The sequence below is a fragment of the Gymnoscopelus braueri genome (genome assembly GCF_963280865.1).
Source record: "Gymnoscopelus braueri genome assembly, chromosome: 21".
Lineage (NCBI taxonomy): Eukaryota > Metazoa > Chordata > Actinopteri > Myctophiformes > Myctophidae > Gymnoscopelus > Gymnoscopelus braueri.
The window spans coordinates 6,843,395-7,098,394 of record NC_137623.1 but is presented as its reverse complement, the minus strand read 5'-3'; the positions used below and the strand labels follow the sequence as shown (position 1 = coordinate 7,098,394).

The 255,000-nt window shown below is 41.4% G+C and overlaps 6 protein-coding genes and 1 long non-coding RNA gene across 9 annotated transcripts; 5 read left to right on the top strand and 2 right to left on the bottom strand.

The window, feature by feature from the left end:
* Positions 1-6,568: 6,568 nt before the first annotated feature.
* On the top strand, positions 6,569-59,324 carry myo3a (myosin IIIA; the record flags this gene model as incomplete). The annotated part of the gene is made up of 29 exons (XM_080418341.1): positions 6,569-6,603; positions 7,910-7,975; positions 8,865-9,020; positions 15,421-15,517; positions 17,153-17,269; positions 17,838-17,942; positions 18,999-19,082; positions 20,036-20,238; positions 22,802-22,900; positions 23,618-23,735; positions 26,653-26,779; positions 28,295-28,505; positions 29,353-29,509; positions 32,030-32,183; positions 32,576-32,664; positions 32,811-32,940; positions 33,920-33,999; positions 37,007-37,084; positions 37,662-37,867; positions 38,350-38,461; positions 39,093-39,255; positions 39,677-39,763; positions 40,944-41,067; positions 41,646-43,278; positions 43,414-43,567; positions 49,202-49,293; positions 51,329-51,369; positions 55,610-55,843; positions 56,964-59,324. The coding sequence occupies 29 exons, from the start codon at positions 6,569-6,571 to the stop codon at positions 57,070-57,072; spliced, it is 5,061 nt and encodes a 1,686-aa protein (XP_080274467.1). The 3' UTR covers positions 57,073-59,324.
* A 2,556-nt stretch (positions 59,325-61,880) lies between these two features.
* Positions 61,881-84,593, top strand: gad2 (glutamate decarboxylase 2; the record flags this gene model as incomplete). The annotated part of the gene is given in 17 exon segments (XM_080418105.1): positions 61,881-61,968; positions 62,486-62,548; positions 63,107-63,268; positions 64,689-64,922; positions 66,532-66,622; positions 69,366-69,478; positions 70,403-70,518; positions 71,942-72,021; positions 72,146-72,200; positions 73,058-73,174; positions 76,386-76,450; positions 77,167-77,245; positions 78,316-78,465; positions 78,779-78,886; positions 81,078-81,167; positions 84,421-84,529; positions 84,532-84,593. Coding segments are annotated over 17 exon segments (1,782 nt in total).
* A 25,835-nt stretch (positions 84,594-110,428) lies between these two features.
* On the bottom strand, positions 110,429-124,174 carry nell3 (NELL (neural EGFL like) family member 3). Of its 2 annotated transcripts, none has more exons than XM_080418090.1 (8): positions 124,045-124,174; positions 123,156-123,646; positions 120,529-120,865; positions 117,318-117,529; positions 115,838-116,203; positions 114,805-114,871; positions 113,720-114,153; positions 110,429-112,795 (listed from the first exon to the last, which is right to left on the bottom strand). In XM_080418090.1, the coding sequence occupies exons 1-8, from the start codon at positions 124,124-124,126 to the stop codon at positions 111,629-111,631; spliced, it is 3,156 nt and encodes a 1,051-aa protein (XP_080274216.1). In that variant the 5' UTR covers positions 124,127-124,174; the 3' UTR covers positions 110,429-111,628. The 2 variants fall into 2 exon arrangements, with proteins under 2 accessions (XP_080274216.1, XP_080274217.1); XM_080418091.1 differs by having other exon boundaries at positions 120,529-120,859.
* An 8,627-nt stretch (positions 124,175-132,801) lies between these two features.
* On the top strand, positions 132,802-186,398 carry apbb1ip (amyloid beta (A4) precursor protein-binding, family B, member 1 interacting protein). The gene is made up of 14 exons (XM_080418093.1): positions 132,802-132,995; positions 153,790-153,849; positions 157,389-157,512; positions 160,769-161,106; positions 163,619-163,696; positions 168,142-168,301; positions 172,679-172,800; positions 174,349-174,423; positions 175,233-175,376; positions 177,718-177,828; positions 181,554-181,652; positions 182,379-182,493; positions 183,744-183,808; positions 184,630-186,398. Exons 2-14 carry the CDS (start codon positions 153,790-153,792, stop codon positions 185,557-185,559), a joined length of 2,421 nt encoding a protein of 806 aa, XP_080274219.1. The 5' UTR covers positions 132,802-132,995; the 3' UTR covers positions 185,560-186,398.
* Positions 186,399-188,686: 2,288 nt separating this feature from the next.
* Positions 188,687-201,145, bottom strand: LOC308077418 (protein adenylyltransferase SelO-like). 2 transcript variants are annotated; one of them, XM_080418100.1, is made up of 19 exons: positions 200,827-201,145; positions 199,636-199,754; positions 198,879-199,007; positions 198,187-198,259; positions 198,032-198,080; positions 197,370-197,468; positions 196,177-196,244; positions 195,227-195,314; positions 195,022-195,091; positions 194,649-194,721; positions 193,971-194,054; positions 193,261-193,390; positions 193,119-193,163; positions 192,670-192,751; positions 192,098-192,190; positions 191,035-191,117; positions 190,876-190,919; positions 190,302-190,381; positions 188,687-189,014 (listed from the first exon to the last, which is right to left on the bottom strand). In XM_080418100.1, exons 1-19 carry the CDS (start codon positions 201,038-201,040, stop codon positions 188,892-188,894), a joined length of 1,746 nt encoding a protein of 581 aa, XP_080274226.1. In that variant the 5' UTR covers positions 201,041-201,145; the 3' UTR covers positions 188,687-188,891. The 2 variants fall into 2 exon arrangements, with proteins under 2 accessions (XP_080274226.1, XP_080274227.1); XM_080418101.1 differs by having other exon boundaries at positions 191,035-191,114.
* A 2,293-nt stretch (positions 201,146-203,438) lies between these two features.
* On the top strand, positions 203,439-207,969 carry LOC308077594 (uncharacterized protein; the record flags this gene model as incomplete). Its single annotated transcript, XM_080418340.1, has 4 exons — positions 203,439-203,574; positions 206,607-206,792; positions 207,427-207,525; positions 207,830-207,969. Exons 2-4 carry the CDS (start codon positions 206,633-206,635, stop codon positions 207,967-207,969), a joined length of 399 nt encoding a protein of 132 aa, XP_080274466.1. The 5' UTR covers positions 203,439-203,574; positions 206,607-206,632.
* A 1,081-nt stretch (positions 207,970-209,050) lies between these two features.
* On the top strand, positions 209,051-211,284 carry LOC308077446. The gene is made up of 4 exons (XR_013932405.1): positions 209,051-209,126; positions 209,464-209,615; positions 210,180-210,283; positions 210,789-211,284. It is a non-coding gene; the product is annotated as an uncharacterized lncRNA (long non-coding RNA).
* The last annotated feature ends 43,716 nt before the right edge of the window (positions 211,285-255,000 follow it).

Sequence of the window (255,000 nt, the reverse complement as noted above, 5' to 3'; positions counted from 1 at the left end):
ACGATATGCAAGTTAGCGGTTATTCGGTACGGTCTGGAGCAGTCGGAACTCCCACACAACATCAGGCTGGGACTTGAAGCCATGACACACGGCGGCCATGTTGGAATTTTACATTGAAAGTGCCACCCGTTACCGTGGCAACGGGGGTGGCATTTCATTAACTTAATAGCAATATGGCCGCCGTGTGAATATGGTCTATTACTAAAAATAAATTAAATAAAAATACGGTTGATAGAAAACAGTCCACTAAAAACACAAAACAAAAACAATGACTCGCTGGCACAGATTCATAAACCACAGATCATCTGATCACAGCTGGGGAGGCAGTGTGACTATAATGTAACGATTCACTCAACTCACGATACGATTCAAATCACCATATTAGGTTCACTATAAGAATTTTTACAAAAATTTGCAAACGTATGTTGCAATATCAGTGGTGCTCAAACTTTTTCATGTCAAGGAACCCGCAAACTTATTTGTATTTGGCCGCGGACCCCCATCTCAAAATATGTTGTTCCAGGGACCCCCATGAAGCAAAGATTTGAGTTAAAAATGTTCGCTTTAAAATAATATATATTCAAAGATTTGCACACATTTTCACGATTTTTCAGAAGTAGCAGATCTACAAGTTCGTAGCGCGGCACTCGGTGCCGCGGTACGAGCTTGTAGATCTGCTATTTTTGAATAGCCAAAGTTTTTTTTTACAATACTGTGTTTTCTCTTATCCTCTTTTCAATGCAGTAGCAAATGACTGAAAACTCTTTTGTAATCAATTCTCTTACAAAGATCCTGTATTTTCACCAGATTGTCACCAGTTTGAATCGATTCTAATCGATTTGCGATACATCGTTACATGGCTAGCAATCTGGGATCCCATCGCCAAATAAAAAGGGAAAACAGCGCCCTCTGCTGTTTTTGTCTCCGCCAGGCTGAAGGCATGGTGGAGAGCATGTTTTACCCTCTGTCCGTCCGTGTGTGTGTGTGTGTGTGTGTGTGTGTGTGTGTGTGTCCGTCTCAGCCAAGCTAACATTGGTCAAGCTTCACGTGACATCACAACATGTAATATAAATAGGTAAGACAGGATTAATCAGGAACAGTACTCGCCTGGCGGAGACCTGTGCTCCGAGGAGCACATTTTCTAGTTTACTTATTCATTTGGCTCTGGGCGGAGCTGAACGGACGACCCGTGCTCAGGGAAACCGGGGTTTTTGGTCTGCCTTCAGCCTTTCACTTCCGGTGGTGCGACTATGTTTTCATTCCCACTAACAATATTTCTCCACGGAACACTGACACCATTTCTCCCAAAGAACATGGATCGTTTTGGTTATAAGCCCACTTGTTTCTATGATGAAAGAGCAATTTAAAATGTTACTAACTTTCCGTGGGTTTTGTCGGCTTCGAGGACGCTATTGTTAAATGAGTTTCGGTTTGTTTCCAGTGGGGAACGAACGGCACACGCGTAAATCCCGCCCACTACATTTGATTGGGTAAAGCGCGGCCTGCTTCCTGATCTGAAGGCACGCCCACTTGTAGCCAATGTGCACGGGTTGTCAACGCGGCTACAGACAGATTCAAGCGCAGAGCAGAATCTGTTCTTGAGAGATTACATGGCTAGTGAAGACCCGTGGCGCTTGCATCGTCGGTGGATCTGTTTTGACAAAATGGCCGTGCGTCCGGCGAGGCAAAGCACAAGCAGCATGGAACAGATGTATAAGTCTCTCACAGCAAACCTCTCAAAGCATTTCATGTCAATAGAGGTGAGGACGACGGGTCAACAGTTGTTGCTCAGACATGTTTACCATGGAGTGCGTGGGCACGGCGGCACAACGGTGGAACATCTTGAGGCCTGAGGCCATCCATCACAGCCTGGGAAGAAGGAGAGGTTGAAAAGGACCGCAAACACACTCCAGTGCCAGCTGGTCCGCACATGCTTTAACCCATTAAGACCATACTGTCATTTTAGATTTTTAGCTATATAACCATTATTTTATACTTTTGGCTATTCAAAAATAGCAGATTTACAAGCTAGAGCAGATCTGCTATTTTTGAAAATTCGTGTTTTTTTGTGTGCAAATCTTGGAATATATATATATTTTAAAGCAAACATTTTTAACTCAAATCTTTGCTTCTGGGGATTCTACAAATGTCTTCTAAATCCTAACAGGTTTATTTTTATTTTTTTACTTATGTTGCTATAATATCAGCAGTTATCTAACCTTTTTCATGTCAAGGACCCCCAAAATTATATGTATTTGGCCGCGGACCCCCCCCCCCATCTCAAAATGTTTTGTTCCAGGGACCCCCAGAAGCAAAGGTTTGAGGTAAAAATGTATGTATATCATATTCACAGATTTGCACGCATTTTCACGATTTTTATTCAAAAATAGCAGATATACAAGCTCATAGCGTGGCACCGATAAGCTTGTATATCTGCTATTTTTTTAATAGCCAAATAAATCTTAAAATGACACAGATGCGCTCCCAGCCTCAATGCGTTAAGGACGGCGCTTTGGAGCTGCTGCCAGCATAGGGCCTGCAGCCTTCATGCGGCTTACACGTGGTATCTGAAACACTCCCAACAGGGTCATATAGCCGTACTGTACTGTACTGTACAGTAATGTTCTCACATACTGTAACCTCCCTGAGGAGAAGCTAACAGACATTTCAGTGTCATGCTGCTATTTAAATATAGTGACAGCGTTTGAAGCAGAAAAACCCTGTGTTTGCCCTTGGAACTGAGCAGGATTACTACAGTGGTCAGTGGTATATTAGGAAGCTGTCATGGAAGTGAATCACTTTGCGTTTCCCTCAGGGGGAAATAAATACATAGTCGCTGTCGTAGTGGAAACCTTGTATGTCTAAAACCGTGACTTTTCAGGAAACGGGGGGGAAAAAAAGAACCACGTGTTCTAATTGATCCAATCTAGTTATTATTTAGTCACCATGTATTTCATTGGTTAAATATAAAACCCACAGACAGACCTATACCCAATTTCAACCGTGTCTCCCTATTTTGGTAGTCTTGTTTAGCCAGACACTATTCCACAATCTCCGAATATATAGCAGTGGTTTTCAACCGGTGGTCCAGGGACCACCAGTGGTCCTTGAGGGAGTACCAGGGGGTCCCCAGCAAAATTGGTTAACATAGCGTCACAATAATTTTTAACCACTTAGCTTTGGCTATTTAAAAATAGCAGAGCTACAAGCTCATAGTGCGGCACTCAGCTTGTAGCTCTGCAATTTTTAAAGCAAAAATTAAATGATCTCTTTGCTTCTGGGGGTCCCTGGCACAAAACATTTTCAGATGGGGGTCCGCGGCCAAATGTATATCAATTTAGGGGTCCTTGGCATGAAAAAGGTTGAAAACTACTGATATATAGAGTCTGGAACTACACCTCCCGAAATCCGGGAGGAAACTGGCACTTCGTTGAGGAAAATATATTTTAAGATATCTTTACATTACATTTTTTAGTTTCCATTTCTGCTAAGCAGCAAGCTAGATATACTTAGATGATTTTGATTTATATTTGGGCGACTGTAAAGACTAAACTGAAGTGGGGAGGAGCTAACTCTATGGGGAGGAGGCTTCACATCTGCTTTATATTCTAATCATGATCAGAGCTTCCGAGTCCCAGACTTTATGACCGGAAACATTTGAAAATTGTGGGAGGCAACAGTCTGCCTACGCGAGACTACTATTTTGGTAATGTAATTATATAGGCATAAATCTACAAGCTCATCTAAATGTTGCATTGTACGTGGCACGTTGTGAGCTTGTAGATCGGCTATTTCCCACTCCTTTTGTGTGCCACTGTCACACGACAAGGTATAAAATAAGGAGATATGGAGATACAAGGTTTCTGCCTGACGGCAACAAAGTGACTGTTCACAAACACGTTTTTGAAAAATATTGTTCCCGTATCATGGAATGAACAAATCTCTTTCATCTGAGTACTGCTCCCCTGACCTCTAGCTACGGTTTTCCTTCGTTGCTTTCTTGGCTGGTGTGTGTGTGTGTGTGTGTGTGTGTGTGTGTGTGTGTGTGTGTGTGTGTGTGTGTGTGTGTGTGTGTGTGTGTGTGTGTGTGTGTGTGTGTGTGTGTGTGTGTGTGTGTGTGTGTGTGTGTGTGTGTGTGTGTGTGTGTGAGAGAGAGAATGAGCAGCCCAGTGGAAAAACCCCACAGAGGGCACAATGAGCCTGAAGCTCTCTGGTGGCAGCACAGTAGTGGTTGAAAAAGTACTAAAACATTTTTACTTACCGGTAAGTAAAAGTAACAATACCACAATATAAGAATACTCTGTTACAAGTAAAAAGGCCTGTGTTCAAAATGTTACTTGAGTAAAGGCCTTTGCAGACAGGGTGCGATTGGTCAATCAGTTTTTACCGCATGCGAAAAGACGCACAAATAGAAATGGGTTCGATTGGAAAAAAAAGCATCGCCGCAGCCACTTGCCGCACGGCAAATTGGGAGCCGGTGTGCATGAGGTCATAGAGAACCATGTGTTCTTTTAAAAAATGATATTGTCCGTTTTTTCCGTGCGAAAAATCGCACCGTCTGCAAAGGCCTTAAGAGTACAAAGGTATTGGCATCAAGATATACTTAAAGTACCAAAAGGAAAAGTACTAAATAATGTTTGAAAATAGCAGATCTAGCTTGTAGATCGGCTATTTTCAAATAGCCTATGTATAAAATAGGGCTAAAGTGGTTAATGTATGTTTTATAATATAATAATTTATATCTGCAAAGTAACTAGTAACTAACGTTTTTAAATAATTATAGTGGAGCAAAAGTACTATATTTTTTCTCTGAGATGTAGTGGAGTGGAGACACTCCAGTAAAGTCAAAATACCTCAAAATTGTACTTAAGTACAGCACTTGAGTGAATGTACTTAGTTACTTTACACCACTGCAGCACAGCGAGCCTGAAGCGCTGGTCACAACCATTGTGAGAACGTGTGTGTGATGTGACGTCCGCACCAGGGGCCAGTTGCACCACCTCACACTAAGTTCAAACTTAGCCTAGTTATAGCTTAAACACATTCAATCCGGGAAAGTATCTCCGTCATTTTAGATTTATTTGGCTATTCAAAAATAGCAGATATACAAGCTCATAGCGCGGCACCGAGTGCCGCGCTATGAGCTTGTATATCTGCTATTTTTGAAAAATCGTGAAAATTAGTGCAAATCTTTGAATATATATATATTTAAAGATATGCACAAATGTTCACATAAAAAACTGAAAATAGCAGATATACAAGCTCATAGCGCGGCACTCGGTGCCGCGCTATGAGCTTGTATATCTGCTATATTTGAATAGCCGAAGAAATCAAAAAATGACACAGATACTTTCCCGGCTAAATGGGTTAAATGGCTTTTTTAAAAGCCATTTAAGCTAAACTAGGCTTTGAAGTTTTTCACTTAGTGTGAGGTGGTGCAACTGGCCCCAGAGCACCAAACCCCTGAGCTAAAACAAACACACATACAGTAGGACCACCACCTCAGCAGTATGGTGGTATACCTTCATAGAGTACATGTACTGTATGTACTAGTGATGTGATGTGCGTGCATGTGAGGGTTTGATTTCGTAATTGTACATACATATTCAAAATAAATCGCAGTCGGCCCGGACCTTTTTTACCCTGTAAACCTGTGATGTGACAATAAAACTGATTCTGATTCTGATTCTGATTCTGACCTCTGGCGTAGCGATCCGGGCACCTATAGGCTCCAAAGTAGCCTGACAGCGTGTCGCGGGACGGCCATTTGCTGCATCTCACTTCCCATCTCTTTCCCCATGTCCTGTCAACCTACTATACTATCAATAAAGGCGCAAAAAAGCCACCCCAAAACATCTAAAAAAAAAAAAAAAAAAATCATAGTCAACTGTGAATTTGTCTACTGTAAATGTAATGTAAAAATCAAATATAATGCGAAAATGTGCATATATATATATCAGGCATAAATTGTTCAGCAATATGACGTACACGTGTGTGTGTGTGTGTGTGTGTGTGTGTGTGTGTGTGTGTGTGTGTGTGTGTGTGTGTGTGTGTGTGTGTGTGTGTGTGTGTGTGTGTGTGTGTGTGTGTGTGTGTGTGTGTGTGTGTGTGTGTGTGTGGAGAGGAGGGGTACGGGGTGTCACAGGAGCAGTAGACAGACAGAGTGCCATGACAGTGATGATAAGTGTCTATGCAGCTCTCAAACCCGTGATCAGGAGGACGATAAAAAAATAACTTTTTCACCTTCAGCCCAGAACATAGAGAAGAGAAAAGAGCTGCCTGTACAGCGAACACCCTCCTCCACACACACACGCTCACACGCATGCACGGACGCACGCAGGCACACGGACACAATACAAAGAAAGGGATAAGAGCGAGGGGGGCGTGGGTGTTATGACATTCAAAAGAAAGGACTGAAAAGCCATTTGGAATGGAGTGCTTTGTCTGTGTGGCAGACAGACACACACACACACACACACACACACACACACACACACACACATAAGCTTTAAACAGACTTTCATTCCTCACAACCACAGCAATCCACTCTACCAAATAGAACAGGGTGATGTCTGAACACAGGCTTGAGCAGCTTGAGCTTTGGTAAGACATTCAATAAAGAGCAGAGTTGCTGTATTGTCATGTTGGGTTATGACGTTTGTAAGTCAAGATTACTGAACTGAACAATATGGCTCCCCCCCTACCTATTCCATCTCCTCAAACGTCATGTCCCCTCCCACTCCCTCAGGTCTGGTGACGCAAAACCTCCTTGAGGTCCCCAAGACCAAGTACCGTACCTGTAGTGGCGACAGAGCTTTTGCTTTTGCTGCCCCAACCCTGTGGAATGCACTCCCCAAAACTCTCAGAGATGTATGGCGTCCGCATGTAAAGCGTCTCTGGGTACTATATATATATATATATATATATATATATATGCAAGGGATAATGTATGGGGAGGTTTTACATTTCAAATTTCCCGCTTATTACACAGCTACTTAATAAATACATTAATAAATTGACCCAGAAGTAACAACAAAAGAAAGTATTTCCTTGCTTACGGCAAAGAAAGTATTCCATAAGCATTGGGCTGGGCGGACAAGTTCGCCTCGGAAAACAAATGACAGTAGTCCATAAGGTAACCGGAAGACTCACCCCAAAACACACTCGCCCCCATTCTTTACCACCGGATTTGCGTATAATACCGCCGGATTTGCCCCGGCGCGACTGTGTTTTGGTATTGCGTTGTTGCGCCACGATAAACAAGGAAGTGTAGAGGATCAAATAGAATCACTTTTTGGTCATTGCATTGTCTATTTCTCACTTCAAATGTTTTCAAGAACATTCTTGAGAGCAACGTTTAGTTGTAAATGACATTGTTTGTTTGTTTACATGGCTGTCATGTTGGATACAGCATAAAACCAAGCAGCGCAGGTTGACATGAGCAGGTGTTCTGATTCTCTGATTAGACAGCGGTCCGTTATAGAGCTCATCGGTCATTATCAAGAAATAATGACTGACCAATAAGAATCGAGCATTCAACCAAGCCTTGTAATAAATATATATATAAAGCGCTATGTAAATTTGAGATATTATTATTATAAGCTTGCGCTTTTGTTTTTATAGAACAAGATGTTTACTGTCCTACACTGCAATGCAATACACAAACACAATATATAGCTCAAACCTTTTCGCTTCACACCACGTTTCGAGCTTCTAGATCTGCTATTTTGAGATGCCTTTGTGTGACGCTGTAGTATGATCAAGTAGGGCGTTAATTTGCGGGGAAAAAAAGGTTTCTGCCCGACAGAGACAGTATACTATGACCATCAACAATGAAATCCATAGTACACAGTGAACACTAACAGCATGAGAGCGTCTCCCTCTAATGTTCCATGTGTTTATTCAACAGGAATCCTCCTCCTACTCTCCACCAGCCAGAGCTGTGGTCTGACAACTTCAACGACTTCATCTGCAAGTGAGTGGGAAGGATGCTGTGTGTAGCGTGCGTGCGTGCGCATATATTACTGTATATTAAAAACTAACTTGTGGGTATGTTGGTCACAAACGTAACATCTAGATTTGATTGGCCAAATCCGGTCACAAACGTGTCACAAACATAACATCCGGATTTGATTGGCTAGATCCAGTCACGAACCGTGTTACAAATGAGATAGTGCTCTGATCAGCGCTACTGCAGTAGGTTTTTCAGGCCATGAAGCCTATAGTACTTGCATCACCCCAGTGATTTAATTGATGCTGTATACAAGCCTGCTCTTGCTTATTACTTTGATTCAGTGGTTGAAGAATTACAAGTAAAAGTAGCCATACCACAATGTAGAAATACTACTGTTACAAGTAAAAGTCTGGTATTCAAAATGCATTTGACCAAAACTACAAAAGTATTGCCATCAAAATATGCTTATGTACTAAAAGTAAAAGTAATCGTTATGCACAATGTCCCATTTCACAAGTTTCCAAATGTATTAAATCCTTTGAAAATAGAAGATCTACAAGCTTGACCCGTTGTGAGCTTGTAGATCGGCTTGTAGATTGAAGTGGTTAATGTATGTTTTACAAAGGAACTAGTAACTAAAGTAAATCTCCCGTCTCTGTCTCTGTCTCTGTCTGTGTGTCTGTCTGTCTGTCTGTCTGTCTGTCTGTCTGTCTGTCTGTCTGTCTGTCTGTCTGTCTGTCTGTCTGTCTGTCTGTCTTGCTCTCTTGCTCTCTTGCTCTCTTGCTCTCTTGCTCTCTTGCTCTCTGTCTCTCTGTCTCTCTGTCTCTGTCTCTGTCTGTCTCTGTCTGTCTCTGTTTCTCTCTGTCTATGTGTCTCTCTCTCACCCCCCCCCCCCCCCCCCCCCCTCCAGATGCCTGATTAAGGACTTTGAGCTGAGGCCCAGTGTTCTAGACTTGCTCCAGCATGGCTTCATCAAGCAGATCCTCGGGAGGGAGAAGGTCCTTCAGAAGCAGCTGATGGAGCTCATCGATCTCAGCCAGCAAATAGGGAACATCGAGAAGATAAGGTATGGCTGATAATGCTGTGGCCTTAGAGTACACTCCATGACATCTGAAGTGATTAGACCAATATATGCCTTGAATAAAGAAGGCACTGGAGCAACTCGGATGATTGAGAGGCTTTTTCTTTAATAGATCAGGGTGTGAGGCAGGAAGGACAACGCTTCTATGTCTATTACATATTCATCAGGACCTCATTAATAGACACATCAGGTCATCTGACTTGACAAAGATGTAATACAGTGGTCCTCGACCTTTTCAGGCTGCGACCCAAAATAATCATATTTGAACTGGGGACCCCCCACCCTGATAAGCACTTGGAATTGCAGGAGTTGAGGCATTACATTTAGTTTGACTCGGTTCCACAGATCAATATTGTGAAAATAGACAAGCTCACAACGCCTCGCGTTGTGAGCTTGTAGATCTGCTACATTCACTAATGTTGCCTCTTTCCTATATTATTTGACAATTTGGCCAATGTTTGACCAGTTTTTATTGTATAGTTTGTTTGCAGTAATTATTTTTTAAGTATTAAAAAGGTCTTAAAAGTCCTTAAATTGTCACCCCCAAAATCATGTGGGGGTCCCAACCCACAGGTTGAGAACCACTGATGTAATAGACATCGAGGCGTTGTGCTGTTCTATTACAGAAAAAGGCTCCAATCATCCGAGTTGCTCCAGTGCTTTCTTTATTCAGCTATATACAGTACAGTATGTGTGTCTGCTCCTGAGATGCACCGGACCAGATTGATTTAGGCTCAAGGCAGGGTGGAACCTCCCTTTAATCCAAAATATATGCCTTATTTTATACTTCATCATACAAGTACGACACATTTGTGAGCTTGTAGATCTGCTCTTTTGGCCATTTTTTTAAATGCTTTGAAAATAATGTTCGCCTATACCCACAATTGGGAAAGCGTGGTTGAAAGTAGTTCAGGTCTTTATAGGCACATTTCCAAAGCTGGAGTAAAATCACACCATTCTCAATGTGTGACACTTGTTTAGTTTAGTCACAAACTGGGTCTGAGCTGTTTTAATAGTTTTTTTCCTTGTCTAGATAGTTCTGGTCAAAATCAAACATGTCTCATACAGTATCTTAGTCTTTAGTCTTGGCTCAACGGTCCCTAGAGAGAGAGAGAGGGGGATTTTAAAAGGTTGTGAACGAGGGTCTAGCCACAACGATTAGAGTAAAGAGAGGCTAAACATTTTAAAAATCTATGAAGAGTTATATCTAATTTATTTCAGGTGGTGATAGAAATATTGAACACACTGCTGGGTGCAACAGCAAGTACAACGGTATGAAAATCAATCTGCATGTAAACAAAATGGTCAATATAGGAAATTCAATTGAACAGTGAATGACTTTGATAATGATCACCCAGAAATGCAAGCACTAGAGCAAAATACACTGGTACTGTATGGTATTTTTTCTGAATGAAAGAGGGCAAAGTGAAGGAAAAAAAAGTAAAACGTGTTCAAGGACGACTTCGCCCATTTTCAACCTCTCTTCATATAATAGGTCCTCATTATAATATGACACCATTTTGTTTTACTCAGTCTGTGTCTCAGAGGAGGGCTGTGGACAGTTCAGAATCCCTTCTACCAGTGACATCATCGAGGGGGAATCCAAGCTATTAGAAACTGCAGGCTTTGTATTGTATTCCTGGAAAGTTGCAATGCAATAATAAAAGCCATTGTTCTCACGTTAATGACAATCTAAAAAAAACATTTGAAATCTTGTTGGAAAAAAAAATCCTGCCTAACGATGATGTCACTGGTAGACAGGTTTCTGGACTGTCCACGCAGTCCTCCTCTGAGACACAGACCGAGTAGAAAGAAATGGTACCATTTTATCATGAGCATTAGTGAGGACCTATTTTATGAAGATAGGTTGAAAATGGGTGAAGTCGTCCTTTAAGTCTTACAACGTGTTGAATGCCTAGAATCAGACCTGGAATTTCCTAATTTTAGGGCAAGGCCACTTGGACTTTGGTGTCATCCATTTTGTGAGGGCACAAAGGCCAAATACCAATGGCAGCAAGGTCGTCAAATAAGACAATGATATTAAGTCTGCAGAAATAATCATTTTAACTGAAAGGGATATTTCACTTTCAAAAAATAAATGGGTCATTTTATCATCTACTCAGGCCGTTGTGAACCCCCCAGACAGTTTATAAGTTGCTTGATTCAGTATTTAGATATTTGATATTCATTTAATCAGACACGCCCCCTTCCTATACAAACCCATTGTAACTTCAAACTCCATTTTAACCATGTTAGATTCATAAAAAACACCCGTCCTTGGTTCTGGTGACTCACCCTGCCCCCCTAATACGCGAGGGGGCCGTGTTTTTTCAATTACTTTTTTCATTTATTTTTAATATTCTTTTTGGAAAATGAAAAAAATAAAATACAATAAAAAAATAAAATAAAATAAATGAAAAAAATTATCGGAAAAACACGGCCCCCTCACGCATTAGGAGGGCAGGGTGAGTCACCAGAACCAAGGACGGGTGTTTTTGATGAATCTAACATGGTTAAAATGAAGTTTGAAGTTACAATGGGTTTGTATAGGAAGGGGGCGTGTCTGTTAAAATGAATATCAAATATCTAAATACTGAATCAAGCAACTTAAAAACTGTCTGGGGGGTTCACAAAGGCCTGAGTAGATGATAAAATGACCAAATGTTTTTTTGAAAGTGAAATATCCCTTTAAGGCTTAGGGTCTTGTCAACAGAAGACACTGGTGTCTGAAAACTGAATTGACAATAAAGAGGCAGAGAAGAAAACAGCTGGGGCAGTGCAGACAGGGCATTAAGGCCACTGTGGCCTCAGGGCAGATTGTTTTTTGGAAGTGCATAAATGCCAAACTGAGGGGTAATGGCGGCCACGGCCTTCATGGCCTCCGTGAAATTCCTGCCCTGCCTCTAGAATGCCTCTAGTCTCCAGTACAAACCCCACTGGGAGGACGTTTTGAGCTGAAAGACTGCCAGCTATGTGGGTTTTAATACAGTAGTCAGCAGCTTGACTTTCTGTGTGTGGATTCAGACAGTAATCCAAATAAGTCTCCCTTTGCTGTGGTTTATTATTAGGCTGTATACCAGCGGCGTTAGGAGGAGGAGGAGGGTGTGCACACAGCACACACACAATGTGTCAAAATGCGATGAAATTATGTCCAAGATACACTTTAACCTGAGCATATGCATAGCAGGTACATTTTGTACTGACAGACCTGCTTTTATGAAATGCTGCTGTTTCTGTTCAGATATTTCCCCAGTCTTCATCTTCTGACCCAGTTGTTCCCAAACGTGTTAGCTCAAGACCCAAAAGAGACATTAGATGTTTGCCCGGGACACAAACTAGTGAAAATAGCAGATCAACAAGCTCTACATTGCGTCGCTTTGCGAGCTTGTGGATCTGCTATTTTTACTACCTCTTAAACGTTTTTAATTTATTTATGGAAATTATTCGATTTTTTAATTTTATTTAAGCAATCATTTTGAAAAAATGTGGAATAGTTTTTAGTTGATGAAAAGTTGTTACTTTTAAATAATTTGAAATAATAATGATATATATTTTTATTGTAGGAAATGAAAAAGGGGATATTTACTCGCGACCCATAAAAATGTGTCCGCGACCCAAACACGGGTCCCGACCCACTGTTTGACAATCTGACAAACAAACCCCAATGACGACAGCATACGTCGAATTGCCAACAGCTTATCTGAAGATCTCACATTTCTATTAAATTATACTCTATTTCTAATGTCATTTCTGTCATTTAAGCCCTCATGGAAACAGCACAGACAGTAACAACAGGTAATGGACACGCCCCCCCCCCCAACCCCAAGCCCCGCCCCCCCCAAGCCCAAGCCCCGCCCCCTCCTTTAGGAGTAGTTGACAAACACTGATTCCTCTTATAGTCCAGGCTAATTGCTCGTTGTAGTTGTGATCATACATGTATTGGCAATCAACCACGACTGTATGATAAAAATCCTAATAATGAATGTAAAACAATCACCTGTCACTTTGATTTAGCTCAATTGATTTTCTTAGAACATTATAGAGCTTCCAAATAATGGCTGCTTACAGTAGATAGCATTAACAACCATGCAGTGTTAAAGGGATACTTCACTTTCACATAAAATAAACATTAAAAAAATATATTAAAAAAAAATGAAAGAAGTTATGGCAAAATAAAGGCCCCCTCACACATTAGTAGGACACTCTAATGCGTGAGGGGGCCATGAATTTTCCATTACTTTTTTCATTTATTTTTAATATATTTTTTAAATCTTTCCCCGTCCCTAAAGTGAAGTATCCCTTTAAGCATTAACAACCTCTCAGCCACAGCTTAAAGATGTATCAGTTTTTGGCTGATGATTTTCTATTCCAACTGTGACCAAATCCTGTGTCAATAGCATACAACAAACTGAAGCTAATTATGTGGAAGTTACCAATGAGCCACTTGACCACTTAACCACCGAATAAATTCTAAATTATTTCAAAAATAGCGGAACTACAAGCTCACAACGCGTCATACCACGTTGTAGATCAGCTATTTTTGAAAGATGTTTTGAAATTGTTTGATTTTCTATTCTCACACGCAGTGGTTAAATGAGAGTCAAAAAATTAATAAATATTTAATTATATAATATTCTATATTTAATAAATACCCTTTTTTGCGGTTTTCAAATATGTTTTGACACAGAATCAAATGCTTTATGGTCATGATTCAACAGGAACCTGGATGGCTTGGTTCCAGGCTTAAAATAATTAACATAAATATTTTTGGAAATCTCTATGGGGAAATGAATGGGCTTTCTATCTGTGGAACCACAAAATGGCCGCCACTGCTATACCCTATTGTATGTCTTTGTTAGTCTGTTTCCTTCCCAGGTGTCTCATGTTGTAATCTGCCCAGGTGTCTGATGTTTGTTTGGTCCCACGTGTATGTACTGTATGTTTGCTCCTTCTATTCAGCAAGGAACTTATTTAAGAAGGAAAGGACATCTACAGTACGTCATTTTCTCTGTCCAGCAATTCTCAGCTGGCAGATTTGTTGCACTGTGAGCCAAACTGGATGGAATGCATTGAAGTCAATGACAGCCAGGTGGTCTCGGTACAAGTATTTTTTTAGTCACAAGTTTACAGTATTGTTAGGCACTTGTCAACACAGCTGTCCTGAGTTTCTGCTTCGTTCCTGCATCTGATCAATATCCCATTATACTGTAAATACCCTCTTTGGGTTTCGCATCATCATCAGTGTCTTAACTCGTTCATTTGAATGTGGGTCCTGTACCTCCACACTGTGACAAAAGCAACGTTCCCTTGCTAGTTTAAACAAAATAACTACGTAGACAACTAAATCAGTTATGCTCACTGTGCAGTACATTCATTAGAATTACATCCTTCCAGACTGCTGCCTCCTCGTATCACCTGGTGGAGCAGGAATACATTGAGAGAGAAAACAGAGGTTCTGTTCCTCGGTTGAATGGAATGAGTCATGTAGTTTTAAGGATGATTAAACTCAAATCAAACTTGACTGTGGTCAGTGTCAGCCTTTTCTACCACTTCAGCCCTACAGGGCATGGAGAACTGTATACTGATGGAGCCAAATACACAGCAATGTGTTTTAGTCCAGGGGTCTTCAACGTTTTCAGGCCAAGGACCCCCTAGCTGAGAAAGAGATGAAGCAGGGACCCCCTCTATATTGTATAAAATTGTGTTTCAGATTACAGATTTTACTTAGTCTGCTCTTTTTCCCCTCTACACCTATAGCCTCTTTGCCAAAAATAGCCGATCTACAAGCTCTCAACGCCTCGCAGCGCGAGGCGTTGAGAGCTTGTAGATGTGCTATTTTCGGCTAATGTTCCCCTCAGAAAAGGAATTATAGGGTTCAAGTGGTTAATGTAAAAAAAACAAAATCGTATCACAAAGATTTGGCGGACCCCCTGTAGTAGCTCGGAGGACCCCCTAGGGGTCCCGGACCAACTGTTGAAGACCCCTGTTTTAGCGTATTGGAAAAACTACAGAGTGAAAAGTCTCCAGCTACAGGCTAGATCTTTATTTGGGTAATTTATGTTATATTAGAATAAGTATGGTGATATACTGTACGTGTTACCAAGGGTACACAGCACACCGGTCCTAAGTTGTGAGCCTTCTTCACCCTGAAGAAGGCAGCCTATAGTCTGTCCTAAACGTTGGTGTTTTCTGTCTCTGTGTGTGTTCATGATAAAAAATATTGGCATTGGCAGCTCCCAGTCTGTGGCTATATATACTCCTTTATTCTTCGATTTACTTTACGTAACACTCGGCCACATCACCCCGGATGAACCTGTCCTGTTGTGCCTCATGTTGTTTACCTCATTGCATACTGCTCATATGGTGTGTGTCCTGTGGTTTGCAGGCATGAGCGCATCCACACCAAGAAAGGCAGCCACATGAAGACAGAGAGCGCCTTTGATGAGGTGGACGACCTCGCCACCTTGGAATTTCTAGATGAGGTAAACGATAAAACATCGGCCTCTTATGGCTCTACAACAACTAACGTAGTCCACAGGTTCTGGATTTGTCTGGTGCACCACGGCTTGGTTTCTAATTTGGGCCCATATCTCAGGAGGTATAGTACCTTCCTTGAGTTCTGGGAACCCAGAACTCAGAACTCATACTGAAAATTGCAGATCTTACAAGCTGACAGCGCATCACAATGCGATCCGTAGTGAGCTTGTAGATCAGCTATTTTACCTTTTTTTTGTTATGAGATTCTTTTTCTGACGCGCCTCCCCCTTCAGGGATGGTTCTGGTTACTATGGAAACAATAAAACACCACAGAACTAAACGGGTTCTGGAAAAGCTTAAGGTTCTGGACGGTTCTGGGTTGCCCTCCGTAGTGGGAATGAGCCAGTGTTTAGATTCGAGCTATATCAACATACATTTTTCAGAAAACTATTAGGATTTAGAACAGTGGTATAGCAGATATACAAGCTCACAGCGCGTCACTTCGTGCCGCGCTGTGAGCTTGTACATCTGCTATTTTTGAACGTTCTTGAAAATGTTTGAATAATTTAGTTTTTTTTTTTTTTACACAAATCTTCTCTTCTGGGGGTCCCTGGAAACAAATCATATTCAGATGAGGGTCCGCTGCCAAATACATATCATTTTGGGGGTCCTCAAAACGAAAAAGTTTGAGAACTATATTTGTAGAATCGGCCTCAGGTCTAAATGATGTTAACGGAGCCCAGAGACCGGTCACAGAAATGTATTGGTTGGTTATCGCCAGTCTGGTCTAAACATACTTTACATGACACTGTGTCATTGTTGTGGTTTAATATGTATAACATCTCTCTGCAGCTCTAAATCCCTGATCAGAAACCAGCAAAATATATTTTGTGTTGTTTCCTTGATCCCTATGCTCAGAGGGATATAATGTGTGTAACTCAGAACAGATGTTATGGTGCTGTTTTTTAGTAACAACAACACATCACTCCCCACTGCCTTCTTCTCAAGGCCCTTGAGTTGGTTGGTCGGCCGTTCTTTCTTCTGCTGAATGAAATGAGTGACAAACGCACTGTGTTCTCGGTTTGTCCAAATCACACGTACTGTGGGGCGATTCATCAACGCTAAGCGTTCCTCTGACGTATTGACTGATACAACCAGGCTCACTTGCCAGCGGATATTTCCAGCCATCCTTCAAGATAGGAGGGAGCCAGTATACTGTCCTGTTGTTGATGCACCTGTCTGGGGACATTAATCACTTAAAGCCTATAGGCCTATACTTTATTCACCTCTAGGGCTGTGCTTCTCAAACTTTTTTCAAGTCATGGATCCCCAAATGTATATGTATTTGGCCATGGATCCCCCATTTGAAAAAAGTCTTGTGCCAGGGATCCCCAGAAGAGAATTTCAACATTATTAAAAATGTTAAAAACATTTTCGATATTTAAAGAAAAATAGCATACAGTACAGTATACGTACAAGCTCGTAGCACTGCACGAAGTGACGGGTTGTGAGCTTGTAAAAGCTATTTTTGAGTAGCCAACATAAATGGATGAAGTGGTTAAAATGATTGTTTTTAAATACTTTTGTAGTTAATATTAATGCTTGTTGTGCTTTTGGTGTTTTTATCTTTTCTTTCTCAGAATGTAGTGACAGAACAGCTTCAGAGTCGCTACAGAAGGGACCAGGTCTACACCTATGTTGGAGACATCCTCATTGCAGTTAACCCTTTCCACAAGATGGACATATATACACCTGAGGTCAGTGTATGTTTGTGTATTTCATGAAGGTGTGTTTGTGCACGCGCAAAATAAACGCATTATAAAAGGACAAGAAGTCCAAACTACAATGAAAATGCAATGCCGCATTTCGCCTCCTATACGGTGTGCTGTCTGCTTCAAATAACTTTATTGACATTGTCAACCAGTTTGTTAGACCCTCCAGAAAAAGCGATTATGTGCATAATATGAGAATCTGCGCATAACTACTCTATGCAGGGGTCACTTTTTTTCAAAAAAGGCGCAGCGCACAATTTGCGCTTATTTCCGCATATATCACATATTTAGCATATTTTGCATATATAGTTATTTAGCATATTATATTTAGCATATTTGTTATAGTTATGCGCAGATTCTGTGCATAACTATGCAGGGGTCACTTTTTTTCAAAAAGGGCGCAGCGCACAATTTGCGCTTATTTCCGCATATTTCCAATAACTAAGATTTGTAGGTACAATATATAGTAATAGTGCCTCAGTGCTCCATTTCTTAAACCGTTTATATGAAAAGTACAGCAACATGTCATGTTTCTCTCTAACTCCCATTGCAGTACTCCAAGACCTACATAGGAGCTAAACGCACATCCAATCCACCACACATCTTTGCTGTGGCTGATCTGGCCTACCAGTCTATGGTGTCATACAATGCTGATCAGGTGACGGGGTGTTCAGAATATATTGATCCATATGGTGGATGAGAGAGAAAACTAATTGCAAGTTCCTTTTTTTATTTTCTGATTTTGGCACTTCACAAGCCATAGAGTACCAAAGTCCTGACCTAACTCCCACTACCCCTGGGCCACGGAGTTAGTTTTTGTATTGGAATTCTTGTGTTATAATAGAAACGGTTAACAAATTAATTAATTTGAAATTGTTTTAGTAAAAGAAAAAAGATAATGGATTGTTTCAACATCACCACGATGAAATGTAATTACATTTTTACCAAAACATAGTTTTCATACCGCTGTGCTTTGGACAGAATAATTTGACAGTGTGGTCTATGGCCTAAGTCAATTAGGGTCTGTGACGTGAAAATGTTGCCTGGTTTAGATTAGTTTGTCTCTGTCGGTTGGAAACCTCATATCTCCAAAACTGTTACTTTTCACGATTCAAATTCAAAAACGGCAAAAGTAGCAGATCTACAAGCTCGAAACGCGTCGCTTCGTGCCGCGTTTTGAGCTTGTAGATCTGCTACTTTTGATGTTTATTTGTGACGCTGTAGTATGATCAAGTAGGGCGTCAATTTTCGAAAAAACACAAAAAGTTAGAACACAGAGATAACAGCTTTCTGCCCGACAGCAAAGAGTTATTATTACCGGTGGTCACAGTGAATCAGCAGCTGGACCCAGTCCAGTCTCTCTGCTTCATTTTGAGGGTTTAATTGTTTTTTTATATTGAATCTTTAATTGGTATTTACTTATTTAATTTCATACTACCTTTTTGTTATCTCGTCATCTATGTAAACAAGGTCTCATTCCCTCAGAGTATTGTCTGAGACATGAATACAAGGTTGACTGAATGAATGTTAGTCTTTGCAGTGTAAGGTGATAAGTGTTGAATGAATTAATAGATGGATTAATGTCTTTCCATGTACAGTGCATGGTGATTAGTGTTGAGTGAATGAATAATGAATGAATTAATGTGTTTCTATGTACAGTGTACTGTATGGTGAACAGTTTTTAATGAATGAATTCATTCATTTCCATGTACAGTGCATAGTGATCAGTGGAGAGAGTGGAGCAGGGAAGACAGAGAGCGCTCATCTGTTGGTACAGCAGCTCACCGTGCTTGGAAAGGTCAGTCTTCTATTAGAATCAGAGTTACTTTATTTGTAGGTATGTACTGTATGTACTGTACAATATGTACAGTAGAAGATTCACTGTTTGGACTTAGTCCAAAATGGGTTTGCAGTCAAATAAACTCTAATAACAATGCCTGAATGTTCAGAGAGTGCTTCTCTAGGTGCTGGTCACGAGTCACTGCTCTCTGATTATCAGAGTTAGAATAGAATTTGAAAAGAGGTTAATACAACCAAAGCACTATCGCTTGGAGTTTAAAGAACCTGTTGTTCACCTCCATGAACAGCGACTGTAACTATTGATTTAATCTTCAAAAGACAAGTAAATGGTAAAGGTCAGAATTGTACATTTTCAGGAACCACCACATTTTCATCCAATCAGAAACCCAATTATCAGCTTCAATTGTATAGTGTTCCAGTTTCCATGTTGTCTGCTCATTATGTTGTGTTTCATCACATCCAATTTACCTTGTTTATCCTCTGGATGAGTTCTCTCTCCTTGATTGGATGGAATTGGTCAAATAAATTGGTCCCGACCTGAAAACTGTGCTGTATATGTACCCTGGAAACCAGACCAATATGCCAGAGATTTTTTAAAAAAGAAGAAGAAATGGCTCATAATGGCACAGTAGCCATGCCAGGCTTCTGTATATGCTCATTATTTTAAGCAGATTAAAAAAAAAACATTTGTTTGATCCCTCTCCGGTTACTTACTGTATCTTATTAGTTTATTAACTCTATATATTCTATGTGCAGGTATATATGAATGCACAGTATGTACTGTATGTGGCTTGTTCAAAATCGGGCTGTATTATGAGTTGCTGGCTGGGTAATATACACTGGAATGTTTTCATTTTATTTTTTATTGACGTGTCTGATAATCCCATGTGGGATGGGTCAATAAATGTACTTACTTATCACAGATTGACTGTTGTGAATGGTTTTATTCAGGCCAATAACCGGACGCTCCAGGAGAAGATCCTGCTGGTGAACGGCCTGGTGGAGGCGTTTGGGAACGCCTGCACGGTGATCAACGACAACTCCAGCCGCTTCGGCAAATACCTGGAGATGAAGTTCACCAGCGGGGGCACTGTGGTGGGAGCTCAGATCTCTGAGTACCTCCTGGAGAAGTCCAGAGTCATCCACCAGGCTGGGTAAGTAGCACACACACAGAAAAATAATGGTTCTTAAATAATTATAAAAGGCTATATCGTTCCACAAAGAATCATCAACTACTAAAGAACCATTTGATCTAGTGAATAGTTCTTCTTGTTCCTCATCTAGTTCTAGATAACTTTTTTTTGTCAAAGTTCTTTGAGGAACATTTGAACTCTTAAACCATGTCTTAATAGGCAGATGTTCATAGTAAATAGGTGCTACGCTTCGTGAGCTTGAGATCTGCTATTTTCGACAAACACTACAAAAACAGTTCTACAATGGCAGTTTTAGAACTGCTATTTCCAACCAACCAAAAAGCTGTCCGGGCCGTGCATCTGCTATTTTTGAACATTTTTAAAAAATCTTGAAAGTGCTTGAAAAATGTTGAATCATTTTTAATTAATTAATTTCAAAACCTTTATAGATGGGGGGGGGGGGGGGGGGATACGTGGCTGTATACATATCAAATTGGGGGGTCAAAAAGTTTGACCCCCCATGTACTGATTTAGGAGGCATTTATAGAATCGGCCATATACTGTAGTATCCATGAATGACGTCGGAACAAGGCCTATTTTCTTAGCCTGTTGGCAAGGGATCAGTTCGTTATGGACTCTCTCTTTCTCTCTCTCTCTTTCTCTCTCTCTTCAACTGCATCAGCTTTCATTAATTTGCCTTCCTCCTGTAGTTCAGTGAATCTATCTTTTATTTTTTCATCGTCTCGAGGAGTACAGAGGTTCAAGTGGAAAGGGCCAAGTTCCTGTTTGATCAAAGATTGTTGCTCTGCAAAGTGTCTTGGATCTTCAAAGGGCAATTAAGGGCAGGCTGGAGTATTTCATTAGAAGGCAGAGAGAGACACAAAGGACTGAAAGGCTTGTATTGAACATCGAACACACCGTACAATGTTCTTGTTTCTGTAATGAATTTCCATTCCGGTCGGATATTCTGTCATCTGTAGAAGCACGTATTACGAACGACATGATGAACAAAGAGGGCCAGCCGCTTGATATTTTGTGATTTTCCTCCTCCAGACAGGAACCTATAATCTTGTACTAAAGGACTAAAATAGCAGCCTCTGGGTGTTCCTAAATAATACCTTTTTGGAGTATCTGACAAGAACAATTATGAATAATTTTGAACGCAACAAATGATTTTGAACTTTTGTTTTGTTGTTTATTTTTTTAAACTGGTATCGGATTGGTACTCGGTATCGACCGATATATGCACTCGGATTCGGTATCAGGAAGGAAAAGAATGGTATTGGTACATCTCTAGTTAATATTTTATCAGCACTAAACGGGTCACATGGCGAGTATGTTGAAAAATGTGTGAGCAATGAGGCCTAACATGGGTCAAAGTCGGGTCTTTGAGACGATAAAACCAAAATCTGCTCAACAGATTTAGGTCAGGGCTATAATATTGGGAGAGAATGCATTGACCGCCCCCTAAAATGATATTATTATTATTATAGTCGATTTCCATTGAGATCAAAAGAGAAACCGCCTGCACTGAATGTGAGATATTGTAGCGATCCATCACTGTATCTCTCCAATGTCACAAAGCAAATTACTTGGCAAATAATGGGATTCCAATAGTTTTCAGTCAGTTTGCGTGGACTGAATGTCCAATAATATAATAAAACGTAATAAAGGGCCCTTGATGATGTCATATGCCCATGTGTGGTCTAGCCCTATGGAATGTATGGATTGCATGTGCTAACTAAAAAACAACTTAATACTTCCTAAGGTTAATATGAGCATCAAATCAATATTTTAAATATGTTTTATTAGCACATGCATTCATTCCATTCTAGGGCTGGACCACACATGGACAAATGACATCATCAACTTGTGACAGGAGCAGTCCCTGTTGAGTGAAAGATTTACTGTTTCTAAAATAAATACAATATTAAAGGTAGGGTAAGTGATTTTCTTTGGTTAAAATAAGTGTTAAGTAGCTCTATATTCTGATAGTACTCATTGCTATAGAGTGTTTGTTCAGTAAAAGGAGTCTCCTTGTCTCTCCAGCTCTTTATAAAACAGAAAATGCATTTTCGTTTCAGTTTCATTTCCAATTTTATCCAATAAGGATAGAGAACTCAATCAGGATACAGATTAAACAAGTGAAATTGGAAGTGATGACACTAAGAAATGAGCAGACAAAATTGGAACCGGAACACTATAAAAATGAAGCTTAAAAATGGGTACTCTCTCCTGATTGGCTGAGCTTCTGACACCTACCGGAAAATGTATTTTCTGTTTATTAAAGAGCTGGAGAGACAGGGAGACTCCTGTTACTGAACAAACACTCTATAGCAATGATTACTATCACAATATAGTGCTTTAACCTTTTAACAAAAAATATCACTTACCCTACCTTTTAAAGGTGTTTTTTATTTCTAATTTTAGTTACATAGGGCAATTATTATGTATTAATTAAGGCATATAAGGCTTATTAGCCAGGGATCCTTTTAACAACAAATGCAGCACTGTTCTGCTCTGTGCAGCACTTAGTTTTGAAAAGCGCTATACAAATAAAAATTCATTATCCTTATCTTTACAGCGGCGAGAAGAACTTCCACATCTTCTACTACATCTACGCCGGCCTGGCGGACAGGAAGACGCTGGCCCACTACAAGCTCTCTGACAGCAAAACTCCTAAGTAGGTTTGACATTCATTTAACCCATTAAGACCGGGAACGCGTCTGTGTGTCCATTTTTTGATTTCTTTGGGCTATTCAAAAATAGCAGATATACAAGCTCATAGCGCGGCACCGAGTGCCGCGCTATGAGCTTGTAGATCTGCAATTTTGTGCAAATCTTTGAATGTATATATTGTTTAAAGCAAAAAAAATCTAAAATCTTTGCTTCCGGGAGTCCTTGGAACAAAATATTCTGAGATGGGGGTCCGCGACCAAATACATATCATTTTGGAGGTCCTTGACATGAAAAAAGTTGAGAACCACTGATATTATAGCAACATAAGTTTGAAAAAAAAAAAAATTAGGATTTAGAAGACATTTGTAGAATCCCCAGAAGCAAAGATTTGAGTTACAAATATTTGCTTTAAAAAAAATATATATATATATATATATTCAAAGATTTGCACAAATTTTCATGATTTTTCAAAAATAGCAGATCTACAAGCTCGTAGCGCGGCACTCGGTGCCGCGCTATGAGCTTGCAGATCTGCTATTTTTGAATAGCCAAAGAAATCTTAAAAATGACACAGATTCTTTCCCGGTCTTAAAGGGTTAACCTTCTTCTCAAACAGCGTTATTTCCTCCTCATGTATCAAACTCACTCCCCTATATACTCCCCGAGACCCCCACCTACACAACTTGACCTTGTTCCGTGTTTCCCTCATTCTGTCCTGCAGGTATCTGTGCAACAACGAGCACATTAAATTAGGGCCTGACATTGTAAGCAACGCCTTCTACAAGGAGCAGTTTGATGCAGTGGAACAGTGTTTCAAAGTCATCGGATTTACCCTGGAGGTACGTACCCAAGCCCTACACGGACATTTAATTACTGGTTGTAGAAGCTAAAAGAGGTTCTCTCTGCAGATATATAGGGCACCAAGCAGTATGTGCACACTCTAGTGTATGCACCTATAGTACCTGGATAAGTGCAAGTGCAAGTATTTAACCTGAACCTCTTAATCCATATAGAACGGGAACATTGTCATTGAACATGTCATTTTGAGATTTCTTTGGCTATTCAAAAATAGCAGATATACATGCTCAAATACACGCTCAAATATGAGCTTGTAGATCTGCTATTTTTGAAAAATCGTGAAAATTTGTGCAAATCTTTGAATATATGTATATTTTTAAAGCAAACATGTGTAACTCAAATCTTTGCTTCTGGGGGGTCCTGGAACAAAACATTTTGAGATGGGGGTCCGCAGCCAAATGCATATCTAAAAATGTTTTCTAAATCCTAACAGAATGTTGCTACATCAGTGGTCCTGATTTTTTTCGGGGGTCCTTGAACTTTTTCAAGGACCCCCAAAAATATGTATTTGGTCGCGGACCCCCATCTCAAAATATTTTATTCCAGGGACCCCCAGAAGAGTTATTTTCTTTTTTAAATATATTGAAAGATTTGCACACATTTTCACGTAATTTTTTTTTGTGCTGATCTACAAGCTCGGCACCTTGTGCCGCGCTATGAGCTTGTTTATCTGCTATTTTTGAATAGCCAAAGAAATCTAAAATGACACAGATGATTTCCTGGTCTTAATGGATTAAAGTAAAGAAATCAAGTTTTAAAAACTACTATGAATGCATGGCGGCTTGCTGCTACGATATGCTATACGGGAACATGTGGCCTGTTCACCACATCTCGGAGGCTAGTGGAGCCCAGAGAACTGATTGCCTTTGGGACCCACACGTCAATAGCACTTATCCTGTAATGAATCACTTGGCAGTGCTGTGCTGCTGGAGCTGACTCCTAATATTACACTTCTGGACTGGAAGTTATTCAAATTGCAAAGCACATCTTAAAGTGTACAACTGGTGGTGATTTAATTGATTTGGAAGCAGCATGCTATAAAGCTTTTGAGACAGAAGTTACCCATTATGTTAGCATAGAGGTTGCCAGCGTTCAGTCCCCGGCATTGACATTCTCTGTACAATATAATACAAAATAAGACATGACATTACATGTATCAGGATGATAAGACCAGTCGAACAGACAGATTTGCCACTTGAATATCTCTGCTGTCAGAAACCAACTAAACTCCCCACAAAAAGTTCAGAAACTTAACATCGGTCGATTATATCTCCCCTTTAATGATACCAATCGATATTGTGTTTTATATCATTTTTATCGTTGATTAGTCACCTTTACAACGAGGTACAGCGTGTAAAGATCGGGCATTTGTGGAATGAACAACCCAGCTAAACGTGTGGGTAGCGCCTCCAAAAAAAATAGCCAAAATATCCCAATATGCTTCTGTTGGTAATCACTCTTGTAACACCAGCTTCACTTGCCCTATTGCATGGCATCTTTCCATGGGAGCAGTGTTACTGCTTGGAGCATACACAAACTCAACAAAGTTGCAAAACCCATGCTCAGGTGCCAGTCACACACCTGTGACTGGTTTTGAGCGACCTGCCAGGAAGTTAAGTTTCCAAACTTTTTGTGGTCAGTTATGTCCAAAATATTAACTTGTCAGGAAATGGAAAGAAAAGTGTTTTTAAAACAACACAACACTGCCTCATCAGACTTTATACATTGTCAGATACTTGAATGTGTTCTTATTATCATCACTTTACCCAAATACAACTCAAGTGGAGTTGGGAGGTTTTTGACCATTAATTAATGTGGAAATAGTTGTTTTGTCCATCATTGATTATTAGAATGACGAAATCAGACGGAGAAATAAACTGAGTTTGAGTTGGATGGTTTGACCGACAGTTTGAGGATCCAATGGAGTTAGGAGGTTTAGTCAGAAGCGCTTTTTAATACTTTTCTTTGGTTCAATATTTGTAAAGCCCACACACAGACATAAAGGGTGTTCAATAGCACTGATTTATTGAAGAAGAAGTTGAAAAACTGAGATAGCTGGTGTGCCCGATAGCGACAATATGCTACTGGTGACAAGATACTGTATAGTATTTATGTCCCTATAAATCAATACTACAGTACTGTAGCTGCTGGGGTACCCAGCGTTGCCCAGGTTATTGCGTTGGGGTGAAATAAGGTGAAACAGGGTGATGTATTGTCCCCACACATTGTCAGAGACTCGGAGGCCAGTCTATGATGTACAGTGGTACAGACAGACAGACAAACAGACAGACAGACAGACAGACAACTTCAATATTATTATTATTATTATTATTATTATTATTATTATTATTATTATTATTATATGTCAAAGAAGATACAAACTATTGTTTTAGTCATCAAGCCTAGGCATCACACTACAGTATCTGGTGTCACCTGTAGTGATTTAATACAGTAGCTCTCTACACTGCAGAGAGCTACTGTACAGCGGTCTTCAACAGGGGGTCCTCAGTTACAGTGGGAGGGGGGGGGGGGCTCCAAATCTTTGTGATAGGATTTTTTTTTAACATTATGCCACTTGAACCCTACCATCCCTGTTCTAATCTGAGGGGAATATTGGCTGAAAATAGCTGATCTACAAGCTCACAACGCAGACGCTTGTAGATCGGCTATTTTCGGCAAAGAGGTTTGATGTAGAGGGAAAAAGTGGCAAAAAACATGAACTTACACACAACACTGATAGTCAATGAAGTTATCTATGTATGAAAAAGTTTGCAACACAATTATACAATATGTAGTGGGGGTCCTTGCTTCATCTCTCTCTCAGCTAAGGGGTCCTTGGCCTGAAAAACGTTGAAGACCCCTGGATCTACAGTAAATTATGTCCTTCTGTCCCCACAGGAGCTGGGCAGTGTGTACGGCACCCTGGCAGCCATCCTCAACATAGGAGATGTAGAATTCACTCCGGTCGCCACGGACCACCAGACCGACAAGAGCGATATCTCCAACAGCTCTGTGCTGGAGAACGGTGAGACCCACATGGTTTACTTTGAGTAAATATACTTAGTTACTTACTTACTTACTTTACACCACTGGTTACATTACATTTTCCCCTTAACCCATTAAGACCGGGAACGCACATGCTCATAGCGCATAGAGCTTGTAGATCTGCTATTTTTTTTTTTAATATTGAAAATTTTTGCAAATCTTTATATACAGTATATGTTTTTTAAGCGAACATTTGTAACTCAAATCTTTGCTTCTGGGGGTCCCTGGGACAAAACATTTTGAGATGGGGGTCCTTGGGACAAAACATTTTGAGATGGGGGTCCGCGGCCAAATACATATCTAAAAATGTTTTCTAAATCCTAACAGTATGTTTCTATATCAGTGGTGCTCCAACGTTTTCATGTCAAGTACATCCAAAATGATATGTATTTGGCCGCGGACCCCCATCTCAAAATATGTTGTTCCAGGGACCCCCAGAAGCATAGAGTTACAAATGTTCGCATTGAAACATATACATATATATATTCAAAGATTTGCACACATTTTCATGATTTCTTTTTAAGAAAATAGCAGATCTACAAGCTGCTATTTTTGAATAGCCAAATAAATCTTAAAATGACACAGATGCGTTCCCGGTCTTAATAGATTAACATGGAAGTCTTGTCAGCGAGGCAGTTTTTCCAGAGTCTGTCTAGACAGGGGGGTTATCTGCTGGATGTGATGGATGAGGAAGAGGAATACAGTACAGTGCCTGCTGGACCCAGACGCTGCAGCTAGGCCTCTCTCTACTAGATATCATGCTTTTTTCACTGACCGCCAAACTAGCCTGTGTGTTATCTCTCTCTTTCCATGAATAATGGAGTAATTTCTGTCTGTTTGTCAAAAGACTGGCTGTATACATATTTGTGTGTTTTATGTTCGTATGTAATACACTGAACGCACAATGAGTAATGGCTGCACATTCATCATCGGTGACATGAATACGTATTTTTTTTGTGCCCAGTGGTGTAAAGTAACTAAGTACAAGTACTCAAGTACTGTACTTAAGCACAATTTTTAGGTATTTTTTACTTTACTGGAGTCCAATTTTCAGTACTTTTACTTCTACTCAACTACATCTCAGATCCAAATATTGTACTTTTACTCCACTACATTTATTTGAAAACTCTAGTTACTTTGTAGATTTTGATTATTATAACAAAACATACATTAACCATTTCAGCCCTATATACCTTTCGTCCATTCGAAAATAGCAGATCTACAAGCTCACAATGCGTCGCGATGTGACGCATTGTGAGCTTGTAGATCTGCTATTTTCAAAAGATTTTTATACATTTGAAAACTTGGGAAATGGGACATTCCGTATAATGAGTACTTTTACTTTTGATACCAATATGTTTGTACTTTGTTATGTTTGTACTCAAGTAAATTTTAATTTTGTACTTGTAACGAGTACTTCTACATTGCAGTATTGATACTTTTACTTAAGTGAAAAATGTGAGTACTTTTTCCACCACTGCTTATTGCCCTCTAGCGGCGTCCCTGCTGTGCATCCGCTCCGAGGAGCTCCAGGAGGCCTTGACCTCCCACTGCGTGGTGGCGCGGGGCGAGACCATCGTGCGGCCCAACACGGTGGAGAAGGCGGCGGAGGTGAGGGACGCCATGAGCAAGGCCCTGTACGGACGCCTGTTCAACTGGATCGTCAACCGCATCAACTCCCTGCTGCGGCCCGACAGCCAGCCGGGGTGAGATGATAAAAACTGTAAACTTGTCGCCTCACAGCTAGAAGGTTCTGGGTTCGATTCCCCCCGGGGACGCTGTGGGCGCTGGGGGCGTGTCCTCTCCTCTGCGTCATCAGTGCCCATACCCTAGGTGGGGTTGGCGAAAGGGCCATTCTGTCTGGAGTTTGCATGTTCTCCCCGTGTCTCCTAGGGTAGCTACCCTCACAAAAAACATGCGGTAATCCTGGTCTCTATACTGCCTCCCTCTGGTCAGCCAGGGCACCTGATGGAGGGGAAAGGAACTGGTTGGAATAACGTGTTCCTTCCATGCGCTACATCCTACCGGGGAAACTCCCCCCTGTCGGGTGATAAGAAGCGGCCTGCTCACTCCTCATGCATTGAAGGAGGCGTGAGCTCAGTTCTGGGCTCTCCCCAGGCTGGCAGAGGGAGAGTAGTGTCCAGGATTACATAGGCAATTGACACTGGGTGAAAAATGGGTTACAAAATCGTGGGATAAAAAATATAGAAAAAAATTAGAAAAGATAAAAAAATGTCACAGGCTGACTAAATAAGCGATTTAAATGGTTGTTTCAACCCGTAGCTTACATTTTACTTTCCGACTATTTTGCAAACAACTGCCAGCGTCTCAGAAGCGTGCCCTTTTAGCAAGGCACCGAAACCCGACCTGCTCACTTATTTCAAGGCACTCTGGACAGCCATAACACACCTATACTCATTCATGTGACTTATGTAGGTCTCAAAGGTCTTTGATGACATTTAACCTTGTCGAGTCATTTTTAGGAGGATCAATATCTATATATCTTCCGTTACTTTAACATTTGTACTCCTTCTCCTCTCTCTCCTCTACCAGAGAGGACGACAAGGAAGACGAGGAGCTGAACATCGGCATCCTGGACATCTTTGGGTTTGAGAACTTCAAGAAGAACTCCTTTGAGCAGCTCTGCATCAACATAGCCAACGAGCAGATCCAGTTCTACTTCAATCAACACATCTTTGCATGGGAGCAGGTACAGTACAACATACTGGTCACACCCTCAGCCAGTGGTGGAAAGTAACTAAGTACATGTACTCAAGTATTTTTTTTTGGTAATTTTACTTTAGTGGAGTATTTCCAATGTTAAATACTTTTACTTCTACTCCACTACATCTCAGAGAAAAATATTGTACTTTTTACTCCACTACAATTATTTGAAAACTTTAGTTACTAGTTACTTTGTAGATTTAGATTATTGTTACAAAACATACATTAACCACTATTTAAACTTTGGTTATTTGAAAATAGCCGATCTACAAGCTCACAACGTGTTGCATCGCGATGCGTTGTGAGCTTGTAGATCTGCTATTTTCAAACGCTTTTAATACATTTTATACATTATGATACCTTGTGGACATTCTGCATAATGTGTACTTTTCCTTTTGGTACTTTAATCATATTTTGATGCCATTACTTTTGTACTTTAGTGTTTCTGCATTGTTTCTGCATTGCAGTATTGATACTTTTACTTGTATCTTTTAAGTAAAACAAATGGAGTACTTTTTCCACCACTGATTGTCTGTCACCTCATGGTTCAGGAGGTTGAATAATGTCGGCGTCTTTATTTGTGGCAGATTGGGCTGTACACATGCCACGGCACGCAATTCCCCCTCTTATAGGCTCTCGTGGGGGTGTTTTTGCCCCCCTAAGGGCTCAGAACAGTTTGCTCATGTTAAATGATTTGGTCTCCCCCGTGGAGAGGCGCCATAAATCATCCCCAACGAGGGTCAATTAGGAATCGGAGACGGTTAGTACAGGAGCTAATCTCACTCTGGGGCGCTGTTGGCGCTAGGCCCAGAAATATAGTTTGTCCTGACGCTCTGCAATGTATGCAGTCAGTGCCTTGAGGGGCTTGTGATGTGCAAAGTGTTTTCATATCCATCAAATGACCCCCAAGTAATAATCCAAGTCAACCGTGTGAAATGGAAATATAATATACTACAGCTTGGCTCTGCAGACCTAACTGTCACTGAACAAAAATGTGTTCTGCAAAATCTGCTCATGAATAGAATAATGTGAGTCTGTAATGTCAGTCAATAATGTCAATCTCTTCCCTGTATTGAAATGTTTTTCCTGTATTATTAATGCGATCGCGTGCATGTACTTAACTTAATTTTGCTGACTCATGGTAGGAGCATTCAGAGTCAGTCGACCTCCATGAGATCAGGGTTATTGCTCATCATAAAGAACAGTATGGAGCCCATTGTGCGCCCTCCAGCCAAGATGTATATGAAGGGAGGAGGGGGAGAGAGGGGGGAGGGGTAATGCACTGGCAGCAAGGCAGTTATGAGACAATAACCACATGACAGGGGGGGGGGTTGCTACAGCCTGATGCAGAGTGGAGGGCCGTGTACCACCCTGAATGACATTATTTTTCCACAACTGACTTGCTCACATTGCAAAAAAATCTTCTGTGTTTCTCATTCATTCATTCATTCAATATAGCAGCTGTAACTATCTATATCTCCCAAATGGTAAATGGTGCATTTATATAGAGCTTTTATCCAAAACGCTTTATTCACCCATTCACACACACATTCATACACCGATGGAGGAGGAAAACCATGCAAGGCACCAACCTGCTCATCGGGAGCAATTAGGGGTTCAGCGTCTTGCTCAAGGACACTTCCACAGTAACTCTGGAGGAGCCCGGGATCGAACATCCGGCCACTTTACCAGCCACTTCACCTGTGAGCCACTGCCGCCCTGACCCAGCTGTCGATAATTACAAACCAAAATTGTTTTCGTACTTGCATGAATTTGAGGAATTTGTGCACTGATATATTCTCAGATGTGAACACATTCTGCACTCATGTGTTTCATCATGCTCTGGTTAAAAGGGTTCTAGAGACTGAATGTACCCCCTCCTACATCATTATGAGAAACACTTCAGCTTAAAGAGCAAAGCTGTCAGCTGCTTCCTGGTGGTAGTAGCTCTACTCCAAGCAAAGCCCCCTCGTAAAGTAAAAGTATCAATACTGCAATGTAAAAGTACTCTGTTACAAGTGAAAGTCTGGAATTCAAAATTGACTTGAGTAAAAGTACAAAAGTATTAGTATCAAGATTAAATTAAAGTACCAAAATCATTATGCAGAATGTCCCATTTCAAGTTTTCAAATGTATAAAAATCTTTTGAAAATAGCAGATCTACAAGCTCACAATGCGTTGCATCACGACGCATTGTGAGCTTGTAGATCTGCTATTTTCAAATGGCCGAAATGTAGGGCTGAAGTGGTTAATGTATGTTTTGTAATAATAATCAAAATCTACAAAGTAACTAGTAACTAAAGTTCAAATAATTGTAGTGGAGTAAAAGTACAATATTTGCCTCTGAGATGTAGTGGAGTAGAAGTAAATATACTTAGTTACTTTACACCACTGCTTACAACCACTACAGTGCTGCTATACAGTACTAATAAAGTACTGTAGCAGCACTGGTAGTACAAGTACTACTTGTACAAACGGTCACATGTCTTCTCTCTACGCCCTGCAGGAGGAGTACCTCATCGAGGAGGTGGACGCCCGCATGATAGAGTACGAGGACAACCGCCCCCTGCTGGACATGTTCCTCCAGAAGCCCATGGGCATGCTCTCCCTCCTGGACGAGGAGAGTCGCTTCCCACAGGCCACTGACCAGACACTCGTAGGCAAGTGTCATAATATTTGGGATTTATATAGTGCTTTTTTAAGCACTAAATCTACTTAATTATCGACCTTTGATTTGAATCCTGAAAAATAACAGTTCTGGACATGATTATGAGGTTTCCACCCGACAGACAATATTGATTAAATGCAATTTTTTATATGTGAATGCTTATAACTATAATTATACCATGGTATAATGCATTATAGACACAGGCTTCATAGAAAGTGTTACTTATTTCTCCTTTAGGACCAAATTTCACAACTAAAAAGGTGTAGTTTCCATCGTGGCTAATTTGATAGATAAAACACGATGGTCCTCATTCAGCATTTATAATAGCATGTACAAATGTTTTATGTAAGATTGTTCACTCATGAGCTCTTTCTTTTTCCATAGACAAGTTTGAAGACAACCTCAAGACCAAACACTTCTGGAGACCAAAGAGGGTGGATCTTGGTTTCGGCATTCAACACTACGCTGGAAAGGTAAATACAAGGCTATAGGGCATAGCGGTGGCCAAAATTATGAATCGTGGTTTAACATAGTGGTGTGTTAATGCGTTATTAATGCGCTAATTGCCCTAATTGGGAATTTGCTGTATAGAAATATTTGTACTTTTAACTACTCTCAGGTGATTTACAACGCTGCAGGCTTCCTGGCCAAGAATAGAGACACCCTGCCAGCTGACATTGTTCTCCTGCTGAGGTCATCAGAAAACACCCTCATTCAGAAGCTGGTCACCCATCCTCTCACCAAAACAGGTACGGTGGAAGCTACACAGAGCAGGGGTCTTCGAAAGGGGTCCTCGGAGTTACTTCAGGGGGGGCCACAACATCTTCTGTGTGATAGGACCTTTTTTCTTTCTTTTCTTACACTTGAACCACTTGAACCCTATAGCATCCCTATTCTAAAGGGAACATTAGCCGAAAATAGCAGATCTACAAGATCTAGGTTAACTCTTTGACTGCGGACGACGCGATAACGCGTCAAGTGCTACTTTGTCCAGTTGGCCGTCGACGCGTTCGACGCGCTTGACGCGCGTTCATTGTTTAATCTCTGATTGCGCTATGCTGCTTAATATTCAATGTTATTCTCGAGTTCCACTTACTTCACGGACATCTGCATCCGGTTTCATGGCCTGGATTCCGTTTCCGGTTTTTGATTTTTTTCCCCAGTCATTTTCGTCCAAAATAGGTAAATAAACGGGTTTTCACACGGTATAACGGACAAACGGACAGGTTCTCTTCTATAATCTATGGTCTGGGTGATGATCAGTCATCGCCGTCGTGTATCACATCGTAATTTTCGCCGATCAAAACAATCTGGGACGACGTCACGTCCGTTTTCATGTTTTTCCTTGTCTAATCTATCAAGAAGGGTGAGAGAGACCCAACGACATGATCAAGCTGTCATGTGCTGCTCTCTAGTGGCGGATTTGTGCTGGGTCTTTAAATTGTGTCCCCTTAAATTATTTTCATGAGAAAAATTCAAAATATAAAAATAAAAAAACACGAAAATTGCTGGCACTGGGGGAGTACTTTATGAAAATACTCTGGCAGTCAAAGAGTTAATGCATTAGATCATACACTGAAAAGCCATTTTAAGTGTTACTACTACATTTTTTTCCCCAACTACCAGTCTGTCACAGATTTGCTCCCAGCTTTGTGTCTTTTATTTTTTGTATTTTTAGGACTGGTGTATGAGTTCTCATACATGATCCTTTCTGTGTTTCTTTCACAGGCAACCTTGCCAACACCAAGGGCAAAGGTGTAAACACCCTGCGCCACTCGAACCCTACACGCACCATCAACATCACCAAGGTAATGTTAACACTCTTCTACAGGTTTCCCTTTTACAAGTACTACGGATTTCTCTGTCTGGCTCTTTTAAAGGGATATTTCACTTTCAAACATGTTTGGGGTCATTTTATGATTGATTCAGTATTTACATATTTGATATCAATTTAATCAGACACGCCCTCTTCCTATACAAACCCATTGTAATTTCAAACTCCATTTTAACCATGTTAGATTCATTGATAACTTATGTCCTTGGTTCTGGTGACTGATATCGGCTATAATAACTATCTAAATACTGAATCAAGCTACTTAAAAGCTGTCTAGGGTGAAACACAAAAGCCTGAGTAGATGTTAAAATGACCACAAACAAGTTTGACAGTTAAATATCCCTTCAGTCACGCTAAGTTCTCCGTTATTGACCATTTAAGCTCTACATTTTTTAACGTTTCCCCTTTCATCCTCTCTTTCTCTCTCTGATTTCCCCCTGCTCATTAACCCCAAAGTTGGGAGGGCTTCCTTTATACAGTTCTCTGTCACTCACTGAGGTAAAGGAGACAGTATATTGTAATCTGTATCCATTCATTTCCATGTTCTCAGTGCTTTGTGTTGTGAATATATGTGGTATTAGCTATATGCATACCTCTATGGTTTGTGTTTAACCCATTAAGACATGAGGCCCATTCTACAAATGCCTTCTAAATCAGTAGTAAACTTTTTTCGTGCCAAGGACCCCTAGAAAGCTAACTTTCTACTGGCTTGGATTCCCCATCGATGATGTCACTGGTAGGCGGGTTTCTGAAATGTGAAATGGCACAGACCTAGTTGACAAAAATGGTACCGTTTTATCATGAGCATTAGTGAGGACCAAATTATATGAAGATAGGTTGAAAATCAGTAAGTCGTCCTTTAAATCTCCATCATGTTTTGCGATCAACATAAGATGTTAACCCGGACATATGTTTCTCCTAGTTGTCAAGATTAATAATACGTCTCTTTCTTTAAACCTAAGTGTGTGAGACCGCTGTGTTTTAGCTAAATTGTCACACAGCACACAGTCCCACTGGGATGCCACGTTTATGACTTCAGGCAATTTGTTCCCCTAAAAGCAATTGACAATAGACACAAGCTGCTTTTTTATTTTTTGATGAGTTCATGAATCTATTAGCATTAATCTGCATATTTTTGAATGTTGCCTGGGAAATTTAAGCCCATCAAAGGATTTCTTCTTAAGAAGTCACTCTGTTGGATTAAACTGTATGTGTAGCTGTTAGTTGCTTTTAGTGCCGTTCACTATATTTGCTGTGCGCTGTACTATGTACTTTGCAAATGTTTGTTATGCCATATATTTATTTACGTGAATAAATACACTACTTCATCATACAACAGTGTCATACAAAAGTAGTTAAAAAAAAGCACATCTACAAGCTCACAAGCTCACGCGTTATGAGCTTGTAGATCGGCTATTTTCACTATTTTAAAATGTTTTTAAAATAATAATTAAAAAAGCAATGGTTTTGGACATTCAAGGTTTCCACCCAACAGCAACTGTATAGAATGTGTGTATCCAATGTATCCAATGTCAAGATTAATATTAGCTACTGTACGACCAACATTAGCATACATTTGCATAATTAATTTCCCTTATACTACAGTTTGCTCTGCCAGTATTTCATACATGTCACAGATCTTCAGTAATAATGAATTTGTTTGAGGCTACAGTATTTGAAGTGATGTGATCTGAACAAGTTGCAATTATCCTCTCGATTTGGCCCGCTCTTTTCATTTATGCCTTTTTCACAACATCTCTTTCACAGCCTACTCGGAAATTAATGCTCAGAACTGGGAAAAAACCCTTGCCTGTCGTGCCTGTTCATGACACAGCACCAATGATGGTGATTTCACCCCTTCAATCCGGGAAAGCCTCTGTGTCATTTTAGATTTTAGCTACCTATAGCACATTGGTGGTCCGGGGACCCCCAGGGGTCCTTGGGTGTGGGGGTCCCCAGCAAAAGTAGTTTTATGGCATCACAATCATTTTAAGCATGCACTTTAACCATCATGTATGCAACCATAATTGCGTAATAATTATAGCCCAACCCATTCTCATTTCATAATGTTCATAATTAGCGAGCCCAAGACAATTACTGTCATGGGTTTGGATAGTTGTTATTGTGTAATTGCTTGCCTCTGAAAAGCACACATTGTGATGAACAAAACAGAAAGGCATATTGGTTTACTGGCAATGAGAAAGGAGTACATTTGAGTGAGTTTTCCCCCACATAAAAAAAACCCTACATAAGAAACTTTTGGTTGGAAAATTGTTTTTTTGTGTTATTAAGACCTCCTCTCATGCTCTTTTCCCAGATGGCCTATTGGGCATAGTTTAATAATGTTGTATAATAATAATAATTCCTCAGATTGTAGAATTGTATATAGACTTCCATATACATGTACCTGTGTGTGTGTGTGTGTGTGTGTGTGTGTGTGTGTGGGTGTGGGGGTGTGTGTGTGTGTGTGTGTGTGTGTGTGTGTGTGTGTGTGTACACACACACACACACACACACACACACACACACACACACACACTAGAGGTTTTGTCAGGCGGCCCTCACACCTCCGTCACACCGCCGATCCGACCAATATGTCTGAGTCATAGTGTCGGGGGCTTTGTCAGAGTATCTGTTGTAATTGTCTGTCTGTGTCCCTTTTGCCCATATGAAGATTCCTGATGTCATCAGTATATGCCCATATATGGGCATGCCCCCTTTTGTGCCCATATATGGAGCTGACTCATGGTTTGTTTATGTTTATGTTGTCATTGTGACGTGGCTGTGATTTGTTTAGGTTGTCATAGTGACGTGGCCGTGATTTGTTTATGGCTGAGTCAGAATGCCGTCAGAGGTCCCACGCCCACCCACCTTCCCATTAGCAAGTTTTAATGTAGGACATATACTATCCCCATAAGAGTCCAATGTAACTAATGTCTATAATGTTTTATGACCAGTGTAAGTGTTTGTTTGTCCACCAGGGTGATCCTGGAGAGACATCCTCACATCCCAGAGCAACCACCAACATGAGAACACAGACAGTAGCCTCCTACTTCAGAGTAAGTGTATTTCTTCCTACTTCAGAGTAAGTGTCTTTCCTACTTCAGAGTAAGTGTCTGTCTGCCTTTCCTTCCTACTTCAGAACTTTTTATGCTGTTCAAAAATAATTTCTGTTTAATTATATTTGAACCATAGCTCTTTGACTTCAGCTGTCAATCCAACAGCTGACTTCCCTCATGGACTTTGACTTCTACACTACTCTCTGTGTCAGCATATATTCTGTCCTAAGTGATACTATACATGGACGTTCTTAACTTAACTAGTCAGAATTACTATGGTACTGTCACTTAGTTTAGCAAATATCCTTATATGACCATTTAGGATAACATCTCTGAGGTGTTCAAGATGACACCTCAGGAGTTGTTTCTCTGCTCGAATATTCTTCAATAAATTGTCAACACTTCACCCTGACTGGATATTAATATTTTCCATAATATCTTTCCTTGCTAGTTATCGGTTACTTACTCTGATTTTGTGATTATGTAACCAATACGGTTTACAATTACAAATCCAATTATTGCACTTTTAACAATATTACAGTCCCCTGCAGTGTGATTTTCTTTGTCTGTCTGTTAGTACTCTCTGATGGACCTGCTGTCCAAGATGGTGGCAGGACAGCCCCAGTTTGTGCGCTGCATCAAGCCCAACAACGACCGACACGCCAACAAGTTTGACCGAGAGAAGGTCCTGGTGCAGCTGCGCTACACCGGAGTCCTGGAGACGGCCAAGATCAGACGGCAGGGCTTCTCTCACCGCATCCTGTTTCACAACTTCATCAAGAGGTCAGCAGCACTGTATCTCATATAGTCAGGTCACATTCAAAGAAAGAAAGAAAGAAAGAAAGAAAGAAAGAAAGAAAGAAAGAAAGACAGAGAGAAAGAAAGAAATAATAACAATAATAATTGTCTTTATTGTCCACTCAGGGATATTCATCCTCACAGTCTGTTCCAACAGAAAAACACATCGACCATATAACACAGAACAAGATAGCACATAACGATGGTTACGTAGGTAACCACGGTTATGTGAGCGATTGGATCACTCCAATTTGATATATCCCTCTGTGGCAGTGGAGGGATATATCATATTGGAGTGATCCAATATAGCGCAACATAACAACACCAAGACAATACAAGGCAGGCTACACAAAAAACATTCTATCAGCGAGGCAGTTCGTTTAATGGCTGAGGGGACAAAACTCCTACTGAAACAAACCTTTTCCCATTTTAAAGTTCTGTATCTTCGTCCACTTTGTCACATAAAGGTACTACATCTTGGCCTTCCGGGCCCATGAAGAGCCACCTGTGACCCCAGAGACATGTGCTGCTATTCTGGAGAAGGCCAGGCTGGAGAACTGGGCCATGGGGAAAACTAAAGTATGTCCCTTAATGATCCACTCAAATAATATGTGTTCTTCATACATTTTTCCACTCAATTAGTGACTGCAGATCGATTCTGGTCACTAGCTCCGGGGTCTTCAACAGGGGGTCCTCAGAGTTACTACAGGGGGGCCACCAAACGTTAGTGTGATAGGAACATTTCCCACTTGAATCCTAGAATTCCTTTTCTGAGGGGAACATTAACCGAAAATAGCAGATCTGTTGCGAGCTTGTAAATCGGCTATGGACCTGAGTTTATCGGAAAATAGCAGATCTACAAGCTTGTAGATCGGCTATTTTCGGCAAAGTGGTTTGGTGTAGGGGAAAAAAAGTAATGAGGGTTTAAGTGGTTAACTGTCTGAAAATACACATTAACATAAATCCAACACTGGAGATAGCGTCTGTCTAACAAGTCTATGAAGTTATCTATGAAATCTATTAAAAAGTTGAATCTACACAATGTTATACAATATGTAGTGGGGGGTCCCTGCTTCATCTCTCTCTCAGCTAAGCGGTCCTTGGCCTGAAAAACGTTGAAGACCGCTGTCTAAAATACATTACCATAGAGAGAATTTCAAACAACGGCGTTGTTGTGAAATTGTTTCCTCTGTGGCGGTCGGGTCCTCAGGTGTTCCTGAAGTATTACCACGTAGAGCATCTGAATCTGATGGTGAAACGGAACACGGACCGCATCGTCCTGGTCCAGGCCTACGTGCACGGCTGGCTGGGGGTCAAGCGTTACCGCCGGCTGCTGGAGGAGAGAGCGCACAGCGCACGGGTGTTGCAGTCAGGTCGGTAACATTATGCCATCCAAACGGTAACCGGAACGCTCGCCCCCAAAACACACTACTCAACCCCTTTTTTTTTTGCGGACTACTCGCCCCCCCAGCAGTTCTTGTATTCTTGTATTTGTTTTACTGAGATTAAGGTTAGGAATAAGGTTAGGTTTAAGCTTAGTTTTACTGAGATTAAGGTTAGGAATAATGTTAAGTTTAGGCATAGTTTTACTGAGGTTATGTTTAGGAATACCTGGTGGCGACCGTTCTGAGGTCGCCGGATTTGACCCGGGGCGAGCGTGTTTTGGGGCGAGCGTTGTTGTATTCATCCAAACACATGGCGAATGCAGAATGACATCCTATTATGAATGTTGTTTACAAATGCACATTAAGCTTATAATTTATCTAAGCCAACTCCCTGTGTTTCTGCCATCAGCCTACAGAGGACACAAGGTTCGGAAGAAAACTGCTGATGACAAAAGCCAAGCAAAGCTCGATACCATCATCATCCAACTTCAGGCTGGTATGGATGACAAAAAAGGATCAGTAACCAGAGAAGCCCAGATTATTGAGTAATATTATGGGAAAATAATAGTTTGTCCATACAGAAGATAAATGCATATAAATCAACGTTTATTTAGAAGAGTATTAAAGCAAGCCAACAGCATATTTCCCTCACAAGGCTTCATCCTTGCAGGTCCTTTTAGGACCTGCCCCATCTTCCCCAGGTTCCTTCCCCATCTCATCCCACAACCCTCCTTACATGTCTCTTCCAGTCACTTCATATTCCCATTTCTAAGCAGGAATTCACAAAATTCACAAATACCCCCCTGGCCAGGGTCAGGGGGGTATCAGGTGGGGTGTGGCCCACCTGATACCCCCCTGACCCTGGCCCTGGTGAAACGGAACACAGACACAAATTGAGACGCTGTCCGACACTTGTGACTGGCAGGCTCCAGTGTACAGTAATAAATCAATGTGCAGGTGTTTTGATTGATTGAATATTTTATTAGGCAAAAAATGTAAAACAGCACAGTTACATTTAAAATACTTTGTCTAACAGGTCCGTTCATAAAAGTCCTTGCGGACTTGTTTCCAATGAGGGCCTTGGTATTCAATTTATAGGCAAAAGTGGAGTGGCCATTACATTGTTGAGACTGATAGGTGCGCTGATTGTTGCTGTAGCTCTTAACATCAGCACAGTGTAGTCCAGTCTAGTTTGCATGCTGTGTCTAGTGTAGTCTAGACTGGACACAGCACTGTTCAAGCAGCATGTGAATACATTATAGGGACACATTTATTTTGTTGAGAGAGACATGTTTTTAAGAACGTTTTAAAATAACATGAGAAATATCCCCTAGCCTACAGCAGGTTCATAACAAAATGATAAGCAGTATTAGGCCTATGGACGAATATGACATCAAGGCATTGAATAGATACTTAAGTTGCTATAACCCCCCCCCCCCCCCCACATTGTCCCACACAAGCGGTACTTCTGTCCCTCAAATGAACAGTTTGGATCTGGTCACCCTAGGTGTGGCCCCCTATCTCCTTATGAAAGGAGTGACACTTCTGACAACAGTGGCTGTGGAGCAAATGGAATCTCAATATACATACAATCATGAAATGATAGATCAATATTTGACAGTCCAGTATCGCCATGCCAGTAACTTATTGCTTTATTCCCTCCTGTTCCTCTTAAGTCTGTCGAAGCTACCTCGCTAGGCAGCAATACAAGCAGCTGGTGGACGAGAAGAATAAAGCTGCGACCAAGATTCAGGCTCAGTTCAGAGGGCAAAGGGAAAGGAAGAGCTTCAACAGAAAACGGTACGCAAAAACCCTGAATCCATAAAACTGAAATAAAGACAGATTCACTTTATTAATAAACACACTTTATCTAAAGATAGTTGGTGTACTGTAGCTACTGTTGCCATTGCCACAACGGTATTAAAGCAGTGGTTCCCAAACTGGGTCAGGACACAAATGATGTGCAACATTGTTTTCTCACTCAACAGTAACCAACATACAGTATACGTGTATACAGGGTATCTGCACATTTCTAAAATGGCAATTTAAGGACATTTAATACCAAATTGGCCAAATTGTCAAATATTACGTAAGAACTAGGCAAACATTGTGAAAATAGATGAGCTTGTAGTTCGGCTATGTTCCACAATATTTATCTGTGGAACCGAGTCAAACTAAATGTAATGCCTACAATTCCAAGTGCTTGTCAGGGTGGGGGGTGCCCAGTGCCCAGTTCATTGATTATTTTGGGGGGTTGCGGCCTGAAAAGTTTGGGAACCGCTGTATTAGAGGACTCATGTTAGTGTTCCAGTTAGCATGGTGATTCAGACACAAGACAAAGAGTTCGACCCATTAATTGACTAATTCTGACTCTATAGAGAAGCCAAAAAGAGGGAGAAGGAGGAGACGGCTGAAAGCGCCTCTGCCGTGGACACGCCGTCGAGAGAAGCGGAGGAGAAGGGTGGAGCAGAGGAAAGTGCCTCTGCCGTGGTGGACACCGGAGCGAGCAACAAGGATGGCGAAGAAAAGGCTGCTGTGGTCCAGGTGGCCCAGGTAGACGTACCACAGACCGTAGCAGAGGCTGGCGAGGAGAGCGGTCAAGAGCCTACCGGCATGGAGGAGGGGACAGTAGCGGTAGGAGGAGAGGATGCGGCCGGGGAAGAAGAAGAGGAAGATAATACTTTGGAAGAAGAGCCGCAGGGAGACGACAGTGATCACACGCAGGTGGCCGACGATGAGGACAATTCGGAGGAGATCAAGGAGATCGAGGATGAAGAGGCTCCGGTGGGAGAGGTTCCAGTGGGAGAGGCTCCGGTGGGAGAGGTTCCAGTTGGAGAGGTTCCAGTGGGAGAGGTTCCAGTGGAAGAGGCTCCGGTGGGAGAGTCTGGACAAGACGGAAAAGAGGGCGACAACGTGGAGGCAAAGAACGGAGAAGGAGCGGTGGAGGAGGTTAACTTAGAAGATGAAAGCAAGGCGGCCACTGTTCTGCAAAGTAACTTCCGGGGGCACAAGGAGAGAAAGAGGTTGGAGGAAGAGGGCAAGATCCCTGCCAGAAAAACCAAAGAGAAGACTCCTCCCGCCGGAGACGAAGAAGCACCAGAGGTCGAAGTTCCGGCTGAGGAGCTACGCAGCGGGGAGACGGCAGAACAAGAAGCAGCGAAGGATCCTCAAGAAACGGCAGACATTCCTGCAAGCGGGGAGACTTTGGACGATGCAGACGAGGCAAAAGCAGCGACAGTCCTTCAGAGTAACTTCCGCGGCCACAAGGAACGGAAACGCCTCGAGGACGAAGGAAAGATCCCCAAGAGAAATAAGCAGAACAAAGACGCCGCGGTCGAGCCTCCAATAGAGGAGGAGGTTACACAGGAAGAGGAGGAGCCAGCGGCGGCAGAGCCCCAGGCAGAGCAATCTGCCGAGAGCCAGGAGGGGGACGGGGACGAAGAAAAAGCCGCCACTGTCCTTCAAAGCAACTTCAGAGGCCACAAAGAGAGGAAGAAGCTCAAAGCTGACAGAGATGAAAGAAATAAGGAGGGAGGAGCAGTGGACACAGTTCCAAGTGTGGCGGAGGAGGGAAAAATGGATGATCAGAAGCCTCCGGACACTGACAACGGTGTGAAAGCTGAAAGAGAAGTGACAAATACTGAGGAGGAAGCGGTTGACGCAGTTCCAAGTGTTGCGGAGGAGGAAGCAACGGATAACGCGAAGCCCCTGGACACTGACGATGTGAACGCTGAAACGGAAACCAAAAATAACGAGGACGAAGCAGTCGACGCGGTCGCAAGTGTTGTGGAGGAGGAAACAACAGATGACGCGAAGCCCCTGGACCTCGACGACGTGGTGATTGAGCGCAAAGATGAGACGATGGACGCCGAAGCAGAAAGGTTGGAGCAAGAGCAAGCGGCGACGAAGATCCAGAGTAAGTTCAGGGGCAATAAGGACCGGAAGGAGTTGAAGACGAACAAAAGCAGAGCTCAGAGTGAAGCTGAAGAGGTGGACATGTTCTCCAAAGAAGTAATGCCATTCAAAGCACCTCATGTTGAATGATCTAAACATGTTTAACAGTTTTTAAGTACCAATTTAATCCCTGCTATTGCTGTTGTTGTTTGTTGTACTGTTGTTTTTATCTTCTTTTTACATTCCACACAGATTGCAAAGACTTCTCAGGACTTTATAGCCGTTCAACAGAAGCTCAACGATATCATCATGGCTCATCAGTTAAACCCTGAGACCAATGGGATGTTTGTAAAAGGAACTGTAGTCAACGGCCTTGCTCCCGCCAGTCCCGTGTTTAACCAATCAGGTAAGATAAGTGAAATTGGCACTTTGAAATCTATCTCTGGCTTTAAACTAACAGTAACTATATTTCTTCCCAGTTATGGGTTATTGGCCATGTTTTCCCAATTCAGTACTGCGCATGGGGGTTGACTGGCCACAGGCTGACATTTTAAGCGATTTAAACACTTGTTTCAACCCGTCAGTTAGATTTTTCTTTTCCGCTAGAAGTTAAAACACTTTTTTGGATACGATGTGCGGAAAAGGGTAAAAAGCATACATAGTGGAAAATATTCTAAAATGTCCTGCTCAAACGGCACAGAGCTGTGTGGAACCTCATCTCGGAGCTATATAGAGGAGGGAGAGGTTCCGATTGGAGCTAACCGTCACGTAAAATGTCATAATCGTGACAGCCTTACACGCTGCACTTCGCACCAACGAGTCTGTTTTCGCCCTGCGCCCTCAGTTTTAGCCACTCCAATAATTTGAGGTGTGAGGTCTAGCACCTTTTTGGTTAAGCTATGGAGCTGTTTTTTCATCCTCTTATTGCCTGTTATGTGTATGAAATACACTGACTAAAGCACAGATTTTAGGATGTAAAGCCAGAGTAGCAGATGATTAATAGTATTATTCCTGGTCCAGCCGCGGTCTCTTTTCTTTTCTTGTGGCGCTTGATGGTATCAGAAACCCCTGCGGATGTCAAGTGCCAAAACAGAAGGCAATACGATTCGTCATCAAAACATTCCCTCAGCTTTGTAGAATCTATAGTTCATTTGATTTTCACTGGTGATATGTGTAATTGCTTCGGGCGGGTTGTGAGCACTATTGACAGATTTTGTGAGAGAAACAAGCAGCCAGGTCTATGAAAACGAGCCCAAAAGGAGGGACTTATAGGCCAAATGATAAGTTTAAACCTAAATACATTTGGCTATTTGAAAATAGCCGATCTACAATCTATTGTGAGCTTGTAGATTGTCTATTTTCAAAAAGATCTTGAAAAGAAAAAGTGAAATATTTGGTATATATTTAAAAAATAATTCAGATCTACGGTCTACGGAGAAATACCTTAATTTGGGTGTCCTTGACATGCAAATGTTTGAGAACTGGTTAAAGCAATAATGAGAACAAATTGGATGCAAGCCCAAATAACTACACTTTAGAAACAATCCCGAAAAATTGCAACCCGCAATTTTACAGAAAAACAAGCCCAAAGTCGCTTATAATAAGCAGACGTGGCGACACTGGCTGTGAGTGGGAGACAGCAGAGTGGAAGTTTAACATCACGTTCAAGTGCCAAGTGGAGCTGACAGCTGACATTTATATTTCAGTATTAAGTTTAACAGGTGCCTAGACAAATTAATGTAATGACTATGTCAGCCATGATTGCTTTACATTGGCTGTCGTCATGATGACTTTTGAGTTTTATAAAGGCCTAGTGTAGGCTTTATCAATGGTACACCTTTGTGTAATGCTGTTACGCATATTAATTACATTTAAACTTGAGTTTGTTGATAATGAATATCCAACTAAGAACAGAACCCAGTGTTGCCATGTCCGCTTTTTATGCGCGACTTTGGGCCTGTTTTTCTGTAAAGTTGCTTGTAAATATTGGTACTGGAGTTGCGGGTTGCGTTTTTTTGGGCTTGTTTCTAAAGTGTAGTTGCTTATTTGGGCTTCATTCCTAATGTTGTTTAAACCAGTGGTTCTCAAACATTTTCAAATCAAGGACCCCCAAATTAATATGTATTCGTCCACGGAGCTCTCATCTGCAAATATTTTGTGCCAGGGACCCCATACAAGATTTGTGTATTTAAAACGCTTTAAAAAATATTCAAAATCTTTAACTTTTTTCCAAGATTTTCTTTTGAGAAATAGCAGATCTACAAGCTCACAGCGTGTCGCAGCTTGTAGATCAGCTATTTTCAAATACGCGTTGCATATAGGTTTAAAGCGCTCTTGTAGCCTATATAATAGTCGCTTCTTTGGGACTTGTTTTCAAAGACCTGGTTGCTTATTTCTCTCGCAAAGCCTGGCACCACTGCACACAGACAAAAGCACTGGCACAGTCACATGCACAAATGCACACACGGTAGGGTCCCAGTAGAACATAATCTAACATACATATGGCCATGTACAGTAAACTAGAGTATGGCCTTTATCATGTTGCCTGAGGTGGAGGCAGAATTAACTAGCCTTGCTATTTCCACAGGCTCGTCGTGCTGTTAACTGTGTTTTTCTTATAGCCATATTGGATCTGGTTCTCCAGTGATGGAGCACAGCTGTCCTCATAAATTTCAGTGACAACAATACGCATTAACCCAGTAAGACCGGGAAAGAATCTGTGTCTTTTTTAGATTTCTTTGGCTATTCAAAAATAGCAGATCTACAAGCTCATAGCGCGGCACCGAGTGCCGCTCTATGAGCTTGTAGATCTGCTATTTTGTTTTAAATCGTGAAAATTTGAGCAAATCTTTGAATATGTATTATTTTTAAAGGAAACATTTGTAACTCAAATCTTTGCTTCTGGGGGATTCTACAAATGTATTCTAAATCCTAGTTGTTCTTTTCTTATTTGTTTGCTATAATCAGTGGTTCTCAAACTTTTTCATGTCAAGGACCCCCAAAATTATATGAATTTTGGCTGCGGACCCCCATCTCAAAATATTTTGTTCCAGGGACCCCCCAGAAGTTGTAACAGAGTTAAACATGTGCGCTACAGAAAAAAATGTATTCAAAGATTTGCACACATTTTCACGATTTTTCTAAAATAAATAGCCCAAAGAAAATCTTAAAATGACACGGATGCGTTCTCGGTCTGAAAGGGTTAAAAGCTTAATTTGTGACTGGCAAAATGAAAGAGGGGAGAACGTCGTTCACACTGCTCTCTCCATGGGAAAGGTCGTTAAATGTTAATCACGTCTCACATGCAGGTTGTCGTGCAAATTTTAACAGGAATTAATATGGTGGGCGATGAAATTGCCCCTCACTTCCTTGAGCAATACAGAAATGACCTTTAGATAGACATGTTTGATAATATTACAAACTTTCTTTTGCCTCCTTTCACCCGATGGCTTCTGCGTGTGATGGATGCCGTTGCGGTATTTTTATGGCTTGCATGAACAGTGATTAACCCTTTAAGACCGGGAACGCGTCTGTGTGTGATTTTAAGATTTCTTTGGCCATTCAAAAATTGCAGATCTACAAGCTCATAGCGTGGCACCGAGTGCTGCGCTATGAACTTAGAACGTAGATCTGCTATTTTTGAAAAATCTTGAAAGTTTTTGCAAATGTTCGTTGTTTTTTTTTAAGCGAACATTTGTAACTGTTACAACTTCTGGGGGGTCCCTTGAACAACATGTTTTGAGATGGGGGTCCACGGCCAAATACATGTCATTTTTGAGAACCAGTGATATTATAGCAACGCATGTTTTTTCAAAAAAAGGAAATGTTAGGATTTAGAGAACATTTGTAGAATTCGAAGAGGCAAAGATTTGAGTTACAAAAGTTTGCTTTAAAATATATATATATTCAAAGATTTGCGCAAATGTTCTAGGATTTCTCCAAATAAATAGCCCAAAGAAATCTGAAAATGACACATGATGCGTTCCCGGTTTGAATGGGTTAATAAACAGCAAGAACCCAAAGGTCATTGTAATGTATTCATAATTGCAATAACGTTAGACATGGCCCCCCCCCGAGGGGGGAGAAACATGGCATTGGGAGTACATTGCTTGTGACAAACGTGATGGATTGTAACTCATACAGTTATAAGAATCTGTCACGCATGACATACGCCCGCTGATGATTATGTTGTCCAAACGGCCCACTCGCCAGTCGCTTCATGTTCAATAGCATGATGATGCCGGAGAATGGAGGGTTTGAGGTCACACAGAGAGAGAGACGGAACACTTTGTGACCGGGCAGAGAGGTCATTCTGAATAATGTCTTTTGGACAATGCAAACCACCAGAGGGCTAAAGTTTAACTCTTTAAGACCTGAGAACGCATCTGTGTGTCATTTTTAGATTTCGTTGGGCTATTCAAAAATAGCAGATATACAAGCTCATAGCACGGCACCGAGTGCCGCGCTATGAGCTTGTAGATCTGCTATTTTTGAAAAATCGTGAAAAATGTTGTGCAAATCTTTGAATATATATATATATTTAAAGCGAGCATTTCTAGCTAAAATGTTATTGCTTCTGGGGATTCTACAAATGTCTTCTAAATCAGTTTAAAACAGTTTTCTGAAACACTTATGTTGCTATAATATTAATGTCAGTGTCAAGGAGCCCCACAACGATATGTATTTGGCTGCGGACCCCCATCTAAAAAAAAAAAAATTCCAGGGACCCCCAGAAGCAAAGATTTGAGTAAAAAACAATTGCTTTATAGATATATATTCAAAGATTTGCAAAAAAAAAACACGATTTAAAAAAAAATTGCAGATCTACAAGCTCATAGCGCGGCACTCGGTGCCGCGCTATGAGCTTGTATATCTGCTATTTTTGAATAGCCAAAAGTATAAAATATGGATAAAGTGGTTACACAGATGCGTCCCCCGGTCTTAAAGGGTTAAACTACAGTATACAATAGAGGGCAGCTCAATAAGTACATTGGGTCAAAAGGTCGCTACGGTGCGGTACACACTCAATAGGTTTTTCTTATAACTCAACCAGGCATGTTGTGGAATGACCTCACAAACGTTCTAGTAGCCTAGTCCTTTGGGAACTACAGCCATTTAGATTCTAGAACATACTGTACACGGGCAACTGGCGGCCCGGGGGGCCAAATGGCGGCCCCCACCTTCACTTAATGCGGCCCGCAGGTTAATACCGGAATACTGATGTATTATTGATTTCAGCTGTTACAGTTCCTAACATGCAAGCACGACCCGCTTTAATTACTTAAGTCTATATTTAGTAGCTTAATGACTAGTATAAAAAACTATATTGTCTTTTTTTATGTCAAATGTATTTGTATTTAAGTTCATAAAGTTAACTAAATGCATTTGAAATTAAATAGAACATTTACATTAACACCACCACACTACTCCAGTGGCTGTAGAGGGATATGATGGGTAAAAAAAAATATGTATTGTTTTGTTGTGTAAACACAGGGCAAAGTTACATACTCTGCCTTTAAGCAAGATATCATCTTTAGTTGGCTATCTATAGTTAAAGGGATAGTTTACCCCCAAAATAACTTTTTTTCTATCGATTAGTCACCCCATGGAGTACTTGAATTCATAGCCAATAATTTGATGACTGTCAGCGGTTCCGGTAGGAGACACAAAGAGTCTCCTTTGTGTCTCCTACCGGAACTCCTGCCTACCGGTCCGCTGGTCATCAAATTATTGCCTTGGGAATGCGACAAAAAAACAAAAAGATATCCATGAATTAAAGTCTCCATGGGGTGACTAATCGATAGGAAAAAATATATTTTTTGGGGTGAACTATTCCTTTAAGGCACATTTACCATGTCCTATCTGAGACAGACCAGACAACAGACCAGATGGGAAGTAACAGTACATTTACTAGTGTCATACAGGTGTTAGATGAAAGCTATTGTACACCACCACGATGCATATCAGATTTAAAGAGTTTAAATGACAGATCGTTGACTTGTGACAGATGTTTTTTCACGGTCTCTGTCTGATCTCTCAGCAGACGCAAAAGTGTCACGGACCCCGCGCAGAACTCAGCAGCCCAAGACCCTCCACGCGCCAGAGGACTCCACCTATTACAACCTGATTCATGTGAGTCAACCTGAGTCCTATAGCAATTTAACTTATTCACAGGGTGGTCATTTTGCTCCAACATCATTCTTCTTAAGTGTGTGTGTGTGTGTGTGTGTGTGTGTGTGTGTGTGTGTGTGTGTGTGTGTGTGTGTGTGTGTGTGTGTGTGTGTGTGTGTGTGTGTGTGTGTGTGTGTGTGTGTGTGTGTGTGTGTGTCGGGGGGTGGGGGGTACTGTCTGTACCCCCCACTGTGGCCATTTTGCTCTTATGTCATGCTCAAGGGGTGGGAAATCCCATCCACCATGTGCAAAGTAGCCACTGTGTGATTAAGGTCAATGTTGACTGATTTCAGATACTACGGCTAAGCATTACTTACAGCTGAGAGGCAGGAGAGATGTGTTGTGACCATTTTCCTGGCTACTGGCATTTACAATGCATTATTGATTTCCCATGTTCTCAAACGTTTCAGGCCGCGACCCCCCCCCAAAAAAATAATCATATTTGAACTGGGGACCCCCCACCCTGAGAATCACTTGGAATTATAGGCATTACATTTAGTTTGACTCGTGTCCACAGATAAATATTGTGAGGCGTTGTGAGCTTATTATGTAAGAAAGATGTTTGCCTCTTTCTTACGTAATATTTGACAATTTGGCCAATTTGGAATTAAAAAGGTCTTAAAAATCATTAAAGGAGGAGTTCACCCAAAAAATTACTTATTTTCTATCAATTGCACACCCTATGAAGCCTTGAATCCATGGATTATTTTTTGTTTTTGTCGCATTCCAAAGCTAATAATTTGATTCCCGTCTCCTACCGGCTAATGTATCCGGTAGGAGACACAAAGTAGATTATTTGTGTCTCCTACCGGAAATACACACGGTCATCAAATTATTGTCTTAGGAATGCCACAAAAACAAAAATAAATCCATGAAATCAAGGCTTCATGGGGTGTGTAATTGATAGAAAATAAGTGATTTTTTGGGTGAACTCCTCCTTTAAATTGCAACTTTAGAAATGTGCAGACACCCTGTATACACTTATACTGTATGTTGGTTTGTTTACTGTTGAGTGAGAAAACAATGTTGCACATTATTGTGGTCCCCCACAATAATTTGGGGACCCCCGGGGGTCCTAACCCCCAGTTTTGGAACTCCTGAACCAGAGAACACATTTGAAAAAGACAAATTGATTTAGCAAATTGCTGGAGGATTGTGTTTTATCGTGTAATAGACTACTGTATTTGCCAAGATAAATAGGAGTTAAGGGATTCAGTGTTCAGCGCTTAACTATTTGTCCAATTATTTCAGCAACGTAAACTAGCCCTTCTCGCAGCACTCAAGGTTTGTTTGCCGTCCGTCTGACTCTACTATGCGCCGTAATGTAGGTGTAATCGGCCTAATCATACGTATATAGTCAACTAATCAAATCAAATCTAATTCTGTGTGGAGTTTGCGTGTTCTCCCTGTGTCCCCTAGGGTATAGGTACCCTCACAAAAACATGCAGTAATCCTGGTCTCTATACTGCCTCCCCCTGGTCAGCCGGGGCGCCTGATGGAGGGGAAAGGAACTGGTTGGAATAACGTGTTCCTTCCACGTGCTATGTCGAACCGGGGAAACTACCCCCTGTCGGGTGATAACAAGGCTCTGGGCTCTCCCTAGGCTGGCAGAGGGAGTGTAGCGCCCAGGATTACTTAGACAATTAGCACTGGGTGAAAAAAAATGAGGTTTCAAAATTAAAAAATAATAATTTTGAAAGAAGACGTCAACCATTTAGAATGAAGAGACTACCAATGATCAAAACTTCACACAAAATGATTGTAGGTATACGATAAAAGTTATGGTTGAGAAAATAACACTGATGCAGACTTGGCATCAAAGACTAATTAACTTCAGGATAATGTGTTCTTGTTTTCAAATGGATTTTTGGATTGCACTCCAGTTTAATAATTAGGCTGCTATGCCAGCCCAATGATTGTGCTGTCTACTATTAAACGGCACAATTATTGGGTGTCCTTGATCGACACGTAATGTTCCATGTGTCTGTCCTCTCAGCGGTCGGTCCAGGAGGATAAGCGCCGGCCCAGGAAACAGGAGTAAGTATAATGGCTTCTATTTCACCCTTTATTTTAACACATTACACCCATTTTAATCCATTAAACCAGGGGTCTTCAACGTTTTCAGGCCAAGGACCCCTTAGCTGAGAGAGAGATGAAGCAGGGACCCCCACTACATATTGTATAAAATTGTGTTGCAGATAGAATTTCTTCATAGATTTCATAGGTAGCTTCATATACTGTATTTTCCACTGTATATACTGTATTTAACCACTTAAACCGTCAATACTTAGTAAACTTGACCTTTGGCTCTATACTTGGTCTGCTCTTTTCCCCCCTCTACACCAAACCCCTTGGCCGAAAATAGCAGATCTACAAGCTGACAACGCCTCGCAGCGCGAGGCGTTGTCAGCTTGTAGATCTGCTATTTTTGGCGAATGTTCCCCTCAGAATAGGGATTCTAGGGTTGAAGATGTTCATGTAAAAAATGTGTTCATATCACACAAAGATTTGGTGGACCCCCTGTAGTAACTCTGAGGACCCCCTAGGGGTCCAGGACCCCTGTTGAAGACCCCTGCATTAAACCCATTTTAGATTTGAGCTATTCATAGTGTAGTGAATGGGGGTAATTTAATTCCCTCCCCCGAACACGGGCCAATTGTGTTCGTGTAGACGCTCAACTACTCAACTTTTGTATTTCTAATCAAGGAAGTTTATTAACTAAAATGCACACGCCATAGGCAATATGAATGATCCAATACAGCCATACAAGATGTAATTTCTGCTCTGCTCCCTGATTAGAACTTTATGTGCTAAATGTGGTATACTAAAGTTGTGAGCTCCTAGAGAGAAAGAGATAGAGAGAGGGGATGGTAGGTGATGGGGACCCACCCCCCCCCCCCTAAAATCTGGTGGGGATGCCCCTGGGGGTCCTGACCCACAGGTTTAGAACGCTGGTTCTCAAAAGCTTGTACATCTTTTTACATTTTTGGAAAAATCTTGAAAGTGTGTGATTTTTTTTTTTTTAATCTTCTCTTCTGGGTGGGGGGGGGGGGGGGGGGCTCCCTGGCACAAAACATTTTCAGATGGGAGCGTCCATGGCCAAATACAATGTAGGGGTCTCCTTGCCACTGATTTAGAATGGGCCCCAGGTCTTAACAACCCCCCTGGCAGCGTTCTAAAAGGCTGGCACTCAGCCCTCCGTCCAGACAGTAATGGCCGTGGGCAGCGTGCCAGCATGAGGACAGTGTGTGTGGGTCCACACCTAACGACCTGTAACATCACACTGCCACACTGACATTAATTGGCTTAATCTTTCACCTCCTTTCCATGCAATGAATAATAGACAATGAAATCAGTGCTATATATGACTACAGTGCCGCAGTGACAAAGAGAAAATGGTAATGATCTATGGCATCAGTAATAAGACTATAATATTAAAGCCAATATTCATGAATGTTATCTTCTTCTGTGATGGAAGGCATAGAGCAGGGGTATTCAATGTTTTCAGGCCAAGGACCCCCTAGCTGAGAGAGAGATGAAGCAGGGACCCCCTCTGTATTATATAAAATTGTGTTTCAGATAAACGTTTGCTGCTCTTTTTTCCCTCTACACCTATAACTCTGCCAAAAATAGGCGATCTACAAGCTCACAACGCCTCGCAGCGCAAGGCGTTGAGAGCTTGTAGATCTGCTATTTTTGGCTAAAATTCTCCTCAGAAAAGGGATGCTAGGGTTCAAGTGGTTAATGTAAAAAAAAAAACATATCACACACAGATTTTGCGGACCCCATGTAATAGCTCTGAGGACCCCCTAGGGGTCCCGGACCGCCTTTTGAAGACCCCTGGCATAGAGTACCAAAGTCTTCTGACGTCATTCCCACCACGCATTGTATGTATTGCACCCTGTCTGTCCGTCCGTCCGTCCGTCCGTGTGTGTGTGTCCGTCGCCCCCTCCGTCTGTGAACAGCTAATCTCCGGCACTGTTGGCTTGATCGCAGCGAAACTGTGCACACACACTTCCCTGATGCAGGGAGCAGAACCTCTGCCCCAAATCTTTCACTTTTTTTTTACAGTACTCCTACAGATCTTATCTAAACATCAACACAAATCGGTACACAGTATCTCTAGTTACCAAACGGGTCTTTCCGATTTTACATATTCCATCCTGATTGGCTATAAGATTGGCTTCCAAATATATGGGCATGAAAGGGATAAGGAGCGACGTAGCGTACCGCCCCAACCTCTAGTTAATCAAAGGATCAGAAAGAGTGTGTGTGTGTGTGTGTGTGTGTGTGTGTGTGGGGGGGGGGGGGGGGTCACACACCGTCTGGGGAGAGGTGATGATCGGAGCTATGGGAGGGCTTGAACAGATAGACAGATAGGAGGGGCCAGGGTACTTCATCACAGCAGTCTGAACACACACACACATACACACACACACACACACACACACACACACACACACACACACACACACACACACACACACACACACACACACACACACACACACACACACACACACACACACCGTGTGACCAGACTCTAAACATCAAGGGTAATAATTTGTTAGCTGATAAATAAAGGCAGCGATGGACAGGAGCCGTTTACATGCATCATTAAGAAGGAGAAGGTCAGGAGGAAGGATTGCATCTCCAGCTGAGGCTGACAGCAGAGGGGGGGGGGGCGGGGGGGGGGGGGGGCACGCATGGCTGGTAAGAGGAGAGAGAAAGTACAACTGAAGAGGAGAGAGGGACAGAGAGACAGCGGGGGACAACACGCTGTTATAAATGAGAGCGAGAGCAGAGACAAAGACAAATGGACGGCGAAGAGGGACACTGGATGGAGTGCATGGCAGTGAGGAGGCTATAATCAATAGAGTTTCCCTATTCCATCTATTAGATTCTATTGGACAAGCACTTATTGTTTTTTTTATGTTTGGCTGCTCTACCCACCTGCTTTGAACCTATCCAGTGGTTCTAAAAGTGGGGTCCGGGTACCCCCAGGGGTCCTTGGAGGGGTTCCAGTTGGTCCACAGCTAAAGTAGTTAATATAACATCACAATCATTTTAACCACTTTTATCCATTTATATGTTATAGTTGGCTGTTCAAAAACGTTTTTTGTTTTTTTTTTATCTTAAAATTTGATTTTTTTTTACACTAATCTTCTTTTCTGGGGGTCCCTGGCACAAAAACAATCAGATGGGGGGGGTCCTTGGCATGAAAAAGTTTGAGAACCACTGCCCTAGAGAAGCAAGTCTTCAACTAGAACACTGTTAAAGCTGCTGCTGATGTTGCTCCAAACAGTAGTTTAATGTTCATTCAGTTCAATCTGTCTTCCCCCTAATGTGGTGCGCTTGCTTTGTTTGGCAAGCAGTGATGTACTGTATAGCTCGCCTGAATGGATCTCCCAAGATGAAAGTCTAGCTAAAAATTGATTCGATTTTGATTAAATTACGACACATGTATCTTCCCCGATGTTAGAAAACCCATTTTGAAGAATACGCCCACGCCTAAGCACTTCCAACACTACTCCCACTTCACAGATTAAACTAATGCTTTTCTAAGTGAGTGATCCTTGTCCCCTGACAGCTAATATCCTTTCATGCACTTTTTTTTTTGTACAGCTTGGCAACAAGCTGTGAATACACAGATGCTGCAACTAGTCGTCACTTTCTCGTTACTTTCTCACTTTCTCCTCCCTATTGGCTAAAGGCCAGCCAATGAGGTGTCGCCAATGGCTTCCCATACTCTGAACCCAAGCCCCCAGAACCGCGGTAGAACTAGCCTCGTGCCCAGCCTTACTCATCTGCGAAGAGAAAAGCCTGGTCACGACCTGAAGCAGAGAGTGTCTATAGGAGGCGGTTCCGTTGTACGCATTTCCCCCGGAAACTATCTTTTTCGACCAATCACAACACTCGTTTCATCCACGGAGAATGTAAATAGATTTGTAAAGCGTCAACGTCATTTCCTTGTGCGTCACTTCTGCCAAATTCCGGTACTTCTGTTTAGACACTCAACCGGCTGGGTCTTGCCCAGCGTGCGGTAGAACAGTGAAGCTGCCGTCGACTGGTGGTCAAATCTGGGATTGCAGGACTTCCGCATTTAAAACGCTACTGCGCGTGCTGCTATCGTCAACAAACACACACACACACGCACACGCACACGCGCACACACACACACACACACACACACACACAGATGCACTCGTTTTCGTTATATCGGTAGCCAAGCTGTAAATGACATTTCATGTCAGTCTTGTTTTGTCTTGTTCTTCAGTTCAGGGAAGCAGTTGGACGTGGATGACCAGTACTACCAGGGCATGTCCTCCACCTCCTCCACAGCGGGGGAGAGAAGGCAGTCTGTGGATGAAAGGCAGTCTGTAGGCAGGAGACAGTCCATGGAGAGGAGACCGTCGTCTACAGAGCAGCAGATACCTGCTGGCCACCAGAGGCCGTCCAGAGAGAGGGCCACCACTGAACCACCTCCCCCCAGACCTGCCAAAGACAACAGGTGCTTTGACCAGAAATAGAAGTATAAATCTCAGTGTACGGTCAGGTTTGCTATACTGCTATCAACCACATAACCATGGAGCTATGGCAGCTGTAGGCAAGACAAAACAAAAACGAAAGACCTGCCATCTCCGGGTTTACTTCCCGTATCTGCGTGAAGTATAGGCAGTGGTGGAAAAAGTACTCACATTCTTTACCTAAGTTAAAGTACCAATACTGCAATATTGAAATACTCTGTTACAAGTAAAAGTCCAGAATTCAAAATTCACTTGAGTAAAAGTACAAAAGTATTGGCATCAAGATGTACTTAAAGTACCAAAAGTGAAACTACTAAAATGTTTGAAAATAATCGATCTACAAGCTCACGATGCAACGCGTTGTGAGCTTGTAGATCGGCTATTTTCAAATAGCCTATGTATAAAATATAGCTAAAGTGGTTAATGTATGTTTCATAATATCATAATTTGTATCTGAACAGAAACTAGTAACTAAAGTTTTCAAATAATTGTATTGGAGTAAAAGTATAATATTTGTCTCTGAGATGTAGTGGGGTACAAGTAAAAGTACTGATAATTGGAAATACTCCAGTAAAGTAAAAATACTTCAACATTGTACTTAAGTACAGTACTTTAGTAAATGTTCTTAGTTACTTTACACTAGTCTATTATTTCCAATGGAAGAGTGAACGTGAACACAGCTTCTGAACCATTCTTTAGCCCCCTGGTCACTGAACTAAATATTGGACCCAAACGTCAACACAAGCCACACACTCATTCCTGAATTTCTCCTTAGACAAAATCAACAATATAAGATCATCCATATCACCTCCAGTCTCAACTCTCTCAATAATAAAAGAATACACCTCCAACCATGACAGCCATGATTACAAGACATGATAAATGACTGTTAGAGAGAGAGGATAACGCATACACGAGAAACCTTTCTTTACCATTAATCTTGTCATCTTTTACTCTCAACTCCGGTCCTTTAACTTGAATCTCTCAAGGCATCTCACGTTCTCCATTTTATTTGTTTTTTTGTCCCAATAGCTCTTTCTTTCCCCCCCTATGCATATACATCCAGTATGGTCACTTTTATCTCTTATTGCTTTGGGATGACAGGCACTCCGTCCCCAGACTGCCCTCCACAGAGAGCCAGAGCGAGGACAACCCGTACGACTACAGACACTTACTGAGGAAGACCTCCCAGAGACGACGGCTCATCAAATAGTACCGGACGACTTCTTCTTCTTCTTCTGGGCCAACGGTTCCATCACTTCACCAAAAGAAATCAAGAAGCCAAGATGCAGAGAAGAAGAATATATACCCATAAAGTAATATATCGTTGCTGTCGAGTGGAAAACTTGTATTTCAAAAAACGTTTAGTTTTTCATTGTTATTGTCTCCGCCAGGCCGAAAGGCATGGCGAGAGAGTATGTTTTGCACCCTGTCCATCCGTCCGTGTGTCCGTCCGTCCGTCCGTCTGTGTGTCCTGTCCGTCCGTTAGCAGCTAATCTCCGGCACCGTTGGCCTGGTCGTTGCGAAACTGTGCACACAGCCACACACACTCCCTGGATGCCAATTCAGAACCTCTGCCCCAAATTTTTCACATGGGCCTGTTATAGCGCCACCAGGAGGCCGATTTGTGCAAAACCAATTTTTTTATATTACTCCTACAGATTTTATCCAAACGTCATGTAAATCGGTACACAGTATTTCTACAGTCATTTGATCAACACGGATCTGTCCGATTTCCCATATTCCATCCTCATTGTCTAAGGTTGGCTTCCAAAATTTGCAGGATTGATCCGTTTGAACAAAATGCCTCAAATCATGAACGCAGCATGCGATTTCCGTAACATTTCACACGCACATTCCCACTAAGCCGAGGAAGAAATGCCACCCTTTTCACATTGGCCTGTTATAGCGCCACCAGGAGGCCACAATAACGTACCTGACATGGCGGAGACCTGTGCTCCGAGGAGCACTTTTTCTAGTTATATATCTGTTTCTCCCATCGTTATGCCAATTGATTCCTCCCCACACACACTGTCACTGCTGTCGTATCCCACTGACTCACCTGCCAGTGAGGAGCCCCCACCGGGAGGACGTAGAGCCTTCGTCCTACTCCTCCCGCCCAACACTCCCTGCTGACAGGCTCCGCCCCAACCCGTAGGAGTGCATGCAATGACCAATATCATCTTCCCCCGCCCGGCTTCCCTCCCCCGAACACGGGCCAATTTTGTTCGCATAGTATATAGGACATTAATTTATGAAAAAACATGAAAAGTTGAAATATAGAGATACAAGGTTTCTGCCTGACAGCAACGATATCACAGGATTTTTTTTGTTTTGTTTTTGGAACTATTAACCAAGGTGAAATGTTATATGTTAGAGCAGGGGTCTTCAACTGAGGGTCCGGGACCCCTAGTGGGTCCTCAGAGTTACTATGGGGGGCCGTGGGGGGGACTATGAGTCAAAGTCAAGAGGCCAATCCCGGCACTTTTTATAGCCTAATTATTCAGAAAACCCCAGACCACAGAAAATCCACTGAATGTTCAAAGTTCAGGTTTTTAGGTTGTAATTGAGGTCATAAAACCCCCCAAAACAACTACACTACACAATGCTAGTGCTGTCAAACAAGTCTATGAACTCTATGAACAAGTTTAATCTGCAACACCATTTTATACAACATTGTAGTGGGGGTCCCTGCTTCATCTCTCTCTCAGCTAAGGGGTCCTTGGCCTGAAAAACGTTGAAGACCCCTGTGTTAGAGAAACATTGAGTCATTGTTGCACTTAATGTACTGTATATACTGTGTAGATTTACATGACGTCACTACCAGGCAAATTGCCTTAAACTCTGCACATGATAGTCATAAGGGTAAACTGTAAATAATACAATCTTTCCCTCTTCTTTCACTTTTGTAAAGATTGTTTTTAATAGAACTTGTGAATACTTGGATGTAAGAAAAAAAAGGTAATTTGAATGCCATTTGGTACCACTAATGAGGGTTGTTAAGTTAAAGTTTTTTTTTTCCATTTCTTTTTTTTTTTACTTTATTCATTTAATGTATTGAAAAAAAAAATAATAATAATTGATTCACTTTTGAATCCAGTCCATTTCTTTACGGTTGGTCACATCATGATACACTTTAAAGACCAAATATTGTTTTATAATATCCTTAGGTATAAATACTCTAAATGGATTATTCAGAGAAATATCAATCTGGGAACCCATTTGGTTAAAAAAAATATATATATTGTTTTTGCCTCTTGGTGCACCACCTTTTTTATTGTCTAAAACAGGAACTGGGTTTGGCTCCTCCCCTTTCTTAGTCCACTTCCTCCCGGGTGCTTCTGCGTTTATTCCTACTAAAAACAACACTACATGTTTAAGGCAGGGGTGCTGCCTTACACATGAGAGATTAGAGAAATATAAACACCAACATGCAGCCATCAATATGTCAAATTTTACATAATCAGCCTACATGTACACTCTCAAACTCTGAGACTTGAGTTTAAAAAATAAAACATAAAGTAAGATAAGTATTTGATATAAATGTATCTCCATTATTTTGTAAATGTATCAAATTTATCTTGTTGTTTTATCATGTGTGTGTGTGTGGGTGTGTGCGTGCCTGTGTAGGCCACATATAGGCCTATGTGTCTGTTAAGTTTTATTTTATTTTATTAAAAAGTCCACAATTTCCTTCTACTTGAATAAAATACATTTCACCATTTCAACTCAAAATGTCATCAGGTGAAAACGTTTAAAACTATATTATTTTGTTAATTATGTTTTATATAAATTGTCTTATTGCCATAACCTGACTTGCATATTCCCCTCCCTCTTTATTGTGACTTATTTGAGAACCAACAAATAACCTTTGCATGACATTTACAGAAGAATATAAACCCACAAGGCATGGTTGGTGAGTCTCCAGCTAAATGTGCTGCTACATGCACACACTGCCACAACACAGCAAGCCTTCTGACAAAGACCTGCTAGCTATAGCACAATTATCTGGTCAACCAGACTGCCCTGTGTGTGCGCGTGTGTGTGTGTGTATTAATTCAAAATGTGAATGAAAAATAAAAACAGATACACACGCACACACACGCAGACACACACACGCTGGATATAATATGCACAGATCTTTAAATTGAATTTACTGTAGTCAATTCATCTTGCCATAGGGCTATACAGTTAATTTTGGCACAGCAGCCTTTACTTAAATTATAATTTTATCTGCACACAGTCAGTGTAATTGTGGTGCCCACACTCACTGCCTATAGGGATCCGTTTCTCTCTTTCAGACACATGGCTGACAGAAGGACATGATGACAAGGTGCTGCAGTGTGATTCAGTCAGAGAGCTTAGCAAAACATTATGTGGCTTGAATTAATTCGTGCAAGACAGACAGACAGACAGATAGAGGGACCTGCGTGTGCTCATGGCGTCTGCAGACCGCCCAATGTTTCTTCTGAAGCAGACAATTATAGCAGTTGCCCCAGAAATAGGATAGTTGGCTAAACATAAATGCAGGTGGTGGGGGGGAGGGGGGGTTGGTGTGGGCAGGGGTTCAGCAGATTGCACCGGAGGGCACAATCAGTGTTGCCATGTCTGCTTATTATAAGTGACTTTCTTTCTGTAAAGTTGGGGCTTGTTTCTAAAGTGTAGCTGCTTATTTGGGCTTCCTTCCCAGTTGTTCTCCAACATTTTCATGTCATTTTCATTTCACCCCCAAATTAATATGTATTTGGTGTCACTGCCATGGACCCCCATACAAGATTTGTGTTGTTGAAATTTTTCAAAAATATTCCAAAATGTCCCCCTATTTTTCCAAGATTATTATTATTTTTTTAAGTATTCCACATTTTTCTTTTCTTAGCAGATCTACAAGCTCACAACTTGTCACGATTTGACACATTGTGAGATTGTAGATCTGCTATTTTCAAATAGCCAATAGTTCTCATTTGGCCTAATAGTAGTTGCTTCTTTTGGGCTTGTTTTCATAGACCTAGTTGCTTATTTCTCTCGCAAAATCTGGCAACACGCGGGGGCACAAGTTACAACACAGTTGGCGTCAGTCAAGGAGTCAGTCACGACTCTCGACGAAACTCTGCTCGTCATCAAACTTCATGTGAATCACGCAGGAATGTCTTTGGTGACGTGAAATCATCAGGTTATCACATGTCCTACAACACAATGAGTGGGTGATGGAGAGACTCTCATTTTAACTCCTATACCCTCAGCATCATTTCACCTCTATAGTGTCCTTCTATGCTTCATGGTTTTTCATTAAACAATTGGCTTAAAATATTGGCAATATAAAACTGTCGCTGAAAGCAGACACAGGACAGGACAGACATAGGATTTTGTGATTTTTACACTCGATCTGCATTCTGCCTCCCTTCATCTCCTGTGAGATTCCACCCATCATCAGGTCAAAGGAGTGTGTGGCTGGCAGTGGCTGCGCTCTGCGTTGAAGCGCGCAGCAAAGTGACTCCTAAACGCACAAACGCCCCGCTTCATTCATTCATTCATTCATGCCTCCAGCAGGTGCACCTGTGGGCTCAGCCTCCGGCCAACGGACACCGACAGACACCTGATTTTGTCCTTGTGAAGAGAGACGAGACGAATAAAAGCCGCTGCTGCGTTTTTCTTTAATTCTTTCAGAAGGGCGTCCGTCGTCGAGTCGAATGCTGCTGCTCGGCTGCTGGATTCTCAGCATTCGGGGAGCTTCAGTTTCAGCACCACTGTCTGTGAACAGCTCCCACTCAGGGAGGTGCGTTGGATAACAGGGTTCAGCACCACTGTCTCTGAACAGCTCCCATTCAGAGAGGTGGGTTGGATAACAGGTTTCAGCACCACACGTCTGTGAACAGCTCCCGTTCAGGGAAGGTGCGTTGGATAACAGATTCAGCACCACTGTCTGTGAACAGCTCCCATTCCGTCTGGATGGGCACCGATCGTCTCTCGTCTCTCTCACAGCTCCTATAACTAGAGACTACTATAACTACAGGCTATATTACAATGGCAGCGCACGGATTTTGGTCTCTTGGTGGAGATAATAATCCGGGGAACAATACAGCGGTCGCAGGGAACCAAAGCCCCAGCGCGAGTGAGTAGTTTTTTTTTTTAAATTTACATCCCTGATCCTTGAAATTATGTTTATGTGCCACCAGTGGCATTTCACGGTCGTTGTTTTTTTTTTCAGGATCCAGCCTCCTCCTCGCATTCCATTTCATTGTTAAAATACCAGACGAGTCAGACCACCACGGGCCTATTAAGCTATAATGTATTTTTTCGATGTTATTTATTTTATCGCATGGTTTTACGTGCAATAAAACAATAATAACAATAATAATATAGGCTAAGACTACCTGTGTGTTATTCCAAGTTTTGTGCTTGTTGATTGATTGAATACTTTATTTAGCAATTTGCAAAAAAAAACAAAGTACAGTTCTATAACAAAGGTCTGCTAAAAAGGATTAAACCCAAGAAAGCACTATATGGCTTTGTTTCCATTGGGGTCCTAGCTGTGTATTCAATTCATCGAATTGTGTTTCAGATGTAGTGTGATATAAAACGTGAAGCTCCATTATTTATCCCGATGTGATATATATGTCTTTCTCCAGCCAGGGCATGGTGCCAGGCGGCTGCCCAAAAATTTCCCGGGGGCCTAGGATCGAAATTATGTGGTATGTTGGTTCTGGAGGGGAGGGGGGGAGTGTGTCTCCAAGCAATATATTGGCAACTTTTAGTTTTTCCTCCATTGCTATTTGGCTTAATTGTATAGCTTCGATGTCGTTTTATAATTAAATCAAATCAATATTTAGGACTGTCACAATTATTGCATAATCGCCTAATCGCAATTATTTGAGATAATTGCAATTCTTTTTTACATCGTTTCCAATGTTCAAATGTTCAGACATTTTCAAGCATTTTCGAAAAGAAATGCAGAAATAGCTGATCTACAAGCTTACAACACGTCACTTCGTGTTGTAAGCTTGTAGATCAGCTATTCTTTGTATATTTAAGTCATTTATCATATCTGCCCTAGCATTTTGTGATTATGAGGCCTAAAAACCAAACAGACATTACAATTGTATTCATGTGTTAGTGTTCATTGCCAAACAAAATAATTAAATCGTTAATGGCAGTTATTTGCGTGACAAAATCGTCAACTTAAATGTGTAATCGTGACAGCCCTATTTTCAACACCATATATCGTGATATTTTGTGATGTGATCCAAAAGCTCTACTTAATGTCGGGGAAATGGAAAAAACAGCGGCTGGTGAACAACCGACCCCCAAAGAAGAGACAGAAACCAAGTCGTCTGAGCCATGTGGATGCAATAAACCCTGCAATTGTTCCAAAACGGCCGATGCTGTCGCTTTCTCCGATCTCTATTCAACAGGTATACAAGAACTCAGTGTTTTTTTTATCATCTTTTTATATGTCTACGACTAGATCTTAAAGTCTGGGCCTTCTCTTGCCTTTCATTGCAATATTCCAAGGGTCACCTTCAGCCATAAAAGCCATTGTCATGTCAGCCTGATGCTCTTCAGATGAAGCTGCATGCCACTCAATTAACGAGCTCCATTAAAGACAAATAAACGCTTGACTAGTCTGTCTTATGGTTTTATTCGTCATTATTATAGGGTGAGATACATTTTTATTGTTAAATTTAAGAGCATGACCCTATGTTTTAGAGCAGTGGTTCTCAACCAGTGGTCCGGGGACCACCAGTGCGGTCCTTGATAGGGGGTTCCAGGTGGTCCCCAGCTAAATGATGGAGAGTTGGTAACCAAATGGACCCTTATTAGATATTTACGCTCTCAGGAGCTAAATTATTGTTACAAATCTGCATTACTTAATTAAATAATTGTTATTTTGATCAACGTTTGCCTGTTATCTCTCCTATGGAACCAAAATCGATACAGCATGCTGGAATTGTGGACAAAATCGTATTATATATGTCTTGGGTCTGAGAGGCTAAATCTCATCAAACGGTCGTTCTGTGGCTCAAACGCCGAATAAAATAATGGACCTTGATGTGAAAAGGCTTGAGAGACCACTGTTTTAGAGGCCTAGGGAGATGATGTGAATATACGACCTAATGATGCGTGTAAATATCTTTAAAAATCCATTATAGCCTATGTGTGGAAGACATTCTTCACTGAATCACGATCCCTTTTTATCATCAATTAAGTCAACCCACCACATTTAAATCAAAATGCAAATCATTTCCGCACCATTTGTTTCACACTAGAACAGTGGTGTAAAGTAACTAAGTACATTTACTCAAGTACTGTACTTAAGTACAATGTTGAGGTATTTTTTACTTGACTGGAGTATTTCAAATTGTCAGTAGGCCTACTTTTACTTCTACTCCACTACATCTCGGAATCGGATCCAAATATTATGTACTTTTACTTCACTACAATTATTTGAAAACTTTAGTTACTAGTTAGTTTGTAGATTTTGATTATTATTACAAAACATAGTAGCCTACATACATTAACCACTTCAGCCCTATACATAGGTACATTTCGGCCATTTGAAAATAGCCGATCTACAAGCTCACAACGTCAGATGCAACGCATTGTGAGCTTGTAGATCTTCTATTTTCAAAAGATTTGTATACATTTGAAAACTTGTGAAATGCATAATGAGTACTTTTACTATTTTGATACCATTACTTTTGTACTTTACTCAGGTGAATTTAGAATTCCGGACTTTTACTTGTAACGGGAGTATTTCTACATTTTGCTGTATTGATACTTTTACTTAAGTAAAAAAATAAAATAAAAACTTTGTCCACCACTGCACTATAGACCTGCTGCCTGCCCTGAACGGAGACACCAAGACCATGACATTCCTGCAGGAGGTGGTGGACATCCTGCTGGCTTACATCGTGGAGTCCTTCGACAGGGACACCAAGGTCATAGACTTCCACTATCCCAACGAGCTGATGCAGAGGAACAACTGGGAGCTCTCGGACGAGCCAGAGACCCTGGATGATATCTTGATCAGCTGTCGGGCCACCTTGAAATACGCCATCAAAACAGGTATAGCCTAACTAATTCAGGCTCGACGTTATTAAAGGTTTTTCTATTCTTTCCCCTCCCTCCATCCATCGTCGTTAGAGAACGTGACAGTCTCTCCTCTGTGATTTATTAAGAGTATAAAAATGTAATCGATAGGCTATCTCTGGGCAGCGAGAAACCTATTTGTATTAATTTTTTCCCCTGTTTTTTTTCTCTCCACTGGGCCTGAATTCCGATCTTATTCCACGTGTTTCCTTTTTTCCCCAAGATTAAAAATAATAATAATAGCAGATCTACAAGCTCACAGCGTGTTGCATGGCAAGGCGTTGTAGCTTGTAGATCTGCTATTTTCAATTGGTGGGCCTCTCATTTGGCCTGTTTTTTTTTATTATAAATAAACCCAATATTTTTTTTGTTTTGTTATTTTAATAAATAAACCCAGCATGTTTTTTTTAGCCTTTGTCTTATGATCATAGCTTACATGTGGCTTTTCTTGGAGGCACTGAGCAGATCCAGGGCCAAGTCTATTATAGACTATGATACGGTCGATTGAAGCACTTAATGAGGAGACGTTTATTATAACTGGGCCACCTGGCCAAAATGTATAATCATCATTATGTCCGTTAAAGTAAGAATTTAACGATTACTTGAAAATACCACGTTATATGTCACTTCTTAGACTTGATTGATTGATTGATTGATTGAAAACTTTAATATCAGTTTGCCAAAAAAAAAGCACAGAGTTTCATACAAAAGGCTGTTTTAAAGGATTAAACCAAAGGAAGCCTATATGGCTTGTTTCCATTGGGGTCCTTTGTATTCAATTCATCGAAAAACATTTAGAGACAATCTATAAACCAAAGATTCGTCGCCGAGTCGCCGACAATTAGCCTAATAGTCATTATTATACAAAAATGGATCCCCCCCCCTTTTTTTTAATGCATTAACAGTTTTGCGAACAGTAGCCTACAGTGGTACGATTATACAATGATGCTAAAAGGATAACAGACAAAGCCCTGCGGGCTTGTTTCCATTGTGGTCCACTGGTCCTGCTGTGAGTGTGTATTCAATTCATCAAGGCATTTAAAGACACACGATAATAATATACACGACATTATCAACACTATAGTGGTAAACATTTAGGCTGATCGTTTATATCGACAGTCGACAAAAACAGACATTATGCAGGCTAATAATATTACAAATAATAATATTATATGATATAAAAATAATAATAATGAAATGGTCGTGACATTCTAAAATGTGTAAATATGCCCATTTAACCGATTAAAACTGGGAACTCATCTGTGTTATTTTAGATTTTTGCGTTGGCTATTTTTGAACATTTTTGGAGAAAGCTTGTACATCTGCCATTTTTTAAAACAAATTTGGAAAAAAAAATCGAGCTTGTACTATACATCTGCTATTTTTGAAAAAGAAATTGGAAAAAAAATCGAGCTTGTACTATACATCTGCTATTTTTGAACATTAAATTATGGGGGGAAATCAAGCTTGTATCTGCTATTTTTTAACATTTTTGGGGAAGAAATAGAGCTTGTACAGCTGCTATTTTTGAACATTTTGGAGAAAATAAATCGTCCCCCTCTAACACAATGTCCCTGTCGTTCAGCTCACCCTCGGTACTTCAATCAGCTGTCTACAGGACTAGACATGGTCGGCCTGGCCGCGGATTGGCTGACGTCCACCGCCAACACCAACATGTAAGTGTATATGGGGGGGGGGGGGGGGGGGCTGCTTCATCATGATTCCAATGACGATAATAATGATAATAATGACCATGACTTCCCCCTATTATCCTCTGTGTGTCTGTGCAGTGACTGATAGCAGGGCTTTCACTCAGTGGTGTAGCAAATAAACTGTGTGTGTGTGTGTGTGTGTGTGTGTGTGTGTGTGTGTGTGTGTGTGTGTGTGTGTGTGTGTGTGTGTGTGTGTGTGTGTGTGTGTGTGTGTGTGTGTGAGTGAAGGCTAGTGGCTGATAATCTGGCAGACAATTGCAGTAAATTATCACACACACACACACACACACACACACACACACACACACACACACACACACACACACACACACACACACACACACACACACACACACACACACACACACACACACACACACACACACACACATACACACACACACACACACACACACCCTATCCCCATGGGGATTCATCACCCTTGGGGAGAAATGTAAATCACCCTAATCTGAACTGAGGTTGTGTTAGGAGTTGATAAAACAGTGAGAATTGGCAACATTTCAAAACTGCAAATTTCCTCCTGAATTTAAATAAAAGCCATTTAGGTAGGCTTAGGCTGTGTGTGTGTGTGTGTGTGTGTGTGTGTGTGTGTGTGTGTGTGTGTGTGTGTGTGTGTGTGTGTGTGTGTGTGTGTGTGTGTGTGTGTGTGTGTGTGTAAGATAATTTACTGCAATTGTCTGCCAGATTATCAGCCACTAGCTACAAATGCTGTTTTATGAAGAGGACATTTTGAATTGTATAATTTCTGAATAGACAGTATAACCCTCTGAAGTTTATCCTTTACATTTAATAAATAAATAAAATAATCAATCGAACTCCAATCAATCCATCCGATGACTACATGTATAGTTTGGTGCTATTATTATTATTTCTATTATCAGATTTATTTATTTAATTTATTACATTTTTATTTTATTTTTTAGAAATATTTTCCTGACTTAATTATTGTGTCCTCAGTGGGCCTAATGCAAGAAAACAATGTTGTGATACTGTATGGCATTCAATTTGATAAATCTACTCATTCTTTGATACTCAGCCCTTATATAGGTTGACCCTGAACCCTTATAACCCTATACTGTACGTTGCCTTACACAGTGGTGTAAAGTAACTAAGTACATTTACTCAAGTACAGTACTTAACTCTTTAAGACCTGAGAACGCATCTGTGTGTCATTTTTAGATTTCGTTGGGCTATTCAAAAATAGCAGATCTACAAGCTCATAGCGCGGCACCGAGTGCCGCGCTATGAGCTTGTAGATCTGCTATTTTTGAAAAATCGTGAAAAATGTTGTGCAAATCCTTGAATATATATATAATTAAAGCGAGCATTTCTAGCTAAAATGTTATTGCTTCTGGGGATTCTACAAATGTCTTCTAAATCAATTTAAAACAGTTTTCTGAAACACTTATGTTGCTATAATATATCCAAAAAATATCCAGGGACCCCCAGAAGCAAAGATTTGAGTAAAAAACAATTGCTTTATAGATATATATTCAAAGATTTGCAAAAAAAAAACACAATTTAAAAAAAAAATAGCAGATCTACAAGCTCATAGCGCGGCACTCGGTGCCGCGCTATGAGCTTGTATATCTGCTATTTTTTAATAGCCAAAAGTATAAAATATGGATAAAGTGGTTACACAGATGCGTCCCCCGGTCTTAAAGGGTTAAGTACAATCTTGAGGTGTTTTTACTTTACTGGAGTATTTCCAATTTAAAACACCACAGTGCATTTTGTGCATCCATTTGGGATGCTGTCAATGCACTGAATGTCTGTACATGTTTCTGAGTTAAATTGACACTGACGGTTGTTTACTGTCTGGGTCGACCCTGAACCTTCATATTTGATCAGGCTTACAAAAACATAATGTGACATAACAACATAAGCAAAAAAGAAAAAGAAAGGGAAGGGGGGAGAAATGCCATGAAACAATTTTTTGATGATAAATCATGACATTTAGAATGTGTGTGTGTGTGTGTGTGTGTGTGTGTGTGTGTGTGTGTGTGTGTGTGTGTGTGTGTGTGTGTGTGTGTGTGTGTGTGTGTGTGTGTGTGTGTGTGTGAGAGAGAGAGAGAGAGAGAGAGAGAGAGAGAGTGAGAGAGTGTGTGAGTGAGTGAGTGAGTGTGTTTGCAATTCAACAAATGCCTCCTAAATCCTAACAGTTTTCTGAAAAAAGAACGTATGTTGCTATATCAGTGGTGCTCAATCATTTTCATGTCACACCCCCCCCCCCCCCCCCATATCAAAATATTTTTTTGATATTTTTTTGACCCCCCAGAAGCAAAGCCTTGAGTTAAAAAAATATATATTCAAAGATTCGCACACATGCATTTTCGAATTATTTTTGAATAGCCAACCAATGTGCTTTTATATATATATATACAGATAAAATATAAAATGATACAGATGCTTTCTCGGTTTTAATGTCATTAAAGGAGTAGGTCACCAAAGAATTACTTATGTCCTATCAATTACTCACCCCATGAAGCATTGAATTCATGGAGATTTTTTTAGTTTTTGTCACATTCCTAAACCAATAATTTGATGATAACAATAAAGACCCTAATGTATCTGGTAGGAGACACAAAGGAGACTCTTTGTGTAATTGATAGGAAATATGATTTTTTTGGGGTGAACTACTCCTTTAACCCGGCCCCTGTCATGTCCCCTTTGTGCAACAACCCAGGTTCACCTATGAGGTGGCTCCTGTCTTTGTGCTTCTGGAATACGTCACTCTGAAGAAGATGAGGGAGATCATTGGCTGGACGGACGGGGGAGGGGACGGAATCTTCTCCCCTGGTACGTATAAATATAGGTGACGCAAGTCCCCCCGCCCCTTCTCCCCTCTCTCTCACAGGACAATGGAACAGTCTGCATGCATGAGATGTGTCAATTTGCATTTTGATGACATAAACGGAACGGTTCACAGTCGATTATCGGAGGGGATTATTTTTCCGCATCATCCCTGCCAACCTTTAACCACTTAAACCCCTGAATCCCGTATAGGGCATGGCAGTGGCGGCCATTTTGTGGTGCCACAGATAGAAAACCCATTCATTTTTTCCCCATAAAGATTTCCAAAAATATTTATATAAATTATTTTAAGCCTTGAACCAAAGCCATCCAGACTAATGGTAAATCATGACCATAAAACATTTGATTCTGTGTCAAAAAATATTAAATATTAAATTATTTGCAGATTATATATACTATATTTAATATATACCCTTTTATTTTTTGCAGTTTTCAAATATGTTTTGCCACATAATCAAATGTTATATGGTAATGATTCACCAGGAGTCTGGATGGCTTGGTTCCAGGTTTAAAATAATTTATAGACTTTTTTTATTTTCGGAAATATCTATGGGGAAAAAATGAATGTTTTTTCTACCTGTGGCATCACAAAATGGCCGCCACTGCTATGCCCTATTGTGAGGAAGCTTTTGCAGAAAATGGCACATCGAAAAGCTCACATCATGTTGCATTTCAACGTGTAGTGAGCTTGTAGATCGGCTATGTTTTAAGTACATTTTGATGCCAATACCTTTGTACTTTTACTCAAGTAGATTGTGAATACAGAACTTTTACTTGTAAAAGAGTGTGTCTACATTGCAGTATTAATACTTTTACTTAACTAAAAAAATATGAGTAATATGAGTCTCTACCATGTGACAGCAAATCATATCAAGAGAATTGAGCGGTGTGTCCCCATCTGTCCTCTAGGTGGGGCCATTTCTAACATGTACGCCATGCTGCTCGCTCGCTTCAAGATGTTCCCTGAAGTGAAGGAGAAAGGAATGTCCTCAGTACCCAGACTGGTGGCCTTCACATCCGAACATGTAGGATCCTCTCAAATATTCACCTTTTTCATCTTAATGCTCACTATAGGTTCTATTCATGGCTTATTTTGTTTCAAATGGTGAAGGTTTCCCTCGACTGACTGAATTAAGTAATTAATTTGGTGATAAAAAGAAGAGCACATCAGCACTTCCACAACATTCATCAGACAAAATATTACAGAGCAGGGGTGACAATTGGGTATGGCAAGGTATGGCAGGTGCCATTCCTTGGCTCTATGAAAAAAAAGAAAATAATCGTGAATCGCCTATTGCAGGTGTAAGACCATTGTGTTTGCATTGTGTTATAGGTATAATGCACAGTTTGCTATGCATTTCGTTTTTTGGGGGGGGGTTTGACCCTGCAACAGATGTTCGGCTAGGATAGGTGTCCCTTATTTTAATCTCTGGGAGTTAGCAACCTACCCTTGCCATACCTTTTGCTAAACTGACGCCACTGTCACAGAGGATTAAAAAAAAAACACAATAAAGCCCTAAGGCTTATTTCCATTGTGGTCCTCTAGTTTCTTTATTCAATTGAACACAACATGTGCCTATACTGTATGTTAGCTGTGCTTTCCATCTAAAACAAATCACTCAAAGATTTATTTTGGGCCCTAATTCCATCAAAGTTCACGCTGCACAAATACATATTCTGACAGGTTTAAGCTTTCCATGCTACAGCTTAAGTTGTTCAAGATGCTTCTCAGCCAGAGGAACAGCACTGGTTCATGTTAACATCAACATAAACACTGTTCACAATATATTTACGTTAACAGTATTGTAACATTAACATTTTGCTGACAGAACTGACATACAATACTGTGTGTGTTGGTTGGTTGGTGGCTTTTATTTGTCATTTGTACATGCAGGCATATACATAGAAATTTGACACGTTTGTGACAAGTGCAAAGGACATGAGGTGATTCTGTATCCCTTCAAGTTGTATAAAACTTTTTGAAAGATGCATCTAAATACAATACCCAGCAAATTCTAAAACGCTTGTTAGTGTAAGTATGTAGAATGGAACCTTATGGGCTCTACATGAGGTCTCATTTATTGACCTGAACATGAATTAGATAGATTTTCATGCTACAAACTTGAAAGTTTGAGACAAATACTTTGTTTCATTGTATAACTTCTCCTGTGCCAACCTGAAGGTTTCCAGTGTGGAACAACATCAGGCGACATTTGAGTAAAATATAAGTATATTGTTACTATATTATTCAAAAGGTTTAATATGAAACACAATTTTATACAGTATGTTGTGGGGGGTCCCTGCTTCATCTCTCTGTCAGCTAAGGGGTCCTTGGGGTGAAAAAAACGTTGAAGACCCCTGCATTAGCTCCATTAGGTATTCTCCTTCTCCCTCTTTGAATCTCTATTTATACTCTCTTGTTCATCCTCTCGTTCTATTATCTTTCAGAGCCATTTCTCAATCAAAAAAGGCGCGGCGGCCCTGGGCATCGGGACGGAGAGTGTGATCTGCATCAAAGTGGATCAAAGGTATGGCGGGTCTCTGATGAACGCCGTAGGAAAGATGAAACACTTAATATCCATGTATTCATTTTTACAAACGCATTCAAGCAACAAAAGCCTAAACGCCTGCTATTTTCCCCACCGTTTGCAGTGGTAAAATGATCCCGGCTGACCTCGAGAGGAGAATACAGGAGGCCAAGCAGAAGGTAAGGTTTCATACTGTGAAATAAACCAATGTACTAGACAAGTAGAAAGGCTGCATTTATGGTAAACACTCCACCAAAACCACCTTGATCATTGAAGAGACAACATAAACTAAAATAGCAGCATCATTATAACTCAATCAACATGGGCTGTAACATTAAAACGCGCTCCAGTTAGCTCCAGAGAACCACTTGTGTATGGTCGTTATGTTTCTTTATTACACGGCTTGGTTGAATGCTTGATTCTGATTGGTCAATCGCTGAATTCAGCGGTGTGTTATTTCTGGATAATGACCAATGGGCTCAATAACAGACCTCTGTCTGATCAAAGACTCAGAGAACCTGCTTCATATCATTCTGCGCTGCTTGATTTTTATGATGTATCCAACATTACAGCCATGTAAACAAACACACCATATCATTTACAACTAAACGTTGCTCTCAAGAATGTTTTTGAAAACATTTTTGAGAAATAGACGATGCAGCAACCACACATGTATTCTATTTGATCAACACTTCCTTGTTTTCCGAGGTGATCGTGTCCGCCCAGCGTAACACCTATGGAAAACTGTCATTGCCATAAGCAAAGAAATACTTTGTTTTGTTGTTACTTTTGGATCAATTCATTTATTTACTTATTAAGTAGCCGTGTAATAAGCAGGATGATTAGGCACCTCCGCTACGTGTCGGTGCCTAATAACCCTGTCGGGATTTATTTATCAATAATGACCTGCTACCCGTCAATTATCCTTTGTCAATTATCCCAATGATCGACTTTGTGCCGTTCTTGTGTTTGCGTAGAGCTTCGTGCTTTAAGAACCATGTACAATCATTATGTTTCTTCTTGTGTTTGCATATAGGGCTTCGTGCCGTTCTTCGTGAGTGCAACTGCAGGGACAACGGTGTACGGGGCTTTTGATCCACTCATCGCCATCTCCGATGTCTGCAAGAAATACAACGTCTGGATGCATGTGGATGTGAGTAATAGAGTTGTTCCGATACCGATGCCGGTATCGGAAAAGCTACCGATACTGCCTAAAATGCTGGTATTGGTATCAGTGAGTACGCCAGTCTATGCCATTCCCCATCATTTATCACATGATTATGTCATTTACAGTAATCAATAATTGTTTATGCTTCAGTTGATGTTGCACTAGAGTTTTGTATATTTCTTAATTTGTATTTATTCCTAAATCAGTGGTTCTCTAACCTTCTCTAACCTCTAATACGGACGTAACGCACGGATGTCCAGTGACAATCGGGGGGTAAAAGTCCAAGACGGATCATGCAAATGTCGAATGTCAAAATCGATAAAATACATATATGATAGTTTTTAATCCAAGGCATTTGGTTCCATTTGTATACCCCAAGGAACAAATGTATCGGTCCATCTCTTGAGTAATGGTGTCTCTTTGAGTGGAAATTGGAATAGCGAGAATTGCAACTATAGATCTATTCTACACAGGGTCCATCATGAGCTACCCATTGGAGTTGGGCTGTTTTAGGAACATTAAGTCAACTTCACTTATATAACTACTTTTAACAAACAGGATTGTTGTCACAACCACATTGTGCTTTACAGAAAGCAAAGGCACCTGAAAAAAAGAAAATACATACAAAAGAACTAGGACGTTGTGTGCTCCAGAGATGTGTGTGTGAGTGTGTTGAATGACTCATGGCGAACGGTCGGATCTGGTGGTGCGGGGGGGGGGGGGGGGGGGGGCTTGCATGTCTAAATGTGGGTTGTTAGTTACATCACATGGCGTGTATAATTCACTCCTACTCCTCCAAGTACTTCAAGTGGCATTTAGCAGGGACATAATGTAGACACGCAGATGAGCAAGCAGCCCTCTGCTCTGACAAATGGAATATATGTGTCTCTCTCTCTCTTCCGCTGCTAGCGGTCGACCTAGATAGGAGCCATTTCCTCTATCTAGCGCTGCTGGAGGAATGGGAACAGAGGCCATAAATCATCCCCTCCTCCTCCTCCCCTTGACTTCACTATCATGGCCTCTCTCTCTCTCTCTCTCTCTCTCTCTCTCTCTCTCTCTCTCAGTATCTATTAATGAAGGTGATTTAGACTTGACAGAGGGTGGTGGGGGGGGGGGGGAGGGGGGCTCTATTAAGAGACATAAACATCCTCGCCTGTCATTTTTCACCCAGCTCAGAAAGGGAAAATAAATGTATGTGTTCCAAGGGGGTGTCCTTCTACATGTATACCGTGTGTGTGTGTGTGTGTGTGTGTGTGTGTGTGTGTGTGCGTGTGCGTGCGTGCGTGCACGCACGCACGCACGCACGCACGCACGCACGCACGCACGCACGCACGCACGCACGCACGCACGCACGCACGCACGCACGCACGCACGCACGCACGCACGCACGCGCATCACATACACTATGTATTGGGACAGTAGTATAGTTCAAATGCATCATTTACTTATTTGAAACACACAGACAATTCTATCTACCGTATCTATCTGTGATTCTAACATAGGCTAAGCCAGGATAAACATTTTAATCATAATTTTAACCCATATCATGTTTTGGAATTTGGAGGGAAACTCTCCACCTCTTGTGTTTCTGGGTTGTTTGATTGATATATTGAACAGTTTGCCGATTGTACAGAGGTTTACAATGACTGTTAAAAGGATAACACAAAAAGCGTAAAGTGTATTCAAGGTCCAGGCCCATTGCAAGTTGCTTTACTCTGTCCTCTACCCTGTTTTAGTTTTTTTTTATTCGCACAATAAAAACAGTACAAAGGTAGCATTATTAAAAGACACAGAAATAAGTGCAGGTGAGAGAGGAAACCCATATATGGCTTATACAAGGCTCTCACCTAAAATAATAAACCATTAGTAAACCTAGTAATCAAACATAAGACACGACAAACAACAAGTACCTTGTGTGCAGTTGAATGTGTGGGTGCGTGTGTCTTGTGTGTGAGTGTGTGTGCGCGTGTGTGTATGCACATGTGTGTCTGTGTTTGTGTATGGCATGCAGAAGTAGGGCTACATTATATGGTAGAAGCAAGTGGAGAGGCTTGATTCATCAGGCTGGCCCTCAATCTATGTTTAAAGTTACTGAGTGAAGATGAGGAGTTGGCAATAAGAATGTGTGTAGGCCTATTCCAGAGTAAAGAACCTCTGTGTTTAATGGAGAACTGGCTATGAGTGGTACGGCTGAAGGATGGAGATTATTGTATTATCTAGTAATCATGAACTTGCGAGTTGGTCTTAAAATATTCTTTGAAAGGTGTAGGTGTACCCTTAGCCATCCCACCCTAGCATAATGAGCAGGGTATAGCTGCTTTTGTCCTGAGCAGATGTTTGTGTTGATGATTCATACTGGAGGGATTGTGCGTCGCGTTGTAGAGGAGTTGTACAGGTGCACAGGTTGTGAGCTTGTAGATCTGCTGGTGCACAACTACCTGTAAATGAGGCTTCCTGCATAATATAATGGCCAGGCCAGTGAGGCCCACTGTAAAAAATCTATTCCAGTAAAGCTCTTACCACCCTCCATGTTGTCCTGTATTAATTCAACATGGCCCATAGCCTGAAGCCACGTCCTATTTATAACATGTCTGATTCTCAGTGGTGTTAAGTAACTAAGTACATGTACTCAAGTACTGTAGTATTTACCGTAGTAAATTTCTTTTGGTAATTTTTTACTTTACCAGAGTATTTCCAATTTCCAATACTTGTACTTCTACTCCACTACATCTCAGAGACAAATTGTACTTTTTACTCCACTACAAGTATTTGAAAACTTTAGTTACTCCCGGTAGTTACTTGTGAATATTATTACAAAACATACACTAACTACCTCAACCCAAATTTGAGTTAGTGAGTTGCCAATTACTAATTGTTAATGGTTTGTCCCACCTGTTATAAAGAGGAGGCTCCAGCAGGTAAACAGCTTCAGTTGAGCTTGGGCTAGAGACCAAGTAACAACACCAAGGGAGAGCTGCCGGGGCCTTCATGGAAGGCATAGTGTGATTCTGGTTTGTTCTTGGTTTGTTGTTGTAATATAATGGCCAGGCCAGTGAGGCCCACTGTACAAAATCTATTCCAGTAAAGCTCTTACCCCCCCCCTGTTGTCCTGTTATAATTCAACATGGCCCATAGCCTGAAGCCAAGTCCTATTTATACCCTGTGTCTGACTGTCATTTGTCCTGTTCTCCTGCAGGGGGCGTGGGGAGGAAGTCTCCTCATGTCCAGGAGGCACCGGTGGAAGCTGGACGGGGTCGATAGGTCAGTGTCATCAATGTCACGTGTACAGTGAATCGTTGTTGATGTTTTGTATGAGTGATGGGAATACTGTGTATATATAATAGCAGTGGTGTAAAGTAACTAAGTACATTTACTCTAGTACTGTACTTAAGTACACTTTTGAGGAATGTTTTACTTTACTGGAGTATTTCCCATTTCAATATTTTTTACTTCTACTCCACTGCATCTCAGAGGCAAATATTGTACTTTTACTCCACTACTGTACAATTACTTGAAAACTTTAGTTACTAGTTACTTTGTAGATTTTGATTATTATTGTAAAACATACATTAACCACTTCAGCCCTATATACATTTCGGCCATTTGAAAATAGCCGATCTAAAAGCTCACATATGTGTCGCATCGCAACGCATTGTGTGCTTGTAGATCGGCTATTTTCAGCTTGTAGATCTGCTATTTTCAGAAGATTAGTCTACCTTTTATGCATTTGAAAACTTGTGAAACGGGAAATTCTGCATAATGAGTACTTTCTACTTTTGGTACTTTAAGTACATTTTGAAACCAATACTTTTGTACTTTTACTCAAGTAAATTTTGAATTCCGGACTTTTACTTGTAACAGAGTATTTCTACATTGCAGTATTGATACTTTTTACTTACGTAACAAATGTGAGTACTTTTTCCACCACTGATTGATGGGAATACTATATAATAGAATTGTTTCTATTCCATTTCCAGGGCAAACTCAGTAACATGGAACCCACACAAGATGATGTCGGTTCCTCTGCAGTGTTCTGCCCTGCTGGTCAGAGAAGAGGTACTGATTGATTGATTGATTGATTGATTGATTGAATACGTTATCACTCAGAAATGTAAACAGCACATGGTAGCACATGGTGCAGTCAGACTATAAGGCTAAAAGGAATACAAACAAGTCCTGGAGACTTGTTTCCATTGTTGTCCTATGTGTTCAATTCCTATGTGTTCAATTCATCAACATGGCATAACAAAAAATAACACAATAATACATGTCATCAACAAATATAAAACACTATTATGTACAAAGGAGAAAAGGGGAAAACGTTGGCCGAGAATGTCACCTCCTTTCTATGGGAATTTACATTTATCTTCCCTTGTGGTCTCCTGATAGATGTTTTTTTCAAGACAGTTTTGACAGAAACTAGTGTTACACAGCCTTTAATGGATGGTATCAGGGCATTCGATATTATTGGTGGCAGTAGTAAAATGAGTAATGTTCCCATATTTGTTCTATATTTAGGTAGTACCAGTACCAGATCATACTGTAAGGTTCATTTTACATCTAAGCTGCCCACACAACCTAATGTGATGTGATTGTATTTATGAATTGATTTGATATGAGAATTAATAGCATGGTATGCACTGTGAAGCTATGTGGAGTGACATGTTTGAAGCTATATTGCTTTGTGGCGCCACAATAGGGTTAGGATTTAGGCCTGATTACAAATTCAAGCGTCTGTTCATAACATATCGTCGGCCAGAAACCTCTTATCGCCATTTCTTTTTTTTTTTTTTTTTTTTTTTGTAAATTAATGACCTACTTGATCATACTACAACTACAGCATCACACAAAAAGTATGACAAATGGCAGATCTGCAAGCTTGAAACGCAGTGCGAAGCGACGCCTTTTGAGCTTGTAGATCTGCTATCTTTGCTATTTGCGAATTTGAATCCTGAAAAGTAACGTGTTTCCACTCGACAGAGACGATATATTGAACATATCAGTATATTATTAAAAAAAAACATATTCTAGATTGTTGATTCCATTGCCATAAATCTGCATGTTCCATCAACTCCCATCAACTTGTCCCATCATCACATTAATATATAAACATTGTGTCTCCACAGGGTCTGATGCAGAGCTGCAACCAGATGCACGCCTGCTACCTGTTCCAGCAGGACAAGCCCTACGACCTGTCCTATGACACCGGAGACAAGGCCCTGCAGTGTGGACGCCATGTGGACATCTTCAAGCTCTGGCTCATGTGGAGGGCCAAGGTAGGCATGTCATCATTTGAGACACACAGGCACTCTAACTAAACATACACAGATCTAGTCTTCTAGACCAGTGGTTCTCAAACCTTTTAGCTGGAGATCTGCAAGCTCACAACGCAATGTGAAGCGTTGTGAGCTTGTAGATCTGCTATTTGTTTTTCTCCAATCTTTTTTAAACTATTTTTGTAAAGTTATTTTTTAGTGACCCAATGACCTTTCCTTTAGCACCACTCTATGTCCAACATGTCAACTCACAATGTTACATAACATAAAGACAGTACACACAAATAAAACCTTTCTGTACTTCCATTGACAGGGTACCATTGGTTTCGAAGCCCAGATTGACAAGTGTCTGGAGCTGTCAGAGTACCTGTACAACAAGATCAAGGACAGAGAAGGATACGAGATGGTCTTTGATGGGAAGGTACGTTCACATAGATTTAGTAAAAAACAACAACAAAACATTACACTAACCTGACTGGTCACATAGTCACATACAGTAATCAAAGTGTAATGTTCAGTGGTGGAAAGTAACTAAGTGCATGTACTCAAGTACTGTAATTAAGTACAATTTTGAGGTACTTTTTTACTTTACCTGAGTATTTCCAATTGTCAATACTTTTACTTCTACTCCACTACATCTCAGAGGCAAATATTGTACTTTTTACTCCACTGCAATTATTTGAAAACTTCAGTTACTAGTTACTAAAAAAATTAGAGTACTTCATACACCACTGTCCATGTTACTTCAATTGGCTGTTTATTCAGTGTCACTTAATGGTTGACTTGACTGACAAGCAGTGTGCTATTGCTTTGTGTAGGATGAATGGTCTTTTCCCCCCCACTGGCTGTGTCGATAATGTGTTGCTATTATGTTCAATGAATGGCATAATAGCCCCTAATTACTCATATCCATATGAATAGACCGGTTTCTGAAATATCCCCCACCAAGAAAAAGAGCAACCCCCTCTACCCATCCCCCCTTCCCAAAAAAAGACAGGGACACTTAAAAAACAGAGCTGCTTGAATAGCCAGAGTCATTTGAAATGAAAGGTCCTCAATAGTGTTTTAAGCAGTGTTGCCATGTCTGCTTTTTATAAGCGCCATTAGGCCAGTTTTTGTCAAATATTTTCATGTCATGGACCCCCAAATTAATATGTATTTGTCCCTAACCCCCATCTGAAAATGTGTTGTGCCAGGGAGCCCCTGTACCAGATTTCTTCTATTAGAAGGTTTTAAAAATCGCACATTTTATTTCAGGATCTTTTTAGAAAATAGCAGATCTACAAGATATAACGCGTTGTGCGCTTGTAGATCTGCTATTTACAAATAGCCGATGTACACAAAGTGCTCATGTGGCCTATAACAGTCGCTTACTTTTGGGGCTTGTTTTCATAGATAGATGTGGTTGCTTAATTCTCTCGCAAAATCTGGCAACACTGGTTTTAAGGCTCATTATCTTCCCACTTATTGAGACACAATAATAAGGGTTCAAAACACATCAGAGTCCAGAGGAGTGAGGCCCACTCCTCTGGGCTTCGGCCCAGGTGTTCGGTTGGCCCAGAAAATCATTACATCAATTTAATGTATGGCAGAGTCTAGCAGACCAGAACCAGCCCAGCTGTATGAATGGGCCTGGAACGCATGCATGGCCGGTCATCCATTGGTAATGAATGAATATAATCAACCACTAGCACTAGCGGTTCTCAACCAGTGGTCCGGGGACCGTCAGTGGTCCTTGAGGGGGTTCCAGGTGGTCCCCAGCTAAATGATGGAGAGTCGGTAAACCACATGGACCCTTATTAGATCTTTAACTCTTGGGAGCGTAAAATGAAACCTCATTTTACGCTCCCAAGAGTTCAATTATTGTTAAACATCTGAATTACTTAATTTACAAGAAGTCTTAAACAGGTAGAGAATGTAGAAGAATTGTTATTTTGATCAACGTTTGCCTGTTATCTCTCCTAATGGTAGCAACATCAATACAGCATGGACTTGTGGACAAAACCTCATCCAACGAACATATTAAAAGTTTTGGATCTTTAGAGGCTGAATCTCATCAAACGGTGGTTCCGCGGCTCAATGCCCGAATAAATAATAGACCTTGATATGAAAACGGTTGAAAACCACTGGACTAGCATGACGGCCAGTGCTGTCACTATAGTGTCAAAGGGACAATTAATCCACAAATGCAGTCCCTGCCACACAATAGCGTCATGTCCAGGAGGGTGTACAGTACTTTTACATCAAGCTGCCTCACGCTAAGGCAGGGGTCTTCAACAGGGGGTCCGGGACCAGTTACTTCAGGGGGCCGGCAAATCTCTGTGTGATATGATTATTTTTTTACCTCTTGAACCCTAGCATCCCTTTTTCTGAGGAGAACCTAAGCCAAAAATAGCCGATCTAACAAACTCACAACGCCTCGCAGCGCGAGGTGTTGTGAGCTTGTAGATCTGCTATTTTTGGCTTAGGTTCTCCTCTCCTCGGGAATCTCAGATCGCGTTATATAAGAACTGTGTTCCAGAAATAAACAAAAAGTGTGTGTGTGTGTGTGTGTGTGTGTGTGTGTGTGTGTGTGTGTGTGTGTGTGTGTGTGTGTGTGTCCTCATCAACAGCCCCAACACACCAACGTGTGCTTCTGGTACCTGCCACCGGGGGTCCGCTACTTGGAGGACAAAGAGGAGAAGAAGAAGCAGTTGCATAAGGTGAGATATACGAGACGCACGCACTAGGAAGACATTCTGCCATTTGACAATGTCAAGTGGCAGTTCATTCATTTACAAAAAAAAATGGCAACAATTTAGAATATGGAGAAAATAGGTTTTTGCCCGGCATCAACGATATCTAACACAGGACAGGGGTCAGAGGTCAGGGGGGGAAACAGTAGTGTACAAGAAGCTTGTCATTGAGGCAGTCATTCAGAGGTGCCTGCGGCCACAGGGCCCTCAGCAGTCATTCAGAGGTGCCTGAGGGGCCACGGGGCCCTCAGCAGTCATTCAGAGAGGGTGCCCTGCGGCCACGGGGGCCCTCAGCAGTCATTCAGAGGTGCCTGCGGGGCCACAGGGCCCTCAGCAGGTCATTCAGAGGGGGCCCTCAGCAGTCATTCAGAGGTGCCTGCGGGGCCACGGGGCCCTCAGCAGTCATTCAGAGGTGCCTGAGGCCACGGGGCCCTCAGCAGTCATTCAGAGAGGTGCCTGTGGCCACGGGGCCCTCAGCAGTCATTCAGAGGTGCCTGTGGCCACGGGGCCCTCAGCAGTCATTCAGAGAGGTGCCTGTGGCCACGGGGCCCTCAGCAGTCATTCAGAGGTGCCTGCGGGGCCACGGGGCCCTCAGCAGTCATTCAGAGAGGTGCCTGTGGCCACGGGGCCCTCAGCAGTCATTCAGAGGTGCCTGCGGCCACGGGGCCCTCAGCAGTCATTCAGAGAGGTGCCTGTGGCCACGGGGCCCTCAGCAGTGGGAGGCTACTAATCGACAATTAATACAACAGATGGTGCTGTATGCTAGCCATACAAAGAACTCTCTCTCCATGACGCTTCCTCTACCCCGGCCCTCCTTAGCCTTCTCTCTGTCTGTCTGTCTCTCTCTCTCTCTCTCTCTCTCTCTCTCTCTCTCTCTCTCATCTCTCTCTCTCTTCTCTCTCTCTCTCTCTCTCTCTCTCTTCTCTCTCTCTCTCTCTCTCTCTCTCTCTCTCTCTCTCTCTCTCTCTCTCTCTCTCTCTCTCTCCATACTCTTTCACCCCCCCTCTCTCCAAAAAAGCAAACATATAAATCACTGTGATCTCTGTCATTGCGCGATGATCTGATCGAGAGGTTCCTTTCTTGTTTCCCCCAAAATCTGCTTTTAAAAAGCAGCCTGGACACGCTTCACTGGACTGAATGTTTAGCCAGCTTGCTCTTTTACACACACACACACACACACACACACACACACACACACACACACACACACACACACACACACACACACACACACACACACACACACACACACACACAGGGTGACATTGACAGTCTCACACAGTGATGTAATGTTTCCCATTTAGCGCAATTAATAGCCCAGAGAGGAAGGAGGCCCACATGGGACAAACGACACTCCTCCATGTCTATTACTTTTAAAAGCAAACTGGAGGGATGAGGAGGGAGGGATGAGGGGGGAAAACAGAGAACATTGACAGAGGATTTATTTGAGGGGAAATTTGCAGCTGCTGATTTATTGTTATTTTAGCTCAAATTGTATCCTTGCCAACTGCAACAGGACACCTGCAACAGATTTCAGAGGAATGGGTGTAATTATGATGTGATGAGAACTATGTACCAGCTTACAGTGGTGTAAAGTGAAGTGACTAAGTACAGTACATGTACTCTAGTACATGTACTGAGGTACAATTTTGAGGTATTCTTTTACTTTACTGGAGTATTTCCAATTTTCAATACCTTTTCTTCTACTCCGCTACATCTCCAAGGCAAATATTGTAGTTTTTACTCAACTATGATTATTTGAGAACTTTAGTCACTAGTTACTTTGAAGATGTTGAATAGTATTGCAAAACCTGCATTAACCACTTCAACTCTATATTGGCTATTTGAAAATTGCAGATCTACAAGCTCACAACGCGTCACAATGCAAATGCGTTGTGAGCTTGTAGATCTGCAATTTTCAAAGGATTATTTTATACATTTGAAAACGTTGTGCATACAGTAGACATTCTGCATAATGAGTACTTTTTACTTTTGGTACTTTAAGTATCTTTTGAGGCCAATACTTTTGTACTTTTACCCAAGTACTCGTACTCAAGTACAGTGCTTGAGTACATGCACTTGGTTACTTTACACCACTGCACTTCACTAGCTAGTGCAGCAACATCCCTCATCCTGTCATTCATTCCAAATAAAAAAGTCCTCCAGCTAAACGTAGTATAGTACAGTGTATGGCCCCGCACCTTCGCTCAGGCGCACCTCCTCACGAGGCTCAAGGCCACTTCTGTTGAGGCGCCTGCCTTGTTGTCAACGCCAACACTTTTATTGAGTCCAAATGGTCTGCTGGAGGAATCCGCATTCCTTCAGCGTCAATCAACATGGAACATAAAAGGCTGCCCTGGCTGGTGGCTGCCCAGCCAATCACGTTTGCAGGAAAACAGTGACATTATCCAGAATTCACACACACGTGCACGCACACACAGAACGACAGATAGAACGACAGACAGAACGACTGACTGACTGTCTATCTGTCTGTGGGTCTGACTGTCTGTGGGTCTGTCTGACTGACTGACTGACTGACTGACTGACTCATCACTGCAGGTTTTTGAGTGCACAGATGCATTCACATTCTTTTGCTTTTATGTATTAAAAACCAAACAAACTGCTGTTGTCAGTATAGACAAATCCACAGACGCGCTGCCTGTAGCTGCCTGTAGGCGGCCATTGCTGCGGTGTCGCGTCCGCGGAGCGTTGACACCGCAGCAATGGCTGCGCGCAGTGCAGCGCTCCGTGGATTCGTGTATAGGGTTGGGATCCGGAACTGTAGGAATCGGTTTCCGGAGCCGGTTTATCACACTGTCAGAGCTGGTTATGTGGACTTCACGTCTACAATACCGGTGGTTCTCTACTTTTTAATTTCAAGGACCACCATGACTCAGAGAGAGTGTACAAAAGGCTTTCTTCATTTGTAGCGTGCCGTTCCATAGTTATTGGCAGTTGAACGTAGGTTGTTTTCGCCAAAAAGGAACAGAAAGCGCTCAAAGCAGAGAAAATTTTTTTTTTCCAAATCCAGAGTGGAGTGGAGGTGAATTTTTGCGATCACATGATATCCTGCTTCACTGCTTCACTGCTTCACTGGGAGTCAACGGTGACTCCTAGTGAAGCAACCCTAGTTGTCAGCAGTCAAACAACGAATTGCCAATCATCATTCATGAGTAAAAATGCTAATGTATTCATGTTTGTGTCACTGTGTGTCGATCAGGTGGCTCCGGTTATCAAGGCCAGGATGATGGAGTACGGCACCACCATGGTGAGCTACCAGCCCCAAGGGGACAAGGTCAACTTCTTCCGCATGGTCATCTCCAACCCGGCCGCACCTTCGAGGACATCGACTTCCTGATCGAGGAGATCGAGCGGCTCAGCCAGGATCTATAAACTGACTCATCATCATCTCACCAAAACACATCCTGTCCCTGTTTTTTCCACCCCTAGACGGATGAAATGTTTGTCGTGAATGTACTGGTAATATATTTCCATTTTCTTTTGTCTTTCTTTCCTCCAAAGTCCCTTAAACTGAACAGTATATTTGAGAAAAAAAAAACATCTATAAGTAGAACATGATATTACGTATTGTTAGCTTTTGCTGTGTGGGCGGGTGGACTTGGGTCCGAAGCTCTGTAACAGTGCTTCTTGTCTGCCTTTCCTAGTGTAGAAGTATTAGTGTAATCGATGTAACTTTATATGTATTTTTGTGCAATATAAGGTCGATGAGGAAGAGATTATTTTTCAGCCATTCTCATTTGCCAGGTAATGTTGTTAAGTGCCAAATGTGGTTGTGATCCACTGTTAACCCGACGTTCAGAATAACCTCGACAGCTACGTAGACTTTGAGAAAACGGTTCATTTGTGCATCTCTGTTGGCACGAATGATCGACTGACAAGCACATGGTAAAGGAGTAGTTCACCCAAAAAATGACTTATTTTCTATCAATTACACACCCCATGAAGCCTTGAATTCATGGTGATTCTTTAGTTTTTGTCGCATTCCTGAGACAATAATTTGATAACCGGCGGAGTCTTCGGTAGGAGACTCAAAGAGTCTCCAATAAGAGCCTGCCAATATATGGACTCAAAGAGTTTCCTTCTGACCGACGACCCGGTCATCAAATTATTGTCTTAGGAATGTGACGAAAGAAATATATATAAGGGGGTGTGTAATTGATAGAAAGTAAGTCATTTTTTGGGTGAACTACTCACTTTAAGGAACTATCCTAATCTCAAAATCTATTCAAAGTGTTCTGTCCCCCCCCCTCCTCCCCCCTCCCCCAAAAAGGCAATATGGAACAGAAAAAAAGGAAAAGTGCCTAGTCATGGGAGAGAGAGATTATGTTATTTACAGACGACGTCGAATGATGGATTTGACTTCTGAGCTGTTCATGTAACCACTTAAATCCATATTATGGTTGACCGGAGTCCCTCAGGGCTCTATACGAGTATATTTTCTGTTTTCTGTTATTGTAGGGAAAGCTTTCGCTGAAAATAGCCGGTTGACAAGCTAACAACGTGTCACAACACGACGCGTTGTTAGCTTGTCGATGGGTTATTTTCCTGCGAAAGCAAAAAGATTTTGGCAGGCCATTGATCTATAATAGTGCAGTATTGTGTGGTGGTTTGTTATTGCCAATATATGGGATCATGGAAACTCACAGAAATCACTGGATGAACCCTGTTCACTACCTTAGGCCCCTACTGGAATACTGGAAAAGAGACGAGCGTGGGGAGGGTTTTTGTCCGCGGTTTTATTAGTTTACTTTTGAAAGATAAAAGCACTTATAAACGAAAGATCCAGGATCACAAGAAACTGGGGCCATGGGCAACCAATGGTTGTCGTTGTTTCAAGAATAAATCGGCACTTAACCAGTTTAGCAGCTAACCTGACATCACTTGCACTAAATCATTGTCGAAAAGGAGGTGGAAGCATCTGCCATTGTGACTGAGTTTTCTATTGTATTCATTCACAAGCAATATTTGATTATGGGTCCAATCTAATACACCCTGCAAAATATCAATACAAACAGCGATTTCCAATGTACAACGGTTAAAGCGGCACTATGTAGTTTTGGGGTATCAGTGGCCACTTTGGACACAAATAACATGGCAGCCAACGTCTTTGACTTCATTACCCAAGAGCCTCTGCAAGAATGTCCGGCGAGGACGCGCTGTGATTGGCCAGTCTTCGCTTTGACTGGCAGTTCTGCCTCGGTGCCTTGGCAAAATATTATGCCAAGATGAAACTCATTGTGTCCCCTATACATAGTAATACAGTCAAGCCCCTAGCAGGGACCCCCCTGAGTCTATACATTCATGGAAGGATGATTGTTATTGCTTATAATTTTGAGGGACATAATATGCTATATAGTTGTTAAAACGTTACATAGTGCTGCTTTAATGATGATCAAGTTTCTGGAAAGCTTTGTTGTCACACACTTGAAAAAAAAAATGCACATGTAGTTTGTAGAAAGAAGTTTGTCGTTGGAGTAGTTTGGATGGGGAACCCTGTCCTTACCGCGCAGAGGTTCTGTAGCATTTGAACACGAGTTAGAAATAGCACAATTAGCTCAACATGGTTCGTCAGTGTACAATCACTTTTAATCATAGACTGTAAATAGTATTTCAAGATGTCCTAACTCCTAAGTACATATCTTTGTGTATACATAACGTGTATATAAGACATATAACCAGAGACTATTTGTGAGGTAAAAGTTATTCATATTTTCTCTATTCAATATAAATGACCTGTATTTTCTTCCTGTTAGAAAAACAAAACAAAAAAAAGCTTTTTTTCCCCCCCTGTGTGTGTGTATGTATGTGCGTCAAATACTTGACTTGGTTTAGTGGATATAATATAGCTATTTCAAAGAAAACATGTTTCAGGGACTGGCTTTAAACTCATGGTTAAAGGAATTGTGACAAGATTTCACCTTGGAAAACCGACATAGATCCTCAAAGACTCTGGTGTTTGGATTTCCAATGAATACGCTAAGAAGCCATTTTGACTCTGAAGCTCTGTGTGTTTTTTTGTGTACGCAAGTGATACTTGACAGTATGTGCTGATGATGTGTTACCTTAAGTGTTTGTAACTGTGTTGCCTTAGTATCAATTGCCAGTATCGTCTAGTTTTCCCTCCGATGGGGAGTTTGTGCACTTTAGAGTACAATAACACATGACCTAATAATGTGCAATGTCCAATGGTTGTTCATAAGTTGATGTTTAAAAAAACAAACGTCTAATCTAAACTCATTAGTCTGAATGTGTCCCGACTCGAGGGGTCTGTTGGAAGTGAAAGTATTGTTTTTTGTTTTGCAAATCTTCTCTTTTCTTGTTCTGTTGTTGCTTTTGCAGTTTGTAGATAGTATCGTATACCAAGCATCTTGAAATTATCCTTACATCCTACTGAAGGGGAGCCTACAAATTTGAAATAATTAACGCCCTCAGGGGGGGTGTATCTAGTGTGGGCCCTATCCAGCTATTAATCTCCTAATAATTATTATTATAATAATTGGCACCCACACACCGTGACACAAGCATCAAAAGTATTGGCATAAAAATATACTTAAAGTACCAAAAGTGAAAGTCTAATAAGTATAACAGCATAAGTATAAAAATCCCTTGAAAATAGCAGATCTACAAGCTCACAACGCGTCGCGATGCGACGTGTTGTGAGCTTGTAGATCTGCTATTTTCAAATTGCCAAAGTTTAAATAGGGCTGTAGTGGTTAATGTACGTTTTGTAATAACAATCAAAATCTACAAACTAATTAGTAACTAAAGTGTTGTAAAGTACAATATTTGCCTCTGAGATGTAGTGGAGTAGAAGTAAAAAATATTGAAAATGTAAATGCACCAGTAAAGTGAAAATTCCTCCAATTTGTACTTAAGTAGCCTACAGTACTTGAGTAAATGTACTTAGTTACTTTCCACCACTGTCTGCTTTATTACGACATGCAAAAGGAACCTCACTGTGGTAGTCTTGGAAAAGCCAGATAATCTTTCTAATCTTCTTCTCTCTTGCTGCTGCTGCTGCTGCCCGACTTTCCTCCTTTTTGCACGTGCATGCAATGCCTTGCCTCTCCAGCTTGTGTATAACAAACAATCCCAACAAATATATATATAAATATCTAAACCGTGTATGTATAGCTCTTGTAATTAACTTCTAGCGTCCGATGAATATATAGCCTAGCCTGTAGATTAGTGCACTACCGTCGCTGTGTGTGTGTATCTTCGGCCTATTCCTGTAATGTTTCGCACACTGCAAGCATGCTAATCTTGCTATAGTATTATATAATCCTCTCTCCGCGCTATATATCTGTCTCTATTATGTCTATCGCTTCTGTCTTTTCTCTTCTGCTTCAAAACGTCTGTCACTCTGTCCAGTACGTAGAATGCTATATATACAGTACATATATATACGTGTGTAGCCCCCCCATGCATGTCTTCCTGAAAAGCTCGTCTTCTCTCTTGTGCATATATGAACTTTCTCTTTCTATCTCTTTAGCTTTTGCCCTATTAACGCCATATTATATAACACTATATACTACTAATACTTTCCTCTACAACGTTTCTTGGCTACCCACTGTGGTTCCATTTGTATGTCTGAGATAGTATGTTGATTTGTGTCATGGTGCCAAAGTAGCATATTTGTTTTTTTTTGTAAAGTGAATAAAAAAAGAAAGAAATCAGGCCCTTGACAGTGTGATGTACCGGATAAAAAATGCATAAATAAACCCTTAATCGATATGTTTCAGTCGCTCAGAGATTAGTCCAAAGGACACGGTTCGTTCTTTTCCTGTAACAAAAAGTCATGCTGTGTAATGTTGCTTTTGGAGTGTTTTTTGACGACACCTCTGGTTCTGTTAGTAGCTACATGGCCATTACAGCATCTGTTCTTAGTTTGTTTGCTTGCCTGCTGCTGGCTTCAGTAAAACATTTCCAGAACACATGTATGTGAATTGTTGTGAAAAACCTATGCTGTCTCACCCCCAAAAGGCATTTTGTGACTTCTTGGGACAAATATGACAAAAAGTCAAATGGTGACTTCAAGGAAGGTAACCTCCTTCAAGTCACTGATTGATATTTGGTCAAGAAGTCACGATATGCCTTTTGGGGAGTGAGACAGTGTTGGATAAACATGCCAGTGAAAGATATATATATATCACGTGTGTGTATGTGTGTGTTACACTGTATGACTTTAAGAAAACAAACACTGGTTTATTTCAGGTGGGAAACATGTCATATTGTGTAAATCCATCCTTCTCAGAATGCAGTTCTAATAATAATGTCGTACCTTCATTGAATATGGCACAGTTATGGATCACCTCTTCTGCAAAACACTGTGCTATAGCTTCTCTCAGATGTTCAGTTATCCTGAAGTATGGCTTATGTTACTCTCTTGGGGAAATACAAATAAATATTGCCAAAACAAAAAACCCTTTAAGTCTTTTTTATTTTATTCTTCTGCTTATGCCCTCAGATGTTACGACGTCGTGTCTTGTTGCAAAAGACCTAGTTATAACACAAGGGGCAAACCCACTTAGCTGGAATTGAAGCTGCATTTCCGGGTTCTCGTTCAGCCTGCTGTTCCTATTAATGGATAAGTGAAAGTTTGCAGATGTCTGCCTTGTTACATGATAACTAATATAATAGGGGAGGAAGGGGAGGGGCTAGGTGGAGGATGGGGTGGGGTTAGATAGGGGGAGGGAGGAAGGGGAGGGGCTAGGCGGAGAAAGGGGAGGGGTGGGCTAGATAGGGGGAGGGGCTAGGTGGAGGAAGGGGAGGGGGGCTAGGTGGAGAAAGATAAGATAAGGGGAGGGGAAAGATACAGTATAACTACTATAATACAGTATAACTACTATAATACAACTACTACAATACAGTATAACTACTATAATACAACTACTATATTACAACTACTATAATACAACTACTATAAAAAGCAGTGGTGGAAAAAGTACTCTTAACTCTTTGGCATAGAATTGCAACTTTTCTAACTGAAGGCTGGCATTTTCATGGCTAAAATACGAAAAGCATGCGTAAGAGACATGTCCTGTTAGTGCTAGTGGTCTAATGATCAAATGCTCGGCACAGAGGTTTTATGTTCAAATCCCGCTTTGATAATACTGAGAGACATATGAAGTGGATGCCTGAGAGGTAGTATAGTGGTCTAATCTAGATCTGCCAAAAGCCTTTCTTTAATATCCAATTTGATTGACTGATCTGATCATATAACGTTGAGTGATGTTGTCCTGGCGCCCCCTGGTGTTCAATCAGCAACCACACAACATGTCTGACTCCCCAGCCAGACAAGCACTTTGTAGGAATTGTAGGCATTACATTTAGTTTGACTCGGTTCCACAGATAAATGTTGTGAAAATAGCCAAACCACAAGTTCACAACAGATCGGCTATTTGCACACATTGTTTGCCTCTTTCTTACGTAATGTTTGACAATTTGGTATTAAAAAGGTCTTAAAAGTCAGTGATTGATTGAATGAATACTTTATTTAGAAAGATATGGAAACAGTACATGGAAGTACAATTCACAATACAAGGTCCTCTAAACTGGATCGTTCATAAAAGCACAATGGCTTATTTAAAATGAGATCCCCGTGCACTCAAATCATGATGACATTTAAGAAGACATACAAATATACACTACTATGCAGAACGTCATACAATCAGCTTACAGGTTACTGGTATGAAAAACAAGAACTATGTACTGTTACATTACAATATGTAATATGTGTATGTATTGGGACATCCATCAAAGTACAGGGATACGTGAAGAAATATGGGAGAAAAAGAGGATTTCAACATTAACACATGAAAAAGTACTCCAGATCACTGTTTCCCCAACGGTGGGTCAGGACCCATCTTTGGGGTGGCGGACCAATTTTTAGATCAACTTTTTTCCCCCGTTTCTTATATTTAATAATATATTACTTAAAAAGAACAAAAATGTCACAACTTTTCATCAATTAAAAACAATTCCAACATTTTTCAAAAAAATGTCATTAAAAATAAAAACCTATTTTCCATAAATACATTTAAAAAAGTTTAAGAAGTAGTGAAAATAGCAGATCTTCTCGCAGTGTTGCGAGGTTGTAGATCTGCTATTTTAACTATAGTTTGGGGCCGGGGAGGCGGGGCAAACGTCTAATTTCTCCTTTGGGGTCTTGAGCTAAAAAGTTTGGAAACCAGATGGTTCAGCTCCATAAATGTTCTGCTTTGCAGGGAAAAACGTGAATGATTTTTACACAGACAGAAAGGTGAAGCTGTCGCATGGGGAAAAGGCAACGTGGTTCACTGACACACTCTTGGCCTGCACAATAAGACGGAACATTACACTATTTGTTTATTTAAATGACAGAAAAAGCCCCTGATAAGATCCTCTCTCTCAAAGGGAGACTTATGCATCATATACTAAACATTTAGACAGCGCTGTCAGCTGGCTCTGAGGCAATCAGACGAGACGGATTGGGTTTAACCCATTAAAGCCGGGAAAGCACCTACGCCATTTTAGATTTGAGCTACATACGTTTTTCTGAAAAAGATTTAGAAGAGCTGTTTTCAAAGATAGCAGATATACAAGCACACAACGCTTCGTGCCGCGCTGCGAGCTTATACATCTGCTATTTTTGAACGTCTTTGAAAAATATCGAAAATGTTTGAACATTTTTTTTTCCTTCTCTTCTGGGAGTCCCTGGCACAAAACGTTTTCAGATGGGTGTCCGCGGCCAAATATATACATATCAATTTGGGGGTCCTTGACACGAAAAAAGTTTGAGAACCACTGATTTAGAAGGCATTTGTAGAAATCGACCTCAGGTCTTAACCCATTACTGAAGCCGATTCTACAAATGTCTTCTAAATCCCAACAGTATTCTGAAAAAACGTATGTTGCTATATCAGTGGTGCTCAAACTTTTTCATGTCAAGGACAACCAAATTTATATGTATTTTACCGCCGACCCCCATCTCAAAATATTTTGTTCCAGGGACCCCCCAGAAGCAAAGATTTGAGTAAAAAATGTTCGCTTTAAAATAATATATATGTATTCAAAGATTTGCACGCATTTTCACGATTTTTCAAAAATAGCAGATCTACAAGCTCATAGCGCGGCACTCGAATAGCCAAAGTGTAAAATAATGCTTTTTTAGCTCAAATCAAAAAATGGCACAGATGCGTTCCAGGTCTTAATGGGTTAATGGGTTAAACATTCTAAATATCTCATATAATGGTTGACTCATGTTACTTATTTCCTTTTCACTCCAAAGCAGCAGTTTGAGGTCTGACCACGCTCACATAATCAAGTCGGCAGCTATGATGTACCTGAAAACAATGGACCCCTCTGTGCATGCTTATATTAACCCTGACACTTTGAGGAAAGGAGGAACATTCCATATTGCTCGGACATCTTGTGCTTTTTTATGCAGTTTGTTTTTGCACTATAATGTGTCTGTTTAGCTTATTGTAGCAGAGCTGGTCCATTTCATTATTTTGTACCAAAAGGCTAAGTTGCAACTGTTCACGTGACAATAATATCTCTGCTGTTTGGGCAGAAACCAATTATGTCCAAATTATTAACTTTTCAGGAAATGAAAAAAATAAACAAAACATCGTCACCTTGCTAAACTAATGGCCTAAGAAATTTTTTGAGGAAAATGATATTTTTGCCTAAGTCAGCTCCTCATGACACTGGCCACCTCTGGTAAAATGGCCTATCTCCTAATTGAAAAGGATCATGCTGTTCCCTCCCTTTTTAGTATAATGGCTTAACTCCCTAGTGTGACTTAGGCCAGAATAGGCTTTTTTTTTGGCCTAAGTCACATGGTTCTGTCACTTAGGCCAAATCATTTACTGATTTAGGCATATTTTTTTTTGGCCTAAGTCAGATTTAATCCTATTTAAACCTATTTAAATCTCTTATGTTACATAACTGACAGAGAGTGTTACTTTTATTTTAATAGTCATAATTTTTTATAAACATGTTGGGTGAAATGATTAAGAAATATCATATAGTTTTGTTTTGGATCAGTTTTTTATTTTTCCTGAAAAACTTTTAAAAAAATGACATCAGCAATTAGTTTAGCAAGGTGACGACATGTTTTTAAAACAACAACACTGCCTCGTCAAAGTTGTGGTGACTTTATGCATTAACAGATACTTGAATGTGTCCTTATAATATCATCCCTTTATCCAAATACAGCTCAAGTTGGGAGGTTTTTGACCAGTGATGTGGAGATAGTTGTTTTGTCCGTCATCGATTACAACAACACAACTCACAACACAAGCGATGCGTTGTGAGCTTGTAGATCTGATATTTTCAAAGTAGGCTATAGGGATGAAGTGGTTAAAGTAGGTTTTGTAACAATTCAAATCTACAAAGTAACTAGTATAATATTTGCCTCTGAGATGTAGTGAAGTAGAAGTAAAAAAGTAAGTAAAAGTACTGACATTTTGAAATACTCCAGTAAAAATACCTCAAAACTGTACCTAAGTACAGTACTTGAGTAAATGTAGTTACTCAACTTTACACCACTGTACTTACTCTACTTTACACCACTCCTCAAAACAGAATATAAATGTATGCTATGCGTGTATGTGTATGTGTATGTGTATGTGTATGTGTGTGTGTGTGTGTGTGTGTGTGTGCGCGCGTGCGTGCGTGCGTGCGTGCGTGCGTGCGTGCGTGCGTCTCTTGTCATTGTTGAAGGGTGTCTATAAGCCAAAGCAGATGTTAATAGGGTTCAGACTAGGTGGGTTTTCACCTCACAGAGCCTGAACTCTTTCCTCTGAACCCTGATGTCAAACCCAGAAGCTGGTAGCTCATCCCTCAGTCTTTGGTTTCACTTTGACACCGCTCAACCCAACCTATGACAGCTATAGGGTCACCTCTGCAGGGAGAGGTCACATGCAAGGTCGGCAGGAGACGAGTGGCCACAAAATGAAAGGTTCGAAGGCCTTACGATCTTTCTCCATGTTTTCCATATAATGCCAATAGGTCTATAGACAAACAGCAAAACATAAATGATGCCAATCAAGGATAACTATTTGTAGGCCTATGTAAAAGACAGCACATCAGTATATACAGATATCTTTTTAACCAAGCAATAAAATCTATAACATCTGATTATAATCCTCCGTATGAGAGTAGCCTACTCAGACAAAAATGTGTACAACTTTGTCGTTTTTGTTCATAAAGTTGCGCTTCATTTCCTGTCTATCCACTTTTACATTATGCATGAGCTGCCACACAAATTAAAGGGGTAGTTCCCCTAAAGAATTACTTATTTTCCAATTTCACACCCTGTGAAACCTTGAATTCATGGAGATTTTGTTTGTTTTTTTGTCGCATTCCTGGGCGCATTGATGACTGGTACTCAATTGAGTCTCCTCCTCCTGACCAGCCACTTGGTCATCAAATCATGTGGGGACCCGCCTGGGGGTTCCCACCCACGGGTCGAGAACCACTGCACATGACTCAGACTGCAGAGAACATTAAGGTTAATCATTAGATAAATTGGGAGTATTATGATATGTGACAAGAAACAATATTTAACTTAAATCTCTGTCCTTTGATCTCCCTTTCGCAATATGTCAAAGGTTGAGATGAATGAATGTTGCTCTGCTGCAATCTATTCACCCGTTTCCTAGGCTTTCCACTTCCTGTGTGTTTTCCACTTCCTGTCGATTTGATCCAATGAAATCCAATGAAACTGGTCAGATGACTAATGATGTCCAATGAAATCCGACAGGAAGTGGAAAACACACAGCCTAGGAAACAGGTGAATAGCGGGGACTGACGCGAGATCTCAGACAGTGTGGCCTCCTAGGTTGAATCAATTGAGGAATGCAAATACATAGATCTATCTCTGTGTCTGCACGGTCCAATGGTCTTTTTTCATTTCATTTCGTTTTTTAGGTATTAACTCATTCCCTGCCTAGAACGACTAAAACGACTTCTGTCCTTTAAGCCCCCTCTGCCAAGAACGACTAAAACGATTTTTTTTTTTTTAATTATTATTTTTTTTTTTTAACCCAAAGACCAAGGAGATATAATTTTTTGAAGATCTAGACTCCCATCCACTTCCTTGTTAACTTAAAACTTAAACATTTTGTATCTCGGCTCCTGAGTACTTTTTTTTTCAATGAAAAATCTCTGGCAGTGGGCAAACGCAAAAAAAAAAAAAGTTCTGGCAGTGAATGAGTTAAAAAGGTTTGTATTTAAAGTCCTTAAATTGTAACTTCACTGTCATTTGGGGAACCCCCCTGGGGGTCCCGACCCACAGGTTGAGAACCACTGACTTAGAACGCGAACAGAGATCACGTTAGAGATGAAGCCCTGACTCAGTGTGGTGGTTTATGCAGAGTCATTACTGTATGCATGCATGCATTTTGGTAGGACACGTTAGTTAACTTGCAAAAGCACCGCCGGAGAAAGCAATTAACCTCATGGTTATAAGGTGGGATTTGACGTGAGAGAGATTCAATTAACCTGGTGGTTATGGGGTGGGATTTGATGTGAGAGCGTTTCAATGCACCAGAGGGACTGACTCATCCGTCCGTTCATATCAAGAAAACCAGTTATTTGGTCTCTCTCTCTCACACACACACACACACACACACACACACACACACACACACACACACACACACACACACACACACACACACACACACACACACACACACACACACACACACACACACACACACACACACACACACACACACACACACACACACACACACACACACACACACACACACTCTATTCCCTTGCCCAGCTTGACTGATTCCTTATTTAAGATCTAAAAGTTTTGGACTGCCCTTGACGCAGAAAATGATTAAGGTCACATACAGAACAGGAAAATTAAATGCTGCATTCTTGGTGATCGGGGGAATTCAGCAAGATATAGGAGTAAAACTATGCAGGCCGGGCCCCTTGCCAAAGCTGGAAACGGAAGATATTGCGTGTCCAATGTGATTACTTTCAATAGGCCCCGAGACAGGCTGGGTGACCCATAATCCTTGATAGGAAAGATTGCCTATAGCGCTCTTGGAAAGATATTTTTTTTTTGCCATAACAGATCTATTGTTAAAGTACTCTGGTATTCAAAATGTACTTGAGTAAAATAATTGGCATCAAAATTTACTTAAAGTACCAAAAGTAAAAGTACTCATTCATTACGCAGAATGTGCCATTTCACATAAAAAAAAAACATTTGAAAATAGTCGCATCGCGACACACTGTGAGCTTGTAGATCTGCTATTTCAAATAGCCTAAGTATACTCTATAGATGGGTTTCCGCGCGACGTCATCACAGAGCAGAGAGCGCAATCTGCGCATGCTTGGGGTAGAACGAACCGGAAGCGCCCTTCACTCTGTTATTGTATTCGGGATTTAGATAGGCATAATGCTGCTATTATAGGCATAATAGGCATAATGCTGCTATTATATACAAACAGATCCAACTTCCGACAAATCATTTTTATTGAGTAAAGAAGATATTACAAACTGCATAATTTAATCTACTTTCATTAAACCCGGTGAAGACCATTTCTTTTATGAATGTACATTTGACTAGAGCTGCTGCGGGTAATAGCGCCCTCTACAGGCTCAACCCTCCACTGCGCGCGCATCATCCTCTCATGTTTACAAACAGGAAACCCATCTATATAAGGCTAGTAAAAATCTAAAAAGTGACTAGTAACTAAAGTTTTCAAGTAATTGCAGTGGAGTAAAAAGTGCAATATTTGCCTCCGAGATGTAGTGGAGTAGAAGTAAAAGTATTGAAAATTGGAAATACTCCAGTCAAGTAAAAAAAAAGAAAACATAAAATGTGTACTCCAGTACATTACTTGAGTGCATGTACTTAGTTACTTTCCACCACTGATTGGAGGAGAGAGCAGTCGGTGTGTCAGGCTGTGAAACCTTTCACAGAGCGGTAGAAGACACAGTGAATCCCGCCCTGTGTTAGAGGTTTGGTGACAAGCTGGCAGTCGGTTCCATTCATGCATCAGCAACCTCACTAATGAGGATACCGAGAGGCAGGAAGAAGACCTGCACACTGCAACTCTCTCTCTCTCTCTTTATGTCTCTAAATATAATTAACCCATTAAGACCTGGGACTTATCTGTGTCATTTTAAGATTTCTTTGGGCTATTCAAAAATAGCAGATCTACAAGCTCATAGCACGCTACAAGCTTGTAGATCTGCTAGTTTTGAAAAACAGTGAAAAATTGTGCAAATCTTTGAAGATATGTTTTTTAAAGCGAACATTTGTAACTCGTATCTTTGCTTCTGGGGGATTCTACAAAATGTCTTTTAAACAAAAGTTTCTTTTTTTTGTACTTATGTCATGTCAAGGACCGACCCAAAATAATATGTATTTGGTCGCGGACCCCCATCTCAAAATATGTTCTTCCAGGGTCCAGGGACCCCCCAGAAGCAAAGATTCGAGTTACAAAAGTTTGCTTTAAAGAAGATATTACTCATAAGATTTGCACACATTTTAGATTCCAGACTAATATCTATACGCAGTGATATTGGTCTGGCCATGATGCCAGGCTAGGGGACAGATGAGTTCGGGGGATAGAAAAAACATATTATTGCTAAATATCTCAAATAGAGATGTACAGGTACAATTTTTTTCATTCCCGATACCGATTGCGATACCAATAACTTGTGGCGGTCTTTACAGAGTATAGGCTACCGATCCGATACAAGCTCTATTTGAAAATATTTTTAAAAATAGTACAAAAAATGGCAAAGAAGTTTAGGGATAATGGGCATAATGGGTAAGGCACCGACGAAAATATAGCCCATGGAGCACGCACTATTTCAAAGCACGCTGGAAATGTGGTTAAGAAAGAAAGTACCAAAACCAGCTGCTGGTTATCTGTGTATCAGTGATATACAGATAACCTGTTGCCATGCCATTCCCAGTGGTGGAAAGCAACAACTACTCAAGTAAATGTACTCAAGTACAATTGTTGAGGCATTTCTGCCTCACAATTGTATTTCCAATTTTCAATACTTTTACGCCACTACTTCTCAAAAGCAAATATAGTACTTTTTAATCCACTACAATTATTAGAAAACTTTAGTAACCAGTTACTTTGTAGATTTTGATTATTATTACAAAACATACATTAACGACCCTATTTAACTTTGGCTAGATCTACAAGCTCACAACGCATCGCACCGCAACGCGTTGTGAGCTTGTAGATCTGCTATTTTCAAAAGATTTTTATACAGGATTTTGAACACTTGTGAAATGGGACATTCCGCATAATGAGTACTCTTACTATCGGTACTCTAAGTGTATTTTGATGCCAATACTTTTGTATTACTATACTCAAGTAAATTTAGATTTTACTTGTGACAAGAGTATTCCTACATTGTGGTATTGATACTTTTACTCAAGTAAAAATGTGAGTATACATAGACCGCGACTGTAGATAACCTGTGCCATGCCATTCCAAACTGGGCAGAGTAGTGTTCACTGTGACATTTGTCCGTTAGTCCAAACGTCATCCTGACAACAATCACCTACACTGACCCGTGCACTGACAGGAGTGGGAGCTACTCTTAACTCCACAGAGGGTGAATTACCATGGCATATAGAATTACGCCTCCGTTCACTCAACTCCAAAGGGAAATGTCAAAGCTCTTAGATAAACTCAACTGGGACGCCCATGGATTGACTAATGACACTGTTCTACAGTACTTTTGACTTTGACACGCTATCTCCTTCACGTCAAACACAAATGACCCCATTCATTGATACATTGTGAGGTGATGTAGCTCTCTATGAAGGCTAAAGTATATGGATCAAAGCAACTTGTTCTTTTTTTTATTTTCTTTGGGCAAAAGAGGAATATTAATAATTGATATTATGACAGACGATTTCAAGAAAGAGAGTTGTATAGTGTGACCATTGTCCATCTGACCATCTCTGTGTCTTCTGCCCTTCATGTTGCCGAACGGCCCAAAGGAGTAGAGCTCGTTTCCCACGGCAACAGCAGCATGATGACATCTTCTGTATGGTACGTGGTTGAGACTAACGGTCCACTGGAACATTTCACAACACAAGCAGCTACTGCGGATTTAAGAAGATTAATTCAGTCTCGCTCCGTAAAAGAATGATTTGTCTATTGTGTGTGTGACCACTTATATGGGTGCAGTCGGTCACATTATGGGAAAATTGACCAATCAGTGATGCCGACGTCGGTAGTTCTCCCATATATGGTCAATTGATCACCATAGCAACCCCAGCGCAAGACAATCTCTATCAGTGTTACCTGTCGGTACTGTGACATCACAGTTATGATGTCACATTGATGACATCACATTGATGACATCATAGATCTCCATATCTTCATAATGTTCAGAGGAAGTAGCTAAAAGTTACGCCGAACAATGTCTTGTTTGTTTCACAATTCATTTATAAAATACCAGTTGTTAATGTTGACGGCATAGTCATCTGAAATGTTTAACTTTTAGTCTAGTTTTAGTTGACTAAATATAAAGATTTTAGTCGACTAAATCTAGAGATGCCTGAAGGTCTATTGAAGGTCTATTGACCGAAATGTAATGTTATGATATATATTTCTTTTTCACAAACATATTGTATTTATTTCGCTGCCGTCATTGCCATCGTCATTTGCCAAATTGTCAAATAATATAAGAGGCAAACATTTTGAAAATAGCAGATCAACAAGCTCACAACGCCCGCGTTTTACCCAATCAAATGTAGTGGCCGGGCTTTACATCTGTGCGCTCGCTTCCCACTGGAAACAAACCCAAACTCATTTAACAATAGCGTCCTCGGAGCCGACAAAACCACGGAAAGTTTAATTAACATTTTAACTTGAATTTTTAGTGTTTTGGGCATTAAGGGGTTAATAATTAAAAATGCTCAAGGGATTTCACTGGGCACCCTCTTGAATCCTTAAGAGGGGACCCCCAGCAGCAAGAATCAGTTGAGAAAAAAACTTTAACCGACGAAACCACGTTCAGCCAAAAATCACCCTTTGACTCCCGGACTATTGTTCTTTCATCATAGAAACAAGTGGGCTTATAACCACAAAAATAATTCTTTGGGAGAAATGGAGTGTGGGAATGAAAACATAGGCGCACTACCGGAAGTGGAGGGCTGAGGGCAGAACAAAACCCCGGGTTCCAGTCTTCCAGGTCTAGGTAATCACCCCCCCCCCCCAGAGTCAAATGCAAAAGTGAAAAACGCTGGGGGCGCCGTTTTTCCTTTTTATTTGACGATGCGTTCCCAGATTGCTCTCATACCAGATCACGGTAGTTTATTCTGATGGTCAATCAATCGTTTGTGTTGCGGACTTGGATCAATGGAACTAATAACATAATGAGTTCCTATTGATCGGTATCACAATGAAAACGTTTTATTTTTTTAAATAAAAAAAATTGATTTAAATTGTAGTGTTTTGCCAATTATTTAGGGGCCCACTTGCAATTCCCTCACAACCCACCAGAGGGCCCCCGGCCCACTGGTTGTGAATCACTGGCCTATGGAATGTCACTCATGTCTTTTACCCCCAAATGTCTTTATTTTCCGAAATCCCACTAATCTAAGAAATACTAACATAGTGAAAGTCCTGTATTCCAAATTTAAAATAGGGCTTAATAGGTTAAAGGTAGGGTAAGTGATATTTTTTGGGTTAAAACTAAAAGTCTTTCGTTAATATTAAAGCTCTATATTTTGATAGTAATCGCTGATGACGCAGAGGAGAAGACACGCCCCCAGCGCCCACAGCGGGAATCGAACCCAGGATCTTCTAGCTGTAGTCATGGCTCTCAGTTCCCACCTGATGTTGTGTGGTAGTTCTGACTGCTCCAGACCGTACTGAATAACTGCTAGTTTGCATAACGTCTTCAGACCAGGACTTAAGTCTAAGACATTCAGGGCTTTGGATTTACCATCACCTCCAAAGAGGATGCTACGATCTCCCATCATGCAACAGCACATATCAGACATCCATGTCCATCGTGGGCCTTTCCCCTTGGGCTCAACCTTCTTCCAGGAGAAGGTCTCTGGACTGAATTTCCAAAGATCATTGAAGTCCTTTTCCCAGTTCCAGCCACCAAATATGTACAGCTCTCCATTGTAGGCAAAAGCTGAATGACCATAGCGTGTTTCTGGAAGAAGCCGTGCAGAGGGTTTGCTCAGCCAGCAGTTGGTCTCTGTGTCAAACACTCTGATGGTGTTATTGATGGGGTTATTGGCGTTGTCACATTCGCAGCCCCCAAATACAAACATCTTTTTCCTGATGATGGTGGCAGAGTGACCTAGTGAAGCAGGAGGTGGAGTACCTCTGGTGTCAATTAAAGCCCAGACCATTGTGGTGGTGTCCAACTTGTAGATGTCATTAGTTGTTAATCCAGTCATATGGGTGTATCCTCCATGGATAAACATGACCTTCCCCAAGACACAGGCTGAGTGGCCCATCCTACGCTCTGGAACAGTCCCAGAAACCCTGGGTTGGAACCATGTGTGGGCGTCGACATCAAAGGCATAAAGCGTGTTATGCCCCCCCCAGATGTAGACGACATCTCCTATCAGCACAGCTGTGTGGTACCGGTACGCCTCAAGGTGACGTTCTCCTCTTCCAGGGGTCCCTGGGGTCAGATTCCTCCAGAGCAAAGACACTGTGTTGAAGACAAACACACCAATCGGAGGATCCATCTGACCATCTCTGTGTCTTCTGCCCTTCATGTTGCCGTCCGGTCCAAAGAAGTAGAGCTCGTTTCCCACGGCAACAGCAGCATGATGCCATCCTATGTTTGGTACGTGGTTGAGACTAACGGTCCACTGGAACATTTCACAACACAAGCAGCTACTGCGGATTTAAGAGGATTAATTCAGTCTCGCTCCGTAAAAGAATGATTTATCTATTGTGTGTGTGACTACTTATATGGGTGCAGTCGGTCACATTATGGGAAAATTGACCAATCAGTGATGCCGACGTCGGTAGTTCTCCCATATATGGTCAATTGATCACCATAGGAACCCCAGCGCAAGACAATCTCTATCAGTGTTACCTGTCGGTACTGTGACATCACAGTGATGATGTCACATTGATGACATCATATTGATGACATCATAGATCTCCATATCTTCATGACGTTCAGGGGAAGTAGCTAAAAGTTACGCCAAACAATGTTTTGTTTGTTTCACAATTAATTAAAAAAGTACCAGTTGTTAATTTTGACAGCATAGTCTTCTGAAATGTTTAGTTTTAGGTGACTAAATATCATAAAGATTTTAGTCGACTAAATCTAGAGATGCCTGAAGGTCTATTGAAGGTCTATTGACCGAAATGTAGTTTCATAATATATATTTATTTTTAACAACATTTATTTCGCTGCCGTCATTGCCATCGTCATTTGCCAAATTGTCAAATAATATAAGAAAGAGGCAAACATTTTGAAAATATAGCAGATCTACAAGCTCACAACGCCTTGCGTTGTGAGGCGTTGTGAGCTTGTATAGATCTGCTATTTTCACAATTGTTTATCTGTGGAACAGAGTCAAACAAATTAAAGTGAACGACTCAACTCCTGGGGGGGGGGGGGGAGCAGGCCGCGCTTTACCCAATCAAATGTAGTGGCCGGGCTTTACATCTGTGCGCTCTCGCTTCCCACCGGAAACAAACCGAAACTCATTTAAAACAGCGTCCTCGGAGCCGACAAAACCACGGAAAGTTAATTAACATTTTAACTTGTTGTTTCATCATAGAAACAAGTGGGATTATAACCCAAAAAAATAATTCTTTGGGAGAAATGGAGTGTGGGAATGAAAACATAGGCGCACTACCGGAAGTGGAGGGCTGAGGGCAGAACAAAACCCTGGGTTCCAGTCAGCATTAGACTGCCCCAACGCTCCCGATTTCGTGTATAGAGGGGCGGGTGTATAGAGTTCATCACACTTTCCATCCCGGAAGAAGGGGTGATGCACCCACTGCACTCTGGTTGGTTGGGAAGTGAAACACTTCCTCATACCGAGTACACCGACGGGCTGGGCCAGGCTTTTATTTTTTAGCAAAACTAAACAATAAAAGCCTGGAGATCGAGGCTAAGTCAGCATAGGTCTAGGTAATCACCCCAATAAATAAATTGTAGTGTTTTGCCAACTATTTGGGGGCCCACTTGCAATTCCCTCACAGCCCACCAGAGGGCCCCGGCCCACTGGTTGTGAATCACTGGCCTATGGAATGCCACTCATGTCTTTTACCCCCAAATGTCTTTTTTTCCCGAAATCCACTAATCTAAGAAATACAAAAATAGTAAAAGTCCTGTATTCCAAATTTAAAATAGGGCTTAATTGGTTAAAGGTAGGGTAAGTTATATTTTTTGGGTTAAAACTAAAAATATTTCGTTAAAAGATTAAAGCTCTATATTTTGATAGTAATCATTGCTATAGAGTGTATGATCAGTAACAGGAGTCTCTCCAGCTCTTTAGTAAACAGAAAATAAATGTTCAGGTGGGTGACAACATTTCAGCCAATCAGGAGAGAGTACCCAACTACCTATTTATCATCTAGATTTTTTACAGTGTTTCAGGTCCAATTTTATCTGCTCATTTTTTTGTGTCAAAACTTCCGATTTCACTTGTTGAATCTGTATCCTGAATGAATTCTCTATCCTGATTGGATTAAATTGGTATCCTGACCTGAAAATGCATTTTCTGTTTAATAAAAAGCTGGAGAGACATGGATGGAGACTCCTGTTTCTGAACTCTATAGCAATGAGTACTATCAGAATATAGAGCTATTTTAACACTTATTTTAAGGAAAGAATATAAATCACCTATACCCTACCTTTAAACACATCAGGTTGATTGGCCACTGTGAAGGATCCTCACTCCAACCAGTGTTGCCAGGCTTATTATAAGCGACTTTGGGCTTCTTTTTCTGTAAAGTTGCTTGTAATATTGGCAGTTGCGGGTTGCGTTTTTTTTGTCTTGTTTCCAAAGTGTAGTTGCTTATTTGGGCTCGCTTCCAAGTTTTCTAATTATTATTTTTAAATAATAAAATAAAAAATGTCATGACATGGACCACCAAATTAATATGTATTTGTCCCTAACCCCCATCTGAACATGTTTTGTGCCAGGGAGCACCAGTACCAGATTTGTGCTGTTGAAAATAGTTGATACAAGCTCATAACGCTTTGCCTCGCAACGTGTTGTGAGCTTGTAGATCGGCAATTTTCAAATAGCCAATGCATATAGGTTTAAAGTGCTCACGTGGACTATAGTCGCTTCTTTTGGGCTTGAAACTGCTCGTTTATCTCACAAAATCTGGCAACGCCGACTCCAGCTCACTTGTCAACTAATATGATACATGTGTTCTTTCACTGTATTTTACATACATTTATTTTTCACAAACGTAGCATTTGTGTGTTTATTTATGTATTATTATTATTATGTTATTTTTTTTTACCATGGATCAGATGTGACAATCAAAGCAAACTCATAAACAAACATTTCTCCGGAATGTTATGACGTGCAAAGCTGCAAACGCAAAGCAAGGTGCCTTGATGCAACTTGATTCTCTGTATAACTTGAGCCGGTATTTGTACCAGACGCGGGTCAAATGGAGACACATCCTTTAACCACCACCACCGCCGTGCATGTGTTGTGAGTTTATTTACTTTCTCAGAGCTCTCGGCTCTGTGTTTTCTCTTGGCTGTTTTGAAACGGCCAGACGTGAGAGTCACGGTTCACCCCAAACGGCAAATAGCTTGCAGTCAAGTGAGGCTATACTGTGAAGGGCTACATTATTAACCCATTCTTAGCTACAGTAATGTCTTCCAAATCCCAACAGTTTCCTGAAAAAACGTATGTTTCTATATCAGTGGTGCTCAAACTTCTTCATGTCAAGGACCCCCAAAATGACATGTATTTGGCAGCCGACCCCCCATCTCAAAATGTTTTGTTCTAGGGACCCCCCAGAAGCAAAGAATAGTAAAAAAAAATTGCTTAAAAAATATGTATATTCATAGATTTGTATATATTTTCACGATTTTTCAAAAATAGCAGATCTACAAGCTCATAGCGCGGCACTCGGTGCCGCGCTATGAGCTTGTATATCTGCAATTTTTGAATAGCCAAAGTGTAAAATAATGCTTTTTAGCTCAAATCAAAAAGTGACACAGATGCGTTCCAGGTCTTTCCTGTAACTTTCCTCTTCTACCCCGGAATTGAACCCGGTTTATTTCCTGCACAAGTGCTGACAGTTTTTTTTTTTTACCATTGAGCTAATAGAGCCTGCCTGCTTGCTCAGGGGATAAATTGAATCTTGACCTTCAGGTCAAAATTTGTGTCCGATCCTGTGTCTAGGTGAGACATGACCTTTGACACGGTCTAAATGTCTCAATAGAAGAGCAGGGAGACCTAATACAACCACCTCAATTGTATGAGTTATATTGTATTAACATACCATACAGATTGGACTTTTTATTCATTAAAAGAAAGGTTACGTAATGCCGCTTTAAGTTTTGACTTTAAATTTAGTTTAAAAAACAATGCTTGTTAACTCCCCCCTCTCCTCTCTCTCCCTCTTTCCATCTCTCTCGCCCTTTGATATTTCTTCTCATGTGCTGTGTGGGTCTTTTTTCTTCATTTGATCTACGGCATCACACATCTGGAGAGCTGCTCCACTCAAACACCTGTTTTTAATTCAGTCTACGCAGAAACATTTGATTATTCCTCACAACCGGCAGTCTCTGTCTGTGATTCAGGGACTATAATTAAACAACATTTTGGGCCAAGAGAGGTAACCGGAACGCTCGCTACAAAATACGCCATACCATTTTTTTCGCAGTGCACTCGCCCCCAGCGGTTCTTCTATTCTTGTAATTGTTTGACTGAGGATAAGGTTAGGAATAAGTTTAGGGTTAGGGCATAGTTTTACTGAGGTCAAGGTTAGGAATACGTTTCTGTTTAGGCATAGTTTTACTGAGGTTAAGGTTAGGAATAAGTTTAGGTTTAGGTATAGTTTTGCTAAGGTTATGTTTAGGAATACCTGGTGGCGACCACACCGAAGGTCGCCGGGTTTGATGGAGCGACTCCGTCACTGCCAGGAGGGCAGTCTCGGTTCGAGTGACCCACTTTGAACCCAGACCGGTGGGAGTCCAGGAGGTTGTTCTGGTGGAGGTACGAGGACAGTTGATTGAAGACAGCACGTTCAAGAGTTTTGAACCACTACAATTATTTGAAAACGTTAGTTTATTAGTTACTTTGTAGATTTTGATTATTATTACAAAACACACTAACCACATATGAAAATAGCCGGTCTACAAGCTCACAATGAGTCGCGATGCGACGCATTGCGAGCTTGTAGATCTGCTATTTTCAAAAGATGTGTATACATTTGAAAACTTGTGAAATGGGACCTTCTGCATAATGACTACTTTCTAGTTTTGGTACTTTAAGTACCAATACTTTTGTACTTTTACTTGTAACAGAGTTATTTCTGCATTGCCGTATTGATACTTCTACTTAAGTAAAAACTTTGAGTACTTTTTCCTACCACTGAAGGAGGGATTTGATGTGTAGGTTAATGTCTGAATAAATGGTAAACCTCCTCCACCTTGAGCATGAGACATCAGAATGAGCCTCACATGAGGCTGTCACATGATGTGGTCACATGATGTGGTCACTCTGAAGCTGGAACGCTTTAGTGGCAAATTAGTCAAAACAAAAAAGCAAACATCCTGTGACAATTGTGGAAGGCGGTTTCCTGCTTCAATTCTGGCCGTGTGTCAATAATGCAACTTAATGGTGGTTATTATTTGCCTTGGACATGCTAGCGTTGGGAGTCTCTATATTCTCTGACAACATATACTGTACAGTACAACAGTACGTATGAAGTTTATTTGGTGTTGAAAAAGAATATACACTCATTGAAACTCTACAGAACTCGTGGGAGGGAGGGAGGAAGCCCAGCCCGGCCAAAAATCACCATGCATGATGAAGTGAGAATAAAGCTGAAGAATTCCAAAAGCCACGTCGCTGCCAACTCTCTGAAAATGCTTCACTTCATTATGTACAATGTTTGGAGCTAGGGGGACAACCAACACACGCACACACACACACACACACACACACACACACACGCGCTAACGCACAAAGCAATTAAGACTGCATGGTCAGCACTTCCACAGGGCAACAATATTTATGGAGAATAATGGCTGAATAAATGCATGACAGCAGCGCTCACTAAATCTAAAGCAGAATATCAATATTGCCCATTCACTGTCTGCTACTGTCATTGTGCCTGACCATTAGCCCCGTTTGGAACCTCACCCTCCTCCACGATAGCTCTGAGTTGAGGTCTCGCTTCGTTAGGCTGCCGGCAGAGTGGGATACCGGCCAACGGTACAGATTATTTCCCTTTTCCGCACATCATCAGTGGTGGAAAAAGTATTTTAAAGTGCTCACTATAGTCGCTTCTTTGGGGCTTGAAACTGCTCGTTTCTCCACAAAATCTGGCAACAATGACTCCAGCTCACTTGTCAACATACTATAATATATCTTTTATTTTTTACTTAAGTAAAAGTATTAATACTGCATACTTACTGCAATAAGTAAAAGTCCGGAATTCAAAATTGACTTTACGTAAAAGTACAAAAGTATTGGTATGAAAATGTACTTAAAGTACCAAAAGTAAAAGCATGCAAATGTCCCATTTCAAGATTTCAAACGTATACAAATATTTTTAAAATAGCAGATCTACAAGCTCACAATGCGTCGCGATGCGACGCATTGCGAGCTTGTGGATGTGCTATTTTCGAATGGTCAAATTGTATATAGGGCTGAAGTGGTTAATGTATGTTTTGTAATAATAATCAAAATCTACAAAGTACTTAAAGGTTTCATGACGTTCAGTTTTACCACACATTAAAAGTCTTTGTCATGGTCCTTCAAACGTGTATAGAAAGTTTTAACAAAAGATTCCACTCCATTGATCCATGGCAGGTGTTTTTCTCTCACATTTCTAAAGCCTTTTCAACTGCAATGAAAAAATAAATCTTTGCCTGCGGGTGTCGCTGGTGAGGGATTTTGCCTGTCAATCATCGCCTCTGCTCCGCCCCCCCCCCCCCCAAAGGAAAGGATAGGGGAGGGGAGGGGCGAGAAGGAGAGTGGGCGGGATTAATCGACTCTGACCTCACTGTCAAAGGGCCAAGCTCAGATTACTTTTCAGCCTAATTATTCAGAAAACCCCAGACCACAGAAAATCCACTGAATGTTCAAAGTTCAGATTTTTTGGGTGTAATTGAGGTCATAAAACCCTCCAAAAAACATTAAAAAAAAAAAAAAAGTGAAAATGAATGTCATAGAACCTTTAAGTTTTCAAATCATTATAGTGGAGTAAAAGTACAATATTTGCCTCTGAGATGTAAAGTAGTGGAGTAGAAGTAAAAGTACAGAACATTGGAAATACTCAAGTTAAGTAAAATAAAGCACTTGAGTAAATGTACTTAGTTACTTTACACCACTGCACATCGTATCCAAAAAGTTAAGGTAGTCCTCCCTACTCTCAGATGTTCGCAATTTCAGCGGAAAAGAACATTTAAGCGGCGGGGTGGAAACAAGCGTTTAAATGTGTTCTCACTCTTCTTTGTTGTGTTTTACCACCCGGAAGTCTCAACCAAAAATGTGGAACTGGCTGACTAAAAAAGCGATTACAAAAGCTTGCCTCAACAAGTCATTTAAATGTACCTTTTCCGCCCAAAAATGCAAACATCTGAGAGCAGGGAGGACTAGAGATGTCCGATATTATCGGCCTCCCGATATATTTTTTTTATTTCATTTTTTATTTATATTTTTTCAATAAGTTACAGGAGTGTAAGGTGCGTCTGATATGAAATGTGAGCTTACCATAATCACAGTAATCTTTAACCATATTCCATCATATTCAAGGCCTTTTGGAGATAAATGAGACAGACTCCAGTCACTTTCAAATTAGAGCACTGCTGAAGGCAGGTGTGTGTGTGTCTGTGTCCAGCTGACGCTCTTTAAAGAGCTGGTGCCATGTTTTTGCACTTTTTCAGTTTTTCATGTGTCTATGAGGTTGATAGAACTTCATAAAGCCCCCCGGTGGTGTTTTTATGGTGTTTTATGTCTTCTCTGACTATTTGGAGTTTCTTCCTGGAGGCTGAAACCTTGAGGGTCAAACGTGCCAATAGAGAAACAGCGCTTTAGTGACATCACAAAGCCATACCCTCCCCCTCATTATCATAACACAACAGGTGTGGGCATGAGGAGGAGGAGGGACTAGGACAGGTGGGTGGTGCTAAGGTGGTGGAGGAGGTGCTAAGGTGAGAACCAGGTATACTTAATGAACTGGAGGCGTGTCCACATAAAAACAACATTTTAACACTTACTGTACACTTTTTTTTTTTTGAAAAAAATCCTTACATAATAATAATACCTTATGATCAGGTTTTAGGGTTGAAAAATATCATGGCACTCCATCTTTAAAGTTATAGGCATCAAAGCATTGAAGCAATGATATGCTTCTGCACTGTCATATAGACCAATTATTTGTTTACCAACATTGAGACTGAACACACAGGTGATTGTTTCATGCAATCAATTACCAACATAGGGTGCATTCGGAATTACAGCAATGAGCGCACTGGCCAATACAAACTAATAGGCGAGTGCGCTCCGGTGCGCAATTTCCGAACGCACCCTCAGTGCCAGACCTGCGTGCGCAATACTGGTTCTTATCGCTTGCAACCAGTGTGATGTCGTCTGTTAAGGGGTCTAGGGGCCAACATCTAATCTAAGATTAGTGGGACTCATTCAAATGACCACCAGTGAGTCCCGGGACTCACTTAATTGAAAACCTAACAACATCACTGTATTATCTTAGATATCATATTGATATTATAGCTATTTTATACTATTAGATATGTGATGTTGTTACCTGACAATTAGTTGACTTTTGGTGAAAAAGCCCCCATATATCGGTATCGGTTGATATTGGTGTCGGAAATTAGGAGTTGGACAATATCGGATATCGGTAAAAAAGTCGATATCGAACATCCCTAGGGAGGACTACCTTTACTTTTTGGATACGTTGTACGGAAAAAGGTAAAAAGAAAAAAAAAATGGTACTGTTGGCCTCCGTTGGTCGGTATCACACTCGGCCGCCACCCTACGATCGGATCTACCTGACCATATACTTTGCATACAGTATACACATCTTTTTATTAATCTGTTTTTGTTCATTGCAGACACATTCTTATTGACACATTTTTATATTTCAAGGGACGATATTTTTGTCATATATAAAAAGCATAATTATATAACATTTAAATAAGTTACCATAAAACATATTGAACAAAAATACCTGCCTGGTGATGTTTCATTACATTACCTTTGTCTATTATTGCTCGTGAAAATGCTCCTCAAAGCACTTAAAGGCATAATTACATATACAGTATAAAGCGATCGGAACATACATACAGTATGTATGCAAAATGTGCACACTGATGTGAATCATACCCACATGCAAAAAACAGGCACCACAATCACACATGCACAAGTACCAGTGCGCACGTATTTATGTAATCGCTCATACAATCACGCTCACTCACAGACATTCATGAATGATGAATTGGTCACTGCTCAACCAGCCGAAGTACCTTTAGAGCAAAAGCAGTACTTACAATATATATCGATCACACCCAAAAAGGGACATCATAGTAACGATATGTCATAAAACAGTCCATTATAGACAAATAAGAAGTTTTCCTCTCGACCAAAACCTGACTTCAGTTTGGTAAATTCTCGAATCTGCTCTGCAATTCAATTTTGTGCAAAACCAGTCTTTTTCTTCTTTTTTTTAACCCATTAAGACCGGGAAAGCATCTGTGTGTCATTTTTTGATTTCTTTGTCTCTTGAAAAAATAGCAGATATATACAAGCTTGTAGATCTGCTATTTTTGAAATATCGTGAAAATGTGTGCAAATCTTTGAATATATCTATATTTTTAAAGTGATTATTTTTGCTTCTGGGGGGTCTTTGGAACAAAACACTTTGAGATGGGGTCCGCTGCCAAATACATATAATTTTGGGGGTCCTTGAGAACTACCGATATAGAAACCTACGTTTTTCCAAAAAAACTGTAGGATTTAGAAGACATCTGTAGAATGTCCAGAAGCAAAGATTTGAGTTACAAATGTTAGCTTTAAAAATATATATATTCAATATTTGCACACATTTTCACTCTGTGCCGCACTATGAGCTTGTAGATCTGCTATTTTTGAATAGCCAAAGACATCTAAATAATGACACACAGATGCGTTCCCGATCTTAATGGGTTAACTAACAAACTACACGAATGACATGAAAAGTTTTGGATCACAGCGTAACCCAGAGAATGTTGATGTTAGTGCCTCCCTGGTGGGTGATCCGATTGACTCGCCCGCGGACGCAGTCCAGGGTCACGTGGATCGACGTGCCGTTCTGCACCTCGAACGAGGCCCTCAGCCCCACGCTCGCCCACTCGCTCCCCTCGGGCATGTGCCCGGACACCTGCTGGGCCACGGGACCCGCAGGACCTGCCTGCTGCCCGCCCGCACGATGGAGGGTAAGTTTCACCACGTTGCACGAGTGGATCAGCTTGAGGTTCAGGGCGACGTTCGCCGTCCCCTTCTCGCGGAATATAAAGCTCTTGCGGCCGGGGGGCGCTGCTGCTCCCCCCCCGGAGGACCCCCGCGCCAGCTGGATCTGCGGCGAATCCGGGCTGATCTGCTGGAACAGGAGGGGCTTGTTCCGGACCGCTCCGGAGGGGAGACCGGCTCTGGAGACGGTGGCGGTCAGGGCCGAGGACAGGGCCGAGGGGATCCAGAGGAGGCTCAGCATGCTGATCCCGGTGCCGTCCCCGAAGTAGCGGATGTTGCACTGCGAGGGCGAGGTGATCTCGAAGCTCAGCGCGTCGCCGCCCTCCACCTCCACGGCGCCGGAGAGAGTGACGGAGGTGTCCCGGTAGTTGACGCCCGTCTTGAACGCCTGCAGCACCTCCCGGCTGGTCCCGTTGCGGTCGGCGTAGGCGAGGAGGGAGAAGCCCTCGCGGACGCACGTGTGGCCCATGGCGTACAGCGCCTGCTGGAGGACGAACTTGACCACGCCGCCCTCCGTGAACCGAACCCCGCGGCCGTCGTGGGTCAGGGAGACCACGTACGGGTCGGAGACCGAGGTCACGCGGAAGGCGGGCCGGTAGCTGGTCTGGTAGTGGCTCGACACGGTCATCTGCGCGGTCATGGCGACCGCCCCGGTGTCGTGGGAGAGCCAGAGGAGGCTGAACGACGCCCCGTGGAGCTCGTAGACGTGGAGGTCCGTGCTCTGGTTGCAGTGCTGGTTGGGGCTCTTCAGCAGGAGGGTCAGGGTGTGGTCGGGCTCCACCTCCGCGCCGCCGCTGACGCTCACGCCCTGGACGTACTTCCCGTCCGGCTGCTCCACGCGCACGCCGCTGAGGTCCCGGCCCCCCTCGTCCTCCGCTGAGCTGCCGTTGAGCCGCATGCCCACCTGGAGTGTTGGTTTTGACAGCAAATTTTGATTTAGTTTTTAGTCATAGTCTTTTGAATAAAATTCCATTTAGTTTTAGTCATATTTTTCGCACCTGAGATGTTTTAGTTTGAGTCTAGTTTTAGTCGACTAAATATCATGAGATTTTAGTCGACTCAATTTACAGTTGATTTAGTCAACTAAATCTACAGTTGATTTAGTCGACTACAATGTATGTTGGCGGTGCCTTGATGGCGTGGTTGCATGCTGAAAATAGCCGATCTACAAGCTCACAACCAGTGGTGGAAAGTAACTAAGTACATTTACTTAAGTACTGTACTTAAGTACAATTTTGAGGTATTTGTACTTTACTTGAGTATTTCCAATTTCCAATACTTTTACTTCTACTCCACTACATCTCAGAGGCAAATATTGTACTTTTACTCCACTACATGCACTTGAAAACTTTAGTTACTAGTTACTTTTCAGATATAAATTATGATATAATGAAACATACATTAACCACTTTAAACCTATTTTAAACCTAGGCTATTTTCAAATATTTAGTACTTTTACTTTTGGTACTTTTGGTACATTTTGATGCCAATACTTTTTTACTTTTACTCAAGTAAATTTTGTATTCTGGACTTTTACTTGTAACAGAGTATTTTTATATTGCAGTATTGGTACTTTTACTTAAGTAAAGAATTTGAGTACTTTTTCCACCACTGCTCACAACGCGTCGCAGCTCGACGCGTTGTGAGCTTGTAGATTTTCAGAGCGCAACCAAACACAAAATGACTTGTCTTTTAGTTCTACTGGATCTCTTCTCCTCTAGTCCCTCACTAACATTTTAGTCTAGTTTTTATTTGTTGACGAAATTGTCAATATATTTAGTATATTTTTTTGTCATAGTTTTAGTCAACGAAAATCAACACTGCCCACCTGGAGGAAGTTCCGGCAGCTGTGCTTCAGGGCGAAGTTGTGGTCCAGCCACACCAAGCCGTGCTGCCGGAAGGCCAGTCGTCCGGCGCGGTTGTTCAGCAGCAGATCGCTGTCACCGCCGCCGTCTTTGCTTTTGCTGCGGAGGTGAAGCTGGAGACCCGGGAAAATGTGTCCCCCGCCGCTGCCGCCAGGGGCCCTGGCGGAAGGGGCCGCGACCCCGGACCCCCAGGCCTGGGAGAGGCGGCTCTCGCCACCAGAGAGGGCGGAGCCACAGACGGCGTCGCCGGTGGCGGTGCAGGGGAGGACGGCCGAGTCCCCGTCCTCGCAGTCGGAACAGGCCTGGCACTCCTGCAGCTCCTGGTTGTAGAAGTAATGGTGGCCGCACACGCCAGAGGCCGCCTCCCTCTGTGAGACCCCCAAGCACCTGAATCCCCCTGGAACAACGCAAGGACAGAGAACAGAGAACAGAGAACAGAGAAAGAAAGAGAGATTTTTTTTTTTTTTTAGGACCATAACTCAGCATAAATGGATTTGGTTACTGACAAAGTTTTGAGTTTATTTTAGATCAGTGTTTGTACTGTTATGTACTGTGCTCAGTCGTTTTAGTGAATCAGTTTGACACTCATTGTCTCATGACTCCCAAGATCATGTGTAAAATAAAATCATGTTTCTGCAAGGTTTTCACATGTGTACCTCCTCCTATGGGTCAAAATTAAATCGCTTTCAGCTCTGTGTTGTTTAGAGGCCCCACATGATGTCATTTAAATGTAGGGTTGATTAGACGATGTGTTTAAGACTTTTGGCGTTTATGTATGTATGTGTTTCCACAAACTTTGGAAGCCAATTGTAACCATCAGTATGTAAAATCAAGGATTGTCCATGCCCACCATTAATGTACACCCACTTTGATTATCAATCGGTGTATTAATGCGAGAGATTACACACACACACACACACACACACACACACACACACACACACACACACACACACACACACACACACACACACACACACACACACACACGCACACACACACACACACACACACACACACACACACACACACGATGTGTGAGACTCACCTGGAGTGTTAAGGCACTTTACTCGCTCTCCGCAAATGCTTGGTAATTCAAGGCATTCATCTCTGTCCTGCAATGCATAGATATTTACATACATACAGTAATGTTTAGATATAGATAACATTTTGTTGTAGAATGTTAATGATTGAAAGCATGCAATTCTCAAATTGCTGTAGACCAGGATCTTCCATGTTTTTCAGGCCAAGGACCCCTTAGTTGAGAGAGAGATGAAGCAGGGACCCCCCCACTACATATTGTATACAATAATGTCACTTTTTCATAGATTTCATAGATAGCTTCATAGACTTGTTTGACAGCACTAGCATCAGTGTTGTGTAAATTAATGTTTTCTATTAATATGTTGGATTCATGTTCATGTATTTTCAGACATTTAACCACTTTAAACCCCCCATACTTAGTAACTTAGTAAGCTAAAAATAGCCGATCTATGAGCTTGTAGATCTGCTATTTTTGGCTAAAGTTCTCCTCAGAATAGGGATTCTAGGGTTCAAGTGGTTAATGTAATAGAAAAATCCCTATCACAAAAAGATTTGGTGGCCCCTCTGTAGTAACTCTGAGGACCCCCTTGGGGTCCCGGACCCCCTGTTGAAGACCCCTGCGTTTAAACAAAACACTGACAGAATGGTATATATCATACTTCTTCATAGTTCTCAACCAGTGGTCCGGGGACCACCAGTGGTCCTTGGGGGAGTACCAGGGGGTCCCTAGCTAAATTAGTTAACATAGCGTCACAATCATTTTAACCAATTAGCTACAAGCTCATAGCGCGGCACCGAGTGCCGCGCCATGAGCTTGTAGATCTGCTATTTTTGAAAAATCTTGAAAGTGTGTATATCTTTGAATATATATATTTCAAAGAACATTTTTAACTCAAATCTTTGCTTCTGGGGGGGTCCCTGGCACAAAACATTTTCAGATGGGGGTCCGTAGCAAAAAAATATATTAATTTAGGGGTCCTTGGCATGAAAAAGGTTGAAAGCCACTGGTACATATGATAAAAGTATCATACGTTTACCTGGCACATACTGTCTGCGTTGGGCGAGCACTGTGAGACCAGGAAGAACCCGGGCGGGCACAGGGTGCAGCCCTCGCACCGCGGCGGGTCCCTCTGGAAGTCACAGAACTCCCCGGGGCCGCAGGCCGAGGCGCAGCCCAGCAGGGGCTGAGGGAAGTGGGCCTCGCCCACCACGTCCACGACCGTGGCAGAGTCCAGCAGCGTGTCCATGTTCTTGTGAACGCCGGCGTAGGACTTCTGGAGGAGGTGGTTGCGCGCCTGATTCTGCAGGCCCACCAGGTGGCTCTCGAAGTAGCTCTGCAGCTCCCCCTGGAGGCCCTGGAAGGACACCTGCTTGACCGTGTCGGAGAGCAGGCCGTACTGCGCCTTGATTGATTGATTGAATATTTTTATTAGGCAAAACATTTTAAAACAGCACAATTACATTTAAAATACTTTGTCTAAAAGGTCTGTTCAAAAAAGTCCCTGCGGTCTTGTTTCCATTGAGGTCCTTGGTATTCAATTCATAGTCATATGTAGTGGCACCAAACAGTTCAAATATCAACACAAACATAATACTATGTACAAACAAAAATGCAGACAAAAATGACACTATATGTACAAAAAAATGTGACAGTCAAAGCAGGGGGGGGCTCGTCTTTCTGACGGGAAAATGGTACTACCTCCTCTTTTGGCCTTTAAGGCTGTTTTAAATGAGCCCAGCGAACTGCAAGGTATGCAGGTATTGAGGGCATTTCGGGCAGATTTGCACAGTGGTGGAAAAAGTACTCAAATGTTTTACTTGAGTAAAAGTATGAATACTGCAATGTAGAAGTCCTCCGTTACAAGTAAAAGTCCGGAATTAAAACTTTACTTAAGTAAAAGTACAAAAGTATTGGTATCCAAATGTACTTAAAGTACCAAAAGTAAAAGTACTAAAATGTTTGAAAATAGCAGATCTACAAGCTCACAACGCGTCGCGATGCGACGCGTTGTGAGCTTGTAGATCGGCTATTTTCAAATAGCCTAGGTATGAAATAGGGCTAAAGTGGTTAATGTATGTTTTATAGTGTAATAATTTATATCTGCAAAGTAACTAGTAACTAAAGTTTTCAAATAATTGTAGTGGAGTAAAAGTACAATATTTGCCTCTGAGATGTAATGGAGTAGAAGTAAAAGTATTGGAAATTGGAAATACTCAAGTAAAGTACAAATACCTCAAAATTGTACTTAAGTACAGTACTTAAGTAAATGTACTTAGTTACTTTCCACCACTGGATTTGCATTTTCAATTTGGAAGACGAGTCCCATTTTTAGCTGTTTAACCTTCTTCTACCCTGAGCCAGCCTAGGCTGGCAAAATGAGTGGGAGAAAGGTGGGTCATGGGCCCCAGTCCGAGAAGTAGTCGAATCAGTTTGTTTTGGGAGGTTTGAAGATTGGTCTATACAATGATATCGAGATGTTGAGAGTACCAAGAGGTGCAACCATAGTCAAACCTCACCTTCACCACGTCCATCTGCTCGTAGGCGCGGCGCTGCTGCTCCAGGATCTCGCGCTGCTGGGAGAGCAGCGCCTCCTGCTGTTCCACCAGCTTCTGCTGCAGGTCGCGGATGATAGTCTGCTGGTTGCGCATCGCCTCCACCAGCTGCTCCTGACCTTTAGCCAGCTGGAGGTGGAGGATGAGGGCGTCTTCCGAAGGAACCTCATTCTCCCCTATAAAGAAGAGTAAAAGTAAAATAAATGTTTGTTTGCACCTCAACATGAGATTCCACCATTTGAAAAACCTGAACATGTTTGTGATGTAAAAGACTAAAAGAACAAATTATTATCTATGGCAAGGGTTCCCAAACTTTTCAGGCCACGACCCCCCCAAAAATAATCATATTTAAACTGGGGACCCCCCAAAATAATCATATTTGAACTGGGGACCCCCCATCCTGACAAGCACTTGGAATTGTAGGAGTTGAGGCATTTAATTTAGTTTGACTCCGTTCCACAGATACACATTGTGAAAATAGGCGATATACAAGAAATGTTTGCCTCTTTCTTAGGTAATATTTGACAATTTGGCCAATAGGGTTAGGCCATTTGACCATTTTGTTATAATATAGTTTGTTGATTACTTTTGACGCAGGTCTTAAAGGTATTAAATTGTCACTTTATAAATGTGCAGATACCTTGTATACACTTATACTGCATGTTGGTTTGTTTACCGTTGAGTGAGAAAACATTGTTGCACATTAAATAAGCAATCATCTGGGGACCCCCCCAAAAAATAGTTGGGGACCTCCCTGGGGGTCCCGACCCCCAGTTTGGGAACCACTGATCTATAGTGCATAACAAAGCGGAGGAAGTTCAGTGGAGGACTTTCTTCAATGGCCTCTGTTCCTCAGGGAATGTTAAGGCCTATTATGGAAGATACATTTATCAAGGATGTATTTCCAAATAAATGTCTGCACAGTAGCTCTGATGAAACCATTAGCACAGTGTATGAAATAATACATGCTGAAGGGCAGCCCCTGTGGACCGGCTGCTGCATAGACTATAGATACATCATCCATGTTATAATTTATACCTGCTTTAGAATGAATTAATTCTGATCAACTATGGCTCCGAATGATGATTTTCTATCAAAAGATGTTGGCACAGAATGCGTACGGCTCTTGGCCCGGGCCAGAAAGCGTAATGAAAGTTTCTTATGTACTGGACAGACTTCAAAGCGTTCCGCTATTTTCTGGACAATTGACTCAGGAACATTTTTTTTTCCGATTCAGCTGTTCCACAGCCTCACAGAGCTGAACTCACATAGCCTTACAGATGGGTTAGGTCTGCAGATATCATTTTGGGCCGAGGGTCAAAAATAGTCTCTTTGGTGTGTTTGTGAGATCACAATCACTTCTGGTCCAAAAAGGAAGAAGGGAGGCGGGGTTATAAAGATGGTCTAACCCAGTGGTTCTCAACATGTGGTTCGCGACCCAGAGGGGGTTAATAAATGAAAAAAGACCATTGCTGCATCAAAAGTAAATCATCACACTATACTATAAAAACGGGTCAAACATTGAACAAATTGTCAAATAATAATATAAGATAGAGTCAAACATTTTGAAAAAAGCTGATCTACAAGCTCACAATGCCTCACAACGCTATTGTCACAATATTTATCTGTGGAACCGAGTCAAACTAAATGCCACAACTCCTATATTCCAAGTGCTTATCAGGGTGGGGAGGGGGGTCCCCAGTTCCAATATGATTATTTTGGGGGGGGGTCCCCAGTCCAAATATGATTTTTTGGGGGGTCAAGGCATGAAAGGTTTGAGAACCATTGGTCTAACGGTTAGACCAATGGTTTTAGACCCTAACCCAAACCCATAATGTTTTTTTTTGTTGTGGTTTCTATAATTCAGTGGTTCTCAAACTTTTTCATGTCATGGACCTCCAAATTAATATAGATTTGGCCCATAGACCCCCATCTGAAAATACATTGTGCCAGGGACACCCATTAGAGATTTGAGTTGTTAAAATGTTCCAAAAATATTCCAGAATTTTTTGAAAATGGCAGATCTACAAGCTCACAACGCTTCACATCACAACACATTGTGAGCTTGTAGATCTGTTATTTCTTAAATAGCCAATACAGAGTCAAAGTGGTTAAACTGATTGTGATTCTACATGAACTCATTTCATGTGGACCCCCTGGAACCCTCTAGGGCCTCTGGGGGTCCCCAGACCACACTTTGAGAACCATTAACTAATGGAAAGGTATAATGATTCTTGACGTTAGCTTTCTGATTCTCCGAAGTTGACATCACTGCCGCCAGAGGGCGCTATCCCCCTGGGTTGTGGTGTTATTTCTTGTGTTGAAATCCCCATAGGGGAATCTTAGATCACCTCAAATAAGAACTGTGTTCCAAAAATAAAAATAAACAAATCATCCGGGCGTTTTTATCAGGGGGGGGGGGGGGGGGGGGCTCTGCATCGTTTATGATATTCATTCAGCCTGTTTATGGAGGAAATTGAATTAATTCTGCCTTAAAAGTGTTAAAAACTACACTTCCGGCTACTACAGCTGCTGTAGGGACAGTAGCTGCGTTCATGGGAAATGTAGTTGTTGGGTCGTTTGACTTATCTCTAGCGTTTTTTGTGTTACCCTTTGCGTAAATTTGTACATTTCCACCTTCAGTTGATGCTTCATATCCATAGGAGTTAAATCGCCGGGGTGTTTTTTTTAATCCCACGATTTTGTAGCCCTTATTTTTCACCCGGTGCCAATTTTCTAAGTGATCCTGGGCGCTACACTCCCCTCACCAGCCTAGGGAGGCCAGGGCCGAGCTCAATGCATGAGAGCCAACTGACCTTCTTGTCACCTGACAGGGGGGAGTTTCCCTGGTTGGACGTAGCGCGTGGAAGGAACACGTTATTCCAACCAGTTCCTTTCCCCTCCATCAGGCGCCCCGGCTGACCAGGGGGAGGCAGTATAGCGACCAGGATTACTACATGTTTTTGTGAGGGTATTAACTACCCTGAGAGACACGGGGAGAACCACACAGAGTGGGCCCTTTCGCCAACCCCACCTAGGGTATGGTTTGTTTATTTTTGGAACACAGAACACAGACCCAGGGGGACAGCGCCCTCTAGCGGCAGCGACGTCAGACCTTCGGCGCTCTGTAATTGGCTTCATGATTAATTTAAATAATTGATGATGACAGACAGACCTGGTTTGATGTCACAGGTGAGCTGGACACCCAAAGGCGCTCCTCCACCACCTCCACCACCACCACCACCACCACCTCCAAGCTCCGACGAGGGATACCCTCCAAACTCTGTGAAATCTCCCAGGAACTGGGCGGCCCTGTCCGCCAGATGGACGGGGGACAGCGGGCTGTCCTCTGAAGAGCTGCCCGCACAGCCCTCACCTCCCCCCGGGCAGGAGGAGGAGGAGGTCCTGGGCCGGGGGGGTTTGAGCCGGATCCTCAGGGCAGGCAGTTTGCACTCGATCCCTTTACAGTCCCGTGAGGAGGTGTCGTTGACACCGGGTTGTTGAGGCTGTTTCTGACATCGGTGGAGAGAAAAGGTACTGATTGATTGATGTACTTTATTTAGTAAGACATGAGAAACAGTATGCTACATGGAAGTACAATTCAAGTTATTCAATTAAACTGGATAACTCATAAAGCACTAAGCTTGTTTAAAATGAGATCCCATGCACACAAATCACGATGACATGTAAGAGACAGACAGATATAGAGTACACACCACTATACAGCATTGGTTCTCAAAGTGGGGTCCGGGGACCCCCAGGTGTCCTTGAGGGAGTTCCAGGGGGTCCCCAGCTAAATGATGGATAGTTAGGAACCAAATGGACCCTTATGGGTCTGTAACTCAGAGTGTACAAATGGAACCAAATGGACCCTAACCATTTGTACACTCTCAGAGTTAAATTAACATTCATTTTACAATATAAATTGGGGTCCCAGAGATAGAAATGCCATTAAATGGGGGTCCGTAGCCTAATGCATGTCAAACTGAGGGCCTTGAAAATCACTGCTAGAGAGCCGTAAAAATCTTCTATTATGTGGGTCCCTAGCTTATCTTTTCAAATGGGGGTCCGCGGGCTAATACGTGTCTATTTGGGGGTCCTTGGCACGAAAAAGTTTGAGAACCACTGCACTACTATACAGAACGTCATACAATCAGCTTACAGGTTACTGGTATGAAACATAAGAAATATGTACAAGAAAAAAACTCACGTTTTACTTAGGTAAAATGTAGCAATACTGCAATGTAGAAAGCTCTGTTACAAGTAAAAGTCTGGTAATCAAAAAATGTAGTAAAAGTACTAAAGTATTGGCATCAAAATATACTTAAAGCACCAAAAGTAAAAGTGCTCACTATGCAGAATGTCCCGTTTCCACACGGTATCTAGCCCTGAAACATGACTGTCATATCATGACAGTCATGGCGCTACTTGTTCCTGGTTTTTGACATTTCTACATTTACAACCCGTTCATCTACATAAACGTTCAAATTTCAAATATAAAGTGCTGACCCCACGGCCATGGATGTAACAAGTTTAAACGCCCGGGTCTAAGTACCCGCATCTTCCGTATTGTTCAATAAAAAGCATTTTTACTCCCATCGGCGGCCATTTTTTCATAGAGTTGTAATGTATCAGACTGCAGTACATCTCCAAACCAATAGGGTCACGTAGTTGAAAGCATATGGAGAAAATTCTAAAAAAATGGCCACCGATCGGATTAAAATGCTTTTTATTGAACAATACGGAAGATACAGGTACTTAGACCCAGGCTTTTTAACTTGTTACATCCATGGCCGTGGGGTCAGCACTTTATATTTGAAATTTAAACGTTGATGTTGATGTACTTATAAATGGAGTCACTTAAAAAACAAGGAACAAGTTGCGCCATGATGCTTGTGACAGACGAGCGTCATGTGAACCATGGCTGGCTACGTGGTATCATGTATAAAATGTATTAAAATCTTTGGAAAATAGCAGATCTACAAGCTAACAAGTCGCGGTGCAATGCATTGTGAGCTTGTAGATCGGCTATTTTTAAATATCCAAAGTTTAAATAAGAATGAGGTGCTTAATGTATGTTTTGTAATAATAATTAAAATCTACAAAGTAACTAGTAACTTAAGTTTTCAAATAATTGTAGAGGAGTAAAAAGTAGGCTACAAGAAATATTTGCTCCTGAGATGCAGTCGTGTAAAGTAACTAAGTACATTTACTTAAGTACTGTACTTAAGTACACTTTTGAGGTATTTGTACTTTACTTGAGTATTTCCAATTTTCAGTACTTTTACTTCTACTCCACTACATCTCAGAGGCAAATATTGTACTTTTACTCCACTACAATTATTTGAAAACTTGAGTTACTAGTTACTTTTCAGATATAAATTATGATATTATGAAACATACATTAACCGCATTAGCCCTGTTTTATACCTAGGCTATTTGAAAATAGCAGATCTACAAGCTCACAATGCGCATTGTGAGCTTGTAGATCGGCTATTTTCAAACATTTTGTACTTTTACTTTTGGTACTTTAAGTACATTTTGATGCCAATACTTTTGTACTTTTACTCAAGTAATTTTTGAATTCTGGGCTTTTACTTGTAACAGAGTATTTTTATATTGCAGTATTGGTACTTTTACTTAAGTAAAGAATTTGAGTACGTTTCCCACCACTGCTGAGATGTAGGCTAGACGTAAAAGTACTGAAAATTGGAAATATCAAAGTAAAAGTACCTCAAAAGTGTACTTATAACATAAATAAAGTACAGTAGGCTACTTGAGTAAATGTACTTAGTTACTTACCACCACCACTGGTTTCTGAGCAGCAGCAGTAACAACGCAGTCTGTGCCGGTACATCCATGAGGAGCAGCGGAGTGAGCGGACACTTCATGCGTCCTGATCCGCGCGCTGCTCTCCCTGACGCCGCGGGGAGGCTGCGGCTGGACCCCCGTCCCCCCACCAGCACCACCAGCGGAGCCGGGGTGGATCTGGTGCTGACTGGACACTATCTGCGCCCCTCTAGCCCCCTGTGTGGTTCCCCCTCCTGTCGGGTTGTATTGTCGTGGTGGTCTGGAGGATCTGGAGGAGGATCTGCCCCCCGGACAGTGCGCTCCGCTGCAGGGTCTGGGGTCTCCGGTGATGTCCCCCCCGCCGCCGGGGCAGTGCGTCCCCCGGCAGAAGGTCTCTGCGACAGAGCCCTGATGCAGTGACAGCCAGTAAAGGGAGAAAAGCAGCAGACCTAGTGGTCTTATTGGTAATAATGCCATTTTGTTGTTGTGACTCCTTTTCTTCCCTGGAAAAGAGAAGGAGAAAAAAAATACCTTTTGTTTTTTTTACTGAATTTTTTAATTAATGTATTATGACACAGTTTTTAGGATGAATAAACATCTGAAAATAAACAATATTTCACACTGGCCATTAGCTTGCTCTTGTCTGACTGTCACTACCAACAAAACAAAAAAGAAAGAAAAAACTACTTTTGCTGAATGGAAAAAGAGTTTAATATAATAATCACAAATAGCTTATTTATTGTTCAAACATCTGAAAATAAACAATAGGCTACTATATGGCCATTAGCTTCCTCATGTCTGACTGTCACTACCCCCCCAAAAAAGGAAGAAAGAAAAAACAACTTTTGCTGAATGGAAAAAGAGACTTTTAATATAATAATCACAAATATTACTAGCTTACCTTCAACTCCAGGTTTTGCTGTGACTGCCCTGATGTCCACAATAATGTCAGGAATAGTAACAGAAACATCAGGCACATGCATTTCTCCTGGCTTTCTCCATGTTGTCTGACTCTGACCCACTCTGAGGGGTTTCTGTGCTAGAATGTCAGTCTGAGGCATTCCATTCCATTCCATTCCAAAGACTTAATTAGCATCAGGTTTCCCCCAGCAGCCACAAATTAACCCTTCACCTTCCCACCAGTCTTCAGTGGTGGAAAATAAGTACTCTTTTTTTTTTTTACTTAAAAGTACCAATACTGCAATTTGGAATTCAACATTTACTTGAGTAAAAGTACAAAAGTATTGGTATCTAAATGTACTTAAAGTACCAAAAGTACTCATTATGCAGAATGTCCCAATTCACAAGTTTTCAAATGTATAATAATCTTTTGAAAATGGCAGTTCTACAAGCTCATCATACAAGCGCATTATGAGCTTGTAGATCGGCTATTTTCAAATGGACGAATTGTATATAGGGCTGAAGTGGTTAATGTATGTTTTGAAATAATAATCAAAATCTACAAAGTAACTAGTAACTAAAGTTCTTCTTTAGGAATGAATGGCCGAACTAACTCCTCTTTAGTGGCATAATACAACAACAATAATGTATTATTTCTGGATAAAAATAAGAATGAAAACATTTTTTGTAAGGGATTAGCAGCTCCCCCACTTATTCCCATGGATTTATGGTATATAAATACAAAAAAACAATGGAAATACTATCTGGGCATTGTGCCAAAACCATGCTGCAGTTATCCAATTTGTCATGGTACATTAAATCAGGGCAGTGAGCAGGTATATGAAGGCAGAATGCATTCATTCGGCATATGTCAATTTTTATTGATGACCGGCACATTTCATTTTGCCCGGTGTTGACACTTTTATGACCTTATGGAAGAGGGTCTTAACGTTTCTCAGTCCAAGGACCCCTTACAGCTGTCAGAGAGATGAGGCAGGGACCTCCCCCCCCCCACACACACATATTGTATTGCATTTCATATTAAACTTTTTCATAGATTTCATAGATAGCTTCATAGACTTGTTTGACAGCAGTATCACTGTGTTGGATTCATGGTAATGTGTATTTTCAGACAGTTAACCCCTCAATACTTAGAAAATGTGTACTTGGTCTGCTCTTTTTTCCCTCTACACCAAAACTCTTTTCCGAATAATAGCCGATCTACAAGCTTGTAGATCTGTTTTTTTTGGCCATAAAGTTCTCCTAAGAATAGGGATGCTATAGGGTTCAAGTGGTTAATGTAAAAAAAAAAAAAATCAGGAAAAAAATCCTACAAAGATTTGGTGTCATCCCTGTAGTAACTCTGAGGACCCCCTAGGGGTCACGGACCCCCTGTTGAAGACCCCTGCCTTAATGGCCAGTGGGCCTGCAGTGTCAGTATAGGTTTTGGTTTGGGGTCATCCTGAATGTTGAGACAGCTGCTAGTCCTCGAACCCCGGGGTCAATCCTGTTACTCTGGTCAACGTCAAGCACCCTGTCTGACAGAGAGAATTAAGACACCTATTTGCAACGTATATAGTTTAAGCCCATGATGGTTCTAGAGATAACCCCCAGGGCAGTACTTCTCAAACTTCAAGGACCCCTAGGAGAGAAGATTTGTGCAAAAAAAGGCTAAATTATTCAAAATCTTCCAAATATAGCCAGTTTTAAAAAAATAGCAGATGTACAAGCTCATAGTGCGGCACGATCGGTGCCGCACTATGAGCTTGTACATCTGCTATTTTTGTATAACCAACGTATAAATGGATAAAGTGGTTAAGATGATTGTGATTCTATGTTAACTACTTTTGCTGGGGACCCCCTGGAACCCCCCCAAAGGACCCCTGGGGGTCCCCGGACCCCACTTTGAGAACCAATGCCGAAGGGGATGCTTTCCTAATTGGCTTACGTCCAGCTTGGATTATAGTCCTCAATTCGTATGACTGAATGTTTGTCTTTGTAGTTTGGTAAGTTTCTAATGTAAACTATTGTGTGATTATTTCAAAGCTGCACCAAAATGTTTGGGCGGTGAAACCGCCCCTATATGTGAGGTTTGGATATTTGCACACCAAATCCTGTGCTGTGATTGGCCACAAATGTACCCCCCTAACCCTGCACCGTGATTGGCCAATCACAGTCTATTCAGGACTGTGATTGGCTAGGGAAACATGACACATGTGCATAGCCCTATAAATAGGACTATGCACTTAAAAAATCACACATTGTGACTCCATTCAGTATTGTGATTAGCTAGCAAGACACCGCCCACTTCACACTGGGTGTGATTTTTTAACTCCTGAGACCAAAACAAAAAAAACTAAACCATTTACTTGTTTCTCAGATCACAAGATTACAAGTTCAAACAGCTCATACATTTACTATAATACAGGTTGTTAACCATTTAAACCCTCTAGGACTTGGTAAACTGGACCCAAGTTGTCTCTGTAACTTGGACCACTTTTTGTCTGTCTATACCAAATCTCTTTGCCAAAAATAGCCAATCTACAAAAAAGGCTTGATTTTGTCGACTCAAACTATGACAAAAAATGTTTGTCGACTACCTTTTTTCACTGACGAAACCTAAATAAAAACTAAGCTATGATGACTAAAACTAAGACTAAATGAGGCACGGTGGCGCAGACGGTAGCGCTGTCGCCTCACAGCTAGAAGGTCCTGGGTTCGATTCCCGCCGGGGACGCTGTGGGCGCTGGGGGCGTGTCTTCTCCTCCGCGTCATCAGCGCCCATACCCTAGGTGGGGTTGGCGAAAGGGCCTCTCCTCTCTGCATGTTCTCCCCGTGTCTCCTATAGGGTAGTTAATACCCTCACAAAAACATGTAGTAATCCTGGTCACTATACTACCTCCCCCATGACAGCCGGGGCGCCTGATGGAGGGGAAGGGAACTGGTTGGAATAACGTGTTCCTTCCACGCGCTACGTCCAACCAGGGAAACTCCCCCCTGTCAGGTGACAAGAAGGTCAGTTGGCTCTCATGCATTGAAGGAAGCATGAGCTCGGCCCTGCCTCCCTACTGTGGGGGACTGGTGTAGGGCTGGTATAGCGCCCAGGATCACTTAGGAAATTGGCACCGGGTGAAAAAAATGGGTTACAAAAATCGTGGGATATAAAATTTTGTAAAAAAAAAAAACTAAGACTAAATATATTGACGATTTCATCAACAAATATAAACTAGTCTAAAATGTTAGCGAGGGACGAGTGGAGAAGAGATCCAGTAGAACTAAAAGACAAGTCATTTTATGTTTGGTTGCGCTCGGGTGTGGAATTTTGTGGAATTTTGTTCAAAGGACTATGACTAAAACGAAATCAAAATTTGCTGTCAAAATCTACACTGCATGTATTGTAGCGTGCATAGATAGAGAAGAGATTTAGCCCAAGTGAACCAGAGTGATGGATGCTCACAGACCTCAAGTTTGATGAAGGCTGATGAAAACCTGCAGCTGATTGATAATTAGTGTGACAGTAACCATTGATTCATGAAGATAATTGTTGCCCTTTTTATTTTATCTGGAGAGGAAACAATAAATCGTGGTTGGTGGCAGAGACTTTATATCACGCCACCACCACCTCCCACTACGTTCTGTTGTGCAGAGCACATGTAGAGTTACACAGTGGTGTAAAGTAACTAAGTACATTTACTCAAGTACAGTACAATTTTGAGGTATTTTTTACTTATTTCCAATTTTCTAAACTTTTACTTCCACTCCACAACATCTCTGAGGAAAATATTGTACTTTTACTCCACTACAATTATTTGATAAACTTTAGATACTAGTTTGTAGATTTATATTTGTATTACTAAACAATACATTAACCACTTAAGCTCTCTATATATTTCGGCTATTTGAAAATAGCCGATCTACGATCACTCGCGGCGCGTAGTGAGCTTGTAGATCGGCTATTCTGCATAATGAGTACTTTTACTTTTGGTACTTTAAGTATATTTTGATGCCAATACTTTTGTACTTTTGCTACAAAAGTAAATGTTGAACAGCAAACTTGTACTTGTAAGTTACACGTTGTAACAGACTATTTATACAATAGGGTATTGATACTTTTACTTAAGTACAAAATGTGAGTACTTCTTCCACCACTGATGCATGGAGTTACAGTAATAGGCTACAGTAAGTATCACCTCTCAACAGAGGGCACCAGAACCCTCCAGACAGTGCGTTATACGTTTGACATCATTCTGACGCACATGTAGGCCTACTACTCACATGTACTCTATTACCTTTTAACAGACACCTTATTGTGTTGCAAGGTTCTCTCTGGTATTGTCATTATCACCCCATTTTCTTTTCAGTCTGTACAAGAAAGCTCAGGAAAGGCTTTGAGAGGGTGTGAGTGAGGTGGCTCACAGATGGTTTAAGACAGGGGTCTTCAACAGGGGGTCCGGGGACCCTTAGGGGGGCCGCCAAATCTTTGTGTGCAAAAGGCACAGTTTGCCTTCCAGTCACCGTTTTCATGACTTCTTCGGGATGTTCGTCCCAAAAAGTCACAATTATGCATTTTGGGGAGTGAGACAGTGTTGTTGTGTGATATATTCTTTTTACATTAACCACTTGAACCCTAGCACTGCTGCCAAAAATAGCAGATCTACAAGCTCACAACACCTCGCGCTGCGAGTCAATGTTGACTAAACATCAATAAATAACTCATGGACATTTTGCTTTGGAAAATGGTTTGCAGGTATTGTCAATAAATATCCTGAGTCATAGTCAATGCTGGGCTAAACATACCAGACCACCTGTATGGCCCTTTAATGCAGTGGTTCTCAACCTTTTCAGGCTACGACCCCCAAAATAATCATATTTGAACTGGGGACCCCCAGTATAGTAATATTGTGAGGCATTGTGAGCTTGTAGATCGGCTATTTTCAAAATGTCGCCCTGTTTCTTATATTATTTGACAATTTGGCCTATGTTTGACCAGTTTTTATAGTATAGTTTGTTGATTACTTTTGATGCAGTAATGGTCTTTTTTATTTTCTTTCTTTCTTTTTTGCGGTATTAAAAAGGTCTTAAAAGTCCTTAAATGTCATCTGGGGACCTTCCAAAAATCATGTGGGGACCCCCCTGGGGGTCCCGACCCACAGGTTGAGAAGCACTGCTTTGATGCATCCTTGGCACTCTAAATGGAGCAGAGCCTATGGCGTCCATCTGTTAGTCAACCTCTGGAGGAGGAAATGATTCTTTCTGAAAGTGTTTATTTAATACATCACGTCTCCTGAAAGGAGCTTGGACTCACGCAAGGTTCTCTGTCTCCCCCCTGGCCTGGAGTTGGACTGTTCTGTATGTTGACAGCTTGTTGCCACAGAGAGGAGGGTGGTCTGGTCTGCTTTTCCTATCTGAACCAAGCAAGGAGAGGCTTGGGGGGGATATCAGTGGTTCTCAACCTTGTCAGGCTGTGACCCCCCCAAAATAATCATATTTGAACTGGGGGACCCCCAAAAAAAAAATCATATTTGAACTGGGGACCCCCCCAAAATACTCATATTTGAACTGGGGACCCCCCCAAAATACTCATATTTGAACTGGGGACCCCCCACCCTGACAAGCACTATGGACCACAATGGAAACAAGTCCCCAGGACTTTTTTGTTTGTTATCCTTTTAGCTTTAATGTCTGACTCTACTGCGTACTGTTTACATTTCTGACCAATAAAGTATTCAATGAATTCAATCAATCAATAAAAAGTCTTGGCAGTTTGAAGTAAAAACAGAAATCACTTTTTTTTAAATTATTCTGCTGCTTTTTTGTATCCCTTTAGTTTACAAGCAGTGCAGGAACATCCTGAGACATTTGGTGCAAATACAAGGTCAGTTTGGCTTCTTGGGAAGCTGTACGGTAAAGTCAAGCTGTCAGGTCTATGAATAGCCCCCGGGTCTTATCGGACCGTGCAGACACACAGATAGCTCTATTTATTTGCATTTCTCCTCGATTCAACCTGGGAGGCCCTCACACTGTCTGAGATCTCTCGTCAGCGGTCAGCCCCCCCTATAGATTGCAGCAGCAGAGCAACATTCATTCATCTCAACCAAGAAAGACATGTCAAAATATATTGCAAAAAGGGATCGAGATCAAAGGACAGAGAAGAAAGTGTGCACTTTATAACTTAAATTAAATATTGTTTCTTGTCACACATCATAATACTCACACTTTATCTAATGATTAACCTTAATGTTCTCTGCAGGTCTGAGTCATGTTGCTGTCCGTTACCTACTAGCGCAGTGGTTCTCAACCTGTGGGTCGGGACCCCCAGGCGGGTCCCCACATATATATATTTTTTTTTTGGTAAAATGACTATTTAAGGACTTTTAAGACCGTAAAAAATTATATAAAAAAGGATCACTGCATCAAAAGTAATCAACAAACTATACTATGAAAACTGGTCAAACAGTGGCCAAATTAAATTTGATCGATCGATCTCCAAGCTCACAAATACAATATTTACATGTGGAACCGAGTCAAACTAAATGTAATGCCTCAACTCCTACAATTCCAACTTATTCCACAAAAACATACATTAACCACTTCAGCCCTATATACATTTCGGCCATTTGAAAAAGATGCGACGCATTGTGAGCTTGTAGATCTGCCATTTTCAAAAGATTTGTATGCGTTTGAAAACCTGAAATGGGACATTCTGCATAATGAGTACTTTTACTTTTGGTACTTTAAGTACATTTTGATGTCAATAGATTTGTACGTTGACTCAAGTAAAATTTGAATTCCGGACTTTTACTTGCAACAGAGTATTTTCATTTTGCAGCATTGATACTTCTACTTAAGTAAAACATGTGAGTACTTTATTCACCAATGGGTGGGTCATGGGCTTAAGAGGCTTAATCAAAAGTAGTTTCATATATTTAGATAAGTAGTTTTACTGTAGCTACTCATAACCAGACCTATAAATACATCAGGACATTACAGAGGACAAATTTTGTTTCTGTTGCTGCTTCTATACTATCCAGAGGACATCATATAGTGTTGTGGTCCAGCAGGCCAGCTGTTAGTCTGGTATCCTTCACTATGCAAAGCTCAGCTCTGACGTGCTGCATTACCTCCCCTCCACCAAAGGGCCCGCTGCCATAAATCACTTTCAGCGAGGTGAATTATTAACACAGATATTCACATTCCTCTTGCTGATTCAGCGCCACGCGTTCCTTCCTCGTCACTGAATCCATATACTGTCCCCCATAGAAAACATTAACTACTGCAGTGATCTCATCATCATCATCATCATCTTACTGGTTTGTTACCAATCACTATATTCTGAACTTATTGAAGTCACAGCAGCCAGGCAAACATGACAGCTGTTTTTATTTGTATGTGAATGCATTGTGTCCAGTGGTGTAAAGTAACTAAGTACATTTACTCAAGTACTGTACTTAAGTACAATTTTGAGCTACTTTTACTTTACTGGAATATTTCCAATTGTCTATAATTTTACTTCTACTCCACTACATCTCAGAGGCAAATGTTGTACTTTTACTCCACTACAATTATTTGAAAACTTTAGTTACTAGTTACTTTGCAGATATAAATGATTACATTATAAAACATACATTAACCACTTTAGCCATATTTGATACCTAGCATTGCGACGCTTGTGAGCCCCATCCAGTTATTACACTGGCCCGGGTCACAGTCCGAAGAAAGATAAAGGCAAGAAACAATAAGAAAAACATGAAGGACAAGACAAAGAAAACTAGACTATGGCAACAAGAACTCAGTCACACTGTCAACAGGAGGGAGTAGAAACCACACACACACACACACACACACACACACACACACACACACACACACACACACACACACACACACACACACACACACACACACACACACACACACACACACACACACACACACACACACACACACACACACACACACACACACACACACACACACACACACAATCTGTGTCATTTTAGATTTCTTTGGCTATTAAAAAATAGCAGATCTACAAGCTCATAGCACGGCGCTACGAGCTTGTAGATCTGCTATTTTTGAAAAATCATGAAAATGTGTGCACATCTTTGAATATAATTTATGTTTCAAAGCTTTTAAAGAGTTTACAAAACTCAAATCTTTGCTTCTGGGGGGTCCCTGGAACAAAATATTTTTTTGACTGCGGCCAAATGCATATCATTTTGGGGTCCTTGACATGAAAAAAGTTTGAGAACCACTGATATTATAGCAACAGGATTAGGATTTAGAAGACATTTTGTAGAATCGGCCTCAGGCCTTAAAGGGTTAAGACATTAAAACCTGGAGAGCATCTGTGTCATTTTAGATTCTAGCATTGGCTACTCAATAACAGCAGATGTAAAGCTCACAGCGCGCTGTGAGCTTTACATCTGCTATTTTGTTTAAAAAAATTGAAGACATTTTGAAAGAACTACTGGTTTTAGAAGGCATTTGTAAAAGCGGCCTGGAGGTCTCAATGGGTTAAGCAAGTTTACGGGTCAAGATAAGCAGGGCTGATAATAAAGCTGATAAAGGCTGGTTGTTGCTCCATGCAGCCCCAGCCACAGCGCTGCCCAGACAAGACTGTTGTGAAAGTTGTGTGTGTTTGAGCCTCTCTGTGTGTTGGAATGCTCTGACAGGTCTGGACCTGAACTTCCGCATTGAGCAGGAAACTAAGTTAACAGTCACTGAGCTCAGTGAGCCAGATCAGATGCAACAACAATCCAAATCAACACTCATACTGTATCCGCTACGAACGACGCATGTCAGGGTGTCTGTTTGGCGTCGTTCAAAAGTTCTCTTTTTTTCTTGGGATTATCAACTTTTACTAAAACAGGGGATTCATGTTCGTGATCCTCCTGTCATCTTCAAACTGACCCCGGGAGGAGAAAGGATTTTTTTCTAAAGTTGTCAAAGGTGAGTTAGTATATATTTCTGTTACTGATGGCTATGTATTCTGTTGATGGTTGACACCCGCGGGGCGGCTCTCTCGTAGAATCTTATGTAACAAAAAACTAATACAGTGAGTTTTATTTTCTTGATGATTGTCTTATTTATTTTTTTGGTTTTGCTTTGGTTTGATGTTTACTTTATGTTGTTGATTGTGCCGACAAAGTATTCCTTTAAAAAAAGATCTAGATAAGAGTTGATTTGATTGGGTTCAACTGTACTGTACATTAAAAGACATGACACATTGAAGTCCATACTGTATTGAATAATAATACTTAAAAAAAAGAAACCTCCTATTTTCATCTTATTTCAATTCTGAACAGTACATTACTTGGGGACTTCAAATACAGACACTGACTGACAGACAGGCAGGCAGGCAGGCAGGCAGGCAGGCAGACAGACAGACAGACAGACAGACAGACAGACAGACAGGCAGCTATAGATAGCACAACAGACTAATACTACGTTGGAAAAAACAAAGCTTGTTTTAGTATTAGTAATCAGCATTAGTTATGTATTTAGTATTAATTATTAACATGTGGTAAAGTGGGCCTCTGTTATAGTCGGTGACCATACAACTCTAATTTGATATAAAAGGGCGTTGTTAGTCAATATGTGGCCCTAGCTGCTGTGTGTCTCGGCAACATGGGCGGGTCATGGTCTAAAAGTAGACCAGAGTGTGACTCAGAAACCACATGAATCTCATATGGGTTTGGCCTGCTGTTTGAGATGGTCAAGGTACGGTTATAGTGCTCTGTAGTAATGAAGTGCACACGTCTTTAAACCTCAGCTAACTTTAGGTGCAGCACAGTAGAGTAGAGTAGTCAACACTGAATAGTGGTGGTAAGTAACTTGAGTGCATTTACTTAAGTACTGTACTTAAGTACAATTTTGAGGTATTTGCACTTTACTTGAGTATTTCCAATGTCCAATACTTTTACTTCTACTCTACCACTACATCTCGGAGACAAATATTGTACTTTTACTCCACTACAATTATTTGAAATCTTTAGTTACTAGTTACTTTGTAGATATCGATTATTATTACAAAACATACATCAACCACTTCAGCCCGCCTATACAGTATACATTTCGGCCATTTGAAAATAGACGATCTACAAGCTCACAATGCGTCACGATGCGACACATTGTGAGCTTGTAGATCGGCTATTTTCAAATGATATTTATACATTTGAAAAAATGAATTGGGACATTCTGCATAATGAGTACTTTCGCTTTTGGCATATTTTGATGCCAATACTTTTTTGCTTTTACTCAAGTAGATTTTGAATTCCGGACTTTTTCTTTTAATGGAGTATTTCTAAATATCAGTATTGATACTTTTACTTAAGTAAAACATTTTTACTTTTTTCCACCACTACAATATAAGACTGTCTGCCAGTGTTGCCATGTCCACAGGACTTTTTGTGTCATCCTTTCAGCCTTAATGTCCGTCTTAGCCATGTGCTGTTTACATGTATTACTAATAAAGTATTAAATCAATCAATACAAAGTCATGTCCGCTTACTACAAGCGACGTTGGGCTTGTTTTTATATGTAAAGTTGCTTGTAAATATTGGTAGTTGTGGGTTGGGGTTTTTGGGGGATTGTCTCTAAAGTGTAGTTGCTTATTCGGGCTTCCAGCTTCCTAAATGTTGTTTAAACCAGTGGTTCTCAAACATGTTCATGTCAAGGACCTTTTGGGCTTGTTTTCATAGGCCTGGTTGCTTCTTTCTCTCTGAGATTCTGGCAACACTGACAGCTTTTTAATGCACCGTGCACGGCATGCAGCGACATGCCCTTCATGCAGGCGTGTGAGGACCTTTTTCACTGAACATTTCTGATAATATGGCAGTAAAACCCACTGGGAAATAAATTACTCAATTACTGAAGCACGTCTCCAAAACAACAGGGGCCATTGGGCCAAGTTAATTCAGTGGCTGGCTGAGCATTGGTGTTCTTTTAAAAGTTACATTAATTTGGAAACACAATGTAGAAGTGACTGTCTGGCCTGTTCAGAGATACTTCTGACATAATTATGCTTGGAATGTCTCAATGTCTGACGTCAGTTGGACAGTGTAACAGCTGTTTTCATTACAGTTATAGTGTCACAGACAGAACTCACATTTCACAACACAACTGCATCACAACATGTTGTCATGCCTGTCAGCGTCAGCGGACCTGTATCCTGTACTGTAGAGCAGAGGTTCTCAAAGTGGGGAACGGGGACCCCCAGGGGTCCTTGAGGGAATTCCAGGGGGTCCCCAGCTAAATGATAGATAGTTAGGAACCAAATGGACCCTTACGGGTCTGTAACTCAGAGTATACAGATGGAACCAAATGGACCCTGATGGGTCCATTTGGTTCCATTTGTACACTCTCAGAGTTAAATTAACATTGATTTTACAATATAAATTGGGGTCCCAGAGATAGAAATGCCATTACATGGGGGTCCGTAGCCCTAATGCATGTCAAACTGGGGGTCCTTGAAATTAAAATGGTTGAGAATCACTGCTAGAGCCGTAAAAATCATGTCCTTGGCATATCTTTTCAAATGGGGGTCCGCGGGCTATTAAGTGTCAATTTGGGGGTCCTTGACATGAAAACGTTTGAGAACCACTGCTGTAGACCAGGGGTCTTCAACGAGAGAGATGAAGCAGGGACCCCCTACTAACACTGTATACCATTGTGATACAGATAGATAGATTTCATAGATAGCTTCACAGTGTTGTGTAAATTAATGTTTCCCCTGCGGTATCAACAAGTACAACCAGTCTGAAACTGTTGAACTGGGAGCTGACCAGTACAACCTCAGTCGTATACTGTTGTACTGGGAGCTGACCAGTACAACCTCAGCCTTATACCGTTGACCACTGAGCCGCTCCACTGGAGCAGTTGGGGGGGTTCAGTGCCTTGCTCAAAGGAACGGTGACCATTCACTTCCCCACCCAGACTTGTTTCTGTCGGTCATGGGAACCGAACCGGGAACCTTTCGGTTACAAACTCGCTCCTCTAACCTTTAGACCACCGCTGACCCCTGAAGTTACATTACGCCCTAATTGATACGTAGTCTGAGCTGTTTAAGATGTTTATGTAAAGGTTTATGTTCTGCACTTTGGCCACTTAGGCTTTTGTCTGGTTTCCATTAACCCATTAAGCTTGAGTCCGATTCTTAAAATGTTTTCTAAATCCTAACAGATTTTTGAAAAAAATAAAACATATATTTGTTCACAAATTTTCAAAAATAGCAGATCTACAAGCTTGTAGCGCGGCACTCGGTGCCGTGCTATGAGCTTGTAGATCTGCTATTTTTGAATAGCCAAAGAAATCTAAAATGACACAGATGCGTTCCCGGTCATAATGGGTTAATGGTGCCGAGAGTCATGAATTCCATGTGTACTCCTAAAAGTCAAATACTGTACTGTAACACATAGTTCATCTTTTGAAGACAATTAGGAGCATGATTTGCTAGGAAAAATGGAAAAGGCAACTTTTCATGGCACATTTTCCTTCATGAAAATGTCTGTGGTTGGCGTAATTATGACGATCGTACAGTATTTCCATAATCCATCGCATGGGACTGGTATTAGCGGGCCTGGGCTTTGTGAGGACTTCCAGGCTTTGAAACAAGTGCTGCCAACATTTTACAAATAAAACATTTCCAGGTTCTTATTTACGATTGCATTCACTATGAGTACAATAGAAGTCATTAAAAATAAACAGTTTACATCCTCTGGTGTGTCATGCTATGGAATAAGGGCAATGCTCTGGCAATATTCAGCAATATACATTCATATATATCATAGTGCATTTTTCTTTTGAAGTCTAAGTCACAACACTAACGTACTAGCATAACATGATTATGTATTTGAACCTTGTTGTACTGTACAACGTTGGTTCTCAAAAAGTGCCACGCTGCAAGCTTGTACATCTGCAATTTTTTAGATTTTTGGAAAAATACCGAAAACATTTGGACACTTTTGAATAATTTTTTATTTTTTGTTATTCTTTACATACATCTTCTCTTCTGGGGGTTCTTTGGCACACAAAACATTTTCAGATGGGGGGGGGTCCACTCCGTGGGCCAAATACATATCAATTTGGGGGTCCTCCTGACCTTGACACAGAAAGAGTTTGAGAACCACACTGCTGTACAACAACATGCGATGAATTTTCCAATGGGAAATTAAGTTCTCCCCCCCTGTGGAGCACCCCTGCAGGGAGAGGCCCATCAACGCGGCCTTTTTGGCAACCGTGTCTAATTGACCCAGAGAAGTGAACCGGGTTCAGAGCAGAACGTTCACCCAGTAATGAGCCTCTCTCTTTGAAATACCTTTAGTCATGCTGCTGGTCCTTCAACTTCCAAATGAGATGTAGCCTATTCCTAAACAGTGCTTCCAGATTTTGTCTTCTCTTCACATGAAAATGTTTGAGAACCACTGGTTTCAACATCATAAAAGAAACAAGCTCAGATAAGCAATACACTTTAGAAACAAGCCCAAAGACGCTTATAATATGCAGACATGGCAACACTGGTAATGGGCACTCTTTGAAATACTTTTAGTCATGCTGGTCCTTGATCAGTTCCAAATGAGATGTATTTCTGAATGTTCTCATGCAAAGTTGTAATAAAGCAGCTCCTATAACCACGTAAAACCCTGTATGGTTGACCGGTGTCACTCAGGGCTCTATACTAGTGTCCCTCTTTTCTGTTTTCTTTTATTGTGGGGAAAGCTGTCGCTGAAAATAGCATTTTTGCTGGTGAATTATTATAATTGCAATTGTAAGTACTTTGATTAGTGGTGGACAGTAACTAAGTACATTTACTTGAGTACTACTTTTGATTGCACTACATTTCTAGAAAGGAAAAGAAAGATTTTAAAATGTTTGTACATTGTGAATTAATCCATATTTCAAAAGGATATACTAAAGATAATGGCGATACAAATAGTTACACAAGTACTGTTTCGCTGACGTAAGTATTGAGGAGTCAGCTCAGCTGTTACGTAGTTGAATTAGCACATTGTGTTGTGAAATCTTGCTGACTAAGACCTTCAATGAGATTGAATGGAAGGCCAACAAGTACACAATACTGTACATATTTTGGCAATCTATAAATTTCCACCACCACAATATCTATATACGCCTAAATATGGACATATCGGTGGGATCTCGACGACCGGCACTGCACGCCTTTAAGTCCTTGCCGATGCGTGCCGAGTTTGAAGTTGGCTGGTCCCCATATACTATGCATATGACCATATATGGGCATAGCGGTTGGATCTGTATCTCCACATATACCTATTGCCTATGGGCGTATCGGGTTTGTTTCTGGTCATAGTGACATGGCTGGTATAGATGGGCATGGGCGTATATTTGTTTATGGTTATGTCTGAGTCATAGTGACGTGGCTGTGATCCTGCCTATATATGGCCGTATGGGGTTTGTTTATGGTTATGAGTCAGAGTGACGTGGCCGAGGTTCGCCTGCCGTCCGGAATTTACTTTTAAGATATCGTTTGGATAGAATTTAGTTGTTTAACTTCATATAAGTGGTCAATTAATCATGACAGAGCCTATTTAAAAATAAAAATTCAGAGAACCGGCAGGGGCGGGCAGTGACACGTATGTATCCGAATAAAGCAACCTATTTTCGGCATGGCCCCTTCTAAAGTCCCCTTGCGTCATTATGGCTGGTGGTTGGGAAAAGGAGCTGCTCATTGGCTGAAGGGGAACGGAACTGCTGATTGGCTGAAGGGGTTGTCAGTCAACGGTACTAACTGTTTGACAACAGTTTTTCTCTTTTTTTGATCTCTGAAGTTGCCTAGAACCCCTTTAAAATAAGATAAGAGGATAGGAGAGTGAAAATAACCAATCTAAGCTCAAGCTCTAACCGTCAAACAGACATTATCTCCTCCTTCCTCTTTTATTTGGAGAACCACATAGACTGATGAACTGATAATAACATGAATGCAACAAAGCCAGCTGTTCTTGTGGTGGGTTGCCCCATTTCATTAGGCCAGTGGTTCTCAACCTGTGGGTCGGGACCCCGCACATGTTTTTTTTGGGGGGGAGGGGGTCCCCAGATGACAGTGAAGTGAAAATTTAAGGACTTTTAAGACCTTTTTTTAGAAAAAGAAAAAGACCATTACTGCATCAAAAGTAATCAACAAACTATACTATGAAAACTGGTCAAACATTTGCCAAATTGTCAAATAATAATATGACGTTTTGAAAATAGCAGATCTACAAGCTCACAACGCCTCGCAATGCGAGGCGTTGTGAGCTTGTAGATCGGCTATTTTCACAATATTCATCAGTGGAACCGAGTCAAACTAAATGTAATGCCTACAATTCCAAGTGCTTGTCGGGGTGGGGGGTCCCCAGTTCAAATATGATTATTCTGGGGGTGTCACGGCCTGAACAGGTGGAGAACCACTGCATTAGGCCCACAATTTTAGTCCATTAGCACCAGATATATACAAATTGCACTACCGTGTGTCAAACAATCAACTGCCCTGCTGATAAACATTACCGTCTACCACACTCCATAGAGGCTGTGACTGAGCTTATCTTATCTGCCTCGTTTTGCACAACCAGTCGACTATTTGCCCATTATTACATAAGTACTGTAACAAAATGTAGCCATAGCATACTTACGTGTTGTAGATGCCTTATAATGCCTAGTCAGTAAAACTTTGATTAATGTTACAGTTATTACAGTATCAGCATAAAATTCTCACCTTTAACTGAGTTATGGCCTTTTTTTGCACAGGAAGCCACTGACATGCACGTATAGTAATTAATTTCCTATGAAGGTGAGCGTTCAGGTATGGGTATAGGGTGACCATATGTTCAGCCCCTCAAACCGGTGACCCTTAAATCAAAGCGCGTGTTTGTCGCGCAAGCGCGCACCCATTCACGCACGCGCACAATCATGTATATGCACCGTTAGGTGTTGCATATTGACAAAACATCAGCCTCAGAATTGAATTAAGACGCGCAATGCTTTGTTCATGTTCTCTGATTGGTGAGGTGAGCATGTTTACATGAAGAGAACATGATAAACTATCTATTCTGGCGAAAACCGGGACAATTTTGTAGTGAATGTTGAAAACCGGAACATATTAGTGTTTTCGAGATATTTGACACGCAGCTTGAAATCGGGACAATTCCGGGAGGTCTGGTGTGGTCACCCGGGTCACGGGCAATCTGACAGCCGTACAAACACAATTACTCATGCTCGTCTCTCACACACACACACGCCAGCCCTCGTCAAGAACTGAATTGTTCTTCTACATGACTGGTAGAAACATATATTCACATGAAGAGCGCCGTGCGACCCCCACTGATTCAAGTGGGTGCACCGTACAGTGTACATGGGCATAGTGTTGCTCCCCGTGTGAAAAGATTTTCAGTCAGTGTCTCAACCTTTTCAGGCCGTGACCCCCCAAAATAATCATATTTGAACTGGGGACCCCCCACCCTGATAAGCACTTGGAATTGCAGGAGTTGAAGCATTACATTTAGTTTGACTCGGTTCCACAGATACATTTGTGAAAATAGCAGATCTACAAGCTCACAACACCTCACGCTGCGAGGCGTTGTGGGCTTGTAGATCTGCTATTTCATTTTTTTTTGCCTCTTTCTTGTATTATTTGACGATTTGGCCAATGTTTGACCAGTTCTTATAGTATAGATTGTTGATTACTTTGGTGCAGTAATGGTATGTTTTTAAAAGGTCTTAAAAGTCCTTAAATACTTCACTGTCATGTGGGGACCCCCCAAAATCCCGACCCACAGGTTGAGAACCACAGCTTTCTGTGTTGATCAGTGGAACCTATGCATAAGTCCATGAGGTTACAGTCTGTCGAGACAGAGCACACATGCATGTCAGCTGACCCGATAAGAATGAGATAAAGTTTAGTTTGAGTGCAGACACACATAGGGAGGGTGCAGAGGATACACATGATGGCCAGGGTCCCTGGAGGACATAGGGCTCTGCGTGGGGCATGGGCTCTGGGTGGGGGGGGGTCGGGTAATTCTCAGGCTTTGCTATTGTCATGCACTTCATAACATTGTTATTATAATGTGAAAATACACTTTTGTCCAACATATTAAAATTTAATAATTTTCCCCAAAAAACTGAATAATCTAGTTCTACTCTACAAAGCCAATAGAAAGGCCAAAAGACAACTGCTGAAGAAATGGGAATGGCAGCATGCATGGAACCGCCATATTTATAACAGGGCCATACAACCCCTCAACAAATGATTATGAGTAGGGGGGCAGACTAACGCTGCTGAGAGCAACTATTGAACTGAGTCAAGGGTGATGATAATGATAATGAGCTTTACTTTCATACATCGAAATGCAGCTTTAAGTGCTGTAGAATACAGCTAAAACGGATGAAAACAACAACAAAAAGGCAGAAACATCTAGGTGCTGCAATGCATCTCAAGATGCAATTTAAAAGCTAAGTTAAAAAGGTGGGTTTTCAGTTGACTGTGCTTGCGAGACCAGTAAATAAGGTGTTACAATAGTCCAGCCGTCAAAAGCATGAATCCGCTTTTCAGCATCATTACGGGATAAAAACGAGCGTACCGTGGCAATGTTTCTAAGGTGAAAGAAGGCTGTCGTGGTCACCTTGCTAATGGTTAATAAACAAGTTCACTTACCCAGTGTTGGAAAAACAAATACAATTGAAATTTAAAGGACAAGACCACTTTGGTAGAGGTTTGGGTTGTGTAGTTATACCTTGCCATGATGTAACTCCAAAGGTGGACAAGAAATCAAAATGAATTGCTCCATTGATAAAACATTTAGAATTCAAAATATGCTCCTCATTGACTTACATTATATGGTAAAACAGCTCTCAAAGTCAGTCTTTTCGCATGTAAACGAACACAAAGTTGATTCAGACAATATAGAACATCACCAAACCCAGTACTGTTTTTCTTTTTAATGTTAACTTCCTGTTGATCTTGCTATTTTTTATTAGGAAGAAACCCCAGCCTGGATCAGCGGATCCGGATCTTCAAATAGTAAAATCAACAGGAAGTTAACATTTTTATAAAAAAAAGAAAAACAGTTCTGGGTTTTGTGATGTTCTATATTGTCTGAATCAACTTTGTTTGTGTTCGTTTGCGGTCTAAAAGAGTGACTTTGAGAGCTGTTTCACCTTACAATGTAAGTCAATGAGGAGCATATTTGGAATTATCAATTTCTAATCAATGGAGCAATTATTTTAGATTTTTTGACAAGGTAACTACACAACCCAAACCTCTACCAAAGTGGTCTTGCCCTTTAAGTTATAAGTGTCCTATCCGGTGTATTATTTATTCGAAGTACAACTCATGCAAAAATGTTCAGCATGAGCCCCAGAGGGAAGTGAAACAGTATTAGTTCCCCCCCACTGTGTAGTGGCTATTAGTTTATTTATTTATATGACTATGCTTAAGGGTGACACCAATAGATTGTGGTGAACTTGCACTCACTCACCAAGAACCATCTGCGGCCTCCATAGCCCTGTTTCCATAAAAAATGTACTTGGCGTACACACACACACACACACACACACACACACACACACACACACACACACACACACACACACACACACACACACACACACACACACACACACACACACACACACACACACACACACACACACACACACACAGCTCTCTCTCATAAACTGATTTCTGTCTTTCTCATGCTGGATGTGGAGTTGAGAGACTGGCTCCGTTTAACCCATTGAGACCACGAAAGCATCTGTGTCATTTTAGTGTCATTTGAGCAAAAAGGCATTAATATTTTATACTTTAGCTATTGAAAAATAGCAGATTTACAAGCTCGTAGCGCGTCACTTCGTGCCCCGCTACGAGCTTGTAGATCTGCTATTTTTAAAAAAATCAGGAAAATGTGTGCAAATCTTTGAATATATATATATATTATTTTAAAGAGAACATTTTTAAGTCAAATATTTGCTTCTGGGGGGTTCCTGGAACAAAATATTTTCAGATGGAGGGTCCGCGGCAAAATCATTTTGGAGGTCCTTGACAAGTTTGAGAACCACTAATACAGTAACATAACTTTTTCAGAAAACTGTTATAGGATTTAGAAGACATTTGTAGAATCTCCAGAAGCGAAGATTTGAGTTACAAATGTTCGCTTTAAAAAGATACAGTATATATTCAAATATTTGCAATATTTTCACGATTTTTCAAGAACAGCAGATATACTCGGCACCGCACTATGAGCTTGTATATCTGCTATTTTTGACACAGATGCGTTCCCGGTCTTAATGGGTTAATATCTTATGTGTCTGAGAGATCCAGCTGTCAGTGCGAACACGATGATGCGCTAAGCCTTTCCTTGTGTGACTACTGGCATCATCTCTACAGCAGCATGCTCTGTTTATGAGTAGACTGTGTCATAGTTTGTGATCAAATAGTTTATGTGGTCCAGAGCTAAGCAGAGGGTGTTTGTGGTATAGGCCTATATGATGAGGTGTACTCTGGTGGTGTCACAATAACACACACATAAAAACATTTAGATGCCAAAGCAACATGAGAAAACATGGGATGGGGGGATCCAAAAAAGTAAATGGATTAACGATTTAAAGGAGTAGTTCACCCCAAAAAATGCATTGATTAATTTTTTTCTATCAATTACACCTCATGAAGCTTTGTCGCATTCCTAAACCAATAATTAGTGACCATCTCCTACTGACCGATGACCGGTCATCAAAGTATTGGCTATTACTGATTTAGAAGGCATTTGTAGAATCGGCCTCAGGTCTTATAAAAGGAATAGTTCACCCAAAAAATTACTGATTTTCTATCATTTACACACTCCATGAAGCCTTGGATTCAAAGAGGTTTTTTAGTTTTTGTCAAATTCCTAAGCCAATAATTTGATGATTTAATTTGGCTCCGGTAAGAGTCTCATTTGAGTCTCCTACCGGATACATTAGCATCTTTCTGCCGGTCATCAAATTATTGGCTTATGAATGCTACAAAAACAAAAAAAAATCTCCTTGAATTCAATGCTTCATGGGGTGTGTAATTGATAGAAAATAAGTCATTTTTTGGGTGAACTACTCCTTTAAGTGGTTAATGGAACTCATCTTGATGATGTACCAACGCTGCAAAGCCATGTGCCTGAGTGACCTTCCGTTCACCATTGAGGACTTCCTCATCCTCATTGCTTAAAATGATCAAATCACAGGGTTGTGTTATTCCTGCAAATGATCAAAGCCAGGAAGCATGTGGCAAAACGGCATCACCAAAAAGAGGCCCAACATTCATACACACCACTGTTGTCGGAACCTCTTATCTCCAGATTCTTTTTGTGTTTTTTCGTAAATTAACGTCCTACTTGTTCATACTACAGCGTCACACAAAAGCATCAAAAGTACAGTAGCAGATCTACAAGCTCTAGTTTTGAGCTTGTCGATCGGTTACTTTTGCTCCTTTTGATTTCGAATCCTAGCCTAGCCCTTGTATTGGACGGTATAGTATACAGCAGTGGTTCTCAAACATTTTAATGTCAAGGACTCCCAAATTGACACTTATTAGCCCGCGGACCCCCATTTGAAAAGATATGCCAGGGACCCCCATAAGAGAAGATTTTTACAGCTCTTAGCAGTGATTCTCAGCCATTTTAATTTCAAGGACCCCCAGTTTGACATGCATTAGGCTACGGACCCCCATTTAATGACATTTCTATCTCTGGGACCACAATTTATATTGTAAAATCAATGTTAATTTAACTCTGAGAGTGTACAAATGGAACCAAATGGACCCTAACGGGTCCATTTGGTTCCATTTGTACACTCTCAGAGTTATAGACCTATAAGGGTCCATTTAGTTCCTAACTATCCATCATTTATCTGGGGACCCCCTGGAACTCCCACAAGGACCCCTGGGGGTCCCCGGACCCCACTTTGAGAACCAATGTTATACGGTACTATGATAGTTGCCAACTCAAAAGGCACACGCATAGAAAATAATCAGCACAAAAAATAAGTATATGACACTCTTAATAATCTACAGCAGAGGAAGGAAACAGCCATAATAGTGCTTGCTCGGCATTTCTGAGGCGTGTGGGTGTGAAGTTTGGTTTAAGAACATGTCTAAGTCTATCACGTCTGTCTACACGCCATGCCACATCTACACGCCATGCCACATCTACACGCCATGCCACGTCTGCACGCCATGCCACGAAAGGGCCCTTGCCCTCCCAAACCTCAGTGCCTGGGCCTGACTCTTAGTGCAGGGCTGAGAATGTATGGTTGTTTGGTGGTAATTAACAAATACCAACAAATTATTTCGTGATTTAAAATAATATACATTATTTCATTGATATTCTATGATAAAATAATGGTTACATATTTCGTGCCCTCAAGAAAATTTGACAACGCCAATTGCCAAATGGCCGTGCCCCTAAAATGACCTGCTGACATCATCATGTAATTTCGTGTTTCACGTAACAATCGTTTTACAGTAAACAGCGTAATGCAATTCACACACACCGTCAGGCCCCATACACACAGTTTGCAACAGTTTCCTACAACCATATATTTCAACATTGCAGTGAGGAGGAGGAAGTTACCCCTTACCACTTCCTTCTGTTTCGGGGCTCCAGACGTTCTCATAGAGAGGGGTGGGGTGGGGTGTGTGTTTGTGAGGTGGGGGGGGGGTGGAGCTCATTAACACAGTTACAAACAGAAAGAGGGAAGAAACACAAAACACATTTTCTATTGTTTGTAAATGTAGATTCCTCAAAAAGGAGCAATTGCACGCGCGCGCACACACACACACACACACACACACACACACACACACACACACACACACACACACACACACACACACACACACACACACACACACACACACACACACACACACACACACACACACACACACAAAATGGAAGCCATGCAGCGACATGAAGATACAAAGATTGGACACTTGCAGATCTGCTACAAAAGATACAAAAGCTACGACAGCTACACATACGTTGAGCTGGTTTAAACTTCAGCTACGAAGATACAAAACAAGATATTCTGTGTAGCTTTGCATCTTTGTATCCTTCCAGTGTGACATTACATTACAGTCATTTAGTTTACTAATCACCAGAAGTCTTAAGTGCATTCTCTTCTAAAACAAGCAAAAGAGTATACCTATAGCGCTACGGTAAAAAGTGCAATATATCAGCTAGCTACTTTCTTAAACAGATGAGACAAGTAGGAAAATCAAATGAGCCGGAGCTAAAACAAATAAGTGTATCAAATAAACAAGATCGAATAAAACAAGAGCTTGTACAAATAATTGACAACAAGTAGGCAATTAGCATTAGACCAGGGGTCTTCAACAGGGGGTCCGGGAGTCGGGACCCCTAGGGGGTCCTCAGAGTTACTACAGGCGGTCTGCCAAATCTTTGTGAGATATGATTTTTTTTTTTACATTAACCACTTGAACCCTAGCTTCCCTTTTCTGTGGAGAACTTTAGCCAAAAATAGCAGATCTACAAGTTTGTAGAGCTTGTAGATCGGCTATTTTTGGCAAAGAGGTATATAGGGGTAGAGGGAAAAAAGAGCAGACCAAGTAAAAAAAAAGAAAAGTTCAATCTGAAACACAATTTTATACAACATGTAGTGGGGGTCCCTGCTTCATCTCTCTCTCAACTAGGGGGTCCTTGGCCTGAAAAACGTTGAAGGCCCCTGCATTAGACCTTGGAACAATATTGATCCAGTTCAAATCCAGATGAGAAACAGCTATGAAATGAAAAAACACCATGTTACTGTATGAATTCCTTGCTGGAACCAAATCAATCACACTTGTCTGCTCTCTTCAGAGTGGCTTAAACTCTTTAAGACCGGGCGGGAACGCATCTGTGTGTCATTTTTAGATTTCCTTGGGCTATTCAAAAATAGCAGATATACAAGCTCATAGCGCGGCACCGAGTGCCGCGCTATGAGCTTGTAGATCTGCTATTTTTGAAAAATCATGTAAAGTTGTGCAAAATATTTGAATTATTTTCTTTTTTTGTGGCGGACATTTGTAACTTAAATCTTTGCTTCTAGGGGTTCCTGGAACTATAAATATTTTACAAATGTTCGCTTTAAAAAAATATATAATCCAAGATTTTGCCACGAATTTTCACGATTTTTCACGATGAATAGCCCAAAGAAATCTAAACATCAGACACGTGTTCCCGGTTTGAATGGGTTAAGAGTTTTGCCCTCGGGTGTCTCTCTCTCTCTCTCTTGGATGTTTGGTTTCATTTTCTGGAAACATTTTGAACCCTTCTGGTGCAAACTAACCCCCCCTCCCCCCCCTTCTCTGCTCAGTCCAAACAGAGCAGGAGAGGTGGAGTGATGAGAGAGAGTAGTGAGGAGCGCTTTTCTGCAAGATCATATTTTCATATCTAATACGCTGTATCAGCAGGAAAGAGCAGGCCTAGTGTAAAACAGATAAGGACAGATTGTCAGAGTGTTGAACCGAGTCAAACTAAATGTAATGCCTCAACTCCCTAGAATTCCAAGTGCTTATCAGGGTGGGGGGTCCCCAGTTCAAATATGATTATTTGGGGGGGTCCCCAGTTCAAATATGATTATTTTGGGGGGGGTCCCCAGTTCAAATATGATTATTTTGGGGGGCTCCCAGTTCAAATATGATTATTTTGAGGGAGGTCACGGCCTGAAAAGGTTGAAAACCACTGCCCTATCACATGTTCCATCAATCATGTGCTCTTGAAGCAAAACATGAACCGTCAGTGCCTGCTGCCTACAGTGTAGACTAGACAGTAGGCACTATGTAGGCCCTACACAGTGCATACTGCTGCCTACAGTGTAGACTAGACAGTAGGCACTATGAAGGCCCTACACAGTGCATACTGCTGCCTACAGTGTAGACTAGACAGTAGACGCTATGAAGGCCCTAACACAGTGCATACTGCTGCCTACAGTGTAGACTAGACAGTAGACGCTATGAAGGCCCTAACACAGTGCATACTGCTGCCTACAGTGTAGACTAGACAGCAGGCACTATGAAGGCCTTACACAGTGCATACTGCTGCCTACAGTGTAGACTAGACAGTAGGCACTATGAAGGCCCTACACAGTGCATACTGCTGCAGTGTAGACTAGACAGTAGGCACTATGAAGGCCCTACACAGTGCATACTGCTGCCTACAGTGTAGACTAGACAGTAGGCACTATGAAGGCCCTACACAGTGCATACTGCTGCCTACAGTGTAGACTAGACAGTAGGCGCTATGAAGGCCCTACACAGTGCATACTGCTGCCTACAGTGTAGACTAGACAGTAGGCACTATGAAGGCCCTACTCAGTGCATACTGCTGCCTACAGTGTAGACTAGACAGTAGGCACTATGAAGGCCCTACACAGTGCATACTGCTGCCTACAGTGTAGACTAGAGAGTAGGCACTATGAAGGCCCTACACAGTGCATACTGCTGCCTACAGTGTAGACTAGACAGTAGGCACTATGAAGGCCCTACACAGTGCATACTGCTGCCTACAGTGTAGACTAGACAGTAGGCACTATGTAGGCCCTACACAGTGCATACTGCTGCCTACAGTGTAGACTAGACAGTAGGCACTATGAAGGCCCTACACAGTGCATACTGCTGCCTACAGTGTAGACTAGACAGTAGGCACTATGAAGGCCCTACACAGTGCATACTGCTGCCTACAGTGTAGACTAGACAGTAGGCACTATGAAGGCCCTACACAGTGCATACTGCTGCCTACAGTGTAGACTAGACAGTAGGCACTATGAAGGCCCTACACAGTGCATACTGCTGCCTACAGTGTAGACTAGACAGTAGGCACTATGAAGGCCCTACACAGTGCATACTGCTGCCTACAGTGTAGACTAGACAGTAGGCACTATGAAGGCCCTACTCAGTGCATACTGCTGCCTACAGTGTAGACTAGACAGTAGGCACTATGAAGGCCCTACACAGTGCCTATATATACTGCTGCCTACACACTACAGTCCTCATTGAGGGTAAACACCAGATGGGTTTTCTTCACACCGGACGTGACGTGATTCAATATTCAAGCCAGACGTGATTATTTTTATCATGTCTGGTGTGAATGCAAATTAGCATCAGTGGTGGAAAAAGTACTCTTTTTACTTAAGTAAAAGTATCAATTCTGCAATGCAGAAATACTCTGTTACAAGTAAAAGTCCGGAATTCAAAATGTACATGAGTAAAAGTAAAAAAGTATTGGCATCAAAATGTACTTAAAGTATCAAAACTAAAAGTAGTCATTATGCAGAATATCCCATTTCAAGTTTTCAAATGTATGCAAACTTTTGAAAATAGCAGATCTACAAGCTCACAAAGCGCATTGTGAGCTTGTAGATCGGCTATTTTCAAATGGCCGAAATGTATATAGGGCTGAAGTGGGTAATGTATGTTTTGTAATAATAACCCAAATCTAAAAAGTAACTAGTAGTAACTAAAGTTTTCAAATAATTGTAGTGGAGTAAAAGTACAGCATACCTTTTGGAGAATGATTACTGTACCAAAGCTCTACCACAGGCTCATCTTTCTCATGACTCTCTCCACCATCATGTCTCCACTTCATTCATCACCAGCGTGTGGTCTCACAGCATTTTAAATAACACATCAGTATTTAGTGGTGTCATTATTTATGATGAACATTCCTTTGTGTTATGATTTTTTTATGTCTCCAGGCTGTGAGGCCGAAATTATGTTTTCGCCCCCAGTCCGTGTGTGTACGGCTACAGCTAATCTCGGATACTGCTGGACCGATCAGCGTAAAACTTTGCGACTACACTCCCAGTGGCCAAGGAAGAACTCCATCAGCCTCATGGTGGCGCTATAAAAGGCCACATTACATGTTGGCCTATAACTCTTGAACTGTGGTCGTATAATCCATTCCCCCCCCCCGCTGGATTCCTAGGATCATGACGCAACGCCCTATATAGGCCCCCCCCATTTCCGACTCACTTTTTGCAACTGCTCCTACAGATTTTGTCCAAAACTCCCACAAATCAAATTATTTCAAAAAGCACCATGTGTGTGTGTGTGTGTGTGTGTGTGTGTGTGTGTGTGTGTGTGTGTGTGTGTGTGTGTGTGTGTGTGTGTGTGTGTGTGTGTATGCGTATGTGTATGTGTATATATATATACATAAATAAGGGGCCTATATATATAGTAGCACACCTCCCTTCACTTCTGCCCATAGGGGGCACCACACATAAATAAAGTTAAACTGTATGTAGTAGAAATGCCATCCCTCAACCCCCCAGCTCCCTGGCTTTACACAGCCTGGTGGAGATATGCACTCCAAGGAGTGCACTGCTCTAGTTTACTGCTGATTCGCATCCCTAAACAGCTGAGCCCTTAAACAAAGTCATATCAAGAAGAAACCAGAGCAATGTTTGCGAGTAAAAATGTCAGCTATACATTCAACTACGGCCTGAAAGACCCATCAAAATAGACCTTTATTGATCCTACAAGGGACATGTTGTAGCACAGCAGTAAGAAACACAGGACGGAGAAAGAGAGAGATACATCTACAGGCCAGTCCACATAACTCCTTGCAACTACCTGCAGCTACTTGCAACCAATATCACCAAATGACACCGGACGCTACGAGCTTGCAGATCAGCTATTTATGGCAAAGAGGGATTGGTGTGGAGGGGACAGAAGCTGACTAAGTACAGAATGAAAGGTCAATACTATGTATTGAGGGTTTAAGTTGTCTGAAAAAACACGTTAACATGAATCCAACATATTACTGATGACAGTGCCGCCAAACAAGTCTATGAAGCTATCTATGAAATCTATGAAAAAGTGTAATCTTTTATCCAATATGTAGTGTACCACATTCACCATTATTCATTTGTTTTGTAAATTAGTAAGTAAATTAGTAAATGTAGACTATCACATCAAACATTAGTGTTCAAAAGACGTAAAACGGTTATGAATGAGAAATTGTGCAAATCCTGTTGAATTGGAAGTACTCCAGTAAAGTAAAAAAATACCTCAAAACTGTACTTAAGTACAGTACTTGAGTAAATGTGCTTAGTTACTTTACACCACTGAGTACAATGCACCTCATTCATGAATTCATATAGGATGTGAAACAGGGATTTAGTGATTTTTAAAGGGTTCTAAAAGGTGTTAGTTCTTCCCAAAAAATCCTCCCAGTTCTCTAAAGTTAACCAGCCTGCGCCTGCAGGCACGACAAGTCGTGACGATATTATGCATACCAAACGTTTTCTCTTCCTTCAGCCTGGGGTTGGAGAGACATTGTGCAATGTGTTTGTGGCCTGAGGCTACATTTACTAAGTAGACGTCAAGCCTTCCTTCTCAGCGTGTATACATACAGAAGCAGTGGCGGAAAAAAGTATACTCACATTGTTTACTTAAGTAAAAGTATCAATACTGCAATATAGAAATACTCTGTTACAAGTAAAAGTCTGGAATTAAACATTTACTTGAGTAAAGGTACAAAAGTATTGGTATCAAAACGTACTGAAAGTACAAAAAGTAGAAAGTACTCATTATGCAGAATGTCCCATTTCACAAGTTTTCAAATGTATAAAAATCTTTTGAAAATAGCAGATCTACAAGCTAGATCGGCTATTTTCAAATGGCTAAAATGCATACAGTAGGTGGCCAGTGACTTTGACCAGTTTCACTTATCAAAACCTTTGCATCATGCATGTCACACAAACAGAATCCAGCACACAACACCAATGGTTTAGATCATGTGGATTGTGGAAGTTAAATGGTGGATTTGTGGATAGGACTCTATATGAACAAACTTGTTATATCAACAAAACGCATCGCATTCCGTTTGTGTGACATGCATGATGCAAAGGTTTTGAAAGTGAAACTGGTCAAAGTCACTGGCCACCTGCTGTATAGGGCTTAAGTGGTTAACGCATGTGTTGTAATAATAATCAAAATCAAAAGAGTGTGCTCGTTTTTTGTTCTGTTAACAGGATGACAGGATGACAGTTTTGCATGTAGTCTGTGTTTCTGGTATAGTTACAGTATTCTGTGCTACAGGCCCGGACTGGGCCTGTAATTCAGGGCGGGAGTCAGACACCCTTCCAGGCCATCCTACCCAAATACTAGGCTACACGTAGAGAGAGATGAACACACATGAACGCGCCTGTCGCCCGCACTCACACACATGCCTTGCGGCACTGACAGTGCTTCAGACCATAAATGATACGTAGCCTGCGAGTTAGTTCAGGCAGCATACACTCGAGAGGTTTCGTGCATGCTCATTAATATGTGGCTGTTTACAGCGTCATGCAAGACCCATACGTCATACACGACGTGGCAGTCAGCTATCCAATCGGGCAGGTTATTTAAGCTCACCTAAATCTGTGTTCCATCCGCTTTGTGTGTTATGGTTGTTGTCATGCGGCGTTTGCTCCCACCGCCACCCCAGCACCACCAGTGGGCTCTGCTATTGGTTCTGTTCCCCATGGGGGGGTGTTATTGTATATCTATCTCCCCGAGTCCCTGCTCTTAAAGGTTAATGATGGCTGTATGATTGTGCTGAGCAGGGAGAAATATGTAGCAGAGCCTGAACGCCAAGATAAAATATTACATCCACACTTGTATTCTCATTCTATAATATTGGTTCAATATATTCGGTCTATAATATTGGTTCAATCTATTCGTGAGTTATCTGACTGAACAATAGTACATTTTGTCTGAGCTGTTTCTTGTCAAAAAAAACAAAAAAATCAAACACATACAGTACCACACACTGTAGGCCTACAGTAGTAGTCACTACACAACACTCACTTCTACTGTACAGTATGTCACAGGAGCGATATCCATATGAATTCAACAGTTACAGCATTATTCCTTTCCACATTGGCAAAGTAATCATCAAAAATCATTATTCACCAACAGTCACACTATAAGTTATATATCCAGTTCAGTGCTTTTCTATTCCCTACATACAACATACCATCAAATCTAATACAAGAGTCACAACAGGACTCCTAAAATGCTATACTACATACATGGGCAACTGGCGGCCCGGGGGCCACATGCGGCCCCCACCTTCACTTAAGGCGGCCCGCAGGTTAATATCTGAATACTGATATGTTATTGATTTCAGCTGTTACAATTCCAAACATGCAAACATGACCTGCTTTAATAGTTTCAGTCTATATTAGTAACTTAGTGACTAGTATTGAAATTCTATTGTCTTTTTTTATGTCCAATGTATTTGTATTTAAGTTCATGAAGTTAACATAAGTATAACTAAATGCATTTGAAATGAAATCAAAATGTAACTTTTCAGGATTCCAATTCAAAAATAGCAAAACAAAAATCAGAATTCCAATTCAGAAATAGCAAAACATTGCAGATCTACAAGCTCAAAACGTGTCGCGCCGCGACGCGTTTTGAATCAGAATCAGAATCAGTTTTATTGTCACATCACAGGTTTACAAGGTAAAAAAGTGGGTGAAATTCTTTTTTGTACATCGTTCCCATCGCAACGTTAGTTTCCATAGAAAGAAGAGGGGGGGGGGGGGGGAGAAGAAGCTTGAGCTTGTAGATCTGCTATTTTTGCTACTTTTGTGTGACAAACAATGGCCGCCCGACAGTACATGCAATGTGGCCCTCTGGAGTGAGTGTAGAAATATACCCCTGCTATACTATGTGTGCTTGTTTTCTGACTATTTTTACCGTTGTGTCTGTCTTCACCAGATGGACGACATAGATGCCATGTTCAGCGACCTGCTGGGGGAGATGGATCTCCTTACACAGGTGTGTTTCTTCTTCTTCTTCTTCTCTCCAGACAGCTGCTGCCGTCCCAGAGGTTCTTCTCTGGTCAACAGAACCTCTCAATCTGCAGTCATAATAATGTATTCAGAGACACATGCCAACAGCACTAAAACCAGACATCAATTAAGCCATTAAGACCGGGAACACATCTATGTCATTTCTTTTAGATTTCTTTGGCTATTCCAAAAATTGCAGATATACAAGCTCATAGCGCCGCACCGAGTGAGCTTGTAGATCTGCTATTTTTTTCAAATCTTATAATCTTATATATATATATATATATATATATATATATATATATATATATATATATATATATATATATATATATATATATATATATATATATATATTTTTTTTTTTTTTAAAGCGAATATTTGTAACTCAAATCTTTGCTTCTGGGGGATTCACAAATATCTTCTAAAAAAAAACTTATATTGCTATAATATCAGTGGTTCTCAAACTTAGTACCCAAAAAATTATATGTATTTGACCGTGGACCCCCATCTCAAAATATGTTGTTCCAGGGACGGGAGAAGCAAATATTTCAGTTAAAAATGTTATAAAAAATATATATATATATTCAAAGATTTTCACGAATTTTCATGATATTTCAAATCAAATAGCAGATCTACAAGCTCATAGCGCGGCACTCGGTGTCGCGCTATGAGCTTGTAGATCTGCTATTTTTGATTAGCCCAAAGAAATCTAAAACAGTGACACAGATGCGTTCCCGGTCTTGACGGGTTAACCAGACACTCCAGATCAGCGAGCTACATAACACAGCCACAGGGGAGTCACACTTGAGGCCTAGTGGGCAACCTAGCAAACATAAATTACTCCTCCTTTAAAGCCAGGGAGGTCAAAAGGCCGGTTCATAAGCCAGACAGACATTACACCTTCTTTTTCTCCTCTGTGGAAAAACACCCTGCTGATCCCTTTGATGTTCTCCTCAAAGTCACAAAGGCATTTTAAACCATTTAAGACATAGAGCTGGCAGATTAAACAAAGATGCACATTTATGAGTGAACGGTGAAAAACAGATGTGAGATAAACATTATGCTTTCTTAACTAATCTTTGGGACAATTTATTATGTTTTTGCTGCACTCACAATGTGCTGTAGATTAGACTTGTGGTGTTTTTAAAACAAATCCCTTGGTTTCCACTGAAAATCGTATTCATTCTATTATCAAGTGAAAGAGGTAGGGGTAAGTTTGCGCTCCAAACTCAAGGCTTACTATAGACTAGCTCTGGTCCATAGTGTTAGAAGGAGTTCTCCTTTAATAACGCTGTTGGACTTTCGAGCCTTTGCGCACGCACCGCAGGCTGCACAGCCTCTCGTCTTTAGCAAAAATAAAAAATGCACTTTTGCTTTGCTACTCACTAAAACAAAGAGGGTTCTATGGAGTTGAGAGCCTATACTCTTAAACCGAACACTCTGAGCCCCCCACCTCATGTCTAAAATACACTTTTTGTCCAGAATAGAAAATGTTTCACCGGAAGGAAAAATCTGAATCGAAAAATTCCATTGACCAGATCTGTAGAGGGCACAGTGGAGTAACCAAAAAAAGTTTTTCCTCCCTGTGAAATATTTTCTTTTCTGGCCAAAAAGTGTATTTTAGACGTGAAGTGGGGGGCTCAGAGTGTTCCCACTAAGTAGAGTAGGTTTTCATTTCAACTCCATAAAACCGTCTTTGTTTTGGTCAGTAGCAAAAGTGTATTCTTTTTTTTTTACTAAAGACGAGAGGCTGCGCAGCCTGCGTTACCATGGGTGTGAGGGGAAAGGATGGAAAGTACCATAGCGTTAAGGAGAACTCTATGGACCAGAGTTAACTATAGGGCTGAAAACAGGTGCGAGAGGCCAGCATGAAAGTCCATAAACAAAAAAAGGCTCACACACTGAAAGGCTCAGCACTTTAGATGCAAAAAAAATTACTTTAATTTACAAAAGTGCAAAAGGTGACATGGTGAAATAAAGTCACACATTTCGGTCCTCAGACCATCATTAGCACACTCTTCATTTCACTTCTTCATGTCACTTTTTGCACTTTTGTAAACTAAAGGATTTTTTTTTCATCTGAAGAGCCTCAGTTTTCATCTTTCGGTGTGCGAGCCTTTTTATTCTAAAACACCAGTGGTGTAAAGTAACTAAGTACATTTACTCAAGTACTGTACTTAAGTATAATTTAGAGGTACTTTTACTTTCCTGGAGTATTTCCATTTTTTTATACTTTTACTTCTACTCCACTACATCTCAAAGGCAAATATTGTACTTTTACTCGACTACAATTGTTTGAAAACTTTAGTTACTAGTTACTTCGCAGATACAAAGTATTACATTATGAAACATACATTAAAGGGCAAGACCACTTTGGTAGAGGTTTGGGTTGTGTAGTTACCTCGCCATGATGTAACTCCAAAGGTGGGCAAAAAATAAAAAATAATTGCTCCATTGATTAGAAATTGATAATTCAAAATATGCTCCTCATTGACTTACATTGTACGGTAAAACAGCTCTCAAAGTCACTCTTTTAGCACATAAACGAACGCAAACAAAGTTGATTCAGACAATATAGAACATCACCAAACCCAGTACTGTTTTTGTTTTTAATAAAAATGTCAACTTCCTGTTGATTTTGCCATTTTTAATAAGTAGAAAACCTGGACTGGATCCGCGGATCCGGATCCAGATCTTCAAATAGTAAAATCAACAGGAAGTTGACATTTTTATAAAAAAAAAAAACAGTACTGGGTTTGGTGATGCTCTATATTGTCTGAATCAGCTATGTTTGGGTTCATTTATGTGCTAAAAGAGTGACTTTGAGAGCTGTTTTACCGTACAATGTAAGTCAATGAGGAGCATATTTTGAATTATTAATTTCTAATCAATGGAGCAATTATTTTTTATTTCTTGCCCACCTTTGGGGTTACATCATGGCGAGGTAACTACACAACCCAAACCTCTACCAAAGTGGTCTTACCCTTTAACCACTTTAGTCCTATTTTATACCTAGGCTAATCTACAAGCTCACAACGCGCTGCATCGCGACGCGTTCTGAGCTTGTAGATATGTAGCCTGCTGCAACCCTCCTGATTTCGTGTATAAAGGGGCGTGTGTATAGAGCCGGCGAGAGACGGCGCCTGATCCCATTGGTTCACCGATCTGTCCGTCAACCCCCGCCCCGTTAACACAACATTACGAGCGACGCCCACTGCACTCTGGTTGGTTGGGAAATGAAACACTTCCTCATACCCAGTACAGGCTATAGTTGGGCCAGGCTTTTATTTTTTTGCAAAACTAAGCAATAAAAGCCTGGAGATCGAGGCTAGTAGATATGCAATTTTCAAAACTTTCAGTATTTTACATTTGATATCAGTACTTCAATTCCGGACTTTTACTTGTAACGAGAGTATTTCTACATTGCAGTATTGATACTTTTACTTAATTAAGTAAAACAAATTGAGTACTTTTTCCACCACTGATAAACACAGTCCCTTGTTCATTCTTTACCCCATGCAGAGTCTGGAGGAGGCACAAACACAAACAGCCCCAGCATCTCCCTCCACCAAGAAACCAGATGTCAGCTTCAACACCGGCTTCACCTCCACATCCTCCAAGACCTGGTCCACCACAGACCTGAATGGTGACTATTATCCATCTCCCTTTAAAGGTTTAATGACATTCACTTTTACACCACATTCAAAGTCTTTGTCCTGGTCCTTCAAAAGTGCACAAAAAGTTTTAAGTGAAAATTCAATTCCAGTGATCCATGGCAGGTGTTTTTCTCTCACATTTCTAAAGCCTTTTCAACTGCAATGAAAAAAGAAATCTTTGCCTGCGGGTGTCGCTGGTGAGGGATTTTGCCTGTCAATCATCGCCTCTGCTCCGCCCCCCTCAAAGGAAAGGATAGGGGAGGGGAGGGGCGAGGAGGAGAGTGGGCGGGATTAATCGACTGTGACCTCACTGTCGAAGGGCCAAGCTCAGATTACTTTTCAGCCTAATTATTCAGAAAACCCCAGACCACAGAAAATCCACTGCATGTTCTAAGTTCAGGTTTTTTGGGTGTAATTGAGGTCATAAAACCCCAAATAAAACATTGAAAATAAAAAAAGTGAAAATGAATGTCATGATACCTTTAAACAACACTTCTGTTCTGTGTGTAGTGTTGTTGGACATAGCCTACCTCACAGGAAGTGAGGTAGGTCAGTGCAGCGTTGCCAGATTTTGCGAGAGAAATAAGCAACCAAGGTCTATCTACAAGCTCATTGTGAGCTTGTAGATCTGCTATTTTTCAAAAATCTAGAAATAAAATGTGGAATATTTTAAAACATTTTAAAACATTGCTAACAACACAAATCTAGTAGGCGGGGCTCCCTGGCACAAAACATGTTCAGTTGGGGCTTAGGGACGAATAAATACGTATTAATTTGGGGTTTCATGATGACATGAAAATATTTGAGAACCACTGGTTTAAACGATAATCCAAAAAGGAAGGAAGGAAGCCCAAATAAGCAACTACACTTTAGAAACAAGCCCAAAGAAAACACAACCTGCAACTACCAATATTCACAAGCGATGCTTGTGAAGAAGCCCACAGTCGCTTATAATAAGCGGTCATGGCAACACTGCCTTTAACCCATTAAGACCGGGAAAGCATCTGTGTCATTTTAAGATTTCTTTGGGCTATTCAGAAATAGCAGATGTACGAGATCATAGCGCGGCTATCTGAGCTTGTATATCTGCGATTTTTTTTTATTTAGAAAGAAGTGTGAAAATGTGTGCAAATCTTTGAATATATGTTTTTAACTCAAATCTTTGCTTCTGGGGATTCTATAGAAATGTCTTATTCTAAAAAATGATATGTATTTGTGCGCGGACCCCCTCCCCCCAAAAAAAATTATTCCAGGGACCCCCCCTGCCCCCCCAGGAGCAAAGACTTGAGTTAAAAATGTATAATATATTCAAAGATTTGCACATATTTTCAAGATTCAAGATTTTTTTTCAAAGATTAAAAAATAGCAGATCTACAAGCTCATAGCGCGGCACTCGGTGCCGCACTATGAGCTTGTAGATCTGCTATTTTTGAATAGCCAAAGAAATCTAAAAATGACCACTACCTCTGTGTAGTGTATAATGTTGGACATACCTCAGAGCGAGGCCAACAGTGGTCGTTTAGCTCCGGGCATGATGGCTATTACTTCAAAGCACCAGCAGTGTGCCTCCTGGGGGGATGTGTTTAGTCAATTACCCAGAAAATTACAATCATTATGATCACAGGGAGAGAAAAAGGGAGTATATATGGCCTTGGCGATAAAGGGCAGAAAAATTTGTGCCGCATGCGTTTTCACCTTTGTAGAGTCTCTGGCTACTGTTCAGGGTCTCATTTCAGGAAGAAGGGGAGAGAGAAAAAAGAGATAGAAATCACTTTTACCAACTAATTATTCACAGTTAACCTCCGTGCCTTTCATGGGCTGTAAACCCCTGGCAGCGCTGATGTTTTTCTGAGGTCTTCTAGTCTAGTCTAGCAAAGGTCATGGTGTCTGTTGGTAAACTAAGCATCTGTTTTGGTCCGTGGTAAAATAAGTACTTTACCTAAAGGGATAGTTCACCCCAAGAAATATATTTTATTCTATGGATTAGTCACCCCACGGAGACTTGAATTCATGGATATGTTTTTGTCACATTCCTAAGCCAATAATTTGATGACCAGCGGGACCGGTAGGCAGCGGTTCCGGTAGGAGACACAAAGGAGACTCTTTGCGTCTCCTACCGGAACCGCTGACGGTCATCAAATTATTGGTTGAGGAATGAGACAAAAACAAAAAAAATATCCATCAATTCAAGTCTCCATGGGGTGACTAATCCATAGAAAGAAAAAAAAGTCATTTTGGGGGTGAACTAACCCTTTACAGGGATAATTGACTTTCAAACATGTTTGGGGTCATTTTAACGTCTACCCATTGTAACTTCAAACTCCATTCTAACCATGTTAGATTCATTGAAAACACCCGTCCTTTTTTTCTGGTGACTGATATATTGGCCTTCTATTGCGTGAGGAGACTGTGTTTTTTCCAATTACTTTTTTCATTTATCTTTTTATAATTTTACGGGGAAATGAAAAAAAAAGAAAAAAAAGAAAAAAACAATCCAGTAAAGTAAAAACAATACCTCAAATTTGTACTTAAAGGAGAATTCCGGACATTTTAAGTGTTATCTTTGATGTGTCGTTACTCACCTACCGACGTAAAAAGTGGCATTGTTTTTTTCCAGAGATTCCCCTGTCGTCATTTTTTCAACCTCCTCCGCTCTCCTATTGGAGAGCGCGTGGCTTAGGGAAATTCGTCTATTATAACCGATGCAAAGTTATTTTTTTCTCTACTACTACTCATTGTAGAGTCTCATGATAGTCAAACATGCGCTGAAAGTTCCTGAGAGGCTTCCGCTAATGCCGAACGATTTAACACTGGTTGCTTGTTTCTTTCCAGAACCTGGCAACTTGGTGTTGCCAGGTAGAGAAACAAGCAACCAGTGTTAAATCGTTCGGCATTAGCGGAAGCCTCTCAGGAACTTTCAGCGCATGTTTGACTATCATGAGACTCTACAATGAGTAGTAGTAGAGAAAAAAATAACTTTGCATCGGTTATAATAGACGAATTTCCCTAAGCCACGCGCTCCCATTATGTTATGACAACGGAGGGGGTTGAAAAAATGACGACAGGGGAATCTCTGGAAAAAAACAACGCCACTTTTTACGTCGGTAGGTGAGTAACGACACATCAAAGATAACACTTAAAATGTCCGGAATTCTCCTTTAAGTACAGTACTTGAGTACATGTACTTAGTTACTTTACACCATTGGTTACAGTTTTCTCCTGCTTTCTCCCCTGAAACCCACGCAGAGTCAAAGCTCAGCGAAATGGACGACTGCGACCTGGACGCCCTCATGGCCGACCTGGTGGCGGACCTCAACGCCACGGAGGAGAAGCTGGCGGCGGAGATAGCCAGCGGAGCTCGGAGGGAGGAGGAGGAGGCCACGCCTCCTCCGCCCCCCTCGACGGACCTGCCGCCGGCGCCGCAGGGCCTGAGCACCTACCCCGCCCCTTCTCTCGCTAGCTCCTCCCCCACCACGTCAACCAAGAGCAGCGGCGGTAACAGCTACGCCTGCAGCCCCGTTCCGGCGTCGCCCGCCTCGTCGCTATCGCCACCCCCGCCTCCTCAGCACAGCAAACCCTCAAAGGTTAGTCCTCATCTGGTACAGAGATAACATGGCACTAGAGTTGGGACGATATCAAAATGTAATGTCACGATTATTGTGACCAAAATAATTGCAATTTACGATAATCAAAATATGCTTAAAGGTTTAATGACATTCACTTTTACACCACATTCAAAGTCTTTGTCCTGGTCCTTCAAAAGTGTACAAAAAGTTTTAAGTGAAAATTCCATTCCATTGATCCATGGCAGGTGTTTTTCTCTCACATTTCTAAAGCCTTTTCAACTGCAAAAAAAAAGAAATCTTTGCCTGCGGGTGTCGCTGGTGAGGGATTTTGCCTGTCAATCATCGCCTCTGCTCCGCCCCCCCCCCAAAGGAAAGGATAGGGGAGGGGAGGGGCAAGGAGGAGAGTGGGCGGGATTAATCGACTGTGACCTCACTGTCGAAGGGCCAAGCTCAGATTACTTTTCAGCCTAATTATTCAGAAAACCCCAGACCACAGAAAATCCACTGAATGTTCAAAGTTCAGGTTTTTTGGGTGTAATTGAGGTCATAAAACCCCAAATAAAACATTGAAAATAAAAAAAGTGAAAATGAATGTCATGATACCTTTAACACTCATAAAATGCCACTTTTGATAAAGGAGTAGTTCACCCAAAAAATTACTTATTTTATATCAATTACACACCCCATGAAGCATTAAAGTCGTGGAAATTGTTTAGTTTTTGTAGCATTCCTAGGCCAATAATTTGATGACCAGCGGTCTCCTACTGGAGAGACCGCTGGTACGCACATCCACTCACTAAAGAAACGGGTGCTGGGCTGAGGTCAGAATCCAAAAGGAATAAAGTCCTCACACCGGGTCATGATGAAGAGCCGGTAGGCTCCAAACGTCACGTCTAATGATGGTGTAAAAAGGAACAAAAACATGTTTTAAACTTGACCCAGTGTGCGGACTGCATTCTTTTTAGTCCTCATCTGGTACCAAATGTAGAACAATCATGGGAAAGTTCTCATTCTTACTGCTCTGCCACCACAAACGTGGAATGCTCTGACACCATCCGATAGAAAAAAAAGTTATGTTTTGGGTGAACTATCCCTTTAACCTTAGTAGCTTACTTTACATTGTTGCGTAGAAGAAGTATGGCTTATAAAACGTTGATGTTTTATAGTGAATATGTTATAGTTAAATTGTTTCTGGCCAAAAGGCACAGCAGCAGCACAGAGGCATCTGGTACAGTTACACTGTTACACTGCCTGTCATGGAGAGAAGCAGAGACTCTGTCTGGAACACATCAAACACACACACACACACACAGGCGTGTATTACTATACTTGTGAGGACATCAACATTTTAGGACGGCAATTTTGTGAATGGCTTTTTTTGTATTATCCCATCTTTAACCGGAAGCCTAAAGCCCCCAAAAATGGCCGATCTACAAGCCCACAACGTGTCGCAGCGCGGCGTGTTGTGGGCTATTTTTTCGCTGCACGACACCAGTGCACTACTAAGTATAATTCAGGTATAACTCTATCTCTAATCTCAATCCCAATCTGAATCTTTTCCTAATTGTAAACCCAATCTCTAAGAATCGTTTTTCTTAAAGATATGTTTCGGGCCTTTTTCTGCCTTTATTGATAGACTAACTGAACACAGACAGGAAACAGGGGGAGAGAGATGGGGAGAGACACGCGGCAAAGATCGTCGGGAACGGGACTCGAACCCGCGATGCCCTGTCAGGGCTACATTACAGCCTACAAGTGCCCGGACCGCTAGGCCAGCCGTCCGAGATCTAAGAATCTTTTTTTTTTAAACTATGAAACAACCATTGTCCTTGTGAGGAGGACCAGGTAAACGGTCCTCCTCACAAAGTCTATTTCTCATATTCCACTATACTCGTGGGGACATTTTGTCGTCTCACACACACACACACACATACACAGTCGCACACGCACACACGAGACACAGAGAGGAAACAGTAAGAGGATCAATAGCAGGGGTTGGAGGTTGGAGCAGGGAGGTGAGATGGTGTTGTGCGAGGAGGAGAAGTAAAGGAGAAGAAGTAGATTATGACTTTAACAGGCCTCCTGACCTCATCCCTGTGAGACAAAAACACCAGGTGCAAAGGATCCGTCACCATTAAAGATGTGTTGCATGTTCATTAATAGCACATAACTAACACATATATATGAGCTGATGTTCAGCACTCATATCTCTAAGACAGACGGTATAGCATAGCGTCAGTGATATTATGTCTCTATAAATGCCTTTTAATTCTGCCTGCCAAGGACTTACAGTAAGTTACCAGAAGTCTGTTACCAAGCAGCAGCACTATAAGGCTTTGTTTTCATTCCGTGCCATTAGTTTTGTGAGTCTGGGTGTCATTTTTTTTGTCTGTCTCTGAGCAGATCTTATATCTCACTCGTATAAACGAAACGCTGTGGATGACGACAGATGACTAATGCGTATATTTCACAGGCACGCCGTTTATTATTCCATCATGTCATTCTGTGTTATTGATATGCTTTCATTCAGGAGGAGATCGAGGCGCAGATCAAGGCGGACAAAATTAAACTCGCGCTGGAGAAGCTCAAGGAGGCCAAAGTGAAAAAGGTAAGCCAAAGCCAACTTAACAAATTAACGCTGATGATGTATTTAAGATCTGCTGGAAATGGCAATTGTGCAACAAATCTGGCAGTGGTGGAAATTAACTTTAAGTACATGCACTCAAGTACTGTATTTAAGTACAAATACTCCAGTATTTACTTTAGTGGAGCATTTCCAAAAGCCAGTACTACTACTCCACTACATCTCAGAAGCAAATATTGTACTTTTTACTCCACTATAATTATTTGAAAACTTTAGTTACTTTGTAGATTTGGATTGTTATTACAAAGCATGCATTAACCACTTCTTCCCAACATACTATTTGAAAATAGCCGATCTACAAGCTCACAACGTTGTGAGCTTGAAGATCGGCTATTTTCAAAAGATTTGTATACATTTTGAACACTGGGCCATTCTGCATAATGAGTACTTTTACTTTTGTACATTTTGATGCCAATACTTTCGTACTTTTACTCAAGTACATTTTTAACACCGGACTTTTAATTATAACATTTCTTCATTGTGGTATTGATACTTTTACTCAAGTAAAAAAAAGTGAATACTCCACATACGTCCACCACTGCTATCTGGAAGTCATTGTGTAAAAGTCAAGACGTAATGCTGAAACAGAAGGTCCCTTTCTCCCATGTTTCCCCGCGGTGCCATTAATCACCATAATGGATCGCTGCTTTTTATCTGGCCAGCTTACTGCTAGGATAGCACAGCTTCCTTCCTTTGGGTGATATGTGGGATGCTTTCTCATCTTCAAAGCGGCGGCCCCCGGGCCATAAACCAATGACACGTGTGTTTGCTTTGCGTAGCATGGGGCCACGCCATCGGGACGGGGCCATTTTTACGCTACATCAAAAATATTTCTTCACGCTCAATGAAATGTTACATTTCATCACAGTGATTGATGGAGCCATATAGAGTTATGATATATCTAGAGAACGGACAGCCCCCCCCCCCCCCTATTCACCGCTAAGAAGGCTGTCTGAAGTTAAAGGTTTCATGACATTAAATTTCTATTCGGTTTTCTTTTTTTTCTGACCTCAATTACACCCAAAAAAACTGAACTTTGAACTTTCAGTAGATTTTCTGTGGTCTGGGGTTTTATGAATAATTAGGCTCAGAAAAGTGCTGTGATTGGCCAGTTGACGTCACAGTCCATTAATCCCGCCCCCTCTCCTCCTCGCCCCTCCCCTCCACTATCCTACTCCTTTGGGGGGCGGAGCAGAGGCGATGATTGACAGGCAAAATCGACAGCGACACCCGCAGTCTTTTAGCTCGAGACTTTTGGGTCTCGAGCTAAAACATTTGGGAACCACTGGTCTAGACCTAGCCTGGTAAACCCCCCTCCCTCCGGAAATCTCATTTGCATTTGATTTCAGGAAGGAGTCTGGGCTGAAGGCTTGTCTGGGCGTTTTTAGCCCGTTCACCAAATGGACGAGCCTATCAGCGTCGTCGCTCATCGTTCTGTGATTGACAGCAAAAGTTGGCCAATCAGGTGGCGAGTCCGAGTGAGCCCGAATGGAACCGAGTGCAGTCGGAGTGCAGCCGACCAAAAACGAACGGCAGCCATCTTTTTTGACCACAGTGTTTTCTACTCTCTTTTAAACTTCAAAACGCTCTCAAACTTCTATTTTGAGGCACGGAATTTACTTTTAAGATATCGTTTGGATAGAATGTAGTTGTTTAACTTCATATATGTGGTCAATTAATCATGACAGAGCCTATTTAAAAATAAAAATTCAGAGAACCGGCAGGGGCGGGCAGTGACACGTATCCATGTATCCGAATAAGGCAACCTATTTTGGGCATGGCCGTCTCAAAAGTCCCGTTGCGTCACATTAGTCTGGAGGTGGTAAAGATGCACTGGCTGAAGGGGAACACTGCTGATTGGCTGAAGGGGTTGTCAGTCAACGGTATTACTCCCGCCCAACTCCAGCCCACAGCCACATTGCAGAATGGGCGATCATGCCAGACTCACTCCTGAAATAAATTACAAATGAGATTTCTGGAGGGAGGGTTTACCAGGCTAGTCCAGACCCATGGGAAGAAAAACAAAACAAAACAAAAACCCTCAAAAGTTGATCCATTAAAAAATACAAATATATATTTTATATGTTGGTGTGAAGTCAAAAGTCAATGTAAACACAAAGGCCATGTGCATGCATGAGTGCATTCTGTATCGTACGCGTGCATGTTTGGGGAAACAGTGACTCAGTGGTAACCACCTTCATAGGAACATCTGTGAAGGTGTCAGTTTGTTGGGTAATGGGCTCATTCTCGGTGGTTCACTCCTACAGTAGGTGACTAGGTCTCTGTGGTTATAGGGCAGTGAAGCGAAAGAAAGTGCAGATTCTGGAGTCAGTGAGCACATTTCTGATATAGATCATAACTGCCTTGCATGAGCAGGGAAGAGGAAGAATACGATTATTTGCATCCAAACAACAGTCTCTATTTCACCATACAGTATGTTGAATGTCGACGGGTTCCAAGGAGTTGGGACCAGTGTTGATTTTGACAGCAAATTTAGATTTAGTCATAGTCTTTTCAATAAAATTCCATTTAGTTTTAGTCATATTTTAGTCATCTGAAATGTTTTAGTTTTTGTCTACCAGTTTTAGTCGACTAAATATCATAACATTTTAGTCGTCTAAATCTACAGTTGATTTAGTCGACTAAAATGTATTTTGGTGTCGTAATGGCTGATTTTACACTTGGTTGCATGCTGAAAATAGCCGATCTACAAGCGAAAATAGCAAATCTACAAGCTCACAACGCGTCGCGCTGCGATGCGTTGTGAGCTTGTAAATTTGCTATTTTTGGAACGAAACACCCGAGCGCAACCAAACATAAAATGTATTGTCTTTTAGTTCCACTGGATTGTCCCTCACTAACATTTTAGTCTAGTTTTTATTTGTTGATGAAATTGTCAACATATTTAGCCTAGTTTTAGTCATTGTAGCTTAGTTTTTATTTAGTACTGTGAAAAAAGATAGTCGACGAACATTTTTCGACATAGTTTTAGTCGACAAAATCAACACTGGTTGGGACTACAGGTAAAAAACTGAACTATCCAGAACACAAAATCCCTTCGTACGATACCATCTCAGACAGACGTGTTTTTATGACACATTGTCAGTGACCAAGCTGACCTGGGTTCTGTCAGATTCCTTGGCTTATACTAACGTTGGTTTCAGTGACCAAGCTGACCTGGGTTCTGTCAAACTCCTTGGCTTACCATCGTTGTGTGAGTTACCAGCTGACCTGGGATCTGTCAGACTATTGGCTCACTAACGTTGGTTTCAGTTCCAGATGAGAGGAAGTGCAAAGCCATATGAGCCATGGGGAGGAAAGCATACTGCTCTGCTCCGGAGTCAAATTAATCTCAGACATAAGTCATGTGTGGATAATATGACTCCACTATAGAAAATGTTGCGGACCAAAAACGTATTAATTAAAAAAGCCCCACAGTTCCACCCATTGGCCCAATTTTGATATAGGATGACCGAACTGAACTCAATAAACAGACCGTTGTCTAACCAAAGACTCATGGCTCATAATCAATCTGGTTGATGCCTTTGTGCCGTATCCAACATGACAGCCATGTAAACGAACACACCATGTCATTTGCAGCTAAACATTGCTCTCAAGAATGTTTTTGAAAACATTTGAAGCGAGAAACAGACAATGCAGTAACAAAATATTGATTCTATTTTATCAACACTTCCTGTTGTTTTCCCGAAGCGACCGCGTCGCACTGGACGCACCTGGCATAAATTAATGGACTACTTTCATTACCATAAGCAATGTTTTGTCACTTTTGTTACATTTATTAATTACTTTTTTAAGTAGCCGTGTAATAAGCTATCACGTCAGGGTCTAATCACCCTGTCTGGGTTTATTTCTCAATAATGACCCGCTCCCCATTGATTATCCCTTGCATTTTTCAGTTTTTCAGAACAGTCTGAAGCCAGTGCCAGCGTTTTGAAGCATTTTAACTAACCTTTCAAGAGCCACAGAATATTTCGCTCCAGGAAGATCGACACACAGAGTGTCGCAAAAGACGGAGGAGTGTCTCTCCTTCCATCGGGGGAAAAAAGCGTGTCACTGCGACCCTCCGTTCTTTAGTTATTGGCTGTTGAATATAGCTTGTTCTCGCCAAAAAGGCAGAAAAAAAAAAAAAATCCTTTAACATTAGATTGGGTTTGTTGTGATCACGTTATTTCCGGATATACTCTTCTCCAGAAGTCATAGGATCACTCATAGGTTGGCGAAGAGCGGCATCTAGCGTAAACACTGAAAACACTGTTTTGACATGTTACACGTCATTGCCACTGTGGGCTTTGGAGAAGAAAAAAAAACGTGTTACACGTCATTTGCACTGAATGAGTTAACTAAGCTTATATAGCTAACAACTCGACTCATTTTATACATGTTGTCAGTTGGTAGTGAAGGTGCTGCAGAACGACGGCAGCTCCAAGACCCTGATGGTGGACGAGAGACAGACGGTCAGAGACGTTCTGGACAGCCTGTTTGAGAAGACCCACTGTGACTGCAACGTAGACTGGAGCGTCTGTGAGAAGAACCCCGAACTACAACTGGGTGAGTAAACTATAACTGCCCTCTCATTTAAGCCTGTATACTTCATAGTGTCGTGCTGCTGGGCGATGAGGAGTGGGTAAGGACGGGCACGACAATGTTTATCCAGGTTAGTAGACTTAACTAACACTGCTCACTGGTTACAGGTGAGTATTAGATCACTTGGGTCCTCTCGTTCTAGCAGAGAACGGGAGACGATCCGTCCGTGCTGTTGAACACTGAAAAACCCTAATCACGCTTAACGAGGAAACGCTGACGTCTCTTATCAAACTAGCACAGAACAAAAGGACAGCCAATGACAGTGTGACATTAACACGCAGCATCCAATCAGACTAGGAGGTATCTAAAATCTTTAGGTAACTAATTCCCACGTTACACATATTCACAGACACTGGTGCCACAGGGCTGTACTGCCCATCGCAACAATAGTACGACAATATAGCTAGCCGCAGCATTAGCGCGCATTTACTGTACACACACACACACACACACACACACGTAGCTACAAAGGTGGCCGTCATGGAAATAAATGGTCTTCCTGGACAATGCTCTTACATATGCTTGTCATGTGTGTTTTGTGCCGACTACAAACAACAAGAGAATCAAACACACACAAGTACGGTTCCACAAATACTCGGACCACACACACACACACACACACACACACACACACGTGTGAGTGAGTGTCAGTTCTTTTACTTCTACTCCACTACATCTCAGAGACAAATATTGTACTTTTTACTAGCCGATCTACAAGCTCACAACACGTCGCAAAGCAACTTGTAGATCTGCTATTTTCAAAAGATTTTTTATACATGACGAACTTGTGAAAGCACTTTTACTTTTGGTACTTTGGGTATATTTTGATGCCAATACATTTGAACTCTTACTCAAGTAAATTCTGAACACCAGACTTTTACTTGTAACAGAGTATTTCTACATTGCGGTATTGATGTTTTACTTAAGTAAAAAAACTTACAGTACTTCTTCCACTACTGCACACACACACGGGGGCCGATGCGGAGGGGGGGGGATGATGTTCCACTCGGGGCCAGATGATGGTCTAATGTTTTCATTGGCACGGTGACAGTCATGCCGCAGCGAGTGCACAATGAAGCATTGATCTAACTCTCCCCTTGAAACGCGCGCGCGCACACACACACACACACACACACACACACACACACACACACACACACACACACACACACACACACACACACACACACACACACACACACACACACACACACACACACACACACACACACACGACAGGTGGGTTTAATTTGCTGTATCGGACACTGTCAGTCATCTTGTCTGTCTTGAGGAAATGGAAGCCTATGATCTCAATGGTCCATCTCAACCAAGCTGAGCCACATTTACCTCGTCGGCCCGCTGGCTCCACACACAGTGTGTCCTCTCATTAACCATCTGTTAAGCCGGGCCCCGGGACGCTCCAACAACTCCATCACATTTACGATGTCCCTCTTAAGAGTTGTGTCTGCGTGTGTTGGCAATTTGAGAGTAAATGCTGGTCAATGGACCAACTAGAAAAAGCACTTTTTCCGGGTGATATTTCTTTCTCTCTTTTACTGTGTACAGTAGTTGAATTGAAAAGAGAAATAGTTTACTGACAAAAAGCTGATGCAGCAGCGCAAGCTCTTCGGGGATAGATTGAAAAGAGTACCTGGTTCCTCATGACAAATGGCGCTAGTTCTGTAAAACAAAACCCTGAACCATACATTTATCAATACCCCCATAATAGTCCAAGTTCTTGTCAAAATGTTACTATTAATTGTGATGAGGAGTTTGTACTAGTGTCAGCAAACCAAGAAGGGAGGAAACTGGTATTTCCCTTTGGTCAACACTGTTGTCTATTTTTAAGCAAATGACGGCCTTTGTGAACATGTGCTGAACACGCCGTCTGACACATCAATTGCTACTTATAGCCTGTCATCTCATCCCAGAGAAAACTGCTCTTACTCCATGTAAGGCTTTTTGTCTCATGGTCACAGCAAGGAGAGGGACGTTCATGAATCACTATCGTGGCGGCTAGCAAAAGGCTACAGGACGACTTCTCAGTGGAAGCGCTATTGTTAAGTCATTCTTTAGTATATATCTATAAAATGCACGATAAAAACATTCGGTTCCCGCAAACGTTTTAGCTTGAGGTCCAAAAGAGAAATTTTACGTCTGCCTGCGGCACAAACTAGAGAAAACATGCGATGTGACATGTTGTGAGCTTGTAGATCTGCTATTTTCACTACTTCTTAAACGTAGTTTAAACGTAGAAATTGAATTTCTTAAATGTTTTTAATTCATGAAATCTAGGATTTATGGTTTATTTTTGATTTTTTTGAAAATGTTTTGAAATATAATAAAAAAAAGGAAATGTGCGCCCCATAAAATTGGGTCGGTGACCCCAAAAATGGGTCCCGACTCCCGACCCACTGTTTGGAAATCACTGCTTTACACAACTACAGAGTAACTATAAGAGTACTAGAGAATACCAAAACGCTCGCCCCAAAACACAGTCGCCCCGGAGCAAATACGGCGGTATTCCTAAACGTAACCTCAGTAAACTATGGCTAAACCTAACCTTATTCCTAAACTTAACCTCAGTAAAACAAATACAAGAATACAAGAACCGCTGGTCCGCAAATTATTTTTGGCCGAGCGTGTTTTGGGGTGAGTCTTCCGGTTACCGTACTAGAACCCTAATTGTAACAACGACAGGCTACAGCTATTAGCTTTGATGTTAACATCCAGTAAAAACATGAATAAATTAAATCCTTGAAACAGCCATGTAATGGTTTCATTAATAGTCATGCCCAGTGAAACTCCACCACACAGCACTGTAAGCAGCACGCCAAGCAATGAACACAGCAATGACCTGTTGTGCGTTTGTTGCCGTGTTTAAGTGCATGTGTGTGCACGGCTGGAGGACAGAGCCACGTGCGCACCATAACCGTGTGGTTAGTGCACTTCAAAGAGCTTTTACTCTTAACAAGTCACTGACTGTGAGGCTGCAGGCACAACCATCCATTTAATGGTTGTAATAGTCAAACCGTAGGCTGGAATCCCTGGGAGCAATTTATTTAATGTCTACCTATACGGCTCCATCGGGGCCAACCTGCAATTGTGAAGCAGCGAGGCACCTAATAATGGCAGATCTGCGCCAGCCTCTAGTACTAAGTGTGTGGTAGTGGTGGAAAGTAACTAAGTACATTTACTTAAGTACTGTACTTAAGTACAGTTTTGAGGTATTTGTTTTACTTTACCAGAATACTGGTAAAGTATACCGATTTTCAGTCATTTTACTTCAACTCCACTGCATCTCAGAGGAAAATATTGTACTTTTTACTCCACTACTTCACTAGTTACTAGATTTGTATTATTATTATAAAACCACTTCAGACTGGCAAAAATTGCCAAAAATTGCCAAAATTTGACAATTTAAAAAAAAGCCAATCTACAAGCTATTTTCTACAAGCTAGTTATACCATTGAAAACTGTGAAATGGGACCTTTCTGCAAAATTAGTACTTTTACTTTTGGCACTTTAAGTATAATTGATGCCAATACCTTTGTACTTTTACTCAAGTAAATTTCTAATACCGAACTTGTAACAGACTATTTCTACAATAGGGATACTTTTACTTTAAGTACTTCTTCCAGTACTTCAAGTACTTCTCTCTGTGTGTGTGTGTGTGTGTGTGTGTGTGTGTGTGTGTGTGTGTGTGTGTGTGTGTGTGTGTGTGTGGGCGGGCGGGCACAGCGGGAAGGGGGAAGTGAGAGAGTGCCCTTTAATGTGTTTTCATGTTTTAATGCCATATAAAGTCATTCCAGCGAGCAGGGTGGCGTTTTATTGAAACTCTTTCTAAATGCGGCCTTCGGTCTGCGTGGGGCTCCATTAAAAAACGTGGACAATTGTGTTACTGTGGCCGTGAAATGTATTTTAAAACCGAGCTCTGGGTGAATTAAATACCTCCAGACCAGCTGGCGGTCACCGTCAAAAGCGTTTGTTTTAAGAATAGTGCGAAACTAAATGGACAGAAAGGGGGGAGGGGGGGGGGGTGAGCTGGGTTCAGGTTTTGGTTAAACCACTATTATGATGCTGGGAATCGAGATCAATTTAAACATTCTTTATACTCCTTAATATATAATAATAACATTAGTACTGTGGACTTTAGTGTGATTGGACAACCACATTCTAATGAAAACTCATGTTGAAAAAGTAAACTGGAGTCTTTTTTTGTGTTTCATCTCCCAAAGCCAGAGTCTTGATATCATTATTTGACCGTCTTGAGGGGAGTTATTTTTTACGGCTGATAGAAATAATAGATTAGCTGTGTTTGCTTTTCTCTCTGGCTGACAGAACGGGGGTTCGAGGACCACGAGATCCTGGTGGAGCACCTCTCAGCGTGGACCAGAGACAGCCAAAACAAAGTCTGCTTTCAGGAGAGAGAAGACAAATATGCCGTCTTCAAAAGCCCTCAGGTAACGTCACCCGTATAACCTCACGTCCACCAGGGACCCATTTTTGGAAAATGTTCAAAAATAGCAGATATACAAGCTCGCAGCGCGACACAAAGTGACATGCTGTGAGCTTGTAGATCTGCTATTTTTGTTAGGGACATTAACTACTTTTGCTGGGGACCCCCCGGGCAGTGGTGGAAAAAGTACTTATAATGTTTTACTTAAGTAAAAGTATCAATACAAGTAAATGTCCGGAATTAAAAAGTACAAAAGTATTGGTATCAAAATGTACTTAAAGTACCAAAAGTAAAAGTACTAAAAGTACTAAAAACAAGCTCACAACGCGTCGCGATGCGACGCGTTGTGAGCTTGTAGATCTGCTATTTTCAAATAGCCTAGGTATAAAATGGGGCTGAAGTGGTTAATGTGTGTTTTATAATGTAATAAATTATATCTGAAAAGTAACTAGTAACTAAAGTTTTAAAAATAACTGTAGTGGAGTAAAAGTACAATATTTGCCTCTGAGATGTAGTGGAGTAGAAGTAAAAGTATAGACAATTGGGAAATACTCCAGTAAAGCAAAAGTACCTCACAATTGTACTTAAGTACAGTACTTGAGTAAGTGTACTTAGTTACTTTACACCACTGGCCCCTGGGGGTCCCCGGACCCCACTTTGAGAACCACTGCCATAAACTATAACACATGAACCCATTTAGAACCGTTAAATCTATACGTTGTTTATACCTTTCAAGCTGGGAACGCCTCTGTGTCATTTTAGTTGTTAAAGGGATAGTTCACCCCCAAAATGACTTTTTTTCTATGGATTAGTCACCCCATGGAGACTTGGATATTTCTTTGTTTTTGTCTCATTCCTAAAACAATAATTTGATGACCCGCAGCAGTTCCGGTAGGAGACACAAAGAGTCTCCTTTGTGTCCCCTACCGGAACCGCTGCCTACCGGTCCGCTGGTCATCAAATTATTGTCTTAGGAATGAGACAAAAACAAAAAAATATCCATGAATTCAAGTCTCCATGGGGTGACTAATTGATAGAAAAAAATATTTTTTTTGCTGTGAACTATCCCTTTAATCGTTGCCGTCGGCCAGAAACCTCTTATCTCCATATTCTAACTCAAATTAACGCCCTATCTGATCATACACTTCAAAGTACTCTAATCTTAAAATAATAACCGAAAATAACTGATCGACGGGCTCTCAATGCGTCGAGAGTTTGTAGATAAGCTGTTTTCGCTCTGCAACGTGTTTCCATAGAAGACATGCTGGCTTCTATGGAATCCTAATGACTGAAATCAGTCGTATAGCGACTGAGAACTTTAATCTGTGCTATCCATCAACACTCCAACTTGTGACAAAAGCTATCAAAACACAGTTCCCCCTATAGAGCCGTCTCTCACCACAGTCCAAACAAAGACCTCCGCACGATATCAGGTCTAAAGTCATCTGAACACATTAGGACGCTCATTAGTGTCGGTGGATATTTCATGTATTAATGTTGGCATCGATGCAAAGACATCATCTTTCTGTTTTTTTCCCTTTTCTCGCTGCAGAACTTTTATCTGTGGAATAAGGATTCGAAAACTGTACCAGAGATGAAAGAAAGAGACAAGCAGTTGCTAATAGAGGTAAAACACACACACACACACACACACACACACACACACACACACACACACACACACACACACACACACACACACACACACACACACACACACACACACACACACACACACACACACACACACACAGTATTACTACACTTGTGACACTTTTTTCAATTCCATTTTTAACCGGAAGCCTAAAGCCAAAAAATAACCGATCTACAAGCTCACAACGTGTCGCGCTGCGACACGTTGTGAGCTTGTAGATCGGCTATTTTCGGTCTGTGACACCCGCCGCGCACCCATGATGTCTTAGTTCTACTGGATCTCTTCTCCACTAGATCCCTCCCAAACATTTTAGTCTAGTTTTAATTTGTTGATGAAATTGTCAATATATAGTTTTAGTCATCATAGCTTAGTTTTTATTTAGTTTTCGTCAGTGAAAAAAGGTATACAGTCAACAGACATTTTTCGTCATAGTTTTAGTCGACCAAATCAACACTGGCAGGAGCCTACAGTATCTCCGGTTTCTGTAGCGTGAGGCAGCTTGATGAAAAACCCTTGATGCAGAGTGCCAAGCAGAGGCATTGGGTCCTATTTTTATAGTCTTGTGGTATGACCCGGCCGGAGATCGAACCCCGACCTCCTAGCCTCAGGGCGGACACTCTATAACCACAAAGCCACTGAGCTGGGTAGAAGCCTAGGCTAGTAGTTGTAAGTTATTTTTGTTTATGTTTACAGTTAGATGTTGAGAATGTTTGTGCCCGTAAGAGTGCATGAAGCTGGTAAAACGAAGAAAAAACACAAACATACCATAATTCTCCTCACAGGAGAACTTCTGCGGGACGTCCATCATCGTGCCAGACCTGGAGGGGGCGCTCTACGTCAAAGAGGACGGCAAGAAGTCGTGGAAACAGCGGCTGTTCCTGCTGAGAGCGTCTGGAATTTATTACGTACCCAAGGGGAAGAGCAAGGTCAGCACAGTCACAGGTCATCTGTGGCAAAAAAACAACATAAACCCAGACAGAAGTTCATCCAAACAGTTAATGCCCCCTAGGTCAGGGGTCTTCAATGTTTATCAGCCCCAAGGACCCCTTAGCTGAGAGAGAGATGAAGCAGGGACCCCCCCAGCCCACTATTTATTGTATAAAATTGTGTTGCAGATTAAACTTTTTCATAGATTTCATAGATAGCTTCATAGACTTGTTTAACAGCACTGTCATCAGTTTTTGTGTAAATCATTAGTTCTTAAAGTGGGGTTCGAAGACCCCCAGGGGTCCTTGGGGGGGTGGGTACCAGGGGGTCCCCAGCAAAACGAGTTAATGGCGTCACTGTAATCATTTTAACCACTTGAACAATATTTTATACTTTGGCTATTCAAAAATAGCAGATCTACAAGGTCATGGCGTGTTGACTGCTTATTTTTCCCCCTCTACGCCAAAACACTGTAGATCTGCTATTTTCAGCTCATGCTCCCCTCAGAATAGGGATGCTAGGGTTCAAGTGGTTGATGTAAAAAAATATCCCACCCCTTTAGTAACTCTTGAGGACCCCCTAGGAGTCCCGAACCCCCTGTAGTTACTCTTGAGGACCCCCTAGGAGTCCCGAACCCCCTGTAGTAACTCTTGAGGACCCCCTAGGAGTCCCGAACCCCCTGTAGTTACTCTTGAGGACCCCCTAGGAGTCCCGAACCCCCTGTAGTTACTCTTGAGGACCCCCTAGGAGTCCCGAACCCCCTGCAGTAACTCTTGAGGACCCCCTAGGAGTCCCGAACCCCCTGTAGTAACTCTTGAGGACCCCCTAGGAGTCCCGGACCCCCTGTAGTAACTCTTGAGGACCCCCTAGGAGTCCCGCACCCCCTGTAGTTACTCTTGAGGACCCCCTAGGAGTCCCGAACCCCCTGTAGTAACTCTTGAGGACCCCCTAGGAGTGCCGAACCCCCTGTAGTAACTCTTGAGGACCCCCTAGGAGTCCTGGACCCCCATGTTGAAGACCCTTTGCCCTAGGTCTTTGGCTAATGTCAACACACACCATGCCCTGTTTGTTCAATATACATTCAGTGGAGCAGAGCTGCTACCTGACCGCACAGTGACCCTTTAGAAACCAACATAGTGAGGAGGAATTCTCCCTCAAATCATCACTTATGTCCCTCTGTGTGTCAACCTGGAAGAGAGGGTCTGGAAGGGCTTTTACTGTGAAGTCTATACTTGGCGGTGGTCACATTTTTTACTTTAGTAAAAGTATCAATACCCTGTTGTAGAAATAGTCAGTTACAAGTACAAGTTTGGTATTACACATGTACTTGAGTAAAAGTACAAGTATTGGTATCAAAATATACTTAAAAGGGATAGTTCACCCCCAAAATGACTTTTTTTCTATCGATCAGTCACCCCATGGAGACTTTTTATTTTCCTTCGCATTCCTAAGCCAATAATTTGATGACCGGCAGCGGTTCCGGTAAGAGACACAAAGAGTCTCCTTTGTCTCTCCTACCGGAACCGCTGCCTACCGGTCCGCTGGTCATCAAATTATTGCCTTAGGAATGAGACAAAAAACGTATAATATCCATGAATTCAAGTCTCCATGGGGTGACTAATCGATAGAAGAAAAACATCTTTTGGGGTGAACTATCCCTTTAAAGTACCAAAAGTAGAAAGTACTCATTATGCAGAAGGTCCCATTTCACAAGTTTTCAAATGTATACAAACATTTAGAAAATTGCAGATCTACAAGCTCACAATGCGTTGCTTTGCGACGCGTTGTGTGCTTGCAGATCCACTATTTTCAAATGTCCAAAGTATACTGTGCATATAGGTCTGGTGGTTTTGTAGTGGAGTAAAAGTATAATATTTGTCCTCTGAGATGCAGTGGAGTAGAAGTAAAAAATACTGACATTTGGAAATACTCCAGTTAAGTAAAAAAATACCTTAGCACCTGAGTAAATGTACTTTGTTACTTTCCATCACTGCTTCAAACCATTGTGAACATTGCCTTGTGGTGCAGTAAAGGTTTTGTTCCTCCACTCAGTGTGATATCTTTAATCTCATGGCAACTCTTACTGTGAAAGATTCCCATCATTATTGTACATCATGTCGTTATAGTGCACACACACTGTTGATTTACAATATAAATTTACTTAGAAACAACAATGGCTGCCATGTCTACAGCCTGTCTGTCGGCCTCTATATCTTTACTTCAAATAAGTAGTTGTTAACTTAGCAGTAAATCTCCTGCTTGCAGGTCAAGTGTGTTTTTGAAACGCTGAAAGTTGACCTGTAACATAAATTTGCCCTCTTTCTCCCCCCCCCCCAACAGACCTCTCGTGACCTCGTCTGCTTTGTACAATTTGACAACGTGAACGTCTACTACGGAAAAGAATTCAAGAGCAAATACAAGGCCCCCACAGACTTCTGCTTTGTTTTGAAGGTGAGTTAATATAACTACATTATGCATAACTGATAAACAGAGAAGCTAACCTTAAAAGTGCTTCCGCTTATGACATAATCGAACACAGTTCACAATAGCATTTATTTTATAGAGAAGAACAGTTTTTTTGGGGGGGGGTGGGGGCATGTCATTCCATTTGTACACTCTCAGAGTTATAACTCTGAGAGTGACCCAGAATGGTCCAGAATGGTCCATTTGGTTCCTAAGACTACCTATCATTTAGCTGGGGACCCCTTGGAACTCCCTCAAGGACCCCTGGGACCCCCACTTTGAGAACCACTGTTCTATGGAAGCATGTTGCACAGCGAAAATAGCTTATCTACAAAGCTCTGGACGCATTGAGAGCTTGTAGATCGGCTATTTTCGGTTATTATTTTAAGATTAGATCGTTATAGGTGTAGATCTTTACCTTTAAGCCTACTGCAGGGGCAACTGGGTTGAGTTTAGTTAGACACGTGGATGAAATTCAATGTCCAGAGCAGTGTTGATTTCGTCGACTAGAAAGAACTATGACGAAGATTTTTCGTCGACTACCTTTTTTCACTGACGAAAACTAAATAAAAAAAGGAAAATAAAAACTAATCTATGATGACTAAAACTAAGACTAAATATGTTGACAATTTCGTCAACAAATAAAAACTAGACTAAAATGTTAGGGAGGGATCTAGTGGAGAAGAGATCCAGTAGAACTAAAAGACAAGCCATTTTATGCTTGGTTGGATGCTGAAAATAGCAGATCTACAAGCTCACAACGCGTCGCAGCGCGACGCGTTGTGAGCTTGTAGATCTGCTATTTTTAGCATCCAACCAAGTGTAAAATCAGCCATTACGACCCCATCAAGGCACCGCCAAAACACATTTTAGTCGACTAAATCAACTGTAGATTTAGTCGACTAAATCAACTGCAGATTTAGTCGACTATAATCTTATGATATTTAGTCGACTAAAACTAAGACATTTCAGATGACTAAAATATGACTAAAACTAAATGGAATTGTATTCAAAACACCTTAAAAAAAACTATCTAACTACTAAAAAAATTTTAAAAATATTCTGTCAAAATCAACACTGGTCCAGAGCTGTTGTATCATTTTGGATATGTCAATCGATGTATTGACCATAAATCATAGATACACAATATACTCAGACAGAAGCATTGAATGCTGACCTGCACAGCACATGAAACACGGTCAAATACTGTGTGGCTTTTCCCCATTGCGCACCTGGACACAATCACCCACCACCAGGTATAAATGAGGAACCGCCCCCTGTGGTGGTTGCCATGGTGAGTAACAATGCCACACCTCTGCACCATGAGGTAGAGATAGTAGGGCCACCCACTGTGATTTAAGATGACGTCAGTGTCATTATCACCAAGGCCACATCATTCATTTACATATAACAAACAAAATACATTTAAAGGCATTTTGGCTCCAACAATAGGCAAAATAAAATTGTTTCGTTTTTTCTTTGAAAATAGCAGATCTAATAGATGGCTATTTTTTTTTTTATAAATTAGAAATTAAATAATTTTTTCGAGTATTATTCTGTACTGTACTTTAGTGGAGTATTTGTTTTTTGGAAACTCAAAGACAAATATTGTACTTTTGACTGTCGTTACTTGTTACTTTTAGGTATAGCTTTGAAGTCAGCTGTTGAATCTTTCTTTTATAAGATGCGATCATTGGCTACAGAATTCTCGCCAGTCACCACTTCATTTCGCCTCACTTGAGATGGACAATACAGTAAAAAGAAAATCCCAACAAATTCAGCTTCCTTTGACTGCAGAAGTGCACTTTTTTCACCTTTTTTTTATAACCGGGTAACCTCAAATATGGCTTTCCTTTTTGTCAATTCAAATTGCATTTCTATACTGAGGTTTTTATGTGTGTTTCTATAGGCTTTGCATAGCATGGTGGTTCTACAAGTACGTTAGTGCGTTCAATAGGTGGTTTTAGAGAATTACAGATCGAAGTTATGTAAATACAATAGCAGTGCATTGATAAAAAAAGAAAATGTGCTTTTTTTCTATTTCAAACAAATACTCCAGTACTTTATTTTAACATATATTGCACTGCAGTATAATCTGATGCCTGGTCAGTCATATTATCAAAGCAGCACTTGATTCTTGCGGTGAGAGGCAACGGTCATTGCGGTGTGAGGCAAGCATGCAGCCAATACACAACGACGATTGTGCAACACAATGGGAAACGGTGGGGTGCTAGAGTCGATCGCAAGTGTCCCCCCGATAGTGGAGGGACATTCAGGCCCTTCTGACCACCCCCCCTCATGGTTCTGCAATTAAGGCTTACTTAAATTTTTTCATGGAGCAACTTTAACTTGTAGTGGAGTATGTGACCAGCATAGATGTACTTTAACTCAAGTAATGGTGTGATGTGTACTTTGTCCACAACTGCGTATGATCCACCTTTTTGGGGGTAAAATTCCACCACCCCTTGCATCATGGTTGGCACCAAACAGCTGCTCGCTTCACTGGAAATGAGAACTAGCCACGGCTTTATTCTAGTTGAGGAAGTGAAAGATGACCAATTTATCTGGATCAACAGAACAGAGAAACGAGAGAAAAGGAATGTGACCGTTGCAAAAAAGAAAAACTTTTAATCTTGTCTTTAATTAAAGTCCCAAATACTTGCACATTCATCACCATAGTATTAAAGCTGTGACCACTGGGTGTTATAAGACGTGTTCTGCCCCCCCCCCCCCCCAGCCGACTTTTTATTAAGATCCTCACCGTTTCCTCTAAAGGCTTGAGAGATGCTGACCGATATGAAATAGAAAGTAGACAAGAATTGGAAAGAGGGGGTAGTGGTGGTTAGTCTTTGAGAGATCTGAAACTATTTTTTTTTCCTTCACTCTTTTCTCTGCTGCTATCTCTCGCCAAGGAAACGCTAGGATCAGCAGAGTATACCATTTATTAGTCTAGGAGGTGTTGAGGATCAAAGCCAAAGGAGCTTAGAGAGGGGGGGCAAGGAAACTGAATTACCTTCTACTGAAAGACAGAGCCCTCCTCGAGGCCAGGCAGGCGTTGAAGGAGCGAGGTCTGCAAGGTGCTGTCTCGGCACGGGGAGGAAGATGACCTCACGCTGTCAGAGCGGACATTTTGGAAGCCTTATTAGACTTTGACGAGGTCTCTTATAACGCACCTTCAAGAGGAGAGTCGTAAAGAACTTTGGGAACAAGAACCTATCGGTGTAAAACGTTGGCAGCAGCTTGTAGCCTACTGAAAATCACACATTGTAGAAAGTACATTCACCATCCATTCATTTGTTGGTTTGCCAAAAGCAAAGTTAAAAGAACCAGAGTCAGAACACAGCAAATCGTAATTAAAGGAACAGCCTGAGAGGTTCTCTGTACCATTATTCCCATTATGAACGGATATGAAATCATGACATTCTAAAGTGTAACCGCTGAGCTCACAGCTTAAAGGGGGAAACATTTTTCGTTTTAGAATACAATACATGGATGTTAAAACTATTTGTGCGCATAAAGCACCGTCGCCCAAAGCCAGAAACCAGAGGACTGAAGGGTCTACAAGCTCATAGCGCGGTCCTCGGTGCCGGCTATGAGCTTGTATATCTGCTATTTTAGAATAGCCCAAAAAAATCTAAAATGACACAGATGCGTTCCCGGTCTTAATGGGTTAAATAATGCATGCTATGTGTTGTGTATTTTGTGTCAAACAGCATCCCCAGATCCAGAAGGAGTCTCAGTACATCAAATACCTGTGCTGTGATGACAAGAGGACCCTGAGTCTCTGGATGACTGGGATCCGGATAGCAAAGGTGACACAGAACCAGCAAGCAGTGCTAGCACTGAACTGAATACAATAAATTAATCATCTTGTCTCAAGATTTTGTGTATGCCCTAGCCTTGACGATCATGCAGTCTTATGCAAAGGTTACAATGTAATTTAGCTTGTTATTTAGACAGATGCCAGGTTCAATTAGTTGACCTGGCATCCTATAGTTTGTATAGTTTCAATGTACATATTATACTGTCTCTATGCATTTGACGTATTACCTTGTGTTTACCATGCTTACTGTAAATTGCTCTGGATTAAGAGAGTCTGCTCGATGCCTAAATTGTAAATTCTGTATCCATGCAGAACGTTTTTTTATTTACCTGTAATTCATCGGTCAATACTGCAATGAACCCAGAGGGATTTAAAGGGATCGTTCACCCAAAAAAATACTTATTTTCTATCGATTAGTCACCCCATGGAGACTTGAATTCATAAAATATATATATATATATCGCATTCCTAAGCCAATAATTTGATGACCAGCGGACCAGCAGCGGTTCCGGTAGGAGATACAAAGGAGACTCTTTGTGTCTCCTAACGGAACCGCTGCCGGTCATCAACTTATTGGCATTTTTTTTATTTCAATCGACGGATCTCTTAGCTCTGAATTGAAATACAGTACTCCACAAAAAAACAAGAAAATACAATTTGTCTTAAATAACATCTAACAATGCTCTGCCTTTTTGATTCTTTCTTGATTTTAAAGTACGGGGTGGCTATGTATGAAAATTATAAAGCTGCCCAGAAGAAGGCTGCGGTCGTCAACGCTGCATGGACCAATCGCAGCACTGATGTGTCGACAGCCTCTCCCACCATCAAAGGTAACGTATATAGCAGCACGAAACAAACTCACCATCTGTTGTTCGTGCTTCACTGACGACCAAACCCAGAGACAGACAGACAGCTTCTTAACACATTCAATCAATCAATTCAAACGCATATATGTGTCATTTTGGATTTTTAGCTAAAACCATTATTTTATACTTTGGGCTATTCAAATCTGCTATTGTAGCAGATCTACAAGCTCATTGCACGGCACTGAGTGCCGCGCTATGAGCTTGTAGATCTGCTATTTTGGAGGAAAAGAATCGTGGAAATGGGTGCAAATCTTTGAATATATATATATATATATATATATATATATATATATATATATATATATATATATATATATATATATATATATGTGTACATTTTTAACTCGAAAATTTGCTTCTGGGGGTCCCTGGGAACAAAATATTTAGAGATCTAGGGGGTCCGCGGCCAAATACATATCATTTTGGGTGGTCCTTGAGATGAAAAAGTTTGAGAACCATTGATATTATAGCAACATCATTTTTTGTTTTAGTTTTTTAAACTGTTAGGATTTAGAAGACATTTTGTAGAATCCCCCAGAAGCAAAGATTTGAGCAAAAACAATTCACTTTAAAAAAACATCACGATTTTCACCCCAAAAATATAGATCTACAAGCTCATATTATAGTGCGGCACTCGGTGCCACGCTATGAGCTTGTATATATCTGCTATTTTTGAATAGCCAAAGTAGAAGATAATGGTTAAAGTGGTTTAAAATCTAAAATGACAGATGCTTTCCTGGTCTTAATGGATTAACCCATTAAGTCCTGGAACGCATCTGTGTCACTTTTTCATTTGAGCGAAAAAGCATTATTTTACACTTTGGCTATTCAAAAATAGCAGATCTACAAGCTCGTAGCGCGGCACCGAGTGCCGCGCTACGAGCTTGTAGATCTGCTATTTATGAAAAATCGTTAAAATGTGTGCAAATCTTTGAATATATATTATTTTAAAGCAAACATTTTTAACTCAAATCTTTGCTTCTGGGGGTCCCTGGAACAACATATTTTGAGATGGGGGTCAGCGGCCAAACACATATCATTTTGAGGGTCCTTGACGAGAAAAAGTTTGAGCACCACTGATATAGAAACATACGTTTTTCAGAAAATTGTTGGGATTTAGAAGACATTTCTAGAATCGGCTTCAGGTCTTCAGATGTGGTCCAAGCTAACTTTTGATTGTGTGCGGTCTCTCTTTTCTCTCTTTTCTCTCCTAGCCAAATCAGAAAGCCAGAAAGCTAACGGGCACGCTCCCAAGATCCAACCAGGACCCGTCTCCAAGGTAAACCACCAGTCACTCTCTATTATATTAGAGATGACTAAAAGAAGATAGCTGGAAATTACATACTGTTACATGAATGCAGAGAACAATATCCAATCTATAAACCTACAGAATAGAAAACTAAAATGGTTAAAGTAAATACTATCAACCCAGCATATGGTCTCTGTCAGGGTGGAAACCTCAGATATCCAAAACTGTTACTTTTCAGGATTCTAATAAAAAAAATAGCAAAAGTCGTAGATCGACAAAATCGAAAGCTTCGAGCTTGCAGATCTTGCTACTTTTGATGTTTTTGGGCGACACTGTAGTATGATCAAGAAGGGGTGTTAATTCACGGGAAAAAACACAAGACGTTTCATGACATCAAATTACTTTAAATTTTTTTCCCCCGGGGTTTTCTAACCTCAATTACACCCAAAAAACTGGACTTTGGACATTCAGTGGATTGGTCTGGTGGTCTGGGATTGTCTGGATAATTAGGCTCAGACTCTGTGCTGTGATTGGGGGGGGGGGGGGGTGGGCGGGGGCGGAGCAGAGGCGATGATTGACAGGCAAAATCCCTCAACAGCGACACCCGCGGGCAAATAGGTTTTTTTCTTTGCAGCCGAAAAGGCCTCAGAATACACAAAGAAAAAAAACCTGCCATGGCTCACTGGAGTGGATTTTTCAGTGAAAACCTTTTAATACACGTTTGAAGGACCGTGAAAAAGACTTTGAATGTTTTGTTAAAACCAGCATGTCATGAAACCTTTACAATATGGAGATAAGAGGTTTCTGCCCGATAGCGACAAATTATATATTGAGTAACCTTGTGATTTCAGGATTCGGGCGATGCCTCCGGTGGTATATCACCTCCACCTCCTGCACCTCCCCCACCTCCCAGCGGGACCCTCCCCCCGCCTCCTCCCGACCCCGCCATGCCCCCTCCACCGCCTCCCTTGTCCGCCAAGCGCACGTCGCCGGCCTCCGCCGCTCGGCAACAAAACAACTTCCCTCTGCCGCCGCCCCCGGTGGACAGCTTACCGCCGCCGCCCCCTCCCCCGCCCCTCAACGACGACACCCCGGACTCCCCGCCCGACTTCCTCCCTCCGCCTCCCGGCGGCTTTGGTTCGCTGCCGCCCCCTCCCCCGCCCTCGTCCATGAACTCCTTCCCTCCGCCCCCACCCTCGCCCGTGAGGAACTCCTTCCCGCCGCCCCCGCTCCCGTCCAAGAACTCCTCCTTCCCTCCGGCCCCGCCCCCTTCCAAGAACTCCTCCTTCCCTCCGGCCCCGCCCCCAGCCAAGAACTCCTCCTTCCCCCCGGCCCCGCCCCCATCCAAGAACTCCTCCTTCCCTCCGGCCCCGCCCCCAGCCAAGAACTCCTCCTTCCCTCCGGCCCCGCCCCCATCCAAGAACAGCTCCTCCTTCCCTCCTCCCCCGCCGCCCATGAAGTCAAGTTCAGGAGGTTTCGGGGGCGTCGACCAGTCTCTGCCCCCTCCGCCGCCCGACCCGGGCTTCTTGCCCCCGCCTCCGCCCCCCCTGGGGGACGACGCCCTGCCTCCCCCTCCCCCGCCGCCTCCTGCGGCTCCGCCTACCGGCCGACCGACGCCCGCCGCCAGACCGGCCGGCGGCGGTTCGAGGAAGATGCCGCCCGCTCCGCCCAAGAGGACTACAACACTGGGAGGGGGAGGAGGAGGAGGAGGAGCAGGAGGGGGAGGGGACATGATGTCAGAACTGATGAAGGCTATGCAGAAGAAACGTGGCAATCAGTAAGCTCCTCCCAGCTCAGTAGCTCCTCCCAGCTCTTTAGCTCCTCCCCCCAGCATGGAGCTGGCAGATTAAATACCGTGCTCATCCAATTCCACTGCAATGACAGTTTCCTTACAAAATTATGTATATCCATTGTTTGGGGGGAAATGTTAATATCTTGTGTTCTTCGCTGAATATTTTAGAAATATTTTATGACAATGAGAATAGGGTAATGAGTACTACTAGGTAAAGTAGTGGTTCTCAACGTTTTTCACATCAAGGACCCCCAAAATGTATATGTATTTGGCCGCGGAGCCCCATCTGAAAAGGTTTATATTTTCAAATGTGTTCAAAATATAGCAGATGTACGCTCTGTTAGCTTGTAGATCTGCTATTTTTGAATAGCCAATGTATAAATGGATAAAAGGGGACCCCCTGGAACCACCCTTTCATTTTGTAGAGGATGTTACAAGTCCAGCTATTTTAAAGAGGCATGTACAGCTGAAAACAAGCAATGAATTAGTGCTTGTTCGTTTTTTGTATAGGGGGAAGATGTTATAAGCAGTGCCGTTACTGTATTACAATGATGTTTTTATGAGTGATGGTATAGTGTATTGTATTTTGTAAATTACATTCAAAATATGTTTTTACACTGGAAAAAAATATGTTCTTATGGTGTTGTATATATCTGGCAAGAAGGGTTGTAAATACTGTAAAAACAAAAAAAACACACCCAGTGGTCCATAGAATATCTTTATTCTCAATGTCAACAGCCTGACAATGTTCTGTCTGGTTCTGATGGACAACGGTTTCTGAATCTGACCAATCTGTATGTAAGTACTGTAAGAAATAAATACTCCCTCCTCTTCTATGATGGTGTGAAATGTTGTCATTGAAAAAACATGCCCTGTGGTATAACACCAATCAGTGTTGCCATGTCTGCTTATTATGAGCATTTTTGGGCTTGTTTTTCTGTAAAGTCGGTTGTAAATATTGGTAGTTCGTGGTTGTGTTTTTTTGGGGGCTTGTTTCTAAAGTGTAGTTGCTTATTTGGGCTTGTTTCCTAAATGTTGTTTAAACCAGTGGTTCGCAAACATTTTCATATCAAGGACCCCCAAATCAATATGTATTTGGTGCCAAGGACCCCCCCCCCCCCATACAAGATGTGTTAAAACCATTCAGAAATAAAGGTGCCACGTGGCCAAGATCTTTGAAACAGTTGAGTAAAGCATAGAGAAAAATCATGAAGCTGATAAAAGCACTCACCTTAAGAAAGGAAAGCAATGAGATATTCATCCTCCTCCTGCTCACCGAGTAGCCCCAGCTTTCCCTTCAGTAGCTGGTGAAACCTGAACATGAATAAATACTGTGGTATTAACCCATTCAATCTGTGTAACCACTTAAACCATTATTTTATAAAATAATGGTTTATATTGTTGTTATATGTTTATTATTAATAAGTGGTTACACTACGCGTTCCCGGTTTGAATGGGTTAAAAAGGTGTGACGGAGTGCCTACAGCCAGGTTGCTCTGTTCTTTGCTTAACCCATTAAGAGCTGAGGTTCCGATTCTACAAAATCTCTTCTAAATCCCAACAGTATTCTGAAAAACTTATTTTTCTATATCAGTGGTGCTCAAACTTTTTCATGTCAAGGACCCCCAAAATGTATATGTATTTGGCTGCGGACCCCAATCTCAAAATATGTTGTTCCAGGGACCCCCAGAAGCAAAGATATGAGTTACAAATGTTCGCTTAAAAATATATATATTCAAAGATTTGCACACATTTTCTCGATTTTTCAAAAATAGCAGATCTACAAGCTCGTAGCGCGGCATTCGGTGCTGTGCTATGAGCTTGTAGATCTGCTATTTTTGAATAGCCAAAGTGTAAAATAATGCTTTTTAGCTCAAGGCAGATGCGTCCCAGGTCTTAATATTGGGTTAATATTGAGCGGAAAGAACTATGAATGAATACCTGACACTGTGTCAATGGGTGATATTTCTTCTTTCCGCCTTTAACTACAAAAAATAAAGCTCAATAATTCAGTCCATTAAATTCACAACAGTATGACGGCTTCTTCCAGTGTATGTGCTCTTTATTTTGCTCTTGGTTTTACATAATGCACCAACAACAAAGACATTATAACAAACTAAATGCTGTGCTCTGCTAAAGTTATTAGCCTTTCTGAATAAAACACACAAACTGCCTTACAGTTTCACACAGCGATGCGGTGTCTATGGCTGTGATTTCTATTGTCATGACCTTGACCTTATATAGAGCAGACCAAACATTCAACGTTCCAAAACATTGCCAATCTAATGTAGTGGTTCTCAACCTTTTCAGGCCGTGACCCCCCCAAATAATAATATTTGAACTGGGACCCCCCCCCACCCCCACCCTGATAACCCTTGGAATGTAGGAGTTGAGGCATTCGATTTTGTTTGACTTGGTTCCACATATAAATAGTGGAAAATAGCAGATCTACAAGCTATCGGCTATTTTCCAAATGTTTGCCTCTTTCTTATATGAATTGACAATCTGGACAATGTTTTTTTGGTATTAAAAAGGTCTTAAAAGTCCTTAAATTGGCCCACAGGTTGAGAACCACGGATCTAAGGTACAGAGCAGCAACAGTGGCCAAGCCAGTTACATGTTATAACCATCACCACTGTTAAAACGATGTTGTTACAGCAGAGCACAGTCCTTTTCATAACATAATCCCACTGATATTTCTCTGCTTGCACCTGTATGAGTGAGTGACAAATAAACCCCTCTTGATTCTTCACACCAGTGGTTTTTCAACCCTTTTCACATCAAGGTCCATTATTATTTATGCAGCATTTGAGCCTCGGAACCACCATTTGATGAGATTTAGACTCTCAGACCCAAGACTTAGAATATTTTGTTGTCGTTGGATGAGATTTTGTCCACAATTCCATGCTGTGTTGATGTTGGTATCATTAGGAGAGATAGTTGATCAAAATAACAATTCATTAATTAAGTAATGCAGATGTTTAACAATAATGTAACTCTTGAGAGCGTAAAATGAAACCAAATGGACCCGTAAGGGTCCATTTGGTTTCATTTTACGCTCTCAAGAGTTAAAGATCTATAAGGGTCCATTTGGTTACCAACTCTCCATCATTTAGCTGGGGACCACCTGGAACCCCCTCAAGGACCACTTGATGGTCCTCGGACCACTGGTTGAGAACCACTGCTTCATACCATCACTACATTTATAGCTCTGTGATAATGGCCATGACCTTGGCTGTATGTGGCATACTGCTGTAGTCCCAGATACAACCACTGCTCAGTGTCTGTCGCTGTGAAAATATCCGTCTGATGAGCTGACAATCAAGAGGAACAGCTGACCTTTAACCTCCGGGCCCACCTTGGGGGTCGTGCTGCATACCCCGCCTCCTCTGCGGGGTCTTGTGTAAGGTAGGGACGTGTCAGAATGTGGTGTAGTAGCTCCACCTAGTGGGGGAACGTTGACACGGACACATGAAGACTCACTCACGTTGCTGACCTCCCACACAATTTACAATTTAGGCATCTAGCACATTGGTTCTCAAAGTGGGGTCTGGGGACCCCCAGGGGTCCTTGGGGGGATACCAGGGGGTCCCCAGCAAAATTAGCTAATAAAGCGTCACAATCATTTTAACCCTTCTATCCAAACTTTGGCTTTTCAAAAATCTGCAATTTTAGAAAAATCTTGAAAATGTGTGCAAATCTTAAAATATTGTTGTCAACATTTTTAACACAAATCTTTGCTTCAGGCAGTCCCTGGCACAACATATTTCCACGGCCACATACATACATATCATTTTGGGGGTCCTTGGCACAAAAAACGTTTGAGAACCACTGATCTAGCAGACGCTCTTAATCCAGAGTGATTTACAGTAAGCAAGGTAACCATGAGGTAATACATCAAATGCATAGAGATAGTCATCTAGGACAGGGTTTCTCAAAGTGGGTGCCGTGACGCAGGTCCAGGGGTGCCGCGGAATACTTTGATCATATTTGACTTTGTAAAACGGTCCTGAGTTGCACTGTACTTGGTACGTTCTTTTTCAGTCTACACCAAATCTCTTCGCCAAACATACCAGATCTACAAGCTCACAACGCGTCACGTTGTGACGTGTTGTGAGCTTGTAGATCGGCTATTTTTGGCAAATGTTTCCCCTCAGAATGGCGATGCTGGGGTTAAATGTCAAGTAGAAAGTTATTTTCAATCTGTCCTATAATGGAAACGGACGTTCTCTCAAGTTTTCCTTGTGACTTAGGCTACTGTATCTTAGGGGGAACGATGTACATATTTTCGTACCGTGATATGACATACATGTAATCTATATATAGTAACAATGTAATTCAGGGGTGCCGTGGATGAAAACGTTGTTTACAGGGGTGCCCTGAGCCAAACATGTTTGAGAACCACTGATTTAGGATCATATTCTGTAGGTAAACCAATAAATCAATAATCTGTACATTTAAACTATACACACTATAGGATGCCAGGTCAACAAATGAACCTGGCATCTGTCTACAACACACATCTAAATAACATTTTAGCCTTTGCATAAGCCTGCAAGGTCGTCAAGGCTACGGCAAGTGCTATGGACTAAGATGGAGTCTGAAGAGGTGAGTCTTCAGATTATCAACGCATGTTCACAGAAGCCATAGCTCTGGGAAAATGTTTGGTCTTGATTCTATGGAGTTGGGTTATTAGGACTGATATCTTCATAGACATGTGCCGGTACATACCTCAGAGAAGTCATTGACCTCTGCTTTCCTTATGGCTGACTCTGCCATCCAGTTCCTCAGCACATATCGAGGATTTATACCTGTAGGGGAGTTTTAGAGGAGTTTAGAGCAGTGGTTCTCAACCTGTAAGTCAGGACCCCCAGGGGGGGGGGGGGGGGGGGTCCACGCATGATTTTGGTGGGTTCCCCAGATGACAGTGAAGTGACTGTCTTCTTAATATACTTAATAGTTAATACCTCAAAAAACAAGAAAGAAAAATGTTATCATCAAAAATCTATCAAAAAAACATACTACAAACATTGGCTAAATTGTCAAATAATATAAGAAAGAGGAAGAAATTGTGAAAATAGCTGATCTTCAAGCTTCTGTAGATCTGCTATTTTCACAATATTTATCTGTGGAACCGAGTCAAACTAAATGTAATGACTCAACTCCTACAATTCCAAGTGCTTGTCAGGCATGATTATTTTAGGCAGCGACCTAAAAAGGTTGAGAACCACTGGTTTAGACTAGAGTCCTATTCAGCATTACTCGCTATGAATATAAAAATGATTTTTATCTTAAGTTTCCTTACTTCTCATTCTACGCTGGCGATCTTCCTCACAGTCACCTCCTTGCCTGAGGAGACAGGAAACCAATCAAAATCAGGGAAAAAAATGTTTCATTTCATCCCAGTTTCTTGGTAAACGGTGGCCATTTTGTCATGATGTCATCGGTTTGTCATCCTCCCCACCTGCCCAGTCTGTGCAGGTACATGCTGATCCACTCTGCATACAGCTTGTGAGAGGACAGGTCATGAAGAGCCCACCACTCCTGCTGAAACAACAGATAATGTCTGTCACTTTCAGTCTGTATCCAGCAGTGTTGATTTTGACAGCAGATTTAGTTTTAGTCATAGTCTTTTGAATAAAAATCCATTTAGTTTTAGCCATATTTTAGACATCTGAAATGTTTTGTCTAGTTTTAGTCGACTAAATATCAAAGATTATAGTCGACTAAATATACAGAATTTTGCACTTGGTTGCATTCTGAAAATAGACAATCTACAAGCTCATGTGTCGCAGCGCGACACGTTGTGAGCTTGTAGATCTGCTATTTTCAGAGCACAACACACGAGCGCAACCAAGCATAAATGACTTGTCTTTTAGTTCTACTGGATCTCTTCTCCACGAGTCCCTCACTAACATTTTAGTCTAGTTTTTATTTGTTGACAACATTGCCAATATATTTAGTCTTAGTTTTAGTCATCATAGCTTAGTTTTTATTTTAGTTTTCGTCAGGGAAAAAAGTCGACAAATAGTGGACACATTTTTCGTCATAGTTTTAGTCGACGAAATCATCACTGTTATCCAGACACATGCATGCACGACAATACACATTTGATAATGCATTATGTCTGCTAATACTTTTCCTCTTTTTTTCCTCCCCAATTTAGCCGTTATGCCAATTATTTTCTCCACACACACATGTGTGTGTCGTCAGTCACTGCTGTCGTATCCGACTGACTCACCTGCCGGTGAGGAGCCCCCACCGAGAGGACGTAGGGCCTCCGTCCTACCTACAGTAACAATTATCACTCCCCCCGCCCGGCTTCCCTCCCCCCGAACACTGCTAATACTTTTACAGACCGTTTAGTTTATCTCTGTTTTTTAAATTAAAATATTTGCTGAGGGATACAGTTCTTTATACACATTTCTTCTGTATTCATAGAGTCTTTACTAAATTAACTCTTCAACCATAAGTATTAATATTCCATTGTGAATGTGGTGATTTAAATATAAGCTACAGGTCGTGACCTTTGTGACCTCCCCGTTGTGAAGCTGCTGGCCAGTGACCTCACTGAGCTGCCTGAAGGTCATGGTGAAGTCTGACCTCGTGTCCTCCATCATCTACAGACACACAACCAACCAACCAACCAACCAACCAACCAACCAACCAACCAACCAACCAACACAGACAGAGGAGAGATACATGGGAAAAAAACAGGAATACATATTTACTATAACAGAGAAATGTAATCTTTTTTTTTTATCAGTATGTCTCAATCTGAATCACAGTTTTGTGACCATTAAGTAAAGCCACAATAATACTAAAGTAGTAGTTCACCCGAAAAATTGCTTATTTTATATCACTTACACACCCCATGAAAAGTTGAATTTCTGGCGCATTCCTGACTGAGCCAATAATTTTATGACCGGCGGAGTCTCCGGAATTCAAGGTTTCATGGGGTGTGTAATTGATAGAAAATAAGGTGAACTACTCCTTTAAGGTTGAATTACTTTGTCAAATGAATAAAGGTGACACGTGGCCAAGATCTTTGTTGTTGAGTAAAGCGTAGAGAAAACATGTTAAATCATGAAGCACTCACCTTAAGAAGGAAAGCAATGAGATATTCATCATCCTCCTCCTCACCGAGTAGCCCCAGCTTTCCCTTTAGTAGCTGGTGAAACCTGAACATGAATAAATACCGTGATATTAAATTAACCACATGCACCCTGGTGTCCGTATTTTGGGCATGTCATTATAGCGAAAAGTCAGTTTTGAACCTGTTAACTCATTCACTGCTAGACTTATTTCTGGCTGCGTTTGCCCACTGCCAGAGATTTTTCATGGTAAAAATAAAAGTACACAGGAGCCGAGATACAGAATTTTTAAGTAATAAGTTAACAAGGAAGTGGATAGGAGTCTAGATCTTCGAAAAATGATATCTCCTGGGTCTGTGGGTCAAACCCCCCACCACCCCCCTACAAGCTCACGTGTCGCTATGTGACAAGATGTGAGCTTATAGATCTGCTATATTCTGCAATATTAGCTTACCTAATGTGGTATATATCACCGTATCCCTTTAGAACTTTCTTAGCCCTGCAGAGGCAAGAAGAAGACATGTTTATTTGGCTGTTAGTTACACTGTAACAATCATTACATGCTGATAACACAGTATATCATGGTATATACTGACCCCTGCTGTTGCTGTGGGGTAAGAACAGGACTGAGAGCCTCCAGTAGCTTGTCCAGGTTGAACAGTCCTACGTTAGCCTGAGCCTCCATGCTGTACCTCCCCTCATCGTCTGACGTGTTGGGGACAAAATCTGCAAAAGAAAATGTCACGGCTCTGCTACTTTTTGAATGGCACTAATCAATCAGTTTTTTACTTAAGTAAAAGTATCAATACTGCAATGTAAAAAAATACTCTGCTACAAGTTAAAGTCTGGAATTTAAAAATGTACTTGAGTAAAAGTAAAAAAGTATTGGTATCAAAATGTAATTAAAGTACCAAAAATAGGAAGTGCTCATTATGCAGAATGTCCCATTTCAAAAGTTTTAAAATGAATGAAAAATCTTTTGAAAATAGCAGATCTACAAGATGCGACGCATTGTGAGCTTGTAGATCTGCTATTTTCAAAATGTATTTAGGGTTGAAGTGGTTAATTTATGTTTTGTAGTAATAATCAGAATCTACAAAGTAACTAGTAACTAAAGTTTTCAAATAATTGTAGTGGAGTAAAAGTAAAAAAAAAAATGAAAATGAAAATACTCCAGTAAAGTAAAAAATACCTCAGAATTGTACTTAAGTACAGTACTTGAGTAAATGTACTTAGTTACTTTACACCACTGAATGGCACTAATACACATTTATAGTGAATGAATATGTCATAATAAAACACATACTAGGGTCATAAGAGTCCATGAAGCCGAACGGTCCATAGTCGATGGTGATGGAGAGAAGACTGAAGTTATCTGTGTTGCACACGCCTGTCATTGTGAGAACACATATACATTATATGCTGTCGTTATTAAATGTTTTCTCTGTCGGTTGGAAACCGCATACATCCAAAACTGTTACTTGTCAGGGTTCAAATAAAAAAAATAGCTTTGTGCCGCCTTTCGAGCTTGTAGATCTGCTACTTTTTGATGCTTTTGTGTGACGCTGTAGTATGATCAAGTAGGGCAGTGGTTTTCAACCTTTTTGATGCCAAGGACACCTAAATTGATATACATTTAGCCGCGGACACCCATCTGAAAACATTTTGTGCCAGGGACCCCCCAGAAGCAAAGATTTGAGTTAAAAATGTTCGCTTTAAAAAGATATGCACACATTTTCAAGATTTTTCTAAAATAGCAGATCTACAAGCTCATAGCGCGGCACCGAGTGCCGCGCTATGAGCTTGTATATCTGCTATTTTTGAATAAAGTGGTTAAAATGATTGTGTCGCTATGTTAACTAATTTCCCTGGGGACCCCCTGGTACCCCCCCCCCACAAGGACCACTGGTGGTCCCCGGACCACTGGTTGAGAACCACTGTTATAGTTGAATCACACAATAAATGATTCATAAGCGTCACTCACCATGTGCAAACCCAACAGACATCCACTGGGCGATCAGATGTGCGGTTTCATTCACAACCGTAGCGTAAAATACCTAGGAAAAGTATATAGAACCATGAGTATTAATCTGTAACACACCAAATATATCAAGTAAAATGACAAAAGACAATGTAAAATATCAAGAATTCCAAACTGTAGGATACATCATTAGTCCCTGATTAGTTGTTCAGATTAGTGGTATTCGGTCAGTGCACTGTATACAATAGTTAACCACTAAAGATCGCATCTACAAAAGCCTTGAGTTAGTGTCCTGATTGCTGAACATTTTAAACTGAGCATAATAATCTTGAGTTTAACACATGAATAATGATTGAATAGATTTCACATTACACACCAAATATTTATCTGGGTCCTCTGAGCTGATGGAAGGAAACTGTTCTTCAATCACAAAGTTCAACAATTTTCTGGAAAAAACAGGACAACATACATACAGTATGCATATTATACATAAATTAGATTTTAGAACATTGTTCTCATCGCTTCATTTGCCATACTTTTTCCCTTCAAAAGGACTTGATAAACAGATAGAGGAATCTGACCTCAGAAGATCCAGCTCTCCAGATCGAGCCAAAATTTCCAACGAACCGATACGAAACCATGACTTGGCAAGACGCAGAACCACCGCTCCTGGGAATGGAAACCAAGAGGTTCAATTGGAATTTATGATAATTGTTAAAACATTCGACAAATAAAAAAAGTGCTCCTCGGAGCACAGGTCTCTGCCAGGTCATGTAGTGTGGGCCAGCAATGTTTGGAATTCACCAATCAGGCTGGAATTTAAAAAATCGGACGGATCCGTCTTGATCACTTGACTAAAGAGATCATGTGTACCGATTTGTGTGATGTTTGGACAATATTTGTAGGAGTAATATAAAACAAATTGTTATGCAAAAATCTGCCTCCTGGTGGCGCTATAATAGGGCAATGTTGAAAGGATGGCATTTGTTCCTCAACGTAGTGCAGATGTGCGTTCAAAGTTTCACCGCAATTGGAAGCAGCGTTCATGATTTGCTGCATTTTGTTCAAAATGGGCCACTGCTGCAAACGTGTCAAGCTTAGCCAATCAGGATGGAATATGAAAAATCAAACAGGTCTGTCTTGATCACATACATGACTATAGAGATAATGTGTACCGATTTGCGTGAAATTTGGATAAAATCTGAAGGAGTAATATCTAAGAATGTGTTTTAAATAAGTCGGCCTCCTGGTGGCACTATAAAAGGCAGATGTGATAAATGCAGGGGAAAGGTTTTTCCTTGGCCTCTAGGGAGTGCGCATACAAAGTTGTACACAGAACAGTGCAGTTATAAGTAAAATTGCAAATCGGCCTGTTATAGCGACACCGTGAGGCAGATTTGAAAGATGTCAAGTGGCATTTCTTTCTCGGGCTAGTGAGAACGTGCCTGCAAAATTTCACGTAAATTGCATGTGTTCTGAGATTTAAAAAATGACTATAAATGTAAAATGTTTTGCATGCATTTCACAGTACCTCGCTCCTTCTTCATGTTGCCATTGTAGAACGGATCCCTCAGCACTGGCTCTTCACTCACGATGAGACTAAAACACAACACATGTTGACAGTCAAAGGGTCAGCAGTGAGACATTTCATTTACGTCCCCGATTCCAATACAAAACTGACGTACCAGCTGTCAAAAGTTAAGGTTATGTCACTCTTAACCCATTAATACCTGGAACGCATCTGTGTCACGCTATTCAAAAATAGCAGATATACAAGCTCATAGCGCGGCACCGAGTGCCGCGCTATGAGCTTGTAGATCTGCTATTTTTGAAAAATCGTGAATTCTTTTAGATTCGATTTTTTTTTCAAAAAACTGTTAGGATTTAGAAAACATTTTTTAAGAATGGCCTCAGGTCTTAATGGGTTAAGTTTATGAGGAAGTCCTCTTGTTATATAATGCTAATAATGGGAGAGGTGCTTTTGCTATGGAAGAGTTTTTACTCCACAAATACCCAATTACAGTATTAAAAACATGTTCCAAATTATTTAACTCTAGTCTTTCAATGATTATGCTTAGCAATGTTGTTGCATTATTATTGGTCCGCTGATTTAAAGTTACACGACTTTGTTTGGACATCTTGAAGCTTAATCTGTAGTAAATTGCATGACGGTGACCAGTGTTGGAAAAGTTACTAAAACATTGTAATATATTACTTATTACATATTACTTGTTTAAAAAGTAATATAGTTACTTTACTTATTACTCCCTGCCAAAAGTAATTAGTTACTTTACTAGTTACTGGGAAAAAGTTATATATTACTTTAAGTTACATATTACTTTATAGTTACTTTCCAACACTGTGTTGGAAAAGTTACTAAAACATTACTTTCCAACACTGTTGGAAAAGTTACTAAAACAGAGTAATATATTACTTATTACATATTACTTGTTTAAAAAGTAATATAGTTACTTTACTTATTACTCCCTGCCAAAAGTAATTAGTTACTTAACTAGTTACTGGAAAAAAGTAATAATATTACTTTAAGTTACATATTACTTTCCAACACTGACGGTGACGCTTGTCGCCAAGAAGTGATTTTCAAGCTAGCTTGAAAATCGGTTCTTTTTCAGCTATCACAACACCACCATACTACAGAGTGTAAATTAAGCTTTAATGAATTATGAATGTGCCATAATGTATGTATTTCTCATTGTTCGTCACCTCGCAGCTCTGCTGGTGGGAACCCCCAGTGAATGCATGGCCTCACTGCCCAGGAACTCCCTGACAGAGGAACGGATAACAGCTCGCCCATCTCCAGACCTGCAGTGAAAGTAGAGGGTGTTAACCCATTAAGACCTGAGGCTGCTTCTAAACATTTTCAAAATCCTAAAAAAAAATTCGGAAAAAAATATTTTAAAAATAATTTTCACGATTTTTCAAAAATAGCAGATCTACAAGCTCGTAGCGCGGCACTCGGTGCCGCGCTATGAGCTTGTATATCTGCTATTTTTGAATAGCCTAAAGAAATCTAAAAGTGACACAGATGCGTCCCAGGTATTAATGGGTTAATACAATATAACTTAGGCAATTGGGGTGGTTGTATTTGGTTTCCCTGCTTAGACATTTAGATCCTGTGTCTGGCTTGACATGTCTGGTTTGAAAACAGTACTGCCTGAAGTAAAGGTAAAAATTTTATTTCTCCTGTAAGCAAGCAGGCAGGCACAATAGACCACCGAAATCTAACATCGCTGCCGCTAGAGGGCGCTATCCCCCTGTTTATGGATCTGTATATGAGTTGCATTTCAGGTAAACTCAAGACATTCACCTGCTCAAACTGCAAATGAGAAATTCAATGATAAAGGAGTCAGAACGTTGTGTTTCACCTTGAGTAAGGAGTTTTCCCTGAGCCTTTGAGCTGGAGTTCCCATATTTCTCCCTTCCTAGAGAAATGGAACGTTTAAAACAGAAATACAGTATGAGTGAGTCAGGACTTCTGCAAATGTTATTAAGCTGTGTTATAACTCAAAGAGTTAAAAACCTGCTTGCCTGTTGGTGTACCGACCAAGGAGATGTGCCCGACCATCTCCCAGCTGCCCAGCCCAATAGCCAAACTACCAGCGTAACAGAGATATGAGGTTATTTAAATAGGTTGAAGAAGCAATTCCAATAAATTGATGCAACATCAATACTAACCCTAGAATGGCTGTGATATTGCATACATTTCATGTATTCCAAATACACAGCCATAGATCACCCCTAGGCCCGCCCAGGTAGCAGACTCATCGAGGCTGCATTTAAACTTGACAGGTGCTTTGCGATTAGTGCGGGGTAATTAGTCGTCACCTGTCAATTCTGTGCCCCATACGTATGTGCTCCCCAAAGAACTTTTCATATACATATGTTTCATATGTATGTCATATTGTCCAGCAATCATTTCGGGCCCTGCTGCGGGCAGAGAATGTTGTCCGTGTGAAGCTTGTGGAAAAGTGAAGATATTTCACTAATCACACGTTTTCCGTCAGAACTTTCAAATGGATATGAATGTAACTACTAGAGGACAATATCTGACTCCAAATAAGTCACAGAAATTAATTATTGGGTGAGTACACAACGTTTTATGCCGCCACAGTGAGTCTGCTACCCGCGAGGGCATGGGGGTGATCTATGGCTGTGTATCTATATCACAGCCATTCCAGGCCAGGGCAACATCAATACCTAAACACAGTGTACCTGATGGCCCCCATATCTGTGTGCCAGTGGGTCTGATCCAGGCAGCAGTCTGCCACCACTGGCATAATGCAGGAAATCATCAGACTGCGTTGAAGACACCTCCAGATCTAAGATGTTCTCAATGACGTCCTATGGAGACACAAGGAGCCATCTGACAGTGAGCTCTGACAGCACAGATAATTCTCATTCTACTGCTCTGCCACCAAAATGTGGACTGCCCTGACAGACACCATGCATTAAAAGATGTGTATCACTGGTTTCTTTCAAAACTGACTTGAAAAAAACATCTATCAGGAGACCACAAGGGATGATAAATGTAAATTCCCATTGAAAGGAGGCGTCATTCACTGCTGCTGTTGTTCCTTTTCCTCCTTTGTACATAATAGTGTTGGTATTTGTTGACGACATGCATTATTGTGTTAATTTTTTATGCTATGTTGATTAATTGAATACATAGGACCACAATGGAAACAAGTCCCCAGGACTTTTTTTGTGCGCTTTAATGTCTGACTGTACCACACGCTGTTTACATTTCTGACTTATAAATTAAATCAATCAATCAAAGCTTTGACAGCACCGTTGCTTAAATCTGCTAATATAATATCACAGGCAGGCTCTGGTTAAAATGCTCTTTACCACCCGTGATGTACCAAAGAAATATGTATTAATATACTTTAGCTTTTTTACGTTACTTCACAACATTATTACATAAAGGTTGCCTTATAGTCTCAAAATGTGACAATGTTATAAACTTCACCTTAGAAACTGCTGCCAGTCTCAGCGGGCCTTTCAGAGAGCTTGGGATGGATCTGGAGAAAATGCAGTTCTTCACAGAGCGGACAAAGTTACCGGGAACCTCATCAAGATGGAAGGCTTCTGCAGAGGAATGAAAGTAATAATAATAATTAGATTAGATGTCTTTATTATCCACTAGGGAAAATTGTTTTGCTCAGGTCAATGCATACATTCAACAAGACAATACATAAATAAACACCACAATTAATAATCATAATAATAATCACAATAATACATTTTAGTGCTTTACAGGAAAAGCTATTTTAAAAATAAAAGCAAAAAAACATATTAAAACATTAGCAAAAAAACAAACTGTAAAGACATGAACAACAACACATATAAAAACATCAACTAAGTAACCTAAGAAACCCTATACACACGTTGCATATCAAAATAACATGACAGTGTGCTCTAAATCAGTGGTTCTCAACGTGGATTCCAGGGACTCTCAGGGTTCCTTTAGGCAAGTTTAGGGTTTCTAAATGGACCCTTAACAGGTCTGTAACTATGACAGAAAGTGTACAAATGGTCCATTTGGTTCCATTTGTACACTGTCAGAGTTAAGGGGAGACCTTGAAATTTTAACATTTGAGAACCACTGATACAGTGGTGGAAAGTAACTAAGTACATTTACTTAAGTACTGTACTTAAGTACAATTTTGAGGTATTTGTACTTTACTTGAGTATTTCCAATTTCCAATACTTTTACTCCACTACATCTCAGAGGCAAATATTGTACTTTTACTCCACTACAATTACTTGAAAACTTTAGTTACTTTTCATATATAAATTATGATATAATGAAACATACATTAACCATTTTAAACCTATTCTATTCCTAGGCTATTTGAAAATAGCCGATCTACAAGCTCACAACGCGTCGCGACGCGACACGTTGTGAGCTTGTAGATCTGCTATTTTCAAATATTTAGTACTTTTACTTTTGGTACTTTAAGCACATTTTGATGCCAATACTTTTGTACTTTTACTCAAGTACATTTTTAATTCTGGACTTTTACTTGTAACAGAGTATTTTTATATTGCAGTATTGGTACTTTTACTTAAGTAAAGAATGTGAGTACTTTTTCCACCACTGGATCTAAATACTGTATTTTGTAACTGTAAACCCATAACATGGAAACAATATTGTTACCTATGAGCTTCTTACATGACACTTCAAAGTCATGTATGTGTGAGTCTGAACTCCTGTTCACATAGAGAGAGAGTGGAGATGGATGGATGTCAGGACTCTGACAGCCAGGGTTGTTCACACTTTGACAGAACTTCTCCTCCTCCAGACAAACAGCAGGCTTCACCATGTTAATGCTGGTCAGTACAGCTCCCATGACACAGATTATACCAAACATTGTCAGTGCTTATAATTCAAAACAGCTTGAAAACCTGTAATGATGTAATAATCTCTTATCAAAGTGGTTTGATAACACAGAACTATAACTGCCTCTGCTGTTCAAAACAAACTAAAACAAACTCGCCTGACCCCTAAATATATACTTTACACTTTCTAAGTTATAATAAAAATCAATAACTATCTGCTACATAGCATGTCAACGGATAAAACACGTTATTTTAAGACTAGTTCTGTTTTGTAAAGCTGGTGCTGTGCCAGAGTGCGCCAGCGACTGACTAGCGTGACGTTACTTCCGCATGCCATTCAGTGTTGCCAGATTTCACGAAAGAAACAAGCAACCAGGTCTATGAAAACAAGCCAATGAAATATAATACATTGATGAAAACGGGCGTCAGTCAAACTTTATTGTTGTCTAATGTTATCTGAAAAAATATAATAGTGCCAGGGAGTGGGACCCCAAATACGGGCAAATTCAACATTTGTGTTATTGAAATTGTTATTGTGTTATTCAAAAATGTTCTTTTTTTTCCTTCTTTTTTTTCGAGATGTTTTTGTAAAAATAGCAGATCTACAAGCTCACAAAGCACTGCATTGCATTGCAACGCGCAACTTCCAATGTTTACAAGTGACTTGACAGAAAGACACGCCCAAAATCGCTTATATTAAGCGGACATGGCAACACTCAGAGCCAAGTTACTGGCTGACATATTACAGTGATACATACAGTCATTCGTTGTTTCTAAGCCAGTGGTTCTCAAGTGGAGTCCGGGGACCCCCAGGGGTCCTTGGGGGAGTTCCAGGGGGTCCCCAGCTAAATGATGGATAGTTAGGATTGGACCCTTATGGGTCTGTAACTCTGAGAGTTAAATTAACATATATTTTACTATGGACTTCGGGCATAGGCACGTCACAGGCTACGTCACTCCGTTAACTCCGCCCACTTTGGCCGCCATTGTACTAAAGCTGTTTGGTCGCGCTGGTACCCTTGAGTTAACTCTATGGCTGGTACACCACTCTGTAGTCAGCAAGCAGCAAGTGTAGACGGTGTACAATGTACATGATCTTCCATCTCTCTACTATCTATCTGGTCACGCTGGTACATCCTGGTACATCACTCTGTAGTCCTGTGCTCATTGTTCAGCAAGCAGCAAGTGTAGACAGTGTACATTATCTTCCATCTCTCTTCTATCTATCTGGTCGCGTTGTAGTCCTGTGCTACGTTGTTCAGCAAGCAGCAAGTGTAGACGGTGTACATTATCTTCCATCTCTCTTCTATCTATATCTAACTTGTATAATCTCTAACACATATGCTTCTGTGCTCAAACAAGCATGACAGCACACAATAAAAATATATACATCTGTTGTGCTGAGTCGCAGAGAGCAGAGCACCGCCTAAGTGGCTAGTGGCTAAGCTAGCAGTTTGAATGGGACGTTTACGGCCGTATTAGCTAAATCTGGCATTTAAAAAAAAAAGAATTTATATCGAATATCTTAAATACAATGAAACAAACACATTTAGGCTCTCTACCTGTGCTCAAACAAGCATGACAGCACACAATAAAAAATATAAACATGTTGTGTTGATGAGACCGAGTCTGGATGAGAAACAGCGTTGCCATGTCGGCTAATTATAAGCGACTTTGGGCAGAACATTTTCTGGCTTTTTCTGTAAAGTTGCTTGTAAAATTGGTAGTTGCGGGTTGCGTTTTTTTGTGTGGCTTATTTATAAAGTGTTCTTGCTTATTTAGGCTTGCTTCCAATTTTTTTATTTTTATTTAAACCAGTGGTTTTCAAATATTTTCATGAAAATGTTCTGTGCCAGTAGGGAGCATTTGTGTTGTTAGAATGTTTAAAAAAAAAAAAAAGTATTCTTTATTTTATTGCAAGAGTTTATTTTAAATAGCCTATGTACAAGCTCACGTGAGCTTGTAGATCGGCTATTTTCAAGTAGCTGATGTCACTAAGCCACTTCTTTTGGGCTTGTTTTCATAGACCTGGTTGCTTATTTCTCTCGCAAAATCTGGCAACACAGGTTCCGTTCAGTTCACTTACTAGCTCAATGATTAATGTTGATACGAGCCTATATAAAATGGCCGCCGAAAATACGTCACTGGTAGCTAGGCTCCTCCTCGACTCCTCCCTATGCCCGTTCTCTATATAAAATGGGTCCCAGAGATAGAAATGCCATTGAATGGGGGTCCGTAGCCTAATGTATGTCAAACTGGGGGTCCTTGAAATTAAAATGGTTGAGAATCACTGCTATAGAGCTGTATATCTTTTCAAATGGGGGTCCGCGGGCTAATAAGTGTCAATTTGGGGGTCCTTGACATGAAAAGGTTTGAGAACCATGCACTAGCAACAGGTGACTGGCACTATTTTGTTGTATCTCTCCGTCTCATCAACATGATGACATCAGGATGGGGTGATCGATCGAGCCTCCAGGAAATGAAGACAAGTCAGTCTTTTCTGCAGCTATTTTTATCGGGGGAAGACGTTTATCTGAAGCTCTCTTCGATCATTTCTTTTAGAAAGGTAAGCAATAAGCATCATAACTTATTTAATTCAAATTATAAATTGAATGTACGCTGTGTTGTAACCAGGGGTGTGCACTGTGTACTGTGTAGTAATGCATTAGTAAGTAAAAAGTAGTTTTTATTAAAAAAATTAAAAACAGTTTTTAAAATAACTATTTTTTATCAAATGTGCCATGTCCTTTGGATCAACACCTTGCACCTCACAAAAACATTCCTTCGCTAGTTAATGTCATTATGAATATGAATGAATGAATGAATATTACGGAACATATGGTCATTGGTCGATCAAAACAGTGACGCGCACCCGGCACCCGCAACAGTAGCAAGTTGATCTTGTCTCGTTACAATCGGATACACCATTGGTTCTCAAACTGTTTCAGGTCAAGGACCCCCAAATTGACACTTACTAGCCCGCGGACCCCCATTTGAAAATATTTGCCAGGGACCCCCATAAGAGAAGATTATTTTTTACGGCTAGCGGGGATTCTCAACCATTTTAATTTCAAACCCCCAGTTTGACATGCATTAGGCTACGGACCCCCATTTAATGACATTTGTATGATTGTATCTCTGGGACACCAATTTATATTGTAAAATCAATGTTAATTTAATTCTGAGAGCGTTCAAATGGAACCAAATGGACCCGTTAGGGTCCATTTGGTTCCATTTGTACACTCTCAGAGTTACAGACCCATAAGGGTCCATTTGGTTCCTATCCATCATTTAGCTGGGGACCCCCTCAAGTACCCCTGGGGGTCCCCGGCCGGACCCCACTTTGAGAACCACTGGGATACACCGAGCTTGGGCGGGTGTGGGTGTGGGGGATCGTGAGCCTGTTTTATTCAGTGGTGGAAAAAGTAATAAAATTTTTTTACTTAAGAAATACTCTGTTACACAAGTAAAAGTCTGGAATTGAAAATTTACTTGAGTCTAAGTACAAAAGTATTGGCATCAAAATGTACTTAAAGTACCAAAAGTAGAAAGTACTCATTATGCAGAATGTCCCATTTCACAAGATTTCTAATGAAACAAAATATTTTAAAAAATGAAAATGAAAATAGCAGATGCGTGACGCATTGTGAGCTTGTAGATCTGCTATTTTCAAATGACCGAAATGTATATAGAGCTGAAGTGGTTAATGTATGTTTTCATTTTGTATTTATTATCAAAATCTACAAAGTAACTAAACTATAAAGTTTTCAAATAATTGTAGTGGAGTAGGCTAAAAGTACAATATTTGCCTCTGAGATGTAAAAAAATTGGAAATTGGAAATTCTCCAGTAAAGTAAAAAAAATACCTCAACACCACTGTATTATGTTTTCACTCATCTGTCCATCCGCCTGCCTGCCGCCCAGACAGGCCTTTACACATAATACAATGTTCATTGTTGATGTATTTCAGATAAAAAAGAAAACATTAATGTAAAATAATAATAAAGGTAATATGACATTTTGAAATTGATTACATAATCAAATCATATGGTTATAGATTAAATAAAAATAATAATAATGTTGGATGTACCATAATAGGAATTATGTTGATAACAACGTTCAGCCAGGTCACTAAACCTTTTCATTGTATTTATGGTGCATTTTCCCCCACCACAGGATTTAAAAGCCTGTTGTTCCATTCATTAACCAACAGTTAGACAACCAGGATCAAACATGTGGAACTATGGCACATAAAGCTAGCTGAACATGATGTGGAAAAAAATAATAGCCTACTTCCTCCATGAGGGAGGGAGAGCAACCATTTTGTGTCTCAAGACAAATGCATAATAAGCACAGAATCATTTGATTAAAATCAAATGTTAATGTTAATAAAAGTTTTGATTCACTTGAATTAATAATTTTATTTCATCTAGTTTATAATCTCTTAAAACGTATTCATTATTCTCACTTAATTAAGCACACACAACATTTATGTGAGCTTGTGTGAGTGCATGTATGTGTGAGGACATACATGCACTCACAGTAAGTGAGGCCATGCATATGGAAAGCCGCCTTTTAAAAGTCAGCTTTCCCAATGCCTGGCCTCACCCTACCCCACACCACACCGTCCACTTGTGCCTCGGTTTCCACTACAATGAAGTGGGTAGAGTGGTGTGTAAGTGGTACTAAACTGGTGCCTAAAAAGTACCCAGTCCTGGGTAGGTCTGAGCTAGGCCAAACGGGGCCAAACACTTCATAATGACTGATCACTCACCGACTTTGTATTTAGAACAGGATGTAGTTGTAAAACATTATAATACTTTATAGATTATTATAATCACAGTTAAAATCTATTCTAGTGTGTTATAATTATCATAGTTGTAAAACATTATAATAATTTATAGTGTATTATAATCACAGTTATAATCTATTATAGTGTATTATGATTTACATAGTTGTAAAACAGTATACTACTTTATAGTGTATTATGATCACAGTTGTAATCTATTATAGTGTGTTATAATTATCATAGTTGTAATAAATTATAATAATTTATATTGTATTATAATCGGTTATAATCCATTATAGTGTATTACAATTAGCATAGTTGTAATACATTATCATTTATATTGTATTATAAGGATCCATTTGGTTCATACCGAACCAAATGGTTCACCCGCACGTGCACAGGTGATTTGCATTTGTATACAGGACAGTTGGCCACTCACCTACATTACATTGTTAGACAAAAAAGTGTCAACATTAAAGGGATAGTTCACCCCCAAAATGACTTTCTTTCTATCGATTAGTCACCCCATGGAGATTTTTTGTTTTTGTCACATTCCTAAGCCAATTATTTGATGACAGGCAGTGGTTCTGGTAGGAGACACAAAGAGTCTCCTTTGTGTCTCCTACCGGAACCGCTGCCTACCGGTCCGCTGCTCATCAAATTATTGGCTTAGGAATGCGACAAAAACAAAAAATCTCCATGGGGTGACTAGTCCATAGAAATAAAGTCATTTTTTGTGGGTGAACTATCCCTTTAATCGCATACTTTTCCCAACTTCCAACCCCTCTCATCGTCCTTGATGTCTACAGATATTTATACCACGCCAGACTTCACAATGCAGGAGAGACAGAGAGATGGGGAACGAGGACAGAGTGTGGACACCGAGGACAGTGGACTGTTGGAGGAGAGAGTGGAGGACAACTTGGAGTTGGAGAGAGTGGACTCTGTACCACAGGAGGACACGACGGAGAATGCAGTAGGAGGAAAGACTGAGGGTGAGTTTGATAAAAAATGTAATCGTTGCCAAAGTGTTGTTATCTCTGTTTCAAAGTGGTACAATGTGTTTTATTAAAAACTAAAGTTTGACTAGTTTAGTTGTAGTAGAAGTAGTAGTTTTATTAAAAGCACTTTAAGAAATACAATGCATTCATTTGATATGTATGTTTTGACCAAGGTTTGATATGTATGTTTTGACCAAGGACCCCTTAGCTGAGAGGGAGACGTAGCAGGACCCCCACCCCCCCCCCCCCCCCCCCCACTACATATTGTATAAAATTATGTTGCAGATTAAACGTTTTCACAGATGGCTTCATAGACTTGTGTAGCGTTGTATTGGATAATGTATTTAAAAAAAAAAGTTCCTATCACAAAAAGAGTTGCCTGTAGTAACTTTGAGGACCTAGGGGTCCAGGGCCCCCTGTTGAAGACCCCTGATTTAGACTTATTTAGGCATAAAAACAACACTTTCTCTTATGAAGGCAGTCAGGGTGCTCGGGCACTGGTTGGGTCCTATGATCACCTTGAGTTATCTAGTAATAATGCAGTTATTTTGATAGTTACTGTTTGTAGTCAATAGCTACTTTACAAGCCTCTCATCCTTGATGTGTAAAGATATTTATGCCCTGCCAGACATGACAAATGCGGTGGGACAGAGGAATGGAGAAGGAGGGCTGAGGGGGGACACCGAGGAGAGCGTGGTCATCCTACTGTCTGTAGGAAAGACCAAGGGTGAGTCTTTCAAAGTGGAACAAAAACAATGCATTGCATTTCCTTCAGGAAAATATTCTGATTTCAAGTGTAACTTTGCTCTTGAGGGAATGTTCAAAGTAGGATGTATATATATATATATATATATATATATATATATATATATATATATATATATATATATATATATATATATGTATGTATGTATGTATGTATGTGTATGTGTATGTGTATGTGTATGTGTATGTATGTGTATGGATTTTAGACTCCTCTTGTTTTTCTCTCTCAGTCACTGCACACTTAGTAGCTGTACTTTACGTTACAGGACAGCGCTCTAAAATGCTAAAAAGAGTTGCTGCTGCTGGGTGTGTGGGGATTGTTCTGGTGGGGGTCGTGGTCGTGGCTATCATCATCACAGTCAATAAATGTGAGTATTCCATGGCACAGAACTACCACATCATGTAACAGTTTGCTCCTCTGACCACATTCCCCGGCCAGCCCTCGGACATTCATTCCTGGATATGTATTCCCCTGATCTCTTGCTTTGCTCGCTCTTTGCTTCTCTCTCAAGCCAATTTAATCTTCATATAATTGGTCCTCAATTGGTCTGTGTCTCAGAGGGCTGTGGACAGTTCAGAATTAAACCCACCTACCATGTGACATCATCAGTACATCATCATTAGTTTGGTCATTTAAAAACAAGTTTTCCTAAATGTTTTATTAATGCAGGAACAATGGCTTCTATTATAGCATGCAAACTTTCCAGGAATAGAAAGCCTGCCGTTTCTATTAGCTTGGATTCCCCATTGATGATGTCACGAAAAGTTGTTGTGATTATTTCATATCAAACTTTTATTTTGGTGATGCCTCCATTTACACAGGTTGATGATTTTATTCGCACTGAAAAATCGATAACGTTTAAAAAAAACGTGCATGTACCTTTCCATGATGTAACTCCAAAGGTGGACAAGAAATCAAAAATAATTGCTCCATTGATTAGAAATTGATAATTCAAAATATGCTCCTCATTGACTTACATTGTACGCTGAAACGGCTGTAAAAGTCACTCTTTTAGCACTGTTAACTTCCTGTTGATTTTACTATTTGAAAATCCGGATCCACGGATCCAGTACAGGTTTTCTTCCAAATAAAAATGGCAAAATCAATAGGAAGTTAACATTTGTATTAAAAAAAACAGTACTGGGTTTGGTGATGTTCTATATTGTCTGAATCAACTTTGTTTGCGTTTGTTTATCTGCTAATAGAGTGACCTTGAGAGCTTTTTCAGCGTACAATGTAAGTCAATGAGGAGCATATTTGTAATTATCAATTTCTAATCACTGGAGCAATTATTTTTTGATTTCTTGTCCACCTTGGAGTTACATGAGTTACATCATGGCAAGGTAAATACACAACCCAAACCTCTACCAAAGTGGTCTTGCCCTTTAAAGCTCGACATAGATGCTTGAGCTCATCATGAACTGAAGCAACAACGGCGCTTATCATCAACATTACATGATCATTGTTGTCCTTTGCAGATTCTGACAACAACCTGACCTTGTCAGAGACCAACCACAACAACCTCACCCTGGAGAGAGAGAGTCAAGCAAACCAGCCTAAAAGTGAGAATGAATTTGTGTATTATTGATATTTTAATTATTGTCAGGGATGTACAGTAGTGGTAAAAACTAAATATGAAACCCTCATCATTGCTGGTTTATCATGTCATAGGACCATAATGTGAGAAGGACATATTTTAGTTTTGGCAGTAAAATGGCAGTTTTCTGTAATGTAGACATACATTAAATACGATATCCTGCTATTACATGTTCTAAAGATGGAGTCTTTATCATAGGGTTTTTACACAAGTTTTATATTTTACTGCTATTATAACTATTCGTTGTGTTGAAATGTAACCAGTGCAATGAAAATCCATCACTGAAACTGTTTGATATTTAGACAAATCGTGTCCCAGTGGATGGAAGCAGTTTGGAGACAGCTGTTACTACACATCTACTGAACAAAACAGTTGGGAGAAGAGCAGAGAGCAATGTCTGGAGATGGGAGAGTCGGGAGCACATCTGGTGGTTATCAACAATAAAGAAGAACAGGTTAGTGTGTGTGTGTGTGTGGGGGATGGGGGGGTTTAGATGTCCATTAACCACTTAAACCCTCTATACCTTTTAAATTAATACTTAGTTCACTGCAAGCTCACAACCCGTTGCATGGCGTTGAGCTTACAGATCTGCTATTTTCAGGTAATGTTCCCCCCAGGATAGGGATGCTAGGGTTCAAGTGGTTAATCACATGAGATGAAAGTCTATGATTATACACCAGACCGGCAGCACCGTCACCGCCAATGACGTGACGTCAGAGAAGAGATACTCTGTAGTTTAAAGTAAGCTCTCGTTCTCAAAATCTACTAATTGAAAAATATATAAACTTACAAGTATGGAAATTCTCGGAATATTAGCAGGTTGTTGGAGATATAACCAATTGTTTTTGGGATAGTACTGTTAAAATATATAAGCTAATTAATGTCTAATAGCATTGGGTTACAATGAGGAGGATGCCCCCCAACAAGGGGCGTGGCTTTGGCAGTGACGCACTTGCCGGTCTGGAAAACCTGAATGTATAAGAGAATATGAATGGTTAATTTAACAAAAAGTCATCAGGAACTCATCGGAGGATTGGGCAATGAAGGCGGAGCGGCATGGACTGGTCTGAGGAGGATTGAGAGCATATGGACATGGGTCGATGGGACAACGCTGACATCACAGTGAGACATTTTAAGTTTTTCTATTGTAATTCTATCAAAGTCACTGTATGTGAGTGATGAGTGGATGTGGTTAAAATTGATTGATACTTTATTAGACAGAAATGCAAACCGCACAAGTCCTGGGGACTTGTTTCCATTGAGGTCCTATGTATTCAAATTCATCAACATAGCATAAAAAATAACACCAAAATACAATATCATCAACAAATATAAAACACTACATGTACAGGGTAGAATAAGGGGGTAACAAGGGGGGGGGGGTGAAGGCAGTGAATGCCACCACCTTTCTATGGGAGAAGTGAGATTTACCTCCTATGGCCTCCTGAGAGATGGATTTTCAGGCCTGTTTTGAAGGAGGCCAGTGATCCACATTTTTAAATTTTTTTTTGGTGGCAGTGCTGTAGAAAGAGACTGTATCCATGTTTGTTCTATAGGTGGGTGTTACCAGATCGTTGTTGTCGCTCCCTCTAGTGTTGTGACTGTAATGATGCGGTTTACTCTGCAGGTACTGGCACAGTGAATATCCTGTTTCCGATGACGACGACGCTAACTGTACATACTACTACTGGCACTCGAAGGGTGAAGGAGACTGGCGTAATGTGAATTGTGATTATGAACGATACTGGATCTGTGAGAGACGCTTATCTTAACTTCATTAATGAAACTGCAGCGTTGCGTTCTGCTTTGTGAAGTTAGGGTGTTCACACTAGGTGCCTTGTATGAACAAAAAGCACTGCCTACATTGTCTTTTCTGATGAAAATGAGATTCCATATTTCTAAGTTTTGCCATAATCATGCAGCTCTATAACAGTGACACAGCCATAACAGCAAAAATGTAAAAGTAGTAAATATAAAAGTAGTATATATTTATACTACCGTATATAGAATTTTGCAATCGATGCATCTCACAAGTATTTCTGATGTCATTTTTTAAAACATTTTATGTATGTTATATTTTTGTATCATCTGGAATATAGCCACTTTTTACAGAATGGAAATGTTTGGTCATTTCTTTGTAGGCCTATTGTGAAAAGCATTTTGTACTTTTACTTGTACTTTTGATACTTAAGTACATTTTAAAACCAGGTACTTTTGATACTTAAGTACATTTAATGTACTTTTACTCAAGTGATTTTCTTATCGCTGACTTTTTTATTTTACTTGAGTAACTTTCAAGTACAATGTCTGTACTTTTACTAGTATGGTTTTCAAGTACTTTTTACAACACTGGCATCTCGCCCCTAGAGGATCAATCACATCTTGCTCTTTTTGAGGGTTTGTTCCTGCACTAAATTTTTGACTTTTTATTTTACTCGAGTAACTTTCAAGTACAATATCTGTACTTTTACTAGTATGGTTTTTAAGTACTTTTTACAACACTGGCATCTCGCCCCTAGAGGATCAATCACATCTTGCTCTTTTTGAGGGTTTGTTCCTGCACTAAGTTTTCGAAATGATAAAATTCTGAATTTCTAAAAATGTATTGATCATACAGTGTTTTACATGGTGTTTGTTTGGAGCAGGCAGCCAGCACATACAAAATGTTTACCTCTGTATGTGAGAGCACAGGCCAGAGTGAGCTTGATAGTGTCAAAAGCAAAGCAAGAAGTATGGCCTGTGACTGAAGGCAGGCATTTGTATTCGTATAGCACATTTCAACAACCATACAATTCAATGTATGCCCTCTTGGTATTAGTAAGGACTGGAGCAGCAGTGTTCTTTTTTCTAGATCCTGCTGAGACATAAGTCCTTTAACCAGTGCTGTATTTTTGAGGTGATAGTAGGCTGAATTTGTGATTGTGTTAATGTGGCTGTTTAACAGTGAATTACGCTCCTACGCACATTCCTACACACTCCTACCTCTACGTCTGTATGTCACAGACTGTAAAACAACTCTGTCCTAAGTGCCTTAACTAACTGTACCCAAGTGACCTGACATCCACCACCAAACTTGTTTGAAAGATAGGCAATATTTTAGAATTGCATATAGCATCACAAATAATCAAATACTAACATTGTCTGACCATTTATGAGTTATGCATTGATGTAGTTATCGCAAAAAGTAAACTAATCTTTTCTGCTAAACGGTTAACTTTAGTTAAAAGGGACAAAATGTTTAGCATTGTCTATCTCAGGTGCTACTATGACTATACACTTTGTTCTTATAATAGTAAATTCAGGTTATCAGGAGAATCACAGCTGTAATCGATGGACTGATAAGGTGAATCGATGAATGATTTCATCGATAATTTGCATCCTTACCATATCAGATTCATCACAGAGAACTTTTATAGAGCTTTACTGAATCCAAACCATTGTTAAGGGAAGAAGTGTTGTATTGTAGTGTCTGATTTAGCAGATGTGAAATGAAAAGGTTTAGCTGTCCCACTTTTATATCCCATGTAACATGAAATCACCGTACTGTTGGGGGGAGATGAAAAAGGCGACAGCTTTTTACATCTCATTTGCACTGTGCCCATGAGAATCGCTTTATAATAGGGGCTCTGTTACAAGTTTGACTGCCATAATTGTATTTATAATCATTTGTCTTAATTTTGGTTTCCTTATTGCTTATGATTTATTTTTCCAACTGAACTTGGTTGTTTTGAGTTAACACTCAAAGAGTTTATGGACACTTCAACTAAGTTTATGGCCGTTCAAAGAATTCATTCCCTTTGGCTCTGTGCAGCAGCCACTGCTAGTGAGTTGTTTGTTTAGGCTTTATTTTGTTACCAGTTCGACGTTGGATTATATTTGTGCCAGTAAGAGATTATAATAAATGCTCCAGAGAGAAAGAACTGACTCGTTTTTGACTGAAGGGAGTGATAACATGTTTTGGACAGACTGTCCTGTAAACACTGGAATGACATCTTTGACAAGTTATTGTGGATTCTTGTGGTGTTTTACACACTCAAATGACACATTTGTAAATTCATACGAAAAATTAACCATGCAATTAGAAGTGTCTCCTGGCCGCGTCACCAGGTATTCCTAAACGTAACCTCACATAATAAAAGTATAATATTTGCCTCTGAGATGTAGTGGAGTAAAAGTATTGAAAATTGGAAATACTCCAGTAAGGTAAAAATACCCCAAAAATTGTCCTTAAAGGGGAATTTTGGACTAAAGTTTTCTTACCTTTTCTATGACGTTATGATATCTTAGGATGAATGGTACAGTAGAAAATTTTCATAACTCCACCCCTGAGCCGCCACAGCTTAAAAGGTGCGCGGATAGGCCTTAGGTTAGATCACATATTTTAATAGCTTTTTTGTCCTTTTTTTTTGGTGAGATCTGACGTTCATAGTGACAGAACACTGTCCCAAAAAAAAAAAAAAAAAACAGAAGTCTCGCTAGACGAGATTGAAATCTCGAGATTTCAATCTCGTCTAGCGAGACTTCTGTTTTTTTTTTTTTTTTTTTTTGGTTGCATAGTGTTCTGTCACTATGAACGTCAGATCTCACCAAAAAAATAATTAAAAAAAGTACTTGAGTAAATGATGTTCTTACTTAGTTTACACCACTGCTGGTTTGACAACTAGTACTGCCTGAACGTCAAAATTCAATTTCTCCCCTGAGCGAGCGAGCAGGCAAGGCTCTATTAGCTCCGTGGTAAAACAATCACAGCACTTGTATGGGAGCCGTGTTCGAATTTGGGGTATAGGACATGAAAGTTACAGAGTTCAGCTTTAATGCAGAACATAGTGATGTAATGCTGAGTGTAGAAACTAGAGATCTCTCCAGTATAAAGTAAGGATACTGTATGTATTTGAGTTGCATTTCAAGCAACTCACGATATTTAACTGGTCAAAGTGAAAATGAGAAATTAAATGATAAAGGAGTCAGAACGTTGTGTTACACCTTGAGTAAGGAGTTTTCCCTGAGTCTTTGAGCTGGAGTTCCCATATTTCTCCCTTCCTAGAGAAATGGAACGTTTAAAACAGAAATATGAGTGAGTGAGGAGTCCTGACTCACTCATATTTCTGTTCAGGACTTCTGCTAAATGTTATTAAGCTGTATAACTCAAAGAGTTTAAAAACCTGCTCGCCTGTTAGTGTGCTGACCAAGGAGATGTGCCCGAACCATCTCCCAGCTAGCCCTGCCCAGAAAAGTATTTTACCTTCTTACGTGACACTTCTAAGTCATGATGTGTGTCTGAAGTCCTGTTCACATAGGTCTGGATAATATTATGTGGAGATGGCTGGATGTTTGGGTCAGTGCTGTCATCATGACTGTGACAACCATAGTGGAAAAAGTACTATTTTCTTGTGACAAAAGTTGTAAACTACTGGTTACCAAATACTCAACTTTCTTCAATCTGACCAGGATTCAATGGGTTTCGTGTAAGTTGAGAACACTATCCATTCTGCTACCACTACTGCAGATACTACACTGTGCATTTAACAAGACTACAGTAATGTTCTAATCAATGTGGAAAGCAAAACATCGGACATTATTATCAGTTTTAAATGTCATGTTGTATTTGATGGGGAGGGTTAGGGGTGTCAAGATACACTAATTTCACGACATACATGATGTTGGGCATATGATATCGATATGTTACATTATTAATGTTCTTTTCTCATGTATCATCAACATTGGCCATCATCTTTAATTTAAAATAACTTTATAAAGCACTTTAAAAAACAATTACAAAGTGCTTTTTACACACAAATAAATACATTTGTGCAAGCTTAAGGGAGAAGTGAAGTTCTCACTAACTATAAACCCATTGTTTCAGAGGACAGATAGACACTAATATAACAAATATAATATAATATAACACTGCATAACTATAAATTCCACAAACCTCATATTTTCGTCATCTGGAGTTTACCAACCAAGTACAGCCTAGTTATTTCCAACAGCTCAAACAAAATCTATAATACCAGATACAGTATAATACCGTGTAAACAATCTTAGATTAGATGAAGGCCTATTTGAGAGTGCAGAGGCATAATTGCTTTGATGCATGTCACATTAACGAGCGTCAACGAGCATCAGCTGACACATAACACCTCCCCTCTGCAGTGCTTTAAACTGAAAGTGACTGGAGTCTGTTTCATTTCTCCAAAATACCTTGAATATGATGGAAGATTAATAATTACTGTGATTATGATAAGCTTTACATTTCACATCATACCCCATACAGGGTACACCCCCGCATTCCTAAACCCCCCCACTCCCATACAGTAAGAACTCCTATAACTTTCACCAGCAAAAAAAAAAGAAAGTGTTTTTTTTTTATTAAAAAAATAATTAAAAAAATATTACGATTCGGTATGACTTCATGACAATACCTATCGTCACATTTTAATATCACGATAGGCTATATCATGGGACAATATATCGTGACACTCCTAGGCGGGGAGGGTTCATCTTTTTTTTTTATCATTTGGGGAGGGTCATTGATTATTTTTTTTAGTCAAAGGGAGGGTCATGGCATTTTAGATCAGGGCACATACATTTTCTCCAGGGGTACCCTTCTTTAAAAATCGACCTGTCCCTAATAAACAAGAAATACACAATACTTCAAAATTAAAGGAACACAACAGAAAAGTAAAACACTAACTAAAAGCTAGGAAACAAGGAACACTATAAAACACAACAGGGATACAGAAAGGACACGGATCATGACAGAGAACACATCTGGACAGGGTGACACATGCCTAAACTTAAAGCAGCACTATGTAGTTTGGGGTATCAGTGGCCACTTTGGACACAAATAACATGGCAGACAACGTCTTTGACTTCATTACCCAAGAGTCTCTGCAAGCATGTCCGGCGAGGACGCGCTGTGATTGGCCAGTCTTCGCTTTGACTGGCAGTTCTGCCTCGGTGTCGTGGCAAATTCCAGGATGAAACTCGTCTCCCCTATACATAGTAATACAGTCAAGCGCCTAGCAGGGATTCAGGGACCCCCAGTGACCATGGTCCATTTCCACTGTTATAGTAGGCCTAATATAATATAATAATATACATAACAAAAACAATTAGTCCATGAGCCAGACAAGATTTCATTATCGAAAGAGTGGGCAAAACCATACCTATATTAAATTGTTCATAGGGTCAATACGAGTAAATAAATATATGATAACCTCTCCACAGGAGCAGCTTTTTCATGGTTATCACACATTTTGTTATTTTCCCCATACGTACAAGACAGGTGAAAAAATGACAAAATTTAAAAAGGAGTTATCATAATGAAACTTCCTGAGTTGATTACTTACATGAAGACAATGATTTATCGTATTACAAGTTTTCTTAAATATGCAAATTAGGCATTTAGTCCATGAGCCAGAGCCCCAAAATTGAGCCAGATATTGAATATTCCCTTGTTAAAAACCTTTGACTCCAACATCTTAACAAAATGAAATAAGTATGTTGACTCTGGCTTTGTCCAATGTTCCAATGTTGATTCTGGAAAGTTATGCAATTGTGGGCATATTTTCCTAATGCCTAATTTGCATATTTAAATATACAATTTCAGAAAACTTGTAATACGATAAATCATTGTCTTCATGTAAGTAATCAACTCAGGAAGTTTCATTATGATAACTCTTTTTTATTTTATTTTATTTTTTGACCTGTCTTGTACGTATGGGGAAAATAAAAAAATGTGTGATAACCATGAAAAAGCTGCTCCTGTGGAAAGGTTATCATATATTTATTTACTCGTATTGACCCTATGAACAATTTAGGTTTGGTTTTGCCCACTCTTTCGATAATCATTGCTCAATTTTGGGGCTCTGGCTCATGGACTAAATGGAGCTTGCACAAAAACTAATTTCACCCACTGTTTTACACCTGTAAATCTGTGATGTGACAATAAAGTTGAATCTGATTCTGAATGTCCTGAGCCTGAGGATGTTTTAAATCCTGAGTTATTTCTCGCTAGCTTTTAACGCTGTTTGACCGTGTAATTACCCTGGCCCACACGGCACACCTTTGATATGCTGCATATATTGATTATGTTGTTTCATTTTCTTGTTGTGTCATGTTCAATTTATTTAGCTTCTTTCTTTTTCTCTGTTTTAATTTATTGTCTCCGCCAGGCCGAAAGGCATGGCGAGAGAGTATGTTTTGCCCCCTGTCCGTCCGTCCGTGTGTGTCCGTCCGTCATTCTGTCTGTGTACAGCTAATCTCCGGCACCGTTGGCTTGATCGCAGCGAAACTGTGCACACACACTCCCTGGATGCCAATTCAGAACCTCTGCCCCAAATGTTTCACATGGGCCTTTTATAGCGCCACCAGGAGGCCGATTTGTGCAAAACACATTTTTTGACAGTACCACTACAGATTTTGTCCAAAAATCCCACAAAACGGTACAAAGTATCTCTATAGTCATTAAACGAAAATGGTCTTTCAGATTTTTCAAATTCCATCCTGATTGGCTAAAATTGGCTTCCAAAGTTTGCAGGAGTGCTCTGTTTTGAACAAAATGCCTCAAATCATGAACACAGCATGCAATTTCCGTGGAATTTTGCACACACATTCCCATTAGGCCGGGGAAGAAATCCCATTTTTTTCAAAATAGCCTCATGGTGGCGCTATAACAAGCTGATTCGCGTTTTTACCTGTAACTGCACCGATCTGTGTAAAACTTTGTATGCACACTCTCTGGAGGCCAAGGAAAAACCTTTGCCCTAAATTTTTCACATTATGCCTTTTATAGCGCCACCAGGAGGCCGACTTATGTAAAACATTTTTTTTGATATTAAGTCTAAAGATGTTATCCAAATTTCACGCAAATCGGTAGACATTATCTCTATAGTCATGTGATCAAGACGGATCAGTTTGATTTTTCATATTCCATCCTGATTGGCTAAGATTGACATCTAAAGTTTGCAGGACTGGCCCGTTTTGAACAAAATACCGCAAATCATGAACGCAGCGATTCCGGTGAAACTTTGCACGCACATTTGCACTACGTTGAGAAACAAATGCCACCCTTTTAACATTGCCCTATTATAGCGCCACCAGGATGCCGATTTTTGCAACTTTTCTTTTTTATATTACTTTATATTATTTTGTCCAAACATCATGCAAAACGGTACACATTATCTCTATAATAGTCAAGTGATCAAGATGGTTCCGTCCGATTTTCCATATTCAATCCTGATTGGCGAATTCCGAACATTGCTGGCCCACAATAACCTACCTGACCTGGCGGAGGCCTGTGCTCCGAGGAGCGCTTTTTCTAGTTTCCTCTTTTTCTTGCCTGTCTGTATTTTAATGCTAATTTAATGCTCTGTGCAGCACAGGAAATGTGTTATAAAGTTGATTCGATATATCAATAAACGGTTCAATTACAAATGGTATTTTTTGTCCAGGTGTTTTTTTTTTTTTATTGATTGAATATTTTATTAGGCAAAAAATGTAAAACAGCACAGTTACATTTAAAATACTTTGTCTAACAGGTCCGTTCATAAAAGTCCTTGCGGACTTGTTTCCAATGAGGGCCTTGGTATTTAATTCATAGGCATATATAGTGGCACCACAGTTCAAATATCATTACAAAATAAACAGCCAAAAACAATATATAACACTATGTACAACAAAAAAAATAAAAAAGAGGGGAAAAAAATATGTACAAGAACAGGGGGGGGGGGGGGGGTCTGCTGTCTAACGGGAAAATGGTACTACCTCCACCTTTGGCCTCCTGAAAGGTGATTTTTTAAGGCTCTTTTAAATGAGCCCAGCGAACTGCATTTTTTGAGGGATGGAGTTAGACTATTCCAATCCTGGGTGGCAGTGCTGTAGAAGGAGAATTTGCCCATGTTTGATTTATGGGTGGGTGGTACCAAATTGTTGTTAACGCTCCCTCTGGTATTGTGACTGTGGGTGTCGCTAACCTTTTGGAGGTATTTACTCAGATATGCGGGAATTGGGGGCATATCGGGCAAATTTGCATTTACAATTTTGAAGGCCAGTCCCATTTTTAGTTGTTTAACCCTGTCTTCCACCCTGAGCCAGCCTAGGCTGGCAAAATGGGTGGGAGAAAGGTGGGTCATGGGCCCCAATCCGAGGAGTAGCCGAATCAGTTTGTTTTGGGAGGTTTGAAGCTTAGTCTTCAGTGACACTGAGGTGTTGGAGTACCAGGAGGTGCAAGCATAGTCAAAAAGTGGTTGAATCAGGGCCCCAGAGAGGGTCCTGAGGGCCTGAGGGTTGACAAAAGAGGAAACTCTGCCCATAAATTTGGTTCTCTGGTTTACTCTTTTGACCACCTTTGTAGCCATGCTATCACCTGTCAGGTATTTGTCAAGTACACAACCCAAATAGGTAATCTCTTCTTTGCTAGAGATAATTGTGTCATCGACTTTGACCTTGAAATCATTTACATCCATCTGTCTGAGGGAATGTTTGGTCCCAAAGAGAATGGATTCAGTTTTCCCAAGGTGTAGTGACAGTTTGTTATCGGTAAGCCAAGTACGGATTTTTGAGAGTTCGGAGCTGAGCGCCTCCTCAACTTGCAACTTGTCCTCTCCCGAGATCAGGAGTGCCGAGTCATCAGCGAACAGGAACAATTTGCAGTTACAGGCAGCACTCATGTCGTTAATGTATAGAAGAAACAGTAACGGCCCTAGAATGCTGCCCTGAGGAACCCCACAGCTCACCGGGAGGGATGAGGACATGGTTCCGTTGATGTCAACCACTTGTTCTCTTTCCTCCAGGTAAGATCTCATCCAGTTTAGTGATGTGCAGTCAAAACCAATCGCCCTCAGCTTATCAAGCTGAGGGCTGTTCCAGGCCCTCTCTACTGGGTCCTGTCCACAGATTACCAGACCTCTGCTCTGGTCTACTCTTGGTCTGGTCTTATTCCCTCTACAGTCTACATCAAATCTCTTTGCCAAAAAATAGCAGATCTACAAGCTCAGTGCGACACATTGTGAGCTTGTATATCTGCTATTGTTGGCTAATGTTCCCTCCAGAATAGGGATGTTAGGGTTCAAGTGGTTAATGTAAAAAAAAAAAAAAGTGTTTCTATCACACACAGATTTGGCAGCCCCCCTGTAGTAACTCTGAGGACCCTCTAGGGGTCCCGGACCCCCTGTTGAAGACCCATGTGCTATAATGTATTGTCAAGTCAATGGAATAGCAGGTCCATGATGAGTTGTTGCTTCATGTGTTCAACACCTGCAATAAAACACTGGATACTGTACTGTATAATGAACTCTGTTGGATTTGTTGGTGTTTTAATTATATTTACAGATTGTTTTTCATTTTCATCCCCAAAATTAACCAATGACAACCTCTTGTATTAAAGTAAACATTTATTATATTATGTATATACAAAATAAACAGTTTTATAAATTCAACGGTGTAACACTGTTGTCATAAGAAATCCAAACAGTCAACTTTGCATGAATTAACAAACATACAGTATGAGCTTTAGAAAACAATATATACATACAAACTAGAACTACTTCACTCAGAGGCGCATGCATTTTCTGGTTATTTTCGGTTTGTTGATTTTTGGGGGGGATAATTCGGTTATTTCGGTTAATTCGGTTCGCCTCACGCTCGCGGTGGTCGCAAGGTGCGGGGGACTGGACTGATTTTACTATTTATTATTTATTGGCTGGACTGGGCACTTTGGTCAACACTGTTGGTCAAGAATGTTGTTTTAAATGTGCTCTATAAATAAATTGGATTGGATCCACTAAGAGCTTTTAAAACATCTCATACAAACCTGCCTACGCACACTATTGTTTACTGATACTACGAATGTTTAAAAGCAAAAATATTAACAACATGTATAGAAATCACACCACTATGCAACTACTAAACATCAACATTGACATTAAAATGATAATTATGCCTCATTACTATGAATATATCCTCAAATCTCTGTTTTGAGTCCAGGCAGCTCAGTCAGTAGAGCCTTTGGACCACAATGTTCTGGGTTTGATGCCAGGCACCGCCAACTCAGCGTATGAGTAGCACAGCTTGGGTTACTAAAACTGTACAGGAGCTGATGGTAGGTGTTGCTGTAAGTACTGGGAGATGATGGTAGGTGTTGTTGTAAGTACTGGGAGCTGATGGTAGGTGTTGTTGTAAGTACTGGGAGCTGATGGTAGGTGTTTCACTCACTCCTTTCTGCCTTCTCTCTCCTACTATCCACTGCTAAATCCTCTTTCTACCATGCCAAGATTCAATCCTGTGCCTCTAACCCAAGGAAGCTCCTTTCCACCTTTTCCTCCCTCTTAAACACCCTCCCCCCAAACCTTGTCACCTACTTTGAGAAGGTTGATGACATCGGCAGCTCCTTTTCCCATCTTCTCTATAAAGGTGTCTGACTCACCCAATGCTAACCCCAATAAAAGCAATGCTAACCCCAACATATGATGCCTGTCCTCCTTCTCTCCTCTCTCTCCAGATGTCCAGATGAGGGCATTGATAAGGGGATAGACACCCTCGTTCTCGGCCGATACAGACAATAAGCCAGATCAATCAATCAATCAATATCAACAGATACAGAGAACAGAACAGAGAACAAAATGTATGTTAGAAGAGCTCATTAGAGCTCATCCACATAGGTGATGTCCTGCCTCAACCGACCTGGATCAACTCTGTCCAGCTTCAGAACCTCCTTAGCTCTTTGCCTGCCACTGACCAGATTTCTCGTCAGATTCTGCTAGGGCTCAGCCTGCCATTGACGAGTTTGACGAGATTTTATGTTTTCAGTGGTTTTCCACTAGATGGCACTGTTCGCTCGGCTATGGATCACTGTTTGGCTCTCAGTGAAGGAGAGAACCAGCGGGTGACGTCATCCCCCCCAAAAAAAACTCTGTTCTCTCCTTGTAATTCGATCTGGAAGAATGGCTTTCCGCTGTTTGTGTTGCTTTTTGGGGAAAACAGCCTACATTCAACTGGCCACTACGGAACGGATGATCACCCCCCAACCCCATTCTATGATACTCGGATACGTCTTTTAAAGCAATCGGGGGATCAATCATACTGGAGATAAAGATTCTATGATTTTGGTGAGTGAAAACACTCGAAAATCGCTGGCAGTGAAGTGACAAAATTATGTTGTATTTCTGTCAGTCAAAGAGTTAGAGATCCACCTCATACACGTGGTGTCGAGTCTCTCCACTTGGTCCAGTTTCACCACCTACTTGGGGATCTATCTCTTCATACTGGTGGTATTCTGTCTCCTCACTGGGTCCAGGTTCAGAAACTACAAGGACATCTATCTCTTCATACTGGTGGTATTCTGTCTCTTCACTGGGTCCGGCAGCTTCGGCATCAGAACTGACGACGTTGCAATAAACTATCTCAACGTTCTCCCGTACTACATTATAATAAACCAACTCAACGTTCTCCGCTTCCGCATTCTGTCCTCTGGTGGCCTGGAGAAACACAGCAGCAGCACACAACTTTAAAGGGGAATACCACTCATTTTCAACATTGAACGTCTTGAATATAAAGTTAAGACTTATTAGAGCATTTTCAGCCAATTGATCTCTATTATCTACAAGTACTATGTCTTGTGAAATGTGATATATAACCATAATGCCATTATAAACTACTACAAGTCACACTGTTTCAGCTGGAAGTGAGATTCCCCATTCTAGTGAATGCAGCAGCCTAGAGGGCGGAGCCAAAAGTACACCGTGCTTATGTCACTGATCACATGACCTCAATCAATTCTCCAGTTTTAGGCAACATAGAAGGGGGGGGGGGACTTTTTTCTTATTTCCACACAACAGCTCTAAGGTGTATTAAAGACATAGTTCAATGTTGAAAATGTGTGGTATTCCCCTTTAACTTACTGGATCGGATGTGGCTCTCCTCAATACAAACAGTGTAGCTACTTCATTTGCATTGCAGTCTTTCATTAGATAAAGATGTATAATTACCCTCCAGAGACGATAGAGCACACTGATCAGCAGCATCAACAGCAGCAGCAGTAACACTGTGAGACCAGGTCTGATGATGTTAGAGGTCAGATGAGAGGCTGGAAGAGACATATGTTGGATAGGAACATCATCAATAATCATATGGATCTGCTTTCAATTAGAGTTTAATTCAATAGAATTTCAAATTAAAGTTTAATTTAATAGAATTTCAAATTAAGATTTCCAAAGTCATGTGACTTTCATGTTGTTTGACTGAGTGTGCTATTGCAACTTGAAAAGTCCAATTTCATTCAGGTTACCTTTGATAGTGAGAAAGAGGACCTCGCTCTCAGAAGAGAAATTCTGAGAATATACGTTGACGTGATAAACACAGCTGTAGTTCCCCTGGTGGGTGTGGTTTGCTGCAGGAAACGGGAAGTTGGCAAACAGGACATTGTCAGAGTGTTTGACAGCTGGCTGGATGTGGTTGAGTGTCGTGTTGAAACTGCTGTCGGTCCCTTGGTGGGTGTGGTTTGCTTCAGGAAACAGGAAGTTGTCAGAGTTATTGGCAGCTTGGGTTTGGTTCTGTGTCGTGTTGAAACTGCTGTAGTTCCCTTGGTGGGTTTGGTTTGCTTCAGGAAACAGGAAGTTGTCAGAGTTATTGACAGCTGGTTGGGTTTGGTTTTCTGTCGTGTTGAAACTGCTGTAGTTCCCTTGGTGGGTGTGGTTTGCTTCAGGAAACAGGAAGTCATCAGAGTTATTGACAGCTTGGGTTTGGTTCTGTGTCGTGTTGAAACTGCTGTAGTTCCCTTGGTGAGTGTGGTTTGCTTCAGGAAACAGGAAGTCGTCAGAGTTATTGACAGCTGACTGGGTTTGGTTGTGTCTTGTGTTGAAACTGCTGTCTTTCCCTTGGTGGGTGTGGTTTGCAGATGGTAACAGGAAGTCAGCAGAGTGATTGACAGCTGGCAGGGTGTAGGTGTGTGTTGTGTTGGGTCCAGTGAAGGTGAGTTGGAAGGAGCCTCCTGGGTACTGTGGTTGGATGGAACAGCTGATGATGAAGTTGAAACCCTCCATCACCTGCACCCCCGGCTGCTGGCCCTCAGAAACCCCCTTTATGGAGGGGAAGAGGCTGATATTTGGCTTAAACAGCGGATCTGTAACAAGACAGAGGTGATTAGCTGAAGCATCAGATATGTAAACAAAGCAGACAATGTTAGATATAGCAAATACATTAGAAATATAATTGATCCTGGAGAGACAGCGCACAATGACAGATTAGCTCAATATTGTGTCCAAACCTAAACCGGACCACATCCGAAATGTGTTTTATTTGTTTATTTGTTTATTCAGCTTCAGCTAAACAGCTTCCAGAGAAGTCAAGACATAGTTGAGTGTGCCTCTCTGCTAGGATGCACACTTTGAGGGTGCAGAGAGCCTCTGTCCATCCCGAGTACCTCCGGCCAAGTATGATTTTGCAAGCCTGTTTCTGAACGCTTTCCAGTCTTTTAGTCTGGTCGACAATCAAGGAACTGTGCCAGACTGGGACTATATACTCCAGCACCGGGCGCACATAGCCTGTGTAGATCGAATCCAAAATGAGAACCTCTACGGAGGTCACTGAGAACCACTTTGGAAATAGTCAAAGTGTCTTTAATCATGCTTTCAAGTGCTATCCTCAGGATTTATTGTCTCAGGTTTTTTGTTTTTCTAAATAAAAATAAAAAAGTCAGAGAGAAAAGGATGAGGCTGGCAGAGCATTATGTCAGGCATACGGAACTGTTGGCGAGCAAACTGACAATGTGGGAGCCAACCAAAGGCATATCTAGGAGGGGAAAGAGGCTCACCACCTACATAGACACATGTGGCGTCACAGCGGAGCCAGTAGGAGGTGCACCACCTACATAGACACACTGCAGTATGACAGTGGAGCCAGTAGGAGGTGCACCACCTACGTAGACAAATTGCAGTGTGACATTGGAGCCAGTAGGAGGTGCACCACCTATGTAGACACACTGCAGTATGACAGTGGAGCCAGTAGGAGGTGCACCACCTACGTAGACACACTGCAGTGTGACAGTGGAGCCATTAGGAGGTGCACCACCTATGTAGACACACTGCAGTGTGACAGCGGAGCTAACAATATTGCAAAAGACTCTGATGCCGGATAGAAGGGAGTGGAGGGCAGCGATCCAGGAGTCCTGAGTTAGTGTCGGCTAGTCTGCGATCTAACATCGCATCAGCGTCCAAATAAAGTTAAACGTCATCTTTCTTTTTGGAAATGTTATAAACTGCCGTGTGGATGCTAGATTTTTTATTGATCAGGTAAGGGTTGTAAGGTTAAAATTAACATTAAGGTTAGGTTTAGGTAAAGTTTTGTGAGGTTAGAGTTGGGCATAGTTGCAAAACACTACGAATAAGTTGAACAAAACGAGGAACAAGTAAGAACTATCAATCACAGCGTCTACTGGCCAATCACAGTGGGTCCTTGCTGAACCATGGTGCAGAAACATACCATGCATCCAGTGAGGACCCACTGTGTTCAGGTGAAGACAATGTCCTGACTGAAAATGACAAATGACAAATATTTCCACAAAATGTGTAGATTTAAAAGAGGTCCTTCATGTTACCTATGACAGTGAGAGAGAGGAGCTCACTCTCAGAGGAGAAGCTTTGATTAGAAACACTGATGTGGTAAACGCAGCTGTAGTTCCCTCGGTGGGTGTGGTCTGCCGTTGGAAACAGGAAGTCGGCGGAGTGATTGACAGCTGGCTGGGTGTGGTTGTGTGTCGTGTTGAAATTGCTGTCGTTCCCTTGGTGGGTGTGGTTTGCTTCAGGAAACAGGAAGTTGTCAGAGTGATTAACAGCTGGCTGGGTGTGGTTGTGTGTCGTGTTGAAACTGCTGTCGTTCCCTGGGTGGGTGTGGTTTGATTCAAGAAACAGGAAGTTGTCAGAGTTATTAACAGCTGGCTGGGTGTGGTTGTGTGTTGCGTTGAAACTGCTGTCGTTCCCTGGGTGGGTGTGGTTTTCTGCTGGCAACAGGATGTTGTCAGAGTGATCGACAGCTGGCTGGGTGTGTTTGGGTCCAGTGAAGATAAGGTGGAAGGAGCCTCCTGGGTACTGTGGCAGGATGGAGCAGCGGATGGTGAAACTGGAACCCTTGAAGACCTGCTGCCTCTGCTCAGAAACCCCCTTTATGGAGGGGAAGATGGTGATGTTTGGCTTAAGCAGAGTATCTGTAACGAGACAGAGGTGATTTGCTGAAATAGTAGATATGTAGATACAACAAACATTATGATAATAATATAAAGAGGGCCAACATGGAAATAAGCCCTCTGTTTGGTTCATTTTGTCAGGAAGTGCTACTGTGCTCTTTTAATGTGATGTAACCAGAATCAATCAATCAATCAATCAACTTAACTACGAAATTCTGAGACTGAGGACAATGTTTCAATGCAAAAAACAATTGAATTTAGAAGTACCCAGATCTATCATTATAGGTGGAGATATCTGATCGTCTGCCAATGTTTATGACAGTGTGGAATAATCCATGATTATGATGAGGGTGGAGTGTATTATTGACATGTACCTACTTATGTGGCCTTCTAGCGCCATCCCATGGTGAATGACTGTTTGTTCAGCTAATTGTGGGAGAAATGACTTACTTACGATTTAGCGTGATTTTATTATATACTTTCATTAGATTTAGGTAGATTAGCTGCTTAATCCGCGCATAGAAAGTATTGTCCTAGTAGTGGGGTGATTTATGTATTTACTATGTAATTTTCTGAGGGGTATTTAGCTATTTGTTATGCCTGCTAACGTGACCAAGTGTACTGCGCATGCGTCGGCTTCTTGAGCACCAGGGTTTTTAGAATAGGATCTCAGTAACAAAGTAAGAGCCGCGGTCGACAGATGGTATGTAGAATAAGATCCGACCTTACACGACATAACGTATTTTCTCACATATATATTATATCTTGTGAAGATGTAGTTCGTGTCAGTAATGATTGTTATGTTCTATGTTTTTATCTGCAGGTTTATAACCTACCGTTGTAACAACCAGTATAGTGTTTAGATTAGGGTGTGAGAGTTTGTGTGTGAATGAAACAGAAATAAAACGCCATAAAAGACACACATTGTTTGAGTTGTATCCACTGGCTAGTCATATTCACTATCGCCTTTCCAAAGGGAGATCTACGATTACATAGGGTGTGATTGATTAGATATTTGGACAGACAGTGTGTCCACAAAAAGTGTAACCTTCGATCAAGACAGACAGACAGACAGACAGACAGACAGTATTTCATTCAGGTTACCTGTGACAGTGAGAGAGAGGAGCTCACTCTCAGAGGACACGTTATGATGAGAAACATTGATGTGATAAATGCAGCTGTAGTTCCCTTGGTGGGTGTGGTCTGCTTCAGGAAACAGGAAGTCGGCAGAGTGATTGACAGCTGTCAGGTTGTAGGTGTGTGTTGTGTTGGATCCAGTGAAGTTGAGGCTGAAGGATCCTCCTGGGTACTGTGGCTGGATAGAGCAGCTGATGGTGAAGTTGGAACCCTCCATCACCTGCAGCCCCTGCTGCTGGCTCTCAGAAACCACATTTATAGAGGTGAAGAGGCTGATACTTGGCTTCAACAGTGGATCTGTAACAAGACAGGACAGACAAAACTGAAGTGCAATGCAAGTGTGTGTGTGTGTGTGTGTGTGTGCGTGCGTGCGTGCGTGCGTGCGTGCGTGCGTGCGTGCGTGCGTGTGTGCGTGCGTGCGTGCGTGCGTGCGGGCAAGCGTGCGTGCGTGCATGTGCGTGTAACAGTTGTTATACTGTACCTGGAGTTGCACTTGGACCAGTGCTCAGTGGGGGCTCCTCTCTCTCTCTCTCTGAGTCTGTCTGTTGTGAAGGTTGAGGTCTTTGGGAAACACCTAAACATATTTGGTTTTTAAACTATTTTCCAAAACGTCTTTATGATGCATTTTCTACATAACATAGATGGAACAATCTAGAGGACAATGTCAGACAAGATAACTGTGTGTGACAGAGAGTGTGTTTTCATCATATGAAACCATTAGGCATAGGCATTTTAGCAGACGCCCTTATCCAGAGCAGTCATCTGTTCATCATTTCTGTTCCTTAAAATACATTTTAAAATATCTTAACATTTGATATTCCAATTTCCATTTCTGATAAGCAGCAAGCTATATATGCCTAGATGATTTTGATTTATTTTTGTTTTTGCGAGACTGTAAAGACGAAACGGAAGCGGGGAGGAGGCGTCACATCTGCTTTATCATTTTCAAAGCTTCCATGCATTTGAAAATTGTAGGAGGCAAAAGCCTGGCTCGCGAGACTACCTAAACATTGATACGAGAATCGTAAACTCATTATAGAGGGCACTGCTTCAAATAATGATAATATATATTTTTTTTAAAGCTGTGCATGGGCTCCTTTCTGAGTCTCAATTCTGGCATTTCAGTAGTTCAGTTGGTAAAGTGTCTACCAGTCAGTCAGAAGGTCCCCGGTTCAAACCTCTTATCCAGGTGTAATTTAAATTGCCAAACAGAAATCATGACCTAAATTAATTAATGCATGTCCACTTTTAGAAGACAACATGAATTGGCATTTTAACTCTATTTAACACTTGCGTGACTAAGCCATCAATATGACCGATTTTGAGAATTTAAAGTGGATTATCTTCTCTCATGAAGCTCTGAGAAAGTTCCCATTTCATGACTTTTCCTAAATATTTGTTTCAAATCATCTCTGTTTTTTTTTCTTTCTGAAACGTATTATAAATATGAAATATATACCATATATACCATCCCAGCCGTTATATTTTGGCTAAATTGACCGCTCTCCCCCTCTCTCCCCAAGGGAAGAGCAGTTTACACCTCGAGACGCAGAGCGGAGCGGCCCGTAGAGCGGCCTGTAGAGCGGCCCGTAGACGAGCAGACTCTGCTGCGCAGCGAGTCTATGTTGCCATGTCTGCTTATTATAAGCGACTTTGAGCTTGTTTTTCACGTCTTTCTATTATTATTATTATTATTATTATTATTATAATTATATATATAATTACATTATAATGGTAATAATTTTCTACTCCACTACAGCTCAGAGGCAAATCTTGTACTTTTACTCCACTACAATTATTTGAAAACTTTAGTTACTAGTTACGTATATAAATATCTTTTCATACTTGTTTAGATTAGAGCTTCATGCATGTCTTTTTGTAAAATATTTTTTATTAGGTAAATATTTATATAGAAAGGTCTAACCAGGGACTGGGGTTGCAAATTAGCCTCGGCTATAAACCCCATTCATGCCTCACTGTTTTCTCAGGGCACAACGAGGCATGCAGTAACATTTTCATAGACCTGACTGCTTATTTCTTTTGCAAAATTTGGCAACCCATTTTCAACTTTCACTTTCATTGCAAAGCGGCGGAAAAAATATAAGATCTACAAGCATACAGCTTGTCACGCAGCACTGTTTTGTGCTTGTAGATCAGATATTTTGCACAGGATTGGGCACATGTGGAAACATACCAACGTGTTCACGTGTTGTCAGCGACGTGGAAAGTAATGATAGAAGGAGACGCTTTATGCTTAGGCATAATAGGCAAATAATGTGAATAGTATGATTATGAATAATAATAATATTGGTTTGTCAAGAGATATCCATGTGTTTTGGACAATGGAGACAGTCACGTAATTAGACAGAGGCTTCATCTAGGATATCCATGTTTCACTCAAGAGTTTAATGTACTGCTACAGATCGAGCTGTTTTATACGCTTTTTTTAAATAAAGATTTTACATACAGAATCTGCAGTTACCATTACAAGTTAGCCTATTTTATTATGTTTCTGCCTGCCTGCAACAACATATGTGAGTGAGCTCACTGACTCAGCAGAGTGCAATTGAGATGTTAATAGCTATTTAGAAGACAATGGAACCCCCCACTGTTTGGGGGAGAAGGTGTGAGCTCGTCTGGAGCACAGAGGGGAGACAGTGACCAATAGGATAGCCTGATTTGGGGATCAAAAATGTTTTTCAGGCAGTGTGTGGGATAATGAAACCCCAGTCATGCTAGTGTTAAAGGCAAAGCTTTTTGCATATCAGCATAATGTAACAGGGCAGCCATGGGTGAATGGGTAGGGAGGCCTTCTGGAAAACAGTTTTGGTTATAGAAATGAATATTGATCAAAAGCCATAGCCTAATTAGAATACAATGATCTGTCTATGATTTTATTGTAAATGTTTTAATAAAGGATAAATGGAATAGTGAATAAATTAGTACACAAAAAAACAATGTAGCCCAATTGACGTAAAAAACACATCTGGTCACATTAATGATCATATTGATACCCTCCATAACAATTATCTCTCTCTGCGTGTGTGTGTGTGTGTGTGTGTGTGTGTGTGTGTGTGTATGTGTGTGTGTGTGTGTGTGTGTGTGTGTGTGTGTGTGTGTGTGTGTGTGTGTGTGTGTGTGTGTGTGTGTGTGTGTGTGGGTCAACATCAATTTCATAATTAAATAGTTACATTTCAATATTATAGAACATACATATCAAACAAATTAGACAATCTTCATGTTCCTAAAGAAAGTATATGTATTTTATTCAGTCTGACCAGAAGCTGGGATACAACTAGACAGACAGACAGACAGACTGGCTTATTTAATTCTGCTGTCGTGAAATAGGCCCCTGGTAGGCCAGGCTACAGGGGTTGTGAAGAAAGAGAGAGAGAGAGAGAGAGAGAGAGAGAGAGAGAGAGAGAGAGAGAGAGAGAGAGAGAGAGAGAGAGAGAGAGAGAGAGAGAGAAGGAGAAAGGGAGGGAGAAAGAGAGGGGGAGAGAGACAGCATGAGAGACAGACAGACAGAGACAGACAGACAGACAGACAGACAGACAGACAGACAGACAGACAGACAGACAGACAGACAGACAGACAGTAAGAGAGAGACAGATAGACAGATAACAAGAGAGAGAGAGAAAGGAGAGAGAGAGGGAGATCGAGAGAGAGAGAGAGAGAGAGAGCAAGAGAGAGAGAAATTTCTAAACTATTTTGCGATACGATTTTACCCGATACAATGATGCAATAATTAAAAAACCTGTTCTCAAATGATCATATTAACTCATTCACTGCCAAGAAAGTAAAAAAACGTACTTTTTTTAATTTATTCGATTTTATAAAAACCTGTTCTTCATCACTCCCAGTACTTTATACTTTTATACTTTATTTGTTTATTTAGACAGGACAGAGCATATTAATGAACGTCACATGAACGTAAATACACCGGATTTAGCAAAGATGCTAATTTTCATCCGCAGTCCTCACACAAAACAGAAAAACAGAAAAACAATAACATCAGAAAACAGACAAACGGTGAAATACAATTACATAGCCTAAAAAAAAACTAAAATATGATCACAAATGGTTGCAGCTTTGGTTTTCAAGCAACCATCTTTTCACATTGAATTTAAAAGATGGAAATGTAGCACAATCCCTTATATGTAGAGGACGGCCATTCCTTGCTACACAACCCTGTACTGAGAGGACATTTTGACCGAAGGTTGTTTGCCGGTGCGGCACTTCACAATCTCCTCGAGTGGTTGCTCTGGTACTGATTCCTCTTTCAGGCTTCCTTTTAATGAATTCCCTTAGGGGGGGCGGGCACAGACCATGTAAGGTCTTGTATATGACCCCAACCTGTTTGAACTTTTTGAAATTGTCGAAGCTAAAAAAATTGAGCCTCCTGAGTATGTTACAATGATGATAAGAGTGAGGCTTCCTGTCAAACACCTTGAGCGCACTTTTGTAGAGCTGTTCGATGGGTTTTAGGATCGTCACGCCTGTGCAAGACCAGTTTGTAAAACAGTACTCAATGTGTGATAGGATCATACAGTGAAGATACGATCTGGCAGCTCCAACTGTCAGGAAGGGTCTAATTTGTTTAAAATTTTGAAGGTTGAATTTAATCGTATTTGTGACTTTCTTCACATGTTTTTTAAAAGTTAGGGTTGAGTCTAGTATGACTCCGAGGTACTTGAACTCTGGGACAAGTTCAAGTTCCTCCCCACCCAGAAACACATTTGAGGACTCCAACACAACTGGTCTTTTGGAGAAGGCCATGCAGACTGTCTTTTTGGCATTCAAGAGCAGACATGAATCTATAAGCCAGTCTTGAATGCTTGTCAGAGCTGAGGTTAAGATTATTGACACCTCTGCATAGCTTTTACCATGGGCAAGTACAACGGCATCATCTGCATACATCTGGACATGTAGATTATTACATACTTCAGGTAGGTCATTTATGTACAGTGAGAACAGAATTGGACCTAGTATTGAGCCCTGGGGGACACCGACCGAACAGGTGTGGTAGGGGGATTTAACACTGTTTACACTTACACACTGTTTTCTGGTGGATAGATAGGAACTAAACCATTGTATAGCTTCTGGGGAAAAATTAAAATGTGTTAATTTGGACAGGAGGACCTGGTGACAGACGGTGTCAAACGCCTTCTTGAAGTCCAGGAACACCGCCATTGCACAGGGAGCTCTGTTCAAATCACATTTCAATTTTTCTATGAATAGGCAGTTTGCTGATTCAGTGGAGTGAAAGGCCCGAAACCCAAACTGCATGGGATGCAGTGGGGTGTGGCCTTTGTCTAGATGTTTGATGATAGATTTGACAATCCACTTTTCAGCCACCTTTGATATAACTGGTAGGATGCTTATGGGTCTATAATTTGATATTTCAGTTTTAGCGCCAGATTTGTAGATTGGTGTTATTACCGCAACTTTCCATTGAGGAGGAACAGTGCGTTGTCTGATGGACAGATTTACCAGATGTGTGATTGGTGCCACCAGAGCATCTGCATTTGTTTTTAAAAAGTTTGTATCGAGCCCATAGGCATCCTTAGCTTTTGATGCTTTTAGTGATTTGATGATGTTTGCCACCTCGGTTTCCGTAATTTCCTCCAGATTGAAGATGGGGAGGTCTTTTTGGACAGGGCGGGGTACAAACTTTGATGGATTAAACATTTGTGTTATTTCTTTGACAGAGTTTAGAAAAAACATAATTAGGGTACTAGCAAGGGTTTGGGGATCTTTCACCAGGGTGTTGTCTATTTTTAGTTCTAAGCTATTATTGTTCTGTTTGTAGTATTTCCCTGTCAGTTTGTTTATGCACTCCCAGACTTTCTTACCATTTCCTTTTGCACTCTCTATGATATAGGTGTAACATTTTGCTTTTGCCTTCCTTAGGAATTGGGTGACTTGGTTTCGTACATGGGCAAATTTCTGTCTGTCAGTTGTTAAACCAGATTTTAATGACTGTTTAAGTAGTATATCTCTTTTTTTCATAAGATCTCTACAATTTTCATCAACCCAGGGTAGGGTAATTTTTTGCCCTTTCCTTTGTCTCCTCCTCCTGGTGAAAGATTCCATTACACTTTGTATTTTGGACAATAAAATACTGCATCCCATTTCAATATCATCACCACATGTGTAGATGTCATCCCACTCAACCCTTTTTAGGGCAACCTCAAAGCTGTGTTGTAGATTCTTTGGGATGGTGCTGACCATTGGTTGGGGCTGGGTTTTATTGAACCGTTGTTTTGAAAGTTTTCTGGCAAAAAATATTATATTATGGTCTGACAGACCTGTTAGGAAATTATATGTTTTGGTGATTCTTTCCACTTTGTTGGAAAACAGTAGATCAATTCTAGTTGCTGAGTGGCTAGTGATTCTCGTAGGCTGCTCTATCATTTGAGTGAGATTGTAGTCATCTGTTATTTGTTTGAGATTTTTCCTAATCTTCTTGTCATCCCAATTTACATTTATGTCACCGATTAATATTACCTCTTTGTTAAAGTCACAGGCTGTCAGAATAGATTTTAGTTGCTCATAGACTTCAACCTTGGCTGATGGTTGGCGGTATAAACAGATTAATGTAAAAGACATTTCAGCTGAGAGTGTGATTTCCACACCGACACACTCTGCCTTGATCTCATTTGGCCATGTAATCTGTCTACACTCCAAGCTGCTTTTTACATAAAGCAGGGCCCCCCCACCCTTCCCTGTTGTACCTCTGTCCCGTCGGAAGACATTGTACCCGGGCATGCTTACTAGAGCATCTGGGGATGATTGGTTCAACCAAGTTTCCGTCAGTCCCAAACAGTCAATGTTTGAATTTACAAGCAGGTTTTCAATTTCACTTTTTTTGTTCTTCATACTCCGAATGTTTAAGTGGCCGCAAAACAGCCCTTTCGGTTTGCACCAGGGGTCCCACACAGTTTTAGCTTGATTTAGTGTCTGAAAAATATTGGTGGATCTGTGCTTTTTGAATACCGGGTTCCTGTGTTTTACCTTGGTGGGAGGAGGGGGGGTTGGGGCTTGAGGAGGTGTTATGCCTTGATCCTGGGGGGATGGGGGTGATGTAGGCCCGGTGTCCAGCAGCCCAGCTCCGCAGCAGAGACTTCTGGGCTCGATGGTCCCAGTCCCTGGTAGTGCAGTGTGGCCGCTGGTAGATATCTCCACTCCGGGGCAGTGTAGGCCGTCTCGGGGTGATGTAGGCCCGGTGTCCAGTGGCCCAGCTCCGCAGCAGAGACTTTTGGGTTCGATGGTGGTCCCGCTGTCCTGCCCCGTACTTCCGGATATGGTGGTGGTTCCGTACTCACGGGGCAGTGGTGGATGGTTGTCCAGTGGCCCAGCTCCGCAGCAGAGACTTCTGGGCTCGATGGTGGTCCCGCTGTCCTGCCCCGTACTTCCGGATATGGTGGTGGTTCCGTACTCACGGGTCAGCGGTGGATGGTTGACCAGAACCAGTGGTCTGGCTCCGACCCAGAGACTTCCAGATATGGTGGTGGTGGTGGACTCGTTGTTGTCCCGCCCCGTACTTCCAGACATGGTGGTGGTTCTGTACTCACGGGGCGGCATAGGTCTTGCTGGGTCGATCCCAAGTAGCCTCCTGAAAACCGGGGGGGGTAGGTGAAGCCATGCGAGCAACTCGTTGGCAGCTTGGTGTGGTTGCAGGGGCTGTGCGAGCCAAGCTAGCGTTTGTAGCCAGCTGTTGTTGTTGTTGTTAGCCCCCGTAGCATTAGCTCCATTGAGTTCTGTCGAGTCTCCTAGAACCGGATTTGGACCGGGACATGGGTGGATGTCCCCTGACAGCAGCAGGCATATTGAGATGAAGATTCTGCGGTCTCCGCTTCCCTTCACAATGAGGGGTCGCCATGCACGCCGTAGCAGTTTATCGTACGTCGCTGCATATCCAAAGCCAGGGTGTTTGGCTGTCGTTATGTCCTCGTCAGGAATATAGAAGTTCGGCAGGTTCAACTTTAGCTTCGGTTCACTCACTGTTGACTTGACTTTGAGGGATGAGTCGCGTGAGCCCTGATACGCGACTATAAATATGGATACCATTATTAACAGTATAATAGTATTTCCCTGTTGTTGTGAGGAGCGCAGCACAGACGCTGCTGCTACCGTCGCACCTCGTTGTCGCCGCATGATGACGATGTCAGTGAATACTTTCACTGTAACTCACCCAGATACGGAAATAACGTCAATCCAAGATTTCCGTTTCCGACTGCTTCCAGTTTAACTCTTTCATTGAAACGGCTCTATCTCGACGTGCCTTATTTTTTTCGGCGTGTTGTGCCAGACGCTCTGTTTTGAAACTGCTGCCACGGGAGAAGAGAATGTCGCCGATGGAATATTTCTTCTCTAGGCGACACACAGACCTTCAGGGCGGAGATCTGGGTTGATTTTTTTCTCTAATCTAGCTAATTTGACACTGTGTTATGTTAATTCTTCATTAATAATTACTTACTAATAAGTCAGTTTAGGTTCTATTAAGTAAGTATTTGTAATCATTTAAAAAATATATATATTATTCTAAAATGGACTTGGAGGGGGTCCAATCTGAAGCTAGGTGGAGACAAATCCCCCCCCCCCCCCCCCCCGGGATCTCCGCACCAGACCTAATCTGGCAAGGGCAATTTTTTGGCCATGGCAGATTCGTCTGGAACCAGGCTATTATTTCCTAGCGACGCGAGTCGTGTTATTATTCACTTATTTTCGTGTCATGTACATCCCAAAGAAACAATTAGCTGTTCACAGATGGACGCGTACACACACACACACACACACACACACACACACAAACACACACACACACACACACACACACACACACACACACACACACACACACACACACACACACACACACACACACACACACACACACACACACACACACACACACACACACACACAGGGGCAAAAACCATAGTCTCGGCCGCGCCTTCGGTCGGGCGGAGACAACAACTGGTCATATTCACATACACATGAGAGAGAGAGAGGGACAGAGACAGAGAGATATAGAGAGGGACAGACAGACAGACAGACAGACAGACAGACAGACAGACATACAGACAGACAGACAGACAGACAGACAGGAAGTTAAATAATGATACTATACTGTAAATTCATATTTACCATATTTACAAACAACACCAGCATCTTCACTGTGTTGACAGTCGTGTTTTCCAAACCCTTTATGGCTGCACTGTGAAAGATGTGATTCATCGCCTGAACATCTGACATCATCCAACAAGATCCTTCCATCACCCTGTCCAAAGTGTGCCTCTATTGGTGCTGACAGAGCCTGTCCACAATCTAACTGTCTACACACAACCTGGGCAGCATTCACATCCCAGTCATCATCACACACTGTCCCCCAGAAGCCACGATGGTAGACCTCCACTCTGCCTAAACAGGGGTTTAGCCCACCGACCAGCCTCACTGAAAGATAACCTGTATGAGAAGAAAAACATAGAAACGTAAACATTTGCAGCATGAAAAAATTCTTCCCTAGGCCTACATACATGCAGGGTCATCATAACAGAGATTTGACATTACACTTGGACTACACCATGTATGCTGAATCACAGGGGTGGAAAGTAACTAACTAAATTTACTCAAATACTGTACTTAAACTGCCAGGTACTATGCAACAGTTATTTTTTTAGCTTCTGCCAGGGCTTTTTTGATTTTTCGTGAGGGGTTCCATTGTCTTTTAAATACCTATTAACATTTCAATTCCACTCAGCTCACATATGTTGTCAGACTACATGCAGGCAGATACATTATAATATAGGCTAACTGGGAACGTGCATGTGTAACTTCACTAACTTGTAATAGTAACTGCAGATCATATGTCAAATCTTTATTTTTAAAAAGCGTATAAAACAGCGTCTCCTCTCCTCCTTCTATGTCAGCGCAACAAGTGAACACATCGTTATGTTCCACAAATGTGCTCAATCCTGCTCTAAATATCTGATCTACAAGCATACAACAGTCGCTGCCTGACAAGCCCTCTGCTTGTAGATCACATCTGTTGGCGCAGCATTACGTAGCTAAAAGTGAAAGTATCATGCAGGCAGTGTTGCCAAATTTGTTTGCGAGAGAAATAAGCAGGCAGGTCTATAACATTTTTACTGCATGCGTTGTTTGTCTGAGTGTGTGTGAGAGAGCGAGAGGGAGAGAGAGAGAAACAACATACATTGCTCCGATCAAATACAGCATTTAGTGGTTAGATTTATGGGGACAACGCAGTTGTCATTTTTATTTCATTATTAGTAGGCCTAGAGGAGAGAAATCGCTTGGCCAGGCTGACTCAGTGAAATGCAAATCATCCATTAACTAGAACAATAGCAGTCTCCGGGTGTCCTGGAGGTGTGAACGGCTCTCTAGCTGGGGGAGAGAGGGTGAGACCGATCATAATAGCCGTAAAATAACATCTGCGATGGTATATGTGTATCTAATTTCATATTTAGGAAACGTTTCAGATGCAAAAAAAAACAGGGATTATTTTAATCGAATATTTAGGAAAGGTCATGAAAGGGGAACTTCCTCAGAGCTTCATGAGAGAAGATAATCCACTTTAAAGTCTAAATATCGGTCAGAATGGCTGCTTAGTCACGCAAGTGTTAAAGGACGACTTCACCGATTTTCAACCTATCTTCATATAATTGGTCCTCACTAATACTTCATGATAAAATGGTTAAAAAAAATCTACTCAGTCTGTGTCTCAGAGGAGTGCTGTGGACAGTTAAGAGTCCCGTCTACCAGTGACATCATCAATGGGGAATCCAAGCTAATAGAAACTGCAGGCTTTCTATTCCTGGAAAGTTGCAATGCAATAAAAGAAGCCATTGTTCTCGTGTTAATAAAAATCTAAATAAAAAAATGTCACTGGTAGACGGGTTTCTGGACTGTCCACAGCCCTCCTATGAGACACAGACCAAGTAGGAAAAAATGGTACCATTTTATCATGAGTATTAGTGAGGACCAATTATATGAAGATAGGTTGAAAATCGGTGAAGTCGTCCTTTAAGTAGTCACAGAATATTTATCTCCAGTATGATCGATCCTCTGATGGTTGCTAATCACGGAGGGTTTCACTGTGCTTCCGTAAAAACAAAACGTCATCGCGACCTCCCGTTGTTATACGCCGTTGAAAATAGCGTGTTTCACCAAATATAGGAGCCGAGTCTTTTTTCCTAATACTTTAACCAGGAAGTGAATGGAGCAGTAAATCTTTGGATATCGTTATCTACTGGTTCTGTGTGAAAAACGTAGATTTACGTGATTGGTGGTGAACGGTTGTATTTGCACTGACGTAGATCTATGTGATTGGCAGGGAACGTGTAGGCTACAAGTACAATTTTGAGGTAATTTTAATTGACTTGAGTATTTCCAATTTTCTGTACTTTTACTTCTACTCCACTACATCTCAGAGGCAAATATAATAAGTACTTTTACTCCACTACAATTATTTTAAAACTTTAGTAACTAGTTACTTTGTAGATTTTGATTATTATTACAAAACATAACCACTTCAGCACTATATACATTTCAGCCATTTGAAAATAGCAGATCTACAAGCTCACAATGCGACACGTTGTGAGCTTGTCTACCTGCTATTTTCAAAATATTTTGTACATTTGTACATTTGAAAACTGTTGAAATTGGATATTCTGCATAGTGAGTACTTTCTACTTTTGGTACTTTAAGTACATTTTGATACCAATACTTTTGTACTTTTACTCAAGTACATTTTGTGTTCCGGACTTTTACTTGTAACAGAGTATTTCTACATTGCAGTATTGATACTTTTACTTAAGTACAAAATGTGAGTACTTTTCCCACCACTACTGAATCATGACATTACACCATGTATGCTGAATCATGAAATAAACACTGATTGTAATGGTGTGAGACTTGAACCAATGAGGTAAAAAGCACAAACCAGTCCTTTAGTGGTAATCAACACTAAAAACAACTCATAGCTTTCGATACAAGACTACATTTTACCAAAATGCCCAAATTGAACAATAGTCTAGATCTTTTTTTAAACAAATCAATAAATAATGTCATTATATTGTATGCTCAGAGTTGTTCTTCATATGGGCACTACTGTACAGTATAGGCCAGTTTTACTAAATGCATGTTTATTTATTCGACTTAAAAAAAGAGTAAACAAATCCCATCATGTAGAATTTTAATTTTTTAACATTTTGGACAAAAAAGCCAATTTACACAGAGGTGCCCAGATGTCCATAGTGCCCAGTGCCCACCTATCCTGTATCCCTAGTAAGCATTGCTTGCAATGAAAATGATCAGATTGGTCAGATTTAGAACAAGATGTTCCATACCATATATGGAGATGCTTGGGGTAACCACCTGTGTGACACTGCTGCTGGAGTGTTTCTGTGACGTGACGTGACGTGACGTGACGTGACGTGACGTGACGTGACGTGACGTGACGTGACGTGACGTGACGTGACGTGACGTGACGTGACGTGACGTGACGTGACGTGACGTGACGTGAGGTGAGGTGAGGTGACGTAACGTGACTGTTTTCTCTTTTATTACTTTTATTGTAAAATGATAATGACACCTAAAGTGTAGTGTGTGTTTTACCTGAGCAGGTGAGTCCAACAGTCTTGTCAGGTGAGCAGGTGTTTCTAGTTGAGTCTGAGGTTCTACAGTCCAGGAGAACAGACTCATTGCCTTCACACTGGAACTCTTTGGTCCACAGTGGAGCCTTCACTTCTCCGTAGAGCGCCCCCTGGAGGACTGAAGGAGCCCCACAGCCAAGCTGCCTACAGACCACCTGTGCATCCTGCTGGTCAAAGTCACCTTCACACACTGAGACCCACGACTGACCAGACTTCACCTCCACTCTGCCTGAACACACACTAGTCCCATTCACCAACCTCACTGACTCTGTAGAGAGAGAGAGAGAGAGAGAGAGAGAGAGAGAGATTTTAATGTAACTGTTTTAAAAAAGGATACATCAAAGAGTGAATTAATTAGTACACGAAAAAACAATGTCGCTCAATTGACGTCTCTCTGTGTGTGTGTGTGTGTGTGTGTGTGTGTGTGTGTGTGTGTGTGTGTGTGTGTGTGTGTGTGTGTGTGTGTGTGTGTGTGTGTGTGTGTGCGCGTGTGTGTGCGTGTGTGTGTTAACATCAATTTCATAATTAAATCGTTACATTTCGATATTATAAAACATACATATCAAGAACATTAGACAATCTACATTTTCCAAAATACATTTTATGTATTTAATTCAGTCTGACCAGAAGCTGGGATACAACTAGACAGACAGACAGACAGACAGACAGACAGACAGACAGACAGACAGACAGACAGACAGACAGACAGACAGACAGACAGACAGACAGACAGACAGACAGACAGACAGACAGAGACAGACAGACAGATAGATGAAATAAGAGACTGTATAGATTAGTGTTAGCCTGACACTCAGCCTGAATTTTCATTTCGTTTCACTCCATTATTCAGTCTGAAAGCCCTCTCAGTGCAGCCGATTTCTGAGATGGGGGCGTGGCCAAAGTGGGACTCTTTGGCAATTGGTTCATTCTGGATTATCCCGATCTCGATTTGTCGTACAGATTTTCAACCGAGAAACACCCGCCTTCGACAGCGTCACCAGACCCTGAATGCGAGGCAAACGATTCAGGGGGTGGAGCCAGGCTAGATTACCCCGATTCATTATGCTGGTCGTAAATATGGGGTAAATAAAGTTCGTAAACGAGGTCATATTTTTGGTACTCACAAACTAATGTGCAATTCTCAAAGGGGTTCGTATATCCCTGAGACGTGCGTATGACCAGGTGTAGGACATGATTACTCTGGAAGGCTGCATCCAACAGCATCCAACTTCAACGTCACCGTGCTGAACCTTGCTAAACAGTGTTGCCATGTCCGCTTATTATAAGCAAATTTGGGCTTATTTTTTTCTAAAGTTGCTTGTAAATATTGGTAGCTGTAGGGTGCATTTTTTTGGGCTTGTTTCTAAAGTGTAGTTGGTTATTTGGGCTTGCTTCACAATTGTTCAATTATTTTAACCGGTGGTTCTCAAATATTTTTATGTCATGGACCCCCAAGTTAATATGTAGGCTAATGTATCCCTATAAGCCCCATCTGAAAATGTTTTGTGCCAGCTGGAGGCCCGTACCAGATTTGTGTTGTTAGAATGTTTAAAAAATCTTCCAAATATTCCACATTTTAAAATAGCAGATCTACAAGCTCACAACGGTTTAATTAAAGTGCTTATAATGGCCTAAGTGCCAGTTGCTTCTTTTGGGCTTGTTTTCCTAGACCTGGTTGCTTATTTCTCTCACAACATCTGGCAACGCTGATGCAAGTTTGAAGTTCAACTCCGCCTCGTCTAAAGATAACAGATGCGGCGTCGTATCGCCTTGACAACTTACTGTTCTGTCTGGAAGAGGATCAAGTTATAAATACTCTCATGTGTAATGAGAATAAAGAAGTTTACAAGGTTTAACCCCATTACCAAATAAAAGGCTAATAAAAGGTGTAAAGGATATTATATAAGCCTTTTCATTGCGCACCTTTACCGAGGTAAAAAAATTATGAAATCCAGCATACAAGTGGAACGCTGCTATCCGATTATGGACCAGAGCTTATTGATTACTTATTGATTAAATTCGTTAATTTTTGATTAACACATTGGGTGCCAGAGGTTTATTAAAATATTATACGTTGAGTGCCAGCATTTCTTCCATCCACTTGCGTTATACATTTCGTGCTGTGAGAAGCCCCGACGCGGAAATGCATGTAAACAAAGCGTGCGTGCGAGACGGCGGAGGGTCCCGACTAACGCCTGGAACAATAATATTTCCAACGCGACCCTCCATTGCAGCGTGATCGCCGATCGAAAACGGCTCGTTTCCACCACATTAAAAAGAAATGGAGATATTAAGCTTTTAATCAAGGAGATAACATTGAAAACGCCGACCGGAAGGATTTTTGACATGGAGCCAGATCCAGCCTCTTCTTCTCAGAAACTGCTTGGGTGATGTCAAAGTTTCGTTTTAGCGCCCCACGTGGCCCACATGTATAAAAATAGAATTGGGTCAAAAACGGTCCGGACCGTTTTCGGCACTTCTCGTTTGGACCCTCAAAAACGGTCCGGACCGTTTTTGGCATTCAATGTGTTAATATATCACTGTCCTACGTCGGAATGGGGAATGGATCTTCTGCACACAGCTTTCATCCACTATAGTTTCCTCATCAGATGGTAAGATTTATTAGGCTGTTGTGTTTTGTGTTCATGTGATCAATATACAGTAGAGTAGCCCCAGTAGGCTATTACAAATTAATACCGCTACACGGGCACTGGAGGTGCGTCAGTCCCTCCCCAGTTTCATTAAGGCACGATAGCCTATTTTCATTATTACGTGACACTTTGGCTGAGATGGCCCGCTGGCAAACACACTGAGGGACCTAATAATAAAAAAAGCGGTGGAATCTACATCATGTCTATATTATGCATAGGCTACAAGCTATACATCGTTTGACATTTATTTTTTATTTTTATATATGTGTTGACAAATGTTGGGCACATATATATTTTATTTGAGGTTTGCCACTGTTGTAATTGATTTTGGCATGAAGAATAAAGCATTCTAAAGACATACGCACATTTCAGCCCTGGTAAGACAGCCTCAGGGCTGACCTGAGAACGTGCGCACCTGACGCACAAAACACAGACCAAAAAACATTAATGAATCTGACTGCAGGTGTAGGATTTGTCTTAAATGCCGGTACGTAAAAAATATGGTCGTAAATCGCTTGATGAATCGGGGGGCCAATGTTGAAGTCAATGGGCCTGATTCACTAAGCTGGTCGTAAATATCAGTGTAAATATGGGTGTAAATAAAATGTCTAAAAGAGGTTGTATTTTCTCTATGCAAAAAACGACGTGCAATTCACAAAGGGGTGTGTACATCCCTGATATGTGCGGATCACAGTTGTGCCTAATTTTTGCCTGAAGGTCAGAGGCGCGTTCTTATGGAAGATCCTTTGCATTGCTCCACGCCCCCATTTAAGACCATAAAGCTGTTTACACTAAAATACGGGTGTGAACAGCTTAGTGAATCAGGCCCATTGTTTGTTACCTAAACAGATCACCTCCAGTCTGGAGGAGGAAGTAAGAGACTCCATTGTTCCACAATCCCTCAGTGAAGATTCAGATCCATCACAGGAAGATATAATCTTCCACGCATGTCGACTTGTAGAACCAGAACTCCTTTGTGTTGAAACAGCAGAGCCACAGTCCAGCTCTCTACACACTACAGATGATAACTTCTGGTTCCAGGATGGATTAGAGATATCATCAACCACTGGTCTCCACTCTCTCTGGTGTTTCATCTCCAATCTACCAGTACAGTGCCTGGCTCCTCCCACCAACCTGATTTCTGTACAGAGACAATAGAATAAACACTATAACAATGTATTACTTTTATTGTAAAATAATAATGAAACCTAAAGTATAGTGTGTGTTTTACCTGAGCAGGTGAGTCCAACAGTCTTATCAGGTGAGCAGGTGTTTCTAGTTGAGTCTGAGGTTCTACAGTCCAGGAGAACAGACTCATTGCCTTCACACTGGAACTCTTTGGTCCACATTGGAGCCTTCACCTCTCCATAGAGCGCCCCCTGGAGGACTGAAGGAGCCCCACAGTTAAGCTGCCTACAGACCACCTCTGCATCCTGCTGGTCAAAGTCACCTTCACACACTGAGACCCACGACTGATCAGACTTCACCTCCACTCTGCCTGAACACACACTAGTCCCATTCACCAACCTCACTGACCCTGGAGAGAGAGAGAGAGAGAGAGAGAGAGAGAGAGAGAGAGAGAGAGAGAGAGAGAAAGAGGGTTAGAGATAATGAGAGACAGAGACAGACAGCCAAACAGAGAGAGAGAGAGAGAGAGAGAGAGAGAGAGAGAGAGTTACGACCTGGCTCGTCCATCCATCCATCCATCTTCAACCGCTTATCCGGAGTCGGGTCGCGGGGGCAACAGTTCCAGCAGAGAGCTCCAGACCTTCCTCTCCTGAGCAACATTAGCAACTTCCTCCTGGGGGATCCCGAGGCGTTCCCAGGCCAGTGTGGAGATGTAATCCGCCCATCTGGTCCTTGGTCTGCCCCGGGGTCTCCTCCCAGTGGGACGTGCAGCGAGGACCTCCCTAGGGAGACGCTCGGGAGGCATCCGTACTAGATGCCCGAACCACCTAAGCTGGCTCCTTTCCAAGCGAAGGAGCAGCGACTCTACTCCGAGTCTCTCCCGGGTGACCGAACTTCTCACCCTATCTCTAAGGGAGATGCCAGCCACCCGTCTGAGAAAACTCATTTCGGCCGCTTGTACCCGCGACCTTATTCTTTCGGTCATGACCCACACTTCATGACCATAGGTGAGAGTAGGAACGAAGATTGCTCGGAAGACCGAGAGCTTTGCCTTCTGGCTCAGCTCTCTTTTCGTCACCACAGTGCGGTACAGCGACTGCAATACCGCTCCTGCTGCTCCGATTCTCCGGCTGATCTCCTGCTCCGTCCTCCCCTCACTCGTGAACAAGACCCCGAGATACTTAAACTCCTTCACCTGGGGCAAAGCCTCATTCCCTACCCGGACTGCACAATCCACCGGTTTCCTGCTGAGAACCATGGCCTCAGATTTGGAGATGCTGATTTTCATCCCAGCCGACGCACACTCGACTGCGAACCGATCCAGTGAGAGCTGAAGGTCCCGGACCGATGGTGCCATCAGGACCACATCATCCGCAAAAAGCAGTGACGCAACCCTTAGCTCACCGAACCGTATACCCTCTCCGCCACGACTTCGCCTCGAGATCCTGTCCATGAAAATCACAAACAGGATAGGTGACAAGGCGCAGCCCTGTCTGAGACCAACCCCCACTGGAAAATAATCCGACTTACTGCCGAGCACACGGACACAGCTCTCGCTTTGGGCGTACAGAGATTGGATGGCCCTCAACAAGGTCCCCCTCACCCCATATTCCCGCAGCACCTCCCACAGAAACTCCCGGGGGACCCGGTCATATGCCTTCTCCAAATCCACAAAACACATGTAGACCGGATATGCATACTCCCAGGCCCTCTCCAGGATCCCTGCCAGAGTAAAGAGTTGGTCAGTTGTTCCACGACCAGGACGGAAACCACATTGCTCCTCTTGAATCTGAGGTTCGACTATCGGCCGGACCCTCCTTTCCAGTACCTTGGCATAAACTTTCCCAGGGAGGCTGAGTAATGTGATACCTCTGTAATTGGCACACAACCTCTGGTCCCCCTTTTTGAAAAGTGGGACCACCACCCCAGTCTGCCACTCCCTCGGTACTGTCCCAGACTTCCACGCGATGTTGCAAAGACGTATCAACCAAGACAGCCCCTCAACACCCAGAGCCTTCAGCATTTCTGGACGAATCTCATCAACCCCCGGAGCTTTGCCACTGTGGAGTTGTTTAACTACCTCAGTGACTTCCTTCCGGGAGATTGACGCCGATCCCCCATCATCCTCAGGCTCTGCTCCTGTCAGGGAGGGTGGGTCTGATGTCATTGGGTTTAGGAGTTCCTCAAAGTGTTCCTTCCACCTCCCCACGACTTCCTCACTTGAAGTCAGCAGAGCCCCATCCTTGCTGTATACAGCTTGGATGGTTCCCCGCTTTCCCCTCCTGAGGTGCCGTATGGTCGTCCAGAACAACTTTGGTGCCGCCCGAAAGTCCTTCTCCATGGATTCCCCGAACTCCTCCCACACCCGCTGCTTAGCCTCCGTCACAGCTGTGGCTGCCGCCCTTCGGGCCTGTCGGTACCTTGCAACTGCCTCTGGAGTCCCCTGGGATATCATACCCCGATAGGCCTCCTTCTTCAGTCGGACGGCTTCCCTGACCACCGCTGTCCACCAGGGTGTTCGAGGGTTACCGCCCCTTGAGGCACCTAAGACCTTCTGACCACAGCTCACAGCCGCAGCTTTAGCAATAGAGGCTTTGAACATTGCCCATTCCTGTTCAATGCCCCCAACCTCCACAGGGATGCCAGAGAAGTCCCGCCGGAGGTGGGAGTTAAATTCCTTCCGAACAGAGGTCTCCTCCAAACGTTCCCAGTTCACCCGCACTACACGCTTGGGTTTGCCAGGTCTGTCCAGAGGCTTCCCCCGCCATCTGAACCAACTCACCACCAGATGGTGATCAGTTGACAGTTCCGCCCCTCTCTTCACCCGAGTGTCCAGAACATGCGGCCTCAGATCAGCTGATACGATTACAAAATCGATCATTGATCTTTGGCCTAGGGTACTCTGGTACCAAGTACACTTATGAGCATCCTTATGTTTGAACATGGTGTTTGTTATTGTCAGTCCATGACTAGCACAGAAATCCAATAACAAGCCACCACTCAGGTTCAGATCAGGGAGACCGTTCCTCCCAATCACGCCAGTCCAAGTATCCCCGTCATTGCCCACGTGTGCGTTGAAGTCCCCCAGCAAGACTATGGAATCCCCCACCGGAGCCCCATGCAGGACCCCATGCAGGGTATCCAAAAAGGCCGAATACTCTGAACTCTTGTTTGGCGCGTACGCACAGACAACAGTCAGAGTTTTCCCCCCATCCACCCTTAGGCGGAGGGAGGCGACTCTCTTGTCCACCGGGGTGAACCCCAACGTGATGGCACTCAACCGGGGGTTTGTGAGTATCCCCACACCCGCCTGAGACCTCACACCCTGAGCAACTCCAGAATAAAACAAGGTCCACCCCTTGTCCAGGAGTTTGGTTCCAGAGTCCTTGCTATGTGTGGAGGCAAGCCCCACCAGGTCTAACCGGTAGCGCTCTGCCTCCCGCACCAGCTCAGGCTCCTTCCCCACCAGCGTAGTTACGTTCCACGTCCCAAAAGTCAGCCTCTGCTGCCCCTGATTGGTCCGTCTGGAACCTCTGCTGTCACTGCCACCCATCTGACAGTGCACCCGACCCCACTGGTTCCGATCGCGGGTGGTGGGCCCACGTGGCGGCGAAGATCTGCCCACGTTCCTTCTTCGGGCTGTGCCCGGCCGGGCTCCGTGGTTAGCCCGGCCACCAGGCGCTCGCTGACGAGCCCTTCCTCCGGGCCTGGCTCCAGAGGAGGGCCCCGGGCTTCCTCCGGGCCGGGTCGCATCACTTCGTCTTGAATTGTCCATGAAGTGTTTGGTGAACCATTCTTAGTCTGGCCCCTCCCCCGAGACCACTTTGCCATGGGAGACCCTACCAGGAGCACTAGGCTCCCGACAACACAGCTCCCAGGTTCATTGGGGCACACAAACCTCTCCACCACGGTAAGGTGATGATTGACCTGGCTCGTAGGCCATATAAACAAGGAGGAAGACACAGCTTTTAAAAGTGCACAAAGCAATACATGTATTTATAATATAAACAATAACCAGTAGTAATATGAGGTGTGTTAGTCAGTGAAATCAGTAGTGTCAGCAGTGTGTGGATGTGTGGATGTGTGGAACATGTAGTGTGGGGTGTTGAATGGTGCAAACCACAGACTAAACTAAATTAAGTGTTGCTGCCATCAGGTAGAGAGAGAGACTGAGTGTGGTCAACAACACCAAGGTTCAAGGTTACTTTATTTTGTCTCCTTGGGAGAAATTTGTCTTGTACACACGGACCAGCAGCATATACAATACCATACATATTGTATATGTATGCTGCTGGACTATGCTGAGAGAAACAGACAGACAGACAGCAAGAGAGAGAGACAGACAGACAGACAACAAGAGAGAGAGAGAGAGAGAGAGAGAGAGAGAGGGAGAGAGAGAGAGAGCAAGAGAGAGAAATTTCAAAACAATTTTGCGATACAATTTTCCAGATACAATGAAGCAGTAATTCAAAAATCTGTTCATAAATTATCATAATATCAGCCACATCCCCCTGCTTGTATTTAATTCAGTCTACAGAAGCAGGAATAAAACCAGACAGACAGACAGACAGACAGACAGACAGACAGACAGACAGACAGACAGACAGACAGACAGACAGACAGACAGACAGACAGACAGACAGACAGACAGACAGACAGATAGATAGATAGATAGATAGATAGATAGATAGATAGATAGATAGATGAAATAAGAGACTCTATAGATTAGTGTCATTAATGAAGTCATTGTTTGTTACCTGAACAGATCACCTCCAGACTGTCGTAGGAAGTATAAGACTCCATTGTTCCACAATCCCTCAGTGAAGATTCAGATCCATCACAGGAAGATATAATCTTCCATGCAGGTTGACGTGTAGAACCAGAACTCCTTTGTGTTGAAACAGCAGAGCCACAGTCCAGCTGTCTACACACTACAGATGATGACTTCTGGTTCCAGGATGGATTATAGCTATCATCAACCACTGGTATCCACTCTCTCTGGTGTTTCATCTCCAATCTACCAGTACAGTGCCTGGCTCCTCCCACCAACCTGATGGGTTCTGTACAGAGACCATAGAATAAACACTATAACAATCTATATTACTTTTATTGTAAAATAATAATGAAACCTAAAGTGTAGTGTGTGTTTCACCTGAGCAGGTGAGTCCAACAGTCTTGTCAGGTGAGCAGGTGTTTCTAGTTGAGTCTGAGGTTCTACAGTCCAGGAGAACAGACTCACTGCCTTCACACTGGAACTCTTTGGTCCACATTGGAGCCTTCACTTCTCCGTAGAGCGCCCCCTGGAGGACTGAAGGAGCCCCACAGCCAAGCTGCCTGCAGACCACCTCTGCATCCTGCTGGTCAAAGTCACCTTCACACACTGAGACCCACGACTGACCAGACTTCACCTCCACTCTGCCTGAACACTCACTAGTCCCATTCACCAACCTCACAGACCCTGGAGAGAGAGAGAGAGAGAGAGAGAGAGAGAGAGAGAGGCAAAATGTCACTTAAATGTCAAAGCTTAAAGGTAGGGTAAGTGATATTTTATGGTTAAAACAAAACGTCTTTAGTTTAAAGGTTAAAGCACTATATTCTCATCATTGCTATCGAGTGTTTGTTCAGTAACAGGGGTATCCCTGTCTGTAGCTGAGGGTTAATGAAAGGACTGTATATGGGGGAGATTTGGCACTCGCCACTGTTTGTCGGTTAGAACAAATGGACACAGGACCACCACCTTGTTATAGTTGACTTCCACTTTACTGACTTTAGTGACAGTAGAATAGTACAGTCTGACAGTATGGTCTGGAATACAAAACCAAAAACACACACGTTCATATTCATGAAAAGCAACACTGTACCAAACTAACAAATTAGCACAAAGTACAAACAATGACACATTGTGCGACAAATAAAGCACAGAAGCACAAAGCCTACAACATAAAGTACTCACTTATCAGGAATGACACATACTGCACAGAGAGGTCTGCTCTGTAGGCAAACAAACTAGACTGACACTCTGGGTCATGTTAACCTGAACACAATAAATGATAATTGGAGTAGGCTGGCTTCAATATCCAACTGCCCAATAAGGCCCTCCTGTCTATTAAGGAACTGGCATGATACACAATTAACTGGAAGTAAGAACACCTTAAACATTAGTAATCATTATTGGCAACACCTGCATGGCCTTTCTTACACTGTCTCTCCAGCTCTTTGATAAACAGAAAATGCATTTTCAGGTAGGTGACAACATTTCAGCCAATCAGGAGAGAGTACCCATTTATCAGCTTAATTTTTTGTAGTGTTACAGTTCCACTTTTGTATCTGCTCATTGCTTTGTGTCATCACTTTCAATTGCACTTGTTTATTCTGTATCCTGACTGCATTCTTTATCCTGATTGGATAAAATTGGTATCCTGAATGTATTTTCTGTTTAATAAAGAGCTGGAGAGGCTCCTGTTACTGAACAAACACTGAGCAGTGAGTACTATCAGAATATAGAGTTATTTAACACTTATTTTAACCAAAGAAAATAACTTACCCTACCTTTAACTCGGCATGTAAATATGACATAAATGCATTAATGTTTAAGTGAAATCGAAAGTAGTAGAAAATGGCTACCACTGTATGTCCCAGTCTGCCAGCACTACGAGGGAGTTATACAAAATGTGTCTAACTAGTCATTTCATTTCACTGTTTGCAGCCTAACATGGAAATGCCTCTGCTGCATTTCCTTAGCCTGGCATGAACAGACTAATATCACTGTGTAGATATTAGTCTACAATCTCTGTGTGGAACCTGCATTTCAGAGGGTCACATAAAAAAATGCCCCTGGTGATAAACCCGCCCCATATTTGCATACTGGGCCCTGATTGGTCCCTCACAACTTTGGAGGGAAAGAAATCCAATTTCTATTGAGAGGGGCCAGACCTAATCTTTTTGCAATGGCAGATTTGTTTGGAACCAGACTAGCATTCCCTTAAAGTTGTACAATGCAGAATCACAAATAACGATTTTTAGCAACCTCTGCTGGTCACTACCGTCACTGCATACAATTTCCCTAGTCCTCGATTACCCAGAATTCCATTCGTTTTCACCGGAAGCCGGAAGCGTTTCAAAAAGCGATCTTTTATTTTCTCTAAATTTTTATCCCGTGATTTTTGTAACCCATTTTTTTCACCCGGTGCCAATTTCCTAAGTGATCCTGGGCACTACACCAGCCCTACACCAGTATTACACCTGTCACCCCACAGTAGGGAGGCCAGGGCCGAGCTCATGCTTCCTTCAGGCATGAGAGCCAACTGACCTTCTTGTCACCTGACAGGGGGGAGTTTCCCTGGTTGGACGTAGCGCGTGGAAGGAACACGTTATTCCAACCAGTTCCCTTCCCCTCCATCAGGCGCCCCGGCTGTCATGGGGGAGGCGGTATAGTGACCAGGATTACTACATGTTTTTGTGAGGGTATTAACTACCCTAGGAGACACGGGGAGAACATGCAAACTCCACACAGAGTAGGCCCTTTCGCCAACCCCACCTAGGGTATGGGCGCTGATGACGCGGAGGAGAAGACACGCCCCCAGTGCCCACAGCGTCCCCGGCGGGAATCGAACCCAGGACCTTCTAGCTGTGAGGCGACAGCGCTACCGACTGCGCCACCGTGCCCCTCAAAAAGCGATCTTTTAATTGTTTTATACTATCTACGGATCGTTTCTCTTAGCCAGTGGAGCATTAGTTACCATGAGCTGTGCTTTCTTTTTCTGTTCTTTTTCGATCTTCCAATCCTACATTATCTTAAAATCAGCGTGAGGTTCCTTTTTGTTAATAGCGCGGTAGTTCCTGGCCAAACAGGAAACCGTTGCGGTAGTTCCTGAGGACGTCGGCCACGACGTCATGACGTTGGCCAGGAACGTCATTTTCCCGGGAAAGTCCCCCCCGTACACGTTCAATAGAAAATATATAAATAAAAGGCTTCCGGGGGTGAAATTCACGGAGTGGGTGTTGTGAAACTTTTGCCACTCGCAAAAGATATACAATTTAACTTTAGTTTTGTTGAAAACGTTACCTAGTATTACTTTAATTTTCGTGTCATGTACATCCCAAAGAAAAAAATATCTGCACACACACAAACACAGACACACACACACACACACACACACACACACACACACACACACACACACACACACACACACACACACACACACACACACACACACACACACACACACACACACACACACACACACACGGACGGACGGATGGACGGACGGATGGACAGGGGCAAAAACCATAGTCTCGACCACGCCTTCGGTCTGGCGGAGACAGCAACTGGTCACATACACATACGCACATGCGCACGCGCAGACAGACAGACAGACAGACAGACAGACAGACAGACAGACAGACAGGGAAAGACAGGAAGTTAAATAATGATATAAATTCATATTTACCTTCACAAACAACACCAGCATCTTCCCCGTGTCCACAGTCGTGTTTTTCAAACTCTTCATGGCTGCACTGTGAAAGCTGTGATTCACGGCCTGAACATCTGACATTCTCCAACCAGATCCTTCCATCACCCTGTCCAAAGTGTGCCTCTACTGGTGCTGACAGAGCCTTTCCACAACCTAACTGTCTACACACAACCTGGGCATCATTCACATCCCAGTCATCATCACACACTGTCCCCCATCTGCCACCATGGTAGACCTCCACTCTGCCTGAACAGGGGTTTGGACCACCAACCAGCCTCACTGGAAAGACAAACATGAAAACATAAACATTTACAGCATGAAATAATTCTTCCCTACATACATGCAGGGTCATCATTACAAAGATTTGACATTTTTCTGAATCACAGTGGTGGAAAGTAACTACGTAAATGTACTCAAGTACTGTACTTAAAGGGGAAATCCACCCATTTTCAATATTTAACTATGTCATTAATATAGCATAAAGGAGTTGTGTGGAAATAAGAAAAAATTAAAAAAAAAAATAACATTGCAAAAAAATTTAACATTGCAAAAAAATTTAACATTGCAAATTACACCATGATGAGTCATCACAGTGTAATTTGCAATGTTAATTTTTTTGCAATGTTAAATTTTTTTGCAATGTTAATTTTTTTTTTAATTTTTTCTTATTTCCACACAACTCCTTTATGCTATATTAATGACATAGTTAAATATTGAAAATGGGTGGATTTCCCCTTTAAGTATAATTTTGAGGTAATTTGACTTTACTTGAGTATTTCCAATTTTCAGTACTTTTACTTCGACTCCACTACATCTCAGAGGCAAATATTATACTTTTACTCCACTACAATTATTTGAAAACTTTAGTTACTAATTACTTTGTAGATTTGGATTATTACTACAAAACATGCATTAACCACTTCAGCCTTATTTACATTTCGGCCATTTGAAAATAGTCGATCTACAAGATGCGTTGCATCGTGACACATTGTGAGCTTGTAGATCTGCTACTTTCAAAATATTTGTACACATTTTATACATTTGAAATCTTGTGAAATGGGATATTCTGCATAATGAGTACTTTCTACTTTTGGTACTTTGAGTGCATTTGGATACCTTGACTTGAACCAAGGAGGTAAAACGCACACACCAGTCCTTTAGTGGTAATCAAGCCTAAAAACAACTCATAGCTTTCGATGCAAGACTATATTTTATTTAAGACAATATAACTTCTTTTTAAATAAAAGCAATTTTCTAATTTTTTTTGCCACCTCTATTTTCAGAAAAAATCACAGATCACAACACAATCCTCAGGTCAGATAGTTTTCATCCCCCAGGGCTGATTAAAAACATTACGTTGGCCCTTTGAAAAGTCCCCTTGCGTCACGTTGCTCTGGTGGTGGGGGAACAAACTGCTGATTGGCTGAAGGGGAATGAACTGCTGATTGGCTGAAGGGGTGTCAGTCAACGGTATTACTCCCGCCCAGCTCCAGCCCACAGGCCCACACCGATCGGATTGAAATACTTTTTATTGAACAAAACGGAAGCTACAGGTACTTCTGCTGGCGTGTGCAAAATTGTAACATCCGTTGCCGTTTGGTAACGCGTCATATTACCCGTTACCACAACTTGGGAATAAATTACAGTAACAAGTTACTTAAGTAACTAGTTACTTAAGTAACTTGTTACCCCAACACTGTTGAGCACACACTGACTAAACCCAGAGTGTTGCAACGCCATAAGAGACAGCAGCAGAGTTTGAGAAACTCTGTCCTTCATGTGAGTATTGCCAACAGATTTGTTAAGCTGTGTTCCCACTGAATATGTTTCTAATCGCTTGAATGGCTTGACGTTGCTGTCTGAGTGTCTTGAATGAAAAGTGTTCATCTAATCACCTATGAGTGGTATAACTCTGACCTCATGTTTACCTGGGATATTTACTTCCAGCTGTACTTCAGTGTAAAGGTCTTTCCCAGCCCTGCTCACTCCACACCAGTATTGTCCTGCATCGCTGGGCTGAAGGTTAGAGATGGTGACAGTATCATCACGGATAGAGTATCTGCCCTTACGACCAGACCAACCATTTTGGGTCTCAATAAGAACGTCATCCCAGCCACAGCTTCCTTTACACAGGTACTTGTCGTATGACTCATAGCCCTCTGGGTTAGGACAGTGGATTTTAACGTCTCTCCCTTCGTATCCGGTCACATGAATCGGTTGTGCTGCACTTAAACACACAGCAGCTGTAGAGAGAGGACATGGAATCACAAAATGGGTCTTTTACCAAAATCGTCTATCACACAAAAGATTATATATGTTTTAAATGTTTCAAAATATAGTATACACTATTTAGGATACCTCAATAAAGTATAACACTACTCTATAGATTTCTACAGTAGGGTAATTTTCCACACTATGCATTTATTTAATATTCAACATTCATTCATCTATTACCATTGTAATGTGATTGGAATTTATTTTGGTGTTTGCTCAAGGTACACACAATAATATAATAGGAATAAACAACAGTATAAGCACACTGACTGTGTTGTCAGTAGCAAGTCCCCACTAGGTAGCAAAAACACAC

Bases quoted from the DNA above. Each gene is read 5' to 3' on its own strand.
- nell3 (XM_080418090.1), bottom strand. From the start codon at position 124,126: ATGCATGTGCCTGATGTTTCTGTTACTATTCCTGACATTATTGTGGAC. The intron at 123,647-124,044 runs GTAAGCTAGTAA...TCTCTTTTCCAG, and splicing joins AGCAAAACCTGGAGTTGAAG to GGAAGAAAAGGAGTCACAAC. The intron at 114,154-114,804 runs GTGAGTCTCACA...GCGTTGTTCCAG, and splicing joins AAAGTGCCTTAACACTCCAG to GGGGATTCAGGTGCTTGGGG.
- apbb1ip (XM_080418093.1), top strand. From the start codon at position 153,790: ATGGACGACATAGATGCCATGTTCAGCGACCTGCTGGGGGAGATGGAT. The intron at 163,697-168,141 runs GTAAGCCAAAGC...ACATGTTGTCAG, and splicing joins AGGAGGCCAAAGTGAAAAAG to TTGGTAGTGAAGGTGCTGCA. The intron at 172,801-174,348 runs GTAACGTCACCC...TTCTCGCTGCAG, and splicing joins CCGTCTTCAAAAGCCCTCAG to AACTTTTATCTGTGGAATAA.
- LOC308077418 (XM_080418100.1), bottom strand. From the start codon at position 201,040: ATGTTTGGTATAATCTGTGTCATGGGAGCTGTACTGACCAGCATTAAC. The intron at 198,081-198,186 runs GTTTTTAACTCT...CTAGGAAGGGAG, and splicing joins GTACACCAACAGGCAAGCAG to AAATATGGGAACTCCAGCTC. The intron at 191,118-192,097 runs GTCACGACCTGT...CTGTTGTTTCAG, and splicing joins ACAACGGGGAGGTCACAAAG to CAGGAGTGGTGGGCTCTTCA.